Source organism: Cheilinus undulatus, linkage group 12 (assembly GCF_018320785.1).
Source record: "Cheilinus undulatus linkage group 12, ASM1832078v1, whole genome shotgun sequence".
Lineage (NCBI taxonomy): Eukaryota > Metazoa > Chordata > Actinopteri > Labriformes > Labridae > Cheilinus > Cheilinus undulatus.
This window is the reverse complement of record NC_054876.1, coordinates 17,497,970-17,715,460: the sequence shown is the minus strand read 5'-3', so window position 1 is coordinate 17,715,460 and position 217,491 is coordinate 17,497,970. Positions and strand designations below refer to the sequence as shown.

The 217,491-nt window shown below is 39.3% G+C and overlaps 4 protein-coding genes across 6 annotated transcripts; 2 read left to right on the top strand and 2 right to left on the bottom strand.

Annotated features, from left to right (window-relative positions):
* Positions 1-8,625: 8,625 nt before the first annotated feature.
* On the bottom strand, positions 8,626-10,014 carry supt4h1 (SPT4 homolog, DSIF elongation factor subunit). The gene is made up of 5 exons (XM_041801809.1): positions 9,819-10,014; positions 9,446-9,552; positions 9,283-9,338; positions 9,009-9,062; positions 8,626-8,891 (listed from the first exon to the last, which is right to left on the bottom strand). Exons 1-5 carry the CDS (start codon positions 9,885-9,887, stop codon positions 8,824-8,826), a joined length of 354 nt encoding a protein of 117 aa, XP_041657743.1. The 5' UTR covers positions 9,888-10,014; the 3' UTR covers positions 8,626-8,823.
* A 2,075-nt stretch (positions 10,015-12,089) lies between these two features.
* hsf5 (heat shock transcription factor family member 5) lies at positions 12,090-20,533 on the top strand. Of its 2 annotated transcripts, XM_041801989.1 has the most exons (7): positions 12,090-12,169; positions 12,931-13,400; positions 13,708-14,001; positions 16,549-16,640; positions 16,721-17,077; positions 20,037-20,153; positions 20,264-20,354. In XM_041801989.1, exons 2-6 carry the CDS (start codon positions 12,941-12,943, stop codon positions 20,118-20,120), a joined length of 1,287 nt encoding a protein of 428 aa, XP_041657923.1. In that variant the 5' UTR covers positions 12,090-12,169; positions 12,931-12,940; the 3' UTR covers positions 20,121-20,153; positions 20,264-20,354. The 2 variants fall into 2 exon arrangements, with proteins under 2 accessions (XP_041657923.1, XP_041657925.1); XM_041801991.1 differs by lacking the exon at positions 20,037-20,153 and having other exon boundaries at positions 20,264-20,533.
* Positions 20,534-22,342: 1,809 nt separating this feature from the next.
* On the top strand, positions 22,343-193,059 carry LOC121519335 (E3 ubiquitin-protein ligase RNF43). Of its 2 annotated transcripts, none has more exons than XM_041802231.1 (9): positions 22,343-23,808; positions 134,828-134,941; positions 187,353-187,427; positions 187,518-187,652; positions 189,325-189,426; positions 189,507-189,677; positions 189,764-189,866; positions 190,702-192,210; positions 192,889-193,059. In XM_041802231.1, exons 1-9 carry the CDS (start codon positions 23,587-23,589, stop codon positions 192,912-192,914), a joined length of 2,457 nt encoding a protein of 818 aa, XP_041658165.1. In that variant the 5' UTR covers positions 22,343-23,586; the 3' UTR covers positions 192,915-193,059. The 2 variants fall into 2 exon arrangements, with proteins under 2 accessions (XP_041658165.1, XP_041658163.1); XM_041802229.1 differs by having other exon boundaries at positions 189,764-189,887.
* Positions 193,060-199,325: 6,266 nt separating this feature from the next.
* On the bottom strand, positions 199,326-214,974 carry hpda (4-hydroxyphenylpyruvate dioxygenase a). Its single transcript, XM_041801334.1, has 14 exons — positions 214,914-214,974; positions 214,746-214,772; positions 214,359-214,421; positions 213,146-213,250; positions 213,005-213,047; positions 212,824-212,906; positions 207,881-207,970; positions 207,690-207,796; positions 203,283-203,360; positions 202,841-203,003; positions 200,723-200,794; positions 200,465-200,587; positions 200,257-200,373; positions 199,326-199,640 (listed from the first exon to the last, which is right to left on the bottom strand). Exons 1-14 carry the CDS (start codon positions 214,914-214,916, stop codon positions 199,527-199,529), a joined length of 1,188 nt encoding a protein of 395 aa, XP_041657268.1. The 5' UTR covers positions 214,917-214,974; the 3' UTR covers positions 199,326-199,526.
* Positions 214,975-217,491: the final 2,517 nt, after the last annotated feature.

The following is a 217,491-nucleotide window of genomic DNA, read 5'->3' as shown; positions in this document are numbered from 1 at the left end:
ATGTTTGACTTAGCCAAAACTTAAAAACAATCTGATAGGTATTGGATCAGATTAAATAGTGACATTCTGGACCTATGGTTCATATATTATTATGAATATCATGTTTTTTTTAGTTAAAGGTCATTTATGTGGCTTCATTTGCAAAAATATGTCCACAACAGTGCAAAGTTGATTCATCTTAAAACAATGTGTCCCCATGCTTATTAATTATTTCAAGATTTAACAAGTCTGGTATTAGTGGCCAAGGCTGGGCATAATAATCAGAGGAACTTGTCATTATAGTTTTATGGCCATTATTTTGTATGCAATTTCATTTAGAGTAACTATAAGATCGGGTATCACAATTTTCCCAATTAATTTTTTCTTAAAAACGGATCAATTTAAGAATAATACACAAAATAATTTTGACTTTTGGGTACATTTTTAAAAGCACATAGGCACTAAAATGGCTATATAAACAACAGTCAACAAAGGCTAAATATTGGTTAGCCATACATTTATTATTTTGTAATGTCAAAATTGAGGTGGGCAAATGTTTGAAAAGACGAGAGGGGTCTGGCTGCAGACTGTGGGACTTAGATGCCCCCTCTCTTACATGGCTACGTAAGCTGCACAGATTATGTAGCTAATGTGGGTCTATACATAGTTCAATCTAGTTATTTTATGAATATAACTGCCAGACTTTATTTATGAATAAAGCTGAAAATAAAAAATCCATCCATCCATTTTCTTTACCCCTTATTCTGTTCTGGGTCGGGGGGGCTGGAGCCTATCCCAGCTGTCACTGGGCAAGAGGTGGGGTACACCCTGGACTGGTCGCCAGTTAATCGTAGGGCTGACATATAGAGACAGACAATCAGGCACACTCACATTCACACCTACGGTCAATTTAGAGTGATCAGTTAACCTAATGAGCATGTTTTTGGTGGTGGGAGGAAGCCGGAGTACCTGGAGAAAACCCACGTGTGCACGGGTAGAACGTGCAAAAATGCAGAAATGTGCTACATTTGTAGTTGTAGTGTTTATCAGGACCTATTATCTGTCTCACTCTATTTTCTTTCTCTACTTTCTTTGGAAGTCCCTCTGCCTATCCTTTTCTGGGCCTTCAGGAGATCCTCTTCCTTAGAAAAATAAAAGTCTAAGCCAGTCTAAGAGTTGGTATTTAAAAGTCTGTATGTTTGGGTGAGTTCACAAAGAAGATGTTGGAAAACATATCAATTAATGCATTCAGTGAAATTCTACGAGTATATATCACCACATCGCCAAGATTTTTAACCATAATTTCAAAGTTAAACCCAGATTTTTAATACCAATTACAATACTTTTTCTCTGTTTGTAAACTGCTTTAGCAATGCAAACTGATGATGTACTCCCATGCCAATATATGTTGTTGAACTGAACTGAATAGAGTAGGAAAGGGATGAGAGTGTGAGGGAGAGACATGCGGGGAAGGAGCGTAGGCCAGACTTGAACCCTGGCCACTCACGTACAGGGGACATGACCTAACTGTCAAGGTCTGCCATGTTCCCATGATTATCTGGCATGAAGGAAATTTGCTTTTCTCTGGTTTCCTTTCGGGGCACTACTTTAACACTTTAATAAAATCTTTAAGAAAATGCATAAAAATCAGAAGATTGCTTATTATCAACATGTTCAAGGCTGTGATAATCCCTTTCAAGAATCCGATTTACATGTGATACATGAAAAATAAATGTTTTTAGTGTTATTCACAACACACAGAAAATATTAAATAAAGAAAAAAATCAATATTTCATATTTATGATCAGGTCTGATCTTGATTGGGAAATAATTGCTTTTTAAAAAAAAATTAATGTACTGTATTTTAATTTACAATTGTGTATGGTGTCCATTTGTGGCCTTAAACACCCAGGATAACAATTCATAAAAATCTTAAAATTCTTAAAAATAAGAGTCCATAAAAAAATCAAGGTTGTTGCTCATTGTTGACATATTCAAGGATGTGATAATCACTTTTAATGAAATCTAATTTGCATGTAGTATATTAAAAATTTTTCTTTTTGTGTGTTTGCACATTGCAAAAATCAGGGTTTTGCACTTCAACTGACATTGGCAAAAATGATCAATATTTGATAATTAGGAATCTTGATGTTTGAAATAAATGCAAAGAAGCTGGATGACAATATTAATGTAGAGGGTTTTTATTGTTATTTATGTATACTACCATTTTTGGACACCAACACCCTGTGCATGACATTTCTTTTACACCATCTGAGGTTTTTTCTTTCGTTTTCATTTCGTAGTGTTCAAAATAATTCACCTCTACGACGATTAAAATACAGAGAACAAGTCTCAGGGGTAAATAAAAAGTTTAATCTTCCAGTATTTTTTTTTCAAAAATTGTTTTTGAATCTGAATATTGAATGTTAAAAAAAAAAACTACAACATGTGATGTAATTAATATGACACAGACCCAACCCAGACAAGCAGTTATTCATGTTATTCAATAATAGTTGACTCCAGAATAATGGGTCAAGATATGATGATCTATGATTCACTGGACTCAAAATAATTTGGATTTTTGAACAATGATTTGATGTTTCAGGTTTTAGAGGAATGAATCACATAAAACCTCCAACCACACTCAGATAGGACATGTAGAAATGTCTCCACTGAGTTTAGATCACACAGTAGAGTCGAGACGCATCACTCCCCAGCCTAAAGCACTCTAACAGTGTCAAATAAGTCTGATGAATAAAGACACATTCAGAGCTGTGTTTTCTGTATTGAATCCAAGCCACGAAGGAGTCTTCTGAGCAGGGCATTTTTTAAATATGTCATATAAACTACTATAAAATACTATTCAAAACTGCAATAAAAACTCAAATAAAGTCAGAAGTATCAAGATTGATAACTAAAGCAAGAAATAAAACTATATACAGTTACTCACGTAAAGAATCACACTTTCTGTATAATAACTTCCTGTAAAAGCTCACTGATGAATACTCAGCACAGTGGTGTAACCACTAATTGTAAATAAGGCCATTGATAAGTTTACACATGTAACTGTTTTAAGACCAAACCGCTGTTCCATCAGACAGAGCAGCCCCCCCCCCCCCTTAACTGACTCCTGTTGTAAACCTGCTTTAAAGGAAACCTGCTCTGTTATGGCCCACATTCATGGTAAACTACATGTGCTGCTCACACATCCTGCTGAGTTTAACGTGTGGTGTTTCTCCTGAGCTGTGGTCCAGGAAGTGACCCAGTTACATGATATGGTAAGGTCATGATATGTTTATTTTCATCCTAATTACGCATCATTAAGAATACAAGCACAAAGTCTCCTCCTGTCCGATGAAAATGGTATAATATTCATGCTTTGTACTTTCTTGTGCCAGTTTGATGAAAGGCCCAGTGAATGGGCCCTCCCAAGATGCAGTTTAAAAGTATCAATGCATGCACAATGGCTCTGTAACGTTAGCACAAGCCCTTCTTGTGGATAGCCTTGGGCCTTAACAAAACCTCCTGCCTTTACCTCGTAGTAAAGTTGCCTATGCAGATATGTGCATCTAAGAGAGCTGATGTGAGGACCTCCCCCAGTTAGAAATAAAACACAAGGGGATTTCTTTGAACAAAAAAGTCCCCCTCCTATGAGCTGCGCTCATAGGAGGGGCCCTGGAACCTTCAGGGTGGAATGTGCATGTGGAGTACATATGAACAGGCTCAGAGAGCCCTGGCCCTGGCCCTGGCCAAGGCTCAGAGCATTCCCCTGGCCTAACAGGAGGGGCCCTAGGACACTCAGGGTGGAGTTTTTGAATGTAATACATACCCACAGGCCTCCCCCAGCGTAACCCTAATTCTCGCTCTAACCCTTAAAAGAACATAATGCAGGGAGCGAGCATGCAGATGGGGTACATATCCACAGGATTCTTGGGATACCCAGAGTGTTCCCCCAGCATAACCTTAACCCTAACTCAATCTCCAGGGTGAAGTTTGGGTGTGGGGTACATTTGGATAGGCCTATGGATGAAACCCAGGCCCTAGGGCTTGGAGGAGGGGCCCCTGGGCTAAGTCTGCATATGGGGTACACCGACAGGCCTCTTGGGAAAAAACCTGAGCTCCATAGGCCAAGAGGAGTCTCCTGGAGTAACCCTAACACTTACCCTCGGTTAAGGCCTGTAGAGAACAGAAATAGTGGGGAAATAGACAAAATACACAAAAATAGTGTATTTAAGTTAAACCAGGGCTTTATCTGGGATGGGGGTGGGGTGTTTGTTTTATTTTCCTCTTAAATTTTAAATTGGTAATGTTATTTTTCTTCAGGCTGATGAGATGGACTACATTTCCATTTTGAGTGTATTTTGCAATGATGTACAGTGCTTAAATTTATTAGACCACCTGTCATAAAAATGAGAAAACACAAATATTTTAGAAATCTTTTAAAAACTTGTTAAAACTAAAAATGTTATTGTTATTTATTTGGCAAATAACAAACTGAAACAACTAAATAGTCCTTTTTCCACACATAATAACCAAAAAACTTCATATTTTGTATGGCCTCCTTTGGCCTTGATAACAGCTTGCATTCTTGCTGCCATTGTTTTTATGTACTTTTCCACAGTCTCTTTTGTTATTGAGTTCCAAATAGTTTCTAGCTGTTCCCACAGACTTGCTTTAGATGAAACTTTTGTGCGATCAATCTTTGAATCTACTGAATCCCAAATTTGTTCAATAGGATTCAAATCCGGACTTTGACTTGGCCAGTCCATCAGTTCCAGTACTCCAGATTCCTTTTTCTTGGTCAAATAGTCCCTGCACAGCTTTGAAGTATGCTTGGGGTCATTGTCTTGTTGGTATATGAACCCACGACCAATCAGATTCAGTCCAGAAGGGATTCCATGATGCACTAAGATGTTGTGGTAGACGCTGTTGTTCATGATACCATCCATTTTCACTCATTTGCTCACTAATAATGGACTCTCCACAGTGTTTCACTGTGGGTGCAAAGCATCTGGCATCAAAATGTTCTTCAGCTTTTCTGTGGACATAAACACGACGATGCTAACCCAAGAGTTCAAACTTGGACTCGTCCGTCCAGAGTACCTTCTTCCAGTCATCAACAGTCTAGTGTTTGTGCTTCTGCTAAGACTTTCTCAGACTCTGATCTAGAAGCATTCATCTCTGCCTGAAGATCAGCAGTGGTCTTCCTTCTGTCTCTAGTACTTAAAATCTTGAGGTGTCTGACATCTGCTTCAGTTAACTTTCGTTCCTGCCTCCTCCTTGGCGCATTTTGTAAGTACCAGTCTGGTCAGTTGACTCCAAAGCATGCTTGACCACACTGTGAGAACACTTTATGTCTTTCCCTATTTGTCTCAGAGACCATCCAGCATCATGAAGTGCTTTCATGTGGACTCTTTGAGTTTCAGTGAGCTCTCCACATTTTACCAGTTTGAACAGGAATGAGGAATTTCAAACTGAATTCACCTTTTTATACCCAAATTTGAGCCGGCTTACTGGGCTTCTCTGAGAAGTCAGAAATGAATCAAGCATAACATTCAACCACTAAAACTTATTTTTCTGTTCAGGAATGCAAGTAAATAACTATAATTTGACATATTAATGAAGAAATATTAATGTGCTTTAATATTTTTCAGTTTTTTGTAAATCAGTAAAATTGAAAATTCATGGATAACAATAATGATTACATTTTAGCATTAAAAATATCATTTGGGTTAAAGAGCTTCTACATATTGGTGTATTACCCATTGCAGAAACATAAAAAATGATTTTGGTAATTACCAATGCTGTTAATTTAGGGCAGCTGTGGCATAAACCTTACTTTGGGTGGTGGTCTAATAAATTTGTTAAGCACTGTACTTGTAAGTTTGTATATTAAAATATTAAACTTCCTATAGAAAGCATGTTTTTGTCTTTATGCAGTTCATCTTAAACGTTCTTATGTTCTAAATTTAATCAAAATAAAACCTGAAGGGGCGTAGGTGGCAGAATGGATAAGGCGCACACCCCATGTACGCAGGCAGCCTGGGCTCAAATCTGGCCCGAGGCCCTTCACCGCATGTCTCTCCCTGCTCTCCTCCCTGTTTCCAACTCCATCCACTGTTGAATTTATGAGGCCTTACAAACCATGTAAACAATAATAATGCAATAGATTTTGGACATTGCCTATTCTAAATTATATTTAGGATGTCTGCCAGTGACATATATGAAATAGACTGGTACCACTGACAAGTTTTTCTATTCTAAATACCAAAACTTTGAACCTAAATATCTCAAAACTGCTCTGAATGCAGAAAGAGGCTTTTAATTCCTAGTAGGGAATATTAATGAAAATGAGATGGCCTTCCTGAAGATCATTGGAGCAACTTTTGCCTTTTTTCTGCTTCCTAAATTTAAACCCCCTCACGCAAATGGTACTACTTTACTGCAAGGAAGCCATTTGATTTCCCTACTGTGTGCTACATCTCTCAGTGATTATAGTTACTTTAGTTTTCTCAGTGATATGGTGCATTCATTCAGTGTAACCTCTACCTTCATAAAAACATTATCTGCTTCACTTCAGTGAACCAAAACCTAAGTTGTTTTTATAAGAGGTTTCACTAACTTCCTTTTGCAACAAAATAGGATCACCTGGTGCCTGAGCAAGGAGAGCTTCATGTATTAAAACAACCAGATCTCACTGAGCTCCTTTACACATATCTATATTTATGACCTCAATCTATCAGATAAATATGAAAACACAGAACACTTAGACCCTCTGGCCTAAAAAGCGATAAAAGCCAACAATACAGAGGCACAGATGAGCATCACCTGATACACAGCAGCTCAGGATGACAACCTACATACCTCAGGTGTGATAACAACCTGCTGGACAATGAAATGGAGAAAATGGTACTAACTAGAACTGAGGGAAAATATTCTCTCCAAGGAATTTAGTCATTTTTTTTAAAAGAGAGTTACACAATTATGCAAATGGATTCACATCAGCTAGTGTGTTTATAATTCCCCCTACTGGCAGTGTTTGGTAATGCACGTTTATTCTACTTTTCAGTAAAAAGCACCATCTTGTGGGCTACATAAATTAATGCAGATATGTCTCAGATGTACAAGTGTACATGGAGGATTCAAAAGGACTGTATGGTCTCACAGACCCAAATAAGGTAAGTGGATGGATGTTACGTCTTTGTTTCAGAAAGCTGCATGTCCAGTGAAGTCAGATTCAGTGTTTTTTTGTGAAATGGATCGGTAAATATGGGACACTGAGGAGTGTAGAATGTAGACAGAATATTTTAATGATGTGTGTGTGTATTAAATCTGCATTACTGATATTATAGTCATTTATTATTGTCCTATTTTTGATCTCTTTAGTTAGGTTAATTTATTTAGCTCACTGCTGGGCTGGCATCCTTATCTCCTCATCTTTTGTTTTGCTTGGCTGCCATCCTCAGCCTCTTTTGTTTGAGTTTATTGTACAACATTTGCATTTGAGATTGAACTTTTTTTTTAACATTTGAAATAATTTCTTTCACCTTTAGGGCTTGTATGTTTATGGCCCCTAATTTTCAAGCCTTGGACTTAAATCTTAAGATGGAGTAACAAGACAAGACAGTCTCAGCCGACAGCTTTTTGTCATGACTTTGTTGTCATGTTTTTCCCATTGACCGGGCCCCAACGAGGACGCTTTAACACATTTTGCAGGCTTGAATGGCAGCCTTGAGTGTACTTTGTTAAATGTTGCCTACTTACGGTGGCACTTTTTAAAAAAGCTTGCCCGCTTGTAGGACACTTTGTTATATGTTGCCAAATTAAAGGTCAACATAGAGTACACTTTGTCATATTTTGCCCACTTGTAGGGCACTTCTTAAACAGGGTATCCTGGAGGGTGCTTTTTCAGGTTGTTTACATTCCATAGGACAGTGTTTTTCTACAAATATTAGGGCACCAGAAACCATTTAAAATCTTTTTTGAAAAGATTGTGACTCCTTTGGGGGTCCTGATTTCCACTTTGGAAACTGAAATGTTAAAAAGCTATTTTTAGGGATACACAGTATTGATTTTTGCTGATATGCCAATATTTCCAAACTCCTATTAGCAGACACTGATATGTATATAGCTTTTTATTGTTATAAAGTGTCTCTTGTTAAGAGAGGCTGAGTTAAGCAGAGCTGAGAGAGGAGCTGGGAAGTAGATAGTCTGAGTTGTTATACATTTGGAGGTTCATTTAAAATTTTCAGGGCTCACTGAGGGCTTCATCCAGTTTAGCACCCTAGGCAACATCCTATACCTGAAGGTACAATTGTACATTTTGCTGATATATGAAATATACTGCTGTTATGTACAGCCATTATTCGGCTTCAAAACAGGTAGAAGTGTTTGTATCTGCGGATACCATTATCATGCCGATAGTTTTGTGCATCTCTTCTATTTTTGTCTGGATCTTCTTGCTCATTCCAACTGTTGCATAAATACACACAGGAATGTAACTTCTCTAAAACACAAATCTACTTTGAGATTCATTTTTAGATATGATTTGGAATCTGATATAGACTTTTACTTCAGAATTGTGTGACAAATGTCACTGAATAAGCAAAGCTTCCTTTCCAGAGACTAAGAAGAGACTAACTCACATTTGTTATAAAACTGATTTTTAATTTTGTCGATCATTCAAAGAAATAAAAAACATTTTCAACACATTCTCTCCACCTTTAGCACCCATACCAATATTCATAATAACAACACAACAAAAGAAATAAACAGCTGAAAGCAGTTCCAAGAGACATCACAGACATCCTCAAAGGTAGTCCCTCTGTTGGTAGCATATGTGGTCTATGTCTTCACTGCTGTATCTCTGGATTTGTAGATCACTCCTCTGCTCTTCAACTCTCTCACCACACCTTTGGGTAAGGGAAAAATGTTTAAACAATAAGTAAGAATGTTACTGAGAATTTACATTCCCTTGTTAAAGCCTCCTATTTACAAAGTAAATATAGAATCAATAAAGAGTAGCATACCTGGAGGTAGTCTGCCTGTCACTGAAACTGCATAAACACCTGGTTTGAAGTTTCCTGTTGAAGGGATCCAAAATATACCCCAGTTTAAAAACTCATAGATCAAAATTGCTTCCATTTTTGAGCTTTTGAACAGGGCAGTAGGAGCTAAATTTGTCTGTTTTGATTCTGAATGTAAGCAAAGTTTCTATTTATAAAAACATAAAGGATACCAACCAGAATAACCAGTAAAATGCATTTAATAATGAGCCTTCTTTGTTCAAGCATACATCCTTACCTATCCTCTGCCATTTAGCTACCCAGCTGTCCTCAGGACTCATCATGGCTATCACACTGTGGGCAAACAAACAGCATTGGTAAGCAAAAACAGACCAGTTAATGTATATAAAGCTCAACTTTAAATGGTATAATCAAATAATCACCGTGAGCTCAGAACTTACCCATCAAACGAAGAGCTTGTGCATTCATACACCATCTCTCTGTTCCCCTTCATTTGAAGGTAAGACTCACAGTTGTCACAGCCATCATATTCAAACTGGTCAATGGTCTGAAACAGTCAGGTACATTCAGAGTTAGTGGTTGGAAAAATGATTTCACCACGTTAAATGGAGGTTACAAATAGATGAATTCATTTAAACTAAAGGTACAAACCGCTTATGATACACTGTGTGTACCATAACTTCTTATCAGCTACATATTATGTTAACTGTTACAGATTCTAAGTTTGTTAGCGCTGGTTGCTTCAATTTAGCCAAACAGCTAGCTAGCTAGCTAGCTAGCTTAACCATTTCTTTCTTTTAAACCACGGCTTACCTTCACTAACGAACACAAGAGACAAGCTCGCAGATGGCGGAGGTCTTTAGGGACCGTTTCCAATGCCATTATTAAAGGCTTATGGAAAAATAACGTCGATAACACAGAAATATAAAACGGATTACTGTTGAGAAGATTTTCGATGCGCTGGGGAATTACGTCACCACCCAAGAGGACCCAACCAAGGTCCGGTACAGAGCTGTCCGCATTTTCTGCCTGTATGAAAATAATTTTATGTACAATAATATGAAATTAAATGTTAATAGCAAAGGTTTTCTAAGTACACTGTATAGTTACGCACACACCATACGTTCACTCTACTATTTTCATACAGATGTATACAATGTACAGAGATTGAGATTTATTCTTCACGTTTACCAACCGTCTCCCCTATTAACTTAGGCACTTAACACAACCGTACGGGGGCGTGTTGCATTCACTTCAAAATAAAAATTTAACAAAATCCTGTTTTTACGACCTAACTTTTTCATAAAAACAGGATTTTTTAAAATTTATTTTAGATTTTCCTGTTTTTTTCGAGATACTATCTCCTTAAAACAGGAATTTATTTATTTTTGAATTTCCTTTTTTTATGAGATAGTTATGTCGTAAAAAAGGAGGATTTTATTTATTTTCAAGTGAATGCATTACGCCACCGTGCAACCGTAAATAAACACAAAAACTGAAGGGTATCTAGCGGATTAACTCATAGTAACCTATTTGTGAGTGTCTTCAGCCTTAAAATCAAGAAGCAATGGGTGTTTTCAACTGTATGTCCATATATTAAATCGATATGGAGTTTTACTTGACGTAGAGTATAATAAATATAACAAACCATACAATCCTATATTTCCATAAGCTATACTTTACACTCCTGTGTAAAGAAAGAGAAAATCTGCAGGTAAAAAAAGTAAGAAAAAAGTTAATGAAAATATAGACGAAGGAAACAAAGGAGAAGACAGATACATAAATCATTCATTATATAACTTTTTAAAAACAATATGTTTTGGGGCTTTTTATGCCAGAGGACAGTGGATCAGTGATGGATCGTTCGTGAAGGAGCCGGTTCAAGGAGCTGACTCTTCTTCGTGAACGATTTGAGCCGGATCCTGTCTGAGAGCTGTTTTATATCATTATTACTAATACTAATTTATTTTATTATATAGATTGTGTGTGTCTGTTATTTGATTGCTTACCACAGGCACACAATGCATGAAAGATTTGTGTTTGATGGTGTGACATTAATGCTTTATTTCATGTGTGTCATACAGCCCAGCCAATTAGTAGATTTCATCTAACCTGCAAGGTGTTTTGGGGAGACAGTACATTTTGAAAACTAGTTGCATGATATATTAATTGGTTTTAAAAATTGAGCATAGTTGGGGTGAAATACCTGCTCAAATATTAGTCATGTTATGACATTGCTAAAATTGGCAGGTCAAATGAAGCCAAACTGGTATCAGAATGAAGAGCCGCTTGGAAGCGGAAAGATTCGGCTCTTTTTGTTGAGCCAAGCCAAATGATCAGAATCACTGAATAGAGCCATAATTCCCATCACTACAGCGAATAGAGTCTGAAATAGGGATGAGAGAATGGAGGTTAGACGTGCAGGAAAGGGGCTGCAGGCCAGATTTGAACCCCTTTATGGGATGCAACCTAACTACCAGCTATCTGCGCCAATACCTTTGTTAAATAGCTTTGAAAATAAACAGTCTGCTTTTTTAAAGAGGATCTTTTAGGAATGAAGTGGAAATTATTGATCATCAATGTGTTGCTTTTAAAAGAAGGGGCACTTTGAAAACATTTACATAATAAACAGGGTGTTGGCTCTAAAGGATGACTTTTTCAGGTGGAGCTGTTATTTTTGCTCAAATGATGTTGGTTTGTTGGCATTCTAAAATTTCTTAAAAAGAGTGCATGTTTCGGAGTTTTCTAAAGTTAAATATCCGGGGCTATATCCTGGCTACGCCCCGGTTTTAATTTTAATTCCCTAATATTAAAATTCTGTTTTTAACAGAGACAATTCTCCATTCATTTACTGGTATTTTTAGGGACTGAGATGCATAAATATGAAATTAATTACATTATTCAAATTTACTAAAAATGTATTCAGACAAAGTGGGTTTCAAAGAACAAATTGATATATACCATGAAATGATCATTTTTTTCAAGAGGAAATGATAGATTCTGACACAAAAATTGGCCCCTTATGTCACTTCTGTAACCGTTCAATCCTGATGGTTGGCATGGTCACTCGTTTTAAGAAGCAACGTTTTTAACAGCTGTAACGGTCGGGAACAACCAACAGCTCTGGGAACAGAGAAGGATCTGCGGTCAGCGTTGTGATTCAGGTACAGTCATCATCATGCTTCTTTTTAGTATAGAATTCTCAAAAAAACACGAAAATACCTTTATTAATATCAAGTAATCTGTTCAAGAAAATAATAACCAGACTGAGGGAAGATTAGTTAGCATCACCTAAAGTTGTCTAATCGAAGTTAACCGTTCATGCTAGTGTCACTTGCGCACCAGTTATGATAAAGCTAGCAGTTTAGGTCGCAAGGACTGCTTGGATTTTAAGGTCACTTTTATTTTAAGTTCACTCTGTACCTGACTGCAAAATTGTTTTTAATAAGCGCTGGGTTAACATGGGTTCCGTACTTGTTATCAAGCTTTAGAGAGTAAAATTATTCAACTAGGTCTTTTTCTTATTTTAGCTGTTAGCTTAAAGTTGCAGTTAGTTTTGCGTAGCCACGCGAAGATGAGACCCACATGACGACCAAATTGTACTGCATGGAGTTTAAATGTCTGTAACTGCCATGCAGTCTATAAACTGTTAAAATATTTTGCATTTTGAATAATAATAATAAACAACAGGATTATACATTTAAAAACATTAAGGAGAAGTTAGGGGGGGAATTACTTTAATTTCCATTTTTCGTCACATTGTAAATGATAGCAGGCTGCCTTGGTAGTGTTATCGTTGAATGGGACTTTGCAACTGGTATATACTTATCCAGCTAGCATTAGCTTGCAAATTCAGTTGGCTTGATACTTAGATGAGGTGAATCCTTGAATTTACTAACTCTAACATTTTTGTGTGCGATCCTAGAAACACAAGCATGGATGCTGGTAATTGTCCACTGCCTGACAGCATCAACCCTAATAACTTTCCCGCTAAACTGTGGCGTTTGGTGAACAGCCCAGCAAAGCCTGCCATCCGCTGGGACAGCCAAGGCGAGGGCATCCTCATTGATAAGGAACTTTTTGAGAAACAGATCCTGTCTCCCAGCACCTTCCCCATCGAAAACCCCGATGCCTTCAAAACCACCAACTTCTCAAGCTTCATCCGTCAGCTCAATCTTTATGGCTTCAGGAAAACAGAGCCCTTTGATGAAGAAGAGAAAAGTGGGAAGTATCAGCATTTTTACAACCCAATCTTCAAGCGAAATCATCCTGAACTTATTGTGGGACTGAGGAGACTCACTGCCGAGAACAAGGCCAAGATCGAGGCTGGTGAAAACGTCAGCTGTCGGCCCCCAAGTAAATATGCAAGAGTGAGCAGTGGTAATGTTAAAAGAGGTAAGTTTTTCTGCACGTCTTCTGCTGTTCTGCTGTAGATTGTAAAAACAGTACTGTAGTGTTAATATACTAAACTATATTGTAGAATGGTGTTACAGTTGTTGAATGTTTAATTACATTACAAAAATCAAGCATTTCTTTACTCTTTCAATTACTGTTATTTTTATCCAAACCTAACTTAAATGAATATCCCAGGTTTATCATCAGCAGAGCTTAAAACAGTATTTTATTCCCCAAGCCAGTAGGTTCAATTTCACTACAATGGTTTTCTAACAGGGTGCTAATATGATGTTCTCTTTTGGAGCAGAGACGTCTTTGCTGCATACTCCCACCCATCAGAAGTTAACTCATCCTTACTATCCAAAGCAAGTCCAGCCTGGGATAGCTCACAATAGAACCCCAGTCCCACCAAGATACCTGATGAGGGGTCAGGGTGCAGCTCTTTCTCCATCTGTTTTTGCTCCAGACAAAGGGATACCAGCATCTTTCAGTCACCACTATGCTGGAGAAGCCACAGGCTCCAGTGCAATGCATTCTCCACAAGGGTTACTGGCCCATGCAAACCACAGAAATGTACCATATCAGCCCAGATACTTCTCAGGTGAGCATTGCACCACTTTACCTGTTGGACAAGTAAGAAACCACACTTCTTTTAACATTGTACTGAAATTTAACAAAAGTGGGGATAAAACATAGGTCAATTGTGCCCGCAAGGATGCAAAGTAAACTTAATTTGTTCTGACTTGTGCTGCTGACCAGGTCACATTTATAATCTTGATCTCAACGAGTCTGCATATGCTTAAATAAAGATTAGATAAAAAAAAAAAAAATAGTAATAATATGCTAAAGACTGGATGGTATGAACCAAAAATTAATCTTAACGGTCAGGATTATTTGCTTAATCTGCACTAAGTTTGTAAATTGTTTTTGATGATCTTGAAAGGTAGCATCCTAAATGGTCTGTTGAGGGTAGAAGAAGGAAATGATGCACACTGCAGTCAGCAGAGGCAGATATTATTCTGCTGTTTTAATGGTTACAGCTGATATTTTTCTGCTCTTCTATTTTTATTTATTAAGATATTAAAATGCCTCATGATAATGGAGGGAAACTTTCTAATAACAGATGGGTTTTTTTTCAACACAGCTAGGCAGTGAAAACAGCAAGGTACAAAAATCTATCATTATTCAAATGTTTTTTAAACAGTGTAATCATTGATTTACGAGTATTTGTTTACAGTCTGCTGCTCTCTTCTCATCCAGTATGTAGCAGACGAGTGTGAGTGTTATATTTATTTATAAAATTCTAAGTTTGTCAGGGACGATACATAGGCAATGTTGCATTTAATTACAGTCCAACTTTTGCAGTGTAAAAAAGACTTCTAGCCATAGCTAATTTGCAGTCTTTGTCCCTGGTTAGACTTTTCAGGGATGACAAACATGATACAACAGAATGAAACAGACACATGGACAGAAATGTTTTTTTTTCCATATTGCCCATCCTTATCTCAATATATGTTCAACAAATGGCAAAACACATTATGTATCTCATTATTTTTTCTTAAAAGAATTAACTAATGGTTTCCCAACACCAGAATTATAAACTTTCATATGATTCTTTATTCTGTCAGATGATACCACAGCAATGAAACTTAGACATTCAATACTGGGAAATATACTGGGAAATGTTAAGCTTTTAATTTTCAAAATTTGCTGGCAAACTCCCATGCAATGTTTACAAAAACACTGTCACCATTTACGTATACTGGGGTTGTGTCAATTTTTTACATACTGAAATAAGTTAACAAAAGATAAACTTTTTTGTCTCACAAAGTGAGAAATTTGTCTTGGGCTCTTCGCCCGTGCCGCAGCCATAGACAACAATCAAAAACATACAGATTACACATGAAAAACACTTTGACAGAAATACAACAGGAATCAAAGTCCTGTGCAAATGATTTTTTAAACATTTTCAGTCTACAGTGAGGAACCCTGCACCTCTAACCTGAGGGCAGCAGTTCATACTCTGGGTGTAAAACATGAGGTTCATCATTTACAGTGTTAGTGGCCTGCGTGAGAGCAGCCTGCTCTAAAATAGTCTGTAGGGATGTGTGATTTTTACCTCCTATTTTTCCTCATGTAGTGTGAATCAGTGCTCATTGGATTTAACTGCACAGTCAAGTTACCAAACCATGCTGTGATACCGTACCTGATAAGACAGCCTGATTAAAAAACACAAATACACGTCTGGTCAACACCATGAACTCTCAGCCAATGTAGGAAATGTAACTGTTGTAATCTGTTACATAGACAGTCTACATGTGTGCTCCAGCTCAGTGAGTTTTCAGTAACAATAAAGATGTTTTACAATCAAATCAATATCATGCATTCTAAGGTAAAGTATCAATATACATTTTTAGAAGTGATTTTTACTATCAAGTGTATAGAAATTAAAGGATCTTTAGTCATAGATTAAGCAGAAGTCTGCATTAGAGAGAGAGCAGTTGAGGGCTCATCACCACTTTCACACACTTTTTCCAAATGTTTCCAACATATTTGTTTAATTTAGACAGGAAGCAGGAGTCTAATGGCAATTTACCATTATTCAATACAACAAGATACCCAAAAATGGGTAATTAGGACTTCTGTTTATTTATTTAATGTTTATTTGTAAAGGGACAAGTATGAAGCAAGAAACCATTGCCACACACTACAGCATTTTTAGCTTGAGCTAATTTGCAATGCTCGCCCCTGGCTGAGATTTTAAAATATTTTAATTGTTGTGGTATTAAAAAGGGATCAGTATCATTTTAGTTTTCTTTATGATATAGCATTTCAAATATATTAACTTGTGGTTAATACGCCTAGTATTAAAAACAAACAAACAAACAGTAAAACCCGGCAATACCTTACTATATTGTTTGTTTTTCTCAATTTAAACATTTTTTTTACTGAGCATTGGGCTTAACACCTTTTTTTGCAGAAGAATTTAATTTATTTTATTTGAAAATGTATTGGTATGTCTTAAAACTTAATAAACTGCCCATCCTTAGCTAATAATACTGATCATTCATATGTTTTTTTTTTTGTTTCAGCTTAGTCATTTTTTCAGAATAAAAACCTGAAATATTTCCCTTTCTCCTGTTTAAAGCTTGCCATTACTACTCTATGAATCTTGGGGCATCCCAGATGGCCTCGAGTGGGCTTCATGCAGGGCCGTTCTCTCCTTACAAATACTACCAGGTGGGTGACTGTTTCAGGATGATGACTATTCTTTTCATAAACACTATATCTAACATGTGTTTTCTTTTCACTGTTCTTAGGGGAGCTGCCCTGCCAATATGTTCTGTGCTGGGGATAACAACCTGAATCTGCAGAACATGCAGAACCACGAGATGAATAAGAATGAAGTTAATTTGGACAGAATTTTCCAGATAGCAGATGAGGTGATGCAAACTACTCCTGATAGATTACTGATTAAAGTCAAGACCCCAGAGAAGCCAAGCCCTGTGTCTATGCCACCACCTAGTGCCATTCCCATCAGCTTCTCAAAAGAGCCTATTTCTGATGGGCAAATCATAAAGGCAGTCTCAAGCATGGCTAATCCAGCCAAAATGGAACCACAAGAGGAATTTGGGATTTCAATACCAGTGCAGCTGCCTGAAGATGCCATATCTGAGGTAAGGCTCAGTTTTGTAAAGGTGATGAGGTCTAAAAGGAGGGGTTTAAGGTTGTCTTTATAATATCTGAGACAGGGCAATTTGTTTAGCAGTCAGCAGTAAACACAATCATGCAGCCAACAATATGTAATTATGCATGTTAATATGATTATACCAAATGCTTTGAGCTGTGTGCGACTATGCCAGGTGTTGGAGAGAAAAAATAAAAAAAACATTTTAAATTTTTCAGATACATTTGTGTTCTGAAAGTAGTGAAATACTCAGACAAAAAAAGTAAAAAACAAACTCGCAGAGAAACGACAGCAGGCAGGAATTGAAAAAGCCTCCATCTAAAGGTTGGACAAACTGTGTCATTCTACAATCATGTATGGGTCCATTTCCACAAAGTGGTCTGGTTTGGTTCAGTACTGTTTCGTCATGGTTTAGCACAATGAACTCTGAAGAAATCATATTCAAATAAAGCATAAGCACAGAAAAGCAACATGATTAAATATAGTTTGCTACTTTTCGCCCCTGTGCCAAATACACAAAACTTCATCTGCAAAGGCCTACTGTTGTGTCCCCATAAGGCTTGAAATAGAAATAATTTCCATAATGCGCCTCTTTGTGTTTATATGGTATTTACAGTTGAAACCAGAAGTTTACATACACTATATAAAAAGGCACATAAACTTTTTTTTCTCACTGTCTTACATTAAATCAGATTAAACTTTTCCTGTTTTTGGCCAATTAGGATTACCAAAATTATTTCTATTTGCTAAATGCCATAATAATAAGAGAGAGATAATTTTTTAGACAATTTTTTATTATTTTCTTGAGAGTCAGAAGTTTACATACATTTCATAAGTATTTGGTAGCATTGCCTCTAAACTGTATGACTTGGGTCAAACGTTTTGGATATGCTTCCACAAGCTTCTCACAATAGTTTGCAGGAATTTTGACCCATTCCTCCTGGCAGAACTGGTGTAACTGAGCCAAGTTTGTAGGCTGCCTTGCTCGCACATGCCTTTTCAGCTCTGCCCATAAATTTTCAATGGGATTGAGATCAGGGCTTTGTGATGGCCACTCCAAAACATTGACTTTGTTATCCTTAAGCCACTTTGTAACCAGTTTGGCAGTATGCTTAGGTTCATTGTCCATTTGGAAAACCTATTTGCGCCTAAGCTTTAACTTCCTGGCTGATGTCTTGAGATGTTGCTTCAGTATTTCCACATAATGTTCTTTCCTCATGATGCCATCTATTTTGTGAAGTGCACCAGTCCCTCCTGCAGCTAAACAACCCCTCAACATGATGCTGCCACCCCCATGTTTCACAGTTGGGATGGTGTTCTCAGGCTTGCAAGCTTCCCCCTTTTTTCTCCAAATGTAACGATGGTCATTATGGCCAAAAAGTTCAATTTTAGTTTCGTCAGACCACAGAACATGTCTCCAAAAATTAAGGTCTTTGTCTCTGTGTGCATTTGCAAACTGTAATCTGGCTTTTTTATGTTTCTTTTGGAGTAATGGCTTCTTCCTGGGAGAGTGGCCTTTCAGCCTATATCGGTACAGGACTCGTTTGACTGTTGACAATGACACACTCTTACCAGCTTCAGCCAGCATCTTCACAAGGTCTTTTGCTTTTGTTCTTGGGTTGAGATGCACTTTTCGGACCAAAGCACGTTCATCTCTGGGACACAGAACCTAACCTCGTTCCTGAGCGGTATGGTGGCTGGACATTCCCATGGTGTTTATATTTGCGTATAATTGTTTGATCAGATGAACGTGGCACCTTCAGGCATCTGGAAATTGCACCCAAGGATGAACCAGACTTGTGCAAGTCCACAGTTCTCTTCCTGATATCTTGGCTGATTTCTTTTGATTTTCCCATGATGTTACACAAAGAAGCAGTGTGTTTCAGGTGTGCCTTAAAATACATCCACAGGTGTGCCTCTAATTAACTCAAATGTTGTCAATAAACCTATTAGAGGCTTCCAAAGACATGACATTATCATCTGGGCTTTCCCAAATTGTTTAAAGGCATAGTAATCTTAGTGTATGTAAACTTCTGACTTTGAAGAAAGTAATAAAAATTGTCTAAAAAAATCCTTTTCTCATTATTCTGGCATTTAGCAAATAGAAATAATTTTGGTAATCTAATTGACTAAAAACAGGAAAAATTTGATCTGATTTAATGTTAGATGGTGAGAAAAAAAAAGTTTCTGTGCCTTTTTATATAGTGTATGTAAACTTCTGGTTTCAACTGTATATCCATCCACCTTGTCCCTAGTCCTTACAGTACCTTGTGTGAATTCTGGGTGTGACCTTGGGCGGTGTTGTTACTATGTGATAAGACACAAATCCTGATAACTAGAGTGATTCAGAGATTGAATTATGTGAACGTTATCTACTGTATCTCAGATGGGATGATGTAATTATTCATCTTCTTTCAGCTATGGAGGGATGAGAGGACAATATGAAGAAATGTCCTCCTGTTTGGTTAGCCATTTACATTGTAATGAAGACAATAGTGTTTTGTTAAAGGAGGTAGGGGAAAAAAACAAGATAAGTTCAAGCTCATCTTAAATATTTGAATGGATGCTGCTGTTGAAGACACAACTGTAGTTCAGTCTGGTCATTATTACAACCCCAATGGTACCAGAACTCTGCAAAGGCATTTCAGGAAATATAACTCACAACGTATGACACAATCTGGTTAAACATATGATCTAAAAAAATAATCGATATTTTCTAATTTGAGATTCAATTCCTTTTAAAACAACCACTGTTGGTGGTTAGCTACTATGGTTAACCACTGGGACAAATGTGTTTGTTCTACTCTGTATCACTGGGAGTTTCATCCCTAATAATATGCACAGTAGAGCTCCCAGGAATACAAGGTGGATAAGAGAGTGTATAATAGCTTAACAGGATAGCCATATATCATATGCTTACTGCATGGTTTCTTCTGTGCCCTGGCAAGGTTACCAGTGATTATTCAGAGGACAACTATAATGTTATAGTTGTTGAGGACAGTGACACTGCAAATGGTACCAGTGAAGATTAAAGCATTAGCTGTTCAGGAAGTACAGTTTAATAGGTAAGTCTTACAGCAAATATCAAGGGAGCACCTTAAGAACAAATGTTTTTCAAAGGACAGGCTGTTTTTCAGGTCATGGTACTGACAGTTGATTGTATTTCTCATTTTAGGTCTGTGCTTGTTTATTCGATTGGCATGTGGCAAGAGAGGCTTCATTCGGCAAATAATTTGATCTCAAGGTCTCACTTTACACTTCAATGATACTTGGTTTGTAAAAACTTACATTCTTACAAGTTCAAATATTTTTTCAAAAAAGGAAGTTTGGCTTTTTAGATTTTGTGCAGCTTTGTTAGTGAATTTGCTTGCTTTTAGTGGCTTTTGGAAATGTTTGTTTTTGATTATCAGCCATATTTTTTGATGCGATAAGATTTGTCATTGAATTTAAAACCTTTAAAGCAATATTCTGACCCTTTATTTTTGAACAAAATATTACATAAAGGCTTTACAGATGTGTGATTCTTTAAAGTCCTTTAAGTAAATGTGCAATTTATGCAGGATTGCAGCAACAGGTCCGCATGAACTTGATCACTCCCCTTTTTAATGAGCTTTCTTTTGACTTTAAGCAACTTCCAATGTACTAATATTGTGAGGGGATAGAACATTAAAGCAATTTAAGTAAAATGTTTGAATATTTTATCAATTAGTCAGAGATTACTTTGTGATTGAGGCCAATCGGTAGTTTCACTTTCCAACTTTGATGTTTTGCACTGCATCACTTAAATGCTGCAGTGACTTTTAAGACTTGTAATTGTCTGGTTTAGTAACACTGTATAAAACTGTTATTGATTATAAATAAATGTTCTTTGACTCAGTTTAAGAGTTTATGGTTTATTTGTATTATAAACAGGGCGGGAAAGTTACTAATGGGTGGAAAGTAACTAATTACATTGACTCAAATTATGTAAATGTAATTGGCTAGTTTTTTTGGGGGTACTTGTACTTTTGAGTGTATTTTGAAATCAGTACTTTTACTTATACTTAAGTATTTTTATCCAGAGTAACTCTACTTTCACTTGAGCACAGTACTCTTGTACTTTTTTTCCGACTCTGTTGACTTCAAAGTAGCACATAGGGAGAGAATGATTGCACATCACATCCCAAGACAGTTGTTGAACACAGAAACCATTGGAGTGTTGTTTTTGATGTGAGACACATTTGCACTGTAAGTGAAGTTATCCACTGAGTTGGGATTCCAGCCTGTGGCTTTAGGGGCTTCTAAACAGATATGCATATTCTTCCATCAGTGGTAGTCATGTAGAGTGGCCCTATAAAGACACTTTAAAATTGATAAATTTAACTCTATATGAGTTGAATTAGCGCTGCCAATTTTGCTGTGCATTTTACTTTATTATAGAGGTGTGACTTTACCTGACCAATCTGGTTGGAGATCTAGTCTCCTGTTGCCAATATGGAAAGATTATATCTTATTGTGCAAATCCTCAGTAGCCACTTAGTGCTTAAAGTAAACATTTTACTTTTACTTTTTTCTAAACCAGTACTTTTACTTTAGTAAATTTTAAACAAAGTAACTGTACTTTTACTTGAGTGCAAAGGTTTTGTACTTTCCACTCTGATTTTATAGATATTTTATATTTATTTTTTTTAATATTTGTTTATATATTTCAGCACAGTGCATTTTAGTTGTCTTCACTGCTCTGATTCGGTTTGTTTTTTTTCTCCACTAGAGGGCGGCACCATCTTGTTCTTGATGGGTACCGCTACACTGTGGCTGCTCCGCCCTCAGCGTCCGGTGTTTACTTCACTTGTTACTCGTAAATTTCTACTTTATGTTTCTGAAACTAATAAAATTCTCATATGGTAGTGTTTTGGGGGTGAAACAACTAAAGCATAATCTCATGTTTATTGTGAACGAAGGCAGATTGCAATACGTCATCTTATTGCATGCAATAATCGAGGAAAACTGTCGGAACTAAAGTTGCATAGTGGTCAGTGCGTTATGATGTTAACAGTAACAAAGATTAGAGCTTAAACATTTGTGGTGACATTCGTTTGACTGGTTTCTTGTCAGATGAAGTCATGTAATACGAATCCTTTCCTCTCTTTAAAATCGATTCGTTCGTGTGCATCGATAGTATGCACTTGCTTCTACTATGTCCCACAGCACGTGAAGGCAGCAGGGCAGTGAGCAGGTAGAGACTGTCAATGAGATCCCAGGGGAGCGAGAGACAGTCCGGGAGGTAGATTTTTGGGACGTTGTCGCAACTGTACACGGCGTCTCTCAACTTTATCAACTTTACATGGAGACCACGAGAAGCCTGGACCACTTTTCTCCCATACTTTTTGTAGATTTTCTGCTCTTTAAGCGGTGATAATTTTGAGAAAGGATTTATTTTCCCCTCGGTGTCTTCAGGAGGATCGTGTCTGATTTCTCACAGTGCTCCGGAGGCACAGAGCTCAGTGTATGTGCATGTGTGATAGCGTGTGTCTTTAACAGTCAGCGGCGTTGTATGAAGACCGACTGTAGAAAATAAGCTATTACAGCCGGACCCAGTTAAAATACTAAGTTGTAAGTGGAGGACAACCGTCCGTTCGTTTAGTTAATAATTAGATAAAACTGAATTTAACAACTCTTGGAAGGATATTTTTCGCAACTCCGTGGTTGTAAAACTATTACCCAACTCGTTGGCACTACATTATCTTCCAGCATGCCTTATAACTTTCCGGCGGCAACCTGTATCCCAGCCTTTGAAGTTCAAGTCTTCGCTTTGCAGCGTTTTTTGTGGATTAATCTAGGAAATTTGGCTCACACTGGATATATTTTCCTCTGAAGGTGTTTATCAACCCGTGCTTGGTCGCACAATGTGATTTATAATGTACAGTGAGTGGTGTGCACTGTAATAACTTGTTGGATATAAGGATGAGGATTGATATTGTGTTTCCAGGACCTGCCCGTCTTTGAGAGGATACAACAGTTAAACTCCAAACCCGACTCAAATGAGAACATTTGTTGTGTTATCCTATGAAGACCAGGCTTTCTGCAACCAATGCACACTTCAGGCTCTAACACAACACAACGTGTCTCCACGGTGCATTTGTGCGTACGATGTTTCACCACCCACATTAATGACACTGGATAAAAGTTCATTCACGCTTATTTTGTCCCGGAAGATAGAGTTTAGTGTAACGAAGCGCTTTGCTCCATGTGGGCACTGAGGGTGTGCATTTCTATAACGTGTCCGGTTTGAATATTAACTCTGCTGCTGAATGGAAGTTTTAGGACATTCACGCATGAGTTATGATGGCAAACCTCCAACTTTAAAACTTTGGATTGTATCTGATTTGTAGTAGTCGTCGAGGCTGAGGGAAGAAGTGGGACGCATTTATACGTATTTCTTCGTTTTGTCTCTCCGCGGTGCTTGCCTGCTTTGAAGTCCACCATGTGCGGCCGGGCACCGCCGCTACAGCCGAGGCCATGACCGTCCCTCAGCGGCGCCTGGCCGGGCTCTGGCCGTGGCTGCTCATGGCGGCCCTGCAGGTGGTGCTGGGCCAGCCGGGCCTGGAGTCCGAGCGGCCGGCCCTGCGAGCCGTCATCAAGGTGGCACTGCTGAATCAAGAGCCGGCAGGGAAGCCCATCACTCTGGAGGGGGTGTTCGTGGGAGGAAGCGCCGGCTACGCGGAGGGGAAACTCATGCAGGTAAGGAAGGTGTCATTAAAGAGTATTATAAACGTGAAAGAACGCTGCCACGCATGGTTTACCCTCATGTACTGAAAAGAGGGGTTCTCCCAGGTGTTTCTTGGACAGAGTTACAGAGTTGCAGGTGGGCACCTGTTGGAGTACAGCTGTGGCCTTCATTCAGCTCCCTTGTGAGGTGAAGATAAGACAAGTTAATCCTCCAGTAATCCCCGGAGGGGGACTGTAAGTGAAGAGCACCCTAAAACCGTTAGAAAGTGAATTCCTTATCACAGCCATTATGAAACAATATGGACAAGTGGGAATATGTGACCTTCAACAAATGTAGTGTGTTAGCAGGGCAGCCTCATTTGACAATCTTTGTGCCCTGTTACACTTACACTTGCTCTGATTTTTTCCCCGGGGGCCATCCCATGTTATTCTGCAGAATACTGCCATCTTTTAAAATGGAAGAATAGTTTCTGGACTTTATCATACTCAATGCTAATATACAATGATGTCCCTCTTATGTACAGTAGTGAGAGAATAGCCTTAAAGTGAAGTTAAGTGCCTTGAAATGCAAACAAGAAGTACAGCAGACTATTGGTATTAACTTACAGAGTGTATAGCCAAAGTATACACCCCCTTAAACTTAACCATGGTTTGTCATATAAAATAGATAGACCAAATAAAATAGTCCATAGTTTAGAATTATTTACAGTTACGTATATGAATAGTTCTGGGCTATTTTGGCCCCTTATTAGGATCAGGCGCAACTACTTAAGGTTAGTTGGCGCATCTGTTTTACACTATGGTTTATATTAAAAAGTACACTACAATTAGGTTGCAACATTCATCTTATGTGGGAAAAAAGCTGTTATGCAGCCTACAGATTTGACTTAGAAAGGCTATTTAGTTTTTAATTACTCACTTCAGTATATATGTTCCCATTTGCAGTGACTTTTGGTGCTTCATGTTTCTAAGAACAGTAAACACAGCATCCTCTGTCTGATAAACCCAATGATGTTACCACCTTTCCTTGTTGCTATATGCCTTGAAAACAGTCAGGCGACCATAGGATACTGCATACTTTAAGTTTCTAACCACCAGTATGTGGTGACAGAAAATCTAAATTCCTTCAACAATGCTGCTGACATACGGGTGCTGTTGAACTCAGTTTGTTTTCAGTCTATTTTTACTGATCCCTGAAAAACATGGGTTTGGCTCGGGCTGCCTGTCTTTTAGGTGTATCCTTTATAAGGTGTCATCTTTGTTTTGCAGTAACTATTTATGGCATCAAATGTTCTTCCAGCACTTTTAATATCAAGGTGTGGTTAGAGACAGTTATACAACACAGCAGATCATGTTTAGACCCATTCAAACCCTTAATTGAAGCAAAAATGTGTTTTTGCACAATATGGCAAGAAGCATGCCGCCACCCTGCACATGTAAAGTATGCGCTCTATTCAGCGTGCATATTTAGGATTCAGGAGTGGATTAGGGTTCCAGGGCCTTAAAGCTGCGGCTCTGTCAATTTATTTACCGTCTCCAAAGAAACGGGACGACAGATATGAGGCACTGTAGGATCTTGTCTTTTCTCACTTAGTGGGCGTGGGAGGTTTTGTGAATGGCGAGCCAGATGCCAGCCAGTTTGCCATAATTGATAAGGATTTACGTGGCTTCTTGGCAGAGAAAGACAAGTATTAAGTAAAAGACATAGCTGCTTTCCTATTCTGTTAGACTCTATTTGGCTTCAATGTGTGTGGGGTGGGGACACTGACATGTTATGGATGTGTATCACAAGTGAAGCTAGGATCAAAGATACCTTAAGCTTTCTGGGCTTTCCCACTTTTTGTAGTTTCTTTCCCCATAAAACTTTGAAAGCTATTCTGTAGTGTTACATTGGCAGTAGAGCAAAGCAGCATACGCGTTAGGATGCACATTAGCTGGTTTCCCTAAAGGTTTGAAGAAAGGTGCATGTAGTCAGAGTATTATCTTTATCTGCCATCCCCAAACGGCTGCATGTCCTTTTGCCTGCTAAATAGTCTGTGCAGTTGGTTATGTCCACTCCTCTGTATTCTTGTTCCCCTCAGACAAACCTGTGATTGTGGTTCTGTCCACGGCTTGGAAGGTATACTTTTGTGAGACTCCCTCTTCCCAGGCTGTTTCCCACAGTGCACAGAGCTGGTGTTATGCTGCAGGATGCTCTTTGTTGAGGCTTAGGCCTGTTCCAACAGGTCCTTGGTGCTTCTGCAGGCGGCTTTATGGTCCCGCTTTATGTTCATGGCTTCTGCTGGATGGGGGGGGGGGGGGGCAGGAAAGGAGGTTGAGTTCCATAGATACGTTTCATGCCTTACTCTCTTTGTCCTTTTGTAACTCAGCATGAGCTGAACTGATATTTTGATTGAAGACAGCATGGGTTTGTATTAGTTTTTCAATGCTGGAAAAACGAACAAGCTACAGTGTTTAAGTAGATTCTTCAGCAGGGTACAGACTTAAAGATAATCAGACTGATTTGCTCCAATTCCTCACAGTGGTGTAAGGCGGTGCTATTCAATTGGTTGGTCGGGGCAAAAAAACGGTTCCTGAAGCCCTTGTCAGTGGTCACAAATGGGTGCCTGGAAAACAAATGTACATTAAAAAGTCTATTTATCTCTTTAAAACATAATTGTTTTGTCCAGTCTCTTTGTTTTGTCACAAGTCTGAGGTACAGTCTGATTGTACTATTTTTCATTAAATAAATCTGATTACTGGAAAAATAGAAAAAAATGTGGGGGCAATTTCTCAGTGAGGAGTTGATGGTGAGTCTCTGGGCTCAATTATTTGAGATCCACTGGTTGAAATGTTTAATATTTACTATTTTATTTCCTGTTTTGAGTGGAGATCAACAAAGACAGCAATCAGGCACTCTTTGGATTGTCATGTTGAATGAAATGATAGCGAATTGAAAGCAAGCTGCTTGAAGAGGAAAGAACAGATTTCTATGGACATTTTCAGTCACAAGTTTTTTACAAATTCTTAATTCTTCCTACTTCTTGATGCCTATTAAACCTGCAAACCCGATAGATTGGCCAGATTTCATGTCTGTCATCAGGGGGATCCATCTTGTAAAGCTTTAATCAGACAGATTGGTTCCCAATCAGAATGGACCAATCAGCATCATTTTAGGAGGAAGTGGTGGTAGTTCTGGGCATGATTTGTCTGTACTGCAAGCCTGTAAACTACTGGGGCTTTTCCACTATGACTTTTGGCTGCATGAGTATGGAAAGTATTCAGACCCCCTGAAATTTTTCAATCTTTGTTAATATGCAGCCATTTGCTAAAATCATTTAAGTTGATTTTTCCCTCATCAATGTACACACAGCAGCCCATTCTGACAGAAAAACACAGAATTGTAGACATTTTTGCAAATTTATTATAGAACAAAAACTGAAATATCACACGGTCACAAGCTTTCAGACCCTTTGCTCAGTATTGAGTAACAGAACCCTTTTGAGCTAATACAGCCATGAGTCTTCTTGCGAATGATGCAAAAAAAAAAATTCACACCGGGATTTGGGGATCCTCTGCCATTCCTCCTTGCAGATCCTCTCCAGTTCTGTCAGGTTGGATGGTGAACATTTATGGACGGCCATTTTCAGGTCACTCCAGAGATGCTCAGTTGGGTTTAAGTCAAGGCTCAGAGTTGTTCCTATGCTACTCCTTTGTTATTTTAGCTGTGTGCTTAGGGTCATTGTGTTGTTGGAAGGTGAACCTTCAGCCCAGTGTAGATGGTGTGCCTGTAGTTTTGGTAACCATGAACAAGAAATTACCCAATGTCTGAGGTCCTGAGCACTCTTGAAAAGGTTTTTCTCCAGGATATCTCTGTACTTGGCCGCATTCATCTTTCCTTCAATTGCAACCAGTTGTCCCATCCCTGTAGCTGAAAAACACCCCCACAGCATGATGCTGCCATCACTGTGCTTCACTGTTGGGATTATATTCGGCAGATGATGAGAGGTGCATGGTTTTCTCCACACATACCGCTTGGAATTAAGGCCAAATAGTTCACTCTTGGTCTCATCAGACCAGAGAATCTTATTTCTCATAGTCTGGAAGTCCTTCATGTGTTTTGTGGCAAACTCTATCCAGGCTCTTATGTGTCTTGCAGTGAGGAGAAGCTTCCGTCGGGCCACTCTGCCATAAAGCCCTGATTGTTGGAGGGCTGCTCTAGAACTTTCCCCCATCTCCCCACTGCATCTCTGGAGCTCAGCCACAGTGATCTTTGGGGCTTCGCTGGTCGGCCAGCTCTAGGAAGAGTTCTGGTCGTCCCAAACTTCTTCCATTTAAGGATTATGGAGGCCACTGTGCTCTTTGGAAGCTTAAGTGCAGCAGAAGTTCTTTTGTAACCATGGCCAGATCTGTTCAATAAAATCTTTTCTTGGTATAAAACAAATGTTGTTGCTCTTTTGCTGACTTTCATTAAACATCTGGCTCCACTGACAGTGAACACCAATCAGCAATAATGGCTGCCTGTCTAGCTTGTGTTACGTAGGTTAATCCCTGAGGCTGCACATGCCTACTATGTCATATTTTTGCTGCTCTGATTGGCCAGCAATGAATGTGACAGAATGTTCTACCTAGAGCTGGGCGACATGGCCTAAAATTGATATCCTGATAAATTTTTGCTATATCCCGATACACGGTATATATCGCGATAAATTTTGAAATGGCCTCTCAGCAGCTGTATTTAATTCAGCCCCAGTTGACACTAGTTTGGTGATTAAAGTAGAGTGTTCTATTTAATTTTTAATAAAATTGTTTGCAGAAAGGATAAAAATCAATATAAAGTCAAATTTAGCAGTTTTATTTCGAAAACAACTTCATTCAATCTTTTACTAATAAATCAAAAATACATAAATTTTTCCTAGTCCACCATTTAGACCAAAACCCTGCAGTCTAGTCCACCATTCAGGCTCACAGCTGTGATTATATTAGTCTGTTATCTGTGCTGATGAATGCTGGACCAGTTTCTGATAAGTTCATAACATGAGAGCGTCTTTAGACCGTATTCAATAAACTCTCCTGTGGGAGCATTGGGGGAAAAAAGCTTGGAGGCAGGAACATTTTAACTCCTCGTTGTCTGTGTTTTGAACTGTTAGGCTGAGATAAGGTTCCATAGCTGTGGAGAAGTGGATAACATTTGTCCTCTGCTGGGCCATCTTCTCTCTGACATGTACGACTCTGGCAGGACCTAGGCAAATCACGGATTCTAGGTGGAATGTCTTTATGAGATTTTTAAATCCTGGCTTTTCAACAAAACTGGGGTCATGTCTTTAGCGGCGTGTTGTGTTACTGCCGCCGTTGTCTCGGAGTCATCTTGTGGCATACTTTAACGAATACCTCTTCCTTTTTAAAGTTGAATGACAGCTGGATGACAGACCCAGCGCTGTTTCTTGTTGTCCATCTCTGAACGCAACTAACTAGCCGCTAACTCACCACGCTGCTCTGTTTACCTTCCTCTCCCTTACTTCTTTCGGCACTGATACAAAAACGCGCATGTGCATAGGAGTTTTCTGGATGGGCGGGGGAGAGAGAGAGGTCTCTGCTGTGAGAGATGCGTTCAGGGACAATGGGAGAAGCTAAACTCCAGCAAGAAATTCATGCTTACAGCTTAAAACTTCCACATGATTTATACTCGATGTTCGCTATATTGTCATTTTATATACTGTGCATGGCAAAAGCCGCGATACATGAAGTATACTCGATATATCACCCAGCTCTAGTTCTACCAATCACCCTTAGTTTCCCAGATGAATGTGAAATATATCCCCTGCAGTGGATATATGACACAGTCTATGTGGCATGCCAGGATTGCCAACTATGTTTGTTTACTTTAAAGTTGGAGAGATTTCAACAGTCAGGACTGCCACTGTTGGTGAGATGAAGCTGTTGGCCTATGTGGCTGGCAATAGTTCTGTGCAGTGTAGATGGTGTGCCTGTAGTTTTGGTAACCATGAACAAGAAATTACCCAATGTTGGGTGCCAAGGGCTTATATTTTGTTGCTGTGGTATCAAAACAGGTATCCATGTTGTTTGATTTTAGAAGTAAAGTTTAAAATCAGGTATCATGACAACCCAAGCATGGGCATGTAATTACTATACTTCATTGATATGATTATGTTTTCTTATTACTCTTTATTGCAGTGTTAACAATGATACTGATAGCTCCAAAACATAAAACTATTATCCAAAGCTTTAAAAATAGATAACTGAAACATTGTTATGACCATGCAAACCATAGTGAAACAATGGATTAAACTAATGACTGCTAGCCTGCAAGAAAAGTCAGAAGTGATTCTCCTTTTGGCAAGATCAAGTTTTTTAAAGGTAGATTGATGATGTCTTTTCAATATAACCCAAACCTGTTTTGATTAGTTGCCTGCATGTCAGGAACAAACTGCAGAGAACTCAGGGGACAGAAGTAGTTCCCAGATTCGCTCTGTGTATTCAAGTCATAAGACTCTGCTTTGGTACGTATCTCCCTCTGATCCATTAAACTGTGATGTTGCTGGAAGCTCGCCCTGTCCTCTGAATGGACACGTTCATTGGAACACTGGCTGGGGTCTGGCCAGCACTATTTGGACAAATACAAGTGCTGAGGAATTCTGACTCTCCCCCTTTCCAAAATGAAGCTTACATTGTGCTCAGAGGAAAAGTGCAAAGGCTTCTGGGATGGCTTTGAACTTGAGAGGATTGTCAACTGTTCTCTGTTAGGAGAAGGAGTTGGAGTTTATCCTCCATCTGGCATTGTGCCTTTGTGAAGCACATCATAAAAGCTCCAACTCTTTTCTCTTTAAGCCATCTTGACTTTCTTTTCTTACTTTGAATTGACCTTTGAGAGCTCCTTTAAATACATCAGCTATAATTAAGGCGGGCCAGGCAATTGACTGAACACCAGTTAACTCTGCACCACTTCACATTCTTTCGTCTCCCTTCTCAGTGTCCCACAAGGTACTGAATTCCTCCTCTCTCTCCTCCAGCCCTCCGCTGTCAGAGGACACTATCTGCACGTTTCCCCATCTGGCCCTCAGCGTGGCCGTTAGGGAGCGAGGAATGGGAGGGTGGAGGGGGCGCTGAGGGAGAACATCAAAGTGCGTCCAGTTCCGAACGTGAGCTGGGATGATTAAAAAACTGAGACTGTTTACTCTGCACTTCCCATATGGGCCCCCTCCTCCCCCTCCCTGTAGATTTCCTGTCCATACTTCCTATCTCCCTGGATGAGATAACAGCCTGGTCAAAGCTCCTTGGGACTCCGCACTGTTTTTACTTTGTGGGGGGGCTGTGGAGCAATGTTTTCCTTTTACATATGTATCATAACAAATTGTTTTACCAGAGAAATCTTTTTATTTAGAAAGAAACTTGCAGTGTAGGCTTTTTTTATTAACTCTTAGAATATCTGCTGTTTAAAAATGTGAGACTTCTAAATGAAAATCATCATAGGGTGGGGCAAAATATAGATACAGGGTAAAGGAGCATGTTTTATTCTTCTATTGAACAGATATGGCAATTTATCATTATGTAATTAAAAATATAGATCTATTACTTCAGAATCACAGTATTGTGACATTATCATTGATCTGGACCATGTGTAGTGATAATATCATTATTGTGAAGCGTGTATTGTGTACTGCAGTGGTATCAGGATGGTATGTCAAATCATATCATATATTGTACATAATATCCAGTCTCATATTGCATCGTATCATATTGTATTATGTATTAAATTACATAATTGTTACTGACATGGTACCAGTACCAACACATCCAATACCTACTGGACCGAATTACAGCACAACACAGTACTTCATTTTGACACACTGCCACCCAATGACTGGCAAGAAATACATGATGGAATTTTTGTGATTTATGTGTTAAGTTACATCGATTTCCTTTATGTCCCACGTTTGACTGGCAGCTTATGAAAATATTTCTGCAAATCATTTATGATACCAAGTAGGGCTGGGAAATTTATCGCATATTAGATTGATTCACAATAAAGCCTGCTGTCATTTTGAAATGGCAGACAGTGCAGTATTTCCTTAACTTGAAATGTATCAAAATACCAGTTTGATACAATTTTTGCAGCAGAGATTTTATGCTGTACACAGCACTTTTCCTGTACATGTATATGGTTTTCTTAATCAAAAAGAGGATACCAAAAATATTATCATCCCCTTTATTATAGCATTTGATATCAAATTTGCTATATGAGCCAAAATCGCAGTTAGATGTGTTTTCAAATCGTTCACCCCTAGTTTAATTAATCTGATATTTCGTTGGTTATAAAATAAAAAGATTTATTTCTTGTGTTTGTTGACACATTATACATAAGATGAGTAACCTAAAAATAATCGCATATTAAACCGCAATCGAATATTGGGGGAAACAAGTTGCAATTAGATTTTTTTTGCAAACCTTTGAGCCCTAATTCCCAGACAGCTTTATTCTCCAGCTGACTTTCAACACACTTTTTCCCCCCTCAGAAGTATCAGCACCATATAAAAAGCATCAGTTTAGCCCCAGTATTGGAAAAATCCAAACAATACCCAAACCTATTTGGGGTCATGCCATGTTATTCTGTATTGTATCAAATTGCAGTGTATCATTGTACTGCATCTTTTAGCGTATGGTGTATCGAATTATATCATATATTGTATGTTTTGTCGGGTCATTCTGTATCGTACATGTATTCATATCGTATTGTGAATCATTGTGCAATTCCCATTCTTAATAATCATCAAATCTGAGCCTCATGGTTTCTTTATGTTCTTGGTGAATAAGTCTGACTTGGTGAAAATTCAGTTTTCAAAGCATATCACAGTAAATTTACTAGAGTACATTTTTTCTCAAAATAAATAGCTACAATTTATGCTGAAAAAAACATTTGGTCCCAGTCTATTTGGAGTAAAATTCACTCTGCTTGTAGAGTAATGTATTTAGAGTTATTTTTGCTCTAGAAAGTTTTTTTATTTAACTCTAAATGATGATTATGCACTCTATGATAAACAAAATAAAAACAACTCTACAGCAGTTGTATTCAATAGAGTAGTCAGACCATAGTTTTCTTATTACAGAGGTTTTTTTACTCAGTACAGTGTTGTTTTTAATTCTTTCAGAGCTGTTTTCCATACTACTTTCAGTCCTCATATTTCCTACTCATTATACGACTGGCTCTTCTCCATATACTGTAGAAATAGGTAACGCTTTATGTAGAGCTACATCTTATTCTAAATAGAAAATTCTACTCCACCTTTAAATGGAGGAACCAAAATATGTGTTTTTTTTCCTATATGAAGGTATCAGACTTAATGTTGTGATGTTAAAGAAACATGGACATATGACAAGGACCCAGGGGCAGAGCATGAGACGAAGTATTAAGGTTAAAGGAGTTTATTTGACAATAACAATAGTACAATGGTGAGGGTACTGGCTGATTGCTGGCAGTAGCACTGGCAGAGAGGTGGAGGCACTGCAAAAAAAAAGGACAAAATGGAGTTAGACAAGATGGAAAACTCACTGAAAAATCACAAGATTCAAAGGTTGAAGAGGAGCCAGGTTACCTGATTAGAGGCTGTAGTACACTGGTGTCTGAGCTCATCACCAGGTGAGAAGATCTTGATTCCTGAGGATTAGCTGCAGCTGGGACGGCTAACAAGCAGCAGCCCTAACTACCTATGAGTGATGGCAGCTGAAATGACACTTAAGTGGGTCTTGTTAAAGTTTTACTCCAGCAGAACTTTATCTGTGTTTTTCCTCCAACTTTGGCAGTGGCTGGTATAAATGTACTCAAAAAGAGTACATTTTACATTTTTTTTTTTTTTTTTTTTGAAAAATAATTGTCACTCTGGAAAAACTACTCCCCAGATTTCCCTTTGAAAGGGGATATGGTTAAGACGCAATTTGGAAAAGAATATCCACATAGTTTTACTAGTTTATGGTTTTTGGTCTTCCAAATATTTCAGAACTTTATCACTTCATACTATGGCAAAATTGTTGATGTATATTTTTATGCCACCAAGTATTTGACTTTAATTTAACAATGCCAAATGTAGGATTTATGAATGAACAATATTACATTTAAATGCCTTTTTCTGAGAATGGCTGTTTTTGATCTGAAAGCACTCATAACCCTTACTTCCTTCCTTTGATAGAGACTGTTAAGGCTATTTGAGGTTGCTCCATATGTGTAATATTTTCTTTTATTCTGAGAAATTTAACCAACAAAACATAGACGATTCTATGGAGAACTTTAAGGCATGTTTGGGACAGAAATTGAGGCTGAAATAAGCTGTAGATGTGGCAAGTATGCTGCTTTATGGCATCATTGGGTGGGAAGGATTGACACAACCCCAGCCATGTTCTGGATGTCCTTTGGTTCTTATATGTCCTCATATTAACAGGGGCAATGGAAAATAATCTGTTGAAAACATAACAAAATCCACGCCTTTAGGGGTGGATGTGGTTAGTTAACATGACCTAGAGTAATGTCTGGGTGGGGAGTAGTGTTTTCACAAGCCCCTGGTCATGCTGTGCATGTCCCAAGGGCCCAAAAACCTGCGCTGGTCCAGACAAAAGAAATGCCGTCAAGCTTGACCTTGGCTGCTGAGCGACACTTGTGTGTTGACGTGCATCAAGCTTGACTTTTGCTTCCCTGCCCCCCCTCTCCAGCCCTGGGTTATGGCACTTTGGGCTATGATAAATCCTTGGTGCCCTAAATCAGTGTTTATTTTGTTGGCTAAAACTACGACTGAAAATATACGTCAACTGCCTTTTTTCCAAGAGGATAAGACTAAGACTAGCCAAAAATAGATCTTTGATGACTAAAACTGACAAAAAGTAAATTAAGTTTTTGTCACAACGACTAAAACTAGACTAAAATGTAATTAAGTTTTTGTCTGACATTCAGAATCCATGATATTTCTACACCGTGGGTAAATCCCATCTCAGCTGTAGGAAGCAGGGACCCCAGCTTTGGCAGGGTGCATAGAACACACTACCATGATTTGGTACAAGATTCAGGCAAGAGAATAAATGCAGGGACTATAAGTTAAGACTTTGGCAGCTTTGGCAGGGTGCATAGAACACACTACCATGATTTGGTACAAGATTCAGGCAAGAGAATAACTGCAAGGACTATAAGTTAAGACTAAAATGTGAGCACTTTCAGTGGACTAAAGCTAGACTAATATGTTTGTTTTTTTTTAGTTTTCGTTGACTTAAATGAGACTAAAACTAAGAAGGGTAGAAATGACTAAATTGTGACTAAAACTAAAAGGCATTTAATCTAAAGACTTTGACTAAAATTGAAAATAGCTGTCAAAATTAGCACTTTCCTGCCTAAAACTCATACACATGACTGTTGATAATGCAAAGGAATTGTGTCCTGGCATTAGCAGCAGCTCCTTACCAGGATGTTATACTATTGAAAAATTGGGCTTGATTACTTTGTCCCTATCTTTGTTGACAAAGTTAATATCAGAATTCTTGCCCCTTCTTAATTCTGATTGGTCAGTGAGAGAGAAGTAACATTGATGAACACAGTGGTTTTCCAAGAGTTGAACTAATGTCCACTGAGGCTTCAGGGAGATCAGCAACAAACAGCTGACACCAAGGCATTTTTATGCTCAGGATCAGAAGAAGAAAAACGCTGAGCTAAACAGATTTTCTATGGAGAGTTAGTGCTGTTAGTGCAATTAAGGCATACAGGATGCAGGCTTTTGTTTTTTTTCTTTTGCTCTGTATATGTTTTCATTAGAGACAGTGATATTTATTGGCTGATTATAATTAAAAATAAATGCTTGTGTCATTAATATTAATGCTTTTAGTCATCAATCCAGTAGCTGGTGGTTGATAGTCTTGTGTCTGTGACTGAGAAGCTATTTGTGTGGTGTAGAGTATTTTTTGTAGGCTAATGGAATTAGCATTGCAAATGAAATTACATTGAAAAAGCTGAACCTTCGACTGTCTGCTTGAAAAAAGACAGTCGAAGGTTCCACCTTGTCTGCTTCTGCTGCTGTGGGGCAGTTATCCTCCTTATCCATCAAAGCAGTCATGGTAGGATCACTCAACTTTGTTGTAAGTCCCATCTATTAATCAAATGTTGAAATGTGTCTTGAAATACCTTACTGTTGGATGCATGTTGCATTGTTCCGTGGGAGGTTTTTTTACTGCTCTGATGTGCAAAGTAAAAGTATGTTTTGGTTTCATAAGGATGACTTTTGTGCTCCTTTTATCAGGTCACACTGCCACCTGTAGGAGGTCTCAGAACACTACAAAGCTAACTGGACAGACTAACGGCTAAAGGACTGTTGATTTTAGTTTCATCACTGTGCTGATGCCTAGAGCTTTTCCATTTCTGGTGATATGGGCACCATATGAAACCTCAACATAAACAGCAGCAGAAAGAAGTCTTTCCCAGTCATCTTACCTTCCCTTTGGCGACACTGGCAGATGCATAAAAGCATAGATGAAATCGCTGTAAGCTCACAATTTCCCTCTGCTTTGCCTCAGCACCTGTGAAAAATAACTCTGCTTTTGAGGGTGATTTACTTCTGTTTGTGTTAAAATGGAAGCCATCCAGGGACAAACGTTAGCTGTAAGGCCAGCATATATAACATAAAAATCAGGCACAGCAGTGCTGTTGGTACAGAGATTATTCACATTTTTTATGTGGCCAGTTCTGCTGTCATGGCGTGTTTGTCCTTACATTTCCATATGGTCATCAGTTCGGTCTGGTAGAGCTTTTCTATTGTCTCCTTCCTCTCTGTGAGCTGAGACTTCAGTTCTGCACTGCCGCTGGCTCTTTTCTCAAACAGACCCCCCCTGGTGTGTCGGACCTATCCAACAAGCTGTGAACTAGTGGTTTCTCCTGAGCAGGGATCTTACAGATCTGTAGTCCCAACCAGGGGTTATCCCTGTGCTGTCCGCTCACTTTCACAAGAGATGCTTTTGAGATGTTTCTCAGGGCACTGGGAAGAAGAGAGAGGCAGGTAGGGGAAACATGGCAAATCTCTTAATCCTGCCGGCCCCCTTCTTTTTAAGTCATTAGACCACGTCTGGAATTCCTGAATGTTATACAACACATTCTTTTCCTCTTTTCATTGCTCTCCTCATGCAAATAACACGAAAAAGACTCTGTAACTTCTGTATTCACTCAGCAGCTATCATTGTCATTATTCTGTACATTTGCACTTATGAGTTGTATATTTGACTGTGCATTTTTCTGTACAATACTCATGCTTAGTACAGACAGACAATGCAGTATGGTAAAGGCATTACCACTGGACTTATCCTTGAACCAGCATATAGTCAGACTTTGCTGCAGGAGCTGATGGAGAAAAAAGGAACATCAGAACAGAAAGAAAATGTCTTTCAGTAGTTTTTTAGAGTGAGGGCTAGTAGTCTTCATATATACATACTGTTACTCAGAAAAATTTCTACAAAATGTTAGGCAGTGATTGTTCACATATGCATCCCACAGGCCCTGTTTACGTTTTGCATCAACGGTAATTTTTGGACATTCAGATATCAAGTGACTGCACTTATGTGCATCCACGTTATGCATTAACAATACATCTTCAGTGACGACCGGATATCAGAAATAATTTTCCTGCCTTTTGTCCAATAGACAGCCCACACAACAGCTCCATGGCTCTCTGACTTAGCATGGCCTACCATACTTGTATGCTTTGATCACTGAAGCCCCTGGAAATACAAATGGATGAGGCTGAATTAGGAACAAGCTAAGAGAATAGCAGTGCCCCTTAACAGGTCCTTCCTCCTGTAAAGATGTTTTTAAAAGGACATAGAGATAAAACTTCTGACTAGTGTTTATTATTGCTTGGTTACAAAAGTTGACTTCTCCTGGTAGTATTTGTAATGTAGTTTAGAAATAGCTCAGGGCGCTGAACATTCTCCTTCATTTAAGAAATGTGTTCTGTCATTTGCAGCAGCTTTAGACCCCGAAAAGAAGATTCTGATTGGCATGTCCTTCCTACCTTTTCTTGAATTTGATTGGTTTAGGAAGGGAGAAGTGACTTCAAGGAGCACAGTGCTATTTTTTTTTGTTGAACTGTTTTAAACAGAGTGATGCAAGTTCTGCAACAAAAAGCAGCTGATGCTGTGGGTGACTGAGCACTCAAAGAGCTGAGCACTACAAATGCTGGACTGCATTAGTTTTGTATTGAAAATGAGAGCTGCCAGTGCAGCAATGCTGGCTGTGGACACAGACCCTTGCAGACATAAAAAGGCAAAATGGTACCAGTTGAAGAGCCATTTGAAAGCTGAAAGGCCGACTCATAACTGAAGTGAGCAGAACGAACTGGATCATCAAAAAGAGCCACAATTCCCATTCACTCATCCAGCCTCAATTGGATGGATACAAGTAAAGTCATGCATTTTGTTGATGCTACCTCTTGACAGACTGATTTTTAATGCATGCCAGTTGGTTAAATCTACACAGCCAATCCAATCTGGGATGAACGCATCCCAGACCACCTCTGTATTCAGTCTGATCTATCAGCACTAAGCTGCATCTGCACAAAGCATTACTAATGACCATTTAGTCTTCAAATCATGGTTCTGTCTATATTAATGCAGTATGAAGTTCAGCATATTCATGGTATCAATAAAAGATCAGAAAACGTTTTTATTGCGTGCATAAAGACAATGCTGGTCACACACTGGTAGCAGATAGAAACATTATCAACCCCTCTCAATCTCTGGAAGTGATTTCATCTGAACATTTCCTGCTGCTTTGGTCTGTCGTCTCACCCCAACTTCATATAGAAAATTTACTAGAGGCCTGTTGGAAACCAGTTAATCTTTGCATGCAGATCATCCTGTACATTTCAGGAATTTTTCAGATGTTTTGTGCAAGTGCTTAAACCCCATTTGTCTCTTGCAGCACTTTATTTATGCATGTTCACACCTCAAAAAATCTCATTGATCTCCGGCTGAGCCATGGAGAAACATGCATACATAACCACTCAAAAACACACTTGTGAATGAAATGTTAATTACACAGGCCTCGTCTCACTCTTCTTTTCAAGCACTTTTATTATCTCACTTCTCTAAGAAACCTCCTCCAGGCCGCTGGAGGAGCAGCAAATGTACAAAGCTCTTTTAAGTTGTGCCATTCTGCGCCACACATACATAACAATAGAGGGGAGTGAGTCACTGCCAACTACAAAAGAAGACATGCACGCCCTCACTTCTACACACAAACACACATTTCCCTTTGAAGGAGCTGCACCTGATGCAGGGCCAGGCAGGGCAAAGGGTGCGTTCAGGGTCACTGGAATTCAATTATGTAAAAATGTCCAGGGTTAAACAGTTGGGAATACCTTTACATTTTTGCATTCCCAGTGAGATGGGTATCTTGGGTGACCTTTCTGAATTTATCCTGACAGTGCAGGCCAAGTGAAGCACCTGTCCTAAAGCTTCCAGCTGAAACCGATCCATCGGGACTACACAGGAAAGCCTGCTGATCCACACCGAGTGTGCAGGCCAAGCTATCCCTTCCCTGGGGATCAAGGCCACATTTATAGAGATTTACAGAGAAGCATGTCGCGACAGATGACGATTGCACCATGCGGCAGCAGGATGCTTTTGATACCGATGGGAGGTTGGCTGTGATTACACTCTCTATCAGGTGAAGGCTTACTTACACTGGAAGAATTTAGCAAAATTTCATTTTCACCTGTAATTACCATCACTTGCCAACATTTTATGAATATAGCTAAAACTTTAACATTGTGTCATGCATGGATGGTACTTTACCAGTCCTGCATGGACAAATAAAACACTATGGTACATGCCAATGTAGAACATATACAATACACCATCTAAAAAGTCTTTCACTATGTTTACCATGTGAAAGAACTCAGATATTCAGACCTTCACTTTCTAGAAAATTTTCTCATACAAATTGAAATACAGGACTAATCAGAGCAGACACAGGCCATCGATATTTAGCAACTTAAGGCTCTGATTCAGTCTGAAAGATGTCAGAATTTTTACAAGTTTGCATTTAAATGAGTAGTTTCTCATATTATTACAGTAGGTCTAAGTATCATGATATTCATATTATACTGTGGAATACATCCACACCTAATCCACACATAGCCAAAAGGGCTTGTACATGAACATACATTCTTGCGCTCTAGACAGCATTTCTTTATGACTTGAGCTGTTTTCACACATGCACTGCCTTTGAAATCTACCTGAGGTGGTTGTTCACACATGTCCCTCATAGCAAGGGATTCCTGTCAGTTTGGTGGGGGAGAGGTCTCAGGAAACTGGACAAGGTGTAAAAAAATAAAACAAAAAAAAATGTAGGCATAGCAACACAGGTCAATGCTATAGCTATTTTTTATTGATGCTGTACGTATTTGATGTATTCATATCATTTTGTGCTTGTGATAAAGCACTGTGTGTGCATGTTTGGACCTTTCCTTAAAAGCTGCATGAGGCCTAGGTTGCAATCATATTTGCTGCTAATATTATTAGCCTGCTTAAACACTAACCTAAGATGGCAAGCAGTACAGGCAGGGGCGGAGCCAGACGTGTTTTAAATCCAGGGCTAAGCCCAAACACAAGATGGGGTGGGCACTTCCCTAGATTTTTTTTTTTTTTGTGTGTGTGTGTATCGGACAGTTTAATGCAGTGGTTCTCAACTGGTTGAGTCACGGGACCCACTATCAACTCCTCAAGATGAATTGCGACCCAAATTTTGGCAATTTTTTTTTCTAGTCAATCAGATATATTCAGTAAGAAAATGGTAGAGCTTGGGCCTAGCAAAGTACTAAAGGTGCAACAAAACAATGAAACAGGGCAAAACATGCACATTTTGTAGAGTCTCAGACAATTTGGAACAATTTTTTTTCCAGGCACACATCCGGGACCCACTGAAAAGGGCTTCCTGATCCACTTTTGGGTCCCGACCCACCAGTTGACAATCACTAGTTTAATGCACTATTTTTGTACGCCTTTAAATAAAAATTTACTCAGCTCTCACTTGCATAGATCATGGAGAAACATTACTTTCAGTGTGTTTCTTAAGCGGATTAACCCTCTATGGTGCTCTTTTAAAGACAAGTTTAAAGCTCCTTATTTGACCATAAAAGGAATATTCACTTAAATTTTATTGAATATTGTTGATAAAAATTCAAGAGACCTGTTGGAGTAGTTTCTTTTTCATTTAAAAACAAAAGTCCAAGAATCTTAATAGCCATACAAAGAAAGATAAAACTCACCAAACTTTTGTTAATACTTGTGTTCTTGGTTTGTTTAGTAAAGATATTTTAACTGTGTGAGTACAAGCGTACTTTAAACAGTTCTAATTATACATCTAAAATTATATGTGTAGATATCATGGCTATCATCCTCTTTGAAGTTTGAGTTTGTTTGTTGTACGATTTGTTTAATGATTTAGCTTCTGTAATCATTTGGGACCTCTTTTATCCCAGCTGTCTTATCAGCAGATGCGTAATATTCTTTTAATCCGAGCCAGAGTGAAGTTTTGACTTTATTGAAGTCACTCAGTGATACTATAGCCCTGCCTGCTGCATCAGGAGCAGCTCTTTTTGCTGCTCCTGCTAACATCAAAAGCTCAGGAGCTCCTCTCCTGTTTTTTCATATTTCTGTTTGTTTGTCTTGCTCCTCTTTCTCCCACCGTGCAGCCTCAAATTCCTCCTCACCTCCTCTCCTTGAACCAGCCCTCTCTTGTTTCTTGACAGCTCTTTAAAATGGTTGTAATTCATCGCCACTGCTTTGCTTTCAAGGACAAATATGGCTACGTGCACTCAAAAGGCAGGAAGCGCTTAGTTTGCTGAGAGCTTGGAGGAAAAGAGTCATCACCATACCACAGATAAATGCTCTCTGACAAACTCCCTCCCTCTCTCTGGCTCCCTGCGGCTCCTTCACTCACTTTTTTCTCAATGGCTTTGTGCTCACCGCTTTGGCAAATACAGTTATAACCCCTCCCAGTGATGAAATATCATACAGTGGTGTTTGATTCATGTGTGAGAAGCTCAAAGTATTTTTCTGTGAAGCAGAAGAAGGCGTTTGCATCAGTTCTGCAGATTGAAAAAGTTCAAAGGGAATACTCAGTAAGCATGATTCAGTCTTCTGAGAGGAAGCACATTTTCTACTTTTCTGCTTGAACGCTTGGCTCAACGATCCGCAAGAAGAGGAGCTTTCACCTGTGCGACGGTCTGACTCTTATGTGTGTGTACAAGCATGAGTGAGCCATTGTGAGTGTGTTCACAGTCTGTGTTTGTGCAGAGGAGGTGGAGCTCCTGTACTGAGATCATTTACCAAACTCTATTAAGCGGGATCAAAGTGACTTAGATCTCTCAGTGCTGCATGACTACAAAAGCCATATTGTAACCCCAGATCCAGGGAGATAACTCCGCTGACAAAAAATGCTTTATGTCTCCAAAAGTCACATGGTCACTTCCAAACAGTAACCAGCATGTCCCCGTTTTGACCTCGCTTTCTTTGCCTTCTTCTCAGAAACGCTCCAGGGTTAGTCACCATAATGGCCGTCATACCTCCTTGATTCATTTAGACTTCAATTTTATTGAATTAGAAAAGCTGAGGACAAAAGTCAGATTTCACTATTTGCACTTTCGCACTTTTCAAGTCTGGTTGGGTCTCATTTCAAAACATTCCTCTATACAGAAGTACAAGCAGGTAGATGCGTTGATTTTTTAAACTCTGCATAATAGACTTAGTTAAAGTACTTCCTGCAAAACAGTCTGGCTGCAGTCTGTAGATCTCTGATGGCCACTCTCAGAGAACATTCATCTGAGACAGCATCTCTTTCAGAACTTAAGGGCCGTAATTTTCTTGGTACAGCCTTTTGGATTACTTTTTTAAATTCACCTTTATTCATGAACAAAGTCTTGCAGTTACATTCATGAAACAACCAAATTACAAACATTACAGACCAAGCAGCATGTAATAAATAAAAAAGAGGGAAAAGGTCAGAGGTCTAATGTGGGATTAAATTATGTATAGACCTGTTTTTAGAAGTAATTAGATAAACAGTGGCTTACTTTGGCTGTTAGCTTTAGCTAGAGCTAACATAGCTACATAATAAAAATTACTACGTAATAAGGCTGGGCAATTAATTGCAAATTAGATGAAATTGCAATAGTTCTTTAACCTGAAATCTGTCAAAATACCAGTTTGCTGCAATCTTTTTTCTTTGTTTATGCTCTAAACATTATGACGACATTAAATGTTTTTTTGAATTTTTTTTACACAAATCCTGGTTTTGTTGTTCATGTATAGTATGTATTTCTTCAGCAAAACAATAATCATATGAGAAAATATCATCCCTTGAATATAGCAATTGTTGTCAAGTTAGCTATATGAGCCGAAATTGCAGCACGATAATTTTTTCTGTCATTACTCCCTAGTTTAACTTATCTAATATTGTGCTTATTATACTATTGAATGATTTTTTTGCTTATGTGTGTCGAATGATACATAAGATGAGGAACCCAAAATAATCGCATATTAAATTAGAAGTTGATTAGATTTCCCTGCCAGTGAAACAGAAATTTAAGTTCACGATACCTTGCTTGTCTAAGGACACAAAAATACTCAGAAAACAGTCAAACTGAGCATAATATTTGGCAAGGCTTACCTGCACCCCAAACCATAATGCATGTAGGCTGTTATTGTCTTATGGAACAGTTCAACACATAAGTAAATAGGTGACTATTTTTAATGTTAAAATAAGTTGGAAATAACATTACTTTGCAGGTAAATCATGTCAAACTTGTTTGTCTAGTGTGGGTAACAGTGGCAGTTCAATCAGATTTCAGTCCTCCTTGCAGGTTATTGTCCACATACCATGCTGCATATAGTACCTCATTAGTGTGGACTAATGGTTGTATTCCAATTTACCTGTGCGTTTTCAAAAGATGCCATCACTCCACTTTGCTGGTGTACATCTTGGCAGTGGAGCAGGGAGATCAGGCCTGTTAACTGGAGTTACAGCCTCATCTAGTGGTGGGGAGGCTGTTTTGCATCTTCGACACAACATTTAACCAGCATCGTGGGCCTATATTATTGAAAATATAAGCAAGTAGTGTAACTGAATGGTAATGCTGGCACCAGCTGGCATGATTGACAAAGTTCAGCTGTTTAGCCAATAAATCATGACATTTCTAGTTGTGATACAGTGTTAAGAGAGGGAAAACACAGCATTTTGGTAAATGAGATATTGATACCCTGATAACATGCTTGGATGATTCCCGTGAATCCATATTGCCTTAGTAGATTACGTGCAAAAGAGGAATGCGTGATTTTGCAACAGAACAACTGACAATAGCGGGGTTTTATTTGAGAATATGTATGGGATTAAAACTGATCCAACTAATTTTGAAAAAGATTGACTGTATCTGTCTCTATTTTATAGTTTTGCTTGCACGATTCATTACAAAACTTAAAATAGCACCGAGAAAATTAAGTTAGCTAGGCCTTTGGGATTTAGGAGGGCTAGTAGCCAATGCTAATAGTCAGTAATAGCTGGAATATAATTTAACTGTACCAAAAAAGTTAATGGAGCTGTAGCCTGAAACATAATTCTTCAAATGAGGCACCTGCCTGTTTTTACGTGCATGTTGTGCAGATCATAGGTATTGCCTTACATAATAAAACACTGTAAATAGAAAAGGATTGGCTTGAATCCATGCTGTGTATTTCCCTTTGTAGTCTGTTCCTAATGACTGCAGCATGAGTGGGAGGTGAATGATTGCTCTCTGTGAACATGGCTGATCATCATACATCCAGTCACATGCCTGCCAGCATGATAGATGGCTGTTCTCTCAGTCGGACTAAATGAAAAGTGCATGCCTCTGAACCAGACAAAGGGTTAGTATGTCTGCTAGTGTGTAACTGATGTGTTCGTCTGTGCTCACCTGCAGTGAGACTTTCCCTTTTCCCCTTCAAGGAATTTTTGGTTGAAAATTCACAATCAGGCCTGCAGAGACAAAGTCCCATGTGACTCCAGGAGAGAAGTTGAACTGTTGTCACATGACCTTGCGCTACGTGCACATATGCATGTGCTCAGATACATTTTACACACTCTATTCAATACCATCAGTACCACTTAACAGCCTTTACCTGCTCATTTGCTTTGGTGTTGCACTGCAGCACAGTGAACCACATCAGGGTCGCACTAATCCATCATGCTAAACAGATTTTTTAATGGACAGAAGAGCTGTTATAGCCCTTTGTGTTTATGTGTAGATGAGATCAACAGGTCCATTTGTGTCCAAGGATACATATCATACATTAATGAGATTGAGTGAGATCTCACTCATTTTTTGTTTGTTTGCTTGTAAAAATGCCAGGTTGACCTCTTGGAATTTGCTGTAAATATAGAGTTTTTCAGTGATTTTAATTGTCATTTCTCCTTCAGTATTTTGCATAGTAAACTGCAAAACTCTGACAATGATTCAGTATTATTTTTCTAAGGTTTGCTTTTTAATTGTAACTTAGGCAATTGAAAGTAGCACACAGCCTTGAAATCATATCGAGAATGTCAATAAATTCTTTGAAGATAAGCTACATACTTTTTCAAGCTGATTTACCAGATGAAAGATCAGTACAATTACATGTACTGTTAGGTTGAGTTAAGGTTAAAGCTTGATAAGGCCATTTAATTGGCCTTGTCCCAGTATGGTAGCACTGTGGGAGAATCAATTTATTGACAGTATGTCAGACTATGCTTTGGTAGGTGACAATGAGCCCCCTTTCAACTAGTTCCTATAAGAACGTCTTCTGGTTGACTGATTGATTACATCTCTTAACAAAAAGTTAACAATTGGCTAACTGGTTCTATGTTTACATCTCTATAGCCGTGTACATTTCATCTGTTTTTGCACCTTTGTCTTTTTTCTTCCTGGCATTTATGCTGTTCAACTTCTAGTTTAAAAGCCTGCTGTTGAAACTTTAGAGCGTGGTCCTCGGCCTATTTGGTCTTGCTTGGAACAGTTTCAGTAGGACTAATGTGTCCAACTGTATTCTATAAGTCCAGTTTTTGTCAGGCTTAAACAATAAATCTTTCTTTTTTTAATGCAAATGCACTGCCAGTTATCAGACAAGTTTCTAAAGCACAAAAGTCCCAAGATAGTACCATTTCAAGGCAAATGAGATGTTTAATTCATAAAAACACATAACATCAAAAACAGGACTCTTCCTCTTTGGTAACTGTGCAGAGATTTAAATGTGATTTTTGACTTGCACAACTCACTTGGAAGTTGGGCCAACTTTTAGCCTGATTATGTGCAGAAAGACACAATGCTTGACTACTGCCTGATCAGCTGTTCTCAACTAAACAAGGGAAATTTGTGTTTTGTAGATTATTTCTTTGCTTCTTGGTAATAAGTCTTAAACTGTTGGAATGCCTGTTTATTTCCCTTTTAAATGGTGCCACATTCTTAAGGATCATGCATTTGTGGGATGAGCAGCAGAGCTGAGTATGTGGTTTGCGGCCATGAAAAATTTGCCAGCTCTTCTCTGTTAATGCCAAACAGCTGATTCTGCCATTGACTCTTGTTTAGTGTTTGGTGGCTAGGATGATTAAAATCTGAAGAAACAAGACATATTGGCCATTTAACAATGTATTCATTTAACAAACAGGAGCCTCTGTATCGTGTGTAAGAACCATACACAGCCACAACAGCCTGGCATCTCCTCCCCATACTGGTCATCAGCCTGGTCACACCCTGCTGTGGCATCCCATTCTTCAACCAACATTTGTCCGTGTCAGCCAATGTGGTTGTGTTGGTCACTCTGGCATAACAGCACACCAAAGCTGTTCAGTTGGGTTGAGGTCAGGACTGCTGTCAGGCAACTCCATCCTATCCACTCCTAATTTCTGGAGGTAGTCTCTGGTAAACCCTGTGGGGGATAGAGTTTGGTCCCAGACTGTAGAGATATGGGATTGCCACTGGTTACAGAACATCATCTCAATATCTCTCTGCAATGAGACTACCTTCAAAGATGACAATCGGGCACCTGACAATCAGCACCTGGGGGTAACAGAAGCTCAAAACAAGAGTCAATAGCAACAGCAGAATACGCTGTTTGGCATTGGTAGAGAAGAATTGGCACATTTTACATGCACACAACCCACATACTCAGCTCTGCTGCTCATCGCGAAAATGCATGTTTCTTACAAATGTGGCACCATTTAAAAGGGAAATAAACAGGCTTTCCAACGGTATAAGATTTACTGCTGTGAAACAATGTTACAACAGACTTAATCTACCAAACACAACTCCTTACTTTTTGTAAGTTTAGTTGGATGTATTTCTGGCATGTTTGATGATTTGGTTGTAGGAGTGCAGATACGTGATTACAGATCCATGAGCAGAACCCCCAAATTCAAACTTGACTGATATTTGTCACATGTCTGTACTCACTCCACTCATACAGTGTTAGCGCAAGATTTGGCCAATCCATCGGACCCTAAAGTGTGAGCATATGAATCGTGATCTTTGGTTGTCCCCTGTAAATGATTCAGTCTCACAGTCTGAGCTGACATTTCACCACAGCTGATTTAGAGTTGGTCTAAAATTGCACAGTGTACGACAGAGTGTTGGAGCTTTGTCTGAATCAACGGTGTTGTTCATGAGGATAGTCACTGAAAGTGTAAGGCCTTAATCCCTCCAAAAACAAAATACGATACAGGCTACGATACGATACGAAAGGATACTATAGGATATGATACAACAGCGATATGCTACAACACTACATGGTGTGATACAACATGACAAAATGTCATAGATGTGATATGAAACAATATTAATCAATAATAAAATAAAATTGTTGGACTGTATTATCTTCATAACAGTATTTTTGGGGCTCTGTTGAGATTCCTAGACCACCTTAGAGGTCAGTATCGACTGCAAACAAGCTTCCTCCAACTATGCTGCCACCAGCTGTTGATTAGCCTTACCCCAGGTGGATGGACGGATTCAGCACAGCCATGCACCTCGCTGAATGCTCCAAAAACAACCAAACCCAAACTTAACTGTGCACCATCCCACGGCTTTGAAGAGAAGGCTGCGTATCTAGGAAACCCACTCCAATTGGCCATGACCTCCTGACTGGCTGCTCCTAATTAGAAGCCGTCCCTCTCTGTGCCTCCCTCTCTTGTCCAAAATAAATACCTTGGCACCCAGCGGGAATGCTGACAGTGTGCTGTTTAGGGTGCTCTAAGAGAGGCTGGGACGGTTACCCACTCCCCTCATGTTTTACCCTCTCTGGAGTGTGGTATAGCCAACACCAACAGCAGCGGAAACACAAATGACTTCACTGTTGAATTGACTTAAAATATGTGGTGGTATCTTTGCTTTTCCTGCCCCTATACTGTGCTGGTTTTTCACTCCGACTGTTTCAGATTATTTTCTACAAATGGCCTTGACCACAGACGAGGACTTTGTGTGGAAGTGATAAAGTCGGCTAAATATCATCTGCATCTGGGTTACATAACCTGGGTATTTACATTTACTCCAACATTAGCTCTCCTGCAGCCTTAAAGCAAAAAACAGACCCAGTTTCAATGTCATCTGCCTTCAGCAGACTGGAATCAGGTGGGCGGATCAAAAAGCAGTCTGTGTTGGAGAGAACAGAGCAGTTTACCTGATAACTTCCTCTGTGGGAGCCACTCTAAAGAAGCAGAAAAAGAACACTTAAAAGCTAACAAGGCATGTTTTTAGGGCCGTATGGAGTCATATGGTCTGTTGGTGACAGTGGCGGCCAAGCCTCACTCTCCCAGCCTGCTATTTAAACCCCCAGATTGCTGTGCGGGAGCACAGCAGAGCTTGGTGTCGCTCTTTGTTCTGGGCCCTAGGTTAGCGTTAGCACAGCGATACACCACAGCAGCCCTGAGAGGCAGCTCTGAAGACGAAAGCAGAGCTGTGTGTGGTTTGGTGTTTGGTCTGCTCACTCTGAGATTAGAGCAGCAGGTTGGCAGAGCGTCCAGTAATGACATGTCTACTACTCCTGAGTCCTTGGACTGTCTGGGACACGCGGGGATGCTTGAAAGCAGAATGTAAACAGACACAAATACACCTACACACTACTTCTACCAGTAAAAGTATGACTGTAAAATCACCAGGACAGGCCAACTTTGTGGTAACAGCAACAGCACAATATTTATAATGTCTGCCAAATGAGATGTGACATGGTCAGCCACTAATAGTCGTGGACACATAGATGACATATAATGTTCCACTAATGTCACCGAGTCAAAATCCTGTTTTCCACAGCACTAAGTCTTCATGAATGTATACAAGAGGATGAAAATAAAGCTGTAAAACATGAGAACTTCTTCCTAATAGCAAGTCCTGATAATAACATGATTGAAAGGACAGGTCTTAGAAACATAAGAATGGCATAGCTATACTATAGGAACAAAAGTATTTGGCAGCCAGACCATTACACCAACAGGGACTGCAATAACACTTTATTCAAATACACTTTGATATGGAGTTGGCACAGCTTCAACTCCTCATGGAAAGCTTTCCACAAGATTTTGGAGTGTTTCCGTAGGAATGTGTGTCCATTCATTCTGTATTCAGTGTGCATTTATGAGGTCAGGCACTGATGTTAGACTAGAAGGCCTGGCTCATAATCTCTATTGCAGTTCATCCCAAAGGTGCTCAATGAGGTTGAGGTCAGGGCTCTGTGTGGGTCAGTCAAGTTCTTTCACACCAAACTCATCAAATCATGTCTTTATAGTCCTTGCTTTGTGCATGGGCACAGTCATGTTGGAGTAGAAAAGGGCCTTCCCCAAACTGTTGCCACACAGTTGGAGGCATAGCATTACCCAAATGGTCTTGATAGGGTCAGTCAGGCAGGTAACGTTCTCCCAGGATCTGCCAACCCCAGACTTACCCATCCGACTGCCAAACAGAGAAGCGTGGTTTGCCACTCCACAGAACACGTTTCCACTGTCCAACAGTCCAGTGTCAGAGTGCTTTACACCACTCCATCCAACACTTGGCATCGGACTTGGTGATGAGAGAAGTTCAGAACTCTCCAGCTATGGAACCAGCAGAGTGTTTTACGCACCATGCACCTTAGCAGTCATTGACCCTGCTCTGTGACTTTGTGTTCTGTTTCATGGCTGAGATGCTGTTGTTCCTAAATGCTTCCACTTTCTATCAATCTCTTTTACAGCTGACTGTGGAACATCGTGCTGTGTTTGTTGCTGCTTTTAGGGATATGAAACAGCAGAAGTTACCGGGGCCTTAAACTGTCACAACAAATTCGACATTTATAAATGTCGGTAATAAGCTCACCTGTTTCTTAAAGCTTTGCTTTTGGTCACTAAAAAAGTCTGGTCATCAAGGTGCGAATGCTAAAATATGCAGGCTAGGGGGGAAATTCAGATTCAGACAACTTTATTTATCCTAGAGGGCAATTCAGTTTTTGCAGTCTACCCAGACCATAAAACATTCACAGTAATAATGAATAATAATCAGTACAAAGACTGTGATGCTAATTAACACATTGACCCCCGAATGTGGCCCCTTTAGTAATGACACACCCAGCGACAGATAGATTATGAAGCACATTTCAGAACAGCAGCAGATAAAAGAGAAAAAAGATACATGAAGGTGTATTAGAGATTACATATTACATTGTAAGTTTACATTCAGGACAAGGATGAAATGAAAGGAGAATGAAGAGGGAGGCTAAAAGAATAATGATTAAAAAAACATTTATTACGCCAGCACTCACCTGGTTTGACCCATTAATCTAAAAAATATAGACAAAAGGGTTTTTAAAGAGGAGAATGTAAATTATTACCACTGAAAATCTGTAGTAGTCTGTGGTCCCCAGTCTTTTGGTAAAAATTGGTAAAAATACCAATAGTTAGTTTAACCATCTAGTGATTCTGGTGCCGACTAACTAGTTCAGATGCATTTAGTTATCTAGCTGGTAAATTGCCGACATCCCTGTTTCTCATTGAAGCTGAATGATTAAGATTTCTTTAAAAATTCAAAATACTGCCATAGTTTGCATGTGAATGATTTTGAAATTAAATCAAATAGTGACCTTAAATAGTCTGTTAAATTAATTTATGGATTTGGAGAGTGGTCACACCCGCATTACTGTGAGGCTTAGTCCTAGGCTTTGATCGTCCCCCTCTAATGCTCCATTAACAAAGGTGCTCACTTTGAGCTTCTGTGCATTCTTTCCATTTTACACACGTGTGTTTGTACATGCTTGGAATGTGCTCTAAGAAAGATTTAGTGTTTTCCACGTCTGTGTATTCACAGCTTTTGACCCTGGAAATGAGTGCGTGTTCACAGTCGCACAGTTCTGATTGATGTCATTCCTAATCTGATCTATTAGCCTTAAAATCACAACAACAAGGTGGCTAATACTGACACTTAGCAATGGTAATGAAGTGTTTTTGAATCATAATCTAGTTTAATCTGGCTGTTACTGTGATTCTGCTTCGAGGAGTGTTTACTTCCTGCAGTATTTTATGAATAAAGTCCTACTTTGGTGCTTGTCACAGCACTTTGTCCTATATGAGTCAACAGGCTGTTTATGAAGCTGCAGTTCAAACCTTAGAGCCAGGAGCCGAGCCAAGAGTCCTAGAGCGGTGCCAGATCTCAGTGAGAGAGGGAGGGAGAGTGGGGTGAGGGTGAGGGTGAGGGAGGGAGGGAGGGAGGGAGGGAGGGTTGTGCTGTAGGGGGACAGCAGTGTGTCTTTAGTGCAGTTCTCTGACCTACCTCCATGCCGCTGACTTCCACTGTTTGCCCACTCTGTTAACTATTAGCAAAGGGCTGTGTACCTTGGCTGCAGCCCAACACTCTTACACATACTGTGGCCCATTATCAAAGGAGACCTGCACTACAAGCCCTGGAGTCACTCCAAAAAGGCCACAGTTTCTGCTTCAAGACCTGTCCCAGCACTGCAGCCCTATCTGAGCTCGCCCTCCTGTTTGTCTCTCTCTTTCTCTCCCTCTCCTAATTCCTTTGCTTCGACATGCACATGTTGGCTAAAAAGTGCTTGGCAGGTACCTCACCCTCTCACACATCTTGTTATAATCCCTTTTAATGTTTGCATTCATTTTCTTTGGTGTGGTTAGAGTGCAAAAACAGTACAGGAGCAAAAAAACAACAAAAACAGGCCTGCTTCACCTCAGCCCGTAAAAATTCTGTTTGAGGATTAAATGATCCACAGGAACTGCTATGATTAAAATGACAGTTTTTTAGTAATGCTACAACTCTCATATAAGGTCACAGGCAGTGTGTTTATAAGCACCGTCAAGTAGAACTAGCTTAAGTTGGCAGTTTGTCCCAGTAAACATATTGAATGGAGTATGTCAGACTACACTACACAAGGTGGCGATTTCCCCCCTTTCAGATAGTTGCTCTTGACTTTCTTCCTGCTGACAAGTTAGCAAGCAGCTAACAGGTTGTAAGTCAAACAGTGAAAAATGTGGATACATTTTACAGCTTGTACATTTCACAAACACACTATGCTTTACTTTTGAGACAAATGAGATGAATGCCATACCTCTGGCTTAAGCTCATGACGGAAGATAGATGACTTCAGCTATGCTTTGCATTTATGCTATTCCATTTTTGGGCCAAAGCCCTGTGAAGAGACTGTGGTGGAGCATGCGCAGAATGCCTAGTCCAGTCTGGTCTGATTTAGGTGTATACATGTCAAAGAAAACTGATCTTATCATTGTAGAGGTGTTTTTGGCTCATTTATGCTCCCTTTAGGTTTCACAGTAGATCCATGTGTTGTTTTTTTGGCATTTAGTGCCTTTCTTTACAGAGGAGGACAGCGGATAGTGTTGGAAACAAGGATAAGAGAGTGGAGGAGGTGGGACATGCGGGAAAGGAGCCACATGCCAGAATTGGACGCCTGAGTACATGGGGGTGCACCTTACCCATTAGGGCATCTACACCCCAGATTCATGCATTTTTACAGACCACAACTGTTACTGCCCACATACTCTCTCACATCTGTTACACTGCGGTTAACATTAAAAAAAAAATCCAGTAGAAGTCGCTGTCTCAAACGGACCTACATGAGTCCTTTGTTGCAGCTCCGCTGTTCTGTTGTAGCTGTCAACACTGCCCCCAATTACTGTTGGTATTGCAATGTTGGGTCTGTATCTGTAAGCATCAAGTCAGTGTGCAGGAATATGGACAAAATAAATGAAACGTACACACAGAAAGTTCCATCCATATCTGGATGAAGTTCTAAGGTAGAGCAAAAATGCATAAGCGTTTAGAGTTTGAGAAATATAATTTAGTATTATGTCAAACTACTATGTTCACATGCATTTAAAAGTCCAGTTTTAGTCAGACTTACACAACAATATGTGTTTTTTCTGACTGCGTTTAAAGAAATAAAGTGTTTTACATGTTACTGTAACTGAGTCTGCAGGGATTTTTGTGTTCAAGAGTTTAAACTCACAGTATGTAGAATTTTACCACCGGGGGCACTCAGCTAAAACAGTAACACAAAACGGCGAGTCTAGGCCAGTGCTGTCCATCTCCGTTGTTTACCTACTGTTTTAAATTGAGGACTCTGTTAAATAAAACAGCGTCTTTACTCAACAGAAAACCCACATTTTGTTTTCATTCGTATATTTCTTATAAGGAGCAAAAATTGCACAAAGGCAATTCTGTGTTTGAGAAATACCGGTTTATGAATTACAACCAAAAGTAGGTCTGCTGTTTAGTAAAGACGCCTTTTTATTGAACAGAGCCCTCGATTCAAAACAAGAAGTAGTATTGAGATGGAGAGGTGGGCGGCACTGAGCAGTGCTGGTCTTGACTTGCCAAGTGTATGCGTGTGTGGGTGGTGTTTCATCTTACGGAGGTAAGTGTGGGCGATTGAACTCACAACCCATGGCAGCCACATGTCCTGTTACTGTTATGAAAATTAAGAATTTCTCTGTCTGTGAAAAACATTATCAAATATAGATACATCTCAAAAAAATAGAATATCATGAAAAAATTCAATATTTCTGGTCACTCATTTCAGAAAGTGAAACCTACTTATTATATAGACTCATTACACGTAGAGTGAAATATTTCAAGCCTTTATTTCTTGAAATGTTGATGATTATGTCTTACAGATAATGAAAACCCAAAATTCTGTGTCTCAGAAAATTGGAATATTACATAAGATAAAAAAAAAAGAATATTTAAAAAAAAATGTAAGGCTTCTAAAAAGTACATTCATTTCTATGCACTCAATACTTGGTTGGGCCTCCTTTTTGTATGAATTACTGCATCAATGTGGCGTGGCATGGAGGCGATCAGCCTTTGGCACTGGTTGCTTTGATAGCGGCATTCAGGTCATCTGCATTGTTGGGTCTGGTGTCTTTCATCTTCCTCTTGACAATACCCCATAGATTCTCAATGGGGGGGGGGGGGTAAAATTAGTGAAAATCGTTAGTCTTTTTGACCATTTAAATTAGTTTATTGTTACAATAATAGACTAGGATAAGAGACTGTCCAACTTGCAAAAGAACTGGTATTCATTTGCAACATTTGGGTACCAGAGCTTCATCAGGCCTCAGATAATTGGACGGACAGTGTGCAGTAGTTTCCTTCCTTTGAACTGTTTGTCAGATACGTTTCCCTCTGACGCACCTGTCTTGAGAAGTACAGATGTGCCAAGCGATTCTTCCATCTTACAACAAAAATCTATTTTTATGAGTGGATAAAGGGTCCTATCAGAATAATATTGGTATCAGCAGACTCAACAATTTTAAGTATATTTAAAGAATGCATGAAGTTTCTTTTTCCACAGTGAAACAGTACATTTGGGGAGTTTTAAGCAGAAACATGTTGATTGGAATAAGAGTTTGGACATTTCTGTATACCGGATATTTGGAAAATCTAACCCCATGCATAATAAGATTCAGTAACTTAAAAAAGGAATAAAGGAAACAGAACCAATCAACTTCCATAAACTCAATCCAGCATCAAAAAGAAAAATAACAAACAGTTGTGCAAAGTTTTATCTCTAAAAGTAGCAATAAAGAATTAAAACACTGTTCTCACTATAACGTTAAATAGAAGGTCAAATGGACTCAAATATGGCATTGGGTCGAATTAGGAACAAATTAGGGCTGCTATTTCACTAATATAAAATAAAACTGAACTATGGGGAAGAGAGTTGCTTTATTCCAATCCTGGGAACAGATGTAGCTGCTCATAAATGTTTTATACTTTTTTTTCTCACATCACATAATAAAGACACCATCTGTGATCCACATGTAACATGTCAGCCACTCCTCCTCTTCTAAAAAAGACAAAAGAAAAACAGACTGAAACCTTCTTTTACTAGCAAACTGTTATAAAGACTTCCAGTAAGCCTTATAAAAATACTTTGTTTTGCATATTTAGCCTTTTTTCTGCTGCCCATCCTGCAATCCCAGATCTGTTATTTAGATGTTTTAAATGATTAAACATACGTTTCCTGTGACGATCATATCTTGAGATGACAAACTAATGGTGTAACCAAAACACAGCTTCAATATCTAATTGATTCTTACCAAATCTGTTCATGAGGAAGTCTTTAGACCGGATGTGCTTTGACTCATCAGGTAATCAGATCTTTAATCAATCAATTATTGACTTAAAAGTAAAAGGACTACATAGTGAGCATGCCAGCTTGGCGAGAATTTTTATCTATATCAATCCAATTGGACGCTGCCAGAGCAATAAACAAGCTTTCAGAGATAGGGAGATATGTGGGTCAGGATCACAAGCGGACGATTTTATATGGAGGCTGTTATGTAATGGTGTCATTAAATGGGGCCTTTGAAGAGCAGAAAATCCCAGTTAGTTATTTTAAGATAAGGTGATATGCTTTAAAGTCTGTTTTCAATGTGAGTGGGTTTGGAATATTTTGTAGTTTTTCACAGTGTTAATGGGATGATTATGCTCTAAACATTGATCTGAGTTTGATTTTTACAGATCAGGCTTCCTTGAAGCTTCAGCTTTCAAGAGTCAGTTTAAGTGTAATAATAATAATAATAATATCTTGAATTTATATAGCGCCTTTCAAGAAACCCAAGGACACGTGAAGTGTAGAAAACAAAAATCATTGAGAACAGTATATTTCACCACCAAATCTATGCCATCATAAAATCTAACAAAAATATTATTTTTCAATAACTTTGACTGCTATAAATTGTCTTGATAGATCACCGATTATAAATTGGTGCCATACAGATGAAGTCTGACGAAATGATTGACTGGCATAATATCTAGTTTCACCTGCAGCTTATTTTTATTAATAAAGTGTATTCCTTTACTCTTATTTAACAGTATAACCCATTTTAAAAAAAGCCATGAATCCATCATTGTTGGAACAACTTAATGACTCACATTAGATACTGCACCAAATTAAATTCATTCAAGAAACAAGGTAAATATTTTTTGTTGGACCAATTAAAGGGGACATATTTTACCCTTTTAAGACAAGTTTATATTGGTCTCAGAGTTCCCCAAAACATGCCTGTGAAGTTTGATGCTGAAAAAACACTTCACTATTGGACTTTTGCTTTTCTAAAAACCCCTATGTGTCAGCCCTGCCCAGAACGAGCTGTTTCTTTGTCTGTGGCTTTAAATTCTACTGAGCTGTCTGACTCCGCCCCTGGCCACGCCCCTCTCAGGAAATGGATGTGGCTTAATAGATGTGGCTATCCTGATCCAAAGGAGGGCAGAACTTTCTTCCAAGCTGGGAGGGCCAACCGAACCCTGGGGGCGGGGCTAACTCCCCACATGACATCATGAGGGGAAAATCTGAGAATGACTCGTTTCAGCAAACATTTTCTGAAATGGAGAGATTGTGGGGGGATTGTGGACAGGCCAGGGGCACATATTTTTGTTAGAAAATCCTGAAAAGGTGATTTTTGCATAATTCATCCCCTTTAAGCGCAGCAAATTCTTAATTATTCTCTGACAATATTGTCTATTTATTTGCTGCTTTGTGTTTTCTCCCGTCAGGATATTGTTCTTGATATCTTGATTTATCTTCTTGTATGGTAATCATTTTTACTATTTGATGCTCATTTGAATGAGCATCAGTTCAATTTTTCACTTAGGAGGGCGACTCGACAAGCCCACACAGGTTTCTTCGGCTTCTCCTGCATATTTATTCATTATCTGACTTCAAAATTATCATGCTCTGCATGTATCGCATTTCTTGTTTTATTCTGTATAGTTTTTTCCTTTTCTTTGGCCAATATTTGCAATGAAATAAAATATAACAAATAAAATAAAAAAGTAAATCTGCTAAGGAAATAGCAGTGCTCCAAAGCTGGCAGGTGTAACTCTCTTATGAAGGGAATGACACTGACTGGTTTGTTTCATTTTCTTCCCAAAGCACACCTCTGTATATTGAAGCAATTTAACTGACCTCTTCATGCCCTTTGCCTCACTTATTGCCCAGCCTTTGTAACCACCCAAATGTAGTCTGACACACCTCAAATGACTCTATGCCACGTGCTTTCGACAGCTCACTTTAATGCGGTTATAATAGCGGCCATAAAATCAAGTAGAATTTAACTGAGTGAATATAATAAAAATGGCTTTATTGTGAGCCTTAAAAACAACAATTAAAGTGGTAATAAAGGACAGAAATAAAAAGAGATTTGTATTGCACATGATGTTGAATTAGATTGGAAAAAGCAGTTACTGATGATGTTGTTCTTTTAAATAAAGTTTCTTCATACAGGCAGGTGAACACTATGAATACGTCTCTGGCCCTGTCTTTATGTGGCTTATTTGATCAGGTGTCGGCCTTGTCGCACTTGAACCAGGTGCTCCCTGTATGAAGCTGAACCAGTCCGTAAACACGGCACTCTTGATGGCATGTAAACAAACTTTGAAGTGTGGATAGTTGTGTGTATATTAAACTTGGAATCTGATTCTTTATAATTGACGTGTAAACACGAGGCACTTTAAAGTGTGCGTGTGGCACGGCCCGTGTGTGAGAGCGTGATGTCAGATATCCCTGGGCCATAGAGATAATGCTCCATCATCATACATACCCACCAGCTCTGCCTGTCCCACTTCCTCTCCTCAGGAGGAAGTGGTGACCTTTTTATAACGTGACAAAGCAGTGACAGTGGAGCCTTATCTCTGCAGCTTTTAATTAACTCAAGGTGTTTACTCTCTGCGCTGTCATGCTCGTCTTTTTCTGCCGGGGGCTGAATCATTAGGTGTACAATAGAAACGGTTTCACTTTAATCCTTGACCTGAATGTGGTTCATCATGTATATTAAAGTAATTTTACATGTATAATAGCTCACCTGCAATTATCTCTCCTAGTTTGCACGAGCAGCACGCAATCCCCTCTGAGGTGCTTGAAGCAGATTCAACCAGCAGCAGTGCAATTACAAACAAGACTGACAGGAAGAGACAGAAGTCAGATCCAGTGAAGCAACAGTGAAAATGTGTTGCTTGAGGTTCCTGAGAAATATGATTTGCAATCCAGGAAACACTGTCAAAGCAACATGTCAATATTGCAGGGACTTACAAAATTTCATCAAAATCCTGCCAGTGGTTTCTTAATCCTTTAATTGTATGATCTTTAGATAAATGGTGGAAATGTTTCATTATAAGAAAACTCTTAGAAACTCTCAATTGAAGCAGACAGATAGTGGTAGTGATTTTTAGTCGACTGGAACACTTTCTCACCTCCAGAAGAAGCACCAGGGAGTAAGTGAGGTTTTAAATTTTGTAATTTCAATTATTTTTAGGATTTATTTTTGGCCTTTTATACCTTTATTCAGATGTAGTCAAAAACTGGGGATTGGGGAGTGACTCAGTGCTGTGATTACAGTCAAAGGTGCATCTGTACTGACTGGAAAGGGGTGAAGATTTATGCAGTCACTTTTTACCCCACATGTTTTTATTTAATTGACATTAATTAGTAGAAATATGTTTTCACTTTGACATTTAAAAGTTTTTTTTGTCAAAAAAGCCAAATTATATACAGACCATGTTTGATTTATGCAGTCAGTAAAAGGGTAAAACATTCAAAGGGGTGGATACTTGTTATAGGTAACTGAAGTTATAAAAAGGGTTCATGTAAATCTAAATGTTGGAACTCTGCCAGCTGGTCAAATATGAAGGGGATTGTTTGAGTCATGAGACTTTATTTTTATCTAACCTTGTTTGGTTGCACCAAATTTCATGTTTTTCATTCATTGGTTCTGTTGCTTGACACTGAAACTGACCACTAAAGAAGTACTACCATCAACAGAGCAGTAATGCTAACACTGCTCTTGAGTAAACCTTTAGCTTATTGGCATGCGTTATGTATGTTTGAATAAATGTACATACATATCAGCTCGGTCTGTCTTAAACATTGTGTCAAAGCTGTAAGTTACAAAACAGGTACAGCTTTTCTAGGCGTCGACTACAATTAAACTGGCTGCTCTATTCTCCTTGCTTGCTGCCAGTAATCGTGTTGATTCTCTGTCTGCCTGTGTTGCACAGTTCTTTGTTGTTTGTTATATAACTGAACACAGAACTGAAGCAAGTGTTGGTTGCAAAAAGGATTAGCTGAAGGGCTGGTAAGTCGAGATTTCTATTTGACTTTTAGGAGGCTGATCTAATGAAAGGTGTTTGGCTGGTGCCCACATGAAAGACAGTGCTGATGTTGAAAGCTTTCCTGTGCCGTACGCACATTTTTCTGATGGTACTGCTGGTACTCATGGTAATGATGCTAATAAAAATCAAACACTCTTTATTCCTTTAGTGATAAGTCTGGCCACCTTGCACTGGGTTTTGCTTGCTCCTGGCATGCCATAGTTAAAAACACGGCAAAAAAAGTTTTTTTCAAAAGCTTTGGTACTTTCTGATACAACCAATTAAGGATTTATGGGTACATCACAATACCCATAAAAACTGATGCCAAAACTGGACCATTTAACGTGGTTTGATAAAAGCATGTATTGAAGAAGTCTTTTTTTAACCAGCAGAGAGCTCGGTCTGTTTTTAACCCTGCCAGCCTGGCTAAAGCAGTAACATCACATTTTTATTGAAGATTCGTTGTTTAATTAGTACTGTACAGCCTCAAAATTGAGAAGTATTAATACCTCTAAAGAAAATTGAAAGAAAATTGTTTTTTTGTTTTTTTTTTTACTTTTTTTGTTGCCAGAGAATTGAAATAAGAAATTATTGATAAGTTGTTAATAGACCTGAACTTCATGTCTTCAATCAGAGATTTAAACATCTTTAAATATTCTCATTATGCTAATCCAGAATGTAAAAAATATGTCATCATGAGTTTGTTACATCCCTACTAAGCTCTGCAGTCATTTATGACTCATGAGAGACCACCAGAGTTAGATTTTGCTGAAACTTTAGGAGCATCTGAAGAATTAACACAGTGTGCCTTCAGTTAAGATTACCACTCACAAGATAACCTGATTCTTTAATTACATGTTGTGAATCAAGGAAAACACACACACAAAAAAACAAATCCACAGTATATAAAATTCCGCCACTAGGGGGCTCTCAACCAAAACAATAACACAATATGCCGAGTACAGACCAACACTGCCCTACTCCGCTGGTTACTTCTAGTTTTGAATTGTTTTCATTGAAAATTTTCTGATATTGAGGGAGAAATGCACTTAAAAAGGCACTTCCACATTTGTGCTGAAAGCGGCCCCAGAATGCTCATGTTTACTTGGGGGGGTGGGGGGGCACACCATGTTACAGAGCCAAGTTTAGGCAATCAAGCTCGCAACCTATGGCAGCCACCATGACAAGACACGTCCCATTATAATTATAAAAACTGATCATTTCTCAGTGGTTGAAAAATTAAAGGTAATCCTCAAGGTACAGTAAGACCTCAATTAAAATGTTTCTAATACAAGAATGGCCACTTTTAAATTGATATATATATTTTAATGCAGACATACATATGTTTTATACTACATATACTACATATTATATCTTTAAGGCTATTCAGTAGGTCAATCAGAAGCAGGTTGCCTGGCAGGTTACAGATGCTGATACTTGAATTTTAACTCATTATTGGTATCTGCATTTTTATTTTACTGATACTTGATAAAAAAAAGTTTGCTACTTTGGCTCCACTGCAATGTGTGTCTTCCCATCTGTCTTTGTTTTCACTTTGTTGTAAGTATCAGGAATTTTTACTACCTTATTGGCCTGACACTTCCAGCTCACACACAAACAAATACACAATATGCCGTTGGTTCCAGTCGCCACAGTGAGAAGACATGACCGTTTAGAGGGTTTCTCCTCCACGCCTACGATGCCTTTGTTTCCTCACATAATGTTTTCCTTTTGGGTCACCTCTCCAGCCTTTTAGGGCAGTGAAAGTGGATCTGTGCAGGGCCTCTCCATTACATAGCCCATCAGATAGGCAGTGCTAGATAAGTCCCCCCTGTATAATAAATGTCTCATATTTGATCTTCACAGGTGGGAGCGGTCTCACAACAGCGTAGCCAGGCTGCCTCTCCTGGGACAGCTTTCACAAACACCTGCTCTTATAGGAGAGGGAAAAAGACACGTCAAGTTGGATTTTTCCCTCACATTTTCAAAAACCACACCCCCTGATGTAGCCTTTTCCTGCCGCCTGTGCAAGAGAAGGTCTAAGGTTAACATATCCATGCTTATTCAGCCCCAGCAACCTTTCAGGAAGCTTTATGGTGCAAATCGTAAACGAGTTAACCCCAACCTACAGCCCTCGAGAGAGAGAGCGCCTTTGCCTGGTTGGTTCAAAGTTCAGACACAGGGCCCGACAATCATTGACACAGTAAAGCAACACCATTTTAATGGAAAGAAATCAAAGGGCAGTATAAGAAGGCTTGGCTCCAGAACAGACAAGAGATCATAAATACAGCGGAAAGTAAATAGTGGAGGCAGAATGTCAGGCCGCCTTGTTAGCAGGTGTAGAGTTGCATGGCTGTGGTCTGAATGGGACGCACTGGAGACATTGGAGGCAACCCTAGCTGTGAGTTATGTGTCCCCAGCTGTACGGGTATGCAATACTTGTTCCCCACTTCAGCATTCACCAACACTCAGAGCTGGGGCCTGTCAATCATTTCCAGGGTGACATTTTCCCTGAATATGATTGGCCAACCAGAGGAGGGTGTGTTTCACTAGACGGCCCACTACAAGCTCTCCCTCTCTGCCCCACCTATCACTGAGGTTAGCTCTCGGACACTGTGCACTGGCACGGTGGAAATACAGTGACCTGATTCTGATATATGATCGCTGCACAACATATGTTTTTGCCATAATAGAGTCATGAATTTAACACAGATACATGCAGTCAGCTCTGGAGGAATAGCTGAATATTGTTTAGAAAAGACTGCAGGGTTTCTGTTTAAAGGAAAAAAAACCTTGCCTCTGCATTAAAGCTACTTTGAGGAGTTTTATAGCTGTTAATACAGCAGACTGAAGACTGTACAGATGTAGCTTATTTTCTGATCATTTGTATATTCTTTATAATCAATGCCTGACTGTTTCCAGGTGGTAGGTATCAAGTGATACGTTGAGTTGCCAAAAAATGTTTAATGTTATCCACAGCAAAAAAAAAAAAAAAAAAAGCTTCATGAGTGATACATTTGACTGTTAAAAGAAAGCAGCTGTGTAACAGATGTGTTAGAAGACTTAAAGGGGTGTTTTGGTATTTTTTGAAGTTAGGCTGTATACGGCAGCATTTCTCAACCTTTTTTGCCTGTGACCCCAAAAATAATGGTGCAGAGAACAGGGACTCCCACAAATTGGGGGCAAAATCATGGTCCATTGTAGAGTTAAGCTGTGTTGTCCATATTTTACATTTAACCTGAATAATAGCCACTCTTATCAAAGCAACAAATATCTTTTACAACCATTTTATTAAAAACAGAAGTGTGTTAAAAATGGCTAAAATGGGTTAAAAATGGCAAAATTGATGGAAAAGTTGTTGAAAAGAGAGGCAAAAATTAGATACAAGTGGCACAAAACTACAAAAAAAGTGTTAAAGTTGGTTAAGAACTGACATAAAAAGTGGTAAAAGGGCTTTAAAGTGGCAAAAATGGGTGGGAAATTTTGTTAAGTGGCAGAAGTGGGTAAAACAGGTAAAAATGGGTATAACAAATAGTGAAATGTGTTTAAAATGGGCAAAAATGGGCTTAAAAGTGGAAAAAAATTGTTTATAGTGGCAACAATGGGTCAGCTAGGGCAACAAAAGAGGAAAATGGTTAGAAGCTGCAAAAACAGACAGGAAAAAAAGTGGTAGAAAGGGTTTTAAAGTGACAAATATGAGTTTAAAATGGCAAAAATTTGTTATATTAGCCAAATTTGTGAGAAAAAGTGATGTAAATTGGTGTAAAGTGGAAACAGTGCATAAAAAGAGGTAAAATGGGTCTAAATTATGCTTAAATTAATGAAAAGTAGGAAATAACGGTGACCAAATTGGGTGGGAAAAACATAGATACTTTCAACATTAGTATAATAATAATAGTTCGACACACTTGTCAGCTCCAAAATAAGGGAACTGTTATTCAGGACGCTAGCACCAAAGCTACTGATCCAACACACATGCTTTGAAGTCATCAATAAATCAGGTCAGTCAGGGGTCTAGCCAAATCTGTGTGCAGACTTACTATTTACAGCTTTTTTGATTACTTTGATTTCAACTCAAATTTCACCAAGTTATCATGTTTTTATTTTACATTTAACTAATTTTGTGCATATATGTTTTATTTAAAAAGGGTAAAACATACATTTTGAAATCATTATTAAAATATTCTTCATTTTTTTAGGGCATCTAGTGACCCCTTCTCAGTATCTTGCACCCTTCAAAGGGGTCCTGACCCCAATGTTGAGAACCACTGGTATAAGGTATTTGCCATTAGTAGTGGCATTAGTCACCAGGGATTTCAGTGAGCGTTACCCCCTTCAAACAGGACCCTCTTGTTGGAGCTTGGCTATACAGATGGGTCCAGCATCATTGTAATTTAGGTCGTTTTCACACCTGATAGTCCGGGGGACTGTTCGTTTTGGAACTGAAATTGCAACATTGTTGCTCTTTCCTATGGTTTGGTTTGCATTCACATTAGTCAAATGATCGAAACCATACATTTGTGAACAAAGAAGAGGAAAAGGAGACGTAGAGCAAGATAGACAGGTAACCCCTCTCCTTCCATCTGTCTTTTTTCCACATAAACATGAAAAAACACTATTTATGCTGTCTTGGGGTTTCGGCTTTTGCATTGGGGCATTACGAGTAGACAGTGAGTGTGGTGAGCTGTCCAGCTGAACCACACCAGGGTTTGTTTTGAAGCGAACCGAAACACCCGTTTTTACGTGGACCAGAGTCCGCTTGTTTGGTTTGCACCAGAGTTCGTGTGAGCCTTCACACCACTCCAAATAAACTGGACTATCTGGGAAACAGACCAGAGTTTGTTTAAGTTTGTTTTTTGTTGTGTGTACGCGCCCTTAGTGAGATTTAGGTAAAAATGGGCTATGACACAATACTGCCACAATTGTTCATTCTTCAACAGAACCTAAATGGTTTTGTTGCAAAATTAATAAAGTGAAGCTTACAGTGATAAAGCATATATAAATATAATATTGCTATAAATGCTTTCTTAAAGTGCATGTAGATGCATCAGTTCACTTCAAGATAATGAAACCCTGCCACCACACCAGAATTTAAACTTTCATGGCAAAAAATCAGAGGTTCTCGCCTTTTTTCATTACAACGGCATCAAAAGTCGAGGTCTTTGACATTCAATACTGGGCTGTATCTTGTTTATAATTGACAAATTTAAAGCAAACTCCTACACTCTGTCTAAATTGCATAAATATGTTTTATGTTGCACTGTAATGTATTTGGTACTTTTGACAAATAGAGACTATCATTTCAAAGGACATGATGCCAAAAAATGGTAGCAAAGTATTAAAAAATTATGACAACCTTACTACACATAAAGGCTGTAATTCACAGTTAAGATACCAAAGGTGCTGACCTGAGGTCTGTATTGTTTGTTGTTACAGTTTGTATCCAGGAGCAATGAAAACAAGCAATTTCCCCCATTTCGTCTCCCCCCCGTTTCCTCCACCAAACACATCCAATCATTGTAACCTGCACGCTTTACTCTGTCATCATCTACCAGCTCCTTCTGGCTCCTTGTATTTTTAAATCTCTTATCTGATATCGTCATGGTGATGCAGAATAAACAAGCTTTTCTGATAGCTGCAGGTTTTTCAGTTAGAACCTGTCTGCTCTTTGATCAGAGGAGCCTTTTTATTCTGCCAACAAGCTTGAGAAACCAGGAGGAGGCCGGAACGACAAGGAGGCAGAAATGTGCCACAACAAAACTTAGCAAAGTCTTTATTGTCTTTGAATAAAACAGCAGGGTATGTAATATTTGATTCTTGAGATGTGTTTTTCTTAAAAATAGAAGTTTGTGGGGGGAATTTTTTATCAGTAAGTTTATGTTTCCGTTGCTGAATGCAAGAAAAGACAGAAAAAACAGTGACTATGAGCTGCATCTTAGGTCCCTTGTGCTATATAGAGAGCCTTAATACTGTAATACAGGAAACCTTAAAAGAGTCAAGTGAGGCTTGCAGGTCTTTAGATGATGTTCCAGGCTTTGGTGACCTCCTGGATGAGTAGTCGGTGCTCTCTTGGAGTAGTTTTGGTAAGCCGGCCACTCCTGGGAAGTTCACCACTGTTACAAGTTTTCTCCTTTTGTGGATAATGGCTCCCACTGTGGTTCGCTGCAGTCCCACAGCCTTATAAATGGCTTTGTAACCCTTTCCAGACTGATTGATGTTGATGACTTTGTTTCATATCTGTTCTTGAATTTCTTCAGATCGTGGCATGTTTGAGATCTTTTAGCTTACTTCACTTTGGCAGACAGGTTCTATTTAAGGGATTTCTTGATTCAAAAGGTCTGGCAGTAATCGGGTCTTGGTAGGGCTGGTGAAACTGAACACAGCTTTTCCAAAAATGTAAATAATCACAGTTATTCATGATTTAACAAGTGAGGGCAATTACTTTTTCATTCAATTCAAAAATGAATATTTACTTTCAAAATGTGATACAAAGAAAAAGGAGGAAAAATCCTAATGAGTACAAGTGAATAGGTAAAATCCATTTTTTTTCAACCTCGGAGCAGGGGTCCCGGACCCCAGGTTGGGAAACAGTTTTTAAAAACCACAGCATGTTTTTGATTTCATGTGAACTCAGTGCTGGGTTCAGACTATCTGATATCAGCCTGATAATAACTAAAACTAGCAGATGTGAGGCGCATTAGTTTCAGGCGTGACTTGTTTAATCCCAAGCAGTATGACATAATGAAAGTCTAAAAACTCCGTATTTATTGGATAAAAAACCTCGCCTCCTCCCATCTTGTGTGAAAACTGAGAAACTTTTTTTTATGTTGGCCTTGAGGAGGACAGATTACTGTCCACAGCTGTAAAATAGCAAGACAAAAGATGAAGAGTATTTGATTAAATATCAGTCTAACTATCGCCCTTAGGCTTTTTAGCAAATTAGGCAGAATTCAGAGACACGATAACTTACATGCACTCATTTGACTTGAACACGATTGCAACGGGGGTATGACTCCAGCTTAAAAATTCTGGCCAAAAAGGTGAAAAAAAAGAGTATAGTATTTCTATGTTTTCCCTACAATTATTGTGACATAATATAAAATAACACTGTCATAATAGCCTGTCATACCAAATCCTGTCTCACTGAATTATTAATGGCTGTGTAGTCTTGAAAACTGGTGCTCCCTTGAACAAATTTTGGTGAAAGGTGAAAACCATCATGTTAAAAATTAACACAAAGCATGCCTGCAATGATAGCTGTTTGTTAAGTCCCAACAGCAACACAAATACAAGTCCTATTCACCCAATATTTTTAAACAGATACATTTTTGGGGCTTTTATTGCTTTATTGATGAAAGGAAAGAATGGGGAATTGACATGCTGGAAATGGGCCAAAGGGAGGACTTGAAGCCAGGCTGCCGACAACCTCTGTGCACGAGGCACACAGACAAACCCACTATGTCCTTTGGGTACTCATTATTAAGTTACTTTTTATTTATTTATTTGTTTTTTTTTTTGCAAAAATATTGCTAGCAAGCTGCTGTACACTGTCTAAATTGCACAAATATAGCATCATATTGGTACTAAAACTATGCCAACAAGTTTGTGAAGATTAGACTGTGCTTTCTTTCTTGCTTGCAACAGTTTTTGGAAAAAAATTAAGATATTACATCTGAAGGGTTATTTTAGGCTTTTGTACTTTTAGGTATAGTGCCTATAAAAAGTATAATAGACATTTTACCACAGTGTAAAAGTATAAAATATAGTATAAAGTGTAAAGGTACACCCCTTGGGTGTTTTATACCTTTTATTACCTCTGTCAAGGAGGTTATGTGATCGGCAGGGTTTGTTAGTTTGTTAGTTAGCGACATAACTCAAAAAGTCATGGACGGATTTTCATGAAATTTTCAGGAGATGTCAGGAATGGCATAAGGAAGAACTGATTAGATTTTGGGAGTGATCCGGATCACCGTCTGGAATTCTGTCACAGCCAAGGAATTTTTTTTTAATGATTCTTCACTATTGGGAGATAGGGCTAATGGCGGAGGTCTGCACTCTCTGCTGCTTTTTTAGGTAATTTAATAAATCATTCATGGGCAATATAATTAGGCTTTTTTTGACTAAAAAAGATGGAGATGAAGATGTGCAGTGTTTGGTGTAGCGTCTTGTCTGATGGCCATAAAGGACTGTTTTGGTCTCATCATGCCAGAGAACTTTCATCCACTTGACCGTGGAGTCTCCCACTTGCCTCTTGGCAAACTCCTGTCAAGTTTTTTTTTTTTTTTTTTTTTTTGAGTTTTCTCCCACAGTGGCTTTCTCTGTGACTCTCCCATAAAGCTTTGACTGGTGAAGAACCTGGGCAGCAGTTGTTGTTGTATGCAGAGTCACTCCCATCTAAGCTGCTGAAGCTTGTAGCTCCTTCAGAGTAGTCATAAGAGACTTGGTGGCCTTTCTTGCTAGTCTCCTTCTTGCACGGTCACTCAGTTTGTGAGGACTACCAGATCTAGGCAGATTTACACATGTGCTATAGTCTTTCCCTTTCTTAATGACGGATTTAACTGAACTCCAGGGATATTCAGTGCCCTGGAATTTTCTCATATTCATCCCCTGACTTATAATTTTCAAAAACTTTTTCTCTGGGTTGCTTGGAGTGTTCCTTTGCTTTATGGTGTAATGGTAGCCCGGAATACTACCATTACACCATGAATGTCCAGTGACTGGACATTCATGACACAAGTGTCTTTATACTACAAGTGAGACAAAACCACTACACTCAGGTGATCCCCATTACACTGATGGGTGTGTGTGTTGGGGGTGTATTTATGCTGTCATTTATTCTACAATACATATTTTTATTTGACTGAAATTATTTTCTAGAAATCTGTTTACACTTTTTGTTCCATTTTTCTGGTCAAAATAGCCAAATTCTACTGATCATGACTGATTTATAAAAATCAATAAAAGGGTAAAACATCCAAGGGGTGAATAGTTTTATTGACACTGATCAATAAAATAACAGACATGGCAATGTTTTAAAACACATGGTTTGACAAAGTATGAAAAGTTTGCAGCATACGCAGATGATGTTTTTTTATGATCTCTGTGTGGTTTTACACATACATATGACTCAGCTAAAGTCTTGGTTGAAGAGGGCCTCAGCTGAAGTGGACTGTTGCATTGTTGGATAGTTGGATGGTGGTATTGATGGAGAAGATGTGTAGATGAACTTGTGTTCATATTTGTGTTTATGTCAGTGTTTGTTACAGTCTATGTGCGTGTGTAGTTGTGTAGGAGCGCTGAGCCCCTCCATGGTGAGGTCATTGCTCATTGGCCCTTTTGTGGGGGTAAGGTTGGGGGGCACTGATGCCTGCTACATGAGGGGAGTGTGGGAACCAACTGGTGGATGCACAGAGGATGGGGGTGGGGGTAGGAGATGAGGTAAATGTTCTGGAGCTCAACAATCAGCATGTGAATGTCTTCACTGGGTGGCCTAGTTCTACGGGTGCTGCAGGACAGAGCAGGTCGCTGGGTCTCAGGGCATCATGGGAGCAGGGACACAAAGACAGCACCATCCCGCTGGACATGATGGATGAGCTGCTTGCTGCTAAAAATAACAAGATGGAGTCATTACATGGGGTGTCAAAGTATGAATTCCACTTGATACTGAATCCAACAACACACAGCAAATGATGGACTTGAGGCCTGTCGTGCACTTGTGTGTAGAACCCATCCGGCAGGTAGCAGGATGGGTTCTTGTGAAAAAAGTTACTTTTCAAACAGCTGTTTGTCTGGATAATCCCCTGTGAGGTGTCAAATCCCGACATATCCACCCAGATCCCGAATCATAACTATCAAGCATGTTTGATATTTCACCATCAATCATCGGTGTTATGTAATATTGTTAATATTCACAGTATAAACAACACATGCAAACATGCATGTTGAGCAGAAAAGACCACACTTTCACATGGAAATTTCCCTTTAATTTGAATAATATTTTAGTCATTACCTTTGGTAGTCCAGTAGTTATCTTTAATCTTGCAAAGCAGATTGATTGGCCAAATTCTATGTCGCTTTTTACGCAGATCCATCTTACAAAGCTTCAGTATGAAACAATTGTGCCTGGTATCTGAGCGGGCCTGACCAAACAGCGTCATTAAAGTGGGAATGAGGCAGTAGAAATAAGCCAGGTTTAGTTGTACTGTAAGCCAGTATACTGTGCCTGATGGTGTAGCTTGGATGTAGTTATTGTAAAGTGGCTGTTTTTTTAATCAGAATGAGAACCCATTTCTTTGTAACTAGAAGAGCAAAGAATCACACTGGAAGATGTTTTTGCTCTTCTCCTAACTGGCTTTGGCATGAAGTTTTGATAGTTACAGGTTTGCTTGCACTGAGCGATAAGCTTGGATGTAGCTAAAGCAGCAGCTTTATCAGGACTGGACTACATTTCTTTATCAAAAAAGCAAAAGACTGCACTGAAAGTGTTTACTGGCTCAAATAGTGTTTCTCCTGATTGCATTTAGAATGAGTTTGTTTCACCAGCTGGCTCCAGTAACAGTTAGCAACCATAGCGGCTACCCTGGTAAGTTCACTCCAGAACTGTTGATGCCTGCCATTTTATATGGTTTATCCTTCTGATTGGTCCGTAATGAATGCGTGAATAAGACAGACAGAATGTCTGTCCAATTACCCTTTAAGATATATATTTTTTTAGATTTATTTTTTGGGCTTTTCATGCCTTTATTAGATTAAGAAGCACGACAAGAGAGTAGAGCCAAACTGATTGATTGGTGGGCCGATTAATCGGGCTGATTATAGCGTATCACAGCTCACGGGGCACGGGTCCATTGTGCCTTTCTAATCATGTCTTCCAAGCATTTGTAGCTCTTACAGAATATTTTCTAGTGAGCCCAGAACATGGCTGACTTTCCGGAGTCTCTGAGGACAGTGTTGTCCTACACAACAATACATGATACAGTTTATAAAAACGTTGATAACTTTGAACCATAAGTCATAGAAACTTACTCTTTTTTTCCACTGAAAGCTGTTGCCGTTAGTTTGCTACCATAGATGTCTCCGTAGCTCTTAAGGACGCCGTTATAGCGAGTCCGGAACTTTGATGACTTTTTGGTGTCTTTGGAGATGAAATCCACAGCGTTACAATAATAAGCATCGATAATAAACATCTTTTTATCTGTTTTTAATCCATTTTCGATCATGTACTTTGACTTTCTTACCGAACAGGTCTGCGCTGTTACCACTTTACACCAGGAGATGGTGGACATGAGTAACTTCAATCCCAGCAGCAGTTTTTGGTGTGTTTCCATTCAAAGTTTTGGAGTTTATTGAGTTTGAAAGACGCATGCCCAGTCGAGGAGACGAGTCGGAGCGTAACAGAGAGAAAGACAGAAAATTGTAGCGAGAATACTCACAATGCTGGGAGGAATAGAGGAATATTTACCCTCTGCCATGACTTTCAGTTGTCTGGTGAGACCATGGGTGCTTCCGCCATGACAGTCCACACGTAGTGAAGCCAGTGCTTTGCCTCACCGTGTCTCCACCCCACCGGGGAGGGAGTAATTGGCGAATTAGATTTTGGGATTGATCCGGATCACCGTCTGGATCCAGGAATATTTTTAAAGGATTCTTCACTATTCGGAGATAGGGCTGATGGCGGAGATCTGCGCTCTCTGAGTGCTTTTCTAGGTTTGACATACAAAGCATTGTGGGAGAAGTAGTCAACCAGTTGCGTCTCTACTGCTTAGAGGAGTAGAAAAGCAGGAGTCAAGAATAAACAATGATAAATGCATCTGTTAATTCACATGTCCACCATTAAATAATAAAAGACTATTATACAGCGTTTTAACGTTTAAGTTGCATCTTTGTGAAATAAACAAAGATTATATAAATATAAGAATTTGTGTTCATGTACAGTATATATCCTGTGTATATCAATGTTCTTATTTCATATATCGGCCGATGTATTGGTTATCGGCCAATATATCGAATATCGGCCAATATATAGGATATCGGCTTTTTTTAGCCCCCAATATCTGTATTGGCCCCAAAAATCCCATATTGGGCAGGCTCTACAAGATAGTGGGGAGATACATGCGGCAAAGGGCCACAGGCCGGATTCGAACCGGGCCGCCCTCGTACATGGGTAGCGCCTTAGACCACTAGACCATCTGTGCGCCAACCCTTCAAGATTTTTTTTTTTTTAAAAGGTTCCAAAACATCTTGCTAAGATGTAGGGGAGACATATCCATATCCATCCATGCAGTGGATATCTATCTTTGACCCTTGTTTACAGACTGTCGAGTATCGTAGTATTATTAGTATTTGACAAAGCCTGAGTGAAATTAGCCATTTGGTTACTGAAGGGTACTCTTGAGTCCAGTCTGTGGTTGCCATATTGAAAAAGCTGTCTAAAACTGGAGTTGAGGTGGGTCTTAAGCCTAATAGACAGCTAAATTACAAGCACTTGCAGTTATATCAGCCATGCCTCTTATAATACATAGCCTGATACCTTATTTAAACCAAACATACAAGTTATTAGAAAATCGACCTGTGCAGTAAAAGACATGATCTATTCTGACCAAGTTGTTTGAACCATGCTGCAGACATGTTTTTATTTGAACTTTGACATGGGGTGTGTATGTGACTTACCTTCAATTTCCACATACAGCGACCATGCTGCGATCCGCCAGCGAATCATACTGCGGAGCAAATCGTTCCCTCTCTAGTCTATCAGAGCAGTTCCACTGCCTGCGCTCCAGTCCTTCTCGTTCGAGATACGCTGCAGGTCTATTTTCAGTGCCGGCCGCTGCCAAACCATTAATTCCCATCAAATAGAAAGCTCTAAACAGGAAGTTCCAAGCATAGAATATCTGGTTCTTTTAAAACACAACACAATGCACGGACTCTCAATTGTAAATCATTCCTAGAGTGCTTCTGCAGCCAGCCTCTAGTGGACATTCAAGAAACTGCAGTTTCTTGCACTTCACATCAGCTTCATTTGATTGCCACTTGGAGTTGTCGTCTTCATTTTTGGATTCTGGGTTCTTGATGGCATTGATGATGCATTCCTGGGTTTAAACACATTTTTGAAAGGTTTTGGATCGTTTTCGGAGATGCTACTTCAATAAATCTTATGCTGTTTTATGTCAGAGTAAACATTAAGTAACAGTTCCTGTCGTGGACAATGTTATTCAGTTTATTATGGGCTTCAGCCGGATGTAGAAGCTAATTTAAGTTCTGCTTACAGAGCTAGAGTCCACAAAATGTGTCTTTTATTGTTGCTGGGTGGTGCTATGTTGGCAAAACATCACAGATTAGAGTCTTTAGTCTGTGATTTTTAGCTTTAGAACAGTTAGCATTCCTCACAATAATGATTAGGCTTAGCTTTTCTTTAAAAATAGCACCCACTGATATGGAAATATGAAGTCATCCTAGAGAATCTGATGTCTGAAGAGGCAGCATCTTTAGAACAATCTGCTTTGTTTCTCTGCATTCATATTTTTTCTCATACAGTTGGCTCCTGTTGGATCTACACCCCCCACCACCACACCGCCTCTTTGGAGTGAAACTTTAACTGCGAGCACTCAAAGCCTGTCAATGAAAGGCCAGCTGTTCCTGCCCGGGCCTCTGTTAGATGCCCGCCTCGATGAACAACCCGCCCCCCAAACTCTCACACACTCTCTCTCACTAACACACACTCACAGCCCAGGCTCGTGTGAAAGCATGAAATGCCATTACCGATAGGCTTCAGGTTACACGGGCACAGCACCAAACTATGTCCCCACTGCTAACGAAGGATTTGGTGAGAAACTTTAATGTTAAATGCTAACTGAACACTAAGCATGGTACATTCTTTTCAAAAAGAGAACCAAAGGCCCCTGGCTGTTGGAGAACCATTCAGAAAAAAGTTAACCATATGACAGAAATAGACACAGCAGCCTTTAATGTTAGAGAAAACATGGGCTGCTGGTAGGACCCCCTGAGGAAAAATGAGGGCTTATGTGGTCAGCTTGACTGTTTCTGTAAGAGAAGAGGTCTTTGACTGTCTGTCTGCCATAAGAAATCATGACAGCCCGTGTCAAACCCTGCTCTTAACTCCCTTTCTGTCACAGCCAATGATCATCTACTCAAAGAGAGTTTTATAATAGAGTGGCTATTGCCTGGAAAACATTTTCGGGTTGTCATGTTTGGGGAATTTAAAGCTTAAATTGGATGCATGTGAAAACCAAGCATTATTGATTGCGACATAACAAAAGTGATGTGCTATATACATAAACTGAGTATTCTCCTCCCACTCAGCAAAAAATTTTTTAAGACATTGGAAAAAACATCTTTTCCATACCTCAAAAAATCATTTAAATTTGGTTGAAAAGTAAGAGGTTAGAAGCTGTCCTTTTCATGCCGTTCTAAGTATACATGAAAACGTCCCTTTACTGTTTAAATCTGTTAGTTAAATATCATTAGTTTGAACCACAACTAAATGATATGCCTGTATATTCATTTTCTAAAATCATGGTATAGCCATAATAATTGTTATTTGATTTAATAAAGAATAAAAACAAATTTATAGTTGAATTTTGCTCCAAAAAAATTACTTTTTATCAACAATATTTAAGCTAAATTTGGACCATAATATACTAAACTCTTAAGATGTAATTTTAACTCCATTCCAACTGAAATGATTTTCAGTATGGGAATTATTTAGCATTAGTCTAACTCTGTAGAGAGTGAATTGATTTAAGCTTCGCTCACTGTCCTTTCAAATCTTGGGGCAAAGTTTTCCCATCATGCTGTTGGGAAGAGTGTTAAGATGTGTTTGAATGTTGCCTGTTGTACAGTGACCTCTCCTCGGATTCCTCTGCTCATGTTACTGGTGGACTGGTGTTTATTGCACCATACGTGAAGTTATCCACTGAGTTAGTGACTTCCTGCTTGTAGCAATAGATGTACTAGAGCAGTGGTTTTCAACTGGTGTAGCTTCATGACCAACCTCAGTGTTTTCAATGACAATTTAGGACCCACATGTCAGAAAATTCGAAACCAATCATTCATTTTATGAAATGTGTTTTTGTTCATAAGATCATAAATGGAACAAATAATTTAAATTTAGGGAGAAAACAACTGCACGTACATTTATCCTAGATAACATTTTCATTTTTGGCAATTCTTCAGAGAGCTTGAGGAATTTTCTCATTATTACAGGAAAAGCAGCATTATTACCCAAAGAAAATTAGATAAATTAATAAAAGTATTGAATAAACATTTACATTTACCAGTTATTATCATAAAAATAAATTGTGTGAATGTATATCTATTACTTTTGTCTGTACTTTACAGACTTTTACCACCATTTTTTAAGAGGCAAACATACGACCCACTATAAACAGTTCCATGACCCACTTTGGGTCCTGACCCACCAGTTGAAAACCACTGGTCTAGAGTAGAGAATGATGTGAAAGGTTTTTCCTGGCTCTGATATTATTGCTTTGCTTCATCCTTGCCAGAGAATATAGTGTTTTGCCAAAAGTTTTTAACTCAATGTGGAGAACTTGATTAATTATGAAAAGGTCATCGTTACTTACCCCAATCATCAAAATTGTAAATACTCCAAACAAATGTCAAAATGAAAGAAAATAACAATGTTGATGGTAAAAGTACACTTTTATGTGTAAAAAAAAACAACACGTAAGTGAAAAATGTACACTAAAGGAATTAGATATTGATGCTTTTTAACATGGAACCCATGAGATTTTATAAACTTAGAATAAGTGTTAAAATAAACACTATGAGGGTTAAATTAACACTGATGTTTTTTGCTGTGTTGTTACATCACTACAGTACATGTTTAGAAAATGTTGGTGAGATTTTCTAGACCAGTGCTTCTCAGCCTTTTCAGCCTGCAACCCCCAAAGTAAAGGTGCCAGAGACCGAAGGACACCCACTGTACCTGAAGGTGGTTGAACACAGCTATGCACAATTAAGAATAGTCATGTGCAGACAAGGCCGCCCATAAGGGGGTATAAATGGGAGAGCTGTCTGAGGCCCAGCGAGACTGGGGGACCATAGAGGTCAGCAAATCAACGTCCATTGTGAAGTTAAGCTGTGATATCCATATTTTATATTTAACCTGAATAATAACCACTGTTATCAAATAAACAAAAATGTGTTTTATTCTTTTGTGGCATAGTAAATAGCCTTTTTTAAAATGTAAATCCAAAAAATTAGATAAAGGTTGCAAAAAATAAACAAAATGGGGTTGAAGTGGCAAAAATGGGTGGAAAATATGTTTAAAGGTCACAATCTTCAGCTGCCAGCTGTGAGGAGGATTCAGAGGGTGGAACTTTCTTCCAAGCAGAGAGGTCCAACATGACCTGGGGGCAGTGCTAACTCCCTACATGACATTTTCTGAAAGCTGGAGAAAGGTGGGGGGGTCTGATTCTTGGGGGGATTGTGGAGAGGCTAGGAGCCCATATTTTTGTTAGAAAAGCCTGAAAAAGTATATTTTGCATTATCTGTGACCTTTAAACTGGCGAAAACGGGTTAACTGAGGCAGAGATTTATGCAGACAATGGTTAAACTGGTAAAAATGAGCATAACAATGAAATATGGTTAAAATGGGCAAAAAGGGTGTGAAAAGTGGTGAATAGTGGCAGTAACAGGACAACAGAGGCAACTATAGGCAGAAAGTGGCAAGAATTAGTTTAGAAGTGGCAAAAACTGGTAGAAAAATGTGGATGAAAGGGTTTAAAATGGACAAAAATGGGTACTGAGTGGAAAAATATTTGTTTAATTTTCAAAATTTGTGGGCAAACAGTGATGAAAATGGGTTAAAATTTGGCAAAATTGGTGTACAGTTGCCAAAGTGTAGTTAAAAAATATATTCTTAGGTTTTTTTTGGGGGGGGGGTACCTGGAGACCCCCTCTCAGTGTCTTGGGACCCCACGTTGAGGACCACTGTTCTAGATGACATGTAGCTCACTGTATATATTGTAAGCATGACTTTGTAGTTTACAGACCATAACATGTAACTCTGCAGTTACATGTTATGGACAAAAACTGTTGAACTTGCTTTTCATAGGTGTTCCTGACACCTTTAAAAAAATCAACATAACATGGAAACAGTAGCCATGTTTACATGGACCACTTGTAATTGGAATAAATGCCTGATCAGAATAAAGATGCTTCATATAAACACTTCATTCAGAATAAAATCCTCAGATTTGGCTCATTCAAAATTAATTTTCATTCTGATCGAGAGGAGTGGTTTATGCTGTTAGTTGTTTGGATCAGCGTCCATGAAAACACTTGATCTGATCACCTCTCCCTGTTAGGGCTGAGTTTTGTCTTACTGCGCATGTCTGTCCCTCAGCAGACCGGACAGAAACATGACAGGAGCAAAATAAAACTGGTCTGTTGGCGAGACAGAAGAACTTCTTTTTCTATGGCAAATTTTTGGTAGATTTGACCGGTGGGACGATGTTGTGCATGTCAGAGCAGTTTAATTCTGATTAAATGTGTGATAAATAAGCACACACACCTGAATCTGATCATATCTTCTGCATCCATGTAAACAGAGAAGTTTGAATCAGAATACATTCAATCGAATTGTGAAATAAATGCTCATGTAACCGCAGCTACTGTCCTCTCTGACATCTCACTAGTTGAGTGAGCTACACATGCACACTGACACAGCTGTAGGTTACCTCCTGCAGGTAAGCAGCTACAGTGTGGATGCTACTGGAATTGTATTTTATTGGGTGTGATGACAGAAAAGGGGAAATACGTCACAAAGACAACATAAGTGGACACAGAATTTTATCTCTTCCAAATTCAGGCTGTTGATTGTTAAAATCCCTGCCTGCTGCACTGATGTGCTTTGAAGTATTGCAAACATTAAGATATCATATCAATACTACAGCCCAGTTTTCCATGAGTTGAAACAAAGACTTTCTTTCTCTTGACGTTGATAGAATTACGTCCTTAGGTTTGTGGTCTCCAGCTCTGTGACAGAGTTGCCAGTGTGTTCCTCACATATCATTAGAAGTGTTGATAACTCGTCTAAGGAGTTGAACTGATACATAATAAGGTTTGGTTCTGGTGATTTATTTCATTTAATCCCATCATGCATGGCAACAAAGTAACTGTGTGTGGACTGATGGCACACTGTCGTTGCAGATAGTAGTGGTGGTGTTTGTGCCTGTGAGGAAAGATTGGTTTCATTGCAGCACGTGGGAGACATGCTCTGCATAGCCAGAGGATACAAACCAGATATCTTTTGCATCTGATATCAGCTCATATCACTTCTTGAGTCTGGTCCATCTCAGGCTGCGTCATAGTTTTTCCTCCCAGCAGAGGCTCCTTTCCTTGAGTACTTCGTTCTCAGGCTGTCAAAGAATTATAATTCCTGACTGAACATTGTTTAGTGGTAGCATGAGAAGGTTTCCATGTCTATGTGTGATTTTTTTTTCCATTTTTCTCCTTGCTTTGACTTTTCCTACTTTTCTCTTTGTCAGAGTCGGGTTAGCTTTAATGAGTGAACTCCATTGTTACTTGGGCAGCCGCCTGCTTGCAGCTGTGGGTGAAACTATCTGGTGTATTTGGCATGGCGCCCGTCTTGGGCCTCAGTTTTCTAACAGGAGGGGAAGGAGGTGGAGGCCAGCACATAGGATGTGCTTGATGTAGCCTGATGGACAGCAGACAGCTTGCCATGACTGCTGGAAAACAACAGTGCTCTGCCGAGGAGAGGAAGATGATTTACAGTGTCAGAAAAAGACGCTATGTACATGTTTTTACTACTCAGCTGATGCCAGTGGCTCGCCCATGTTTTCTTGTTTACACGGCCCATACAGGATGATCTGCTTGTGTCGTTTTCATGCTGGACTGTGTGACAACATCAAACTGCAGTGTAAACTCTATAATCTCCACTGTCCCTCTGTCCCACATCAGGCACTGCTGACAGACAAAACACTAGCTTCTTATCATTTTATCCGCCTGATGAATTACTCTGTTTTGGCCAATGGGGCTGTCCTAGTATTTCTGGAGCTTTATAAATCATCTCTGACATCAGCTGAGGGTCCCATAGTCCTCATCTCCTGCCGGATGAAGGTGATGTGTCCCTCACGTCAGATCAGATAATCAGTAATGTGTGATCTACAGAGCATTTCGTTGAGGTTGAGGCAGCACTGTGAGAGCCGATGAGGGGTGAGAATCACAGGGTAACTTTGTTATAGCTGGTCCACATTAGTGACAATATCAAGATACAGCGACTCTGTGAAAATCGATAAATCAAGAGGCACTAATGTAGTATAGATCATGATCTATTTTTCTTCTTAGGTAGACTATCTTGCCCCCATGTCACCCTAGTGACGTAAATTGATGATAGCCAATAAAGTCAATGTTGTCTTAAGTTACATTTTAATAAAACTGAAATAAACGACGGGTGAATTCCACCTGAGCTATTACTGCTGTGGGATGGAACATGAAGTAGTTATGGCAGTACAGTTCATTATCCTGACTTGTTTGATACTATTGTATAATTTAATATTGATATTTTACATGATGTTATATAATTTATTATGAAAGTTACGGGGTTTTAAGAATTGTATTACACATTAATGACCCCTTATAATGGTGCTGAACAAAGGTAATATGGGCTGACTTTACCTTGGTCAGAGAAGAAGACAGTAGAATATTGTTGGCTAGTGGAGGAAATAAACTAATTTCACACATGCACTTCTGCATGTTAGCCATTGCTAGAAGTTTTGTGTACATTGCATTGTTTGCACTGTAAATAAAATCAACAACTCCTATGTATTGTCCCTGACAAATAACCTGATAAACAAAAATATGTCTTTTTTTTTTTTTTTAGAAGATTCCAGGACAGGCTCTTGAAATCTTCCTGAGTTGCCTGTTGACATATGCACCTAACATTGGGAGACTACCATGTCTGACATGTGAGGGAAATGGCCTCAGGAGGAAGGGCATGACATAGAAACAATAACGCAGAAGTAGCACCAGTCATGGTTTACATCTGTTGTTGTGCAGCAATTGAAGATTACAAACATCATCATCCCCTCATGTTGGCTTGCAGTGAACTTTCCTGAATATTTCCTGCTGCACTATCATATCATTCAACTTTTCATGGACATTTTCCTAGAAGGCTGGCCGGAAGAAGTCTTTCTGAAGTGGGGGTGAAATAATGCAAGTTTGAAAACTCTTAGAGATAACTGCCATTAGGAAAGAATCATCACTCCGTTTTCACCAAGGCTAAAATGTATGATAGGTTTATTTCACCATAGCACCATAGCACCATTGATTGTTTCAATTTCCTCAAAAGTAAATACTGTAGGAAGTGAAGCTCACAGTGTTTGTGTGTACATGTGTTGAGAAAATCTTGAAATTCCAACAGTCGTGGAGTTTAATATTTGTTCCAAAACAGAGTAGGTCCTGGACAGTGAGAGGATTTTGAACGCCAAAACTCTGAACACCTGTAGAAGTGCTTGTTGAGTCACTGGTAGTCATCACTCATTCATATTGTTGTGTTGTTGTGTGACTCTATTAAGGCTGGCTGAACTCGAGATGATTTTAAGGACAGTTTAGTTCTAATTTGAGGTTTGTCGCAACCAGTTATTTTTCCAGATAAATAAAAAACCCAAGATAAATCGCGCCATCCAGGTAGAGTGAGTTTGATTGTGGTTGGATGAGAAGTATCAACATAATACCATTCTGGTACCCTATTGGTTTGTACGTGATCCATCTACACCAGTCTTTTAAACCCTAGTATCTATAGTAGTAATGAATGTGAATACTTTTGAAACCTCTTTCCCCAAGTATGTGGTGTCAGTATGATTGTTTTACTGCTCCTGTTCGAGGCAGAAATTCCTGATACGGAGTTGTCAATGCCAAACATATTTAAAATGTGCAATTCCAGATTGGACGGCATCCAACAGAACAAGTGAAAGTTCCAGTGAAAGCGAGCATCTGCCTACCATCACCGACTACAGGAGCTCACAAACATAAACACAACGATACCATTTTGTCAGCCAGGATTTCAACCTTTTTCTTTTTCTTGTTTTTTTTTTTTCTTTTCACTGCAAGACAGAACACACCAGCACAGCCGGCTAAGGACATACAGTGCTTTGAACAAAGTATAAGCCCCTTCCTGATTTCTAAATCTTTTGCATATTTGTCACACTTAAAGGGATACTTCAACATTTTGGCAAATTTGTCCATTGCCATAATTCCTATAGTCTTAATAATAGGTTTGTTACCTTTAGTTGTCGATGCAAGCTGTTTGTAGATCAGCCGCTGCCGAGTTTGGACCTGCTGTGCCAACTCAATGTAAGCAGACGGTATTCCGGCTTTCCATCATCAAACTCATCAAATACACAATCCAACAACTCCAAAACGCTCTCGTGGGCAAGTTGTGACCTGCACATTCACCACGCTATGAAATGATAACGTATAATTGTGTAACATTACGACACATGAAGCAAATACTCGGAACTATTTCTTGAGTAAACCACTGGATGAAGTGACACAGTGCAGCAGCCATGCCTGGAGTGTAGTTCCAGCTTTGCATTTAGCTTTAAAACATCATCGTCTCGTAATGTTCCATGATTGTTTCAGTTGTTGGATTGTGTATTTGATGAGTTTGATGATGGAAGCCGGAATACCGTCTGCTTACATTGAGTTGGCACAGCAGGTCCGAACTCGGCAGCGGCCGATCTAAAAACAGCTTGCACCGACAACTAAAGGTAACGAACCTATTACTAAGACTATAGGGATTATGGCATTGGGCGAATTTGCCAAAATGTTGAAGTATCCCTTTAAATGTTTCTGATCATCGAAAAAATATTAATAATAGATCAAGAAAGTGAGAGAAGAATGCAAAGTGCCGTGTTTAAATGATGATTTCTTGATTCAGACCTGCTAAAGAACCTGTCTGAGAAAGTGAAATGGGCTAAAAGATCCCAAAAAGGAACACATAATGGCCACTATCTAAAAAACAAAGTCATTGACATCTGTCGGTCAGGTAAAGGTATAAGGCCATTTCTAAGGCTTTGGGGCTCAAGCCAACTATGGTGAGAGCCATTACTCACAAATGGAGAAAACTCAGAACAGTGGTTAACCTTCCCAAGAGCAGCAGCCTACCAAATATACTCCATGAGTGCATCATCGACTCATCCAGGAGGTCACAAAAGAACCCAGAACAACATCTAAAGGCCTCATATGACTCAGTTAAGGTTAGTGTTTATGATTCAACAGTAAGAAAGAGAATGGGAAAAATGACATCCATGGGAACTTTCTGAGGTCAAAACCACTGCTGACCAAAAAAGAACACAAAGCCTCGTCTCACAAACCAAAAAACATCTCAATAGTCCCCAAGACTTTTGGGAAAATATTCTGTGGACTGACGAGACAAATATTGAACTTTTTGAAAGGTGTGCGGCCGATTACATCTGGCATAAAACAAGCACAGCATTCATTAAAAGAATGTCACATCAGCAGACAAACCTGGTGGTGGTAGTGTGATGGTCTGCAGCTTTGCAGCTTCAAGACATGGACGTCTTGCTGTTACTGATGGAACCATGAACTCTGCTCTCTACCAGAAAATCCTAAAGGAGAATGTCCTCACTTGGTTTATGCCACAGGACAATGATCTGAGACATGACAGCAAGCCCCCCCCCCCCGGTTGTAATTTCTTATTTTTCTGTGATTTCATTGGTGAAGATTTGTGAGTCCTCTAGTTTTTAGACCGCCGTTTACTGCTGTGTCGGTGGTTGTGCTTCTGGGCCACATTTGACCCTGTAACTGTCTGAGCAGCATATTGTGCAGGTCTGATCAACAAAGAGCGGGTTACTGTAAGGGACCAGGACTGAAATAAAGGATCTGAATGAAAGGAGCCAGATTACATATTCATCTGGCCCATTTAGAGGAAGCGAAGCCTTCAGAGATGCCTGTCGAAGCACACTGAAGAACCCCAGATTGCTCACAGGTGCGACTGTGTATCGCTCTCTATACCATGGTCCTATTCTCCTCTCCTTTTTCCATTTCAGACGCTTGTGTTTCGCCACCTTCAGCTCGCCGTGTTTTATCGCCGACCCTCATCTCCCTGCTCTTGGCAGGTTTCTGCATGTACAGTCTTTGTGTCTTATCGCCAGTCTACCGTGCTTATCAGTCCCCTTTTATGTGCAAGTTTTTTCTTTTTTCCCCCCCTTGTCTTTTGTCGGCATGCTTTTATTTTTCCACAGTTGCTCATAATAAAGTCCTTCATGGTCCTGCTTCAAGGCCGGTGGCGTTTCTGTCCTCACCGAGAGACAAGAGTTTGAACAGGAGGGCCCCAGTGAGGTTAACGGTGGTATGAGGGAGGAGAGGAGATACAAAATGGACCACAAAGCTTGTTATCAAATGTTATTTGGTCTATTAAAGCACAAAGCTTTAACCTATCTCTTAATAACCTTTAATAATATACATAGACCCTGTAGGTTAGGTGTGGCTCTCTGATTTTTTTATTTAATGCATTTTGACTTAAAAACGATAAGAAAAGCCAGCTGAACTTGTACTGAGAAAATACAGCCTCAGTTACAGCCTAAGCAGACTTTTAGTGCCCCCTTTAACAAAGTAAATCTTTTTTCTTCAGCTTAACATCTTTGGCAGAACAAGGTCAAAAGTGCTTCATCAGTGGATGCTGTTTAGCGTTATTGCAAAGGAAGAGAGCTTCAAAGTGTCAGCACCACAAAAATGGAAAACCGCCTTCCAAACAGGCCTGAGGGATGGCAGGAAGACCCTGTTCAGAGGACCATAAATTGTTTGGATTTAATTGGATTTTGGGGGGAATTTGCTTGAAATTTTCAGGAATTGCATGGAATTTTTGGTGAAATGTTTTATTTATGCATTTTCACAGCCTTTTTTGGTAATGTTTTAGAGATTGTGGGGAATTTAGAGGATTGTTTTATGTTTAGGAAGTCTCTCATTATCTTAGAGGGAATTTTCCAGCATCTACAGAACTTTTAGTGGTTACTTTGTCCATACTTGGTCTTAACAAGCTCAAGCTCTGTGGTCAATCATCGGAAAAAGGACTCCACCATACATCTTTGAATGACAGAGTCATTTATGATGGCTCCCAACTGACTAGATGACACACTCTCGAAATATTTCTAAAACATAAAATCGAAATTTTTGTATGTGTTGTACAGCAGGATAAGCCTGTTGTCATACCATGCCTGTTGGCAGACATAATTTGTGGATGAAAACTACTTCCTGTTTGAAGACAAGGCTAAGGCTTTATACATATCTGGTCCTACTTATCCCATATAAGTGAGACAAACTAAAAATGTATTTCAAACAAAATCCTGGGTCACAGGTGGTGAAAGTTGTATAAGTATGGTGACATAAAGTTCTAAGAGAATTTATTCATTACATTATGAGAATAAACATGTGATATTTAGTAAATTAATTAATGATCATGACAAAAAAGTCATAACATTATGAGACTGTAATCCTGGGTTAAAGCTGGCCACACACTAGGAGATTTTGAAATGTTAGACAATTATAAAAACATGGGAGACCACAGACATTAGGACAAATTCAAACTAATTTTCATCTCATAATCCTCTGAGCGCACAAACTTGACAACTCAGACCTCTGAGACCACACACCTGCTGACCTTCTAAGGACCTTGATCATGTGACTTCAGTAGAAAAACAAACATGGATGTCTATTGATACCCTCGGCTTGTTGTCCCTCCACAATAAGTGGTCCTTGCGTACATTAAAGTTGCAGCAAAAACCATAAAACAAGAAAAAGAATCAGAATGAAGTCCTGGCTGGAGTTAAGGTAAAGTTACATTTGTGAATGATGACGCTTCCTGGTCTGCCCTCTCTCATTTCTTGTTGAGGGTATTCTTTCAGAGGCATTATGACTAAAATCATAAATATATAACATGATTGATATTTATGATCCATGGTCTGGTCTCTTTGATGCAATTTGGAGCAGTAAACTAACCGTGTTGACACCAAACACTTGGTGATTATTCAGACAAATAATCATTTATGACAAGCCTCCACTTGGGATCCTCATGACCATCAGGAGAGGCAAATCTGACCTCAAATCAGGCCTAACATTGTGTAATATGTGTCCAGCCTCAGTAGTAATAAAAAAGAGTTGTGATATTACAAGAATAAAGTTGTATGTTTTGCCTTTGGTTAGCCTATTATTAAGTGGAATATAAGAAGAGCAGCCAGCAGCCTGCACTGGAATTACATGTAGCATTTAGTGAAGTTCTGTCTCATAATAGGTATCACAGCTAAATCCTTGATCTTTTGAAGAGAATCTGTGTCTATTCTGACCTTTAACTTTATTCTCTCATGATTTTATTCTCATAATAGTGCAGCTTTCTTCCCAAAATCTCAGAAGTTCATCCGTGTGAGCTGACAAAAGCAGGGACTGCGGTAGATGTGTTGTGTTTTTGGGATGTTTGACCTTTCTTGTGAGCATAATTTTCTTCAAACGATGCCCAAATGTCAACCCTGACTTGAATCCAAACATTTCTTAGAAGGTCAAACCCCAAACCAACGCAGTCCTTCTTCTTGACCCACCACTGTATTTATACTGTCTGACAATTGTTTACTTCACAAAAGCATTTAATAACCACCAGGCTGTAGTACGAGTTTTCCTCTAATGTGGTCCTAATACTCTGCTTTTGCTGCATATTGTATTCATTGTTATGAGCAAATGAGACATGATATAAATAGAAAAACAGTGCAGTGCATTAAGAATACTCCTTTTGTTCAGCTGTGAACTCCTTTTTCACTGTCACACTTACATTTCTTTTTGTAATATGATTGACATTAATGAAACAAACAGAGAGCAGCTTCCTTCCTTGGAAAAACACGTTGCTTCAAATGCAGGATACACTCATTGGAAAAGCTCTTTGTTCTAAAACCAAACCCCAGATTTTTGTCATTTTTTTAAACATTTAGTTAACCACAAATGCTGACTCGAATGACATCACTTAAGGTGTTTTTTTAAGCGACTGTGGCCCAGTGTACTCTGCAGATTCAGAGATGTTTTTCACATGTGCAGCAACAATCTAGAGCACTGTGATGTCAGTCTGTCTGTAAATAATAGTGTTACTCTGGTCATGATGCTGACTGACATGCTGATGTAAATATCATACTTGCAATCATTCATTCAAAAAAATATGAGGTTTTTACGTATAGATTATTTGAAATAAATACATACATGCAAATTATTAAAGAGATAAACACCTGTTTGCTGTTCATTTCTTGGTGTATTTTACCAGTAGAAACATGTTTTTTTGTCTTTCTTCAGATGACTTAAGTGAGTCCAGAAAGCTTTACTGGCCGGCATCCAGTGGTACTCGTCTCTGGTGGGGCTGCTCTGACTCCAACAGTGTCAGAGATCTCTGGTGCCCTCTCTCTGTAGACCATGCTGCTTCCTGTGTTTACAGTGGCCAACATGCTCTGCATCAAATGAACAAATCTCTAATGCCTAATGTTAGATTAACATCCAGAGGGGATTATTTGCTCAGGTTCTGCAAAGATATTGAGTTTCTCTGTTTTTGATGAGAGTCATGGTAGTAGAGCATCATTGACAGGGTTTAGCATTGTCTGTTTTTGCTTTAAAAGACTGAAACATTAGTGGATATATGAAACAGTCAGATTGGGTGCCAGGTTAGTTTAGGGTCCCTTTGAGGAGCAACTCCACCTTATTCTCCATTTAAGGCAAATTTTACATCTTAGTTATATGCTACTACCACTCACCCTGCATGTATGCTGAAGAGTTTTTAGTCATTTTTGTTCTGGTGTACGTAGGTTGTTATCAAAATGCTGCTGGAATAGAAAACAGTTCAATTTCAGAACTTTTTGTCATCTCTGTGCAAAGCTTAAGTACCTGTCTCATCACTTTAGCTTTACAGACTGTCATTGATTTTCTCTTCAAACTTTTCGCAGCATGCCCCCCATTCCTCTAAGCCCTGCAACTCTGAATCACAAATGCGTGAGGAGAGCTCAGGAGACTTCTTGCATGAATCTTTTCCTCCTTGGGGGTCTTTCAGCCCGACAGGTGTGATCATGTTTTTTGATTCATCCCTGATCTACCTACTTCTCTTCTCCTCTCCCACATTCTGCCATGATTGGCCTACAGGGCCGAATAGACGGCATGCTTCTGAACAGATCTGCACCAAAGGAGCGCAGCAGCTCAGCTGTCGCAGGTCTGTGCCTAGGGCCAGATCCATCGCGTGCAACTACTTCAGCCTCTAATTAAGCTTCTGAGGAGAGCGACAGCCTTTATTAAGAATAGAGATTTTTTTGCTTCCTTTTTATTCCACGCCCCAGCTGCTACAAAGGCTGGAAACTACATGAAAAAGGCCTATAGTTTAAGCCCTTTTTAACCTCTGTATAGCATAGTGGATCCATAGACTTTCTCACATTGAAGTAGTCTGATCCAAATCATGCTTTTGCATCTTATTTTCGTTTCTTGTTTTCTAGAGGGGGTATGTTCGAGGCTACAGCCAGTGGAGGGGGATGACTCCTCCAGATGATCCTGTGTGTAGCAGCAACAGCGGCGCAGCTGGAATTGTTATCTCCTTTGATATTAGGGCCGCATGTAATGTGGAAAACACCCTGGGCCGCTCTACTTCCTCCTCAGACGATAGGGGTTTCACATGCCAGTTGGTTTTTATAATCCCCTTGAGATTTGTAGTTTATTCCACTGGAATCAATCTTAGCTATGTTAAATATTTCCCCATCGCTGTGTTTTTTTTTTTTTTACTGAAGCTCAAAGAAGAATACGGGGATTATATTTTGTTTTGCTCTTTCTGAAACTAATCAGCCACAAATGGTGTTTGGCATGGTGGTTTGAACACACTCATCAAAACAAGTCAACCAAAGTCATCGTTGATGCTTTAGAGGAAATGAATGAAGGAAATTAATTCACACTTGTGGTTAAACTGAAAAGTGTGATACAATGATGCTCAACTTAATGACCATGTAGGTGCGGCTTGGAAAACAACAATTACACCGCTTTATTTTTCTCTGGGCTTTCATCGCTGATGTGGCACTCCTTTGAGATGATCATCTGAGATTATTGGAAAGGCTGTCAAAGTTTTCCATATTTTTCTACTTTTTAATGCCATGTTTTAAAACGGTACAGCCTTCTTGAATATAAAAAATACATGGTTTTAAAAAATGTCCAAAACACCTCCATGCTTTTACAAGACAGATTCTCGGGAGAGGTACCCATCAAAAGTTTTAATGCAAACTTAAACCGCACAAAAATGGAGACCATGTTTTTGATACCAAAACACTGCAGGATTTAGACCATGTGAAGGATTTTATTTCCATTCTTTGAGAACTGAAAAGAAGAAGCTACCTCATATTGGATGCCTAGGACTTTGGCTGCATTGGAAATCACCTACTTTGGACTAATCCTGTGGCAGATTTGTAGAGTTTGGTAGCCGCCATAACTGCAGCATCTCTGCTGTTCGGTCAGATGTACCAGTAGTTGGGTTAGAAAGGTCAGACAGCTGCTGATAACCATAACTTTATTAAATTATCTTAACCTACATTCTGATTTGACATATTATGCCCAATTTGCACAGGACTAGTATTACCTATGGAGCACTGGTTCCCAAATGGGGGTCCAGGGACCCCTAGGGAGGTGCCAGAGGTCTTTGGGAGGGGGAGGGGGGCTGTCTGCTCTGAGGTTGTCAACTAAGATGTAAATATCGCTGAAGTCGAGCCAAAATTTTGTATCTCCAAAATCATCATTTCTCAGGGAATGTAATAAAACTGTTGAGTGATTTATCACTGAATGATCAGTTAGCATCTTTTTGACACTTTATTGCTTTAAATTGTTAAAACCCACTGACATATGCAAAGGGAGACTAATACGACTGTTTCAAGAAAAAAAAAAAATCCAACGCCAGCAATTAGTAACATAATGTATGACGGCGTATAAGGGCCATTAAAATTTTTAAAGAGGATCTGTTCATTTTTGTGCAAAAAAAGGGTAAAAAAAATCACATTTTTGAGATTATAAAGTCTTAGACTGTATTTACAAGAAAACAAAATTAGAAATTCAGAGTTTAAAAGTTTAATTTAAAAACATGAAATCTCTTAGTTTAAAAAGTTTTACATTTTGACATTGGAGTCTCAAAAGTTTCAAATATTGAAATGATAAATCTTTGACCTGTAAAGTTAAATTTTATGAGAAACCAAACTGAAAAGAGTGGTTGGATTTTTTGCCTTTTGGACTTTATTATCTCACAGCTGTAAGTGTTGTTTCACATACATTTACAACTTTTAAAGTAAAAAAAATCACTTGGGGTTGTCTTGTAAATCAACTTTTGAAACTTAAGAGACTTGGCCAGTTTAGAAATAGATCTTTGTCAAAAACAAGTGTATGTAGGCGTATAATGTTTGGATTTTGTCAATGAAAACAATTGAAATTGATTTGTAATTTTTACAAGTAGGTCTTGGTGAGGAGCTAAGTTTTTCGCTGCTCTCTTCATGCTCTGCTTCCTATAGTTTCTCTTTACCTGTCCCTGATCTTATATCAGTATTATTTAACTGTACAGTTTATGCATAAAATAATTTAATTTGAAATGTGTCCCTCAACATTCAGGGGTTAGGCTGCAACAGCTGATCTGCGTGAGGAGGTTTGTTGTGGATGCGTAAACATCATATAAAGACTTACATTTTAAGGATTTTTAAACATGACTTTGAAATCAACATAAATCTCACCAAATGACTGTGATTTTAAATGTTTAACAGATTTTATGCATATATTCTTGCAAGAATGGGTAAGATATAAAATTTGAAATCATTTAGAAATATTCTTTGTTTTTTGGAAAGCATTTGCCGACCCCTTTTCAGTGTCTCAGGACCCCCACATTTAGAACCACTGACTTGCGTGACCTTGATGCCTAATGGGAGGAGTGGGAAAAAATATTTCACTAGTTTATTCGTCATGGACAGCATGCTACAGATTTGAAAATGTTCAGAGGGAAAAAAAAACATTTAAGCACATGTTCTCCAGTGGAGACTCTGGTTAACAGTATGTATAGGACACATGCAGAATGTAATGCACACAATATTGCATTTTTTGTATGGCTTTTAGAGATAAAAATTCATGCATTTTCATTGCAGAAGCCTTTTGTTTTCAGTCAGACAGGTCCAGTACATTACAGACTTCCTTATCCTGTGTGAATGCACCCCACCAAACACTGATGTCAGGGTGTAATTAATAAACCAGAGGTCCACAGGTAATAGTAGTTCCTTGTGAATTTTACCTAAGATACCATGACATGACCAAAGGAACTACCTCCTTCTTTGTTACATTTAAAGAGCAGTGATACAAATCAAATGCTTGAGAATTTACTTTCTTTTAGCCATTACAGTGGTGTTACATATATCACAAGTAAATGTTTATGTCTGTGAAAATCATTAAAAATCCAAATTGATCACTTGCAAGATTTTTCAGACTATAAGTGGATGTTAGAGTGCAGCATTGTCTTGATTTGCTAAGTCAGACCCAGCATGTATTAAAGTTCTTGGTACTGTAACAGTTCTAGCTCTTGTTGTGTCTCCCTCCTCAACTATGTTTCTTTGAAGGAGTAAGCGAGAGGAAGTGCTTTGGATGTCACTGCCTGTGTACCCAGAGGGGCTGCATGTTGAGACACACCCCTCCCTCCTCCCTCTCCTTCCTCTACCACCTCCCCTTCACACCCCCTCGCACTGATCTTCCAGCACATCCATCTCTCCCCAGGCTACGGTCCAGACTCCTCCACCAAAGCTGTCTGACCTGTGGGGTCCACACAATGAGACAAACACCCACACCCACTGTGAAACACTGCCAACATCACTTCAACACTCTTGTGGTACAATGATGCTGACTTTCTCATGCTCCTGTTCCTGTTAATGTGTGTGCAGTGTGAGTGTGTTCATGTATGTCAGAGGAATGTCTAAAGTAAACCAGCGATAGTGAGTGAGGTCTGTGCAGCTGTTCCCAGTAGACACAGATGTTTGCTTGTATCTTAACATTCACCACTGAATGAATGTAACCTCATCATACCATTACACAAAAGCCACATATAGCTAGTTATGGCCCCTTCACATCATCGGTGTTATGTTTCAGTGACTCATGGATCCTTTCTGGTTTATTCCCACTGTGATTATTACATCATTGTACTACGTAAGCTTTTTAATACTGCACCAAAGGAATTCATCTCTACACAAGTGCAATGTAAAACAGGTTGTTTAAAAAATGAACACCTACTGATTACATTACTAATTCCAGAGAAGTTGGGACACTTTGTAGAATTAAAAAAAAACAGAATGCAGATGATTTGTAAATCCCATGGATCCATATTTTATTTACAATAGAACATAAACAAAATTCAGATGTTGAAACTGAGACATTTTACCATATTGTGTAGGCTCATTTTAAATTTGATGGCAGCAACACAAGTGGAGATGAGGCAACAAAAGGCTGGAAAATAAAAAAAAAACAGCTTGAGGAGCATTTTGCACCTCATTAGGTCAGTTGTAAGTAACATGACTGGATATTAGAGCAGTATTTTAGAGAGGCAGAGTCTCACAGAAGTAAAGAGGGGCAGAGGTCCACCAATCTTTAAAAAACTGGGTCTAAAAATTGGGTCTGTAAAATTGTAAAGACCATATCCCACCATCTACAGTGCATAATAACCCTCAGACATAAGGTAGCACTGTGTTTAAGACAGGCATGATTCTGTAGTTTACCATGCACAAAAGCAAGCTAAAGCTTTATTATGTTAAGAGGAAGCCGTATGTGAACACAATCCAGAAACAATGCCATCTTCTCTGGGCCACAGCTCATTTAAAATGACCTGAAGCAAAATGGAAAACTGTTCTGTGGTCAGATTAATCACTTTTTGAAATTCTTTTCGAAAACCATGGATGCCTGGATGAGCCAGCTTGTCATCAGATACAGTTCAAAAGCCTGCATCTCTGATGGTATGGGGTTGCATTAGTGCTATGGTGTGGGCATCTTACACATCTGGAAAGGCACTATCACAGCTGAAAAGTAGATGGAGGTCTTAACAGGAACAAATTCTCCCATCAAGACAATGTCTCTCTCAGAGAAGGCCTTGCATATTTCAGCAAGACAATGCTAAACCACATGTTGCAGCCATCCCAACAGCATGGCTTCACAATAGAAGAGCCTGGGTGCTGAACTGGCCTGCCTGCAGTTGTACATTTTATTCATTGAAAGTGAATGAGTTTTCTTGCATAACAAAACAGAAGCACATGTTTATTAAAGATTGTATAAAACATGGACATAGCCACATTGACATCACCCATTTGTTTCTGAAGCAGAGTTTTGAAGCCCAGTGATGGCAGTTGCTGCATTGAAAATGCTAAAACAGCCTCATTTTTGGTCGACCAAAAAGCTGAGGCAGGCCTTAGCCTCCTGCCAAACAGCTTAAAATCATCAGCTTTTAAGTTGACTCAGGGAACCCCAGTTTTTTAAATTTATGCACAACTCTTAGACTATACAACCAAAATGGGTCAGTTCAATTAAGCTTCATGCAATACCTCCCAGGAATCCATTTTTAAGTAGGCATTTTAAAAGTGGGTGTCAGTATGACTTCTGGGACTTTTGGAGCCAGCCTCAAGTGGACTCTCAGGGAGCTCTTCTGCATTGGCTTCACTGTAAACATTGGAGGTTTCTGTTTGGTTTGGACTCAGACATATATATTTAAAGCTTTAAACAACTTCAAGTCCTCCAAAACATGTCAGATATCTCTTCCCAAGCTCCTGTGTGGAAATATAGGTTTGTCATTATTGTGGCACCCACTGTGGGCCAAGCAGTGCTAGCTGGCTTTACTTATACATTTGTATGTATGTAATGTTTTCTGATAAAAAAAAAATCTTTTCATAACAACTTTTGTAAACACAATACATTTTTATAGTAGAAAATGTCAACAGATGCTGCTTTTGCATTGCACTGTTCCTCACTTCCTCTTGACCCCTTCCAAGTGTTACAGGAGAGATTGCAACCATTAGAAACTAGTGAAGAGAAATCTTCAATCTTGAAGATGCTGGTTTTTGTTCTATTTTTTTTTTTATATCAGTAGCAGTATATATTTAGCTTCAGATGACTGAGCTTTGGAGTAGGGGTTGGCATACATTGATTTGTTTTTCTGTGAGTAATGCTTCAGCATACCAAGATATTTTAGACAGTGCTATGCTTCCAACTTAATGGCAACAGTTTGAGGAAGGCCCTTTTCTATTCCAACATGACTCTGCCCCAAAGCAAGGACTATAAAGTCATGGTTTGATGTGTGGACACAGAGCCCTGACCTCAACACCATCAAGCACCTTTGGGATTAATGGAATGGAGTTTGGGAGCCAGGACCTCTGGTCCAACATCAGTGCCTGACCTGATAAAAACAGAATGAATGGGCACAAATTCCCACAGAAACACTCCAAAATATTGTGGAAAGTCTTCCAAGAAGGGTGGAGGCTGTTATAGCTGCAAAAGGAGGAGCATCTCCATGTCAAAGTAAATGTATTTGAATACAATGGCATTGCATTCCCTGTTGGTTTAATGGTCAGGTGACTGAATATTTTTTTCCAGATACTGTATTTCAGTGGTACTCGTGCGTCAGTGTTGATTTCCTATTACACATGTGAAGTCTAGCCAACCAAATAGTGCTGTGGGCGGGGCATTAGAAAGACAGGAGAGTGAAAACAGAGCCAGTGGACAAGACTTCACAGTTGAGTCAAAGTAGTGCATTTTATAATTCATTCATTTTATTGATGATTGGTTCAGTAAAACACTGAAACAGATAATCAGCCAAATGCTGGATATCAGCTTTAATAACCAGTCAGGTCAAAAATCGGGGGACCCCTACTGGAGGAATTATTTTTGTTTGGTTATAATCCTTGTAGGCTAAATTGCTCCTGACTCCAACTTAATACTGAGACAGCAAATAAAAGTAGTCTTAATTTTCCCCTTGTTAAGAAAGCACAAAAGGGTATTTCCCAAAATTTCAAGCTGTTTGTTTAATTGGAAGAGTCAAAAGTATTATCAGAAGTCTGCTCTTTGAAAGACTCATAAAAATTGTGTATTTTTAGCAGACTGTTGACCACTGTGTTTTTATTAATCATCTGGTTTATGAGCCACTACGTTTAGCATTAGTGGCCTGAGTTTTATTGGTTTTCCTTCAGGCTAAGTGATAAATGTTTTCCTGGATGGGAGGTCAGGGCTGTTATGCTGATGTTCCTCTCTAAGAATACCCAACTGTATGAGAAGGCATGACAGATTATATGTCATGAAGTGAAGATGAGCTGCTTTAAAACAAAAAATGAACCAAAGGCTTGGTTAGTCCTCTGTCTTGCTAAATAAATTAGTGGCTAGGCAGTCTTGAGTGTCCCGCTTTGAGGAATTAAGAGCTGCCAGTAAAACAGCCATCACATGAAGGGCACCCTGGGGCTAAAACAGCGCTGAGTAACACAACAAGAGAGCCTGTTTAAGAGGTCTGGTTTTTGTCAAGAAGATCATGATGGTTCCTTTTCAGTCTAGTCTTATTTCTGCTTTTATGTCACAGAAAATATTTAAATTCAAGTAGTTCTGAAAAAGTGAGGAAAGTCATTATATGGTTTGCAAGAGATCATTGAGTATGCGTGACTATATTGAGTGAGCTAAAGTGAAATAATATAAAAATATGCATCTTTTATTGTTTTTCAGTGTAACTGTGATAGCAGGAATAATGATATTCCCTGTTTAGTTAACCTGGGTGATGTGTTTTTCTGGCACCTTCAAGAGAAACCTGCCTAAAGCGTGACTGTGTGCCAAGAATCACAGCGAGAGCAGAGATAACCACTTAAGTTCATTGTAATGTTGCCTCAGCTTGAACAGTGCTCCAGCTTGTGCTATCAGGATGACTCACTTCACATCATCTTAAAATATGGCGGCGATAACAGGCTGACAGAGCGTAATGATGACTCAACATCTGCTTGAATCACACGTATATTGATTCTAAGCATTTGTCTTGGCCTATAGGATTGGTCTGAAGGCTGAAATACATAGGACACACCTACAGCTTACCTAATGCTTTATGTCTATCAGACAGAATTAATTCCTCTGCAATTACAGAGCTCATTGACTCACATGAGTCACACTTTCTGCAGGCAGGTGAGGTCAATTAAATTAAATAAAGGGTAAGGCAGGAAGTAAACATTGGATTAGTGTGTTTGTAACTGTGGGCATTTGACAAAAATAACATTTTATTGTTTGCATGTCTTTAGTCATGTGCTGTAGGGGCTCAGCCACTTTCACACCATCTATCTTATAACAGCACAAACATTGATAGATTAGAGCCTTTGACTTTCATTTAATGCTCCTGTGAGGAATTTTAGCTTGTTAAGAAACACCCTGGAATGAGTTGTACTGGTCCTTTTTAAATGCCAGTCATTTGTGTTTCACTTGTGAAGAATTTAAAATGAAGAAGGGTGAGATTTTCATAACAAAACACTACTTACACATGTGATGTGATGTGATAAATCTGGCTTTGTCCACAGGGGGCGCCAAAATTAATACAACCTAAAATTTCTTACAAGAGCTTTAACATACTTCAGAGAAGATGTATTAAATATATTAGTGACTTTTTTTATGAAATTCAGATGGTTTAGAAATTTTAACAACATAGCATTCATGAAACAACTCTTTTCAAGTGTTAAAAACAGAATTGACAGTACATGGTCCATCATCTAAACCTTGCAAAGCAGCTAGATTGGCTAGATTTTATATCCTTCAAAAAGCAAATACATCTTGCAAAGCTCCAATCAAAAACAATTGTGCCAGGTCTGACCTAACCAATCAGCAACATTTGAGAACAAGGTGGTAGCTACAGTTTAGTTGTTTGTGGCAGTTTTGTCACAACTTGACCACATTTCTTTATAAATGAATGGCAAAGGACCACCCTAAAAGCTTGTTTTGGCAGAGATGTTTTTGCACTTGGACTTGGAATGAGTTTTATCCACCAGCATGCTCCTCCCATTCACACACTACAGCAGCACCTGTCTGTCAAGCTCTGGTTACAACCGGAGCTGTGCATTCCTGCTACTTCATTCTGTCTTGTCACTCTGATTGGCCTGTACTGCATGTGACACACAGAATGTTCATCCAATCACCTTCCATGAGTTTTTGTAAAGTCCTGCCCTTCCCAAATACTGTGTATTGGAGGTTTCCCAGACAAATGTGAAATATTTCCATGCAGTGTTAAACCAGAGTAAAAAAAGATGAGGAATATGTGCATATCATTGTGCCTGATTTTGTCTACATTCTTATTAAGAATGGGGGATGTATTTGCAAGGATGAAACAGGGCAACATGAGCGTCCCACTGGGTTCCCCGTCTTATATCTGTGTAATGCAAACTCATTCTTCAGTCATAATGTAGCTCTGGCTGAGTCCACCCAAGCTCTGAAAACATCTGGCTGTCTGAGTTTGATGTAAGCCTGATATAATTCACAAGCTTTTCCACATTAGTTTGAGCAGCAGACATCGGCTAGTGCACCTTTCACTGAAAATAAAAGTTTTTATTTTTATTATTGTGTCATACATATAGCCATATGCCCACATAGGCTTACATGACACTAAGACTTGAACCTGTCCAGGATCAGAGTGCATTATGGGTCTTTTCATTGTCATGGAACAAAATAAAAGACTGAAGACAAACTTAAAAACAAATTGAACTTACGACCTCTTCTTAACTTAACAGCCATTCTAGTTTTGCTCATCAGGCCACTGTTTACTTCAGGGTTTTGACCACGCATTTCTGAAACAAACTTTCATGTTTTGTACAGTGCAAAAGAAAATGGAAATCACACAACTCACTGTTTTCTCTTGGAATATTTTCAAATCGAGAAACCTCAATCGACAGAGGACGATGCCAGACATTTAGTGTGCAACCAAGGATCTTTGGCTTAAACAAGACGATACCCCAGGCCTAAAATTTTGTTTGATCTGCTTGATTTACTTTTGGACTCAGATTAACCAAGAAGCAACAATTTACCATCAGAAAATGAACAATTCCACAGTTTTTTCAAACTATGTTTTCAGCTCAAACTTTCTAAACATGACATTGTTTGTCTTTTTACTGTATTATGCAGGATAAAGTGGCTGATACTATTTTTATTTAAATCTGGGTTTCAGCTTATCCTAATTTTTCTATAATTTCAAATGCAAGCTGTGTTGAATCTTAAATTTGCGATAAAAACTGTACACCAATGCAACAAATTGAATGGTGCGTTGTCCTCTGGGTCTTGTGGGCCCTTATTCTACTAGATGGACCGGGATGTACCTGAACACCTAGGTCAATTGAAGAAATTATTAACTTTCTTCACAATGTTAACTTAGCCCTTCAAGCCCATGTAAACTAACCCTTCACCAATCAGTCAAAAAAGAAAAGAAAAGAAACACTTAACAAGGAGTTTTTAGTAGATGAGGTGAAAACTGAAATGGAGATTCTGAACTACTTTTGGCCCTTCTGAAACCAAACTTTTCAGAATGGCATTGTTAGAAATATTGCATATGAAAATAACCACTGGCTCCCTATTTACACTTGCAAACTAAGACCATCTTAAAGTTTCTGAATCTCTGTTTAATTGCCAGGTGTCTTTGCTCCCTAAAATGTTTTGCTGTATTGTCAGTGATTTTAACCGAATCCATAAATAAAGCACATGTTGTGGTTGTGGAGAAATTGATAAAAAATTGTCTTGGTTTTTAGAAGCAGTTGTTATGATTTACCTTATTGCTAACTGTGAGCAGGCAGACAGATGTTTAACAGCAGCAGAACAGCCGCATGAGCATGTTTGGAGCAGTTTAACTAAACCGTTTAACCTTGATTTACTGCCCCTCTATCCACAGCTCTGTTATTTAACCATTATCCTGCAATGATAAGCAGGTGTGAGTGGGAATGGGAGGGCTGTGACATTCTGGAGGTGATGAGTGGTCGTAAAGGTCAGGGTTGGTTTGGCTGTGATGTGGTTTACCAGGAGAAAGCTGCAGCGTGATTCAGCTTGGCACGGTGGCAGCTGCTCTTTGCCACACGGCCCTTTGGTTCCTCTGAACGGGGCAGGACGATAAAAGCTGGTTCTGATTTGCAGCCCACCCACATAGCAGCTCAGCTTGAATGGACCTAACTGGGGAATGCAGTGCTTTCCCTCGCTCTTTATCATTTCCCTGCCAGCAGTTTAAATGTACGTGGTTATTTACAAGAGTGGAGTGCTGCTTTTTTTTTTCTCCCCTTTCCTCCTCCTTTCCGTTGTGTGCAGGTGTGTGTGCATTCAAGCGAGGATGTTCTGGCTTCTCTACAAAGGCTGTGACATAAAAATGGATCAGGAAATTCTGGTTCCACTTTCCCTCCCCTCCCATGGCAGTAAACACCACAAAACCACCCCTGACTCACCCACGGCTGCAGGAAAAGTGGTAAAAAGTTATTGCTGGGGATGAACAACATAACACATTTTTACAATACGTGGATTTATTTTTAAAAGAGATATAGGATGATATATATAGCTTTTACTGTTATAGTTTATGGTGAATATGATTCTGGAAAAAAGATACCAGGCCTGATGCTCAGAAAAGATTTTTTACAGTAAGAACAACTAACAGTAATGGGTTATTGGCAATTATTTGACATTATGTCCAAATAAGGAACTGTCTTTTGACTTATTTCATTAATCTAGGATGATTTATAATATTATTAATAAATCAAATTATATTAATAACTGTTTGGCTACAAAAAAGAGGTTGTAGACTCCTTATACTGGGAAACTTATTGTTTTTAATAACCAAAAATCGCTGGCCAACCTCTACACACTCATTGCATAAATTCAGTAATGTCTGGAAAAGTTCCTCACCAGTTCCACCCACTTTTCTAAATGTTGCCAAGATATTTGTGAAAATTGGACAATGCTTTAGCTCTCTCTGTTGGTTAGAAATATGGCTAAAATCATTAAGGACACACTCTTACTAAGCCTAGTTGCCACACATCCTTCCAAAGTACATTTGTCCCCCCTTGTCAGTCCTTGGCTGGCCTTCACTCACATTTCTAAAAGCCCAAGCAGACCCGAGACTCTTTTACCTCTTATACATACGCCATCATGTTGTTATGTTCTTTATCTATTGGATCAAACAAGAAACTGACAAAAAGGTGGGACTTAGGTGGATCTTAAGCCTCCCGACAAACAGCTACGTGGTGTGAGTAGGGCTGTATCGTATCATGACACAAAGGCCACAATATGATACATATCGCAATAAATGTTGATTTGGGGGGGATAAACATGTTGTAAGAGATATATCTTGTACTGAATACGCTACAGCAGCTTCTCTTCGTCGTAGAGAATAGCAGAAGAGGTATACATTAAAAGTTATTACACTTTAAAACACTTAAATTCACATCCTCACAGATCCAAGCAAATTGAAATAGTCTATTATTGCTTACTTTTACCTATTAATAAACGCTACTACAGTGATAAAGATATATAGAAGTTTTGGGAAATTTCGACTTAACCCTTAGGGGTCTACGATCATGGGATTTTATCATCTGCAATTTATGTCACATGATAGCATGAAAACAAAGCCACATTCTGCATTGCAATCACTTAGTGTGGAAAAAGTGATTTTTAAGCTCTCTTTAAAGTTTTGTTTGATGTCAGTTGGACAAGTAGAACAGGAAATATGATCATTTGAATATCATATCAATTCATTTTACACATGGGGACAGTGGACCATAATGTACAAGTCTGGCACTGGTATTTTTTCAGAATTTCGGCATTTTGTAATGTCATTTTTTGGAAGGTTTGGAGGTCCTATATTTAATACAGTAAGTTAGACTTTAAAAAACTAGTTTCATTTCATTAATTTGAGGTAGTGCAGAAAAAAAATGATACCAAACATGAGCATGGTATACATTTTCCGAGTGGTTCATACTGTTAAAAAAATGTATTAACAAAGCAGAAATATAGCCAGTGGACCTTTAAGGGTTAACAGTGTCATTCCATTCTGGTTAGGATGACAACAATTTGTCTGGTGAGCCTAGCTATTGTTGTTAATTGCTAATTTGCATGGTGTTTGTGTGTCATTGGAGATTGGTGTGGCTACAGTGTTTTACCTTGTTTATTGCACAGCTTTCATGACTTGTATCAAATTCCTGATTTAAAAAAAAAAAAAAAAAAAAGGAGATAATCTATATCTTTGCTTCTAGTCTTGCTGGCAGTAGGTTGACATTGCATCCATGTTACCGGTTTGAGTACCACCTCCAACTTTTTTTGATGTGAGGAGTGAGGCATGCACTGCATAATGCAATTTAACAACTGCTGCCATCTGCCGGCTTTGGGATATATATTTAGAGCTGCTGTCACAGCATTTACAGCCACATGTTATGACAACAAAACACGAATTCCTGAAAAGTGTAAATGCAGCCACATTGGCCAGGGATCATTGGATGTCAGAAAGTCATTTTTTACATGCTCTCCTGCATATTTCTCAATGAGTGACAGTAACTGTGGTGCAGTAAGTAAACTGCTGGTCTCTTCATCAGGAGGGGAAGGGTCCATTCCCTAGCTCCAGTAGTCACATGTCATAATTGAAACATGAATTCTTGAAAAATGTAAATGCTCTCCCAGTGGACATCAGTGAGTCATTTTGTACATGCACTCCTGCAGATGTCTTAATGAGTAACAGCATAAAACATCTGTGTATCAGTTGGAAGAGTTGGTCGTCTCTTAATTTTGGGTTGGATCCCTGCTCCTGCAGTCGCATGTTGATGTGTCCTTGGTGTGTCCACTTGCTTAAGTGCTGCACCAGTGGCATCTAACAGTTTGCTGGAGTTTACCTACAAATTTTAATTATTAAAAATAAAAATAGTAGAAAATTGGGTGTCTAGGACTTCTATTTTTTAAACCATGGTAAAAACAGGTTTTAATATTGTTTGAATCCCCCCCCCCCCCAAAAAAAAAACCCTTCAAGGTAATAATTCTGGTATTGTGACAACTATTTCTTATTGCTTTAAAAAAAATACCCAGATATATTTCCTGTATTGGCAGTTGAGATAAACTGTCATTTTCAGTCCATATCCCCCAGTCCTAGTTATTTTGCCATGTCGTTTTTTTGTCACCTGCCCCTGTCAGGGTGGATGAACCTTCACCAGTAGTCTTTAATTAGCTCCAGTTTTAACGAGTTTAAGGAAGGAAAAACTCAAGTCTTTATTTCCTACTTTTTGTGCCATAGGCGTCTCAGCAGAAAAACTTGACTCAGATGACAGATAATAACACTGCAGGACCGTCAGCATTGTGGACCCTCCAGTTGACTCCAGTTAAGACAGGATTTCTTGAGTCTCCTTTCATGTCATATGAGGTCACCGTCTTTTGTGTCCGCTGCTCAAATAAACACACACCTCGGCACAGAGCCTCACAGATACCCATGGTCCTCACACCCTGAGGGCCAGAGGAAGGAGAGCAGGGAGAGGAAGTGTAAAGGTCTAATGTGAGACTGCTGAGTGACTCTGCAAAGAGAAAAGATCAAGTTGCGGGGGGCCCGGCCTGGCGTGTATTGTGAGGATGAGTTGATCTGTCTGTGTGAATGGGTCTCGTCTCTGTCAGCAGGGTCCTGTTTGTGTGGCAGACCTCTGCTCCTGCCCAGGGCTCCAACCGCAGAATGCCAGACTGGAAATTTGAATTCCTTTGTGATCCAGAGGAATCCCATTCATGAATTTTTAACTTGAAAATGGACACTGGAAGCAAGGATTCATGACAATGTGATTTTTTTGCCATGATATGACACCTTTTGACACTTGAACCAATGTCTATGGGACACTTCATAAGGGTCATTAAAATGAGATTGATAAGGCTAAATGTGACTATTTCTATTTCTTATATGCAGACACCGATCAGCCTAAACATTACGATCACCTTTATGATAAAATACATTTATATGAAACAGTTCTTCCATAAATTCTACTTTGATGAAACTTACTTTTGAGTTTTGTCAACAAGGTTCGAAAGATGTAAATCTACATAATATTTATGACTGAAGCCATAGTCTGAGGTAGTGGTGATGTTACTGAGGGCATTAAATTTAAAGCTGTTCCTGATATTTTGCCCACTCCATGAATGTGAGGGGAGAAAAATATTAACACTAAAATATAATGCACTCTGATACACCAGCAGCACCCACTAAGATTTGTATGTATACTAGATGTAAAGTAAAATGAAGCCTGTAGGACTGTGTCAACCAAAACTCATAATGGAGATGCCTTGTTAATGAAGAATTATGGTAGAGCTGTGGTTTTATATGCACTACAGTACATAGGTGGTCATTTGGAAAAGTAATTGCCTATAATCTGGATTAATTGTAAATGGTTGCTGGTGATTTATTTTCTTACAGAGAGACTGTGATGCATACCTTAGTTCATAGGCTTGATGCTGACATGTAATTCACATTCTTATACCGGGTTACTAAAGAGTTTCATACTGGGTGCATGTTGGCTATGTGACCACTGTAGCGTGTCAGCCCGTACCCTCATGGCTGTGTCTCCCAGCTGCTTTTGAACTCAATAAATCTTACACACGTTCTGTACAAACAAGATGGGTTCTTCTAAAGAAATGCCAAATTTGGCTTTCACTTCAAAGCACAAACTGGGAGTATGGCTGTGCTCTTTATATTTCCTGTGACATGTTCTTATGTTTATGTTGAAACCAAGTAAATTTGTCTCTCTGTATTTCAAGATCCTTACATGCATGAGACATGCATACCAGGCGTGTGACAGCCAGCGCTAACGCAGGCAACCTGAAAGCCCTGGCATGTTAACATACACGCTGAAATGAAAATCAGACCATCATGCAGCCGTCACACAACCAACATGTACCGAGTCTGAAACAGCCATTAGCTTTTGTAATCTCTACAATATGTGATGGTACAGTTGTGCTACCTGGCATTCATGATTTCTTCTTTTTTTTTTTTTTTTTTTTATGGCAGACAGCAAACAGCATTTTAAAGGCACTATTGCCAGCCTGTGGTAGTCATTCTGCATTACAACCAAGCACTAATACAAAAGTAAGAAACAATCTCTAAAGCTGAGATAAAAGCCACAGTTGCACTATGATTTTTTTTTTTGTTTGTTTTTTATTTTGTTTGTTTGTTTTTTTTTAAGATTTATTTTTGGGCCTTTTCATGCCTTTATTTCATAGAGGAAAGACAGTGGATGGACTCGGAAACAGGGAGGAGGCCGGATTCGAACCCGGGCCGTCCGCGTACATGGGTAGCACCTTAAACCACTTGAACATCTGCGCTCCATTTGTTTCTTTTTTTAACCTTTATTTAACTAGGAAGACCTCACTGAGACTAATAATCTCTTTTTCAAATGTCTTGGCTGAGATAGGTAGCAGCACAGATAAGTTAGAAACAATAATCAGCCAGATATACTAGAAAAACATGAAAAAATCAAATAAGAAAATATCGGTCAGGATTGGGTCACAATCATAAAAAACACATGGACAGGTAAACAGATGAGTTTGCCTCCAAGTCATCCAGCATCCTTTTAAAAGGATCCAGTGAACGAAGAAGGTTCCAGTGCTCCTTTGACTCATGTAGGTCAGAAGGTATGGAGGAGGTAGGCCAAGAGTTGCCTTGTAGATAAGAATACTCACTTTTCAAATATTTGTAATTCATGATCAGTCCCTGGTTATCAAAACATTGTGGCTGATAGAGGATTGCAAAATGATCTGAAACACAAGTACATGACCCAGTTTGCTTTAATTTTACAGTAACCTAAATGAAAAATTGGTTTAAGACAACAATTTAGAAATGGCTGATCATCTATAAGGTTAAGGTGCTGTGAGAGGCAACGTAGTGTAGAAGTTGAGTTATATAAGTAATCTAATAGTCCTTCAACTATTCTAAAGTTTTAAAAAAGATTACTTAAGTTTGCCTACATTTGTCTTAGTTGTCTTGGTTTGAATTAGCTTGGCAAAGTCTGTCATTATTTCTAGGAAAAAAAAAATCTGGACAGAATCAACCTAGGCCACCCGTTTTAGCACCAAAGCCTCTATACGTGGGGCATGTGACCCAACTGCTAGGCTATCTGATGCAACAGCAGTGTTTTCTGTAAGTGTTTCTTTTCAAAGTATGAAAATAGTAAAAAAATAAAGGGATGCATATCGTCCCTCATCATGAGTCATACTTTTACACTTTGCCTTCTCAGAATGAGCAAAACAGAGGAACCAGAATATCAGATCTGGATCCATCACAATGTGTGGCTATGCAGCTCCTCTCTGTTTTATACTATTGTGTCTGTCTCCTTCATGTCCCTGTATGATAAATACAGCCTCTCTTTGATCCCAGCCCTCCTGGTGTCAGGCCGCTGGTGTTTACGTGCACAGTGCTAGCTGCTCGTGCCTGTGAAATTGTAGGGATTGTCAGATATAAATCCAGTGTAAAGACAAGGCAAGGACAGAGAGGGGAATGTCTGGGTCCAGAACAAAGGACTGGAGGTTTGAGGAGACTGACCCCATGAAAAGCTGAGAGTGAAATAAATATTCCATCAGGAAATGACTTAAGGAGCTCGCTGGAACCGACCCCAGACTGCTTTAGTCATTTGCTGGAGGAGCAGCGAAGTAAGAAGGCACACTTTGAGGACATACCTTCATCTCTGTGCAGAGGAGGATTCAGGATCGCTGTTTACAACCAATCCTAGCCAATGATAGTAAAATGCATGCAAACCTCGAGTACAGGCTGTGTTTGCCTGTAATTGACTTGGGAAGCATTTCTCTGTCACTGCAGAAAAAAACATCAGAACAATCCTGATGTTTTGTCTGCAGGCACAAAGAGTACGAAGCGCGGCTAAGGTACATTTTTATGTACCCTAACCTCCTGACCAAAGCAGAACACTGCCTGTTTGATGGTATTTCTAAATCACAGAGTGACTGTCCCTGCAGAAGAGATTTATCTTGTACCAGAATACACCAGCAGACCTGCCCCGCCAGGCAGCACAAGTACCAATTTAAAAGCTTCCCTATGATACGACAGCGCGGTGGTGATGACAGGCCGCGCTCTGTTCCGGGCTCTCCTACCTTTTATCCCACAGCGTACAGCGGGACAACTGCTGAAAGGGCTTTAAAGTAGGAAGTGCTGCGCCATAATGTAGCTGCTGCGGTAGAAGGAGGCCTTGTTTTTGTTGTCTCAATACACTCAGCATACTTTTCCTCTTCTGTAATTATGTGCCAAATATATTTTAATGAGGAAGGAGGTCTGAATAAATGTCATCTGTGCAGACATTTTGTTCTCCTACATCTTCAGAGGATATTTTGGATGTTTATCTAAATAATTTTTTTTTTCTCTCTCTGTGGCGCCTAGACAGAGCTGCTGTAGGTGAACGCTGCAGAGTTCATTCATCGGACTCCAGACTGTGTGCTCATGTCCAAAGACCCTCTGAGTCTTCTTACTGAGATGGCACGGCTCTGTGAAAAATGAAAGCAGCAGCAGCCGCGGCTCATCTTTGTTAGTGTGTCTGTATGTACTGTATACACACTGTTACCAAATAAGAGCGCTGATTTATGTGTATATACTCTAAAGACAGTTTTATGAGTGTATACATACATGTGTGGTTTGTCTGATGGTGGCGGTGATGAGTGTGTGCTGTAGTTGGAGATGGCAGATGTTATCATACCACCTACTGTGTCCAGTATTTAAGACTTCCGATGCTGAAGAGAAGTGTTTACGTTTACAGTGAGAGGTCTGACTGCTGGAGGATCCTAGATCCTGCCCTTAACTTCAGTATGTCACATCTGCACAGAGTCGCAATGTACATATGCAGTTTTATATTATTCCTAGTATTTTAAATACTCCTATGTTATATACACTCCATGGACAAATGTATTTGTCCAGTGTTTTTGCAAGAGTTTGTGTCCATTCATTCTGTAGAGCATTCATGAAGTCAGGCACTGATGTTGGACGAGACTGTTCATCTCAAAAGTGCTCAGTGGGGTTGAGGTCCGAGCTCTGTGTGCACCAGTCAAGTTCTTCCACACTGAACTCATCAAACCATGTCTGTCTAGTCCCTGCTTTGTGCACTGAGGCACAGTCATGTTGGAATAGAAAAGGGCCTTCCCAAAATTGTTGCCATTGTCCAAAATGTTTCTGTATACTGAAGCATTAAAATTGCCATTCACTGGAGATAAGGGGCCCAGCCCAAACCCAGAGAAACAGCCTCATACCATTATCCCTTCTCCACCAAACGTCACGGTTGGCACATGCAGCCAGGCAGGTAATTTTCTCCCGGCATCCGCCAAACCCAGACTAAACCCATCTGACTGCCTAACAGAGAAGAGTGATTTGTGACTCCACAGAACAAGCTATCATTTTACCCATATTAGAGGTACAGCAAATCTAAAGCTATATTTTGGAATTTTTTAAAGTTGGGTTGTATGAGGTACTTGGCAACAGTAGCCCTCATTTTCATTGATGTCGAGAGAACAATAAAAACAAATGAATATGCATCAGCAAGAACAACAAAAAAAAGTCATCAACATAGTTAAAACAGTTTAATTCAAAAGCAGAATAGTTTATTATCATAGTTCATTATCATAGTTTTAAACTGACCAATAGGAACAAGTGTTCACAGTGTAAATGTTTGTTGTAAAGTGTTTCATGTGAATGCAGCAGAGAAGCTGAAAGCAGTTCTCCAAACAAAGTGTTTGCCTGTGGAACTTCAAGCACCTGCAGTTTTACTAGATGGTTTTGATTATGAGACTGATTTAACAAGGACATTAAATAAGATGGCATTTTGCCTACCAAGGATTTATGGATGAATAAAAAACCAGCGCCTGTCCCGTCTCACATAAGAAATTGCTTTGAGAAGCTAGGCTATATAACGTTGTTTTTTAGTGTAATTTAATTGTGAAATTCAGCAAGTTTTAGGTAAAAATGGGCAAAAAAACACTGCTGGCTAAATTGTATGCTGTATCAATCATTTTTTCAATGCAAGCTTTGACTTCCCTGCTCTTCTGCTGCAGAGTATCTGATCAGCTGTTTGGGTCTGTGGGCTCATACAACCCAACTTCTAAAAATCCAAAATTTCCCATTAATATGTCATGGAAATTGGCACTAAACCCTTCTTATTATTGCACTTATCATAAATATTTTCATTTAATACGGGCAAAGGCAGACTTTACCATTCAGCAAAGAGAAAAAAAATCCAAAATTGAAAATTGAATTTTTTTTTTTGTCTAAATTGTCATTTTTTTAATTGATCAGTATGCAGACTTAGTATTCATATAGCTCAAATGCCATTTGGATGTCCAATTGGAGTCTCCAAATAGACAATTTGATACCTGCATGGACATTTTTATACAAAAACAATGCTAAACAGTAATTTTTCGTGTGTTTAATCTAATTTTAACTTGAATATGATCAGATATGTGGTAATGACTCCATGAAGTTTCTAAGCTAAAATACCACAGCTATAAATAAATAACATTTAACAGAGGTAAACCCAAAACATTGAAAGCATTAGAAGAACGCAAAAAGTAAATTAGAAATTAAATACATTAGTCTATAAGGTCAAAACAAATACGGACGTTTTTATAGTTTCTTTAGTGAATGCATTTGTTAAACTGTTAATTTCTTGTTTTGTTTAATTCAGTCCCAAACATCCCTGCATCATTGCTGTGTGAAGACTGATTCAGACAAGAAGTGACAAGTAGCTCTTTCTCTGATAGATATTAATCCAAAATCGGCCTTGGGCCCCAGATTTGCTAAATCAGCCAATACAAGAGATATCCTGAGTCTACCAACTCCTTTTTTCAGAATAAATCAAATCTTTACCTTTTATCCATTTTTATAAAAGCAGAAAAAAACATGAGTATGTATGGACTCTTATTTTGCACGCCCTTCACTGAGTGTGGTTTGGATGTCCCTCTTGTTGATGTACGTTCTGTCTCCATCTCACACTCCCAGGTTGTAAGTGAGGGTGGTGTTGCGGCAGGCAGCAATGTTTACCTGCCCACTCCAGTGGATTCCTGGGCCAGGCTGGCTCAGACGCTGAGGTGGAGGCTGCGGTGCCTGCGTGTCTGCTGTCTACAGCGAGACATTCCTCTCCTGATATCGCTGCCGCTCTCTCAACAAAGATGTTGAAAGGCCGGACTGAAGGAGGCTGGGATGAGGAGTGGGGTGTGTGGGGAGTTTGAGGAGATAGATGGACTAGGCTCATAAAATTAACTTTCGTCAGTGCGGCCGGAAGTTTTGAAGTGTGGTGCATGTGGAGGGAGAGCAGGTGTGAGTGTCCGTTTATGCTGCTGTGTGTGGATGTGCAGGCATGTGCGTGGGTGTGTATGCGCGCGTGTTTGTGTTGAAGTGAGTGCATCTGTGTTTGAGTAATAAATAGAGTGAGAGTTCCGGCCTGGCGGACATTGAGCCAGGCTGAGAATGCACACATACTGTACATAAGCTGTGTTGTTGAGCTGGTGTTCACATGAGGACTGTTATGATACAAGAATTTAAATTTATGCTTATTACCAGTGTGGTTTTCAACACGTTGATACTTTTAATGCCATAATTTTAGACCCTTTCTAATGGTCTAATGTTGTTAGTATGCAAATGCAAGAGAGCGCTGTAAGTATCATAAGTTGCCAAAATATCTTGGAATTTAAGACAGTGTGCAAAAGTGTGTTAAAAACAAATTATTCAATTTTGGGGTGCCTTGAACTTGAATTGTTGTTCAACACAGCTAGCACTTTTACTAAAATGATATCAAAGTTGAAAAGTCGGCCTCTGTGGCAACCCTTGTTAATTGACCCCCCCCCAGTTTCAAAGTATATAAATGTGAAACATAACTCTTATGACACCTAGGAAAACAAAAGATCCAGACACAAATAAAATGATGTTCTTGATTTACACTCATGTGCATAAGTTTGAGGCTTGTAGTGGTAGTTAGGATTCATCATGGGCCCAATGTGCCACAACTTAGGGCTGAGGGCAGACTCACAGGTGTCATTCAGCAGCCAAGGTCAAGCTCGATGGCATCTCTTTTGTCCAGCCCCTTTTCACACCAGGTAATACACCGAGGGACTGAAGGTGGTTTTCAGGCCCTTGGAACATCCACAGTACAACCAGGGGCTCATGGCAACCCTACTAACCGCCTGGATGGTACTCTAGGCTTTGCTTACTCGCCACATCCACCCCTTACTCTGTCTGAAAGGTGTGAACTTTATTTTCAAACAGATCATTTTCCCATGCCCTTGGTAATAGGCAAGGACATCCAACACCTGACCAAGGTTGTCTCAATCCTTCTGCCCGCTCAATGGTGCCCTCAGGTGGCCTACTTGCCTCATCTGTGACTTACTGCAGCCTTAATTTTTTGCCCAAACATGCATAAAAGTTCTGTGCAGTACTGTTTATTCCCATCTTTCAAATCTGAAAGAAAATTCAGAAGAATGAAATTTCTCAATGAATCCACTAAATATCTCTAAACCCACTCAAGATGTTTGCGTGTGGGAATCTGCCAAGAATCTTTCCTTGTTGCTATGCTTTTATTATTGATTTGACTTGTTTGGGACATTTTTAGATGTAAACTTTCAGCCAGTCAAGACTTCTCAGTCATCATGTCTAAAAGTAAGAAGCAGCTTGGTAACAAAGTTGTCCATATCCCTCTCCTCTGTTCTCTGCTATAAACAGACAGAGATAAGTCTGTGACACTTGAAGACCTGCAATATAATATCAGTATTTAACCTCATGAGAAAGTTAACAGTCTACTTTGTAAATTCTATGATTATAAGAGCTATTAGAGAGACCCATTTACTATTATGTTAGTCTATACTAATATGGGCCATATGTCTCCTTTTCCTCCAATTGTACAAAGGTGTATCCAAAATACCCCCACAGCAGACAGTGACATATTGACATTGTGATGTCTTTATGAAATTGAAGGGTTCAACAGCAGAATAGGATACCCCCCTATGAGGTCTAGAAACATGGTGGTAGTGATGGAAGGAGAAGGATGAGATTAGGAGTGGACTTCTGAGGGATGGCACAAAGGAGCTGGACCTGAACACCGATTAGATGCAGTGGAGGTGGCTGGGGTGGAGGAGGGTTGCAGTGGGCACACTGAAACACTTGAGTATGAAGGAGAGGGGAGCAGATCTTATAATATGACAGCAGGGGGAGTGCAGGTGGCCTAGTGGTTTAAGGCGTGCCCCATTTACGCTGTTTGCCCAGGTTCGATTCTGCCCTCTGGCAATTTCCCACGTGTCTTTCCCCAGCTCTTTCATCCCTGTTTCCAATTCTGTCCACTGTCCTCCTCTGTCAATAAAGGCATAAAATTCCCAAAAATTAGTGTTAAAAAGAAATAATTAAAATATGACAGCAGCAGGATGATTGAATTGAAAGAGGTCATGGCAGAATGGGATTGGCTCGGAATTTAAATGAGTAGACGCCCATACCAGCTGATTACCAGAGCGGGAAAAGAAAGCCACATGAGTGAGTGATCATTAATGAATGAGTCTTTCTGCTTGATCTTACACTTAGCATCATTTAGGCAATTAAGGCATGTTCCGGGGCTAACCTGCAAGTTTCAGGGCTCTAGTTTAGCTCAGTTGCTAGGGCAAGCACCCATAAACAGAGGCTACAGTCCTTAATGCACTGGTTACAGGATCAATGTTTGATCTCAGCTTTTCTCTAACCCCATATTTCCTCCCTTTATTCAGCTTTCTCATCAATTCTTACCATAAACTTTTAATTTGAAGTATATTTCTTAGCCATAGCTCTCTTCAGTCTTGTCTTTACTCTTATGTTTCTCTTTATGTTTCTCTCCTCTTTAGAATGACGGCGTGACAAAGTTTCTCATTGTTTCTAATAAGTGTCAGTTTTGATAACTTCAGTTACATGACAGATGAAACAAATTTGAACTCTTGTCCCTGTTTAAAATCCTGTTTTCTTGGTTAACAACCCAGCAGTAGGTCATGGCGGTGTCTGTGTGAGAGTGTGAGTGATACGGAGATGAAGCGACTTCAAAGCGGCATGGCAGCATTCTCTCAGCTCGGCCTGTTTACTCTGCTCAGTGGAGTCTGCATTCCTCTGTCTCATTTTTCCACGGCATTCCACGAGGAGCTCCATGCTCCTGGCTGCGTGCCCGCCTCTCATCACCCCCCGTTCCCCCACCCCCGTCCCTCCACCCCTCTTCGTACAGTACATACATACTTCCGCACAGACAACCGTACACTCCATTTGTCCATTAAAACAAGACAGAGCCCAGCTGGGTGTGGATCATGCAGAACCCACCAGCAGGGCACCTCCGCAGAAAAAAAAGGCAGGGAGAAGAGGAAGTGAAAGCAGGAGGAGGAGGGGTCACATGCTCCCCAGCACTGCAGGAACCCCTCCACAATCAGGTGGATATCCAGACACACAAGCGTCAGGCTGCGTCCCAACAATGTTGCACAGAAACATCTGCGCTGGTTTGTCTTGAAAAGCTTTCAGCCCATTCCCTCGACATAAATCAGGCCGATCGTACGCCCGCCTCTGAGCCTGAGTGAAATATAGCAGTGAAAAAGAAAACAATTATGCTGCCAATTACAAGGTGTGTTGCACGCAGGCGACGGCCACATCAGACGAATTCTCTGCTCATGTTTTGTGACTATTTACTGCTGGGTTGCTAAGGATGCAGCATGTGAGTGTGCTCTGGCAGTATGGTCACATAAACATTTGGGAAGAGTATAAATAACATGGAGGAGGCCTTTAGTTAGGTAGTTGTTGTGTTTACTTGCTCTTTGCCTTTATGACTGCAGTTCTCCGACATCAGGCCGCAGGTGATTATTGGATTCTCTGCGGCAGACCTAGACATCTGTGCAGAAATATGTCCCTGTTTGTCCTTTTTTTTCTATCCATTGGAGCCTCCCATGGGTTAAATTAGAGATAGTCCATCACAGAATAAAGACTGCAGGGTTAAAACACTTAGCAAGCAGAGTACTTTTAGGAACTTTTGGTAGTTGAACCTGTTTTAATTTGGGATATCTTTCTTAGAAGCTATTTTTCTTCTACCAAGATCCTACCAAGTGTATTTGTCTAATATCAAATTAGGAATGTCTCAGTGCTTCTACTGCTCCTTTAAATGTCTCATTTCTGTTTAGAAACCTGCAGACAACTCAGGGTGAAAAGTCAGAAGTAATGGAGAGGGGCCTGGCTGCAGACCATACATTTTACTGACGCTCACTCTAATTCTGAGATGCCATCTCTTTCAGAACAGAAGTGCCGTAATTTCCCAGTACAACGTATTTCAAGTTTCAGATTTCTTTTTAATTTCAACTTTTTTTTTTTTTTCAACAAAGTCTGGCAGTGACATTCATGAACTAAGCACGCTGCAAACATTAAAGACTAAGCAACATTTTATAAATGAAACAGAGAAAAAGATCAGAGGTCTAATTATGTGTTAGACCCCTTTTAGAAGTTGTTATACAAGCTGTAGCTCAATTTAGCTTTGTTAGCTTTAGCTAAAGCTAACATAGCAACACAAACTACGTAGTTAATGTTACCACATAAGTTAGCTTTAGCAACATGAGCTTAACAAACATAACTAAAGCTTATGTTGATAATGTAGCTATTTAGCCTACATAGCTGCTTTGTGTGCTTAGCATTAGCTATGTAGCTATTATAGCTACATTGCTATGTTATCTACGTAACTTACAAAGCTAACAGGGCTACTAAAAAGTCAATTTTTTTAAAGCACAACTATGCAGCTAACGGAGCTACATCAGCTAATCTTGCTGCCTTTGAGTGTTTTCATGGAGGACAAGCCTTCGTCCTGTAAGCTGACTTTTTACTCGGCTTTATCAGTAGCTTGTATTTGGACATCTCAGATATACTGTGTGTGAGGGTGGCCTTCAGAGATGTTTGGTCTGCAACCAGACTGTCTTTAAGAAATCTGCCCTGTTATTTCAAATATTTTATTTTAAACAGTTCTCTCAGCCATTTTCATGCCGTAAAGTTAAAACCATTACCTGCCACAATGTAAAAGCTCTAAGCTTAATTATTAATATTAACTGGGTTTCTTGCACAGAGAATGCAACTTAACAGGAACTTCTCAAAAGTGCTGTTGCATTAAACAGGGATAACTGGATACCCATGTGTCATTTTGTACATGCACTCCTGCAGAAATCCTGGATATTAACAGCATCAGACAATGGTGGATCAGTAGGTGGAGTTGGATTTCTCTTAACTGGAAGGGCAAGGGTTCAGTCACATGCCGATGTCTTTTTGGGCAAGGCACTTATCCCCTTACTTCTCACACTGCTGTATGAGTGAGTTCCTAATGTGTATGGATGCATATGAGTGGGATTAGTCTTTGTAGTCTGTGTATAGAGACGGCCCCTCTACACAGCAGCCTTCATCATCAGGGTGAATGTGGGATGGATGGGTGTGAATGGGTAGGAGTGAAAAGTGCTATTCAAACTTAAGTCCATCTACCATTAAATCACTGTTTTTCACTGACTCGGCACATTGGAATCATCTGAATTGCTCATTTAGATAATAAATCCAAAAGCAAAGGTAAAGTACTAGCATTTTAAATATGTTGTGTTCAGATGTCCCAGTGGTTAGGTCAAGCCCCATGTATGGGGGCATCCTGGGTTCAAGTCCAGGCTGTGGCTCTTTCATCGCATGTAATTCCCCACTCTCTTATTCCTCTTTCTACTGTCTTCTCCCTCAAATAAAGGCAAAAAAATCCCCAGAATATAAAGTAGAAAAAAATATACTAAACCTGATGTCTTCACAGTACTGCTTTCAAAATAAAGGTTTTCTTTTTTTTTGTGTAAATGAAGGTATTTCTACAAAGTGGAATAGTGGCACTGATATAAACTTAAAGGCCTCTCTGCAGGCATTTTTGCAAACCTCAGGTACTACTCAATACAAAAATAACTTTCATAGTATTATGTAACTGCCCCACCTGATTGCAATTTGATTAATTGCACAGCACTGATGAAATGCTTGTGAGGAGTTAAAATGGTTGTCAATTTAACACAAAAATTTACCTTCTCTTGATAGATGATGAAATAACCTCAATATTGTCATCTCATCCAACATACTGAATAAATTTCCTCATGCCATTGGCAGACATTTTGCTTGTTCCTCTAAATGGAGGCCCTTTTTTCATTTTATTTCTTGAAATCATTTCCCCATCCCGACTTTTAAAGTGAATGTGGCTTATACAGGTTATAACATTTGATGTGAAATTTGAAAAATGCACTTGCAAAGATTTGAGATTTTTCTGCATTCGCAGCCTTCTCTTTCCAGGAATTGAAGGTCTATGGCCTAACGTGTCTACGTGACTTGCTAGAAGGTAAAGCTTTTCCAGTGTACATTCTCCATGTGCAGATGTTAAATGAATCAACTGTGAGGAAGGAAGAAGACGTTGAGTCATTTTTTGTCTGTCACTGGTGTAGAGCAGATGGGAGGACAGGGAGTGATTTACGGCGAGAGTTCTTACCCCGATAATTGAGCTTTACATTTTTCTGCAACTTTTTAGAGGTAATTCACTTTAAACTTATGTTGAGCAGCCAACAGGTCAGTCATACCTGCTGCCAGCTTGAAGATAAAGTGGGAAATAGTGCTATTTTCCAGAAACACATTACTGTTAAAATTGTTGCACAATTATGTATTAATTCTGCACCTTTTAAGGGCAAATGATCCAGGTTTAAGTTTGAAGATAATTACTTTAAGGTTTCATGAAATACCTCATTAACCAGGGAGAGACAAACAAAAGGCTCAATGACCTTGATCTTTGACTTTCAGAATCTCATCCCTTAATCCATGAGTCTGAGTGGGCATTTGTGCAAAATTTGAAGGAAATCCCTCAAAGTGTTCTTGAGATATTCAGAGGAATGGCCTGGACAGATAACCTGGAAACCTCTCAACCTGCTGTTGAAATCCAATGTACCAAATTATTTAGTACATCTCTCTTTAAAAAATCTGGATGGGTCGGTTGAATTTGGTTTATAATAAATGCAATATGACTTTTTTGACTAGAAATTAGAAAAAAATAAATGCATTTACTTAGATTCAAGTTATGAGGAAACATGCTCTAGTTAAAGGTGACACTGTTGACTCTGAGGATGTAGCAAAAACAGTGAAAGCTTTTTTTTTTTTAATCAAAGACAGTGAGTTCTAGGAATCATGCACATGATAAGCCCATCATAAACAAGGAAAATGTCATAAATCACCAAACAGAAGCATTCAATTTCAGCTCATAATCTCCATTCAGAGTTTGAAGCTTAACAGGATTGACTGGAAGGCCAGTTGAAGCTGCAAGAGGAAGCTGGACAGAAAACTCAGCTCCTCATGTATCATAATAAAGTCCGACCTCTATATAAGAATGCCGTATTGCTGCAAAAGAGCCATGTTGGTTTGGTAGGTTCAAAGGGGAGACATGGGATTGCATTTCCAAATGAAAGCTGGATGTTAAAAACACCCCCAGCAGCCTACTGTGTCTTTATTTTATGTGTGAGCATGTAAACCAGGCACCTGTCTCTTGTTAAACAGAACAGCACTGAATCCCTCCTCTGCTGGCTCCATCATTACCCTCCCAGCACAGAGGGACTTTTCCTTTTTTTTGCTTTAGCCTCACCCAGACAGTTTGAATAAATCTACAAACAGAGCTTTATCTTGAGTGAAAAGGGAAGCAGCTTCAGTTAACATATGTTTAAATTAGTGATGGCTCATTGGTTTTGGGCACATATGTTCTCAGCCATGCGAGCAGTACAGCTGTATGTATAGCTGTGTCAGTCAGTGGGTCCACCACTTTGGTTTAGACTGAAATATTTCCTGCTGATTTGCCTATAACCAAACAAATAAACCACTGCAGTACAGAATATGCTAAGAAGATGGACAGCCTTCGGGTTAATGCCAACTGTGCATGAAAATGTGGTTAAACTGAGCATTAAATTACTCAAGCAAAGCTTTTTATACTCATTATTGCAGTTAAACAATAATAGGCCCAAAGCGCCAGGGTAAAAATTTGATACTAACTAAAAACATCAAAAAGAGGCATAAATCTAAAGTTAAAGTTGCATTAGCTTTCACTATTTTATACTTCCCTGCAGTTTTGTATGTTTCAGCTTCGCTTATAGCAAAGACAGAAGGGTTTTTATACTCAAAGTCTTTGAAATGCTCTTCAGATATTTTAGACTTTGCAGAAATGTCCATTGATGAACTGAGTAGATTTTGGAGGTCAAAGGTCAAGGCTGGTAGTCCAAATATTCATACCTTATGATTAAAATTAAATAAAATTTAGAAATCTGTATGATGTTTTACAAAGTTTTACTGGGATAGAAGAAAAAATTCAAAGAAACTTCAAAGAAAGTAACAGTGTAAGATAAATACAGCAGTAACTGTGTGCTTCTCTATTGGGGACTCGATCATGTGCAGTCTGATTAAACATCTCTTTCATTGATTCAGCAGGGGCTAAGCCCTCCAAGATACTTTTCTTTTTATTTAACCTTTTCTAGGCTTTTGTCTATTTAGAAAGAGCAGTGGACTGAACAGGAGTCATGAGAGAGGGTGAGGGATGACACACAGGTGGTTGCCAGGTTTGATCACAGGCTGCACGCTTGGAGAGCATGCAGCCTGTGTTGGCAGCATATTTTTGCCAGTTAAATAGTGTGTAGAAGTTGCTTCCAATAAAATGGTAATCAAAAACAAGAAACTAACTAGAATGTAACTTAAGCTTGTATTTTTGTAGCCATGGCATGGAAACAGGAATTGATATCATCCTGTTTTATTAGTTTCATATCTAAGTTTTAAATTTGGGTTCTATGAGAACCATGGTGACTTTAAAGTGCTTTACTAAACCAGCTCATCCTCCTCCTGTCCTTTGCCTTCATGTTTTCTTTGTCTCCCTTTTGCTCTTATAATGTGCTGTTCCTTAGGTCACACCCATCCTCGCTCTCTCGGCTAATCTCTTTCCACATAGCTGACCTTACGTTCCCCACCATAATTGACTGACACGTTGAACTGTGTTGGTTTTCTCCCTGACTGATGTTGTGGAACCTGAGAGAGTCGGAGAGCTGTCCTCTAGGCCGGGAACCGGCCGGAGGAAGCCTGGAGGACGTGTGGATGTGGCCCCCGTGTCTATAGGGAAGAAGGATCACTGAAATCCTAACAAACTGCCGGGTTACCGAGCCACTGGCTTGTTATGACAGGGAAGTGCTGTGTTTATGTTTAACTCAGAGCTTTGAAATGTATAGCGCAGCGCTGGCCTCAGGCTGATGGAGTGGCCTGAGATGTTAGTGGTGTGTATGTTTGGGTGTGTATATATGAAGGCTTGCGTGTTTTTGTAAGACCACAGAACCTGTGCAGGAAGTGTTAAAGGACACAGGGATCCATCTTCAACTTGTGCCCACTAAGATGTCAGTGCTGCTTATGAAGCTGAACAACAGAATGGCAGAAGGAGAAAAAAAGACATTAAAACTTTGATTTTCACTCCCCTTTAAGAAGTTTTAAATCTGGACTCAGATTGTTATTTACATTATTAACATTATAAGTGGCATTGATGCACTTAACATAGTTGAACGGTTTTCAGCTGACAGCACTTTTTTTCTGCCCAGGGTGCTGAGCACTGAGAGCGCTGGACTACATCGGTTTTGAATTGATGATAAGCACTGCCAGCGCTATAAAAAGCTGGCTATGGACACTGACTGTAACACACCTACAGCAGGTAATTCAATTGGAGACAGATATACCTCAGTCAGACTCTTACTTGACAGGGGTGTTCTGAGCATGCTCCTCAGTTTCTTGGCTGTTTTATAACCCTCAGACTTCTATATTACAGTAAGCTACACAGCAAACACCGGCGAGTCTAAGTGTTTGACATTTCAGAGTTGATTTTCAAAGTGCTCAAAAGTGCTTGAAGTGCAATTTTAACTCTTTTCTGAGTTTAATGGCTTTCAGTGTTATATATTTAACAGCCCTGATCCATTAGTGTTAGTCCAGCTCTGTGATCAACTGATCTAAGCTCCTTTCACCACCATTTGGTGGTGGAGTTCTAACATCATGCGCTTGGGCAGGGGGTTTAGATGTGTGTAGATATTTCCTGTTGTATGGTGATCACTGCTGGGATTCCTATGGTTGTGTTTCTAGTGAATTATTGTTGTTTTTGATGTAATACTCTTCTGCATCATGAGTGAAGTTATCCACTAAGTTGGTCACTTTCTGCATATGGTAGAGCATCTGCAATGAAGTGGGGAGGGCAGACTTTAAACTTAGGGTGTATTCTAGTTTTGCATCTGCTTCTTTACTCCGTTGTTGCTATATGACACCTTACTTTGCCACAGTTGTTTAAGTATGAGAAGTGCTTTGCACCATAAATAATTGAAATTTATAAACACCTCAGATGTATTTATTAAGAATTTTAGAAACTTGGAAAAGGTGTCAAATTTAACACTGTGTAAGTTGAATTAAAGAGTTCAGAGTAGGGCTGGGCAAAATTTTATTAAATCACAATATGACCTGTTGCAATTTTGAAATCTCAGAAGGTGCAATATTTCTTTGACCTGAAATTTGTGTTAAAAAAAAGCAGATTTTTTTAGACTAGTGTACAAAAAATTCAACCTTCCTTGTTTGTTTTTAATTTGATATGAGAATGACAAAAACCCTTTAATGCAACAGTTCATATCCAATTTACAATACAAGTCAAAATCATCAGAATTAGATTTTTAAAGAACTGTTCAACCCTTGTTTAGGAATAAAAGAAAGTTAAGGAATAATCACATATCAAACCGCAGTTGCAATAATGGGGGAAAAAATCACAATTAGATTGTATTCCAAAATCATTCAGCCCTAGTTCAGAGTTAAAAAGTTTACACTTTAAAAAGTTTTAGATTAACACTCTAAAGAGTGGACATGTAACATTCTTGTGTTAGATTTAACTCTTTGTTAATCTAACATTGGTGGTTTTGCTGTGTAGAGAGAAAGCATGCATTGTTTTTGTACCAGAAGTAAAACATGTGTCTGAGTATGTGTGAAATATATGGATCTGTAAGGTTGTTCGTATTTTCACCAATCACCAAAGAACCAGTTTAGCGCTAACTTTTTAGCAAAGTCAACCAAAAGAAAGTCCTGGAGTAGCTGAAATGGAGTATGCACCACCAGAAATCAAATTTACTTTTATTAATAAATCAAATGGTTTTATTATATATGCTGCCTATATGCTGAGACAAGCACAGAGGGGTAGTTATAGCCCTTTACACAAGCTTATAGGCTACTTATATAGCCATATCCATAGCTCTATTAGACTGTGCATGTAAACACACTGAGTATTACTCAGAGATTTTATCCTTCTGACTGTCCCTTTATTCTTTGCATCTAAAACCAAATCCTGTTTGGCTCTTTGCAGCTTTCTTGTTGAGTTCAGTTACTTATGACAGCTATAATGGAGGGACATAAGTTAAGAGCTAAGTGTTTTCACATTGAGGAATAAAACTCTCCCACTGGGCCTTAAATCCTGTATTTTCATTGGCTTTTACTATGTCTGAAAGGAAATCTGCCGCAGTGATCAAAGCACAGGTGCAGCTGTTCCTATAGCTTTGTGTGCAAAGTTCATCCCAGTTGAGCCTTTATGCTGCATGTTATTATGAAACCCTTGTGTGATTTCTAGAAAAAACAGGGCATCAGTTAGTGAGGTAGTGTCTGTTTCACTTTATTCCAACAGCATTTCTTTAAAGCATCGTAAAACCAAACAATTATTCTCTCCCCAGCAATTTGGTTTAACTAAACGTTCAAACTTTTTCCTCAGTTTTTTCTCCTAAGAGCAGCTCCTCTCCCCGCTCTCATCTGCTGTCTTTGATGAAACAGAGAGACAGTCTGATGGTTGGGGGAGTCAGGGGAAAGTGCTCCTACTTAAAGAAAGCGCCCGGGTAAATTTGGGGCTGCTGGTAATTATTTGGGCCTCATTATGGGATCACGTTTCCCCAAGTCATTCTCTGTGGTAACAATTACTGGATACGGAGCTGACACTGTCAATAAAGCGGCAGGGGAAAGATGACACGCCTTTTGTTTTGACAGGACCAAAAGCAGTAATGCCTCCTGCTAGTTTGCATTTGCAAAGAGAGAGGAGATTCTTTTCCAGATGCTCTGACATAGAGAGAGACCCTCTGCTGAGCTCTCCTGGCATTGGAGAAACCAACGTCACTCTCATATCAGCCTTTCATGTACAGTAAATCTACTTAGTGCAGGGTCATTGGATACAGGCTGTTTGATGAGGACTGTGTATCAGTGTCATCTGTGGCAGAGAATGTTGGAACACAGACTGTGTGCATAAGCCAGCAGTGTTTGATTTTAAGTCCAAGGACGGATATGACATTTGAGAAACGGCTTGGTTTCTTGGCTTTCCACGCCGACCCTGAAGTAACCACAGAGGTTTAGACTCGTCCTGCTGCACCCACCACTCATCTAGTCTCTCCCCCTGCAGAGGTGGAAGTAAAGCAGTATGAATAAATAGTTATTGTACCAAAGTAGAGTTTTGAGACATCTATCTCATTATCTACACCGCTTATCCCTGTTGGGGTTGTGGGGGGTTGGAGCCAAGCCCAGCTTTTAGAGGTGGGGTACACTCTGGACTGTCTTCCAGCCAATCACAGGGCTGTTTTGAGGCATCTTTGATAAAATTAAGGTTTTTTGTTTTTTTTTTTGGGGTAGAGTTAACTTAAATCCCCAAAATTCTAACTCAAATATCTGTCATTTTTCTCCTTTCATTTTGAAAACAGAAAATGCAGTCAAAAAAGACCAATCAAGCTTTGCTAACTTGAACTGATGTTTCCATGTATCATATATGATTTTAAATGAATAAGACAATCAGAAAAGCAAAAACCTTTCAATGGTCTATGTAGTGCAACTGGTTTCAGAGCCACGATGCAACTCCTGATACCATTTGAGATATGACACCATTCTCGATATATGATAGTATACTGTATGATTTAACATAATACGATACAATACGATATGATATTATACAGTATGATATAACACGATATGATACGATACAATACGATATGATATTATGCTGTATGATATAACACGATATGATACGATACAATACGATATGATATTATACAGTATGATATAACACGATATGATACGATACAATACGATATGATATTATGCTGTATGATATAACACGATATGATACGATACAATACGATATGATATTATGCTGTATGATATAACACGATATGATACGATACCATACAATATGATATATTATACTGTATGATATAACATGGTATGATATGACACGACGCGGTACAATATGATACAATACAAAACGGTATGATATGACATTATACCGTACTATATAACATGATACAATATGATATGATATAATATTATATTATACTGTATGATATAACATGATACGATACGACGCAACACGACACAATACAATAAGATATGATATTACACTGTATAACACAATACGATACAACACGACACGATAAGATACATTATGATATGATAATATACTGTACAATATGACATGATACTATAAGACACAAAATGATACGACAGGATATGATATGATAAGATATGATAAGATAAGATATGATACAACAGTATACGATATGACAGGATATACGATATGATATAATATGATATGATATAATATGATATGGTATAATATGATATGATACGATAAGATAAGATAAGATAGGATATGATATGATAAAATAAGATAAGATAAGATAAGATAAGATAACATAAGATAAGATAATGTAGGATATGATACGATATGACATGATATGGTATATATATTTATAATAAAAAATCGAAGTATGGGATGAATGTATTTATTTGATCCATTTGGGAATTTTCTTTTCCTATCCTGCTTCATCTCTTAACTTCTTTTCTTCTAATATAAATCATAGTGATTCATTCTTTTTAAACTAGATTTCAGAGCCTGTTCATGTTCACTTTTACTACAGTAAACAAGTTTTATCAGTACTTCTACTGTTACCATAGCCTTGTTACATAAATATATATGCTATTATTTGAGTAAAGACCAAGTGTTCTTTAGTCATCTCTTCTTTGAGGCAGGACTAAGGGTTGTCATGATACCAAAATTTTAACTTTGCTGTGATTTAAATGAAAATCATATGATACAGATGCCTTTTTTTAATACCATGGGGACAAAATAAGAAGTCGTAGTCAACCAATGTTTGGTTGTTTAGTGTGTCAAATTACCAAAACAGTGTCAGTGTATTTATCAATGTGAGACATTGCTCTCTTGCTTTTGAAGCAGCTTTTGGTTAAAAGACCTAAGAGCAGTAATGTCTTTTTTCTCTTCTTTTTCTTTTTCTGTTCTTTTAATACTGTCTGTCATTGAAATATCAGAGATTGTTTCATTTAAATAACTCATGGTATCAAAAAGTTTTGAACATTTTGACAACCTTAATAGGGCCAAAAAGGGACTTTCTACAGCGGTTCATTAGTCGACTCGTTCAAACATACTGTATGTTTTCATGCAAGCACACGCTCAGGTGCCTCTAGCAACAGCATAAGGCTTCTCTTAACCCATTAACCCTCACTCGGGTGTATAAACTCTCAAAGTGTGTTTACATTTAGCTAGCTGATGTGTTTCATATAGGTCAGTGTGCCATCCTGAGCTTCACCTCGTACTGCATCCACTCCCTAATAATTGAAGTCAGTTAAATCTTTGCAGCGATCCACACCAAGTCAGTGTTGCTCAGTAACCCTAACAAACAAATTCAAATATCTTTCGGCTATAACATGCGGTCTGGTTTCTTGTTTTGGCAGCAGCTTTTCCTGTAGTTCAAACAAACTGTCATAATGGCGTCCTCTGTCAAGGCAAATACCAAGCAGCTTTGATTTACACCTTCAGAGATGTAGATCCTGAATAAATGAATTCAGACGCACTGATTTATGATAAGTCATTCTTTGAACCTCTTTGTCAGTGCAAGAATCTAAAAGAGAGCATTACTTTGCTGTAATTAATTATAAATCGCTGAATAAAGAGGCTTATCAACATGCAGCATTTATTAAGCTATAAATTTTAAAATCTGCTTTGAACAGCAGATAAATGTCAGCAGGACTGTTAACTTTGGCATCATCAAGCAAGAGCTGGTTGCCACCCTGGTCCAAATATCTGAACTGAGTGCTAAGCCATGTTGCACCATCTGATTACTTCTTTCTCATTTTGTCAGCCATCCATAGTGATTAACAAAGAAAACGTTAAGGATGAAAACCTTTCATATCAGTTAAAAAAGACAGGGTTGAGTTTTTACTGATATGGCACTTTTTAGTGCCCTCTAATTAGACAAGTGTTGACAAAATGCTTTTTACAGGGCCCTCTTATCAGACAAGAGTTGACAGAGTGCCCTTTTGAGTGCCCCCTAAATGGACCAGAGTTGACAAAGTGCCTTTTTGACTGTCCCCTAAATGGAAGAGTTGACAAAGTGCCCTTTTGAGTGCCCCCTAATTAGACAAGTGTTGACAAAGTGCCCTTTTTAGTGCCTTCTAAATAGACAAGTGTTGACAAAGTGCCCTTTTTAGTGCCCTCTAATTAGACAAGAGATGACAAAGTGCCTTTTTGACTGTCCCCTAAATGGAAGAGTTGACAAAGTGCCCTTTTGAGTGCCCCCAAATTAGACAAGAGTTGACAAAGTGCCCTTTTAATGCCCCTTAATTAGACAAGAATTGACAAAGTTCCCTTTTGAGTGCCTCATTAATGGACAAGCATTGACAAAGTGCCCTTTTTAGTCTAATGCCCCCTAAATGGACAAGAGTTGACAATGTTCTCTTTTACTGCCCTTTAATTAGATGAGAGTCGACTAAGTTCCCATTTTAAGTGTCCCCTAAATTGACAAGAGTTGGCTATGTCCCCTTCTAATTACACAAGAGACAAAGTCCCCTTTTTAGTGCCTCCTTAATGGACAGGAATTGACAAAGTTCCCCTCAAATGCCCTCTCATAAGACAAGAGTTGACAAATTGCCCTTTCAAGCGCTCTCTAAATAGACAACAGATCACAAAGTGCCATTTTAGTGTTGTCTCTATCGACAAAAGTTGTACAAAGTGCCGTTATAATTGCCCTCCAAATTGACAGTATTTGACCAAGTGCCCTCTGAATAGACAGTATTTGTCAAAGTGCCCTTTTTAGTGCCCTCTAAATTAACTAAATTGTCCCTCTTTGGGTCAGTCCTCAAAATGGAAGAAACCACATCTAACAGTGATGAAAATGTAAGAAAGTGCTACAAGCTCCTTGGTAAAAAGTTCATTTTCATTGACATCCCCTCTTTGCATCTTTTGAAATGAGGGGTTAAATGGTTTGTAATTCCCCTTTTTTACAGAGGTGTATTAGGTAATGATAATAAAAATGTTAAATCATAACCAGGATTTCTAACAATTTCACAATAATTGAAACTATAAATGACAACTTTTTGAATAATGTTGCCCCAAATCTCACAGCATTGGTTGGCAGCCTGTTGTGTTTGCAGTGATGGTTGTTTCACCTAAATGTACGTACCTAAACCTCTGACGCTGACTGATCCTGTGACAATCACTGCCACAATGAGAACCAAAGTCTGCATGGAGACACTAGCTGGAAGAGCCTCACTACTGACGTCACACCCCTTCCAGTAACAAAAACTTACATAATAAACACACTGCAGAATAGATAATTGTGTTGCTTTGAAGCAGACGCTCAAAGTTAAGGGGGCTCAATGACTCTTGTGTTAGTCTTTGTTACAATTCCTTTCACCATTTCAGGGCCAAATTGCAGACTAGTCATAATAACAGGCGGCTACTATTTCATATTGGGTTAGTTTGGTTCAATCGTTTTAAATCAAGTCATGGCAATATCTGACATTGTTATCACACATCACAGGTTTTCCTTGTATCTTGCAGGCATACTCTGTGTTTGCATAGAAAAGGTGTGTATGTGCTTCAAAGTGAAGTCTGAAGACAATGAAAGACAAAGAGAGACTACATTAGACGTTAAAGGCTGAGTCACTCTCTGAAGAAATGGGTCAGTCATAAATGAGGCAACTTATAGTGTGTCATTTAAGGTGTATATGCATGTAAGGCTGCCTGAAGTCTTTACTGATATGTGAGAACCTGGCAGGCTTACCTGGCCTCAAGGTAAAACTGATGCACGTCTAGGCTTTTGTTATTCTAAATGATCAAATCAACATGCACTGCTCCAACCATTGACAGAAGAAAGTCTGGACCTTCTTAAACATGTTAAATATACATTCATTAGATCATATGTGCAATGCACCTGGCAGTCGATTTGATTTCTTTGTAAATAATTTGACTTCCTGATTAGTTCAAGTGAAGGGAATGTAAGTCACTCCCACTTTCACTGGCATTGATTTGGTATTGCTGTCGTTTATCTTTCTGGTATTCCCCTGCTTTTCCACGAGCCTATGGGGAAAGCATCAAGTAGGAACAGCACACGTTCCTGCCTTTTCTGTGCATACAAGGAAAACCTGAGGCAAGGAGAGAATCAGCAAAAAATCCAGAGCAGGGCAGGCATCAATGACAACATAATGACATGGATTAAGGCAGAAGCAGAATAAAGGAGGAGCTGGGGCGGAGGAGGGTTGCAAAAAAGCTGCTTTAAGGGGGAGCAGCATAGCAAAATGAGACTAGGGCATTTTAAATATAGTGGCCTGAGTGTGATTAGCCAATCGCGTGCTTAAATCGAATCAGCTGGCTGTCAGCTGAGGACGGCTTGCTTGATATCAGCTGATCTCTGTTATATGCCATCTTATGACTATGAGGCCAGCCTGAATTAAGATTATACGTTCAATTTCTGGTTTTGACTTTACATTAGCAAATTTGACGTAACATTTATTGCTTCTACTGGAACTTGCCATTTTAAATAGACACTGAAACCTAAATGTACTAAAAATACACTACTGCAATTTGGACAATGTAACTTTCTCTGATCTGTCTATTTTAAAAAGTTACCAATGTCACTTTTTTATCTTTACAAGACATAAAAACGGACATGAGAAATTTTTGTATGAATATTTCCCAACATGTGAATTTGAACATTTGATCTCACTTTAACTGCGACATCTTTTCAACAACATTTAGGTCAAAAATATGACAAAACCTGTTGTTTTTTTCAAGCATAGGTAGTTTTTGATGTTGATAATTTAAAACAGAGTTTCTGTTGTTTTACAACATGTAAGATCAAAAATAACAATGTAGGGGATATGTTGACATCTTTGATTTGTATTCAGCACTCCGTAAGAGGCCCTATGACCTTTATTGAACTTGATCGTGCAGTGGCTCTTGATGAGAGGTGCGAGCTCTTTTTGCTTCTCCTCTCTAACGCTCACTGACATAACTGCCTGTGCAGGGTTCTTTCCTGGCAGCACATGAACTAAAAAGCTCTTGCTGATTATTGGCACATGAAAAAAGAAGATCTGCAGGGCTAACCAAAAAGAAAAAAAGTATTATTGACTACTCACCGCAGCTACTATTTATTCCCCCCTCTTTTTCTCTACATGTTTTTGTTTTTGAGGCTGTTAGATTCTTGCCTCCGAGTATTTTTAGGGTATAGTCTTTGATTGAAGCAGCAGAGGAATGCCTTTAATCGTGGCTACAAAGGAACCGAGGGACATGTCGCCGTCAGTTTTTGCAACAGATCCAGACAGATGAGAAGGAGGAGGCTGAACGGAGGAGTGAGCATTGTTAACAGTCTGTGGGGAGCTGTTTGCGTGCCCTGTGGTTTCTGCTCTCTGTGAAATGGAGACTCAGTGATTTGGTTTCCCAGGCCCACTTTTTTTTCTCAGGGCCGCACACAACCCAAATGAAGACGTTTCGGTCTGTCCTGGCTGCTGTTTATAGTCCAGCTGCTGTATGTTTCTGAGTGGCACCAATGGTGGCACAAGGAGAGCGTTCACTCATATGATTGTAAGTGGTGTGGGCATAATGAAATAGAAGATATTTGTCAACAAAGCGAAACACAGACACACTGAGCATTGAGGGGGTTCACCTCAGAGAGCTATATGAAAGAAACCAGCTCTATCCTCTGCATCTTTGGCTACTCTGTGGGTTCAACATCTCCTTTATTAGATATGCATGCACAGCTTCAAGCATCAACATGTTTAACATCACTGCTATATCCAAACATAAGCTTAGAAATAAAAGAAAAGCGTTTCCTGTTACCGGACGTTGATCTTTTGACAATCCCACAAACCTATGGAAAAAAACAGAGCAGAGGTCATGGCATCATTGAAGTAGTGTCATTAAAAGATTTTATGTTATTTCCCATTTCTCTCTTTGTAAAAGGCCAAGTTCAGCTGTAGGCCTTTAATTTGAGCCTTGTAAATGTAGGCTGGTAGAGGCAGCTGGCAGTGCAGCGTGCAAGCCAGGCCCAGGCCAGAGGTTCATGCCGTCCTGACGGCTGCCTTCGTATAGAGTGGCAGCCAGTCAGGCTTCTGCAAAAATTTAATGCAGGGGGGTTTGTTCAAGATGATTTGATTCTGTAAACCGTAAGGTTCCTTTTATTTTTGTCTACTGCAGGTCAGTGTCCTCATTGCAGACACCACCTGTTGTGTGTTAAATGTTTTTGTTTTTTTAAAGGTTTATTTTTGGGAATTTTGTGGCTTTATTTTATAGAGGAGAGGATAGTGGATAGAGTCAGAAGCAGGGAAGAGAGTGGGGAGAGACATGCAGTGAAGGGCCTCAGGCCGGGTTCGAGCCTGGGCCGCCCATGTACATGGGGTGTGTGCCTTATCCGTTCTGCCACCTGCACCCCTTGTGTGTTAAATGTTGAGTGATCATGTAATCATGTGCATCCCTTAGAAACTTGGTCTTGCAATCTCAACAGCAATGTTTTGCATAAGGTTCCTTTTATTTTTGTCTACTGCAGGTCAGTGTCCTCATTGCAGACACCACCTGTTGTGTGTTAAATGTTTTTTTTTTAAAGGTTTATTTTTGGGCATTTTGTGGCTTTATTTGATAGAGGAGAGGATAGTGGATAGAGTTGGAAACAGGGAAGAGAGTGGGGAGAGACATGCAGTGAAGGGCCTCGGGCCGGATTCGAGCCAGGGCCGCCCACGTACATGGGGCGTGCACCTTATCCATTCTGCCACCTGCACCCCTTGTGTGTTAAATGTTGAGTAATAATGTAATCATGTGCATCCCTTTAGAAACTTGGTCTTGCAATCTCAACAGCAATGTTTTGCTAGATGTTTACTCTGCGGGGGTGATATCAGTTGGCTTCAACTGAAATGCCAAGGAATCAGAGGAACTGTAGCAGGGTACATGCTACAAGATAAGTTAGTCAGATACCTCCCAACCCTTCTGGCCAAAGTCAGCAAAGCCCTCATTGTCAGATGGTCCTAAAGATGGCGTTTGGTGTGTTAAGAGTGATTTCCACCCTCCCAATCTGCTCAGAGCAACTCTGACTTAATATTTCAAGTATTAAACACGTTAAATGAGCATGATCACAAATCCTGTTGTGCATAAGGAACACCAAAGAGCAGGCATGAGCATGATTGTTGCTTAGGGCAGAATTAACCAATCAAGCAAGCTGACTAAAAGATGTAGCACTACAAACCCAGCCATGGAGATGATAAACATGATGCATAAAGTTACATGGATGTCAGAAATAGAGGACCAACTTGCTGATTTGTGGCAACTACCACACTGGTTGTAGCCAGAGGCTAGCCACATTTAGCTTTTTTACTCAAAGGTCCTCTAAATTTTAAGAGTAGAGACTCTTAAAAATGAATCTGTCAGAGGGTACTTCACTGTGCTGGTCGCCTTGTTGCACACCGCACACTATAAGGACAAAACTGTTGATTCTGTCATTATTTTTCATGTGTAGGGTCCCTCACATTCAAAGTTAGTTAAGATTTGAGAAAAACCAGGCTTTAAGTCTCACTAAGCCAGTGGCTCCCAAAATCGGGAGACACTGGGAGTGGGTCACAGTGCCTTCCAAAAAACAAATACATTTTTAATAGATTTACATGGTATATTTTACAAATTTTTGTAAATAAATATATGTGTAAAATTAGTTAAATTTAAATTAAACATGATCATTTAGTGAGATTTATGCAGAAATCAAAGTCAAGTTTTAAAAATCCTTAAAATTTTAGTGTGCGTGTGACTAAATTGAATTTGCATATCTGTGTTAAACTATGCCTCCTCACCCTTAGGTGCAGTGGAGTTCTCGGACTCTGGCCCCATTATTTTGGAGAATTCTTGCACTTTGCAATAAGTTTCCAGGTGTAGAATTTTACTCAGTTAAGGATGGCTAGCAGGGCAAAACCCTCCCTTTTTAAACAGTAAATATAAGAACATCATTATTCAAATAGCTTAAAACAGATTGTTTTAAACTTTGCTGGAACCTGTAGTAGAAATTAGTAGTTTGAAAATAAACATGCAGCATTTCAAAATGGCTCTATTTTTACTTCCCATGCACTTTAGTATCCCCTTCTATGCATGTCTAATGAGTCTTAATGTCTTTAGGCTAAACATCTGTTGACCAATGACTAGACTGTTGCATTACAGACTGACTTTATCTTAACATTAGTGAGGAGAGTAAAGTCTTTCCTTAAGCTGGGCATACACTGTGAAATTTTCGTCTGATTCAGCTATGAATTTTGAGTCGCACAACTCACTCTGAAGTTGAGCCGACTCCCAGTTGGATTGAGTGTCATTTGTCATGCTGTGCACAGGGATGACCCGACTAAAAACCCACAAGCAGCTCCCAACTGGTCTGATGGATTTCTGACTTGTTTGATATTTTAGTCATATGACTCCAGACACTTCCACAGTTAGAGCAGAAACGCAGGCAGAATAAACAACTTTAGAGGATTTTTTTCCTTTATAAACTGTCAGACAACATTCTAAGTTACCAGCTGGAATGACTTTCTTAGGACCCCACAGCCATGTTATGAGAAAGGAAATAAACGTGCAGGAAATATTTCTGTCCGCAGACCTGCAGCTGACACGGATGGTGATGCTGTTTGTATGTGTGGGATAGGGAAATAGCACAGTGTATACTCAGCTTCAGTTAACACAACTGTGATTGCAGTGCAAATTCTGCCAGCCTGTTAATTGCAGTTTCCTTTTGTTAGCTTGAAGGTAATGAAGATTCACATCTTAGTCCGTCTAAGATCTGCACCCCTCTGCATGCAGATGAAAGATCAGTTTGACTCCCCATCACTGGGGATGCCCAGATGCATTAGTTTAACATCAGTATTAGCTGATCCTGTACAATCCTTAGCCATCTGCAAATAACAGGCTTGATCCGATTGTTGGAGCGATACACCAAAAGAAGCCATTAAAAACAGAATATTGGTATCAATTTCAGCCCTGATTTTAACAGTTACATATCTAGTACCCTACACCTACATTTCAGAACCCATCCAAAAAGCCTTGGACAAACATTTACCAGTGACTCCCTTCACCCTCTCAACTGGTACTCTCAAATGGAGAAGGAGTTGCTTCAGCTCTTGTCCCTTCTTAACAGCTCTCAATAACCTCTAACACTCAACATCTGCTACATCTACATTAAACCCAGCCCTGCATTCATGCCACATGTTTAGTGTGTGCTCAGGTGTTTATGTATCCTTCTGTGTTAATGTGATGTATGGGTGTTTGTGTGCCTGAATAGACTGAACACAAAATTCTTTTTGGATAATTAAGACTGATATTTGCCTTTTGTATGTCACTTAAAGTTGTCCACTTTGCCTGAGTAGGGTCTTCAGTGGTTCCAGATCACTGGCCGGTATCTTGATTACTGACTAAAATGCCACACTTGGACTTACACCCATTCCAAGTTAAATTGGCTTGACCTGGATCAGGCCAGCTGGTATTCTGTCTGGACAGTTGTAGGACCAGACAGACCTGCCAGAACAAATCATACACTGGCTTACAGTTGTGTCTGGTTTCCAGCCAAGGCCAGTGGTTAATGTGACGGTAAATGTTATAAATCCAACAATAACAGCTTACTTTCAAGCGCTGTCTATATTTATTATATTCCTCTTGAAGTTTGGGGATGTTTCTCCTTGATTGAATGGCAGTTAAAACTACTTTAAGTTAGCTGGATAAATCTGCCTTTGTCTTTACGTCATATTAATTATATAAGGAATATGACCCCTTAAACAAGGTATCGTCCTCCTTATTATCCACTATGTCTATGTCTTTTATCTTGGTGCCCCTCGCGCCCTGCCCAGTCTGCCCTCCTCCCTCTGACAGACACTCACCAGCCTTTTGCTGAACATTACGTCAGTCCCCCTGGACCGGGGTGCCAGCTGTTGATGTCACCCTTGGGTCTTTTTAATTTAGGGATTTCCGCTGGGTGAGATGAGGGGGAGCCCCATGACCTCAGCCCACAGCCACATGAAGAGGCCCACTGCGGCAGGACCGGGCCGGGACGAGTCTGCAGGGCAGGGTAGGGCAGGGTAGGGTGGGGCAGGGTAGGGCCGCTCTGCTGGGGTGTGGGTGCAGCGACTGGGTGCTGCTGAGTGATCTTTAACTTACAGCTTTGACTGATGTAGGAGCAGCGACATGGTGCTCTGGTTGATTTGATAAGAAGTAGCGATAACACAGAGGATTTATAAGCCCCGTTTTCTCCGTCCTGTGATGCCGTGCAGCTCCTGATCCCCGTGACAGCACGTCTGTGACTTGCAAACACTGCTGCGATCCCTTGAGCTCTTAAATGCAGCCTTTCAGCAGCTCCGAATTTCCTCCCTTTCAGAGGGGATCAAATGTTCCAACCAAAGAATATCTCTCGTTCTTTCAGTCCTCAAGGCTTGGAGTGGGAGTGAACATGGCCGTCCATGTAATTGATTTTGTAGGGTGCCAAAGTTTTTCCCCTTGATATCAAGCGGGAACAGAGTAGAGAGAAAACGCCTCAATTTAACCCATAAAGGCCTCTATAGGATCTGTCTCTGTAATAGTGTGAAAATCAACATTATCCCAACAATACCCCTATTCACATGAAGAAAAGCTAGTCTTGAACCTTTTCTTCATGTCACTCTTGGTTTTGGCCCTGAGTTTTATCACTTTAAAGTCATATTCAGTGAATTCTATATATACTGGAGTACATGCAAACATATAATATCCTTTGATATTAAAGAGCAGGGCTAACAGGGCTCAGTTTAATCTGACTTTTAAGTGGAATTGGTTTGAACGTGTAATTTTCCTTTTTCCTCCACCAGTGTTTTCTACGCATAGACAATACTTGGTCAGAACACCCAGGTATATTGACAGCCACCCTCATATGTGTCACCACCCATGCACAGGACAGAGATCTTGCACTGTTTTAAGAACTGATTTCTCATATTAGTATTACGCTTCTTGCATCATTGGTAAGACTTTTCTCTTCAGCTGCTTCCTGTCAGTATTATCCTGTACTTCTGCACATTGGATGAATGTTGGAATTAGGGATGCACGTGATTAGCCAGCTAAACAGTAAATCACGTGCTGCCTTGCTTCCGCAGTGCTCTTTAGTCTGATATAAACAACAGCTAAATGATTGCACTGATAGCATTTTGTGGGAACTGCGTGGTTTAGCTCTATTTTGATGTAGAAAATGGGGATAAAGTTGTCCAGAGGTGAGGATTTTCAGAACAGGAATGTGGAATGGTAACCTGCAAAGAGGACTGAAGGCTGACAGTGCTAATAGCTATGTTTACATGGACCACTTGCAATCAGAAAAAAACACCTTGTCTGAATAAAGAAGCCTCATATAAACACTTCATTCAGACTAAACTTAATAAACTCCAATCCGGTACCCTTGCAAAGCAGATGGATACGCCCGTTTCCTTGTTTTTCACTGGCGAATCCATCTTGCAAAGCTCCCATTTGAACCGTTTGAGCCCGGTTAGAAAGTGACAGGACCAAGCAAGCCTCTCAGCAACGAGAGGCAGTACTTTCAGGTGCAGCAGAGTCATGATGTAAAGAAGCAGCAGCAAGAGCTGGTGCAGTTATGGAGGAAGAGATTAGCATGGATGCTGCCAAAGCGTCAATTTTATCAGAACTTGACAACATTTCTTCGTTAAAGAAGAACAAAGAACAACAGTGAGTTGTTTTCTTTTCAAAAACGACAAAAGTCGAGCACTTACATGTCTATAGTTGCCATGTTTAGCTCGACAGTGGCTACGTCAGGTGTTTTGTTGCTCTGATTGGCCTGTAGAGATGTGACAGACAGAACGTTCATCCAGTCACACTCCGAGTTTTTTTCAAAGCCTCTGCCTTTTCTCAAATGTTTCCTATTGAAGCTTTCCCAGGTGGATGTGTGAAACACATCCATCTGGCGTGTCAGGTTACCAATCCAGCTCATTTGGAAAGAAATTTCATCCTGATTAAGAGAGGTGGTTCATGCTGATACGAATCAGCAGCTTAAAAAAACACTTGTCTGATCATCTCTCCTTGTTCGGGGTGACTTTCATCTTACTGCACATGTCTGCTCCAACCAACATGATGTTTTTCAGCATTGCTATCTCTGGAATAGACAGAAAAAAACCCTGACAGACACACAAGAGAGTAGAACAACCCAATATTTCTGTGGTGACGCCAGTTTCTTTAGAACAAAGGAGTAGAAGAGGAAGAATTAGATTTTTTGATTTTGTGGTCCTTGCACTCCTTGAAAAAGAAAACATTTTGGCCCATACATCCTGACAAAGACTTTCTTATGGGTAGTTTCTTATGTGTGATTGTTTATATCCATATAATACAGGCCCCCCTCCTCAGTTATTGTGGCCTGCTAGTCAGTCTCAAATAACAGTATACTGTAAACATTAAGAAAACATAGCATGACAAATTCTGCCATGAAAAGTTTTGAAATAGAAATATTTCTGTGGTGTTTAGTCAGACTGGAAGCTGATACCAATGGCATAGGCATAGGGGCTGTTTCATCAGAACCGGACCACATTTCTGTATTAGACAAAGAAAAAACTAGAAAAGCACTTGGAGAGCTCAGACCTCTGCCATTAGCCTTATCTCCCAATAGTGAAGAGTCCTTTAAAAAATTCCTGAATCCAGACGGTGATCTGGATCACTCCCAAAATCTAATCAGTTCTTCCTTATGCCATTTCTGACATTTCCTGAAAATTTCATCAAAATCTGTCCATAACTTTAAATGCTGATATAAATTCTTATTCTTATGCAACTCTCACAATTTGTCCCTCTGGCAGTGAGAATAAAATATATGTGAGTGACTACCATTGCTCATCCCTGATATAATACTTGTCTTGTAGTCAAGACCACACTATCCAAGATCAAGACAAGATCAAGACTTTTGGGAGTCAAGACCAAGTCAAGGTTGAGACTGAGAGCAAGATCATAAAAATCAACTTTTAAAGACTGCACATGACTTGAAGTAATTTGTTGTTTTCGCACGGGCCTCTGCTTTTTTATCACATTAATGATGCAGAGGAATAGCACATCAGTGGTGGTCTTGGTGGAAAGTCCTGAGTCCAGCCCAGTCTGAGATGTAGACAAGTCAGTGTAAAGATACTCTCGATCCCAAGACAAGATATTCAAAACATGGTATCATAACCTGTCTCGAGACCAAGACCATTCTTGAGTACTTCAGCACAACATAATACATTTGCAAACAAGGTGTTTGGAGTGAAGTTTCTGGGGTGGTTGGTTGGTGCCCCATGTACAAGGCAGCCTGGGTTCAGGTCCGGCCTTTAGCTCTTTCATTGCATGCCATTCCCACCCTCTTATCCCTGTTCAGCTCTCTTCTATCTCTCCAATAAAGACCAAAGACACCCAAGAATTAATCTTTAAAAAGTGACGTTTCAAGTGCAAAGGAGAGAGAGAGAGAGAGAGGGAGTCACAGCCTTCGGTAGTCAGTCAACCATTAAAATGAACTGAATGCACAGAAAAAATTCCACAAATAGAACCTGAACTACAAACATTTTTGGCGGAGGAAAGGATTCAGTCATGATAAAGACAGCATGAGCTTTTTTAACATGTGTTCATTTTTGATGAAAAAAATGGACTCAGTGAGCAAAGGCCTTAAACCCACAATATGAGGTGAGATGGGATGACCCCTTCTTCCACCCCTGCTGCCAAACTGTTGTGTCATTCTGTGGCAACATTGCCCTCATTAGCATTCAAAAACAGTGTCTAATTGTTAAAACTGCTGATTATCCTTATTTTCTACACTTAACTTATGAAGAAGAAACATCAAATATTGTAGTTAAGATATTTTTAATGTATTTTAATAAGAGCTGCAGACTTGATATTCAGGAGTATTGTGCATCTTTCTCTCTTCATATGTAACCTGTTTTCCTCTCTTTTTTGCAGTATCACCCTCTGTCTCTGTGCAACACGAGTGAGGATGAACGACAAGACAGCGACTTCATCACCATTGTCAAGCTGGAGCACAGGGTCCCCCGCTGTCTGCCGCTGCTCGATAAGGTACACATCACACACTTTTTTACACACTTCATGCATTCTTCTGATTTGAACCCTCTGAGAAACTCCCCTCTTTGTGACCCCGTCCCCTCTCAGACAGATAAACCCGGCTGCCATCTTGTCTCCTTTCCAGCACCTCTTCCGCTCTTGGACTCAGACTTTAAAGACGAGACGGTTTAAGGGGGAATTATTTGGCCGGGGCTCGGTGTTTTGTTCAGGACGATGATCTTTCAGAGAGTAGGGAAGGAGGGGAGGGGGGCTTAGCTCAGCGCTGCTATGTCGCAAGTGGCAGTGAGCCCTGGCTTTGGATGTGAGGCTTTCAAGCCCCAGCTGTCACTGGTCCGATCCCCGCCAGCCAGCCAGCTAGAACCAGACACTCGCTGCTCTCCATTTCTTCTTCCCTCTAATATGAACGCAGCTCCATTCATTCCATCCACACCGCTTCAGATGTACGTGCAATGAAGTTGACCTAAATCCCCCGTGTGTTTAAGTATTCTACCATGCACATGCACACGCAGGCTGGCATATCCGAAACTTTAAAGCAGCATGATTTAAAACGGCTGCTATTTTCTGCCTGTTTTTCAAGTGGTGACAAATTAGCAGGCAGGAGTATAGTCAGGCTGCTGCCTTTTTTTAGCCTGTGTTTTCTTTTCCCCCTAATTTAAAGCCATGTTTAGGAGCTGCCCGCCATGGCGAGGATGTAGAGACATTCCCACACACTCTCCCGCTCCTTTTCTTCCTCCTCCTGTCGCTCCTTTACTGGGAAGCAAACCAAGCAGGCCAAAGGGGGGAGGCTGTCACTCAAGGCTGACTCCCAGAAAACAGTTCTGATTAAAAGCCTTAATGGCAACACTATGTTGTGCCATAAACAAAACACAGTCTCTCCCTCTAACCCTGGAACAAAAGGATTCCGAGTGTTTTCTCCCTCCCTGCAGATCATCTTTGAAATCAGGAGGAGTGAAGGAGGCAGAGAGGGGAGGAGAGGGGGAGTCTTCTAGTTGTTTTGGTTGTCTGGAAAGTATGTGTTGCAATAAACTCCTCTCCAGCCACCTGCATCCTCGCTTCCTCTGTGAGATTCAAAGCGTTTTGGTCTTGGTGGATTTATTAGGGATTCATCATGCAGCTGTTGAGCTGTTCGCTCTCGTCTCGGCCTTTTGAAGACGATGAATCAGACAGTTAAGGGATGTGCGCTGTTGGGTCAGCCCTGCTCCCTGGATGGGACTTGTTTACAGTTTTTAAGTCTGACTGCAGCCCGCCCCACTGATCTATAGATACTCCAACGGCCACAGAGGGTTCGTGTTGCACCGCACACACTCAGAATAGACTGTAAAGCAAACAAAGTGAAGCTCCAAACCTTGGAGGATAAGGTTTCATTGTTGTCCTGTGTTTTTATTTTGGTTTTCAGACACTCTTATCCTCTGCAACATCGTGAGCAAGCAGGGAGATTCCTCTGCAACTCTTTATCCTGTCTTTCTAAAGCTCTTTTGTTTTAATGAATGGATCTCTCAGTATCCTGGAACAGCCTGGAAAGTTCAAGTTTATCTCATCTTTCAAGTCAAAGAAACACTTCAGTGTTCTTGATGCCCTTTCTTACTTCATAATTTTAGAGCAGCCTTACACTAGAACGTCCCTCGGGAATCATAAATCCCCATCTCATCTTCATTTTATCACTCTCACTTTTTAAGTAATACCCATAACAAGAATTTGTGCTTCAGGCCTGAACAATCATCCTTTCCTGGTTTGATCTGCACTGCTGCAAACCTCTCACCTACTTTAAGAGATCTGTATCAAATCAGACATTTACTGTATGAGAGTGAGGTTCTGTTACCTCAGTTCTGCTATGATGTAACTTCAAGAATGATATTATTAATCACTGCTCAAAACGAGTAAAATTTACTGTTAGTTATATGGTCAAGGACTGAGTTAATGAGTTACTGCATTAGAAGAGTATCTATCTACTTTGGAAAATAACAATCCTGATGACATGTGAAAGTTACATTAGGGCAGAAAGTTAAAAAAAAAGCAGGAAAGTTTGTACATTAAAGCTCTAATTGGATCAGTATACTGCAACTATCAACAGAATATTTATTCATACATTGAGTCTGAAGTGATTTTCCTTTTTCAAAGGTTGACCAATTTGCTGGCATGGAGGCATCGATATCACAAATAACTTGCAGAACTCCTCCTACATGTCTAGCTAGATGAGGGGAGTCCTGAGGAGTCCGAGGCTATGAGGCTAGCAGCACCCGTTTAAATGAAGCTAAGTGTTAGTTAATGCAGGACACGGTAGTCATACACCCAGCTGTGATCAGCTGACAACCAACTGATGCCAATTCTCACCTCACCTCCCAGCTCTTTTTCTCAACACAGCAGTGTATTTAAATATGGCCTACTTCTCACTATTCCCTACTTACATTAATGCTGATACACCACGCTGCTGCTGCTTCTGCTGGCAAAGCTTCACCTCGTCCACCCCAGCCTCCTCCTTTATAGCAGAAAGCTTGTTGCATCCTCATATTGAGATAAATGCTACTATGGATTAATGGCTATTTAACTATTTGTATTGTATTCAAAACTTTTTGTCATTAATGCATCTGTACATATTGGGGCTTTCTAGCCATGCACTCCCTAAAAAGTCATAGCATGCCATATGACTAACCCAAGGAGCATCTTTTGAGCAGAGCTTTCTCTGCCAAGTAAAACTGTACAACCATTTTACAATAAAATTATTAAATGTGTGACAAGAGGGTTCCTGAATGAACAGCTTTTCTGTCTTGTTTATTCGTAAACATTCTTTTCATGGAAACTGTGATACACTATCAACCACATAAACATTGGGGAGTAAGCAACAGAGTAATGATGTGTTTTTTTGCGAATGAGTTCGCTCTTTTAAATGAACCTGTTTGAGAGCCAGTCTCCTTTCCTCCGTATTTGTCATTATTCAAAACATATGCAAAATGTCAAACTGGTACTTAGAGCTATTTGGGAGCCAAAATACCAGCTCTTCTTACTGAGCTGTGCCAGTTGATCTGAATCTTTGAAAGAGATGGATTTCCCCCAACGCACCAGTCGTGAGAATGATTCCTGGTCTCTGTAATTTTGTGTTGTGCCCCCCCCCCCGTATGCCCAGTCTCTTTCAAGCTATCCTATCTGAATAAAATAAAAAATAATCGCAAAAAAAAGACCTGGATTTCCGATATCAGCAAGCGAGGTGGAATGGACACAGGCTGTGAAAACAAGCAAGATCAGGGTTTACCATCAACATTTTACCTTGATATCAGTCTATTAAGTGCTGGCTTACAGATCCTGGTGCTGTCTTGATTGCCTGTTTGGGTGGAGATGACCCTTTTTGGTTTGCTGAGCTAATGTGAGCTACACTGGCATTGGCTCTGTGTCGACTGGTATAGTTGAATCATTTAAGGGCAACATTTAAGGATAAATTCTGCAAATTTTCATCCTTGAAACTCATTCCATGTTTGCTTTGGACTGGTCTCAGAATGCGCATGAGTGCTGGAAGCGACGCTAGAGTTCATGCACCTTCTGGTACAACTTCTACTGAATATGGAAGTGCCTTTGTTGTATATTTTTTTAATTGAATGGAGTCCTCAATTCAAAACATGAAGTAGTATTGAGAGGGAGGCCATGGAGGTGGGTGGCATTGAGCAATGTTGGTCTTAGCTTGCTTGGAATGCTGAGTCTGGGGGGATCCATGATACAGAAGTGAGTATTGGCAGCCTCCATAAAATGTTTCAGTTATCGTAATTAAGAATTTCTATGTCTTTGTAAACTTAGGAAATATTTAGGATTCTGTAGACCATGATTAAAAATATATATAACAAAAATAATGGTCCCTTTTTAAATTAACATTGATATTTCAATGCAGAAATTGTACATTTTGTATATTGAAGAACAACAGATGAACTTGAGGGCCAATGACCTTGACCTTTGACCTACTACATCCAACTCTAACCAGGTCATCATTGAGTCAGAGTGGACATTAGGACAAAGTTTGAAGAAAATCCCTTAGTCTGTACATAAGAATGACCCCTATACTTTACTGGAGCAGTTAACTGATATTTTATCATTTATTTTCTTAGTTCTAAATTTCATTTTATTCTTATTCTACATTTTCATGCTTATTTGTGATCTATTTTTTAAATGCACTCTGAAAAAATGTATCTTAAAAAGTTTATAAGAAAATCAAAAATCCCCAGTCCTCTATACCACTTCCTACCACTGCTTTCCTGAATGAAACAGTTTTCACTTCAGTGGTTTTACATCATTACAGATCACAACACAACACAAACAGGCAGTGGGCTTTCCCTGCCAGCGTGCTGTAAACGTTCCCTTGTTTTTCTTTACCCAGTCTGTGTTTTCTGTCTGAAGTTCTGACAATGTTCAACGATCAAAACATGACTCAAGAGAAACAGCATCCTAGCTGTGCTGGGCGGGTTCTTGTAAACTAAACATCAGTCTGATTTAACTTTGACTTAAATCTGTAATCTGATCTTTAGAACACATCCAGCAGGTTGTCTTCCTCTTCTGCTGCAGCTCCATCAAACTCCATCAATGAGAATTTTTTTTCTCAGTGATGGAGTCTCTGGCCCGTGTCTGAACTTGTCGACTCTCTCAGAAATCCTTTTATTGATTCTGCTGCTCTCAGATGAAAAGGCTTTTGGCCTGATTGTGCAGTAATCCTGTTTGCTTAAACTGTGTGTATTTATGTGTGTGTAATAAGATCAAATTACTTTAAGAGTGCCTCCTTAAACTTAGCTCAACCTTGATAAATGAGGCTGATTAAAGAGGAGTCATTTTAGGAGAGACAAAGTATGTTATGGGAGTGTAGAGGCGAATCCCATGGAAGGTTCTTATCTTTAATTCAAGATATGAATGATTTAAGTGTGATAACATTGCAAAATAACAGTTCTTCAGGGAGTATTGTGAGAATCTGGGATTAAATTGCATGTTGAGAACTTTCTTCACTGATGTGTCCATGCATTTGTCAAATAACTCCTGTTGAGAAATGCTCAAAATCAGGGTACCCTGAACTTTAGCAATGGAAACTTGAAAATGCTCACTTCTGTGTGTAGCTTGTGAAGGGTCAAACTAAGAGTTTTCAGGATTCTGAATCAGTTGCATATGTTGTTTTGCTCATAAAAAACATTCTGTTCCCACTCATTTCGAACCCTGTTATGGTGAAAACAAATGTTGCCTGTGCTTGTATGTTATAAAGTAAATTTATGGGTTTATTCAGTGATGTATTTGCCATGCTGACTACATATTATTCAGTGGTAACTGTTGTTGTTGGTAAGCATTCAAAGTGAGTGAGGGGGTTTTTGAGTGTCAGGTGTAAAATATGTCCAAACCATTCCGTGATCAGACACAATCAACTCCATTTTAAATAATATTCATCCATCAACATGTTACAGTAAGAAGATTGAACATTTGATTAGTAAATTTTATCTGGGGTTTGAGAATTATCCCTTTTTTGTGAATACTGCAGTCACATGTCTCAAGGTCAAACTTGACGGCACCTTTTGTCTAGGCCTTTTCATCTCTGCCTGGACACCACCGACGGTTTTTGGGCCCTTTGGACATCCACATCACGACCATCAAAAATAGACAGAAAATATCAGTGAACAGACAGGTTGACAAGGGTAACACAGGCCATACATTAGTGCAAAGTAGAGTGATCATTCACACATAAAATGAGTTACATGTTAAAGAATATAATGTCCACCTTTCCCAGTACTTAGTATACTGTTCAGCCCGCAGTCTTAGGGTGAAGGTCAGTTTCTCCATACGTTGTAGCTCGTTAACAATGATAACCCAGTCATTCCTTGATGGCAAATTTATCTGCAGCCATTTCCGTGTAATGGCCTTCTTACTTGCAGCCCAGAGCACTTTATAAAGATAGATATCCTGGGCCATAAGTCCAAAAAACGATTTTACCCAAATACAGTGTAATAAAAGAAAAGTCGACTTCTAAACCAAAAATTGACTGAATTTCTCCAGCAAGTTCTTGCCAATAAGGTTGAGTAAGGGGGCAGGCCCAGAATATGAAAGTGATCTGCCATTGTCTGTCCACATTGTATCCAACATTTATCCTGTCCCTGAAAACCCTGCTGTTTAGATTTCAATCTGAGAGTCACAAAAAGTCTTATTATGTTCTTCCAGCAGAATTCCCGCCAGGCTCTGGAGTTGGTGGTCTTAGCTTGACCCTCCCATCAGTTTTCCAGACATCATCAGATATCTCCAGGCCAGACTACCCTCCCATTCCTGCTTAACCTGGAGAGTAGAATGATTATTAGAGTGTTGTAGTCTTTTATAAATTTGTGATATTGAATATTTACTGTCTTTAGCTTTATATGCATCTGTAAATATACTGATCAAAGTGGATTCCCAATTGTCTGTTTGTTTGATTTCCTTGTTGAAGAAGTCTCTGACCTGGAAATACCTGAACATATCCTCTCTTCCCAGTCTGTATGATTAAGAGATGTACGCAAAAGACTGTAGGCTGTCTTTATTGGCAATAGTGCAGTAAGCTGTAATACCATTGTGTGCCCACTGCCGAAATCGCTTATCTAGACCTGATGGTTTAAACTCTGAGTCATATGTCACCCATTTCAATATTTTTAAATGTTTCTCGAGATGGAGTTTTTTACAGGTGTTAAACCACACCTTAAGGGCAATCCTGGTCCAACATCATCTCATTTAATTTAAACTGCAATTAATCTCAAACAACATTCAAAATAAGAAACGAACCCTTTGACAGTCTCAGTGTTAATACAGCAGCACAGCCTGTGATGACAGGACACCAAAAAAGCAGTGTCATTACAAACAAAATTAATCCTGTAAATAAACCATCAGATCAGATTAGATTAGATAAGTTTTAAGAGTGCAGCAAAATCCAGCCATCTCTGTGAAGTTGCATACAAATCAAACAAAAGCAGACACTCATGCAGGGGTCAGCAGCAGGGCAACACTATAAGAAGATGATGGGAGGAATGTTGAGGAAACTTTCTGATGTGTCGAGCTTTATTCATGCATGGTTGGTTTGTTCACTTACAGGTTAAACTCCTCACTGAATAGCTAGATAACAATGAATGAAAAAGGCAATTACTGTAAATACTCCTACTTTGTTTAGCACATGTTATAAAAACTAGTCTGATTAGTCAAGGAGTGGTCCCAGTGGCAGGAAGTGTTCAAAAACAAGGGAAGCCCACTGAAGGAGAAATTAATCATGGTTGTCATGATGATGTTTTTGTCCCCTGGTGTCTGTCGGAGGGGACTCTGACCTCAGGTTATTCCTGCCTGATGTTTTTAAGCAGAGACAGGGGCTGGAAATGCCATGGCAGCTGCTTTTGGCTTCTAGTCCCTCAGTAGCCGAGTCCAACGTCTCCAGTTCATCAGAGACGAGTCGAGGAGGAGGAACACAGCGAACATCTGGAAAAAGAGGGAACATTTCAGCTTTTCAGAGCAAATGTAAAAAGCAGCAGGTACACAATGGACATGCATGACCTGAATGAAATACTTCAGTGTTCAGGGCTTTTGCTTTTTGTTTCTCCCAAGAAAATTCATTATTTGAGCGTCCATGCCAGACTGATGCACAGTAAACTCTCTGAAACTTTCATCCTCTATTCAAAGCTGGACAAAGTTTTCCAGCCTTTTTCAACAACAATACGCCCGAAAAATGCTCTCAACATGTTTATGATACTTTTCAATCTGACTTATTTTAAAATTATACAGTCTCTATTTTTGTAATGATGAATAGGATCAAACAGTACTCAAACGCTCTAAGTTTACCATGCATTTAATGCCATGCATTTAATTTTCCATTCAAGATGAGTCGACCTTGTTATTTCAGGATAAAAACTACTGTTTTTTATCTAAATATCTTGAGACAGCTATTTATTATCACGAGAAAAACAATGTTGTTACACTTAAATAACAAAATAATTATTGTAAAATCTGGAATAAAGCATAGGCCATACAGCTAAATAAGGCAATCTAAGGTGTGGGTCAGTAGCCTTCAAGTTGTGTTAATTCAACAATTCTACTATAGACTCTTATGGGCTCTGTGACAAAAATGTCCATTTATCATATCACTGGTGCAAAAGCATTCATCAGTTCTTGCAGGGGGGAGTACAACCTGAATGCACATAAGCATTTTGTAACCTTGCAAAGCAGATGGATCAGCCAGATTCTACCTCTGTCATAAGGCAAACCATCTTACAAAGCTCCAATCTGAAACAGCTGTGCCAGTTCTAGACCTGACCAATCAGCATCATGTGAGGAGAACAAGGTGGCAGCTATATACAGGTGTGGTTTAGTTGTATTGCAAGCTGGTGGATATGGCTGTATGGATGTGGCTATAGTATTGTATAGAGGCAGTTTGATAAGAACTGTGCCATATTTTTTATTAAAACAAGCTTTTCTTGGCAGAGAGGATGCCTTTGCTGGCCTCAGCATGGGTATTTTCCAGCAACAAGCTCCACTGTTCATAAACTACGGCAGCACCTGTCTGTCAAGCTCAGGTTACTACCTGAGCTGTGCATGCCTACAACCTCATTTTTTCTTGTCGCTCTGATTGGCCAGTAAATGTTACTGACGGAACGTTTGTCCAATTACCCCTGAGAAGTTTTTGAATAGTTCTGCCCATCCCAAATGCTTGGTAAGGGAGGTTTCTCAGATAAATGTGAAATATACCCTTTGCCAATGGTTCTCAAAGTTTGTACAATCATACATAATTATGACAACTATACAAAAGCTTAAGTTACTATAATGTGTTTCAAAGAGGCTATTTTATATAAATATGGATATGTTGTGCCTTGAGATTTTGGCTTGATCTTAGGTGTGCCTTAGACTAAATGTGTATATTTGGTCCTATGCACCTATGCAATATGTATGTGAAACAATCTATCTGCCATGTCAGGTTAGTACTTGCTGGCTAGGGAAGGGTCATAATTCTCTTCATCTTCTCGGCTGGGCTTAGAAAAGTGCTCCCAGACTCTGTGGCAAGTCCATTTAGTTAAATCAATTAATTAAATGTTGACATCCACAGTGAAATCAGGAGAATAAAAGTTAATTAGCAGAGTAAACAAGCAGACACATAGTTATATTATGATGCATTCAAGGTCAGCTCAGTAAATGACAATTAGGTGAGTCTAAGTGAAATATCATACTATTTTCAAACATAACAAAGAAAAATAAAATTTAATTTTTGGCCAGAAACATGAATAAATGCAGCTGTAAAGATTATCCATCATAAATTTGAGGTCTTGGTTTCTGCTAGTCTCAAAGCAATCTTCTAGACAGCCAGCCTGATACTTGGAAAGAGCGATACCTCTAAAACCGTTGCATGCCTGCAGACATTTCTTTCTAGTCTTAAAAGCATAGAAAACACCTCGGCATTCATGCTATTTCCAGCATGAGATAAAACTGAAAATCATTTTTTTCCCCTGAGCACAAGGTAAGAGCCCTTTATCCCCGAGTGTCATATTCCTTCTGATCTGCATCAAATCACAGCTGTGATCCTTTAATCTTGAACACAGCCGCTTCAAAAGTGATGTCAAAGTAGCTCTGGGCTTATCTTTCTAATGGGTACGCTTATTATTGCTGCACCCATTAAAGATCCATCCACTTCTTAACTGTCTCTGTTTTTCAGATAAGTCCTCCCCGTGGCACTGTGCATACCATTCCTCCACTCTTCAGAAAAAAACAAGACGAATACGTTTTTTGTGCCTGTTTGACCCTGACGACACTGTTCTCCCTCCCATTTCCTCTGCAGCTAAAGTTAGAACCATACTCACTATATCAACGTGAAGATAACTCAGGAGGAAGCACTCAGCTTTGAGTCCAGCAGCCTAATGACGGTCTTTTCCTCATGCAGAGCTCACATTATGCTCCTCACAGTCAATGATGTCATTGTGGTCTGATTAGTCCGTCTCTAAGGGGTTATTTCGGCTTTTTATTAGGATATGGATGGTGCTGTAACCATGGAGGTATTTTCCTTAGTCACTGTTCTCTTTTTTCCATTCATGACGATGCAGATATTAAAAGTGAAGGCATGCTCACAGGGGCTTTAATAAAGCCATACAATGGGCAGCTTTGTCAGACAGATCCCCTAAACATAACATAACAGCTCCGGGTGCAAGGTGTTAAGATCAGCTACCGTCTCTTCTCTCTTCCTGGGATGTTATGACGCAGTTGATGCTGGTCATAGTGGTATGCATTTGCAGATAAGTCCATACATGTGTGCTAAATGTGTTTAAAATGAAAATGTGTGGTTGTGAATACTAAGCATGTTTTGAATTAAGCCTAGTGTGTAGAGCCCCCCTTTTTTAAATCACAGGGCTTCAAAACTATTAGGATCGTAAAATCCCAATATTTCCAGATTCCAGAAGCTGTATTTATTCTTTAGGTGAAATGTGTGACAGAACAATACTTGAAGAAGAGCTGTAGAGCTGCAGAGATGTCATGGCCTATAGGTCTTGCACTTTGATGTAAAACATCATGTTTGGGGGATCTTGTAGTCTAGTAACCTGACATGCCAGATAGACTTTCATATCTCCATTGCATTAATATTTTCACTAGGGGTGACCCGGAATAGTCGGTGATTCGACGATTCGATTTGGAGGAGTCTGATTCGACTATGAACCTCATAGTCGAATGTTGTTAAGTAACCAAGATCGTACCATTCTGACGACATGGGGCTGCTAAGCCTTTTTTTCCGTTGCTGGTCATTGGCCGGTAAAAAGGGCGGAAGTCCAGCAGATAAAAATATAACCGATCAAAATGTCATAAATACTGAACACTTGCATATTATATTTTGTGTAACCTAGAAGATATGTTGCGAGAATGCGTTAATATAAACTAAAAGTTGCCTAATCTTACTACACCCACTGTCCTGCGGTGCTGGGGTTGTTTATCTCCTCAGACGGCAAGCACATGGCAAATTATGTATGCACAATGATGTCAAAGCAAATCTATCTCTCTGCACGTGCTCAGTATTGCTGGGGACTATGCAGGGAAAATGGGAAAGTTTGACCAGAGCTTTCTTGTAAAGCAGAATTTTAATCTAAGTTAAGATTTCCTGGTTAACCAAAGGCTTAATATCATCAGCGGTATGGAGAGATTTTGTGTCATCGCTGCGAGTAATGAAGAGGCTGAAACAAAGGGAACTGTACAGCTGAGTGTCATAAACACTGATGCAGCAGCAGAGAGAGAGAGAGGCCTACACCGGGCAGAGTTGTAGCGGACTTCGATAAACTACCTATGACCAATCCTCATATAAAGTTGGATTGTAGTCAACACAGAATCACATCGTGCAAAGCGGCATGGACCGCTTGGAGTTCATGATGAAGGCTCTGTCTCTCTTCAACATAGCTGGTTGTTAATGCTCTGGATGTCCTGGCTAATTAGTGGAAGTAGTCTTGGATAAGCCGTTAATGAGAGGAGGACTGGACCGAACTATCTGCTGTGGAGCTTGTGTCTTTTCAGGACTAGTCCAAATAAACCAGGATGGTTGGATCTCCAGCTTTAGCAGAGGTTACAGTTATATCATCATGAGGACTGATATTAGCAACTGACGGTAAGACTCATTTTTCATTTGACATGTAGTTCTAACGCAGTGTCCAGGTAAGAGAGCACTTATGTAATGTGTTTGGATGCTTCATTGTTGTTGGTGGAGGATGTTATTTGGCTGTTGTAAGCTGCAAAGTTATGATGGCTGCCAAAGTGCTAGCAGGCTAACGTGTTAATGTGAAGCTAACTGTTGTTGTTTATGAGTTTAACCTGGGCGTATATTATGCAACTGACTGCGTGTGTAAGGAAAAGCACGCAGCTTTCATTTTGATACTTTAAACCACTTTCACAAAAAAATAAGAGAGATATTTATGTGTTTTGCTGCTGTTAATTCAGCAAAATAATGTTAAAGCAAATGTCCAGTAGTTGTTCTAAATGGCCGGAATTCTTGAGGACTGCCGGTCATTTTGACCGGGGACAAAAAAAACTCGAGTGGAAACGCTGTTTGAATATTGGTCGACTAAAGGCAAAATCTGACAAATCAGATTCGAAAAAATCCTTAGTCGAAGACACCTCTATACTTCCCATACATCAGGGAAAGCTCCCATAGAGAGTGTTTAAGAAGTGCAGGACTTTTCAAAAACTTTTTAGAAGGTGAGTGGAGGAACATTCTGTCTGGCACATTCATGACGGGCAACAAGACAAAATGACGTACGTGTACGTGTACGCGTACGCTACTCTTGAGCAGACAGGCTAACGCTGCCGTAGACTGTTAATGGCAGAGCTTCTCTGTGAAATAAAATTGATGCCAAGGCTGGTTGCTTGTTTGCTGCCAAGACAAGCTTTCAGTGTGGCTTTTTGCTCTTGTTTTTATAAGAAATGTGGACCAGTTTCAATTAAACTGCCGCTTTCCTGCTGCTACAGCTGAGCTAATAGCTACCCTGGCAGCAGCTATTGGATACACGAGCAGACCCCACCCATGATGATCCCAAACTCATGCTGAAGCAGACTGAGAGAAGAGTGGAAACATCTTTTCTGTCATGAAGAGCTTTTAGTTTTGCTCTCTGCCCTTGTTTTAATAAAGACACGTTGTCCAGTTCTGACAAAACTGCCGCTGTGGCTAAGTTGGAGCTAACCGCTCCACTAGCAGCCATTGTATATACCAGTGGTTCTCAACTGGTCGGGCATCAGAACTCACCATCACCTTCTTTGGAAATATTATTTCAGAAAATTTCTTTAAAATTTGGACCAGTCAAATTTTTTTAATAAATATTTAACAGTTTGGGCCCCAAATGCAAAAACAAAACAAAACAAAACAAAAAAAAAACATAATTGTACAAAGAAACAGAACAAAACAATCATTGTTTTCATGTTCCCAAGAAAGCTTGGAAATTTGGTTATTTAATGATTATTTTCCTCATTATATTGGGAGAACAAGCCCTGTGATTGAAAGAGGTGGAGATGATTATGTAGAAAACTTGAGATAAATACTGAAATTACTGAAATTTACTTTCCCATCAGGAAAAACTTAAAGTGTTGTTTTCATTCTTTATTACATTCAGAATTGTGGTCAAGGTCCAGTAAAAAATAACACTATACCACAGCTACATCTGAGCTAATCACTGCACTGGAGGAAGCGATGCAAATGGCTTCAAGTACAGTTGATACCCACCCATAGCTACTGCCTTGTTCTCCTTAAATGATGCTGATTGGTCCTAACAGTGCTCAGTTCAGCAGAAATTTATTGGATTGGAGCTTTTGCATTTGCCTGATGACAAACATGGAGTCAGGCAACCCCACCTGCTTTGCAAGCTTAGTAGTCTAGTCGTTATGTCCATTCACTCCATATACTGAAGCTGCTGTCCTCTAAGCAGTATTCAACCCTTTTATTGCATCACAAATAAGTGATTTAAACTGAAATTCTCACAACAAAAGGAAACACTCAGATGTAAATTGGCATGAAAGGAGCAGCAGTAACTTTAAAAACAGACAAGTGCAAAAAATAAAAAATCATTTACATGTATTTTGATTTTAAAGTCTGACCTTTGTCCCATCTGTTAACATATATGAGTCTACACTCTACTGCAGCCAGTCAATAGGGGGAGCTTGAAATGTGTTGGCTTCACTTCTAGTCACTGTCATGCCTTCTGTCTTCTTTTATATAGTCAGCATGCTAATATTAGCCCAACTGTAGCGCCTGGCTTGCTTTGCTTCAGACTTCTTTTTGAGAAAAAAATATTTTTTTTTCTTCATAATAAAAATAAAAACTTTGTAATAGGAGGATGATGAAGCTATTGGATCATACATTAGTAGCAAAATAAAAACGCTGAAGTTCATTTGTATGACATCCTGGGTCACTTTCCACCATTTCAGCGGTCAGCCATGACATTTCAGAGGGCAACACCATGCTCTCACCCACACGCTCCTTATTTCCAGCTGAAACTCTGTCATTTGGGTCCATGTCTGCTGAATTCATCAAGAATTCCTTGACTGAAGTGCAGAGATTTACTCATGCAAAGCATAATATTGTCAGTCAGTGTTTTCTGCAGTCAGCTCAACCTGGAACTAAAAGTTTAACAATGAAAATAGAGCCTCAGATGTCCTGGTTGTGTGTTCAATATCTGCTGTGTTGGATGTCCAAGGACAGAAAAACATGGTGATACGTCTTGTGTTGGTGTCAAACAAACAGGAGAGCACATTCCCATGGGACTGAGCCAAGGAAAACTTTGGACAAGGAAGATCCCGAACTACAGGAATGTCATTCAGTGTTTCATGCACCGGCAGGAATGTTTGCTTTCTGTTTGCTGGGCTCAGATTGTTACTGTATTTACACTTTGCATGTGCCCTCCCTTCACCGTATGATATCTGAGGGAAAGCTTGCTCCATCTGAGGCCACCAGCTGGTTTTGAACTCACAAACATGGTGGGATCTTTGGATAGGGAGCAGAGCGGTTACTGTAAGGCAGCGTACTTATACACAACCTCCGTGCTATGTAGCAGGGATTGGCCAGCAAAGGAACCGGCCTTTATCACCGGGGGAGACCTTTCAGGGAGAGGTCGGCTTTGTGAGCAACTCAGCAATTAGAGGAATACTTCAGGTTTCCATACTCAATAGGAAAGGGCATTCCTCTTTTTTTCAACTCTTCAAAAACAAGTGGTGTGCTTTACATTTTACAGTCATAAGTGGGTTTTTGGGGACTCTGGTTTTAAGAGAAGTGGTAAACAAGGACTAAATTTGTTTTGTCTGGACAGGAGACAGGACACAAATGAAGGGAACTGGGTTGAAGGATTTGGGTTTTGTAGTCATGGTTTGGGCCAGGAAAGAATGTTGATGACGTTTTTGGACCTTTGGAGCAACATTGTTGGTCCACACAAAGATATGGGGAAGGAGAATCAGAGGTTAAAGCAACTTGTTGCCAAGTGGGGGTCATTAAAGGTAGAAAGATGTGTCTTAGTACTCCATCCAGGATGTTCAAAAACAGAAATACAGGTCTCAGATGCTGCTCTTGCAGACCACTACTGTGAGGACAGGAGGTCTGTCAGGACAGAAATACATGCTAAAACTTTCAAAATAATAAATGGATTAAACTTCTGGTTAGAGTAAGGGTCCAGGTTTACATAAGGGTTAGGATACCAAAAGTTAAAAGTAAAAAATCTGACCTTAAAAACCTGATTTAAAAATGTTCAGTAAAGCTGACTGAACAGTCTGCTTACAGGAGAAAAGTTTGACCTCCATGAAAATACTCTTACACAGCTACATTAGCTAAGGTAAGCTTAGCTTAGGTTAGGTTAGCTTAGGTAAGGTAGACTACATAAGCTATGTAAGGTACATAGGTAAGCTAACAAAGCTACACTAGCTGTTTTACATTTGCTTGAGCTCATGTTGCTAAGGTTGGCCATAAGATGAACACGCTTCAGGAAAAATTGGCGAGCCTGCTATTCTCTAGATCAGGGGTTTAAAGTGTGGGAAAGTGAGCAGCCTCCTTCAAGAGAAAAAAATGATTTAAAAAACTATATTTTCAAACATTTATGTCTCATCTTTAAAGATTTTTTATTTTAATTTTTTTCTATAATTTTGATATTTTGGTCTGCATGTGTTTTTAAACAGCCATAGGCAATCAGTTATTTGGTTTAAGTGATGAACTTACAGCCAATACTACCTGTTGTTAATACTCTATGCTCTAATTTAGTGAGATCTATGAGTTTGCATCTATAGAGTTGATGCAGGATTGCATAACTGCAGATCCTCCACCCTCAGCTTTGCCTGGTACTCACTTTTGATCATTGTCGGTGCCAAAAACCTGCACTTACACAGGCTTTCTTAGAGTTTAGATGTTAGATGTCTCAGTTACCTTCAGTGACCAAAATTCTTTCTACTTTTGCCACTTTTCCCCTGGATTGGTCACTAGACTTAGTGCTTTTGTCTCAATATGACCCCAGGGTTTACACAGCCTTTAGTCATTAGCTTGTACATCTTTGCTAATCAAACTTTGCGGCCACTGAGCATCATCAGGGCCAATGCAGGAAAAACCTAACTTTACTAGTCAACTCTACATTAACTGTAAATCCGTCCAATTTGCCTCAAGCACATATATATATATATATATATATATATATATATATATATATATATATATATATATATATATATATAAGTTAGCGAAGCAAATGACCTTTTTCTGGTTTATGTTTCCGCGCCTCCCCTGAAGTCCTGTGGTGCCCCCAAGGGGAGGCCTGCCACACACTTTGAAAACCACTAGCCTGGATTCTCCATGCTTGGGACACATGTATTAGGCACATACAAGTGGTGCTTGGAAAATCAAGCTGTGACGCTGCCAAGACATGGTCACCCTGCTTCTAATCTGAAATAAGTCTAACCTCTAACAAAGCCCTTAGTCTAGCAAAGCATAGAATTCTGGGGTGGCCAGTAAGATTCTTAGGTTGGCCAAGGTCAACCCCTGGAAAGACCCTTGCTAACAAACTGTCAAAGTAAGACACCTGTAATGAAGACCCCAGGTCATTTTTTATCAGGATTCTATAATCAATTTGCATCAGATCGAATCAAATCTGTCCCCATCCTTGTATAGTTAAAGGAATCACTAAATCAGATTGTAGCCTGTTAACTGAGATTCCAGTCTAAATGTCTTGATACCCCAAGTTCCATTAAAACTTAAAACATTTTTCTGTCAAATATTTTCAGACTCTTTCTTTTATCTTTATTGTATAGGAAAGGTAGAATTTAGCCTTTTTAGTCCATTAATGCCTGGCATCCCTGCAGCAGTTTAGCCTTCCATTCAAGCCGCAGCAGTTACATCAAAGGAAAATGGCGCCATACTAATCTGATCATACATTTATAAAACATCGTCACAGCCCAAAGCTGCTGTAAACACTAAGCATACTGATGTGTATTGTTGATAAATCACACACAGTTCAACCAGTCGCCTTTGAACTGCAGGTTTTCTAGTTCATAGGATCACAAGACGCAGGGACTTGAAAGACTTGAAAGGTCGGCAAGGCCTGCAGGTCACAGCTTAACAGATGTCACCTTGACCTGCGGCATTGTTGTCGTTCAGCTCTGTTCACTGCTGTCATCACTCTGGCAAACGACGTGTGACTGATTTGCAGAGGGTCTGCTCCTCAGCTGCACTCCCTCCACTCATCCCGTCACCTTAAAGAGGTGGAAAATTCTGAAGGTGCGTGCGTTACTCCTGCGGCATCCGTCGGGATATTTTCAGTGTAACACGCCCCAGCTGTGGCCGCAGCTCTCATCCACATGTCCTCTCCTCTCTGTTTCCCGCAAGCGTTGCTAAGCTAAACATTGACTCTGAGCTGATGGCAGGGTGAGCTCTCCTCCCCACATGTTCATAAAACCTGGAAGATGTTTTGTTTGCTTTGAGATGCTGCCTCTCTTTCCCAGCGACTGGCGATTAGCAGCTTGTTGCTCCCCCTTTCTCACGTTTCTGCTCTTCCCTTTTTCTCTCCCCTCCCTGAAGTGACACTGTGTTCTCTCTCTGCATACTTACTGTAGACACGTCAGGCTAACACAGTCCTCTCTGATTTGGCAGTCCAATTTGAACTTGTCGACAGCCTCGGCTTTGCCACAAAACTTTTATACACAAACAGTGAGATGTCTACAGTGCTGCTCGGTGGGAAGTAGCTCGCAAAAATAGAAGCTGTTGGAATATCACCTGCATGTGTGCATGTCAGGATTGCAGAGTATGCCTCACTTCACGAGATCTGGATAGTTTTTCCCCCTATATCTCAACTTAAAGCCAAGAAATCATTTTTTTCAGTTTGGCCTTTGCAATAATTTAAACAAATTATAGGTGTATTCTTTACTAAACTACCATATGCTACACAGTAATTCATCACAAACAACCAATTATGCCATTATGTTTATTCATTTCAAATGTGTAATTTGTGCCAACACTATATGGATGAAAGTATTTGGTTGCCTGGCCATCACACCAACAGGAACTGTGATGACATTGTATTCAAATTAGGCCTGTTTAACGCTTGTGATTAATCCAGAAAGCTTGATGTGTTAAAAAAAATAATAATGCAATTTAATCATATGACTAAGTTTGACCACAACTTACTCCCGTAGTCCTCCTGCGTGGGTGTTTACATCACTGGGGTGAAAAGGTTAAAGGCAGGTCAAATGTAGCCAGCAGTGATGAGTGAGGAGACAGACCCAGGTCTGCTTCACGGCAATTTTTGATTTAAAAAGCTGCGTAATGGAAGTCTGGATGAAACAAAAGTTGTGTGTACATACTGCAGTGGTGAACTGTCAAACCACGGGATCAAGCCGTGATAGCTAATGTTGCTAATGTTAGCAAAGACGCTAACAACAACACAGGATCAAGCCATGATAGCTAATGTTGCTAATGTTAGCAAAGACGCGAACAACAACACGGGATCAAGTCATAACGTCAAGCTACACCGGCGCAGTCCAGCAGACTTGGATTTGTCCTCAAAATGACAACATATAAGCTAACTAATGGGATCGCTAATGGGTCGCCAGAGACTGCAGACCATCAACATCGTTGATGACAAGAGGCTTTAAGACATTATCCTGGTTGCCTCGGATGATCCGTACTACAGAACACCTAGGAGAACTACTGTCACAAGTATCCGTGAACTGTATGACAGCTAAAAAGGCAACTAAAGTGGAGCAGCTGGCCCCAGCTACATTTATTACACTGACGAGAGACCACTGGACATCAGTCAGCAAACACAGCTACCTCGGGGTAAAAACACACCTAATCGTTCACTTTACAGCAGAAATTAATTTGTACCTGATGTATTTGTCTTCAGGACTTGTTTGCAGTTTATAAATATTATTAACCTTGCAAAGCAGATGGATACCCCGTTTCCTTGTTTTTCACTGGCGAATCCATCTTGCAAAGCTCCCACCTGAACAGTTTGGGCCCGGTAAGAAAGTTACAGGACCAATCAGTGATGAGGGGCAGTACTTTCAGGCGCAGCAGAGTTGTGACGTAAACAAGCAGCAGCAAGAGCTGGTGTAGTTATGGAGGAAGAGATTAGCGTGGATGCTGCTAAAGCGTCAGTTTTATCAGAACTTGACAACATTTCTTCATTAATAGAAGAACAAAGAACAGCAGTGAGTTGTTTTTTATTCAAAACAACAAAAGTCAAGTACTTACATGCCTATAGTCGCCATGTTTCACGTTATTCCTCAGTAGCTATGTATGCGCAGCTCGATAGCGGCTACGTCATGTGTTTTGTTGCTCTGATTGGCCCGTAGAGATGTGACAGACAGAACATTCATCCAATCACACTCCGAGTTTTTTCAAAGCCTCTGCCTTTTCTCAAACTTTTCCTATTGAAGCTTTCCCAGATGGATGTGTGAAACAAATCCGTCTGCCGTGTCAAGTTAAAATATTATTGCTCAGGGAATAAAGACACTCTGATTTACAAATCACAAATAAGTTTAAAAACTCTAGTTTGTTTAATATTTCTTCATTTAAACATCATACATGTACTAATTTATCTCAACAAAAATGCAAGTAAATGGTAGTACTTGTAAATGTTAATTTATATAATAATGATAATAATAATAATACATTTTTTAGTAAAAATTGCTGTACATAAAGCTAAAATAATGAAAATAAACACTTGATTATAAGAACGTTTAAAAATCTAAAAATTACTAAAACTAAAGAAATGCTGTGATTAATCATGATTAATTTTTTAATCAATTAACAATACTAATTTAAATACAGGTACTTGAATATGGAGTTGGCCCACCTTATGCAGCTATAACAGCCTCCCCTCTTCTTGGAAGGCTTTCTACAAGATTTTGGAGTGCTTTTCAGGTAATTTATGCCCATTCATTCTGTGGAGCATTTATGAGGTCAGGCCCTGATGGTGGATGTGAGGGCCTGGCTTGCAGCCTCCATTCCAGTTCATCCTAAAGTTGCTCGATGGGGTTGAGATCACGGTTCTGTTAGTGCTTTCAGACAGACATGGTTCTGGTTCTCGATCTGGATCCGTTCCGCAGTCTCAGAACATGTTGCTTTCTGGTGGACCAGCCTATGTTGACACCGGTTTAGGCAGAACCTAAGTTGGAGGACATGCTAGACATGTGTCACCACATCCAGCTCTACTTTCGCCCAAGTCTCTCTTACTGTCCCAGTAATCCTTCCTCAGTTTATCAAGTTTATTTATTACTTGGTCCGGCGTTCTTGTGAACCCAGCCTTCGCCATCTCTTCTGGCATACAACTTGTTCTACCTTTTACTACTCCCCATCTTACCTGTTCTTGTTCTGTCAATGTCCAGATCAAAATCACATATATTTTGCCTCCTCAGCAGACCGCTTTTTCTCCATTTCCACTCGTCTTCACAGCTCGTCTTGTCATGGTCAGAAGAGGCTCAGTGCCCTGCCGGTCTGAAAGGCCTACATGTGGGCCAGTCAAGTTCTTCCACACTACACTCATCAAACCATGTCTTTGTAGTTCTTGCTTTGTACACTGCGGCACAGCCATGTTGGATTAGAAAAGGGCCTTCTGCAAACTGTTGCCACAAAGTTGGAAGCATAGCATTGTCCGAAATGTCTTGCTGAAGATTGGCCGTCACTGGAGATAAGGGGCCAAGCACAGCCCCATACCATTATTCTTCCTCCACCAAGCTTCACAGTTGGCACAATGCAGTCAGGCAGGTAACATTCTCCCAGCATCCACCTTATCCAGTCTCACCTATCTGACTGCCAGCAGAAAAGCATGATTCATTACTCCTCAGAACATGTTCCACTGCTCCACAGTCCAGTCTTAATGTGCTTTACATCACTCCATCTGACACTCGGCACTGGACTTGGTGATGTGAGGCTTGCGTGCAGCTGCTCGGCTATGGAAGCCCACACAGTTTTTGTGCTTACATTAATGCCAGTGGAAGTTCAGAACTCTTCATTTAATCAGCAGTGTTGGTGACTTTTACGCACCATGCTCCTTAGCATCCGTTGACCTCGCTCAGTGATTTTTGTTTTCCACTATGTGGCTTGTGGCTGTTGTTCCGCTTCCACCCTCTTATAATTACACTTACAGTTGACTGCAGAATATCCAGCAGAGATGACATTTCACAAACTGTCTTACTGCAAATGTGGCATCCATCACAGTACCACACCTGAAGTCACTGAGCTCTTCAGAACAACCCATTTTGTATCACAGATGTTTGCATAAGGAGGCTGCATGGCTAGGTGCTTGATTTTAGAAACACCTGTGGCAACAGGTCTAATTGAAACGCCTGAATTCAGTAATTGGCCAAATACTTATAGCCCATGTAGTGTAGATTTAAGCAAATGAGATCGTTTAATTTAAACAGGGAATATGAATTTATCTCTGCTGTTCAGTGATTTGAAAAGCACAAGTTACATAAAGTTAAAGTGAATTTATGATTGTGTGCACACAGATGTAAACATGCATAAACACTGCTCATGTCAGCGTCTATGCATCCCAGGCTGCTTTCCCTCAGGGCGAGCATGTCGCCCTCCTGCACGGCTGCTCCTGGTGTTTCAGAATGTAAAGTGTTTGCATCTCAAGGCATTCATAATAGGGCGGCGCATCTCTCACTTGTCACTTCAAAGGGAGCGTGCGGGGGTCAGGGTTTCATCAGGCTGTCGTCGGCGCTCTGCGCAGACGTTTGGAGAAAAAAATGCGTCCCTAAAAATAGAACACTGTGTCATGCTCATAAAGACAGACAGAGCCCAGATCATACTGTTCTGTGCCAAATGGCTGTCATTAAAATACCCCCATCCCAAGGGGTTAGGAGACACCTTCAGCTGAGGGAAGGCTGGTTTGTTTACACATTGTTTCCTCGCACAGCAGTTAGTTTGGTATCTTTAGAAAGATGTGCACAACTTTGACAGTAATCCTACAAATATCCATCACTCAGCCGGGATTGTCAAGTAATGATGTTTGTTATGACTCCCTGTGGGGTTCATATAGAGGCACTGTGTAGTTTAGAGTCAAGGCTTTGAGCTACGCTTTAGTGACTGTTAAAAAAGGTTTCTGCCTCTGGCCAAAGTAAAGCAGCCTGTTTGCTTGAGTTTACCACTACTAATACTGGGTTAAGTTTAGGAAACAGATTATGTTCTTTGTGACTCTGTCTTAGTGCTGATTTTTTGTTTTAGACTAGAATTAAACCTGGTATCGTGGGTGCATTTAGTGTAAAACTGATCCAGATGTTTGTTTTAAGCAAATCTAAGACATTAGTTTGGTTTAAGATAATTTTACGCTCCCAGTAAAGCTACTAAACAGACAACAATGATGATAACAAAAGTAAGTCATAATCTCTAATAGATATTTAACCTTAAAAAGCAAATTGATAAGCCAGATTCCAAGTCTGTCATCAGGCTTAAAGATGAAATGCTGGTTCCTGGTGAGAGTATGACCAGACCAGTGAAGCCTGTAAACGATAGTGCATGGTTTCAGCCAGACCTGCCCACAGAATTCGCAGGGCCCCTGAAAAACTCAGAGAATGGGCCCTCCACAGTTCTGATTAATTTACAATGTCAGTACATGTGTGTTGGATCAGTAGCATTGGTGCTAGCATCCTGACTAACAGTTACTTTAGTTTGGAGCTAAAAAGTGTGTGACGCTATCATTGGGTCTGATGTTGAAATTGTTGAAACGTGCTTTTTAACACCATTTCACTGCACTTTTCCAACCATTTTGGCTCTTCTAACCTATTTTTATCACATTCTTCCACTATTGGCCCATTTTTTTTTCTATAAGCCCAAGTTCATCACTTTTGTTTACTATTTTTCACCACATTTTTGCCACTTTGTCAAGTTTTCCCCTAATTTTTTCAACTTTTGTTTTTGTACATTTTAACCCATTTTCCATCCTTTTTCAACTGTTAACCCATTTTTATTTCTTTTTTCCACATCGAATCAAGTTCAGACACTTTTTTGACACTTAGAACACATTTTTCACCACATTCACCATGTTCTGACCAATTTTCACCACTTTTTCCACTTCATGACCATTTTCACCACTTTTTTTTTTTTTACTGTAAGACCATTTTTCCTCTTTTTGCAACTTTAAACCCATATTCACCCTTTTATAGAAAATTTCCCTTTTTCATCACATTTTTGCCACTTTTATCCTATTTTTCTCCCACTTTTTTCCATTATACTTATGTGGACATTTTAACTTATTTTCACCCCTTTTTTCCACTATTAGCTGATTTTGCCACATTTTTGCCACTTTAAACCAAGTTTTGCCATTTTTGTCTTATCACTTTTAACCCATTTTCACCACTTGTTACCCATTTTTGCATCAGTTCACATTTAATTATTTTCCACTTGTCACAGTTTCTTCTACTTTATTTTCTTGCATCCTGATGATGGTTCAGTTTGAAATGCCCATCCACATTGTTATCATAATTCCGTTTTAAGAAAAGCAGTTGACATCTTGAAAAGGCTATATTGTACAACAGCATTAATAAATAAATAAATAAATAATTTGTTGCTCTGATAAGAGTGATTATTATTCTGGTTGAAACTAATATGGTCTACTTTACAGTGGATCATGATTGTGCTGACCTCCATGGGTCCCCCATTAGGCAGAGCCCCAGAAGCTTTCCCCTTTATTCCCTCTTATGCCCTCCATGGCAGAAGTTTTATCAGGAGTGGACAACATTTCTTTATTAATATGAGCTTAAAACAACCACACTGTAAGCTTTTGGTAATAAAGAATGGTATACTGACATTCCAGCTACTGCTGGTCAAGATCAGATCATGTAGTTTACTCGATGGTGGCGGTGTTCTTGGTCACTGTCCTTGGCTTCATCCATCATCATCTTCTTCCACCTATTAGCATCAGTGGTTGTATCAAACAGCCGAAGCAAAGGAGGAATGAGTGCCATAAAGTTGTGCACATTTGTCATGAGGGGACCGTAGCCCACTGCCAAAGTTACATAGTGCTGTAAGCCAGCAAGTGGGGCTCTCTGTGGTTATGGGATAGATACCATTCCCCTCATGGAAATTCTTTTACTTGACCTTGAAACTACTATTTTTAGGTGGAACAATTGCATATTGTTACTTTGCGTTTGTGTTTATCTCTTTAAAAAAAAAAATCTACAAAGAAAGTTGTGACTTGATGGAACCAGTCAAACACTACTTGTGTGCCTGGAAGTGTAACAAGAATAAAATTTAGACTGTAACCACACTTAATTCTGAAACTCAGGTATTAATGCACAGAAATCTTCATAAGTCAAAGAAGATGATATACATACTTACTGTACTTTATATGGTATACATCCAGTTGTATGCACTGATTAGAAGGAGCCTGGGCTGCAGCCTGGGGGTGCCATCATGGGCAGTACATAAAGAATTTTGACAAGATTTGAAACGTTGGAGAGCCTTTTCAAAAATATGTTCATGCAACTATCAGCTCTGTCTTCACTTTCATCTTTACTGCTCAGAGTTACTCTTTTTGCCTGTAGAAATTGAGATGTTTTTTACACGTATAGAAGGCAAATATGATCATATGATGAGAGCTAAATGGCCCTGCAGTCACGACTGTACCGTATGGCTGCCTTTTCCTGATGAATGAGGCGTTCATAGGGCAGTAACTTATTATTACCGCTGTATTAGTCCTTTGATCTTCCAGCAGTTTGAACCCTGGAGATTTTTAGAGGGGAGGCTTGTCAAAATAGCTTTGCAGATGGGATCGGGCCTGGTCTTGCCCCGGCTATGAGAAGAGGAGGCCTGGAGGTGTACAGAGGTAGAAGTGTGCAGAAAAGCCCAACCTTAGAGGCATCGTAATGTAGCCTCATAAACCTTTGAGTTTTAGTGTTTGAGTGGATCTAAGAAAGACATTATTCCCTCTGAGTTGTATGCAAGATTCGTCTATCGTAGTTTCAACTGGAATGGTGAAAGTCCAGTTTTCGCCTGTAGACTGCAGCTTCAAAAGGGCCTTGGACATTTGGACATGATAGTACGTCTCAAATCCTTATTAGAGACCTGAGATAAAACCATGGGCTATGTAAGACATGGACATAGTCTTAGAGATGTCAGCATTTGGTTTCTGAAGAGGAGTTATGAAGCCCAATGATGGATGTTAGAAGTGCTGACCGCTGCTAACTTATATAATCTAGAAACAAACCAGAAGGTTGAGTTGAGGTGTTTTAAGCCTCACAGACTGTTCAGAAAGCTAATCAAAAGTCATCCGTATCTTGTGTTATCAAACATTTAACTTTTTACTTCTACCTTATTTCCTTTTCAATCCATGCCAAGTTCCTTTTTCTTGGGGTAAGTTTATGTCATAATATTCAATCTACCCAAAGTTCCAATAGGAAGTCAGTTTCCCTTGATTTAAGACAGTATAGTATTCCATAAAAATCCTAAATGAAAGAAAACAGATTTAAATGCAAAATTTTGAAATGTTTCAGAAGGTAGATTAATTGTGATTAACTCTCTCAGCTTTTTTTTTTTTTTTAGCCATTTTGTCTTGCCTGGACTTATTTGCTTAAAAAGCTTGTTAAACATCAACCCTGTTGTTGAAAGTCAAGCTCTAAACATCCTTTTTCAGGACAACCTGGGCTCTAAGAATATGTGTGCTGTAATAATGCCACTTGAGTTTTAAAAAAGTTATGAGACTATAAAGACAAAAGAGAAAAACCAATGACATAGGCATTTTTTGCGCAAACTTGTTGTCCCATCTCCTGGGGACCAAAAGGTGGAAAAATAAATATTCTGTCATAAAAATTCTTCAAAATATTCACAGATTTACAAAAAAGTCCTTGCACTTATTTGTATTGGCTCTATTTGTGCCATTATTCAAAGCAGTTGTCTGCAGTGACACAGAGGGTCACATCACAGCCCGTCTCACATCCATTGTGGGACAACAATATGGTGGCTAATGCTAAGTTAGCAGTAGAAATGATTGAAAATGGATGTAAAAAATTCATAAAAAGACATTCAAAAGCTGAGTTACTGATGTTGATTTAATCTTTAAACGCCCTGGAAAGTCAACCAAGTTCAGGCTTGCTAGATAAGCCTTAGTAAGCACTACAAATGCATGGATAGCATCATTGGAATGGCACAATGGAGGGCTTCCAGAGGAGAAAAGAGAAAGTGGCTATGACTTACGGTTCAGAAGTTATTTAGCTCTAAATTACCTGAGTTTCCTCGTCATATACAATGTCAGTCTCAGAGGGTTAACTACAGAAATATTGATAAAAAACTTAAATCATTTTACTACCCTACTTTGAAATATTCAGATCATTCATATTGATTCATTAGTTAGGTCCCCTCACAGGTTTGTGACTGAGTTGAATGGTAAGAGGGCATGTTGTAGCCATTAGGCAAGAGGCTACACGCCTTCCTTAGCTTTACCTCTTGCTGCTGTTAACTATGTTGACGCAAAGTCTAAGAAAGCATTTCCAACATGGCGGCCACCATGATTCACCATCAAAACTTCACTCTAGACACCAGCTGGTGACATCACTGAGACAACATTCATGTTTTATACAGTTTATGCTGGTAAAGGGCAAAGTGGTAGAGATAAGGTTAGTGTGTAGCCTCAAAGTAAACAACTACAGCATGTTAAGCCTTCTTTCAATTCAGCCATGCCCCTCACTAGAAGAAATGAGTCACTGATACAATTTTCATTTTTCTAACCAGGCTGTAAACATTTTTATCTCTGCTTCTAAAATGGATATTATTATGGAATTTAATGGGGGTTCTTTGACTTTTGGAGCCAGCCTCTAGTGAACACTTGAGGAACTGCAGTTTTTCTCTCATACATTGGCTTCTTTTTCATCAGCTTAAATGAAATCAATCAGTGTTGTTCTCAGCCAGGACCTTCTTCTGTTGATGACAGAGGTGACTGGAGAGTTTGTCTGTGAAGCATGAAAAAAAGCACATAATGAAGGGCTTCCAAGAGGTGAGAGGGTTTATTTGGAGGAGTGGCAGGTAAGGCCAGAGGGCGACCCACATGAGTCCCGTCTGTCTGGTCCTTCAAGGTCAGGTCTACCAGGTCAGAAACATGACTGCTGACAGGAAGATTTGTTGTTTTGATCTGTCTCTTTCACATCTCTTCTTCTTTTGGTGACACTTGTCCCTCTTCTCCCCCCTCCTGTTTACCTGCCTGAGTCTTTTCCCACCCTCCCGTCCTCCATCCCTTCACCTGGCACGTCCCAGTTCTCATTGTGCGAGCTGAGCCGCTGGCCATCTTTAGGATCTGTATTAGAATGTTGTTTTTATATAGCAGCAAGCGGAGGCATGTGGAGGCTCTTTTGAACTGCTCGGCAAACAGATGGAGGTTTTCATGCTGCCTTTATGAGATTAAGCGAAACATTCCCATAAAAAAAGACGTTTTCCTGAGTCCCTTCACCCTGCAGTGTCTCACCGTCTTTCTTTTTCGCTTCTGTTTTGCCTCTTTAGTTTCTCTTTCTTATTTTGCTTGCCTGCCTCAGGCTTGGGCAAGGGTGCATGGCTGCTGAAATAAAGTCGAAGTAGACAGGTTTGTGTTACCAGTAACTACTTCCCCAGGCAAGCAGGAGAGCATTAAGCATCTTGGAGAGTTTAGAGCACACCGCCAAAGCAGACCTGTGAATGGAACACTGCAGGCACAGGGAGTGAGTTCTTGTTTCTCCTCTGCAGGATGAACCTGTTTAACTCTGACTCAGGCAGGTTAGTGCCAAGAGCCCCCCCACCCCTCCCTCATCTGACTTTTAACAGGGGTTTGACAAAACAGATTCACAGGGCAGACAGTGTGGCCTTAAAGAATGTCATTCACCAGAAAACAATAAGAGTATTTAGAGTCAGGGTGAATACATTTATGATTTGTTTTTATATTAACCAAAGTTTTCTCACAAGAAAGTGTTTTCAGGCTCCAGATGGCCTCTCAGGTTGAATGATTATAGTTTCAATGATTCCTTCATATTTTGATTAAGCATCAGGCCATAAACATTGGCATGACAGTTAACATCTGCAAAACTAAACTAAACACCCAAGTTTCTGGCATACACACATTTGGTAAATGAGGGCCACAGTGACTTGTTTTATTACCTAAAACCCTTAGGGCCAGATCTACTAAAGGTTTGTGTATATAAAAACGTGTGCAAACTCATTGCACACACACAAGAAGTACAAACTGATTTACTAACAGTGCGCGCTAAGGGTTGCATCTTTCAAAGGTGCAAAATAGCGCGGCTGCATCCAGTTAGTACATTCGTTGCAATGAATATGCAATATGGGGCATTTACACGCAATTGTGCGTGTGCTGGGAGGAGAAAATGTAAATATATTATTTTAGTGCACACAAAGCGATTTATCAAACCTGAGAGCAATTTTGCTCATAGAAACTGCGTCTATATTTAACACGTCTCAAAGAGAGATGCAAAATGTTTGAATGCGTAATTGTGCCCATATGGCTGCGGTTATTGTGGCAAGAAGGAGACACTGAAACAATAAAAGAAGACACAGAGAACACATTTTTCACCCTCGTGTGAACATTTTTGGAATGAATGTGGAAACAGTCATTAAAACATATCGCCTATCCAGCCTTGCCATTTTGGAGCTGTTGGAGGAACTCAGAACGGATTTGGAGCCAGCCACGAGAAGGACTCACACAGTGACAGTGACAGTGTCAACCAAAAAAGTAAATTAAAATTAGTTTGTACTTATGGTAATGAATGAAATGATGGGAAACAGCAGGTTTTCTTTGTACAGTTATAAAGAAAATATTCCCAGTATATTTAATGGTATGATATGTGGGTACCCGCTGTCATTCTGGTATGTTGAGGTCATTTTTGTGTATTGATATGTGATTAAAATAATGTATAAAATAAGACGGGATAATATAAGGAGGATGTGTCATGGAGGAAGAGGCGGAGAAGGAGAGAACCGGGAAAAGGAGCAGGCGGACTTCGAAAATTAGGGCCTGAAAATAAAATAAAATAAAAAGAAACAAGCTGAACATGTTGAACAGAAGACAGTATATAGTGTACCGCTTGGATTCTCTGCACGGAGGGTAGAGCGTGCGTCAGGGAGCAGGAAAAGGATTACTTTGTTATGACCTACTTTTGATTTAACTTTACGCGCGACGTGCGCATTCGTTCTGGTGGTGGTGTAATTAAATATGAAACGCTTTGACTTTATTATGGTCTCTGGAGCGCTTTATTGATTGTGTTCATTCAGAATTGATGTTTATTGCATTTTGATATATTCTTTACTTTAAAAGGTTTTCTATTTTCCTTAAAAGTCCCCCCTTGTGTGTGTTTAACGCTAGCTTGAGAAAAGTTAAGTGTTACAACCTGAAATGACAAAACTGGATGGCCAGGTTTATTAGGTTTCCACACACTCTGGACTTCTTGAATGAGACCAAACAGGGCTTCTTTGCTATAGCTCATTCAAGTGTTTATTGGTTTCATCCACCAAACACCTCTAATTCTGTAGGATTGAATTTCATTTTGCATGTTGGGCTCTCCAGACTCGCCATGCTGCAAACCATGAAACATGCAAAACTCTCATTTAAATAGGCATGTCTCCAACACGTTTGCACCTCTTGTCATTTATGCAATCACTCTTAGTAAATCACCTGCAAACCGCGGTTCAACCCCAAACGCAAAATTCTAGATTGCACACGCAAATTAATACACGCAAATTGGGATCTTAGTAGATCTAGCCCTTAGTGTAGTGCAGGGTTTACAGAATACATCCATGAATTTTTTAGTCTCTAGAATACTCACTTTTCCATCACTCTGATGCCATCATTCAGACTTATGCTACTTTATTTTTCTAGAAAGATGTAACCCACCTTACTTTACCCATAGTTGTTAATTGCCCTTCTTGGTTAGTTTGGTGAGAATTTAAGGGTAAGTAAATGAGAAGCAGAATGTGTTGCAGTCCTCTGGGATATCTAGCAATGCAAACAGAGATGTTGGTGCTATGTTCTATCTGAATAGGGCTGAAGTACCATAACACAGGCCCGCCCACAGTATTGTCTGGGCCCCTGTTAAACCCAGAGAATGGGCCCCCTTTCTGTTGTGATAAATCAATGCATGCATGTTGGATCAGTAGCATTGGTGCTAGCATTCTGGCTAACAGTGACCTCATTTTGGTGATGAATAGTAAGTCAAGCTATTATCAAGTTCTGATGTGAAAATTAACGATTTGTGCTGCTTTTTAAATCACTTTTCATCACTGTTTCCCTGTTTATTTCCACATTCTTTCAACATCTGACCGATGTTTGCCTATTTTAACCACTTTTTGATTCTTTTTAACACATTTTTACTACTTTGGCCATCCATTTTTGGCCACTTTTTGCCCATTTTTTCCTCTGTAACCCACTGTTGCAACTTTACACCCTTTTTTGACACTTGTGCAAATTTTTGAAACAATTAACCCTTTTTGCCAATGTTATCCACTTTTCACCATTTTCCCCTCCCATTTTAGACCATTTTTGCCTTTCTTACCCATTTTCCCACTTTCATCCTAGTGTTGTTTCTTTGATCCCATTTTTGCCACTTTTATCTCATCGTTGTTTCTTTGAACCTAATGTTGCTTCTTTTAACACATTTATGCCACTTTTATCCCATTTTTGTCCCTGTACCACCACTTTTCATCACTTTTTTCTACCAAATTTTGACTTGAGTTTGGCAAAACAGTTACAAAGGGCAGGCAGTGTGATTTTACAGAATGTAATTCTGTAATTTTGCCACCTTTCTGCAATTTACATCCACTTTTAACCAATTATGCCATGCCCTTTTTAACTCCTGGTTAGTAGTTTAGCTACCCATTCGAGACACTTTTTGCCCATCTTTGACATATTTAACCCATTTTTGTTACCTCCTAACTGCTTTTTACCATGTTTTTAAAACATTTTGTCTTTCTTAACCAACTTTTTTTTGCCATCTTTAAACCCATTTTTGCCACTCTCTAAATTTCTCGCCACTCTGTGACCGCTTTTCATCCTTTTTTTCCTGCAATTTTTTGCTTCTTTTTAAAACAGTTTTAATACTTTAGATGTCCTTCGTTTGCCTCCTTTTGCCCATTTGTTTCCTCTGTGACCCACTGTTGCAACCTTTCACCCACTTTTGACACTTCTGCCCCTTTGGACACATTTAACCCTTTTTTCCAATTTTATCCACTTTTCATATTTTTTTCCCGCCCATTTTTAACCATTTTTCCTTTCTTACCCATTTCTTTCCCAACTTTTATCCCATTGTTGTTTCTTTGATCCCCTTTTTCCAACTTTTATCTCATTTTTGCTTCTTTGAGTCTATTTTTGCACATTTTACCAATTTTTGCCACTGCTCTGCCACTTTTTTTCTGCCAGATTTTTCCACCTTTCTTCATTCTGTATCCACTTTTAACCAATGATGCTGCTTTTTAAAACATGTTGCCCATTTTAGCCACTTTTTGCCCATCATTGACACATTTAACCCTTTTTTGCTACTTCTTAACCGCTTTTCACAAATTTTTGCCTACTTTGGACCCTTTTTGTCTTTCCTAACCCATTTTTTTGCTATATTTATCCCATTTTGCATCTTTAACCCAATTTTTGTGACTTTCTTCAATTTTTGCTTTTCCATTAACACTTTTCACCTTTTTTCTGTCAGTTTTTTTCTATTGTGTCACCCATTTTTGCCAGTTTTTTCCCCATTTTGCCTCTTTTCCCAATCATTTTTTCCCCTTTAAGTTATTTCATTTCCTTCTTCTTTTGTCTCTTGAATCTTGACATTTTTGCACATCATGGCTTTGTTTTGAAGTCTGACATTATTTTCTGAGTGGTTTAGTCAGTAGTGGCTTAGGTTTAGATTTTGAAAAGGTGATTTTTACTACAGCATAAATCAGTAACATTGATTTTTTGTTTCTTTGATAAGAGTGGTTATTATTCAAGTAAAATATGAAAGATGGTTATCACAGATTAATTTAACATTGGACCATGATTTTTCTCACCTCCATGGCCCCCCCATTTGGCTGGGCCCCAGAAGTAAGGACTTAGTAGTCCTAAAGGAACTGAAAGTTCCCTCATGTTTGTAGTTCTGTAGTTCTGTATTCCTTGCTCTGTATCTAGAAAGAATTCCCATCTTCTTTATTAGTAAACTTTCCTACCCATCAAAATCTGATTTAAGTACATCTGTGTCTAATGTGTCTTTCATTTAGCCTGCTGAGAATAGTAGCCTCCAGGTGTGAAGCAGGAGCTGTAAGAATCTCTTTTTTCACTGCTTGTAAATAGCTTCCATAAATGTCAAAGATGTGTCAGGTCTTATTTTCACAAACAAACGTTCCATTGATGCAGCTGAAACATGCATTTGCATTGACCTACTGTATTTGTGCAGTGGCAGAAAAGTCACCCAGACAGAGTTTGTGTAATTTCAATCTGGGCAGCTTGATTTGTGTGCAGATTTACCTCATTCACTGACAGCCTGTGTGTTCGGTTGTCACTCTGCTGGATCTCTGTGTGTATCTGTGTTTGCTCTGCAGAAAGACACGGCTTACTGCTCACTCTGTTCCAAGAATGAATTCCTGGAGGCTTACAAGAGCTGTTGAATGAGATGGAGGGCTCAGGGCAGGAATGATGGGAGGGAAGGAGAGAGGAGGGAGGCCGCTCCGCTCTGTAGGAGGGTTGTCAGGCTCTCACTTACAGGCCTGATTAAATAACAGGATGCTTTATGAAAACAAGAGCATTATCTGACTCTTAAAAGGCCGGGAAAGGCCCTCTAATTGACGTCCCACAAGTCTCTGTGTTGCTGCCCGTTGGTGAGAGGAAAGGTCGTCTCGCCCAGGATTCTCTCTCCCCCTCCTGTGGATCTGCTCTGATCAGTGCTACAAGAATGTATCAACTCACTGATACCAAGCTGACAAAACCAGGTGTCTTCATCCACTCAAAGGAGGATTCTTCCATCTGAATCTCTTGATTGAGTGTGATATAAACAATAAAAAGCCAGGAGCTCCTCTGTGGCAACTGTCACAGCTGAGGTTTGTACAGAAAGACCCTCAAGATGTTTGCAGACGTGAGAAGAAAGCGTCAAAGGTGGAGTTTGGTATGTTTGCATTCCCTGAGAGATCAAAAGAGTCCATACATCCAGGGATCAAACTCCCCCTGCTTAGACTTCAGCTCCTTCCATAAAACAGATGAGGTTGACTTAATTATACACATTAAAGTCTGGAGCTGCTGTAATTAAAGCATATCATGATATGTCATTAATTTTACAGCTATTTCATATATTTACTCAGCTTTAGTTTAATTATAGTGACTGTTCAGTGGTGAACACACAAAACTAAACTGACACTGGTGTTTCAGTTGTCCTCTAAAACAAAAGCATAACTTACTACATCATATGCATCATTTTGTGTTTTCAGTTGTTTGTGAACAGGTGTTTTTTTTTTTTTTAAGGTCCTGTGTAAACCTTGATTTGGCCTGATTTTGGCTCCCCTTGTGGACAAAGTGGTAGCTCTTAAGTCTGATTTATACTACTGCTCCAAATCTACACCATAGCACATGCCATAGGTCTGTTCGCCCTGAACTAGGGTTGGGAAATTAGTCAAAATTCAGGTAAAGTCATTTGTGGCCTGCTGCAATTTTATAATTGGAGAAGTTGCAATATTTATTTAACCTGAAATGTTTGCCAAAATACTAGTTTAAAAATTTTTTTGCAGCAGAGATTTATGCTCTACACATCATGCAAACATATTAGTGTAGTCTTTTTAGAATAGTTTACCAAAATTCCTTCTTTCCTCATTTTTGTAGGTGTTTTTCTTGATCAAACTGAGAACGACAAAAAATTATCATTCCCTTTGTACAAAAGTTTATATCAGATTTGCAAGAGTCCAAATAATCACAAGATTTTTTTTAATAGTCCAGCCCTATCTAATATTATATAGGTTTTAACCCTTTGATGCCTGATAACTCAATTAATAGCCAGAAAATTCTTTTTTTTTTTTTTTTTTTCAACTGGCATGTTTATTTAACCTTCTATTGAAATCCAAAAAAGAAAAATTGCAATAAAATTTAGTATTTTTTTTGTATCACATTTGATACATTAGGCATATTGGCAACTGATAATCCACTGGAGGGCTTTTTTTAATCATTTATCAGATTGTATTTAGAATGATGACTAGACAGAGGTCTCATAAAAGTGTGTATCAAATATGACACAATAGGCATTAAGGGGACTTATTGCTTGTGTTTGTTTAAAAAATAAAAAATAGGATGAGTTTAAAAATAATAAAAGTTTAAATTGCAATCGCAATATTGGAGGAAAAAATGGCAACTAGGTTATTTTCCCAACTAATTCAGCCCTACTCTGAACCCTACGCAGAGGCCTCATGCAGCCAGCATCTACCGCCTTAAAAAATGTCCAGAGGTGGGATAAGTACACAACTCTACTCAAGTGAAAGTACAGTTACTCAGTTACTATTATACTATTTGCTGCAGTGAATGTTTTGGATTTGTTTGTCTTTGTTCTATGATTGTTTAGATCGTTTCAATAAGGCAGGGTAAACTGTAAACTGAATTGCCCTTTGGGGATTAATAAAGTCGTCTGAATCTGAATCTGAATCTGAACTACAGTTAAAATTTACTGAAGTAAAAGTGAAAGTACTGTTATAAATCTACACAATCATAAGTAAACAGTATTCCATTTAAAGTTTACTTTAAGTACTGAGGAGCCACTGAGTAGTAAAATGTAATCTCTTCTTATGGGTAAGAACAAGAAGAGAATAGATCTCCAACCAGGTTGTTCAGGTTAAGTCACACCTCTATAATAAAGTAAAATACACAGCAGTATTGCCAGTGCTAAACCGACCTCACAGTAAGCCAATGCATATGCACTGTACGTCCTTAAGGAGTACCCAGAGTCACATGCGTGAGCCCTGACTCAGTGGATAACTTCCCCCATGGTGCAAATGTGTCTCCCATGTGATGTTTTTGATGTTTACAACAGCTGTTTTGGGATGTGATGTGGAATCAGTCTCTCCCTATGTGCCACTGTGTAGTCAACAGAAGTGGAAACAGTACAGGAGTATTGCACTCAAGTAAAAGTAGCTACTCTGGTTAAAATTACTTAAGAAAAAGGAAAAGTACTGATTTTAAAATGTACTCAAAAAAATACAAGTGCCCCAAAAACTTCTAAATTACAGTAATTTTAGTAAATGTAATTAGTTACTTCCCACCCCTGAAATTGTAACTGCATGGGGTTCAGATGGCCAGGTGGCTAGGTTGTGCTCCAAGTTTGCGGTTCAAGTCTGATTTCTGGCACTATTACCAAAAGTAAATCCTCAAACAATTAAAAAGAAAAAAGGAACTACACAGACTGCAAGTGCTGCCATTGGTCCACTGAGTAGCGCTCGATCACCTCCAGTCTATGAGTAATGTCCACAGGCATGTTGCATGTACTCTGGAGTGGATACTCTAGAGACCTTGCAATAATGTTGGCCTTTACAGTGAAGCTGCGGCATGGAAGAAGTATAAACCAGTTTTTATTCCTTCACTGATTTTGTCCTGTAGGTTGCTTTTCTTCACCCACCCCACAACAGGTATTAGCTAGAACTACCATCACCATGTTTGACTGTTGGTATGATCTTTTTATGAAATGCTGTGTTAATTTTACTCCAGATGTAACAGGAGGCAGGCCTTCCAAAAAGTTCAACTCTTGGCTTGCCAGTTTACAGAATACTTTCCCAAAAGTCTTGGGGATCATCGTTTTTTTGGCAAGTCTTTGTGTTCTCTTTGGTCAGCAGTGGTTTTGGCCTGGGAACTCTCCCATGGATGCCATTTTTGCCCAGTCTCTTGTTGTTTAAAGCCAAGGAAGGATCCTGGAACAGCTGTTTTTGAAGGATGCTATGTCAGTGACCGATGTCGCAGGTCTGTTCCTATGTCAAGGATCCTCAACCTCTCAATACACTTTAAAGTCCTGTCTCCACACTAAACATGTTATCATCATGATTTTATGGCATCAAAGTAAAGCTGGACAGCTAGAAGTAGCACCATAGAATATGATTTTATTACATGATCATAGTATATGATGAATATGATTATATAATCCTATCACTATATATAACATGATTATATGATGAAAGTATATTTGACTGCACTTAAGTTGTACAAGCTATTGTTTGTACCCCTCCCATTTTGATGTCTGCCTCTGCTGCTTATATGGGCAGACCCTTCCTATGACATAATCCTGCGCTCTTCCCAGCCTTTTCCAAATTTGTATTCAACAGTTGCCAGGGAAGACCCTGCCCTCACCCTCATAGGACCTGACCCAGGAGGATACTTCCTGAAGCGGAAGGTTCCTGGACTTTGTGAAACAGGTTTTTTCCTCATTAATAAATCGTGAACCTAACTGAGTCAAGTGAGGCCTGTAAGTCTTTAAATGTTGTCTGGGTTTTTTAATTACCTCCTGGATGACTTGTGTGTTTTTGGAGTAATTTTGGTCGGCCGACCACTCCTGAGAAGGTTCACCACAGTTACAAGTTTTCTCTGTTTGTGGCTAATGGCTATCACTGTGGTTCGCTGGAGTTCCAAAGTCTTAGGCTTTGTAACCTTCTCCAGACTGATAGATGTCAGTGACTGTTGGCCAGGAAATCCACTGATAATCCATGTTTTGGATGCTTTTGCCTTTATTTTTAGCAGACAAAACAGAGGATAGAGTGGGAAATCAAAGAGAGAGGAGATAGGGAATGACATGTGGGAAAAGAGCCACAGTCTGATTCGAACCTGTCGCTTTAAGGACTAGCTTCTGTACATGAGGCATGACCTAACTGCTCGGTCATCTGTGCTCCCTGTTTATTTGAGGTAAATTAATTTGACCCAGCTTGGATTTAACCTCTCTCTGACTATGCTTGTGTTTCCTTTCTTTCTACTGAACTTGGTTCAGAATCAGGAGAGAAGTAGCTGCACCATCATCAAAACACAACAGTCGAGGCCTAATCAGGTACTTAACTTGTCGTTTCAACACTTTCTTTCATGTCGGATTAAAGAGACATGATGTGACGTGTAAAATACTGAGCTTAAGAGATGCTTGAAGACTGGTATTTTTAATCCAGTTATCTTTCAACAGATCAATGCTTCCTGATTTCCCATGCTTCAGGTTAAGCTAACCGTCTCCTGGCTGTAAAATTCATATTCAGAACCAGAACCTTTTCTTTTTGCATACATGTAGAAATGGATAGGTGTACTTACTAAAAAACAATGTTCAGGGGAACTTTTGTGCAACCCATAGACAAAGTTAGGCATAATATGTTTTCGCTAAACTTGTCCAAAATGTTCATTCTATCTTGACACTTGCTGTGCTGACTTTTAAACTGCTCTGTCTGCCACTGCCCTTTTAGTACTACCCCAATTCCAAAAAAGTTGGGGTGCAGTTTAAAATATCAATAAAAACAGAATGTAATGATTTACAAATCTTCTAACCCATATTTTATTCACAATAAAACATAAACAACATTTCAGATGTTGAAAATGAGACATTTCATGAAAAATATTATCTCATTTTGAATTTGATGGAAGCAATTCATCTAAAAAAAAGAAGAGACGGTGCAGCAAAAGGCTGGAAAAGTAAGTGGTACTAATAAAAAACAGCTGGAGGAGCATTTTGTGTCCTCTAGCTGTGTCAAAACATTGTGGAGCAATATCTGAAAAATGTTCTACTATGTAAAATTGCAAAGACTAAGGCCCTCAGGCAGCACTGCATCAAAACATGCATGATTCTGTGCTGGAAATCACTGCATGGTCTCAGGAACACTTCCAAAAATTGTTTTCTTTCAGTACAGTTCACCATGCCATCCACAAATGCAAGCTAAAGCGGTATCATACACAGAAGAAGCCTTATGTGAGAATGATTCAGAAACGCCAGCATCCTCTTTGGGGCAAACCTCATGCTAAATGGGCCGAGGCAAAATGGAAAACTGTTCTGTGGTCAGATGAATCAAAATTTTTTTGGAAACCATGAACACTGTGTCCTGCGGATCATAGAGGTTAGTATAAAAGTCAGCTTGTTATCAGCACACAGTTCAAAAGCCTGCATCTCTGATGGTATGGGGCTACATTAGTGCCTGTGGTGTGGGCAGCTTACAGATCTGGGAAGGCACTATCAATGCTTAAAAGTATGCAGTGATTTTAGAGCAAAAAATGCTCCCATCCAGATGTCTCTTTCAGGAAAGCCTTCACATACATCAGTAAGACAGTGCTAAACCATAGATCACAACAGCATGGCTTCACAGAAGAAGAGTCCGTGTGCTGAACTGGCCTGCCTGCAGTCCAGACCTTTTACCATAGAAAACATTTTGGGCTAACCTTGCAAAGTAGATGGATACGCCCATTTCCTTGTTTTACACTGGTGAATCCGTCTTGTTAAGCTCCCACCTGAACCGTGAAAAGTGACAGGACCAATCGGCGATGAGGGGCAGTACTTTCAGGCCCGGCAGAGTCGTGATGTAAACAAGCAGCAGCAAGAGGCCGGTGCAATTATGGCGGAAGAGCATAGCGTGGATGCTGCTAAAGCGTAAGTTTTATCAGAACTTGACAACAATTCATCATTAAAAGAAGAACAAAGAACAACAGTGAGTTGTTTTTTATTCAAAAACGACAAAAGTTGAGTACTTACATGTCTATAGTCGCCATGTTTTGTGTTATTCCCCGTAGCTGCACACGTGCAGCTCGATAGCTGCTACGTCACGTGTTTTGTTGCTCTTACTAGCCCGTAGAGATGTGACAGACAGAACGTTCATCCAATCACACTGAGTTTTTTTCAAAGCCTCTGCCTTTTCTCAAACATTCCCTATTGAAGCTTTCCCAGATGGATGTGTGACAGACTGAAGAGGTGATGCTACAAAATTGTAAACACGGTCTTGTCTCTACTTTTTGAGATCTGATATGTTGTTTATGTTCTATTGTGAATAGAATACATGTCAAAAGATTTGCAAGCCATTGCATTCTGTTTTTGTTAACTTTTTACGCAGCATCCCAACTTTTATGGAATTGGGGTTTTGTATGCAATGGGCATTAATGTAAAAAAAGAACTATAGAGAGTTTATTATGCTCCGTTCTTACAGTTTTGGAGCTTTCAGAGGCACACTTCTGAGCCTTTCTTTAAAGTAGTGGGCCCTTGGTTGTTTGTTGCTTGGGTTTGTAGGGTGTATGTGGAGGTCAGATGGTGGTGCTGAATGTGACTGTGTGCTATGGGGTCGTGCCTCTCGGCTCCATCATCACACCTGTCACTGGCTGCCACATCAGTCTCATCTGCCCCGCGGGCTGCCCGGCTCTTTGATGTTTGAGGATGTGTTTAGCAGGCGATAGTGTATCAGATGACTTGAGTCTCTCACTGTCACCTTGTGCTTTGCATTTCAAATCTGTGGCACAGAGCGTGGCCAGAGCCCTGCTAACGAGAGGGGTGAGAGACAAGGGAGGAGAGAGAGAGGGCTGTGATTTCTCCTAATGACCTCCAGACACAAAGATCAGGTTCAAAACTTTTTCCAGCGTCTCTCTTAAGAAAGGTGGCCAAGCCCAGACTCTGGATTTAGTGCTCGTGTGTTCCAGGATGAATAGAAGGCAGACGAAGACGAAAGGCAGAGGAGGAGTGAGTGATTCAGGCCCACCCCCCTCAGGCTCAATACTTCTCCTGAGAGAGTAGAATCTGCTCACCTGCCCTGACACGCCCGCCCTGGCCCCTCCTGCCCCCAACCACCCCTCCTCTTCATACATTACCCCCCCTCCTCCCTCTCCAAGGCCCCACATCAAAGTACCCCTGTGAGTAATGGATACCCAGCAGAGCCACACCCATCCTCCTCCAACTAACTCCATTTCTGCACAGCTACTCTCACAGAGCAATGATTTACAGACAATTAGACTTAAATATACTGCTTTAAAGCTAGGTAAACAATATTTAAAGGAAAACCGTCAGGCTCAGGTTTTAGTAATGCTGTTTACCAAACTACAGTTTTCAGCTTTTAGTCAAGTGTGCCAGGACTGATGAAAAAAGAAACACAAGTAAAAGTGAGGTGAGGCAGTCAGTGTGGCCTCCATGTCAACCACCAAACCTCCATGACTCTCTTGTCTATTTCTCTTTAGCTATATAACTGTCTAATACATATTATTTACTTCAATCAGGAGTTTAGATTTACATTACTTTAAAAGCATGGTAAACTGGGATAATTTGTGTTTGGTAGATTATTTCTTTGTTGTAAAAATGCTTCTTTGTAATATATCTTATACCGTTGGAAAGCCTGTTTATTTCCCTTTTAAATGGTGCCACATTTGTAAGGAACATGTATTTGTGGGATGAGCAGCAGAGCTGAATATGTGGGTTGCGGCCATTAAAAATGTTCCAGATCTTTTCTGCCAATGCAAATCAGATTATTCTGCCATTGACTCTTGTTTGGTATTAGGTGGATTGTATGATTGATGTCAGAAGACACAAGACATGAGCAATTTAACAGTTTATTAATTTAACAAACAGGAGCCTCAGTATCATGTGGAAGAACCATACACAGCAACAGCTGCCTGGCACCTCTTCCTCACGCTGGTCACACATTGCTGTGGGATGGCATCCTATTCTTCAACCAGCATCTGATGCAAGTGAGCTAACGTGGTTGTGTTGGTCACTCTGGCATGAACAGCACGCCCAAGCTGATCCAACAAGTGTTCAATGGGGTTAAGGTCAGGACTGCTGGCAGGCCATTCCATCCTCACCACTTCCAAACTCTGAAGGTAGTTTCTGATAAACCCCACTCTGTGGAGGTGAGCGTTGTCATCTTGGAGGATAGAGTTCATTCCCAGACTGTGGAGATATGGGACTGCCACTGGTTGCAGAATCTCATCTTGATATGTCTCTGCATTAAGATTGCCTCCAATGATGACAACCCTTGTTTTTCCAGTGAGGGAGATTTCGCCCCACACCATCACACTGCCTCCACCTAAAGATGTTACTCTATCGGTGCAGCAATCAGCATATCATTCTCTGCATCCTTTCTGAACTTTGACCCTACCATCCACCTGCTGTAGGCAGAACCTGGACTCACTGCTGACTGCTTACCAAAGCATGGCACAGATTTTTCATTTAGACTACAAGGCTCTGTGTTCCAAGGTAGAAAAGGGATGTGATGTAGTGCTGCATGATTTGGTAATAATGCAATTGTACTGGATAATATTGTGATTATTATATATACAATAAAACAATAAAAGTACTGCTTTCAAAATAATTTCAAAAAAAATTTAAGATTTTCCTTTTTCAAAAGTAAAGGTACCTCTACAAAATGCAGTAGTGGCACTATTGTAAACTTGAAGACCTCTCTGCAGGCATTGTTGTACAGCTTACAAGTACTACTAATACAAAAACTACAAAGGCAGACTTTTAACATCTAACCTTTAAACAACTTTAAGCTCATCTGTGAAATATTTTTACTGAGAGTGCTGGGAGCTGATCTATTGATTTTCTGCTGCCTCTCAATCAGTAACTAAACCACTTTGGTTGAACCTAAATAATCACAACAACCAGTTAATCGACAGTATCAGTCTTAGTATTTATTTATTTATTCATTTACCTACTTACTTACATATACAGACATACTCAGGATGTGGTTCTGACTTTTCTAACACTGTTATTTAAAAGTTGAAGCCATGCTTCATTCCTTGAACATCTTGAACGTTTAATGGTTGACAGGAAAGTCTGAACTATCTCAGTTACAAGCAAAAAAAGCAAACTTCTGGCTTCAGTGTTTTCCCAAGTGAATATTTCCCAAACATGTTCATGATCCTAATCTCTAATTTCAAGTCTCTCCAGTTCTTTGTGTTGTCCATTTTTAAATAATGTTCCAATTTGGGAACAAATAAAGATAAAGTAGGATATACTGTAGGGTGTGTCAAACTGTCAACCAGACTGAAATTGTGGCCTTTTACATCCGCCTTTCCTCTAAACATGGTGACCTCTGTCTCTGAAAAACCAAGATGGTGACAGCTGAAAGGCCAAAGTGGAGGCTTCAGAACAGTCGTCCACAAACCAAGGGGTGATGTCAGCCTGGCTACGTCATGTTCTCATATACAGACTATGGTTTGGAGGGAAAACATTGACTGAATGGATTGTTGTGACACTGGATACAGACACGTTTACTTCAGAGTAAACTGCACGACTCTGTGGATGTTTTTGGTTTTTATCAAGCGTCATCATGAGGTGAAACTTTGAATTTATTCTTTTTTCTCTTCTTTGATAAGTAAAATAAAAACCACTAATTCTTTAAATCGTTAGAAAAAATGCAAAATGCATGTAACAGCAAAATGGAGTAAAATCAAATATAAGCATGCATGTCTGCATAGGGCTTCTGCAGAGATACGTAGACATTTTGATTTCTATTATCCTGTCTCTCTTTGTCATGAAAACATCCAGAAATTTTTGTCCAGACTCCTCTTTAATGAGGTGGTGGTGGGTCCTGATGCTAGATCAGTGAGGAACCATTGATCTAAAAGCATTTTGAATGTGTTTTCAATCAAAACCCTGAAGGATTTACCAACACCAATGAGACTAAGAGCTACAGGCAGGGTTACAGACGTCCTCCTCTTGTTTAAAAATGAGCATAACCTTGAATTCTGTAACTTTTTAATGTAATGCTAATCATCATAGTGAATAGCATGAGGATTTCTGAGATAATAGTATAGCAGGGCTGAGTTATTTAGATGTTTATGTTGCCATAAGGTCAGAGATAAAGTGGAAAATTAAGTCCTGAATATCCCATTTCAAAATAGTTGAAAGAAGAGCATTTTCTGCAGACTAAAGCAGTTGAGTAATACACTAATTCCCAAACATCAACACAGTCTGCACCTAATTTAAATGCTGCTTAACCCCCCCCACTCATACCCCTATTTTTTTTTTTTTTAACCAACCAGCCCCCGTCTGCTCCTCATTTAGCCGTGCGGTGCATCCCAGTGCCTCAGTTCAGGTTCCAATGTGCCGGCCGAGTCAGGAGAAATGACAGAGCAGAGAGTCGGCCTCAGACCTGCAGGCCGGAGCTCTGTACTCTGTCATTAGACACTTTAATACACCAGCAGCAGCCTGCTCACTCCTCCCCTTCCCCCCTTACTTTCTCTTCTTCTTTACCTCCTTTACTCTCGCTCTTTCTTCCTACACATTATTCAGTGGTGTAATTTACTCATGCACTGTGAGATGTGTACAGTCACACAAGGATAGGAGAGTGAATGGAGTCTTGTGCCAGGTTCTGCAGAGGTGGAAAGATTGTCAGAGAGCATGCCATGCAACAGGCGTAGTTTATGACACGAGTGTGGAGGGATGTAATTAATGGTCATGAGGATTTTAAGTCATGCTCATAATTACTGATGCTTTTCACAACACTCTCACTGCCAACATTTTCTCTCATGTCTGACCATGAAAACAGATCAGTTTGTCCAACAGGTGACTTCTTCTTCCTAGACAAAAAATAAACTCATTAGGATCCGGCCTGCCACCAGAATAAACAAACCCAGAGAATGAGCCATGTGATGTGATGTACTGATGATGTCAATATGTGTGTGTTGGATCAGTAGCATTGGTGCTAGCGTCCTGGTTAACAGTAACTTCATTTTGGACCTGAAAAGTGTGTGAAGCTATTATGGGGTTCTGAATATCGAAATTTGCCACTTTTGTTGCCATTCTTAACCCACTTTTGCTGCTTTTTACCATTGTTTTCTTGAGTATAGTGCTATTTTTGCCGCTTTTTACCCATTTTCACCACATTTTGCTGCTTCTACCCACATCTACTGCTTTATTCCCATTTTTGCCAGATTTAATCCATTTGCGAAGCTTTTTGCTCATATGTGCCACTTTTTTGTGACTTTAAACCCATCTTTGCTAGTTTTTCACCCGTATTGCCTCTTGTTTTTGCCAGATTTAATCAGTTGTTGGTGTTTTGCCACTTTTTTGCTACTGTCAACCCATTTTGATGTTTTTTGCCTTTATATGCCACTTTCCCCATTGTAATTGCATTCTTGCTGCTTTTCCCCCTCACATGCCAGTTTCTTGTGATTTTTAACCCATTTTGCTGCTCTTTTCCTCAATGTACTGCTTTTTTGATCCTTATACACATTTTTGCTGCTTTTCTTCTATTTTTGCAACTATTTCCTGCCACTGTTAATCCATTGTTGCCACTTTTTCCCCCATTTTTGCCAGTTTTTTGGCCACTTAAACCAATGTTTTGTAGCTATTTGCATTTGTGTGCCACTTTTTGCCACTTTTAACCCATTTTGCTGCTTTTATCCCATTTTTGCCTCTTCTCTTTGCTGCTTTTAATCTCTTTTTGCCTCTTTCTGCCTTTATATGCCACTTTTGCCACTCTAGATCAATTCTTGCTGCTTTTGTCCTTATGTGCCAGGTTTTTTTGTAACTTTTAACCCATTTTTGCTGCTTATTGTACCTACATGCCACTTTTAATGTATTTCTGCTGCTTTTAACCGGTGTTTGCCACTTTCTTGTCACTTTTTACCCATTCTGCTGCTCTTTCCCTAATGTGCCACTTTTTCTTGCTTCTTTTTGTCTGGTTTTGCTTCTTTTTCTTACCACTGTTGATCCATTGATGCCACTTTTTGCCTATATTTCCAGTTTTTTGGCCACTTAGGCCATTTTTTGCAGCTTTTTGCACTTGTGTGCCACTTTTAACCTATTTATGCGACTTTTCACACATTTGCCACTTCTTAACACTTTTAACTAATTTTTGCTGCTCTACCACGTGAAGCCATTTTTTGTCTCATTCCCCCATTATTCAGTTCTGTTTCATTAACTGTCTTTATTTTCTGGCATCCTGATGTTTGAGCACATCGTGTCTTAGCTCTGAAATCTGACATTACTTTCCTAATCATTTTTATTAGTGTGCCCATCCATTCTTTTAACTTTACCAATGAAAAGGTTTTTCTATTTTAAGAAAATAGGTTTGCATTTTGATAAAGTCTTTATTGTACTACAACATAAATAAATAAAGTTGATTTTCACTTGTTGTTGCTTTGGTAAGAGCAGTTATTATTCAGGTTATAAAAAATACAGCTGTCACAGCTGAACTTTACAGTGAACCAGGATTTTGCTGACCTCCATGAGCCTCCAGTTTGGCTGGACCCCAGAAAGCTCTCCTCTTTATCCCCCTAATGGCAGCCTTGTTCAGGATTCAGCAGTTTGGTAGAAGGCAGGACTAAACTGATGAGCTACAACAGAAAAACACTGATACTGGTATCTGTTAGTGCCATACTATTTTCCAGTGGCCGATGTTTGTTACCCCTGCTGATATCAGCTGTTCATCAAGATTAAACCAATGCATCAGTGCATGATTTCCCTCGGTCAAAGTCATCCTGTCAGGCGACCATGAAACCCTTGGCTCTTCTTTAATGTGAAATGAAGACATCAGGGCAGAGTCGTTTGTTTCTGTCCTGTTGAGACATGCTGTGATGCCAGGCTCAGCTCTCAAACCGCACTTCAGTGAAGATGTAAACAAACAGCGAGGCCTGGCCTCACATAGGCCACCTGATGCTGCAGAAGGCAGATCACTATTTTAGATGTGTGGTTCACACGAGATGAGTTGAGGTTAATGCTGGAGTCTGCTGAGGACTGCTCCTAGTGCAGTGAAATATGGAGGCATGGATGGTTTGTTTACATGACATAACAGATAAAGCAGATTTAGTAACACTCTCAAAGCAGCAGTATTTGTTGATAATAAAATGACATGTGAACTTTATGAAGCAGCTTCAGTGTCATGATCGTGGTATTTCTCTGCTGACACTAAGACAGAACAAAGCCATTGTTAAAGTTATTAGTTACACGTGTGCTTTTCTGACTGTGTGGAAAATCCTCCACGTGAGTTTAAGAATAAAGCCAGACCATTTTATTATAGTGCATTTTGCTCTATTGGGAAAGTAAGAGTGTCTTGGCCTCCTCTGAAACCCCGTCACTCAAGCGCATCCCGTGTTTTTTTTTCCTCCCCCTCTGTCAGCGTTAAAAGTAGAAGCAGCGTGTTGTGGTATGTGTTTTGTTTGTTAGTCTTTCACTGATGACGTCTCCGCTGTAGACCGCAGTCATTTCCGATGCTGTGATTGTTTTTCCTCAGATGCCAAATAGTGTTTAATCACATGTGTGGAGCTGCTCAGCATGAGGATGGGTGTTTACTTAACCACAGCCATGTCTGATTCACTGTGACCATAACAAACATAAAACGTGCTGTCATGTCAGCGTCAGAGCGCAGCTTTTCACAGCATCATTAAAGTTTAAATATATGTCCTATTAAGATCCAGTCGACTCACTGGAGGCCTACAGTTTGGTGATCCCTCTGTGGTATTTCTACTACTAATACTGAGGTATAATAAGACCACAGCAGCAGCCAGGGGAGACATTTCTCATAATATATTCTTCAACTACAGACGACTATTTTAAACTTCTCCAGTGCTTGTGTGTGTCTTTGTAGGACCACAAAATCGTGCTTCCCTTCATTTATTCCCTCGATTAAAGGACTAAAGACTTCATGCTGTGTAGGGAACTTTTGAACCCCAGGTAAAGCAAATTCCCACATGTCAAAGATCCAGCCTTTTTTTTTTTTTTACTTCTATGTGACCGCACCCCGTTTAAGCCCATGCATGTACTACAATTACTGTTCTTAGAAAATGGGGAAGGCTGCAGCAGAAGAGCTGGAAGCCAGATCAAAGACATGGATATGTTAATTTTTTTATTTGACCTCCTTCTGACCAGAAAAACTATGGTCTTTGGATAGCTTCAGTGTTTGTGTGGGGCAATGTTTCTTAACCTTTACTGGGCATGCTCAGAGACATGCTATAAGAGTAAACCATGATTTTAATTCATGATCACACTGCAGGAGGCTGATGGCATGTCATGTTTACATGTCGCAACACCAGATTTTTAAACTTTGATACAGTTCTTATAAAAATCTAATTATATCAGCACCTGTTTCAAGAGCATGGTAACAGAATTACAAGCCAGAGGCACCAAATATCAGGCACATTGCAAGACAAAAGAGAGGACTAAATCCATCAGAAGACCTAACTGGGGGGAAGCGTTAGGAATTTGTAACATAAACTCTCTGCAGCACAGCAGCTTTCTGCTGTTAAACTTTTTCTCCCCTATTTAATACAAATAAAATAAAACTTATAAAAAATGCAGGCAAAATTCTGCAAACTGTCTTAATTGCACACAAAGCCGGTTTTACCATTAGGTAAAAAGAAGCAATTTCCTTGGGTCTCACGCTCCAAGGGGTCTGGAGATACAGTCACTATCGGTGTGCATCAAATGCAAGGTGTATCTGTAAAATTACATCCATAGGATAAATGTTTGAGATGTAAAAGAGTGAATTAAATGGCATAGAAATTCAGAATAGTTACTGGGGAGGTACTCTTGCTCCAACGGCAAGGCCCATGCCCCTTAAAAGGCCCCAAAATGCCTTTATATCAAGCAAATTATGGTGAGGTAGATCCTCATAGACTAATTTAAACAATGAACTGTGTGCTACAATGTTGTGCAATAGATATAAATGTATGATTTATGACAGAAGAATGGATGTTGCATTAAAAGCAATAGTGTATGATCTTACTTCATGAATTATACCTGGCCTAGAGACATTTTAAATGTATGAAGCTAATCCCAGAAATCACCTCCCAGCTCCCACAGCCAATCACAGCTCTTTCTCTCAACACAGCGGTGTATTTAGATATGCTGATGCACCACGCTGCTGCTGGGAAAGCTTAACCTCCTCCACCCCAGCCTCCTCCTTTATAGCAGAGAGGTTGTTGCTCCCTCATATTCAGATTCATGCTACTGTGGATTAATTGCTTTTGAACGAACTTATTTGTATTCGGTATGCATTGCCATTAATGTATCTATCCATATGGGGGTTTCTAGCTATACACACCCTGGAAAGTCAAAGCATGCTACTTGACTAACCGAGGGAGCATCTTTTTAACAGAGCCTTCTCCACAAAATAAAACTGTAAATACTTTTAGCAATGAAATTGTAAAATGTATGAAGAGAGTGTTCCTGACTGAAATATAGATATGGTAGTTTGAGTTACAATGCTCCTCTAAGAGATGATGAAGTACAGCTGAGAATTTGGGTATTTCTTTGGCTTTGTCACCTGAAAAAGGTGCTATATACATTTTTTTTTTTTTACTTACCATAATTGCTTTTAACTAAATTGAGAAGGGCCTCATACTGCTCCCTGGCTGAGGCCTCCAGATGACTGAAAATGCCTCCAGTTGCACAAATAAACTAATAATGTTATATGATGTTATATATATTTTATATTTCATATAATAATGTTATATGAAATAAACGAATAATTTTGCAGTACTTAACCTTTTCCAATGTCTTAGTGACATTGAGACAGTGTGCAGAAGTTTACCTGCATTTGTTTGATAATTAGGCGTGTTGGATTTCTATTTTTGATGCTGTGGAATAGATAATGTTATTGTTAATGCCTAATTTTATAGTATCATACTGAAGTTAGACATTCTGATGACAACCCTGATTCAGACGATGCTTTCTCTCTCTCATTAGATTCAGTAGTTTTTGGTTAGAATTACATCTGAAGATCTGTAGTTCTTCTCTTTAAGCTTTGATGCTTTCCACAACTATGCACGAAGGCATATTAGGGCCTCTCTCAAAAAACAAAAAAATAATAATGATAATAATTAATTAAATAGATCAGTTTATTGTCAGAGGGAACTATATATATATATATATATATATATATATATATATATATATATAGTGTTGTATATGTTTTTGAATCAAACTCACATTTCTGAGTCATAAATTAATGCAAAAAAATCTAAATTTTCAAGTTTAGTTTAGTTTTTAACTTTGTAAACTCATGTTTTTTTAAGTTTATAAGGTGATAAAAAATTAAGAGCAATGGAATTCAAACACTGGTTGGATCCAATGCAGACACAGTTTTTTCAGATGCTGTCAGTGTGTCATTTACTTCTGAGTAGCTCTCTATTTATGTATGACGAACAGCTTATCTAGAATAATTTTGAGTTTATAATCTCAACAATTCTAAGTTTTGGTTCTTGGATATTTACAACTTTTAAACTCCTTTTTTCTCATCAATGTAGGACTTGAAAAGTAAGGATCTCTGGAGGGGGGTCTCTGTACACCTGAAACTGTGATGGGTTTGTCAGAGAATGATAGGCTTACAATAGTTCACAGAGGCTTCTGCATACCGTCACATTTTGCTGATATTTATTGCAACACACAATATTTCGGTCTAACTGACCTTCATCAGGTATCTTAACTTATTTTGACTTAAAAAGTCAAAAATTCAGAATTTGATTTCTGGTCATTTACAACTTATGATCCCAAATACAGAGATCTTTCTAAAAAAATCAAGAGATCCTCTTTATTTTTTATCTCATTTTTTTGGCCCAAATACCCTGTCATAACTACGGATAACTTAAGCATGCCATTTAAAATCATTTGGTAAGGTTGTCAGAATTTCTGACTCTTTTGTATTTTTTTAGGTCCTCATGAATACACTCCTTCTGGCTGTCCACTTCACTCATACAGGTTTAAATCTTTTCTAAATTCTACATAAATTGACTATAATGCAGCGTTGCCAGTGTTTTGTGTAATGCAGACAGTGTGAAAAAGTTTGCATGTAATTTTTGATAATCATTACCAAGAAATAGCCCAGTTTTGGGTACCTAGGGCTTGTATTTTTTCACCATCACATCAAAACAGATACTGATGTTATCAGATTTCTACAAGAATCATACTGATGTTCCTCTGGTGTCAGGACAAATTTACTTGGTTTTGGATCAGAGAGTTGAAAGTATTGATGACCTAAGTATGAAGGAAAGTCTTCTTCCATTCCATACTTTGATTTTCTCTTCCTGTAGTGTCAGAGGAGATCAATAGTGTTTTCATTCATGTGAAAAATACATCAGCTGAGAGATGCATTTAGCTGAATGTCTGTAAAAATGTGATGAGCGTACGTGTGTTGAGTGTACGTGTGTTCTCGTACGTTTCGTCCTGCCCTGCCCTGAAGGCTTGAAATCAGTGTTTGGTGTTGTGTTTGACCCGGGTGATTAGGTGTTTAAACTTGTGTCTCTTCCTCATTAAGTGTTGGCAGACGCCAGATGCTTGAGAGCTTGTGATGAGATATTGATGAAATGAGAGCTCGAAAAAAGAATTTCTGCTTTTCAAAGCACATAGATAAAAAAAAAAATAACAACACGTAGAGATCAGGCCTAATACACAAGTCAATGTCAGGTCAGCAAAGATGGTCAGGACATTGACATGCATTCACTGTTCATTTTATTAGGTGCACCTATGCAACGTCTTGTTATCACAGTATCTAATCAACCAATCACATGGCAACAAGCATTGCATTCATGCATGAAGACATGATGAAAATGATGTGCTGAAGTACAAACTGAGCATTAGAATGGAGAAGAAAGATGATTTAAGTGACTTTGTGTTGATAAGCAGCTGAATAGGTGTACCTAATGAACTGATCAGTGAATGCATGACCACTCCAATAACTGCAGCTTACAGCGAAGAAAAAATCACTGTATCCTCAGTGTGTGCTTACCAAAAAAAACCCCACACAATTCATGAGTCTCACTCTCAATGCTCTGTACAGGTCAGGAGGACAGAAAACACATATTTAAGTGTTTGTAATGATAACCATCATAACAACATGATTTGTGTCTTTCATTGTGAGCAGACGGTCTGTTCTAGATGGTTGTTATTCCATTTTTGGGGTTGTCAAAGTGCTTCCATACAACCAACAAATAACAAACAGAACATTTAACGAATAAAATCTTGACCTCAAAGACACCAAAATGCCATCTGAAATGTTTGAAGAAGGCCAGAGAATGATCTGTTACAACTTTTTTTGGTCTGGCAACAGGGCATTTGGCAATATCAAGTGAGCTAACTAAACATTGATTCACTGAATCCTCTGTATCTGTTGTTTTACTGTTCACAAATACCATGCAATAGTTCTTTGTTAAGCTCTGAAAGTGACTTATACCACACTGAGCATGTGCAGAGTGCAGTCTGCAGGAATGGAGCCACAGCTTCAACTTTAAAGTGATGATTAGTTAGAAAACCTCTCGGCTCTGATGGCCTGGTGGTGAGCAGGCAGCCCAGACCTTTTGACTTTTTTTCTGCCTGTCATTCCCCACTCTATCTCTCTCTGATATCATACTCTATCTCCTGTCTACAAGCAAAAATGCATACATAAATATTTAAAGATCTGCTTTCTAGGATGTATATGATATCGCCATGCTTTTTCCTCTCTTCATGGAAATATTTTATTTACGTCAGCCTTTTTTCGGTGGTTTGCCAAGACTTATAAACAAACACACATGCAAGACACTAAACCTCAAATTGCTCCTACTGCTTTGCCAGTGGTGTGTGAATGTGGGTGCATAAGATTACTTAATACTGATGAAAACTTTTTATGCAAGTTCATCTAAAAATTAAGAATATCATGTTAAAGTTCACTTTTTCACACAATTAGCTTCAGAAAGTTAAACTTCCATAAAGTCTAGATTCATCTCATACAAAGTGACTTTTTTTGTTTTAATCTTGATGATTAGGGCTTACAGCTCACAAAAATCCAAAATCCACCATTTCAAAATATTGGTGTTTTGTCATTTATTCCATGTGCAGTCAGATTATTGAATGCTCCGTAGAATCCTATGTATATCTCTTTCAGTCTTTTATCCTGAAAGTCCCTTTTAAGCCTAAGTTATATCAGTATTCACTTTTTTAGGTCTTATTGTGTATTTTAGCTTACACTTACTGTTGCTGTCTTTGTCACTGTGTTTTTATCTGTTTTTATGTACAAGCTGCTCTGAACCAATTGCCCCTTAAGGGATTAATAAAGTTGTTGAATTGAGATTTAAGCTGATATGACCTCACTGTTTAGTGACTGTGTGCAATGAGAATGAAAACAGGCACTGATTGTAATTGCACATGTTGTGACTGATGATGCAACTGAGCAACAATAGCAATATTTTTTGGTATTGAGTTCAGGAGAGAAAATAGTTAATATATCCATGCAGATTTCCATGCATCCAAATGTTTTCATCAGATTAAGCTTAAACAAAACTGAAGTATTTATTTTCTTCCACAATCTCCAAAACAACAGAAAGATTTTAATCCTGCAGCAGCTCTGGCACTTTGAAGTCAGATTTAGTTTCTAGAGTCAGGTGGAGATGAAGAGAGGGGACCTGAACTTCAGTATATGACTGCCACCTAGTGGTGGGTTGAGATACTCAGTTAACTGGGATGCTTCAGATGCAGCACTGTCTTGTTTCCATTGGTCGTTTAATAGTCAATTAAGGATGACATTTGATTCAAAACTTTATGAATGGCCTGTTTGTATGAATAGTCTTAACTGTCGTCTGTCCTGTGTTGTCTCCCTCAGGCTCGCATGGCTCTGGATAAAGGAGCTCAGGCTGTTATCTTTGATGTCAGTGATGATGCCAACGCTGCCGTCGAGGTGAGTTTGCAGCCACAGAGATGTTCAGATATTAGAAAGAAAAGATTAAACCAGATGTACGTCATATTAATGTTCGTGTGTGTTTGTCAGCTGCGGGAAACAGATTCTCTCCCTCGTCCGGTGGTGCTGGTGGAGGCTGAGGACGCTGAGGAGCTGATGGGTTTGGTCAACAAGAACGAGGAGGCCAAAGTCCGCATTGAGATCCTTGTGGAGCAGCCCAGATGGGTGAGCACTTATATAACCTACCCTTAATTTGGCAGGAGTCACCTCTGTGGGAATCAGAGGGACAGAGAAGAAGATTTTTAAGTTGTGTTTCTTGGTTTCATATGTTGGTCAGGTTAGTAATGTTGGTTTAATTTAATTACACGTTCTTTCACTGATGGTGTTTTAAATCTTGGGTGTTGTGTTCTTAGGCTTTATTTTTGATAAACTGACTAAAATTTCTAAAATTCTGTTTTCACTATGCCATGATGTACTAAGTGTAGATTAATGGGAATGAAAATAAATTAGAATGAAAATAGCATCAGGCTGCAACATAACAAAATTAAAAAATTATGAAGGGTCTGCATACTTTCTAAATGCACTTTATGTCCAAGCACTTTGTAAATGTGCTCTACAAATAAACCTCTACAAATATGGGAATATGTGTAGTCATATCAGCAGAGGACTTTTACAGTGTGAAATACATCACAATAATTTCACATGAACTGGATGTTTAGTTGCAAATACACCATGCAATTAAGACATAGATCTTCATGAGCTAATGAATTGGCCCAATGAACCATCTGTGCTTCTTAAAGGACATTTTAAAGATTTATACACTCTGAATAATCACTACTGTTTGATATCTCTGATGTTCTGTAGTCTTTCATGACAGGGGTGTCCAAACTTTTTCCACTGAGGGCCACATAGGCTACAGAAAATTGAAAGGATGTTGGGGCCACTTTCATAAACCTCACCTTTGGCATATCAAAGTTAGTAAATCAATACAATTTAGGTAACGATGTGTCAGTAATTGGATATGCTTAAATGGCTATTTAATGGTTGACAAAGCAAATTGCATATAATTTAAGGACTCCAGTGAGACCAATGAGATTTCGGGATTAGCTCTTGCTACCACTGACTCTGCCTGGTCGGGATGAGAACAGCACTCCATGCGCCAGTTGAGTTATGAAAAAGAAAATCAATAAATTCTTCTTATCAAAATGTTGGTTTACAGACTGGCATGGTAGCAGTGCTAATAAGCACTGCTACCATGTGCTAATAAGTACATTACAGGCACAATCTTTATGTTGTAATGTGGGCAATATGTCATTTAATTTTTAAAATTTTTTGTGGGCCATTTCAAAAGGTATGGTGGTTATCATTGTTGCAAGGCAAGAACATAAAAACACCTTACACTGCAGCAGCTCAAATCACAGCAAGCATTTTTCCCTTTACATCATTTTTCAAAAAGTTGCTTGCCCTATAGGCAGATATTTTTTGACTTGCAACACTTAATTTAGACCTTATTTTTGTTTACACATGTTGAAATAAGATGTTTGTCTGAACTTGATATATGAATGCAGCTTAATCTTAAGTATAATAGGATATTTTTGACTAAAACAAATACACCACAAATACAAATACACCTTGTAAGATTTGAGTTTCTGCAGTGTAAACCAGCACTAGCTTGGTTCATGGCCCATCCTGCTGTCCTGTTTGATATAGAAAGAGATAGATGGTCATTGCTGACATCACTTAATAGCATACAGGCCACTAGCTACTTTCACACTCAGACTGTTTCACATATCCATTGCATGACAGAAAGGGACAGACAGGCAGGCAAGGTTACAGAGTATTGAGGTTTTCTGATATTTTTCTAAATTATTTCCTGTCTTATCTTCTTCCGTTTCAGCCACATTATGACGTGGGTATCCTGCTTACCATCGTCCTTGCCATTCTGACCATAGTTCTCATCTTTGCTTTCCGCTACAAGTGCAAGTCCAACAGAACCTGGGTGAGTCACAGTTCTGAAGACAATATGGTGTCTGCAGGACTTTCTAGATGTTTTCTAACCTTTGATTCTTCTCTATGCAGGACTCAGTCCACCAGCAGACCATGCGGGCCATTAGTCGTCTGGAGACAAAAACCTACAACTCTCAGGGCTGCTCCAGCTCTCAGCGCCATCATGCAGCCTGGGGTTCAGCCAGCAGCTCCAACTCCAGCCCTGTCTGTGCTATCTGTCTGGAGGAGTTCCAGGATGGGCAGGTAGGATTGAAGACCAAGCGTCATCTTGTTTCAGCAGAGTTCACTGTTCTTATTCATTTTCAACTCCACCTGTTCTTTTGTCCCAGCATCTGAGGATCATCTCCTGTGCTCATGAGTTCCACAAAGACTGTGTGGATCCCTGGCTGCTTCAGCACCGCACCTGTCCCCTCTGCATGCACAACATCATGGGTGAGGAGAAGCTTGGTAACAGTTAAGTTTCAGCTAAAACAAAAAGTTTGCCCCGAATGAATTCAAACTGCATGAGTTTTTTCTAGTCTGTCATTCTTTACCTCACTCTCATCCCAGCCAAGTATGTCATAACCCAGGAATGAAGAGACTGCAGGGACTACAGAAACTACTTTGCCATTATCTGCCTATTGTCACCTCTGTTAACCAAAGTTTGTCACTGTGAACCCATTTTCACCACGTTTTCTGCCCATTTTGCCACAATCTGTATATTTTTTCATCTGTTGACCCATTTTTTTGCCTTTTGGGGCCCATTTTCACCACTTTTCAATCCTATTTCACTACCTTTTGCTCTTTATTAACCCATTTTAATTCTGCTTTGAAATTACAGGTTTACATTTTGAGGGCTATATACTAATTCATAAATACATTTTATAAAATGTGTTGCTTTGATGAAATCCTTTTTATTCAAGTAAAAAAATAAAAAATAGTTATCACAGCTTAACTTTACAATGGACCCTATTAATGCTGAACTCCATGGGCTCCCAGTTTGGCTGGGCCCAGAAAGCTTTTCCTTTTACTCCCTCTTATTGGCAGTCTTGATGGAGACAAGCAATGCTTAGGATGACCCATATTTCTGAGTTATTAACATCTTTCTGTATCTGCATTGATAAATGATGAATTTTTCCTATTATTTAATACTTTGGTGTTTTTTCAAACATTTAATTAATCTTGTGTTCTGATAAAATCTTTAAATTGAGCTGAGATTAAAACAAAAATGTCAAAGATACCTGCAGAATTGTCTGTTATATCCTCTAACTGCTGCTGTGGTCTGCAGGGACGGAGCGGCAACAGCAGAGGACCCGCCTCCAGCAGAGTCCAGAGCAGAGCCAGGGCTTCCTGCATGGTCAGCCTTTCAGCAGCCCTCGCAACCACCCCTTCCCCCAGCATGCCATCCCCTTCTCTATGAGGCCTCTCTACCCTAGGGGTCCCTCAGGACCCTATCCTTCTCTGGCCCACTACACTGGCTCTTCTCCCAGAGACACTCAGACTGTACGTTTCCTCACCAGCAGGCCACTCGGCTCCTCCTGTGGGTACCACATCCCTGCAGAGGGCCCTGGAAGACCCCACAGGATGGGAGCTAACTGCAGGACTTCCTCCCACCACTACAACCCCCGCCGCTCCTGCCACAACTACCGCTCATCCTGTCCGGCTCAGCGGAGTGTGTCCAGCTCCAGACTGCAGCACTCTGCCTCTGCCACCCCACAACCACGTGGAGCTCCGCCCCACAGCCGGCAGGATGAGGGCAGCTGCTCGGGCGGGAGCTACCACACGGAGCGCAGTGGGTACTTAGCCGACGGACCAGCAAGTGACTCCAGCTCAGGGCCCTGTCACGGCTCCTCCAGTGACTCGGTTTTAAACTGTACAGACGTGTCTCTGCAGGGGGTTTACGGCAGCTGGTCCACAGTTCGTAGCTCTTTAAGCAGTGACTACGATCCTTTTGTGTATTATGGGCCCAGTCCTGGGCGAGCCCCCCGCAGGAACAGTTTAGAGGCGTGCACCCAGGCCCGGCCCAGGTCTCTGGATTCAGTGGTAAACAAAGCAGGCTGCCCTGAGGAGCAGCCGCAGACTGTGTTCAGCCACATTCACTACCACCGACACAGACACCACCACTACGAGGAGGGGGAGCACGGCCAGGGCCTGAGCAGGGGCTCAGATGAGGAGCAGGGGGCCGCCGCTGCTCCTGCTGCTTCATCTCCTCTTCTCCAGGACAAAGACTCACCTTTGGGCTCTCCTAAACACAGCCCCTGTCAGTGCCCAAAGCCAGACCCCACAGACCGGCCCAGTCCTGTGACAGACTGTCAGGACCATGACCCCAGCAGCCCCTCAGGACCTCAAGTGCTTGTGTCCCCCCTCCCCTTACAGCTTCAGCCCCACTACTGCCACCAGGGGCACCCACACCCCTCTGCGCCTCTAGGACGAGTAGGGGCCTGTGTGCTGGATGGCCCCTCTGTTCGCTTCCACCAGAGTCTGGACCTGCAGGATGATCGGAGTATCCACATCCATTATGGTCAGGGTCCTGGTTTTTGCTGCTCCCCTCCTGAGCTGCACCCTGCCCTGCTCCCTGTACCCGTCATCCTGGACTCTGGGGGTATGGAGGACTGGCCATGTTGTGCTGGGCCCCATGTCGTATGGCAAAAGCGGGTGCAGCAGGCCCGCTCGGAGCCTCAGCTCCTTGGGCCAGGGACTTCTATGGACAGACCGGCCTGCAGGTTTCATCACAGCCCCGCTTCTGAACGCAACACAGACATTTGTTTGTACTGCCAAACTTTACACCACAATCAGGGTGGGTCTCTCTCCCGTGTCTTCTGTATAACATGATCTCTGCTTTGGTCTGGTTTTTGATTGACCCTGTTTAGGGGTGAGTGATGTGGACCAAGTATTAGATCTTCACATTTTGTCTCTGAATGGTGATGCATGATATATACCCCTGTATTTTTTTCCTTGCAAAGATAATAATGATATGATTTAGGTAAAAGTCAAAGTATTTTAAAGCATGTTTGATACCACAGCAGCAAAACAGAAGTCCTAGACGCCCAGTGCTGGGTAGCTGGGTAGAATTTTCCAGCATCTTCCCTCTAATACAACACCCTGACCTGATAAAGGGGACATATTATGCAAAAATCACTTTTTCAGGCTTTTCTAACACAAGTATGTGCCCCTGGCCTGTCCACAATTCCCTCAAGTACCAGAAAAACAGGACAAGATTTCAGTTTTATAGTCTGATATGGTGCTATTGTAAAAGACAAAAATACGTGGTCTGATCCGGCCTTTAAAACCACCATATCCCTCTGAAGAATTCCAACTATCGCAAAGGAAGCCAGGCCATGTGAGCGTTGTTTCATCCTGTGTGTACAAATTAAAAGTGCCATGGTGCTCTTTATTTTATCATGTATGTATGTATGTATGTATGTATGTATTGACTTATATTTTGAGGATAACTTGAGCTGTTTTCTGTCTGCAGGATCAGAAGAGGAGTCCGGTGTGTGAAAACTTGTTGCATCCCCGTTATCTCGCTGCTACAGGAGCCAGAATGGACAAGCCTCTCATTGGCTTATAGCTCTCATGTCTCTCATTTTTCTGCCAGAAATGCTTTCAAGAAGATGATCCCCTCAGAATTAACTTACTAAAGTAATTTAAAAAAAATGTCAGAATCAAATCAGGGTATATTTGAGAATTATCCTTAGCCCTTCATTATATTGTTTTATATATATATAACTGAATGGTTAAAATGTTTTGGAGTAGCCGGGGAATGACTCACTCCACAAAGGAGAAAAGGTCTTATGACACCCACTTAATGATCCTAGCTTTGGGCCCTCATGAAGTGAGACCCCATCCCTGCATAGCTCCCTCTCTAATTCAATCACTTGACTCATCTTCGAGGTACTCAGCTTCAGTTGATCTTCGTCTTCCGTCGAGAAGCTCTTCTCTCCAGCCTACCTCAGCTCAGATTTCTTAACGTCCCTCACACAGAGGGTTTTAAAGGTACTGCTGTAGTGATTTTTTATTATTTTTTTGCCACAACAATGTAGCTTCCATAAACTCAACAAAGATAAGTTCAACCTGTCCAAAACAAGAGAAAGGTTAAAGCTCAGCCCCTCGTACTACGAGCCTCGCATGAGCCTTTTTTTTCATTATTTCACGAATGGCAGCTGTTTTCATCATGTGTGTCTGTGTTCAGGATCATTTCCTGGTTTTGTTTTATTCTTAATCTTTTTTCATCTTTCACCAGTTTGACTGAATTATGTGGTCATCATTACAAGCTATTGTCTTGCTTTTGTCATTTTCTTCACGTGTGCCCTCTGTGATCAGTGCAGATTATACAGGCCTCATCCTGTGCTCCTTTAATCTATCACAATGTTTTATTATCCTCCTGAGAGGATATTCAGCTCCCACCCACTGTGTTCCAGTGAATAAAGCTCTCTTTGCAAGAATAGAAAAAAATAGTGCATGATACTATAAAGTATATGATAATATAACTGGATTAAAGCCATGTTAGTGAGTCTGTTCACCTGCACTAGCTTGAAAAAAAGCTTGGTGTGCAGATGATTTCAAGCTGTGGTGGGTAGAGCCTGAGAAGGATCTCAGGAACAAACAAACACTGGAAAAATTGAACAGATTTGTATTAAATAAGAGCCTAAATTTGGGGAAATTCCTAGTCATGACCAAGGCAGTCCATAAGGGGGGATAAAGGGGAGGGCTTCTCAAGACCCAGCCAACTTTGGGGCCCAGGGAGGCCTGAAAAATCATGAGCCACTGTAAAGTTTAACTCGATAACAATATTTCATTTTTAAGATGAATAATAACCACTCCAATCAAAGTAGTAAAAATTAATTTACACTGTAGTACAAAATGGCCTTTTTAAATTGAACCCCCCTTTATTAAAACAGAATTACATTTTAATGGAAATGTTAACAATGTGGATGGGGCAGTGAATTAAACTATTTGGAAAATAATGTAAGACTTCACAGCTAAGCCATGATGTGCACAAACACCAGGATGCCAGAAAATAAAAAGGAAAAAAACAGAAGCAACTTTAATGGAAAACAAATACATAATTCAGAAAAGAGGCAAAAAAATGTTTAAAACTGGAAAAAAGAAGTGGCAAATACAGGCTAAAAGTGGCAAAAAATGGTAAAAACCATCATAAATGTTTTAGTGGCAAAAACTTGTAAAAAAAAAAAAATTGGCAGAAAGGGGCAAAAATGAGTTTCAAGTGGCAATGAAAGTGACAAAATGGGGGAAAAAATGACAAAAATTGGTGTAAAGTGGCAAAACAGTGGCAATAAAGGGCAGTTGCCGAAAAGTTCAAAAAATGGTTTATATAGGCAAACAGGCATTAAATGTGGCAAAAACAGAAAAAATGGGCAAAAGTGGGTTAAAATGGACAAAACAGAGGCAAAAATTTGCAAAGACAAGCATGAAGTAGTTAATAAAGGTAAAACTTGGCAAAAAAACAACAAAAAAGAGTTAATAATTGGTAGAAAGGGGCAGAAATGGGTTTCAAGAGGCAACAGTTGGTTAAAATGTGACAAAACCAGGACAGCTATGGGCAAAAATTGGCAAAAAGTGACAAACATTGATGCAAAGTGGCAAGACAGTGGCAAAAAGTGGCATAAAATGCAAAAAAGGGTTTAAAGTCCCAAAAAGTGGCTAAACAATATGAAAAAATGGAAAAAAAGTAGTAAAGAGGCGTCTTATTCGCTTGCATTGATATCATCAATAAATCAAAACTGGGGAGGGCCATTATCTTGATTTTTCAGGGGCCTAGCCAATTCTTTGGGAAGGCCTGGTCATGACAAATATTTATGATCTGACTTTGAGTCACGAACCGGTGTTTTAGGTGTAAAACGGCAGTGATTTATGAAATTAGAGATGTGTAACACACTAACACATACTGCAGTGAAGTAGAATAAAAGAAGTATGTAATTTGGAACACCTAGCAACAGTAATCAAGGAGGATGAGGCTAGATAAAGGGTCAGTCACATTTTTTCACTGAGATATTTTATCCACCTCAAAAGACTCACGATTTAAAACTTCATTTACTATTATTAAAACTCCCAATTTAATTGATTTGCCAGACTGACTGAAAGGAAACTTGTTGACGTTTAAGGATGATTACTCTGAACACTGATGGGCATAATATATGTAATTCTAAATAATATAGCAAAAAACAATATACAGTACAGTACCCTATACATATTGTGGAGAAGTGGCTTTATAAAGTTGAAATGTGAAAGCAGTGAGACATTTGATTCACCTAGCACAACCAGAATGAAAGAGCTGGTGGTAAATGTAGTGTAGCACTTATGGAAGCCTTAAATGTGCCTTATTCATTGAAACTGTTGAGACCTCCCTAAACACCATGCTCTTACCTGTTGAACCAAAGAGGTAAAATCTTATTAAGTGAACTTAGAATATGGCAACAGTTGTGCCTTTTGTTGTGCTTGAACGCTTTCTTAAATGTCAGAATCAAACATGCTTTCAGTGATGTTCCTGTATCAACATGGAGATGAGTTCTGAACCTGCAGAAACGTTCCCCTGCAGCCCCTCATATGAATACCTCACTATGAATGTGTCAACACAGCGTCCCTCCAGCTAACATTCAGCTTTCCCTTGTCTGATATTCCCCCCTTTAAGAGACTGAGATGGAAAAGACTGAATTATAAGCAGCACTTTGGCTTAAGAGAAATGTACATATAGAAACAAGACATAAAATGTATAGTATTAATTTAAAACAAGCCCAAAAACCATCAGCACACACAGAATAGCATTCAGTGATGCCACACACTATCAGATGATTACATCCTGTTCAAGAGCTCTCTCTTTTTTGTGTTGTTTTGTGTTTGTTTCATGTTTTGCAAGAATAATGAGCTGAAACTGCCTTTTTTCTATGAGTAAAAATCCCTCCAGAACTGTAAGGGACAAGTCAGTATATATTTTGGATACTTTGTGTAAAAAGAGAACAACAAAAGAAACAGAAATGAAATAGTGTTGTATTTTATATATAATAGAACATTTCAATATAGTGACTTGTCACTAATATATTTATTTACTAATATATTTATCCATTTTGTCCAGGTTTGAAAGAGTGGTTTCTGTATAGACTGAATGTTTCTATATGGAAACTGAGCAGTGCCATCACAGATGTATCAACCTTTCTTCATTCCAATTATATGCAAATAAATTATTTTGAAATAAAAAACTCTGTGTGCTGATTTTTTTCTTTTTTTAACAGAAGTCAAAACTACACAGTGACAAATAAATGGTGTTTAAATAATGATTCAGAATTTTATACAATATATAATATTTATTAAGTATGACTAGAGTGTGTCTTTGAATATAATTTTTATTGTCAATTGTTAGACTTGTCACCTCATTTTAAATCACCTTAATAATTTCAATTTATGTTTTTAAAATCTAGTTTTTGTGTTTGTTGTGTTGTCCAAAATATTTTTTTATGATTTGGGCTGTACTTTCTTAAAATTTATAGATATATTTTCCCCATGGTAGTCACAGATTACATTATGATTATAATAAACATACAATAAAATCCCCCTTCTGAAAAAAGCAAAGTCAAAAACAAACAAAAAAATCCTATAACAATGAAAAAACCTCTGTGAACTTTTAAAATTTTTTCTTATTCAAATAAATTCCAAAATGTTTCCTAAAGCAGAGTTGTCATATTAACTTGGGTCTATTTACAGATTAGTTGAAATCTTATTACCCCAGCAGTTTAATCTCATTACTCTAGTATTGTAGATAGATTACTTAATCAAATAACCTGAATGTTATATTCAGATTTGAATAATTAGACTGCTTTGGCATTGTGAATTAGACAATTAGGCATTAAAACAGATCACTTTTAACTGGATTACAATGAGGTTGTAATCAAATTACTTGTAATCAGGTTACTTAAGCATTGAAATCAGATTTCCTTTAATTAGATTTCTAGTAATCAGTTTATCTAAACCAGGGGTCATCAAATCCATTTGCACAAGGGCCAGATTTTTCTTAACAGAAGCTGCAGAGGTCAGACATTGAAATGAACTAAAATAAAAATAAATATTTTGGTCTGATTAACATATTCTTTAAAAATATTATGTACTTTAATGGAACTTTTAGCCTTTGGAGATCAGTTCCTGTCACCTATACTGCAGCCAGTCACAGGGGGGCGATTAAAATATATAACTACACATTTCTGTAACCCCTCATGATGTCCATTACGGAGTTTGATACTAATATATGTTATCATCGGCTAAAAACACATAGAGGAAACAGATCTTCAGTGTGTATTCTCAGAAAGGGAAACTGCACCCTAAAAGAGAGTTGCATGGAAAACTGATCCGAAAACCCACAGCTTTAATCAAGATAAGACTGTTACGTATACATTTACGATACCAACTACAGTCTTCCTCTATCAATAAAGGCAAAAAAACAAAAAATATATCTTTAAAAAGATTGCATTCTATCCCTCTTAAATTTTCTGAATTTGAAGTTGTGGGGGGCTGATGTGGCCCCTAGGCCGCCAGTTGATGATCACTGATCTAAACCAATTAACCTGACTTTTATTAATCAAACTTTTTATCCAACTTTTCAAGCATTCTGATCAAATTGAATCCAAAGAGATTAATTTGCCAATGCAATCCCACAATCTGTAATTTGATTGCTCACGTTTTGTCGTCACATAACTTCAGAATTGTAATCAGATTACTCGCAATAAGATAACTGTAAATATTGTAAATAAACATCCCTAAAAATGGACTTGACTTGGTTGCCACCAATGTTTATTATTCTGATAGGTTGCAAGTGACTGATTATTTTTGTGTGTACTCACTATTTGTATTTCCCAGTGTAAATTTAGATTGATAAAATAGCATTGCAAGCATATGTAACTGAAAATAGACTCTTGCACTGTGTAAAATGCAGCATTATTCATCGCTTTCTACTTATTGTTGGAAGAAAACCCTCTCTGGAGCTCTTTGGACAGCTAACTAATAGACACCTAGTTAATGTTGCACAGTGTCATTGTTTATGTGCATTTTTTAACTGAAGACTCTTTGAATACACAACCCAAGAGAGCAGTGTTCTATAAACATAATGCATTTGACAGAGTATTTTCTGGTCTGTAAAAAATCCCTTTCTGGATACTTTAATTCAGTCTGTAGGTGACAGAATCAGAGTTACAATGTGAACAACATATAGCAATGTATTTTCATCTTAAGGATTGTTTAGTTTTAATAGAGGACGATAAAGAGTCAAACAATGCAGTATTATATTAAAAACAAGCTTATGATGTCTGATTAAGATGGAAAGTGTTTTCTCGCAGGCCTCAAGTTCAGTGTCAAGGTTTTCTGTCTTTATCTTTTCTTCTGGGCTTTAGGCAGCCAGACCAGAGATGTCATGATCACTGATCTAATGTGGTTAGTTGTTTCCAAATCACAAACTTTCTCTGGTTCTTGTGACCTCTCAACCAAATTGATAGCTTTAGTACAGCAAATGGCTAAAGCTGGTGACCTTTGGACAGAAACAGTACGCTGTTCACAGTTTCTATGCCATAGGTGTCCAAACTATGGCCTGGGGGCCAAATGCAGCCCATAGACCTGTTAGCATAATACTTACCTTGGACATAAAAGGGTTATAACCTATTTTAATGCTTTGCTGAGCTAACTGTCTAATACTATTAGCTTTATAATTAGCTTTTGGGCAAAAGATGAGTGCCAATGTTTTTCTATACTTATTTTATCATATACAGCTTTTAGCTATGTACATAGCACATGAACACGAGAACAGTGTCATTTAGCTTTAATGCTACACTGATCTAATTTCTATAATCAGATACAGTTTGTCAAACTGTTCCTTTAGAATTTGACCTGTTATGCTAATTCTCATAACTCACATGAAGCAGCAGTGTCTTTATTTTTCCTCATAGCCACACAAGAAAACAGCATCTCTAAAGCATTTCCACATTACACTATTCAGCACTGAATGTGTTTGATTTATCTCAGTTGTGAAAGAAAGTGCTCTTTTGACTCTGACATGTATAGTATGTATATATAAAATATATAATCTAAGTGTGGTTTAACAGCAGGACTAATGGATCAGTAAAAAGCTTTGGCCTGTCCCTCGGGTGTCATCACAGTGAGGTTGCCTCTGGCATCTTGGTCCTTCTCAATGGCCTCAAAGAGAGACTTGAAGTTTCCTGCTCCAAAGCCCTGCAGGAAAAACAGACATAAATGAGCACACAGATGGCTAATTACTGAAGGATCTGCCATCTTCTGCGTCATTTGTTATGGCTGTGGGGATCTTCACTCAGACACCGCTCAGGGTGTTAAAGTCTTTGATGTGGGATCACGGCAGATGAATATTCTCACTGGGGGCTTGCAGATTAATCACGTAAATATTTTCATAGGTAATCAAAAGATCAAATGTTGGTGGTCGCTCTGAGAGCTTCTTTGCTGTGGTTCAGGGTCTCTTTCTCACTTTCATGCATTGTATCCACATGTGAGGAATCAGAGAAACTCTGGAGAGTGACATGGTGTGCCTGTCCTGACAAGAGGAATGTTATAAATTAAGTGCTACAGGGTGGAACCAAATCCAGAGATCCCCCTCAGTGTGAAGCCTTTTAATCTGCTTCTGTGATAGATTTACTGAGCTTTTACAAGTGGGCTACAGATATACTGCTCGCTCTGGGTGGGAGCTAGAAACAGGTGTTCAAGCTGCTGTAGTTTTTTGCTTTTTTGAAGGTGTCGAAGGTAATAAACAGTGACACAGGTCTGTAAATCCAATAACAAAGACGTAAAGGCCAAACAGCAGTTTTCCTGAACTTACAAAGTGGTTATTCCGCTGAATGACCTCCAAGAAAAGCGTGGGTCTGTCCTGCACAGGTTTAGTAAAGATTTGTAGGAGGTAGCCCTTATCATCAAAATCAACTAAGATTTTCAGCTCCTGGAAATGAAACAGAGATAGTTTATATTAAAGAATATGCAAAACAGTGTTGTAAAAGTTTAATGTCTGCTAAAATGACATGTCTCCTCACCTGTAATCGGTCAAGGTCCTCCTTCACCTTGATCTTGGCGGTTTTGAGTTTCTCCCGCAGGCTGGTGTAGTATGTGTCAGGTGCTGAGAGGAACTCCATCCCTCTGGCTCGTAGGTTCACGATCTGTTTTATGACAAAAACAGGGGAAAAAAAAGAAGAAGCAGGATGTAAAACTTGCCTTTACATGTAGATATGCTGAGGCTGTTAAAAGATGAAGTAAAGGTCTGTAGGTTAAGTAATCAAATTGATGAGACTCACAGCTTGAATGATGTTTGACGTGTTGAGGGCGATGTGCTGAACACCTGGTCCTCCATTATAGTCCACATATTCCTGTGAGGAGGGAGGTGCAAAATTTTAAAAAATCACTGCTGGGGGCAGATGGTCTAGTGGTTAGGTTGCACCACATGAAGGCAGGTGGTCAGAGTTCAAGTGTGACCTGTGGTTCTTTTCCACCATGTCACTCCCCACTCTTCATTGTTTCTGCCTCTATCCACTGTCCTTTATTATGAAGGCAAAGCACTATAAAGGGTTGTATTAAGAGCTTTTATAATGCAGATTTTATTTTCTTGTGTAAAATTGTTGAACTGAAAAATTAGAAAATCGGAGCTGCAAAATAAATTCTTATCAGCCAAACTTTTGAAGAGGAAATACATCCAAAGTCACAATTTAAATAACTAAAAACATATGATCTGGCACATAAATGAAAAGAAAGATAAGTAGCCTATTGCAGTGAAGTAGCATCCTGTAGGATTGAAAAATGAAGCCATTAGAGGTCTAAAAACTGCACTTCCATGAAAATGCACTTAAGGCAGCCTGCAAAAGCTAAGAAATCTTCATTAGATCCCTTACTAAATTGCAGCTTTGGTGATTTTTAATAACTCCCCTGCTTCAATAATATTAGGTCTGAGAGTTATCCATACATACGCATAATAGGTGATGTGACCGATATCACTGCTAAAGTCCACATACACCTTATCAAGAATCTGAAGACCCACTTCCATCTCCAACTCTTTGTTTGTTTGTAAATTTGATAGGAGGAGAAAGTATTCCCAGCATGACACCTCCATCATAAGGCCTCAAAATGCCTTTTTTAGAAACGAATGGATGACGTCAACAACCGTCTATGTTTTTCATACAGGGCATTCAGAAGTATTCAGACTCCCTTTACGTTTTCAATTTTCGTATGTTGCAGCCTGATGCTACGGTTGTTCAAATGATTTTTTTCTCATTAATCTACACCCAGTAACCCATCAAGACAACAGAATTGTAAAAGTTTTTGCAAATTTAATTAAAAAGAAAAAAATGAAATATTTCATTGACGTAACTTTTAGACCGTTTACAAAAAAAGTTAAAATTTAGCTCAGGTTCCTCCCATTTCTCTGGATAGTTACTGAGATGTTTCGGTGCCTTTAATGGCCATCTGTGGTAGATTAAATTAATTGGACATGATTTGAAAAGGCTCACACCTCCATAGAAGGCCTTACAGCTGACAATGCTTATCAGAGCAAAAACCAAGCCATGAGGTCAAACGACCTGTCTGCAGAGGCAGGATTGTTGCAAGGCGTGGATCTGGAGAAGAGGACAAAAAATTCCTGCTACCCTGAAGGTTCCCAAAAGCACAGTGGCCTCCGTAATTCTCAAATGGAAGAAGTTTGACACAACCAGGACTCTTCCAAGAGCTGGCCTGCCCGCCAAATTGAATGATCATGGGAGAAGGGTCTTAGTAGGAGAGCTGACCAAGAAACCAGATGGTCACTCAGGAGATCCTGTGTGGAGATGGGTTAAATTTCCAGAGGGACAACCATCACTGCAGCCCTCCACCAACCTGGGCTTAAAGGCAGTGGCTAGACGGAAGCCTCTCTTCAGTGCAGAACATGAACGAGCACTACGAGTTTGCAAAGAACTCCATGTGAAAGCCAAGCAGGCTTTCATGTGTTTTGCACTGAGGAGAGGCTTTCACCTAGCTACTCTACCATAATGACCAGTTCCAATCAGGGTGTAGAAACATCTCAGCAACAATCAAGAGAAATGGGAGGAACCTGAGCTAAATTTTGAGTGTTTTTGTTAGGGGTCCAAATAATTGTGTCAATTTGATATTTCAGTTTTTTCTTTTTAGTACATTTGCAAAATGTTCTAAAAGTCTGTTTTCACTTAGTCATGATGGGGTTCTGAGTGCAGATTAATGAGGATGAAAAAGATTTTTTGACTGTAGCATCAGTCTGCAGCATAAGAAAACTGAAAAAAGTGAAGGGGGCCTGAATACTTTCTGAATGGGATGGCCCTGGTTTTAACAAGAGAAAATGACCTTATTACTCTTTCAGTGCCACGTTTCACACAAATAATGAGGGTGTATAAGCATCAAATGAGTTACCAAACCTGTATCTGTGACTTCTTCTTCCCTGTTGCAGGTTCATTAATGGGCATCTTGATGGTCTCCTCATAGTTGGTCACCACTATGGACCTCAGTGCGCTGTACTGTGTGTGGATCTGTTTGTCGTCTATTGACCAGAACCGATGGAACATCAAACACTTCTGATACCTGGAATTTATAGAACATAAACAGGTATATAGGTTACATGATGTTCCCATTAAAAATCATGTTATTTGATTACTACTCTCTCTAGGTGACTTTTATTGACTCAAGAGTTTCATGTCAAAGAACACAGCAGTGCCAGTTTGTGAATATGTGCACTAACATTTCACCCTGAGCTGGAGTGACCAGCGGTGTTTACTTGCCCTTTTACCCTCTGTGTCCACAGTGTGTGTGTACATGCATGTGTCCACCTCATGTGTACGTGCGGTCAGGCAGGAGTCTTACCAGTCTGAAACTGGCACCATTTCATCATCTGGCTGGTTTCCCACTATGTGATCGATGAAGTTCAAACCTGCTGCAGGACTACAATGAAGGGAATAAAAATGAACACTACAAGAGTACTCTTCCACAAAAGTTCAATTTAGTTATACACAGATAAACCTGATCTTTTTGTATGTTTTCATCTGCAACAAACTACATTTTACTATTTAATTTTTACAGAAATCCTCTGGCATTACAACTCCATAAGAGCAATTCTATATTAGACTCAACAGGCTACTCTCAGTGACGCAGTGTTTTACTTTTTTTTTTTTTTTTTTTTTTTTTACTAATTTCTAAATTTCAGCAAATCAGGTATTGCACTCTTCAGCTTTTATGCTATTTTCACTTTTACTTTTATACTTTTTCAGCTATTTTCAGCAGTTCTTCCACAGTTCAGCTTTCAGCATCCCCACACAATTTCAGAAATTGCATTTTTATCTAGTTGGTACTAAAATTACAAGTCAGTTAAAATGATTATTGAAATTTTCTTATCATTCCTAAATCCTGGCCCACAATTCCAGTCAAATGCTCAGTCTAAACTGTTACGGAGCCACCTGCCACTAGTAGCTATTATTGTTTTTCTTAATGGCAAGCTAGTGCCTTGCTGCAACAATGCTCTTTAATCTGATACAAACAATTGCTATGTCAGTAAAACAGAGGAGATGGTGTTTGACCCAAAGGGAGTCAGAGACCACAGACCTGTGGTTATCCACAACCAAACCATTGTAAAGGTCTCCTCATTTAAATGTCTTGGTGTTTTTATTGATAGTTCACTGACCTGATGCACACATGTAGATGGTTTATGTAGCAGTTTAAAACAATGGTTACATCTCCTATGACATCTGAGAGTTCATAATGTTAACCTGAAATACATCTTCATGTTTTATCAGGCTGTCTTAGAGAGTCTAATCTGGTATTGTTCAGGAACCTCTCTGCAGTTAAGACCAAAACTGATGTGACTGATTCAGACTGCATAGAAAATAGCAGGGGGGAAAAAAAATTCACACATCCCTGCAGACTTTTTTTGAACAGGCTGCTCTCCACAGGACAATAAGATTGTAAATGGTGACTCGTGTTTTACATCCAGAATAAAAACGGCTTCAGGCTTCCCCACTGTAGCCTGAACAGGTTTAGAAATGCATTTATTCACGTTTCTATAAAGCTATAAGATAGTAGCAAGTAAGGCAATGGACTGGACAGTGGTTTTTCTAGCAATTTTGCAATAGTAGAAAATCATTTATTGATACTCAGTGTCTTGTGTCAAAGCGTTTTTCTACGTTATTTGTATGTTTGTTGAGTGCTGTCTATGGTTGCAAATTTATCACTCTGTGGGACAATAAAGTTGATCTCATCTTGTCTTACCTTATCTAGCCAATAGCATCTCAGAACAGTGTGGTTTAGCACTATTTTCATCTAGAAAATTGATATAATTTATTTGTTGGCTGTGTCAGGTTATACTCACATGTAACTGAAGCAATGACCATATTCAGCGCAGGAATGTGGACGTTAACTGACAAGGATGATTGAAAGCCAGTGTTGCTAATGCAGCTAACGTTAGCTGAATTCTAGGATCCAACTTTGTGTCCTTAAGGTGTGACGTTGTTTTACTGTTGCAGCGTAAAGTTGGTTACTCCTATTTGACTTGAGACTTGTCGGCTAAACGGAATACTCTTTTTTTTTTTTAATTGGACAGGAAATTATTCACCCCGAAAACATCCCTGGGAAATGCTGCTCATGTGTTGTAGTCAGTTTTCACGCGTCTGGCACTTTGTATAACAGTAGCGCCCTCTGCTGGACTCCTGTAGACTTGGGCAGTCCATTTTTTATGAATCTGCTCAATGCTTTTTCATATAGTAATTTGACATCTAACTAACTAAGCAAAAATGCTTTAATATCAGTTACTAGTTCTAGGAAAATGCATTTTTAATTTATTTTTTATTTATAATGTGCTATCTTTTGAGCTAGGCTCATCACCACCTTGTGCTTTGTTGAAAAAAAAATCTTAGCTTCACAACTGATAGATGGTGTAGCTTGTTAGCTAACAGCTCAATTATTTTTTCCAGTGCTTATTAGCTTATTACTGAATTAGTGAGTGTGAGAGAACTAACATGCTTCTGCCATTATTAGACACACATATCATATTTTTTACATTTTGATATATTTATTTTTGCCTGTCTGCACTATAGAGCTAACCTGACACGCCAGATAGATTTGTTTTTGACACTTGAAATAAGCTGGTTTACAGCCTGGTTCAAAACACCAAACGTGTCTCATTAGCTACTGTCTTATTGTGCTACCACTGTACAGGGGTGAATTTTTTTGTACCACAATCGTTTGGATTATATTTAGGATGAAAGCTGATTGGCACATCTCATTTGATTGACAGATAGCTTGGCAGGCAGAGGCTCTGTTTCTGTCAACCAGAATGCTAGCTAGCAGGCTCACAGGACCTCGCGCTTAGTGGGCGGGCTGTTTGGTTGATCCAAAGTTCGGTTGAGGCTGCGATTTGAATATGGAAGCCTCCATGGATTGGCTTCAAGAGCCTTTGAGTCCACTTATTGTAAACTGACGACCAACGTCACATGGGGTTTGTCCAATTCTTTCTACAGTCTATGGGAATAGCGCGAAACATGGCAACTGTAGACATATAAGTACTCGACTTTTGTCGTTTTTGAATAAAAAATGACTCACTGCTGTTCTTTGTTCTTCTATAAATGAAGAAATGTTGTCAAGTTCTGATAAAACTGGTGATTTAGCAGCATCCACACTAATCTCTCCCTCCATAACTGCACCAGCTCTTGCTGCTCTTTGTTTACGTCACGACTCTGCTGCGCCTGAAAGTACTGCCCCTCGTCGCTGATTGGTCCTGTCACTTTCTAACTTGGCCAAAACGGTTCAGATGGGAGCTTTACAAGATGGATTCGCCAGTGAAAAACAAGGAAATGGACATATCCATCTGCTTTGCAAGGTAACTACTGAGCTGTTTTGGAGCTTATTCCTGCAAGAGTAGCTGTGAGGAAACCAATTTGATCTTTGCTAATGCATACAATAAATAATGTGTTTTTCGGTGTTAATTTCTTTGACTAAAACTATGACTAAAAAAGTTCGTCCACAGACTTTTTCCATGACAAAAAACTAGACTAAGACTAACAAAAATTGATTTTGGATGACTAAAACTGACTTAAAGTAAGTTTATTTTTTTGTCAAGATGACTAAAACTTGTCTAAAATTTAATGTAGTTTTTTTTGGTAATTCAAAATCCATGATATTTCTCCACTGTGAGTAAATCTGTCAAAATGCAATGGATCTGTATCTCTTCCACTTCTCAGCTATAGAAAGCAGGGACCCCAGGTTTAGCAGAGTGCAGAGAACACACAACCATGATTTGGTTCCATATTTAGGCAAGAAAATAAATGCTTGGACTAAAAGTAAAGACTAAAATATGAAGAGTGGTAGCTGGAGCTTGCATTGCAAAATAGGGCAAAACACAGGGGCTTTTTGGGTGAAAAGTAAAAGCTTAGTTTTCGATTTAGCATACAATTTGGCCAGCATTGGGGTTTTTTTCTTTTTGGCCCATGCTTACTTAAAACTTTCTAAATTACATGGGGCAGCTGTACCTGTCTGTAGTGCTGCCTAGCTTGCACACTGAAATCACTGGAGGCTGATGGACCTGTTACACAGCAGCCTCCCTTATTAGTGTGTGAACGTGGTGCTAATAGATAAGTGTGGCATATGATGTGAAAAGTGCTCTTCGTTGTCAAACAGAAAAGTGCTAAACAAGCTCAAATACTATTGTTGAATTATTAATTCTTTTTAGTTTGATTTTTGTCATTTTTATTTAATATATTTTGTAGAACTACATTGGTTATCACTTGTAATTGTATTCTACCAACCAAATAATTCATCTGGTTGAAGAAAAACAAAAAAAAATGTACCTACAGTTTTATTACCTAATTTACCTAAAGTTTTATTTTGTGCTTTATCTGGAAAAACTCCTCATCTTATCAAATCTGAGTCCTCAGAAAAGGAACTGATTTTTCAGTTGCTGGTTTATTGTCATTTTATCACACGATTTTATAAAAAAAAAAAGATAACTAAAGTCAATGACACTAATCACAAAAAAACACAAATACTTGACCTAAAACATGAACTCCTATGTAGATTGAATTAATTTGAAATATGCTAACCCAGTTAAGAAACTTGTAAATTTTGATTCTCATTCAAAATCAATACAAATATATTTTGAAAATATGGCTTTATCACTGCAGGTTCTAATAGACTTTTTAGTTAAATTTAAACAGGCAATAATACCTACAAATCCCTCACTTTTTAATCTTCAATAATTTAACAGAATAAGAATACTGAACTCACAGTTTGGCTAACAGAGGGTCTCTGAACAGTGGCTCTTTGTATCCGGGCAGGAACAGGCCTTTGTATGGACTGAGGTACTCTATGAGTGTATGTGTTGTATCACCATACTGCAGACAGAGCATGAAGACAACGTTATTGATCAGTCAAAGTTTAATGTGTGATGATTTTAAACATATGTCTGGTTTACATACCGTCTGAATCACAGCGTACTTGACCCTCCCGTGGCTGTCCTGCTCCACCCACGGCTCCTTCACCACCATGGCCCCTCGCTCCCTCGCTTTCTGTCAGAGGAGAACAGTTCAGTCAGTACAGGAGCAGTGACAAAGGAGTTTTATTTATCTGAGGACGGCTCCAGGAGGACCTCCAGTGGCTAAAGACAGAATATCTCCTCTGTCTCCATCTAGCATCTATGTGATGCTGTATTGTGTACTCAGAGGGAGCAGCTGTCTTCTGGAAGGTCAGTGGAATTTTCTGTATTTCTGCAGTAGGGGTGTCCTTGACTAAGGATTTACAGTGCTGAAACTGACTGGTCAGATTGGTTGGGTAACTGGTAAATGTCCTGTTTTCCCAGCTTGATCTATAACCTCATATGTGACATAAAAGATAAATCATGTAGTTAAAGTTTTTGTCTTCTAGACTTAGTTTAGCAGTTTTAATCTATGATAGGATTAGATTTATCCTTTTCCCCTCTGATTAAGTCTTCATTCTGGTGAGCTTATAACTATATTACATAATGCCCTTTAACAATACAGAAGACTAATATAATAGTCTTCTTCGTTATCCTATAGGCGATTTACTTTTGTAGGGCATGCTACCTGTTGCTGATTAGTAAAAAAGCTGTTAATATGACTTGCATTAGACTTTATGGGATCATTGGTAACTTGTTTAAAATGCTCCCATACTTCTGAAGTTTTTCTCCTGACATAGGGCTGGGCTACATGACCTAAAACTAATATTGCAATATTTTTAGGCTATATCATGATACACCTTAAATTACAACATTTTGCAATCTTCTCTAAATAACTGTATAAATGTTTAATTCAGCCTTTTGATTAAAGCTGACCCTTCTGTTGGATTATTCAAAATTTGTATGCAGAAAGGGTACAAACAATCTCAAGCTAAGTTTACCAGGCTTCATAATTTTGAAAAAGACTTCAATCATAAGCTTTTACTAGTAAAAAATGAATAATGTCATGGCAAGCATTAAGCTAAAAAAAATCATGAAATCCTCTCAGTCTGTTATTGTATATATATGTATTATCATATATATGTATTATTGTATATTTTTATAGATTATTTTGCATTAATTTCCTCATTAAGGGTGAAGAAAATCTACACAGAATCTCACCAAGCAGACAAAATACATGTCTTTTCCTCTCAAAGTATGATTGCTGTACTGCAACACAGTCAGTGTGCCGTCTCTCTGTCAGCCTGCCTGGGGCTTTAACACAAGCTGAATGCTGCTTTGGTTGGCCTTGGTTTGTGTAGAGCCCAGCGCTGCAGCTCTTCATCTTACAATAGCTTAAACAACTGTTTAAAGGTGTGTTTTTAACTTATGACTTTCTTTTCAAAATCCACGGTGAGTCAAAGATCCAGGCTGTGACGTTAACTGAGGTCAGAAAAGCAGCTGTAAAGCTAAGCTAAATCAATGCTAAACACACTACTTCCGTCAAGTTTTTCACAATAAAAGTTGCTGGCTGTTACTTTTCTGAAACACTTTTATCATGAACGCCTTCACCAGGAAACGTGCACAAGTCATTAGCAGCCTAACGCACATCATCAGGATAGAGATGAAATGTGAAACTTGGAGTGCAGCTGGGCAGAAGTAAACCTAGAGAGACTTAAAAAGAACAACAACATTTTTTCTGTGCTCCTATGCTTAGACAAATTGAGTGTGCCATCAGAGGTCTGTTTTAAGGGGAGAAGGGGGTTTATAACACTTGAATTTGGATTGAAAAGCATTATCTTTTTAATTTTGTAATACTTCTATATAATACCGTTTCCATCAAATGCAAGAAAAACACTCTGATATGATTTGTAGGCCATATTCTCCAGGCCTAGTTGGAGGGCGTTTTCTGGAATAGCCGGGGAAATGCGCTGTCTGCTATGAGAGAGGCGTTAGGAGATCGTGGGAGAAGGGAAACTCCAAGAGTTGGGAAAATTACACTTCTACTGTACTCAAGTAAAAGTCCAGTTACCCTGGTTAAAAATTACTTAAGTGAAAGTAAACATCCTGGTCTATAAATCTACTCAAGAAAAAAGTGTTTAATTTAAAGTTTACTTCAAGTACTAGGCTGCACAGCGGTGCAGAGGTAGAGCCCTGCACTGGAGCCCTGGGCCCGAGGGGCCCGACAGCCCGACAGCCCGAGGGCCGGGCTTCGGGCCAATGATCATATCATTACCTCGGACACGGGCCGGGCTCGGGCTCTTTTGTTTTAAACCTGCCAATTAGAGCAATGTGTCGTGTTTGTGTTTAACCAATTTAAATGGCAACACTTGAACGCAGCAGCTGCTCTGCCCCCTCCGTTCCCGCTCTACATGTCCCAGCCAGTGGTAGCAGCAGCGAGTGTGCTTTAAGCGCAGCTGGAAGAGTGATGGAAGAAAGGAGGACTGGACTTGCCCCTGAAACTGTGGATGCTATTCTTTTTCTGCATGATGCCAAGTAAACAGACTGTTCTTCTTGTGGTGTTTAAAGAACAGAGTTTGCCATGTTAAGCAGCTCACTGTTGTTGAATTGGACGTCGCCATGTTCAGAATTGATTAATAGTTGTACTACAGAATAGAATAGAAGTGTTTATTTGTTAATAGGCCAACAATTGCTGCAATATGCAGTTCAGCTGTTGCTGTGCGCTGCTTCATTGCGCGCTCAAAAAAAACAAAACAAAAAAAAACAAAGTCAGGTTTCATTCGGGTTCAGGCCTGATAATTCTGAAACCTGTTGGGCCGGGCTAGGTCCCCACCCCCTCGGGCCGGGCCGGACTCGGGCCCAGATAATAGGCCCGTGCAGGGCACTATGCAGGGGTTAGCACTGTTGCCTCACAGCAAGTAGGTCCCTGGTTCGCTTTCTGGTCAGGGCCTTTCTGTGTGGAGTTTGCATGTTCACCCCGGGCATGCGTGGGTTCTCTCCAGGTACTCTGGCTTCCTCCCACCACCAAAAACATGCTCATTAGGTTAACTTGTGACTCTAAATTGCCTGTAGGTGTGAATGTGAGCGTGCCTCGTTGTCTGTCTTTATATGTCAGCCTTGCGATTGACTGACAGGGTGTACCCTGCCTCTCGCCCAATGACAGCTGGGATAGGCTCCAGCCCCCCGCAACCCTGAATGGGATAAGTGGTATAAAAAGTGGATGGACTTCAAGTACTGAGTAGTTACTGAGGATTTGTACAGTGAAACATGATATTTCCTTATCAGCAACAACAACATGAGGATAGACCTCTAACCAGGTTGTTCAGGTAAAGTCACACGTCTATGATAAAGTAAAATACACAGCAAAATTTACAGTTAATTAAACTTGCATAGAGTTTTATGTAAGACTTTTAAAGTGTCTACATAGGTCCACACTACATATAGTTCAATTACACTTTCTTTTAGAAAAAATGTACAATACGACAGAGCTGCACTTTTGAAAATATGTGGTAAGGTGAGTCTCCTCTGGCAAGAATAAAACAGAAAGTAAACCTCATAGCAAGGCTATGCATACTGATGAAGAATGGTCTCTATGCATCACTTAGGAACACCTAAAGTAACAGGTGAGAAATCTCAGTGGATAGCTTCACTTATGGTGCAATTGTGTCTCATATCAAAAACAACAGTCTACAAGAATCATGACCAAAAGGACCCCAGCAGGAATCAGCTGTTTTATGATGTGATGTAGAATCATTCTCTCTATGAGCTACTGTGTAGTGAACAGAGGTTGAAAAAGTACAAGAGTATTGTACTCAAGTAAAGCACAGCTACTCTGGTTAAAATGTAGTAAAAGTACTGATTTCATAATGTACTCAAAAAAGTACCCAAAAAATACTCAATTAAAGTAATTGAGTAAATGCAATTAGTTACTTCCCACCTCTGGAAACTCTAAAGAGAACTGCATGCTGACAGTTTAACACTTCCACATAATCTATGCCTTACTCTATACATCAAATATACTTGATATATCACCAACCCCTATCCTGACAATGTGGCTGTTTGAAAACAAAGACAGTCTAATGGCCAGCTGACATGCTGCTGCTTTGATGACCACAGAAAATGGGGTTAAATGCCTTAAATTTACTAAATTTACGCACTAAGGAGATGTTTTGAAAGTACATTAATTATTTTGGGATTTGTATTGAAGTTACTGTATTCATATGATGATTTAGTACCAAGATAAGCTATGAGTTATAATTTATTTAAAGAAAACAGGCAACACTATGTAAAATAGACAGTTAGCATCCTAGTGTAGCCAGAAAAGAAACATTCTTGTTTCCTAAGCAGGTGTGACTATAAAACTGGCAGTCGAATGAGGCTCTTTTGAATCAGTCTTCTAATATTCAACCATTTGGGGTCAGCCCCTACTCTGAAGCCTGCTGACGGTCACCAGAGTTTATCTAAATCTGTGTCTGACCTTGACTGGGGTAAGAGTTCAGATGAGGCCCAAACATCAAAGCTGCTGTCACAACACCTGCATAGTAACCTCGGTTTCATCACACTGAGTGCACAACTTAACCCACATGAATGTGGGGTGTCTTAACAAGAATCAGCCCCAGTTTGTTAAATCTCTAATGTTTTGAAGATACTATGAGTGAAAGACTGTGAGCTTAAACCCCTTTTTTATTTAAATACTGCATATAAACACTTACATTTGTGTTCCTATTTAACTGCTGTCTGAGTTAAGAGCCATCTTTTACTTCAAAACATGTTAATTTAAGTTACTTTTCAGTTTGCTAGTTGAGATATTTACTTGAAATATCATCATTACTGTAATATATATGGAATTCTATTGCCTGTGTATCTCAGTGTATCTGTAGGCTTATGTAAACTTGTTTGTTTTGGGATGTAAAGCCACTATACCATTAAATAGAGATATTTTGTTCTTGTAGCATGAAGAGTTTTCAGCAACCACAACCCAGCACTGCACTTTATCACCCCTGTTACCTTGGTTAGGAAGTCACAGTCCTCCACCTGGAAGGCGATATCTTTGACTGCATCTCCATGCTTCATCAGGTGTTCTCCCATCTCTGTGGGAAAATTAAACAGCATGTGTACATAAAGACTTTCTGTATGTCATGTTAAATCTATTTCCCATAATCTCATGTTTCCGGATGAAGAAACTCACCTTCATTTCCAGGATTAAGCGGAGATTGAAACACAAATATTATCTGTAAGGGGGAGAGAGGAGGGCTGGTTGATGCCTTTAATCATGGAGTTTTGATCACTTGAGTGTTAATGAATCATCACAGTGTGTTTGTGTTGATACCTTATCCTGTCTGATGACATGAGACACCACCTCTCTGCTGCCTGTCTCAAGACCTTTATAGGCCAGAGGCTCGAAGCCCATTTTATCACAGTAGAAGGAAGCTGCCTGCAAAGTGACGAGACACGCTGATGACCTCTGACAGTTAGACACATTCAGACTTAAACCACATCTCCTGCCAAAAACGTATCGACCGTGGATTACTCAACTCTGACTGTGTCATTGGGACTGTGTGCTCAACCAGGAGCATCACCTGACCCAGGTGAGTTTGTTATGTAACAGTTGGTCAGCTTGATGGGCTAGATGCATACTTCATGTCACTTTACTTTTGTGGCAAAAGCCAAGCAAAAACATCAGGATGGTTTATGCCATTTATATTAATTTTGTTGTGTGTCTACTTTTGGTTTCTGCTCTCTTTGTATCAGTAACTGTGTCATGTGATCCTCTTTGGGCTGGCTAAATTTGTTATGCATGACACAAAAAATCAATCAATTAATCAAATACTTAAATCTTAAGCTATCCAGATGCATTATGTGATATTTTTCTGACATTTTGTTTTGATGAAACTTTATTTTCTGTTGTTACAAATATGCCATTTTATATTTTGACAGAATTTATGGGGAAATATTTACATAACAGCCCTAAAGGACATATTATGAAGTACGCTACAGTATCTGAAATAAAAAGGCACAAAATTATACACAAATAGATAAAATAAAATAAAATAAGATAAAATACATTTTAAAAATACAGTAAAATAAAATAAGATAAAACACATTTAAAAAATACAGTAAAATAAAATAAGATAAAATACATTTTAAAAATAAAGTAAAATAAAATAATAACATTAAATTATTCAGAATACCTAAAATGCTGTAATATGTGGCAACTGTGACTGCTTCATACTCACCCATATCCAAAAATAAATAAGATGAAATAAAATAATATGAATTAAAAATCTAAAATAAAACAAGATAATTTTAAAAAACATTTAGAATACCTAAAGGTGTAATATTTCTCTTTAAAAAATGAAGTTGACACTATCTCTTTGATTAAAAAGTTTTAAGAGCCACATTGAAGAAACTTAATCTTTAAACACAAGGTGCATCTATTTCCAAATACAGGGTAAGACGTTTGAATGTTGGAGCAATCATAAAATGACTGCGATCAGAACAAAAGCCAACTTTTAGTCTTTTACCAGCATTTGGACACTGACCTGCTTAGCATTGCCAACCCAGAAGGTGACATGATGAAACTTGACAAACTTTCCTCTCTCAGGCTGAAAGGAAAAAGCACAGCTTAAGAAATACACTTACTGTGAGTAAAAGATTAAACTATGAGTGTAAAGGTTTAAACATGCCATGAGTGTGAAACGCGACATCTTCACCAGGCCTTTTTGTGTTTTAAATGATTGTATCTACCTTCACTGCTGCAGTGAAATCTGGTACAATCTTTGAATTATAAGGTTTCATTCATTCCTATTGTACTCAGCCACCTGGCTGTGATTCAGGCCTTCTTCTGCACATTTATCAGCTGTGTTTAAACATCTACATCAGCAATCACAGCCTCCAAAATCCATCACCATAGTCACATTTTATCTTACCTTTTCTCCTTTATCTGTGTAGGTTGTCTAAAAAGAAAGAACGATAACAATCATTGCCTTTATCTGGTGAAGATACAATAATCTCCTCCATTACTGAGCTATAAAATGTTTAAAATGTCCCATAAAGAGATCACTGGCTCATCATGACTGTGATAACAGTGAACTCACCATGCTGTGATTGTAGACGGACCACAGTTCACAGAAGAGAAAGATTAAAAACCAGTGTCCGGCTGCACAGTTTGTAGATAAGCACTGACCTGATGACCATCTCTGATTGGTCCTTTATGATCTACACCCACCTGTCCGCCTCCTCCAGCGCTGCACGTTAGCTAAAAAGTTCAAAAGTGGAGAGCCAAGTTTTGCCATCTCTCCTGGGTGCTGTCTCTAAATTCAGTCTACAGAGGCTAAAAATGCCCACTAACATAAGTTTGGGGGATTTTAAAAAAAAACATCATTTAACCTTTGATAACCAGGAAGTCCAATAAGATTGTAATATTTTACAAAAAAAAGGACATTGAGGCAAAGTTTGTGCTGTTGCTGTAGGATGTTTGTCCTATTGAATATTATTCTAATGTGAAAGTATAATTTACTCAAACGAATAAGCCCTAATAGAGAACCACAGCAAAATGATCAAGAGTGAGAGGACTTTGACAAAACAAAAGTAGTGTTAAAGCCAAAAAATAGAACATAATCAAACATTACATCCTCTTGAGACCTGAGCTTTTGTCTGAAATGCATTTTTAGTTTTACTCACTTTTTTGGGATAAATTGGACCTAGCAAGTTTAAGTCTCAGCCTTGTCTTTTGAACAGGAAGTAATTTTGACCAAAATAATGTCTGCTAATCTCCTGAATATCCTGTTTCTGCAGAAAATACAGCTCTAGAGCATCTGTATTGGCTGTGAGCTGGCCAGTACGAAATGGTGTCAGTCATTTAGAGAGATATGGCAGAATCATTTTTCGTCTTCTTTTGGAATTTCCACAAAAAGTTCCGAATTTCTTGTGAGTTTTACTTTCCAAAACCCACACGAACTTCCTTAGATCTCAGAAAAAAATTACATAAAATTTCTTTATTCTGAATACATAAACATATTTCCAAAGTATCCTACGAAATCTCATACAACATTCCCCCAAAAGTTCCATGTAAATTCCTGAAAATCTTGAGCAAATTCTCAAAAATTTCATATAGATTCCCCCTAAAATCTCTTTTCAAATTCCCCAAAAAAACAAATACATGGATGGATGGAATTATAATACATTAAAGGTAAATTTAATATATTAAATACAAACTTCCATGAAAATAACTGAAAATTTCCACATAAATCCCACAAACAAATTTCCTTAATTCTCATGAAAATGCTGAAAGATTTCAAAGAAGCTTTCCCCTAAGAATTCCATTGAAATTCTCCTAAATATACCAATATATCTCCAGAATTTCCCTGAAAATTTTATTGCAAATTCCCCAAAATATCCAAACAAATTCCCTAAAATTTCTCTGTAAATTTCATTGTAAATTCTCCCAACTTTTCAAACAGATTTATTAAACTTCAATGAACACTCTGGGTGATTATTTTTAATATTCTAAGAGTAGAAATTATTAATATGTTGTAGGAAAGCCAAAATGCAATGTTGTCAAATGTACACGCATGCTTTTGAAAGGATATATCTTGGATAGTTTTCTTTCACCACTAGGGGGAGTAATATTACCTCATTTAAACAGCCATGATTAAATCATACATTAATAAGATGAGTGAGTAAACCAGAACTATTGACTTGACATTATCGTGATTTTAATCTTTCCAAATTTAATTGACTATTTCTAAAAATATATATTCTATCAAAGCCTTGAATTTATTTTTGATTAATAATAGAAGGATTCAAATGCAGGTCATAAATTGAGTCAGTTAAGATTTAACAACTTGATCAGTGTTTTATTGTGTCATTGCTGTGTCTGTCAGCCATAAAGTTTTGATAGGATCAAATGTGCAGACACTTGGTGTTACCCATTATGACAGTCTTGGAGGCCATAAAAAGATACCAACATAGTTAAGAGGTCATGTTTTGGGTTGCTGTGCATGCAGGGAAACGTGCAAGAGCACAGCAGCAAACACAGGGGTGAGGTGAGGCGCTCTGTGCCTGTTGACTGATATCAGAGAGCACATGAGGTCAGGTCCAGCCTGTTTCACACAAGGCCGAGGAACAAAAATAGTGTCAGGCCACAGACAGCTACTGCAGCGAATGCGAACGTCATATGCAGAGCAGATGTATGCAGAGGCTAGAGTCTGCTTTCAGAGAGAGAAAGAGAGACAAGGATCACACTAAGGTTGTTGAAATGTTAGATACTCTGATACTTTTTTGATACTGTTATGTGTTTTAGAATTTGTTATTTTCATGATTGAGAGTATCAATATACTGTTTAAAACTAATAATAATAATAATAAAAAAACTTTAAACAAAATCTTTTAAGAAAGATGTGTAGAAGAGAAATAGGTCTTTTAAATAGCAAGATGGCAAGAAAACTCCTGCACAGTCTAAATTGCAATAGAACATTAGCATATCCAGAAATGAGTGTTTAGTATTTCTAATAGTCAAGTTACTTTTGATTTTTAATGTTTAATAAAATTGCTGTAAATAATAATAGTGGCAAAACAGTCATCAGTTTTAACCCTATTTCTGGAGACCAAAGCTCAGGACACAGGACTTTTATCTAAATTCCTCTGTTAAACAAAATAAATAAATGAAAAAGAA

Coding starts and splice junctions, on each gene's coding strand:
- supt4h1 (XM_041801809.1), bottom strand. CDS start 9,887: ATGGCATTGGAAACGGTCCCTAAAGACCTCCGCCATCTGCGAGCTTGT. Junction 9,553..9,818: donor TCTTGTGTTCGTTAGTGAAG/GTAAGCCGTGGT, acceptor TGACTGTTTCAG/ACCATTGACCAGTTTGAATA. Junction 9,339..9,445: donor ACAAGCTCTTCGTTTGATGG/GTAAGTTCTGAG, acceptor GTTTGCCCACAG/TGTGATAGCCATGATGAGTC.
- hsf5 (XM_041801989.1), top strand. CDS start 12,941: ATGGATGCTGGTAATTGTCCACTGCCTGACAGCATCAACCCTAATAAC. Junction 13,401..13,707: donor CAGTGGTAATGTTAAAAGAG/GTAAGTTTTTCT, acceptor CTTTTGGAGCAG/AGACGTCTTTGCTGCATACT. Junction 17,078..20,036: donor CTGAAGATGCCATATCTGAG/GTAAGGCTCAGT, acceptor TGCCCTGGCAAG/GTTACCAGTGATTATTCAGA.
- LOC121519335 (XM_041802229.1), top strand. CDS start 23,587: ATGACCGTCCCTCAGCGGCGCCTGGCCGGGCTCTGGCCGTGGCTGCTC. Junction 134,942..187,352: donor GTCTGCCGCTGCTCGATAAG/GTACACATCACA, acceptor TGTCTCCCTCAG/GCTCGCATGGCTCTGGATAA. Junction 189,678..189,763: donor AGGAGTTCCAGGATGGGCAG/GTAGGATTGAAG, acceptor CTTTTGTCCCAG/CATCTGAGGATCATCTCCTG.
- hpda (XM_041801334.1), bottom strand. Junction 213,251..214,358: donor GGGTTGGCAATGCTAAGCAG/GTCAGTGTCCAA, acceptor GTCACTTTGCAG/GCAGCTTCCTTCTACTGTGA. Junction 203,004..203,282: donor ATGGTGCCAGTTTCAGACTG/GTAAGACTCCTG, acceptor TATAAATTCCAG/GTATCAGAAGTGTTTGATGT.